At 39.3% G+C, this 288,358-nt stretch overlaps 1 protein-coding gene and 1 long non-coding RNA gene across 2 annotated transcripts; one reads left to right on the top strand and one right to left on the bottom strand.

The window, feature by feature from the left end:
- The first annotated feature begins 84,392 nt into the window (after positions 1 to 84,392).
- LOC126176983 (uncharacterized) lies at positions 84,393 to 180,073 on the top strand. Its single transcript, XR_007535732.1, has 3 exons — positions 84,393 to 84,922; positions 169,761 to 169,966; positions 179,104 to 180,073. It is a non-coding gene; the product is annotated as an uncharacterized LOC126176983 (long non-coding RNA).
- A 5,802-nt stretch (positions 180,074 to 185,875) lies between these two features.
- On the bottom strand, positions 185,876 to 218,462 carry LOC126176037 (gastrula zinc finger protein XlCGF8.2DB-like). Its single transcript, XM_049923168.1, has 2 exons — positions 217,442 to 218,462; positions 185,876 to 186,264 (listed from the first exon to the last, which is right to left on the bottom strand). Exons 1-2 carry the CDS (start codon positions 217,449 to 217,451, stop codon positions 186,014 to 186,016), a joined length of 261 nt encoding a protein of 86 aa, XP_049779125.1. The 5' UTR covers positions 217,452 to 218,462; the 3' UTR covers positions 185,876 to 186,013.
- Positions 218,463 to 288,358: the final 69,896 nt, after the last annotated feature.

Here is a 288,358-nt window from a genome sequence, read left to right as displayed (position 1 = left end):
AAAAGCTTTCTGTTGAGCGGTCGCCATCTTAGCATCAACTGATGCTGACGCCTAGTCAACAGCGCCTCAAGCGAACAAATGTACAACTAAATGAAACTTTATAGCTCCCTTAATTCGCTGACAGATAGTGCTTAGCTCTGCCTTTTGTCGTTGCAGAGTTTTAAATTCCTAAAGTTGTGGTATTCTTTTTGAATCACCCTGTAGATCATTAATTTTTCCTGCTTGATCAATTAAGAAAGTAAAATTCATAACCCAGGGAAAATCTTGAAAAGTTTCCACACATAGCCTACAGATATAAAATACAGTTATACATTAGTAACTGTGAAAAACTTTCATCTCTTGGCAATGAACAAGAATACTATTTTTAGAACCTCTTATGGCTGGAGCTCTGTTTGTGGTAATGCCTACAATCTTGTGGATCGGTATTTTCTCAGATGGGATGAGTTGCTTTGTGGCAAAAAATATACCCTTCTCCTCTTGTATGGCCTTTCAGAGAAATTACTTTCAAATATTCTTCTTCCACAGTAAACTTATTAAAAATCGTCCTTCTGTCATTGGACTCATCTAACTGCATTAAAAAATAATGACATTTATCTAAGTCAGTTTTCAGTTGTAAAAAAACATCATTAAACTCTGTTTCAACTCTTCTTGTGACTATGCTTGATAGAAATTGAAGGGATTTGATGGCACCCACTATTTCAGACTTGTTTTTGAAATTCTGGAACAATTCATTGGTACCTTATCTAAATGCTTCTTTTTGTGAATTCATGATCTCCTGAGGGTTTCGTCCTTCTTTCCAATACATTCAAAATGTGATAAGGAGTAAAGTGGCAGCAACACATTTGCTACTGTTGTTGTGAACAGATTTTGCTGAAAACTTAATGGATTTTCAAATTTCTTGATTTTTTTTTTCTTTTCTTAGTTCACAATAAAAGGAAACTCAGCATTCACATTTGAGTGCACAGTTTTGAAATGTGTCAGTTTTGAAGTGTGTCAGCATGTATGCATGCTCAGCACTGACAGCACACACAAACTATTTACAGCATTTGGCCTACGTCAGTTCCATGCACTATTACATTGCAGAAGTTGGTAGTGCACCATAATTTAATGAAAAACCACTGGTTTTTCCTGACTTATATTGAACCAATAATGTGCAATGATAAAAGAAATAATGTAGCAACAAGTGGCACTCAGGTGATGGCTCACTGAATTAATCCAAGAAACATAGAATACGTAGAATGTAGTTTATTTATCTCATAACGTACAGTTATAAAGATTTTTGTACTGGAGACGCATCAAATCACTTTAAAGAAATAAGGTTATAATAATTGACATATTTAAGCAGGCATTTCTGAACGTATACATAACACTTATGGTCATTTAGCAGCTTGCAGTACGGTTTATACAATATATTAAAAATAGAGGTATGTTTAACTCTGTTTTAGATGTTCAAGATAGTGGTACCATTTCTATGCACTTCTTAACACAAAAAAAATTTATCATGGAAGAGTGCACATTTTCAGTGCCATGAAAAATAATGGTAATTTTTATTCAACAATTTTTCTTCAACACTCTCAGTACTGACATGAGATCAAGAGATAACCACTCACAACCAACCAGTAGATAATGACTGACATGTTGCCAACCCCTCGTTTAACAAGTTATGGCTGCAAAATACTCACACAAATTATTTAGAGGAGAATACAAAAATGTAGAAGCTGATCTTGGGGAAGAGTTCTGGAGACATGTGAGACAACACTGGCCCTGTGACTTATCTTAGGAGATAGATTAAAGAAAGGGCACATATGTAAACTTAGAGTGAGTTTTTGACAATGCTGACTTTGAAATTTTGAAAGAATCAGAAATTAAATCCAGGAAGCAAAAGGTTATATAAAACTTGTACAGAAACCAGACTGTAGTTAGAAGAGTCAAAGGACATGAAACGGAAGCAGCAGCTGAGAAGGGAGTGAGACAATGTTGTAGATTATCACTGATGTTATGCAGCTATATATGTTGCAAGTAGTAAATGAAATTAAGAATAAACTTAGAAATGAGGTTAAAGTTCAGGGTGAAAAAAACAAAAACTTTGCACATTGCTGATGACTTTGTAATTTTGTCAGACACAGCAGTGGACTTGGAAGAGCTGTTGATTGGAATGGATAATATCTTGAAAAGAGATTATAAGATGAGCATAAACAAAAATAAAATATGCATAATGGAATGTTGTCAAATTAAATTGGGTAATGCGTAGGGAATCAGATTAAGAACTGAGATTTTAAAAATATTAGTTGAGTTTTGCTACTTGGGCTTCAAAATAACTGATGGTAGCTGAAGTAGAGAGGATATAAAACACAGCTATAGTGAGGAAAATATTTCTCAAAAAGAAGAATTTATGAACACTGAATATAATCTTAAGTGTTCAGAAGTCTTTTCTGAAGGCATTTGTCTGGAGTGTAGCCTTGTATTGAAATAAAACATGAACAATAAGCAGCTCAGACAAAAAGAGAATAGTAGTATTTAAACTGTGGTACAGAAGAATTCTGAAGATTATATGGGTAGATAAGATAACTAATGAGGATGTACTAAATTGAACTGGGAAGAAAAGAAATGTATGGCACAATTGGATTAAAAGAAGGAACTATTTGATAGGAAACAGTCTCAGGCATCAAGAATTTATCAATTTCATATTGGAAGGAAGTGCAAGGGGTTGGAAAAGTAAAAATCTTAGAGTGATGCCAAGGGATGAATTCAGTAAGCAAGTTGAAATGGATGCAGGTTGCAATAGTTATTCATTGATGAGGAGGCTTGCACAGGATAGACTAACATGGAGAACTGTGTCAAACCAGTCATCAGGCCAAGATCATATCAACACAGATACTTTCTTCTTATTTTTCCAATTGTACTTATTAACAGTTTTCTAGGTGGATATCTTCAGTGACCCAAAACTAGAGTATGGCATGTGATTGACAGCAAACTCACAACTCACCCCTTGGTTGTGTGTTATTGTTTCTGCAATGCTCAGGCACCTCCAAAACATATCATACAGGCTGTATGGACCAATCCTCTACATAATTTAAGTGTTTTGTTGTAGACTTCAGATTGAAGGCTGATTTTATGAAGCTCACCTTGCTAAACTATACTGTTTAAGTCCATTCGCCTCTGCATAACTATTACAAACTTCCTCCACTTGATCTCACCCTCAATAATTTATAACACTCCCCCTCCCCCTTACTTCCATTTTCCTACATTACAACTGCATCTCCATCTATACTCTGCAAACTGCCAAGAAGGGCATGGTGGAGGGTAGGTCCCAATGTACTGGTTATTAGGATTTATTCTCATTCCATTCATGTATGGAGCAGGGAGTAATGGTTGTTTGACACCTCTGTGGGTATTGTAATTATTCTAATCTTGTCTTCACATCTCCAATGTGAATGATACGGAGTTGTTTGTAGTATAGTCCTAGAGTCATCCTTTGATGCTGGTTTGTAGTGGTGCTTGCCCTGCTTTATTTCGTTGTTTGTTGTACTTGGTGTCAACGTACTGGATGAAAAAATAGGGGGTGGATGTGCAGTACTGTCTACTGTAAATGATGTAGCTGACAGATGCACAGTCGCATTTCACAGTCTTTTATTTTCATTTTCACAACCTCCCAATAATACACAGTTATATATGGCCAAAGCACTATTGTTTAGCTTTCCATAAGCCTCATTAATAGGTCGCAGGCAAACATCCACATACTGCTACAATAGTTTGCTGTTGTACATCTATGAGCAGTAAAACCTAACCACAAAGTTCACAGTTCTTGAAGAATAGAGAGGTATGTATGGAGCAGACAATATCATTGTTTAAACACATGGCCTAATTACGTAACACTTATTTCACTGATGCATTGTCGTTGTTACAACCAACACAGGTTTCTCGTCTGAAACTCGGCCGTGGCCTGACTGTCGTGACCAAAACTCGGGCCCTTATATATCATTACAATAATAGGTACTGATCTACACAGTGTTCAAAGTTAAATTTACAGAAATTACAATTAAAACTTAACTCATTAAATTAACTGAGTACATCGAAACATTGGTTCTTTTTAACAGTTTCCTCTACGGCAAGAGTTAGGCCGAATTATTTGTTTAAATCATGAAATTAACAAATATCGTTACTCAAACAATACTTTTGACAAAACTGTTAATTATGTTGGAATTAATTAAGTGCTGGCTTTGCTAACATGCTTTCAAATAGAGCCAAATAAATTCTTTAAGAATACTATTAGTTGTTCCTCCAAGTGTTTATAATTAGTACAGAATGTATATTTGTGTATACGTCAACAACAGAATTTAAGTTATGAAACAATTACTGATTTCACCCTATAACAAAAGATACTAACTTGGAATAGGCAAAATAAATTGGAAAATTAATTGCATACATAAAACTAGTCACACAATTAGATCTCTTTTATGAAAATACAGATTATATTCACATATGTTAATGGTAATTAGTTAAAAGTGAAAAAATGAATTTAAGGAGGCAGATGGCAAAACAAGAGGGGAAGTAAAATTATCCCAGCTTGCTTCATCACAGGTTCTTGAAACTTTGTTAGTAGACTTCCTCAGATCAGTTTTTACCATCTTCAAGAGTCTGCCAGTTCACTTTCTTCAGTATCTTTGTAACATTCACCCATGGGTCAAACAAACCTGTGACTATTCATGCTGCCCTTCTCTGTATATGTTCAATATCTCCTATTAACCCTATTTGGTACGGGTACCACACACTTGACCAGTATTCTAGAATTGTTCGCAAAAGTGATTTTTAAGCAATCTTCTTTGTAGACTGATTCACTTCCTCCAGACTCTACCAATAAACTGATGTTTACCACCTGCTTTACACACAAGTGAGCCTATGTGGCCATTCCATTTCATTTCCCTACAAAGTATTACACCCAGGTGTTTGTATGAGTTGGCCAAATCCATCTATGACTCATTGATATTATAGCCATAGGGTACTACTTGTGTGTGTGTGTGTGTGTGTGTGTGTGTGTGTGTGTGAAGTGCACACTTCACAATTTCTGAACTTTTAAAGCAAGTTGCCAATCTGTGCACCATTTTGAAATATTATGAAGATCTGACTCAATCTTTATAAAGCTCCTATCAGATAGTACTTCATTATAGATAACTGCATTATCTTCAAAAAGTCTGAGTTTGCTATTAATATTGTTTGCAAGGTCATTAATGTGCAACAAGAACATCAGAGGTCCAAACACACTTCCTGGGGCACATCCAAAATTAGTTCTATATCTGATGATGACTCTCTATCCAAGATAAAATGCTGCATCCTCCCTACCAAAAAGCCCTCAATCTAGTCAGAAATTTCACTTGATACCCCATATAACTGAACTTAATGACAATAAGTGAAGGTTTGGTACTGACTCAAGTGCTTTCCAGAAATAGAGAAATAATGCATTTACCTGACTGCTTTGATCCAAAGCTTTCAGTATGTCATGTGAGACAAGTGTGACTTCGGTTCCACATGATCGATATTTTTGGAATCCAAGCTGGTTGGCTGATTTCATTCTGTTGAAGATATCGTGCTAAGTTTGTGCTCGGAACATATTCTAAGACCCTGCAACAAATCGATGTCAAGGATATCTTTTCCTTTATGCCTCAGGATGTGTCCCATGAACTTATCCCATCTTTTAATCTAGTTGTGCCATAAAGAACTTTTCTGTCCAATTTTATTCATTACCTCAGCATTAGTTACTCAATCTAACCATCTAATTTTTAATTCTTCTGTAACACCACATATTATGTGCTTCTATTTTGCTATTGTCTATTTTATTTATTTCTAACATTTTATTTCCTAGAGGGCCACACTCCAGACAAAGTCTTTCAAAAATTACTTTCATACACTTAAATTGAGAGTATAACCCCGCTTTTATGTTCCTGAAATTAATGTTTTCCTGTTGTCTACAACATTTTTTATCACTCCTGTCATATTTTCTGTGTTCACAATGTTAATTCATGTCCATTTATGCATTAATTTGCTTATACTTTTCTCCACAATTTACGCTTTATGAAACCAAAACTGGTATGTTTGACATGAAATGACACTGTAAAGGAGTTGGGCTTCAAATAGTGTTTACAAACATATGCAGTTATCTTTCTTGAGCCCTGGGTGCTCTAATCAGTAGATCTCAATCAGTAAAAGTCAAAACAATTTGTGATGCTAGTGCTATATCTGCTGCTATTGACAAGCTCTGCTCAGCTTGATGGCTGATGTGAGTAACTAGAGAAATTGGAAGAAGGTGTGACTCCAGATGAATGTTCACTTGTTTCTGTTTCTAGCAATCTTAGCTTTCAATACTATGTGCTGCACAAAAAGTAGTATGCTACATTATTGAAGCCACATTATTTCAGTATTAACTTTGCCTCATGATTATAATCAAATGGAGAGGATTCCCACTTCCCAGTATTTCATATCTACTCTGAATACAGTGTCATCTGATAGCGAAGGGTAACTACATTGGCCATACTGAAAAAGCTGTGGTTTCAGACTGTAGTGAGTCCATTTTAATCAACACACCTATTCCCATCAACCAACATAGCAAGAGTTAACTGTGTGTGTCACATAGTACATCTAAATCTAGATCTATATTTATATTCTGCAAACCACCATGAGTACATGGCATAGGATATGTCCTACTGCACAAAAAGTAGTATGCTACATTATTGAAGCCACACTATTTCAGTATTAACTTTGCCTCATGATTATAATCAAATGGAGAGGATTCCCACTTCCCAGTATTTCATATGTACTCTGAATACAGTGTCATCTGATAGCGAAGGGTGACTGCATTGGCCATACTGAAAAAGCTGTGGTTTCAGACTGTAGTGAGTCCATTTTAATCAACACACCTATTCCCATCAACCAACATAGCAAGAGTTAACTGTGTGTGTCACATAGTACATCTAAATCTAGATCTATATTTATATTCTGCAAACCACCATGATTACATGGCATAGGGTGTGTCCTACTGTACCAATTATTAGGTTTTCTGCATGTTCCATTCACATATAGAGCATGGGAAGAATGATTGTTTGAATGTAGTAATTATTCTAATCTTATACTCACAATGCCGTGTGAGTGATACGTAGTGGATTAGTATATCCCTAGAGTAATCATTTAAAGCTGGTTATTGAAACTTTGTTAATAGACTTTCTCGGAGTACTTTGCAACTTTCTTCAACAGTCTGCCAGTTCAGTTTGGTAAGTGCAAGTAACAATGGTCCAAATACAATGAAAATTAAATATGCCAGGAAGAAATTATGAACTGGTTTAATGTTGCAAAATTCTCGGGAATTCAAAATCGAAGAAATGTTCCCACAGAATATTGCTAGCAATATTCACAAACTTCATAAAGCCCTGGGAATTTATGATTAATTAGCGATAGAGCTCAAAAAACTGTTACTTGATAAAATCAGTAATTATATGGTTAAACCTGGACTTGACCTCCTTGTTAGAAATAAATACAATTTTTGGTTTTCAGTGTTTTAAATATCAAAGAATTAGCCCTAGAACTGCCAAGCATTGACACTCTTACATTTCCTAGAACTGCCAATGTCGAAATAATCAACCTTTAGAAAAACCAAGTTTATAATATTGATATGCCATCTAGTAACTAAAGTTACTAAAATATGCAGGGCAGTTTGTTTATTTGATTTGTTAAGTTTTCCATCGGTGTTAGAGGTATTTTAGGCTATAAAGTTTAAAATAAACTTGTGCAAATTTTATAAACATTAGTCACTTAAAATGACATTTCAGGGAAAAATTATGCAAATAAACCGGCTGAGATTTATGATTTACTTGAAAATACAAGTGATTTTATTGACATAGAACATGGTAAAATATTAATTAACAATTCAAAAAGTGAAAGTAATTGCGATATTTTGGAAAATAAATTTATAAATCATAATTCATCACATGAAATGAGGAGTCTTTGAATTCTGAAAGTGAAACACCTCTAGTTATTCGTTTGGAAAAATTACAAAATACTACAGATAATGGCCAGTTGAGAATTACACCTCCAGAGAAATATTTTGTAAGTTTAGGTTTCATTCAGAGAAATGTGGGGTTTCAATGTGCCTAAAAATAGTAGGCCTAGCAAATATTTTAAATTATTTTTTTCCGCCAGACTTACAGTAAACGATGTTTTGCATGGAATTTGCAAGGAAATTAATACATGGAATGATAAATCTTGGATTAAAATGTATGAATTTACTTAGTTAACCTAGTTTTAAGGTTTTTTAACTGTTAATAAGTGTTAAAACATTCAAAACCTTAAAATTTTCATAAATTCCCAATTTTTGGGCATCTTCCCATGCCAAAGAATTATTTCTGGCAATATTTCCATTTTATAAGTTCCCTCCCACTGGGAATATACCTGGCCCACATCACTAAACTCGTTTCAGACAGCATGTACTTCCAACATTCCCAAGAATGGTGAGATGTTGCATGAAAAGTTGCTGAAGATGGCCAGTATGCTTTGAATGAAAGACTTCTCCACGTCTAATGCATTGATTCATAAGTTCAAGAAGTGGGATAATATGGTGTGTGAATTGGTCTGTAGTGAAGGGAACAGTACAAAAAAAATAAATAAATAAATAAATAAAATAAACTGTTTGAGATTGGCAACTTAGAAAAACCGCATTTTTTAAAACATTGCCCATGAACTTCAATGCCGTTAACAAAATGTAAATGACATCAGAAGTATTCAAGAAGCACTTGTGTAGCCTTGAGAATGGGAACATATAACAAGGAGAATTCTCCTTTTTGTGAATTGTTGCGTAGTACATCCAAAAAATATAAATTTACACAACATGTAGTTGCCACCAAACAGTACAAGCAAATGGCAGCTCCTGAATTTGGGCATTATTCATGTCTTCAAAACTTATTACAGGAAAACTGTTGTGCGGATGCGGATGGCATTAAGTTTCATGGAAACAGGAAAAGACCTAGCCTCCTTCAGAGTGTCAATTTTTAGATGCTTTACACTATATTGCGAAGATGTGGACAGAGATTAAGAAGTTCACCATCACCAATTGCTTTGTGAGTTGATTAAGACAGGCCACCCAAATATATCCAGAATGAAAAAAATATATTGAGGTGTGGATTTTGTCAAGTTATACTGGACAATATGGCAAATTTACTGACATTTGCAGGGAATCGTTATCATTTGTAAGTGCCAAAGTATGACACTGCCTTTTTTCTCTAATGGAACTATGTATTTTTCTTTGAGGGGGGGGGGGGGCATTTGAAAGAAGCCTCTAAGAGAACTTCAGCAACATAACATATCTAGGAATTGATCAAATAGTACAAAGATAACAGTACCACAGACCACTGTCTGGAGAAGAGGTTCCACAAGTGTCTGCCCTATTATACCAAATGGAAGCAAACACATTACTCAGGTACAGTTTGTGTGTTTATTACCACAGCTGTCATACCAAGTGCTCAAAATGTTGACCTTGAGCATTGCTGCAGAGTATAAAGTGATTCTAGAGCAAAAATAGTGCTCATTGGATTTCTCCTTGAATTAATGGCAGCACAGGCCTGTGTTATAAGGCATTTCATGCTTTCAGGGGTCATTGGTGTTTCCTGATAGAGCTCTTGTTTTAATTTTTGTCACAGATAATAGTATAGATGTGTTAAGTTTGGTGGTGAGTGTGCAGACCATTTTGTGTTTCCTGAATGACTGTTCCAATGCTGTCCAAATATTTTCTTAAGAGGATCTGTCAGCACATGCGTGGAATGGGAGAGACATCTATCATAATTGTACTGCAATGATTGTCTTATGTCCAGTGAGGTGTCTTCCAGTAACCGTGGCAATTGTCTTAGGAACTCGAGATACTTGGGTGTATTTATATTCCCATCAATAAACAGGGACTAATGGGGGTGCAGGTCGTGAAAAACATGCACCAAATTGTGACAGACTGAGAACATTGTTTTTATCCACTTCTTTGAATTGATTTTCAAATGTGATTGCGAAAATTAATTTGCTCATGGTTTGTAAATGATGCTCCTTTCTTTAAAAAAAATTTGCATAGACATGCCACATCATTTTGCTGTTTTCATAGATAACATTTCAAAAACTGTAATCAATTTGCAAAGTAATTACCATGATGCTGTAGATGCACTGAAATGTGAAAAGATGAAATACAGTGGAATGTAGGGTCTGCAGAACACTCGGTTGGTTGATCCTTCTTGTTCTTATGAGATGCCTCTTAGTGACATTTACATTGGGTGCTACTGCTGCTAAAATGTCTGCAATTTCTTTCATCTTTCATCTACAATATGGATACTCTTCAGCAAACAAGTACACCACTGTTCCATAGTTTGGTTTTTGCAATTAACAGTATTCGGTTTTTTCACTGTTGTATACATTATGAATTTCTAAATGGTTTTACAATAAAGTCATCTGATTGCTACAACAGTAGAACAAAGACTAATGGATATCAAACACACGAAATGTTACAGCATGTAACAATTAACAGCAAATAATCGTCTTCATTCCTCAGAAATCTCCAGTGCTGCAGTTGATATAAAAGATTTTGCAAGGATCTATTCTAGCAAAATTTGCTGCAACTTACTGAGTTCTTGGTAGCGTAGCTAATGATTTGATAGTGCCAAGAAAAATTTCAAGAAATTCAGGCTGATATTTTGTTTCTCTATCTGAATTACATGTTTATTGTGTAATATGGTTACAAAACTGTAACTCATAAAAAATATCAGGAAACTTAGGACCTGATGGCTGATTTGTCACTCCTTATAAATTATTTTAACACCTTTATTAGAAACAGAAAATTTATGGATTACAATAAAGAAACATGTTGTTGTATATAAGCTGATATCATGGAATTATAAATTAATTTGTAGTTACTACATTGCAACATAAATTTTTACACAGCTTTTATCTTATAGTATTGAAATTCATAAAATAAGTCTGATAACAATGTTTTTACAATGTTGCTTATATCACAATGATTATTAGTTGGAAAATGTTCCAAACAGTTGCATGTCTTCACTCCATAAATACTAATGAAAAACTATTTTCATTTCTTATGTTCAAGTAACCATTATGTTCAAGTAACCTGCACAGAGATATTAGTAGGCTTGATACGATCAGAATAAAATTAATGGCAGAATTTGAATCAGCATAATAAACTGAGTTCTAAAATGACCAGATAAATGAAATAAGATTGTTACAAAATTTGTATAAGCCTATAAATGTGGTAACTTAACACCTCAGATCAGCATTTCATATCACATGTATCCTATCATATATTGATATGTTCCAGATGCCACAGAAAACAGTACCCAGTTCCATCAGGAAAAAAAAGTTGGCGTTGTAATTTGGTGACTACAAATGATAACAGTTACTTGTAAACATCAGGAAATTCATCATACTGCCCATTATAACTTGCTGAGATCTGCAACTCAATATACTTATACATTTTGGATATATTTGGAGTGGCCTGTCTTAGTTGCCTCAACCTGTATATACAGGATAGTGAGGAACAGTCTGAAAACTTTTAAGGCAGTTGCAAGTTATATTGTGCTAAGAAATAATTGTTAACCCTCAAGTGGGCACAAATAACATTGTCTTGTACCATTACATTGTGAGCCCATACCCATTCCTTCATTATTGCTTCAGCTAAAACAGTCATAAGTTTTGTTGTCATGTATCCAAGTGAGCAACAGCAGTATAAAATAAACAGTGAGCTAGGTGGGAAAGAATTTATGATTCGCAGAAGAAAATGACCCATATTCCAAGCTAGCAACATGATCTCTCAAACAGGCAGTTATCCCCCAGACAAATAGTAATCAAGTAAGCAGTTGACAGGGATCTTATGTAGCTGCACTGTTTAAAGGTTTGAGTGGGCTATTACTGTGGGGTTACACTTGAAAGTGGCATCAGGATGATGTAACAAACAGTTATTAAATTAAACAGTGATTTAGCTATATAAAGTAAGATTATTTTATCATTGTTTAATTAAACAAAGAGTAAACATAAAGACAGCTATTCTTTACATGTGTACAGAGTGAGCCATATGCCCACTCATGTTATGAAAAACAGTGCACCTGCTTGAAGGTTAAGAAGAAAATTCCACACAATGTACCACTTCCAAGTTAATTAGCACTGAAGTTAGTCCATCAGGCCACTGCACATGAAATTTCAAGCAGCCCACTGGAGACGGTGTCGTCAAATGTGCTCTTCATTTGGTTTCCTAACATCAGACAGGAGACAGAAAGAAAAATTGTACGTGGGTGGATAGTAAGGATCAAACCTGAGCCAAAGGCTGAGCAGTCTCATGTGCAGTCATCTAATCTATGAGAACAACTGATATTAATTGTATCTGGGGGCTGCTTGAATTCGTGTGTACACCAGCACTGGCCTGACTAGCTAACGTCAATGCTAATTAACTCAGAAGTGGCACAATGTATTGAATTTTTTCTTAACAATTATTTCTCAGCACATCATATCCTGCAACATCCTTGCAAGCTTTATACACAGGGTGATTTTTCCACCATGTACAAACTCTTGGAAATGTTTGATCAGAGGATATGGAACAAAAAAGGTCTAATGAACTTATGTCTGGAAAGGCATGGTTTCCATGCTAGAGATAATTTATTCAATCATACATTGTTACAGAGACTGCAGTCTAATACACGCTATACCATGCAGCCACAGCTATAGTATGTATTGTAATTGGTTTCCATGTGCCTCCGCACATGTGTGTATATGCCATAGCATGTTCTGTTTCACATGTTCACATCGGGTAGGCTGCATCCAAACAGTCACAAAGGCAGCATGAATACGGGGCTCCAGTGTCTCCACATTTGGAATGGGCTCTGCATACGTGATATTTTTAGATGGTTCCATAACCAGAAATTGCATGAGTTGAGATCTGGGAATGAGCAGGCCATGCAACCGGACCTCCTTGTCCTATCCATTCACCAAGGAAGACATGATTGAGATGTGTCCAGACATTAACAGCAAAGTGGGCTGGAGCACCGTCATGTAGCAGTCACATAACCCTTCAAATCATCAATGGCAATTCCTCCAGAATAGGAGACAAAGTCACCAGCAAGCAACGCCAATAGTTCTGGCCCATTAGGTTATGTGGAAAGAAGACTGGTCTCAAAATATGGTTGCCAATTATTCCGGCCCACAAAGCCTGGCTGCCCAATGCTGATGATTCACTGTCACCATACCATGGGGGTTCTGCATACTATCCCACAAATGACTGTTATGAAAGATGAAGATACCATTCCATGTGAATGTGGCCTCATCTGTGAATAGGATGGATAACACAAATCCCGGAACCATGGTTGCCTGGTGAAGAAACCAGTGACAAAACTGTCACTAGTAAACCTTGCATACACTGTAAATGATAAGGGTAGTAACAATTGTTATGGAGAATGTACACATGGTACTCTGGCTTACCATGTACTGGCAGGCCAACTGCCTGGTACTGACACAGAAGTTGCTTTCCACAGTGTTAATCACATTTTCCTCCAAGTCTGGTGTCAAAATGTTTGGGTATGTATCTCATGATTTCCTGCTTCTTGAAACAACCCTGTCTCAGACGAACAGTGAAACTGTTGGAAACTCTGGATGCTATGCTGTTGACAGTGAGGATAGGTCTTCTGATACAACCTTGCTGCTGGCCTCCCATTGCCACTTGCCTTTCCATAAGTAAACACCATCTCGACAAGCTCTTGATTCAAGTGAGCATTCATTGTGTACAACACTGTATCACATCTACTACAAGGTGAGTCAGCAAGAGAAGTGAATCGGACACAACATTACCAATTACTATGGCAGTAGAGGGTGGTAGGGCATGAAGTATGAGGAACAGTACCATTGTCTAGGAGGAAACCATGCATACTGTAACTTTGGGTGCATGGTACACCATGTATTAGACCACAGACTCTGTAACAAAGTATGTTTGAATAAGTTGTCTCTAGCATGGAAACCATGCATTTCCAGACATTAATTCATTAGACCTTTTTTGTTCCATATCCTGCCATCAATCAATTCCTACAGTTCCTACACAGTGGATAAACACAGTCAAGCTGTCCTTGCAGTATCAACTATCACATCACATCTCATCTACTTCCTCTTGCTTTCCATAATATTGCCTTTAAGTGTGTTTCCTTAGCACAACCCTTCTAGATACTCCTTTTACATTTCAGCCCTCGCCTACTCTTTTAGTACTGGCATTCCATCCGGCACCTTCACTAGCAGTTACAATAATGAATTTTCACACAGATCCAGCCACAATCAACCTACTTTGGGCATCATGTCATTTTGTATTTGTTCTATAATTTAAATGTGATTCACTATATAAAACATTACCTGTCCCTATAGGTTTGGACTCATGTTAATTAGTTTTCCAATTATGTCTTCTTCATGAATGAGATTTTCACTCTACAGCAGAGTGTGCGCTGGTGTGAAACTTCCTGGCAGATTAAAACTGTATGCCGGACCGAGCCTCGAACTCGGGACCTTTGCCTTTTGCAGGCAAGTGCTCTACCGTCTAAGCTACCCAAGCATGACTCACGCCCCATCCTCACAGCTTTACTTCTGCCAGTACATCATCTCCTACCTTCCAAACTTTGGAAGGTAGGAGACGATGTACTGGCAGAAGGAAAGCTGTGAGGACAGGGCGTGAGTCGTTCTTGGGTAGCTCAGATGGTAGAACACTTGCCTGCGAAAGGCAAAGGTCCCGAGTTCGAGTCTCGGTCTGGCATGTAGTTTTAATCTGCCAGGAAGTTTCATGTCTTCTTCTTCTTCATCTTTTTCTTCTTCTTCTTCTTCTTCTTCTACTACTACTATTTCTTGACTTCCCATTTCAGTCTACCAGTTACAGTTTGCATCTTTTGGTTTTTCTTCCAGGCAGTTGTTTTCTTTTGGTCTTTGTTTATTTTTACTGAAAATATCTCCAAATCTGATCTTTGTAGATGTCAGTTCCACATTTTCATGATTTCTTCTGACTTTTCTTTTACACTGTGTATACTTGTGACATAGCAAGCTGGGATATTTTTACTTCCCTTCTTATTTTGCTGTCTGCTTCCTTAAAATTCATTTTTTTTTTTCAATTTTAACTGATTACCATTAACATACGTGAATATAATCTGCATTTTCATAAAAGAGAAAGGTTGGCCCTCAGTTTTAAAGAATATAACACCAGATCTAATTTTGTACTTAACTTTATGTATGTAATTGATTTTATTATTTATTTTAACTATTTCTAGTTAGTATCTTTTGTTATAGGGTGAAATCAGTAATTTTTTTATAACATAAATTCTATTGTTGACATATAAATAAATATAAGATCAGTACTAATTATAAACATTTGGAAGACGAAATACTAGTAATCTTAAAGTATCATATTGGCTCTATTCAAAAACATGTTAGCAAAACCAGCCCTTCATTAATTCCAAAGTAATTAACAGTTTTGTCAAGAGTATTGTTTGCATAGCTATATTTGTTAATTTCATGATTTCAACAAATAATTTGGCTTTACTCTTATAGTAGAAGAAACTGTTAAAAAGAACCAATTTTTCAATGTATTCAGTTAATCGAATGAGTTAAGTTTTAATTGTAATTTCTGTTAATTAAACATCGAACAATGTGAAGTTTCAGTACCTATTATTGTGATGATATAAAAAGGCCTGATTTTTGGTCACAAGACAGTCAATCCATGACTGAGTTTCAGACAAGAAATCTGTGTTGATTAGAACAACAACAATACTTCAACTTAACCATGGAATAAGTGTTAAACAATTAGGCCATGTATAAAAACAATGACATTTTCTGCTCCATACATACCTTTCTATTCTTCAAGAACTGTGAACTTTGTGGTTAGGTTTTACTGCTCGTAGATGTTCAACAGGGAACTATTGTAGCAGTATGTGGAAGTTTGCCTGCAAACTATTAATGAGGCTTATCGAAAGTTAAACAATAGTGCACTGGCGATATAACTGTGTATTATTAGCGGGTTGTGAACAGTGAAATTAAAGTTCTGTGAAATGCAACTGTGCACCTGTTGGCTACATTATTTACAGTAGTCAGTGTTGGAATCCACAACTCTTTTTTCAGCCAGTGTAGCAACGCATTACTTTGACACCAAGGACAACAAACAAAGAGATAAATAAAGCAGCCAGAACTGCTACTTGTGTTGCCCTGACATGAAGATTATTGTACGTAACCACAATAAACAAGGACTTACGAATTTTGAGAAATGAACTCGACGGCGGTTTACAGTGCAGTGGAGCACCAGCCAATCAACACATGGTTTTCATGGCCACAGTATGACAGCAGGCAATCAGTGAGCAGATTCTATGGAAGCTGCAATTGAGTACAGGAGCAGCCAATTAGCATGCCATGAACATAGCTGACCGGATATAAACAAGATGCCTTACCAAGTGCCTTACAACTTGCCACAGTCATGCAGATCTGAGATGACAACCACAGCAGAGCAGCAGCAGATGAGTGATTAAAAACAAGATAATTCATTGCAAAAGCTGTTTTGTATTAAGTGATATATAATGGGTGACCTTAATGAACAAGACAGTGTGACTGAGAACAAAGCTGTAGCGGTTAAGTTGTTAAATGAACAGAAAGACCAAAGTGTGACTGGTTCTGTGGATGATTATAAATCCAACATGACTGTAACTTTGAATGATGGGATGAAAGTCCTATCGTAGATGAAATGATAAAAGCAACATCTACAGTGTATGGTGAGGAGAGCGGAATGGATGAAAACATTACTGAAGTACATGAGACTGTTAAGGTTAAGGAGGAGGAACCTAGTAGCAAAAGTCAGCAAGGGCAAAAGTTTAGGGCAGATGAAAATTTTAGAACAATGTTAAGGCAAATTATGAGTAGTTTGAGTTGTTTGAGTAATATGAATATGAAAGAAGACATTAATTAGTAATATGAAAGAAAACATGAATAGTATGGAAAGTAGTATGAAAGAAGACATGAATAGGATGGAAACTAGTATGAAAGAAGACTTTAGTAGGGTGGAAAAGAAAACAGATAGCATTAGAACTGACATGGTTAACTTAAAGGTTGAACTGAAGAAAGAAATTAAAAAGGAGATTGAGGTAGTCAGCTCCAGTCTTTTAGAATTAAATAAGAACTTTGAAGCGGTAGCTTGACATGGTTAACTTAAAGGTTGAACTGAAGAAAGAAATTAAAAAATGAGATTCAGGTAGTCAGCTCTAATCTTTTAGAATTAAATAAGAACATTGAAGTGGTAGCTAAAGATTGTGATGAAAAGATAAAGACAGTAGTATATAACACTAATGAGAAAATAACATTGATGAGCAATAAATGTGTAGAAGAGAGAAAGAATCTTTGTGATGACAACAGCAAGAAGGTGGAGGTTTTCGAGAAACAATATGCTGAAAATATGGTTAAACATGAGAACCAAATCGATCAGATTACAAATGATTCAGAAACTAAGGTAGAAACCAAGTGTGAAGTAGTGGTAGAGGAAAAACCAGTAAAAGTAAATGCAAATGTAGATTCAAAATTGACTAAATTAGAGAAAAAGTTGGAAGAAGAACAAAATCTAAAGCATAGAGAAAGTGACAGTGGGTCTGATAATCATTTTGGTAAGTAGGATGATAGTTTTTCCAAGGAAAGGATTAATGAGGATTTGTTTTATGAAGAAGATTGCATGATAAGTAAGTAGGAAGTGTGGCACCCTGTAACAACAGAGAGTGTACAAGGTATACATGTGAAGTGTTAACTGGACAGTGGTAGTGATTTGAATGGCATTTCACAGGCAAATTTTGAATCTATTAAGAACACAGAGAGTATAGTAGTAATGCATGTTTGTGGAATAAAACTTGTTGGTGCTACTGTAAGCTATTAAAGTGTGTGAAACTAGAGATACTATTAACTGTGAAATTGGCAGGACAGTGATTGGGCTGGCTGCTGTGACCGAGCAGTTGTAGGCACTTCAGTCCATAAACGACTTCTGTTATGGTTGCAGGTTCGAATCCTGCCTCGGGCAGGGATGTGTGTGATGTCCTTAGGTTAGTTAGGTTTAAGTCGTTCTAACTCTAGGGGATTAATGACTTCATATGTTAAGTCCCATAGTGCTTAGAGCCATTTGAACCATTCTGACAGATTGGGGTGCAATTTTTTGGTGAGCCTGTGACAAAGCAAGCTGGTTTATTTTTAATTCCTCTCATGTTTTGCCATCTGCCTCCTTAATTTTTTTTTTCCACTTTTAACTAAGTACCATTAACATGTGTGAATATGATCTTCATTTTCAAAAAAGAGAAATGTTGGCCCTCAGTTTTAAGAATATAACATCAGATCTAATTTTGTGCTTAGTTTTATGTCTGTAATTGATTTTTTAATTTCTTTTGACTATTCCTAGTTTGTATCTCTCATACAGGGTGAAATCAGTAATTGTTTCGTAACTTAAATTCTATTGTTGACACTTGGAGGAACAACTAACAGTAATCTTAAAGTATCTATTTGGCTCTATTTGAAAACATGTTAGAAAAACCAGCCATTAATTACTTCCAAGGTACTTAACAGTTTTGTCAAATTTTTTGTCATGATACAGTCAGTCCACAGCCAAGTTTCAGAAGTGGAACCTGTTTTGGTTAGAATGACAACAATGCTCCAACTTAACTGTGGAATAAGCGTTAAACAATTAGGCCATGTGTAAAAACAATGACAGTGTCTTCTCAGTACATACCTTTCTATTCTTCAAGAACTGCGGACTTTTTGGTAAGGTTTTTACTGCTTGTAGCAGTAGCTATTGTAGCTCAATAGTGAACTATTGTAGCAGTATGCGGAGGTTTGCCTGAAAACTATTAACGAGACTTATCAAAGGTTAAACAATAATGCCTTGGCCATATCACTGTGTATTATTGGGGTGTTGTGAACAGAAAAGTAAAACACTGTGAAACGTAGCTGTACATCTGTCAGTTACATTATTTACCATAGTTAGTGTCCAAATTACAAACCTCATTTTGCAGGCAGTGTAGCAACACAGTACGTTGACACTGAGTACAACAAACAAAGAAATAAAGCAGGTGGAACTGCTGCATGTGGTGCCCTGGCAAGTGAGGATAATTGTATGTGGGCACAATAAACTAGAACTCACGAACATTGACCAGGAAGTGTGTACTCAAGTGGTTTACAATACAGTTTTAAATGGAAGAGACAATACAGCCAATCAGCGCAGGGGTTTTATAACAAAGAAGGTGCAGCAGCCAATCAGCAAGTAGGTTCTAAGGAAGCAGCCACTGAGTAGAGAAACAGCCAGTCAGTAAGCAGTTGGACACAGCTGACTGGAGATAAACAAGACACCTTGCTGAGAGCATTACAGCTTGCTGCAGCCATGCAGATCCAGATGACAACTGCGTGAACCACACGGGGCAGCAGCAGACGAGTGATTGAAAACAAGGTAATTAATTGAAAAAGCTGTTTTGTATTAAATGATACATAACGAGTGACCTTAACAAGCAAGACAATGTGATGGGAGACAAGGGACAATAGGTGACTGGTTCTGTAGATGCTAGTAGTTGTAAATCAAACATGAATGTAACTTTGAATGATGGGGACGAAAGTCCAGCTGTCGATGAAATGATGAAAGTATCATCTACATTGTATGGTGAAGTGAGCAGAATGGACGAAAACAGTACTGAAGTGCATGAGATCATTAAGGTTAAGGAGGAGGAACCTAGTAGCAAAAGTCAGCAAGGGCAAAAGTTTATGGCAGACGAACGTTTTGGAGCAATATTAAGGCAAATTATGAGTAAGATGAGTATGAAAGAAGACATTAGTAGTATGAAAAAAGCCATTAGCAGGGTGGAAAACAACATTAGTAGTATGAAGGAAGACATTATCACGGTGGAAAAAACTGATAGCATTACAACTGACATGGTTGGCTTTAGGGATGAACTGAAGGAAGAAATTAAAAAGTAGATTTAGGTAGTCAGCTCTAATCTGTCAGAACTAAATAACAAGGTTGAGGCAGTAGCTACAGATTTTGATGAAAAGATAAAGAAGTAGTACATAACACTAATGACAAATTAACATTATTGAGTAGTAAATGTGTAGAAGAGAGAAAGAAACTTTGTGATGACTATAACAGGAGGGTGGAGGCTTCCAAAAAACAGTGTAAAGATGAAGTGAAAACTGCCAGTAAATTTTGTGCTGAAATCAGGGTTAAACTTGAGAACCAGATTGATCAGATTAAATATGATTTTGAAATGGAGGTATAAACCAAGTGTGCAATAGTGGTAGAAGAAAAACTGGTAAAAGTAAATAAAAATGTAGATTCAAAATTGGCTGTAATAAAGAAAAAGATGGAAGAGGTACAAAATCTAAAGCATAGAGTATGTAGTGTCTCAAACAGTTCTTCATTTGTTAGTTGTAAGAAATTTAAAAATTTTGAACCTTATTGGGAAGTGCATCCACTGGATTTCAAAAGGAATTTAATGATTTGCCTGAAAGATGGAACGACAAAGAGAAAATGTCATTTGTGAGAGGTTTTTTGAAAGGGGATGCTTATGGATGGGCAGCTCATGTAGCTAGTAGTTGTACTTCATGGCAAAGCTTTGAGAAAACATTTTTAAATGAATATTCGTCCAAAGAGAATCAACAGAGAATTTTGAGTGAATTTTGGGGAGGAGAGAGATTTGACTCTAAGTAAGGGTACTGTGAAAGGTTTCTGTCAGGTTTGGATAAACAAAGTGAAATATTTGGAGAAAGAGTTGGGTAGTGGTTCAAATGGTTCAAATGGCTCTGAGCACTATGGGACTCAACTGCTGAAGTTATTAGTCCCCTAGAACTTAGAACGAGTTAAACCTAACTAACCTAAGGACATCACAAACATCCGTGCCCGAGGCTGGATTCGAACCTGCGACCGTAGCGGTCTTGCGGTTCCAGACTGCAGCGCCTTTAACCGCACGGCCACTGCGGCCGGCTAGTTGGGTAGTGAATCAATAATTATGTGTTTAGAAACTAAGTTGCCTCAGGAAGTTTGAGATTTGCTTGTACCTGCCCCTAGGGCTAATATTAGTGATTTCATGAATTATGTTGATAAAGTGGAGAGGGCAAAACCCTCAGTGAAGGATCGTAGGAGGAACTTTGATGACAATATTCAATCAGGCAGAGAAATTCAGGTAAATGAGATGAACAGGACTAATTATAGTAGAAATTCAAAGAATGGTTGGATGGAGGATAGCCAGAATGGGCACGGAAATGATATGAGAAATTCAAGTACAAGAAATTGAGGATATGACTGTAATTCTGGATAAACCATTTAAACTAGATAATGAACCAGTTTTGGCTCATGCTCAAGCAGGTAGTGATGAAGAGCCAGTTGTATATAAATGTGCTGTAATCAAAGGTAAGGGTGAGGTAAATGACAGTAGTAAGACGAGTGTAATTACTAATTCTAGTGCAATGCTGAATGATGGTGTGGGTAGCAATGTTCATCCCAAGAAAGGAGGAGAGGAACTTACTATAATAAAGTTAAGTGATGAAAAAGAGTGTGTTGATGTTGTTCAGGATGGCCCAAGTGTCAAAATGGATGGATTTTTAAGGGAACATAAGAAATTCAGGTGTTTTGCATTGTGGTCTAATACTGGAGACAAGGATCAACTAATTAGCCAAGTATTTGAGGACAGCAAAAGCGACAGTCGGTCTGAATCTGGAAGAATTTGTAATGACAGCACTAACGAAGTCATGAGGAAGAGGTATTTGAATTTATAATTGATAATGACAGCCATGTGGTAAGTAAAGAAAGAATAGAGGAGGATAATATGAGGCCTAATCCAGAGTTGGAGTTTCAGAGTGGTAATGAGGAAGAGGACCTTGCTCTCTGGCTTTTGACTGTGTCTGATAATCATTTTGATAAGCAGGATGATAGTTCTCCCAGGGAAAGGATTAATGAGGATTTTTTGTATGAAGAAGATCATATGGTAAGCAAACAGGAAGTGTGGCACCCTGTAATAACAACAAGAGTACAAGGGACACATGCTAAGTGTTTACTGGACAGTGGTAGTGACTTGAATGGCATTTCACAGGAATTTTTTGAAGCTATTAAGAACACAGAGGGTATAGTAGTGTTGCATGTTTCAGTAATAAAAATTATTGGTGCTACTGGTAAGCTATCAAAGAGTGTGAAACAAAATGTACTATTAACAGTGGAAGTGGCAGGACAGCTGTTGGAGTGTAATTTCATGGTGACTCAAAGTCTCAGCATTGATGTAATACTTGGAACTAATTTCTTGTGCAAATGGTGTGTAAATATTGATTTTGCTAGTGGTAAGTTTTAGTTTTAAGTACAGTGGAAGTAGGTACGAAGTATCATTTTTGGAAGGAATGGACAACTGTATGAAAACTGAGTTAGATTTGCTATTAAGAGTTTTGACCATGGAGCAGCTTACTGAGGAAGAAGAAGAGGAGAGAGTAAGGTTGGAGATAATAAAGAGAGTTGAGGATATTGAAGGTATTACAAATAGTCAAAGAGGGGAATTAAAAGGTATTGCCCTGAGCAATGTAAGGCATTTTCAGAGAGTCCGGGTTTGGTAAAAGATTTTGGGTGCAAATTAAAGATTGAGGATCATGAATCATTTTTCAAGAAACCTTATATTATTCGATTTTCAAAAAAGGAAGCAGTGAGGAAAGAAATTCAAAAGATGGTCTCATGGTGGATGATTGAAAGGTCAAGCAGCAGGTATAATAACCCACTTGTTGTGGTAAAGAAGAAGAACGGAAGTGTCAGGTTGGTTCTGGATGCCAGGAAGTTGAATGAAATTGTAATAGGGGAGACTGACAGACCAGCTAACACAGATGAAATTTTGCAAGAGTTCCATGGATGTAAATTTCCGATTTCTTCTGATGTGACTTGCGGCTATTGGAATATCAGTTTGGCCAAGGAATCTAGGTCATGTACAGCATTTTTACATGTACTCTGTGGTGCCATTTGGTCTGAACTTGTCCATGTGTGTGTTTATCAGAGCTATCGACGAGGTGCTAGGTGAGATATTAACCAATGAAATAATGGTCTATATAGATGATATCCTAGTAGTGAGTGCAGAATGGTTCAAGCACTGTAAGATTCTGAATGAAGTACTGAGAGCTGTGTATAGAGGAGGTATGAAACTGAATTTGTAAAGAAGGAAATTTCATTTTTGGGTCACAGCATTAACAATGAAGGTATACAGTCTCCAAAGAACAAGAAGGATCTTAAAGCTATGTTTGGCTTGTTTGGCTTCTACTGAAAGTTCATATCATATCAGTCATTCAACTGGCCTTGCCATGATAATTTGTTGAGAATGTGGTGTGGAATTGGACAGTGGAGTGTGAAGAGGTATTTTACAGTTTGAAAAAATAATTAGTAAATAGTAAGATGTTAGGACATCCAAATTTTTCACTCCCTTACTGTATGAGTACTGATGCAAGTTTTTGTGTTTTGGGGCCAGTTATTTTGCAATAAGTATCTACTGAGATAGGGGTTGAACACAAAACTATTTCTTTTGCTAGTAGAAAATTACAGCCTTGTTGTTGTTGTGGTCTTCAGTCCTGAGACTGGTTTGATGCAGCTCTCCATGCTACTCTATCCTGTGCAAGCTTCTTCATCTCCCACTACCTACTGCAACCTACATCCTTCAGAATCTGCTTAGTGTATTCATCTCTTGGTCTCCCCCTACGATTTTTACCCTCCACGCTGCCCTCCAATACTAAATTGGTGATCCCTTGATGCCTCAGAACATGTCCTACCAACCGATCCCTTCTTCTGGTCAAGTTGTGCCACAAACTTCTCTTCTCCCCAATCCTATTCAATACTTCCTCATTAGTTATGTGATCTACCCATCTAATCTTCAGCATTCTTCTGTAGCACCACATTTCGAAAGCTTCTATTCTCTTCTTGTCCAAACTATTTACCGTCCATGTTTCACTTCCATACATGGCTGCACTCCATACAAATACTTTCAGAAATGACTTCTTGACACTTAAATCTATACTCGATGTTAACAAATTTCTCTTCTTCAGAAACGCTTTCCTTGCCATTGCCAGTCTACATTTTATATCCTCTCTACTTCGACCATCATCAGTTATTTTGCTCCCCAAATAGCAAAACTCCTTTACTACTTTTAAGTGTCTCATTTCCTAATCTAATTCCCTCAGCATCACCCGACTTAATTCCTCTACACTCCATTATCCTCGTTTTGCTTTTGTTGATGTTCATCTTATATCCTCCCTTCAAGATACCATCCATTCCGTTCAACTGCTCTTCCAAGTCCTTTGCTGTCTCTGACAGAATTACAATGTCATCGGCAAACCTCAAAGTTTTTATTTTTTCTCCATGGATTTTAATACCTACTCCGAAATTTTCTTTTGTTTCCTTTACTGCTTGCTCAATATACAGATTGAATAACATTGGGGAGAGGCTACAACCCTGTCTCACTCCCTTCCCAACCGCTGCTTCCCTCTCATGCCCCTCGACTCTTATAACTGCCATCTGGTTTCTGTACAAATTGTAAATAGCCTTTCGCTCCCTGTATTTTACCCCTGCCACCTTTAGAATTTGAAAGAGAGTATTCCAGTCAACATTATCAAAAGCTTTCTCTAAGTCTACAAATGCTAGAAACGTAGGTTTGCCTTTCCTTAATCTTTCTTCTAAGATAAGTCGTAAGGTCAGTATTGCCTCACGTGTTCCAGTATTTCTACAGAATCCAAACTGATCTTCCCCGAGGTTGACTTCTACTAGTTTTTCCATTCGTCTGTAAAGAATTCGTGTTAGTATTTTGCAGCTGTGGCTTATTAAACTGATTGTTTGGTAATTTTCACATCTGTCAACACCTGCTTTCTTTGGGATTGCACAGCATTATGAAAAGAATTATTACATTGCAGAATTATATGCTTTGGCAATTATTTTTGGATTTAAAAATTTTGAGTACTATTTGCTTAGACACAAGACCATAGAGGATACAGATCATAAGGCTTTGAGCTACCTTCAGAAGTGCAGGCTGAAACACAACAGATTAACTAGGTGGGCTTTGTATTTGCAACCATTTGATTGGGAAGTAACGTATGTAAAAGGAAAAGACAATATTGTGGCTGACGCATTATCTACAATGCCAGCAGGGAAGAGGGATACTGATAACCATAAAGAACAAGTAAGATTGTTTTATTTGCAAGGAGTGAAGGATGAGAAGCTTATTAGGAGGATTTGTAAGCAAATGAGAAGAGAGCAGAATGAGGATCCCAATTTAAGGATAGTTAATAAGTATTACAATTCAGACAACATGCCAAAGGTGGAACAGTACTGTATTATACATAAAGGGTTGTTGTCTAGGAGAAAAATTTAAATGATCAGGACTGGAAGTTATGCTTTCCTGACCAACATGTTGATAAATTTATTGACTACTTACATGAGATTTATGGACATTATTGGACCAGGAAAATGGTAGCTAAGATACAGGAGACAGTAATATTTAACAACTTGAGAATGGTTAAGCAGAGGCTAGAAAAGTGTGATAAATGTCAGAGGGTAAAGGCAACTGGTGTGCCATCAAAGGGCTTAATGCGTCCTGTCTTTCATATTGAGCCTAAAGAGCTTATAGCAGTTGACCTTCTGGGACCATTGCCTGCATCTACAGGAGGTTGTAAATATATTTTCATTGGGTAGTGGCACCACCATTTAGGATAGGGAAAGTTAGTTTTGCGCAATATTCTGAGCACAAGTTTCAGCAAGGTGCAGGCCGGATTGCAGTGAGATATGCATACCAACAGTTGCAAAGTAGAAAAGAGGCCACAGGGCCATCAAATTGCTGAAAGAGTATACGTAGCAGTTTTGCATATCACAAATCACAGGCAGAAGTGGCCCACTGGCCAACCTAGCTCGTTATGAGTATGTGACGCGAAGTGGCGCTTATGGCAAAACAAAGGCGCACAGGTGCATATAGATAGGTGTGAGTTTCTAATGAGATTCATTCAAGTGTGGCAGCTCTCCTGGACAGCCGGGCATGTTACACCACCAGCTACACACAGCTGCAGATGGAGCACCAGTGTTCCAGTCCACGGCGGGTCACTGGTTCGACCCTCTGAGGCCGACACGGGATCCATAGCCAGCCAGTGGCGGGCCACTCCGTGGCTTGCTACCAAAGGCAGTCATCCTGGCTTCTAACACATGCCTGGACACGTCCCAAGGCGAGGGCCACAGATTCGGACTCCGGATTGGAGGCGCTTGTTGTCACCGCGATCTCAGCCATGCCAGCGAGAAGCACTCAGCTGGCCACCTGCAGCTCACACCGAGTGGTGCCGAGTTGGCAGGGACACAGACCACTGAGTTGACTGCCAGAATCCTGACGACGACGCAACTCTGCTGGCGTACAAGGCCAACACAGTGCGTGCATGAATTTCTGAGGCAGCCATTGCGCGCCAAGCCATTTCGCAGACAGTGGAGTGGTGTCCTCAGCAGTGCGGGACCCAGTGACACAGACCGAGGGGAACATGGCACTGTAGTTGGAAACAATAAATCACTTGGAAAGCTCAGATGAGTCTTAATATGGTGCCTTCAACCTCTTCCCACTACATTTGGTCATCGTGATACATTCGGTGGCAGAAGTTGCCACTACAGTTGTTTCGGGCACATTCTCAAATATGTAAAACTGTATACATTTAAGAAGGCAAATACTAGTACTATAACTGAGAAGTTGACATCAGATTACTTTTGCAATGTAGGGGTACCAAAATCACTTTTGTCTGATGACGGTCCACAGATTGTTTCATAGAGGTTTGAACACTGTGTGGCATTACACAAGATAAAACACATCAAGATTTCTACCTATTTTCCACAAGGTAACATGATTGAAAGGGTTATGAAGGAGATTAATAGACAGTGCAGGACTTATTGTAGTAAGAAACACACTGCATGGGGGGGGGGGGGGGGGGGTTGTCCCTGTGAGCTTATGTTCAATGAGAGACCCAGCAACATCATCAGAGAAGAAGTGGATTTTCCTCAGGTAAGTGAAGTAGCACAGGAGTAAAAGATCAGATTGGCTGAAGAGATGATGACAAGGAAAGCAGCAGGAAGGAAGAGAAGGCATGACAAAGGAGTGAATCTGACTAGTTTCAGAGTAGGTGACCTTGTCCTTGTCGAAACCAAAGAAAAAACTAGCAAAGTAAATGATGAATTAAGAAGTTTTGGGATGTGTATCATGGTCCTTTCAGAGCGGTATGCATTGCCCACGACAACTCTTATGAATTGGCTTATACAAAAACTAACAGGATTTTTGGATTAAAGAATATTATTGACCTGAAACCCTATGTATTACCAATTAGATGTTTGAGTATTGATCCACAACAGTTTTAAACGTTCTGAGCATGGGTAGTGTTGATTTTGTTAGGAGAATGGAGTGTGCATTGAACCAGAAATAAGATCTACTAGCAAGCAGCGGTTTCATCCTTCTGTGTTGGATTCAGATGTGGTGATAATGCTTACCCCAGCTGCCTGTCTCATTATTTGTTTCCTGAGGCAGTCAAACTCTTCTCCTATACTATTTGTAGTTCATAAGTAAACCAGAACCATTCTGTCTTCGACTTTCAGTTAATTTTGTGCTGTAGAATACTTTAGTATAGGAATATTTTAGAAAAGATCTCCCCATTGTTATCTATTTGTATACTATGTTATGTTAGCCATAAGTAATGGAATCATAAGTGGATAGAAGATAGTACATTGGTACAATGGTTAAAGGATTTCTCTCAAAGAGGTAAGGTAAACTGAAAATGGTGTCAGCATATGTGGAGAATAATTAACATCTGATGTAATCAGCTCATTGTTGCAGCAGCAGAGGTAATATGCAGTAGAAACCATCTTAAATACAAGATCTTAATATTAATTGTGATATAATAGGAGTGTTTGTGTTCAATGCAATCAGTATATTGAGATAACTATCTAATTTAAGGAGTGTCATGCTACAGCCTTTTTTTTTTTTTTTTTTTTTTTCATTAAGTAATTACTACTTTAAACATAGTTGCCTGGAGTAATGTGTGTGGAATCTATTAGCAACACTTGTATGTTGTCTGATCAGTAATGAGAGTCAAATTTACCTTAGCAGAAGGATCTGTTACTGTGGAGTGTATTTCTGTAGAACCAATTTTGCATTTTATAAGCAGAGCAGTTGTTTATTTATTAGATAATGGAACAATGATGGAGCAATAAAACAATGAATAATGTTAGGGTCTCGATGGTTAGGGAGCCTCTCTCTGCAGTAGGGATATTTTTTGAGAATGCACTCCACTAGCTAACAAGGTAAGAAATGTAAATAAAATAATGGTGCTGACAGACATGATTAATGTAAAAGATAACTGCATACAAACAAATATGGTGTAACCGTATTGAGGATCTAAATTTTGAACTAGGCAACATTGGGTACTGTGTATATTGTGCAATTCATGACACTGAAGCTGGGAATGAGAGATTAACTGAATGAGCAATATTTACAAGTCATATAATTCTGCATCAGTGGATCAATAGGTTATCTGAAAACTTCTTTTTGTGTTCTGAGAAATTATGGACTTGAAGTAGTAACACTGGGACGAAGAACAATAATTTTTCTGATTCACTGATAACTGTGGTGCTAGACTGATGTGAATATTCTGACAGGTAAACTATTTGGTAACATTTTATGACTTTGTGAGGATTTAATTTTCTACTTGAATGAGAGTAATACTCAGAGTGGAAAAACAGGGCAATGATTTGGTACTACTTCCATCCCCTTAATGTTGATTTGAGTAGTAATTAAGTTATCCGATAGTGACTAATTTTTTTCATAATGTAATTAGTGGTAAAGCTATGCTACTGTACATCTTGAGTTTTTACTAGAGGTAACGCACATCTTGAGTTTTTGGATATTTTGCAAGTGGGAAAGAAACAAAAGTCTTTGAAATTTAGCCGGCTTCAGACAGAGTTGTGACTTAGAATAAGGCTTTGTAGTGTAATGTGCACTTGATTTTAAAATTTTACTGATCCACACCTATTGTATTATAATCAATTTCAGTGATAATTATTGCAATGTTATGAGAACTATGTAATGTATATATATATTTATGAAGTAATGACTGTCATTTGCCATTAGTGTTAAACAAGTTAGAAGTAAAAAAGAAGTGTACTAAAGTAGATCATTTTGTCTTGTTTTTTCATGTACTGTGGTGGAGAGAACGACCTCCAAGGGAACTAATTGTGGTGCATTTCCTAACTAACTGCTACTTGGACCTGTGGTGAGCATGGAGAGCTTGGTGAGAGTGTGTGTTAAAGCTCATTGAAAAAGTGAAAGTGCTTGTGGAAGATACTAAACATTGAGCAAGTAAAATCTTTTGTCCAAACACGAACTCCAATATGCAGTGTAATTTAACTTTAAACAACCCATGAGGATCAATTTTTTTTAAAGCAAGACAGGACTTGAATAAAGTGATATGTATCTTAGAATGTAATCTTCACTTAACAAAAAAGGACATCACTTATGATGAAGATGCACAATTTTTGTTAAAAGTATTGCTTGTGGATATTTAGTGATATTGTACAACAGTAAACTGTATGTAATTATTTTGTATGGGGTTTTCATATGGCCAGTTCGCATAAGTATAAATTTGAAAAGATATATGTACTATAGTTTAGATAAGATTTCTTATGTCACATTTTTTGTGTGTTGATTTTTAGCCCACTGTCAGGGGTCACTTGTGGCCATTGAATTGCCCAGTTCGCTATTTGCAATATCTATCTGGTTAATCCAATGAGGTGGTGATGTGACGAAGCAAGCTGGGATATTTTTAATTCCTCTCTTGTTTTGCCATCTGTCTCCTTAAATTCATTTTCTAACTTTTAACTAAGTACCTTTAACATATGTGAATATAATCTGCATTTTCTAAAATGAGATAGGTTGGCCCTCGGTTTAGAGAATATAACACCAGATCTAATTTTGTGTTAAGTTTTATGTATGTAATTGATTTTCTAATTTATTTTGATTATTCCTAGTTATCTTTCATTACAGGGCGAAATCAGTAATTGTTTCAAAACAAATTATATTGTTGATATATAAACAAATATAAATTCTGCACTAATTATAAATGTTTGAAGGCAAAATGCTAGTAATCTTAAAGTATCTATTTGCCTCTATTCGAAAACATGTTAGCAAAACCAGCCCTTCATTAATTCCTTAGTAATTAACAGTTTCGTGAAAAGTATTGTTTGCATAACTATATTTGTTAATTCCATGATTTAAACAAATAATTTGGCCTAACCCTTGTAGTGGAGGAAACTGTTAAAAAGAACCAAGTTTTTGATGTATTCAGTTAATTAAATGAGTTAAGTTTTAATTGTAATTCCTGTAACTTTAACTTTAAACAATGTGTAGTTTCAATACCTATTGTTGTGTGGATATGTAAGGGCCCAATTTTTGGTCACGATACAATCAGTCCACGGCTGAGTATCAGATGTGGAACCTGTGTTGGTTAGAATGACAACAATGCTTCAACTTAACTGTGGAATAAGTGTTAAACAATTAGGCTATGTGTAAGAACAATGACAGTGTCTGCTCAGTAAGTATCTTTCTATTCTTCAAGAACTGTGAACTTTGTGGTTAGGTTTTTACTGCTCATAGATGTTCAATATTATACTGTTGTAGCAGAATGTGGAGCTTTGCCTGCAAACTATTAATAAGGATTATTGAAGGTTAAACAATAGTACACTGGCCATATCACTGTCTAATGTTGGGAGATTGTGAACAGCAAAAATAGAAGACTGTGAAACGTAACTGTGCATCAGTGGTTACATTATTTACCGTAGTCAGTGTCCAGATTACAATCCCAATTTTTCAGCTAGTGTAGCAATGCTGTGTATGTTGACACTGAGGACAAGAAATGAAGAAATAAAGCAGGTGAAACTGCTACAAACCAAAATCTCATCATTGATGTAATATTTTGAACTAAATTCTTGTGCAAATAGCAAGTAGGGGATTCAACAATCTGTGTTGGATTCATTATGTGGTGACAATACTTACCCTAGCTGTCTGTCTCATTTTTCATGTTTCCTGAGGCAGTCAAACTCTTCTATTATCCTATCTGTAGTTTAAAAGTATTACTTTCATGTAATTTTGTGCAGTAGCATACTTTAGTAAAGAAATATTGTAGAAAATGTTTCTCTAGTGTTACCTGTGTGTATATATAGATTATGTTGTGTTAATTATGAGTAATGGAACCACAAGAGGATGGAAGAAAATAAAGGCGTACCATGATTAAAGAATTTCTGTCAAACAATGAGGTAAGGTAAGGTAAACAGTAAATGAAAGGTGTCAGCATATGTGAAGGACAATTAACATCTGAAGTAATCAGCTCATTGGTGCAGCAGAAGAGGCAATGTACAGTATAAACCATCTTGAATACTAGATCTCAATATTAATTGTGGCCAGTGGAGACAGTATATGAAGATAACTATCTACCCATAGAAGTGTGTCATGGTACAGCCTTCTGTAATATTAAGGAATTCCATAATGTGTATGGAATGTATTAGCAAGATTTGTATGTATATTGCCCTTCAGGCTAGAATAGCAAGCAATTTGGTGGGATACAGTGAAATAATGGTTTTTCCGAGTCATAATTTTGTCTGATTGATAATCAGAGTTAGGTTTGCCTTAGCATAACCTCGCTGTCAGATATGATGAATGAAAAAGATAACTATATACAAACAAATGTAGTGTAACTGTTATGATCTTCCGAACTAGGCAACTTTGGGTACTGTTTGTCTTGTGCAATTCATGACACTGCAGCTGGGAATGAGAGCAATATTTACAAGTCCTTTATTGCTGCATCATTGGATCTATACATTATCTTAAAACTTCTATTTGTGTTCAGAGGAATTATGAGCTTAATGTTGTAATACTGGAATGGAGAACAGTAATTTTACTGATTCACTGATAACTGTGGTCCTGGACTGATGTGGATATTCTGACAGGTAAACTATTTGGAAACATTTTGTGAAGATTTAGTTTTCTGCTTGAATAAGAGTAGTGCTCAGAGTTAAGTAGACAAGTGTGGCTATGATTAGATACAACTTCCATCCCCTTAACTTTGTTTGAGTAGTAATTGAGTTATCCAATGGTGACTCTATCCTTTTGCATAACATAATGGTTAGTAAATTTATGCTGCTGCACGTTTTGAGTTTTTGCTATTTTGCAAATGGGAAAGAAACCCAAATTTTTCAAGTTCAACCAGTTTCAGACAGTTATGATTTAAAGTAATGTTTGTTGTGTAATGTGCACTTGATTTTTAAATTTTTTTCTATTTGCCACCTTTCATACTATACTCAATTTTAGTGCTAATTATTGTAAGGTTATGAGAACTATATATTTATTTATGATGTAATGACTATGAATTTTAGTGTGAAACATTTTTTTCTTAGACTTAAGTTAGAAGAAAAAGTAAGTGTACTAAAATAGTATATTTTGTCTTATTTTTTCATGTGCTGTAGTGGAGGAGAACCACCTCCAAGTGAACTGATGGCAGTGCATTTCCTAACTAACTGTCACTTGGACCTGTTGAAGGTGTGGGCAGCTTGGTGAGAAAGTGTGTAAAAGCTCATTAAAAGTGTGGAAGTGCGAGTGAAAAATTCTAAACATTGAGCAAGTGAAATTTTCTGTCCATTGCAACCCATGAGGATTTATTATTTGAAGCAAGACAGGACTTGTATCAAATGATATGTATCTTTAAATGTAATCTTTGCTTTAAAAAGAAATAAGAAAAGGAGGCAGGGCATCACTTATGATGAAGATGCCTAATTTTTATTAAAAACATAACTTCTGGATATTTTGTGCAAAGGTGCAATACATTGTATGTAATTGTGTTGTATGGGGATTTTCGTATGGCCAGTCAGTAAAAGTATGAGTTTGAAAAATATGTGTACTGTTGTTTTTGATAGGATTTCTTGTGTAATATTTTTTTTGTGAGTAAATTTTAAACCCAATTTATGGCGTCACTTGTGGTCATTGAATTGTCCAGTTAGCTATTTGCAATACCTATCTGGTCAATCCAATGAGAAGGTGATATGACGAAGCAAGCTGGAATAATTTTACTTCCCCTCTTGTTTTGTTATCTGCCTCCTTAAAATTCATTTTTTCCAATTTTTGCTGATTACCATTAACATACATGAATATAATCTGCATTTTCATTAAAGAGAAAGGTTTTCAGTTTTAAAGAATATTACACCAGATCTAATTTTGTGCTTAGTTTTATGTATGTAATTGATTTTCTTATTTATTTTAACTATTCCCAGTCAGTATCTTTTGTTATAGGGTGAAATCATTAATTCTTCTGTAATGTATATTCTATTGTTGACATATAAGTAAATATATTTTCTGTACTAATTATAAACATTTGGAAGACAAAATACTAGTAATCTTAAAGTATCTATTTGAAAACATGTTAGCAAAACCAACCTTTAATTAATTCTAAAGTAATTAACAATTGTGTCAAAAGTATTGTTTGCATAACTATATTTGTTAATTTCATGATTTCAACAAATAATTTGGCTTAACTCTTATAGTAGAAGAAGCTATTAGAAAGAACCAGGAAACTATTGTAGTAGTATGTGGAGGTTTGCCTGCCAACTATTAACGAGGCTTATCGAAAGTTAAACAATAGTGCACTGGCCATATAACTGTGTATTATTAGGGGGTTGTGAACAGTGAAATTAAAGTACTGTGAAGTGCAACTGTGCACCTGTCAGCTACATTATTTACAGTAGTCAGTGTCAGAATCCACAACCCATTTTTCAGTCAGTGCTTCAAAGTAGTACGTAAACACTGAGGACAAGAAACAAAGAGATAAATGAAGCAGGCAGAACTGCTACATGCTTAGTTCACTTTTGATATCAGTATTTCGGATTCTGTTCTGATATACTCAGTCTATTCTTATAAATGCCATTGTCATTGTCTGGATATGTATTTCTAGCTTCTTGTTTACCTCCTGTGGTTAACTACCATGTAATAGTATTAGTAGAGTCCTATATGTGGTCTCCTTTACAGATGAACCCCACTTTCCTAAAATTCTCCCAATGAACCAAAGTTAACCATTCACCTTCTCTACCACAATCCTCACATGCTCATTCCATTTCACATTGCTTCACAATGTTATGCCCAGATATTTAAATGACATGACTGTGTCAGCAGGACACTACTAATGATGTATCCAAACATTATGAATTTGTTTATCCTACACATCCAAGTTAACGTACATTTTTCTACATTAAGAGCCAGATGCCATTCATCACACCAACAAAAAATTTTGTCTAGGTCATCTTGTATCAACCTACACTCACTTATCTTTGACACCTTCCTGTACACCATTGCATCATCTGCGAATAACGGCAGATTGCTGCCCACCCTGTCTGCCATATCATTTATGCATATAGAAAATAGCAATGGTCCAATCACACTTCCATGGGACAATCCTAATGTTACCCCTCTCTCTGATGAACACTCATCATCAACGACGACATACTGGGTTCTGTTCTTTTTTGAGCCTGTCACATATCTGGGAGCCTATTACGTATTCATGTACCTTTGTTAATAGTCTGCAGTGGGGTACTAGGTTGAATGCTTTTCAGAAATCTAGAAGTACAGAATCTGTCTTTTGCCCTTCATCCATAGTTCGCAGTATATCTTGTGAGAAAACAGCAAGCTTGGTTTCACATGAGTGATACTTTCTAAAGCCATGCTGATTTATGCCTATGAGCTTTTCGGTCCCTAGGAAATTTATTATATTCAGTCTCAGAATCTGGAAAGTTATTATATTCAGTCTCAGAATCTGCTCTAAATTTCTGCAGCAAACCAATGTTAAAGATATTGGTATGTAATTTTGCAGGTCCATTCTTTTACCTTTTTTATATACAGGAGTCACCTGCACTTTTTTCCGGTAGCTTGGCACTTTGCACTGATCAAGAGATTCATGATAAATGCAGACTAAGAAGTGGCCAATAATGTAGTCGCTACCTTGATTTATTTCTCTCAATACTTTTATTAATGCAGTTGATTCATTATCATCAAGTCCAGAGCTATTACATCTTTACTTGAAATTACCTTTTGGTCAATACCATCATTTCCCAATTATAGATCTAGTTCTTCTCTTAAACTGAGTATTTCTTGAAATATTGTTTCCACTACATTCCACACTACATTAACATCACCATTTTCTCCTACATGATCTCATCTTCTGGTTTGAATATCCTGAGTCCTTTTAGTCTTATGAATAGTCAGTCACACCTAGTGGCCATCAAATCCTCAACATCTATGATATGATTGTCAAGTTTCTTTAATTTTTTTCCAGGGTGGTCGTTCTGTCATTTACTTAATGGTGCACTTTTGGATGTTACGCTGGGTTATTGTGTCCATTTTATGCACAAGATTTCAGTGACCGGCTCTGTTGTCATCTTCAGTTGCTATGAGTTGTGCTGTTATGTGTACTTATTGCCTGGACTCCAACCAAACTGTAACTTCAGATGGTCTCATACATCATTTATATCTGAATTTGATCCCAATGCTACCTAAACCATTTGATGTTCTTTTGTTTTTCAGAGCTCTCACTGATTTTCTGTGAAACACAAATTTTGTCAGCTTTTTCCTGCTCCGGTGGTTGTGATGGCTGATGAGGTTTTTTAATAAACTGAGTGCCAGGTATTAAACTGAATGGGTGATGCAATCAAAGCCAAGAACACCTGAGAAAGAGGGTGAGACTGAGACCAAGGAAAGGAAGCCAAGATTGCTTATCAACCTTACACTTGTCCATTATCTGTAAATATTTGTAGACTCCTACAGAAACAAGAAATCCAGTGTATTTCACTTCTTTCAACTGAAGTAAACAGTATTTTTCATAATGTGAAAGATGATTTAGGCCTCCAAAGCCTAGGAGAGTATTGCATTCCATGTGAATGTGGTATGTCTTATGTGGAGCATACTATCAGAACTGCTGAGAAGAGATGCAAGGAACAACAGCAACATACCCAACTACAACAACCAAGCAAGTCAATTATCACTGAGTACTGCCTAGAATATAATCATGAAGTGAAATACAATGACACCAGTATTGTGGTGCAAACACTAATTTTTGGGACCAGCATAATTAAGGAGACTATCAAAATAAAAATGTCAGAAACTATAATAAACAGGGACAGTGGTTTCAATTTAAAAATTAAATTCAGCTGTAAATAGTGATTCAAGACCAACAACAGTTCACAATATGGTTGATTTCCAGGCAGTAAGTAGACATAGCAACAAAACTCATAGCCTCTGAAGACGATTGCTGAGTCTGTTGTCAAAATATCATCCTTAAAAGGGAAGCAATAATTCAGCAGAACACTTGGAAACACACTGTCAATCAGTCATTCCAAGAAGACCTGAGAGATCACATTTTGCCACTCAGCTGTCCCTGAATCCGTTTTCTTTGTGCTCGTAGACTGTAATTTATTTTTCATCTTGGCTCACTGCTCCTGCAACTGTTCTGTAAGCTTCTTCCTTTTTTGTGCTTTTGTCCTGCATCAGTGTGGGATTGGCATGGATACATATGCATTTGGCATGGTTAGTTTAAAGGGTGGTTAGATGCTATTCCTGTTGCCACTCCATCACTCTCTGGGATAGAATATGTATTTCCCAACTGTCTGCATGTAGTGTTATTCATGTGAAAGTGGGCTAAAATTATCAAAATGTTTGTGAGTCATGTAACCGATGTGGTACTTGGGTACCAGTCGAGTATTCATGGAGTAGTGTTAAACTGCCTAAAAGCTGCATCGACGCTGGCTGGCACACCTATCCTTGTCATTAATTTGCCCAGCATGCCTCCCTGACCCAAAAGTCACACTTTAAATGCACAGCTATCTGGGTTGGTTGCAGCTGTTCTGTAAGTTAGTAATTCATTTTCTCCATTAGTTGCATTAGCAAAGGTTCTTCACCCTGACATGTTCCATTTCCTACAAATAAATACATATCAGAAGTATGATGGTTCACTGTTAACATGTATCTAATTCTGAAATTGTTTGTACATAACTTATATGTACATATTTTTTATTGTTCATCTGTGATTAATTATATATTTGTACATAGTAGCTCATTGTTCAACAGCTGACATAAATAAAAATAGAAATAAAAATTACATGTAAATTTTTTTGTTTCTCAAAGTAAAATTTCTCTCAACAGTTACAACACTTAATTTGTGATACAGTTTATTTTAAATGAAGGTGTAAATTGCAAATACTTTAATGCAGATTGATTATGTGTACATAGATGTATGATAACATAGTTTAAAAAGGAAAATTCTACTCAGGATGTATTACAATCTGGAAGAGACAGGTTATCTTCAGAAGGTGTAGCTCCTAGTGCAACCAGTAGACAAACATAAAAGTAATTGATCATGCTCTTCTCTTTAGTTTGCTTCTCTTCCTTCTCATAAAAGATGGGTACATCTCAAGCTAAGTTCTATGTGACCTGCTCGTAGTATGCAGCCTACCCTAAATACTTCCTTTTTTTCCTTAAAGAAGGAAAATGTTTCTGAATAATAGAACAACTGTAATTTATTTATATGTATGTGTGCTGGCTGTACTGGGTGTTGCAGTACAAGGCTAATCCGGAAAGTAAGGTTATAAGAATTTTTTGAAGTACAAAAAATTAATTTATGCTTTGTAGTATAGGTCTTGCATTATTTTTCCACATAAGCACCATTTACCTCAATACATTTTGTCTTCTGTGGGACGAGTTTTTTGATCCCTGTGTCATAGATACTGTCTTTTTCAGCCAGTTCATCACTTCGATTTCCACCTTGTCGTCACCGGAAAAGTATTTTCCATCAAGGTGTTGATTAAATTTAGTGAACAGATTATAGTCACTAAGTGTGAGATCAGGACTGTGAGAGGGGTGGCTTAAAACATCCCAACCAAATGAAGTCAGCAACTCTTGTGTTGCAAGTGCTGTGTGTGGACACATGTTGTCGTGAAGGAGACAGACTCTCATTAGGCATCCTGCGACATTTGTTTTGTGTGGTTCTGTGAAGTTTCTTCATGGTCTCACAATATCTTGCAGCATTTACTATTTCACCTCTTTCCAAAAAATCAATGAGCAGAATCCCTTTTCTGTCCCAAAACACTGACACCATGATTTTCCTAGCTGTTTGCTTTTGGTTGAAGGAGAATGAGTATGGCGCCTCTGCATTGACTGTCATCTGCTCTCTGGAGTATGAAGATAAGCCCAAGTTTTATCTCCTGTCACTATAGAGTTGAGAAAAACCTTGCCTTCAATCTCAAAACAGTCAAGAAATTTGCAAGTTGCACTGACTCTGTCCATTTTGTGTGCTTCAGTAAGCATCTTTGGCACTCATCGCACACACAGCTTGCAATAATTTAGTTCATCAGATACAATTTTGTAAACAACAGTTCATGAAATGTTTGGACAAACTGCATGCAGGTTGTCAGTTGTAGAATGGTTATCAGAGAGAAGATGTTCTTCAATTTTCTGCACCACATCATCAGTCACAACAGATGGCCTTTCACTTCTGTCTTCATAATAAATTTCCATCATTCAAAAATTGAAATTCTGTACCTTCCAAAACTGAAATTCTGCACACATTTCATCACGTTACCTTGACATTTCACAATGAATTGCAGCGGCATTCATGCCCTTAGCATCTGGGTAGCAAATTACAGTGCACATTTCACACTTGGCAGGAGCCAGAATAAGAAGGCTCATTTCTAACAGTCACCACAACATTATTCAATGAGCTGCTGATTGTCGGGAATGGTTGTTCCTTCTGTTCGCTTCCTCCTACTTGACAGTGGTACCAACTTCTCCCAAGGACATTCCATGCTAAAGCCCCATGCTATGTAACCTTAGTTTCCGAATATCCTCACAAATACCAGCTCTCTCAAGTGACATTGGTGAATGTAATAAGCTCATTTCATTTATTTTGTGGTTACTACTTTTTGAAATCCATGACTATGATTAAAGTATGAAACACCATGGAACACTGCATTGTATGATCATGCCTAATTATGTATAAATGTCTTTTAGGATGCACACTAATATTTCAATGATCATTTACAGGGTTATTTACGTGTTCTCGCTGTGGACGTTCATATTTATCAAAAAAGAGTCTGTCCAGACATCAGCGATTCGAGTGTGGTGTCATTCGACAATTTGCTTGTGCAATCTGTGGAAAGACGTTTAAGCATAGCCATCACCTGTCTGTGCATATCAAAAGTTCTCACAGGTTTTGTGACACAGATTATGAAGAAAAAACTCTCAATAATTAGAAAAATCGTCATAGAAACAGTTAAGTGGTATTATAATATACTGAGACTTTACTTTGTTATGTTTTATGTTGTCATTTAGAAAATGAAAGCAGTTTTAATAAAGACAATCAGTGAAATTTAATAATGACTGACTCAGAGAGGATGAAAATCTGTTTCTGACTTTATCTGTGCACCTGAAAGGAATAGAGGGGCAGAATGGAACTGCACACACATCACACACATGCTCAGGCACATCACACACTTGCTCAGGCCCTCTTGCACAATACCTCTTTGTTCAGAGGGTTGGTAATAGCCAGTCAACTGATCTTCATAGACCAGAAAACTCATGCTATGTCTACCTAGATGATAAATGAACAGTAACTACTGCATTGTAACTTACTTGACTGTAGGTTCATGGTGAATTTTGCAAATACTTTCTCAGTTTTGTCTATGTTTCACAAAATTATATTTTAGGTGGCCTGTGTTTCAGGTTGAAAGCCCATTTTTGAAGTGTTACCATTCCAAAAATGCTGTTCATGTCTTCTGATGTACTGCATTGAAAGGATAGCTGATGAGAAATGGAGGTGTTATTTGTTGCAATAGACAAAACTCATATTCTCCAAGATAGAAACTGAAGCTGCATGCAAGATTGTTTGTACAAGACTCAGTCTATCAATCACCGGACTCAGCCACATTGTAATCAAAACCTTGGGAGAGAGTATTATTACTATGAATGTTCCCAAACCATACAGCCATAATTGGAGATTTTATTCATCCAACAGTTAATTAGCTGAATTTGTGACAAGTCCTGCAATGGCATACCAATGATGAACACTGCCACATCTTATCTCAGTCAGAACTATGAAAGCTGTGGAATAGCAACAAGCAAGCCTTCTGCTTAGGGCAGCAAACAATGCAGTTGTGCATCCCACCATAAAATATTGCATAAGTGTGTGGCACCCCTAACAGGGCATATATAATGTACATGAAGAAAGGCAGAATGATTTTGTTTGGCTCATGAGAGAATGTTACAGAAACACTGGAAAACCTGAATTTGGCAGACTAAAAAATAGATGCAAATCATCCCGCAAAAGCCTACTTACAAAATTTCAAGAGGCAATACTAAGTGAAGAAATACTCTTCAGCCTACTATGTATAACTCCTGTAGGCACCATGAAGACAAAATTAGATTAACTTTGGGATTCTCAGAGGAATATAAGCAGTCATTATTCCTACACTCCATATGCATCTGGAATGAGATGAAACCCTAATATGTGGTATCATGCTAAGTACCAAATGCCTTGCCCATTGGAGTTTGCAGAATATGCATGTAGGTGTAAGAAAACTTACTCAGCCACCAAAGGAATTAAGTAATAATTCAAATAAAGTTAATATCTTGCAATATACAACAAGGCTGTGAGTTATGATATGAGACAGTGGTGAAGTAACATCCAATAGGTTATAGGTTAAATATGAAGTTTCTCACTACACAGTATTTTCTATGAGTTACATAGATTACAGATATTCCATGCACACTGAAATAATGCACTCAGGACTGACAGGGCAGATGATTTGAAGTTTGAAATATAAAATAATAAACCGAAGAGCCAGCCAGTACTGCTAATGAATGGCTAAACAGATTTTGCTTTCTCACTACTTGTGGACACTGACAGAACAGCTAAAGCAAAACTTTGTTGATGCCTCCATATCTGCCCTATACCGTGTTCAGTTACATAACTTCTACAGAAACCTCCATTGTTAAATACTGTGCAAACTACTGAAACAACTGTGACTCTTTGTAGTGTAGTAAATAGTACCCCATTGTTAATACAGTGTTGTCAGAAACTCTATATTTAAACTGTAACCAATTAAATAGTACTCCATCAGGGCCTTATGTCATCACTTAATGTCTTTGGTGTGTATTGTAAGATCTTGATGGCTTTCAAATACTACATAACTTCTTTGGTGGTTCTAAGTTCTTTTTTTCATTCCAAACCAGAAGACATGAATAATGTCTTTGGGACATTTAAACTAGAAAATGGGACTGTAACTTGAAACCTAGTTTATACAAATGAAATATAATTTTATGAATTGTAGACTTGTGTAACAAATAATTGCTTTTTTCAAAACATGGTATCTTCTCTTGTACTTAATTTTAAAGCTGGAGGAAGAACAGAACCAGCAGGGGAAGAGGAAAAGGTTGGGAAAGGAGTTGATAGTAGAGTGGGGGAGGGAGAAGATGGTTAGAAGGTGATTGGTTGGGTGGTTGATTTGGGGCAGGGGATCAAACAGTGAGGTGGTTAGAACAGGAGTTGGGTGCAAGGAGGAGGGATAAAGACTTTAAGGGAGAAGGATACATTGCTATGACGAATTATTGATTCATCCATAAAAACTGTTTCTTTTATTCTAAACATGTTACTGTTTTATTTTTGTATCAAGACATGGTAGAAAATTGTTTTACTTATTATTTCATGGGAAGTTCTTTTCTATGGGTTTTAACGTTGCATAAAATTGCAATGTTGATATACTGTGTACCGAGGTTTGCGAAGAAAACAGTTAAAAATATTTTATCTTTAACCCAAAAAGAGGGCATATACTATCAGGTAGAAAATTTGATAATTTAGTTCCTGCATGTGGTTGTCTCTTTCCATCTGTTCTCTGACTATTTATATGGTATTTCTACGTCTTAGACTTTCCATTGTTTGAATATGGCATTTCTATTAATTTTTATATCATGTACTGAGGTTTGCAAAGAATACAATTAAAAATATTTTTATCTTTAACCCAAGAAGAGGGCATATACTATCAGGGAGAAAATTTGATAATTTAGTTGCTGCATGTGGTTGTCTCTTTCCATCTGTTCTCTGACTATTAATATGGTATTTCTACATCTTAGACTTTCCATTGTTTGAATATGGCATTTCTATTAATTTTTATATTATTTTGCTGCTGACTAGTGTTAATGCTTGTTTCTAATGCTTTGATCAAGAGGATTGTTCTTAGTAAAAATTATTCAGAATACAGAATTGTTCAGAAGCTGCTCCCACGATCTGTACTAAAATCCATGTTGAACACGCGGGATCCATATTAGATTGGACTAACAGGCATATTAATCATACACAAATAGAGACAGCAGCACCATGAATAACAGGCTTGCTTGACTTACTGGTATATCTCACAGAAATGTTTGAAAATTTCAGTTTTTTAACCTTAAAGGAATTCCTCTTAAAAACCTACTTGTCAAATTTCAAAATTTTGTGTTCTATAAGGGATCTAAAACTAGTGATGGGACAATCAACTGTTTTTGACACCTGATTGGTCAGCTGATTGTTTTCTCATTCAGTAAGTTTTTTCAGTCGAATGAAAAAAGTGAATGAAACTAGTCTCTGTGACCATGTCAGTTATGTGAATGTCTTCACTCATTCACTGAGTTTAAGTGGTTTCACTCAATGTGAGACAACTGACTGAGATAAGTCTCCATTGGTCGTGGCCATTATATGAATGTTTTCATTCAGTGACCAGGTTTGAGTGGTTTCATTCAATCCGAGACAGCCAAATGACTCAAGTCTTTCTCAGTTTTGGACATTACATGAATGTTGTCACTCAGTCACCAGATTAGAGTGGTTTTATTTGCATGCTTTTTCATCCTTTTCAGTTTACATGAACCGTGACTAGGACTGACAACTTTCTACAGCCAAATAAAGTATCTTATTTCAAGGAGATGTGAATAAAACATATATTTCTAAAAATAAAGCTTAAAACATATTTATTTACTTGTTTAAATATGAATTTTCATACTTGAAGCATTAAATATTAATTTTTGGCTGGTTTGAAAAGCTTAATATCTGGAACTGCACTGTAAATTTATGTATATTACGTACACTGATCAGCCAGAACATTATGACCACCAGTCTACTATCGATATAAACCGATACAGTTGATAGCAGCATCACATGGTGAGGAGTGACTGCTAGTCAGACACACACACAATGCACATATTATCAGTGATAGTGCTGCCTGTCTGTAGAATGGGGAAGGCACATGATCTATCTGAAAACTACATGACTTGTTGAATGTTCAAGAAGTGCTGTGGTGAGTGTCTTCAACATGTAATGAAACCAAGGTGAAACCATATCCAGACATAGTGAGGTTGGGCAGCCACCACTCATTATATACGTTGGATGACATAGACTGGACAGAGTAGTAAAACAGGACAGGCAGTGAGCTGCGGAAGAACTAACATCAGACTTTAATGCTGAGCAGAGTACAAGTGTGTCTGAATACACAGTGCACCGAACATGTCTAACAATGGGCATCCGTGTCCAACAACCCTTGCATATGCCAATGTTAACACCACTTCATCAGCAGCTATGGCTGAAACAGGCACTTGACCATCAGTACTGGACGTTGGCGCAGTGGCAGTGTTGAATGGCCTGATGAATCCAAATAGTTTGTTCTTAATGCTGATGGGAGGGCATGGATTCCTCGTCTTCCAGGGCAACAGCTCCTTGACACCTGTACTGTGGGGTGGAGGCAAGCTGATGGCAGCTTTGTTATGCTCTGGATAACATTCATATCAGCATCTGTGAGTCCAGTGGAGCTTGTACAATGCACCATGATGGCCAAGGAATATCATGCGCTTGTTGCAGACCACTTATACCCCTTCATGACAATCATGTTTCCAGACAGCAATGACAGTTTTCAGCAAGGTAATGGATCATGTCACAAGGACAGGAGTGTAATGGAGTGGTCCAAGAAACACAGTGGCAGTATCCAATTGATGTGCTGTCCTCCAACTTGCCAAGTCTGAACCCGATTGAACACATCTGGAATGTGACTGAATGTGGTGTCAGAGCTCATTGCCCTCCTCCATGGAATTTATGGGAATTAGCTGACTTGTGTGTGTAGATGTGATGACAGCTCTCTCCAGTGACCTACCAAGGCCTCACTGCTTTCATGCCACAATGCACCACTCCTTTTATCTGTGCCAAATGTGGACGTATTGACTATTAGGTAAGTGACTATAATATTCTGGGTGATCAGTGTAAATGAACAGTCACTTTTTAACCTTAGGTCAGTTTCTTGTATGTTTGTTCAGTACAAATTTTGCAATTTTAAACTAACTTCCTGGTATACTAGACACTTTAAACTTTCAACATAGGTCAAAATGGATGGCACATCAATATTATCTCTCATTGGAGTCTGGTGTGGGGTGGAGTGTACTTTGTTATTTGGTCTGTCTCTTCAGTGCACTTTTGCAAGTGATTTTAAACCAACTTCCCAATAAGCTAAAAACTTGAAACTTTCAACTTAGCTCAGAACTGTGTAACAATGCAATATTAACTCACCTTCTTTTCTCGTGTGTGGCAGAGTGTACTTGGTGTACCAATGCTATTTTCTTGTTCCAGCCACGAATGTTTAGCAGTTAACATTGATTGTTGCTAAGCTTCCATGTGAGTTGTTACATTTGTGGTCTTTTCGTAAAATATACATACGTGGAAGCAATATATTGGTTGATTCAATTGAAGAGAAAATGAAATAAAAATGAAATTTATCACATTTGTCATTTGTTATCTTGACAAAATGTTTCAAATATACTGAAAAAAGACTAAAAATCAGAAAATAACTATTTAAATAAAAAACTTTATAATATAATGCTTCTTTATGATGAACCAAAAAGTATTAAATAATCTCTCCTAGATCCGTACAGATTCCTAATACCATGCAGACAGTCCTGAAAGTTTGTGCTTGGGTGTTTTAAATAGCTATGTCAGTACTTGTAAAATTGAAAACAGAGAACATGGAATGCATTCAATAGATAATACTAAATAGTGTAGAGAGTTACTGTACATTTGAAGTGCAATAAAATTGTTAGTTACTTAGATGAAATATTCATCTGTCCATTGCCTATTGCATGCTTCCCAGTTTTTCACTTTATATTTTACAAGTATTGTCTTAGTGATCAGAAATTCACAAGCACAAATTTTCAGGACTATCTGTTTGGTGATAGGGAATCTGTATGGGGCTGTGGGAATTTATGTAATACATTTTAGTCTTTTTAAAAAACATGTTACACTAAAATGATTTTTATTTAAATAATTATTTTTAGTTTAAATTTATTGAAGGTCTATCTCTCTCTTTCTGCCAGTTAGCACCAACATCAGTTATTCTTTTTTGGCAAATGCAGAAGTGATATGAACATAAATCAATTACGATACAATTTTTTTAAATTGGTGACTTGATCAATTTTATTTTAAGCATATACTGCCACAAATGGGCAGTATTTTTTGTGAAAAATATTTGTCATCATTTGATAATTTCCTTTGAATTTTTTTGCTAAATATAGTTTCAAAATATGAATTATCTTTGCAGATATTGTGTATTGCACTGAATTTATCTTGAGGATCATATCTTATGATTTTTCTCATTCATATATATTACTCCAATTCATACATACATTTATTTATATAACAGTTAAAGCTTCTTTGTTATCATCAGGCTTTTGGTACAACAAAATCACTTCCAGTATATTTGTTCCCATTTAAGTGGTACAAATGAACAAATGCATTCATAAATTTTGAACTATATACTTTCTTACAACAATCAAAACACAATAATCTTGATGCTGCAACCCAAGGTTACCTGTAAAGGTATTCTTCTGTGTCTGCACAAAATTGTTAATATGTAGATATGCTTTTTTGTGCTGTAAGCATTTTTGTTTCATGTAAATGAGGCTGAAATGGTTAACCAGCTCAGTATTCACTTAGATGAGTGTGGAGAAACACTGCAAAACACCACTCTCAGGCTGGCTGGCATAAGTGATTACAAGCAACAGGGAAGCGAATCGAGGCAACTCTCACCTTCCTAAGTCTGGCACATAGCAAGCAGACACATTTTAAAGTAATACCTTAAAATTGCTCAGTTGAATTACAATATAACATCTTGTACCCTTATTGAAAAAAGATGTGAGTTTATTTTCTCAGTGCTACTATGAGCAGAAATATATTTCAGTTAATTAGCTTAGAGAAGTGTTATAATTTTACAACATTGGGTTTCCCCAGATGGGTACTAGTTTTGAGGCCATCCAGAGGCATAATAGAGGTATTTTTATACAACTAACCTATATAAACCTGGAACTTTTTTGTGTCTGGGGAAATTCGATTGAGAACCATGGACCTTGCTGTTGGTGGGGAGGCTTGCGTGCCTCAGCAATACAAATAGCCATACCGTAGATGCAACCACAACAGAGGGATATCTGTTGAGAGGCCAGACAAATGTGTGGCTCCTGAAGAGAGGCAACACTTTTCAGTAGTTGCAGGGGCAACAGTCTGGATGATTGACATATCTGGCCTTGTAACACTAACCAAACCGGTCTTGCTGAGCTGGTAATGCAAACGGATGAAAGCAAGGAGAAACTACAGCCATGATTTTTCCCCAGGGCATGCAGCTTTACTGTATGGGTAAATGATGATGGCGTCCTCTTGGGTAAAATATTCCGGAGGTAAAGTAGTCCCCCATTCAGATCTCCGGGCGTGGACTACTCAGGAGGACATTGTTATCAGGAGAAAGAAAACTGTCATACTACAAGTCGGAGCATGGAATGTCAGATCCCTTAATCGGGCAGGTAGGCCAGAAAATTTAAAAAGGGAAATGGATAGGTTAAGGTTAGGTACAGTGGCAATTAGTGAAGTTCGGTGGCAGAAGGAACAAGACTGCTGGTCAGGTGAGTACAGAGTTATAAATACAAAATCAAATAGGGGCAATGCAGGAGTAGGTTTAATAATGAATAAAAAAATAGGAACATGGGTAAGCTACCACAAACAGCATAGTGAACACATTATTGTGGCCAAGATAGGTACGAAGCCCACGCCTACCACAGTAGTACAAGTTTATATGCCAACTAGCTCTGCAGATGATGAAGAGATTGATGAAATGTATGATGAGATAAAAGAAATGATTCAGATAGTGAAGGGAGATGAAAATTTAATAGTCATGGGTGACTGGAATTTGATAGTAGGAAAAGGAAGAGAAGGAAACGTAGTAGGTGAATATGGAATGGGGCTAAGGAATGAAAGAGGAAGCCGCCTGGTAGAATTTTGCACAGAGCATAACTTAATCATTGCTAACACTTGGTTCAAGAATCATGAAAGAAGGTTGTATACATGGAAGAATCCTGGAGATACTGGATGGTTTCAGACAGATTATATAATGGTAAGACAGAGATTTAGGAACCAGGTTTTAAATTGTAAGACATTTCCAGGCTCAGATGTGGACTCTGACCACAATCTATTGGTTATTGATTAAAACTGAAGAAACTGCAAAAAGGTGGGAATTTAAGGAGATGGGACCTGGATAAACTGACAGAACCAGAGGTTGTGGAGAGTTTCAGGGAGAGCATTAGCGAACGATTGACAAGAATGGGTGGAAAGAAATACAGTAGAAGAATGTGTAGCTTTGAGTGATGAAATAGTGAATGAAGCAGAGGATCAAGTAGGTAAAAAGATAAGGTCTAGTAGATATCTTTGGATAACAGAAGAGACATTGAATTTAATTGATGAAAGGAGAAAATACAAAATATGCAGTAAATGAAGTAGGCATAAAGCAATACAAACATCTCAAAAATGAGATCAACAGAAAGTGCAAAATGGCTAAGCAGGGATGGTTAGAGGACAAATGTAAGGATGTAGAGGAGAATATCACTTGGGGTAAGATAGATACTGCCTACAAGAAAGAGGCCTTTGGAGAAAAGAGAACCACTTGCATGAATGTCAAGAGCTCAGATGGAAATCCAGTTCTAAGCAAAGAAGGGAAAGCAGAAAGGTGGATGGAGTATATAGAGGGTCTATACAAGTGCGATGTTCTTGAGGAGAATATTATGGAAATGGAAGAGGATGTAGATGAAGATGAAATGGGAGATATAATACTGCATTAAAAGTTTGACAGAGCACTGAAAAACCTAAATAGAAAAGAGACCCCAGGAACAGACAATATTCTATTAGAACTACTGATAGCCTTGGGAGAGCCAGCCCTGACAAAACTCAACTTTCTGGTGACCAAAATGTATGAGACAGGCAAAATACCCTCAGACTTCAAGAAGAATATAATAATTCCAATCCCAAAGAAAGCAGGTGTTGACAGATGTGAAAATTACTGGACTATCAGTTTAATAGTCCAAGGCTGCAAATACTACCATGAATTCTTTACAGACAAATGGAAAAACTGGTAGACTGGAAGATCAGTTTCAATTCCGTAGAAATGCTGTAACACGTGAGGCAATACTGACCCTGCAACTTATCTTAGAAAATAGATTAAGGAAAGGCAAACCTACGTTTCTAGAATTTGTAGACTTAGAGAAAGTTTTTGACAATGTTGACTGGAATACTCTCTTTCAAATTTGGAAGGTGGCAGGGGTAAAATACAGGGAGCGAAAGGCTATTTAAAATTTGTACAGAAACCAGATGGCAGTTATAAGAGTCGAGGGACATGAAAGGGAAGCAGTGGTTAGGAAGGGAGTGAGACAGGATTGTAACCTCTCCCCAACATTATTCAATCTGTATATTGAGCAAGCAGTAAAGGAAACAAAAGAAAAATTTGGAATAGGAATTAAAATCTATGGTGAAGAAATAAAAACTTTGAGGTTCACCAATGACATTGTAATTCTGTCAGAGACAGCAAAGGACTGGAAGAGCAGCTGAACAGAATGGACAATGTCTTGAAAGGGGGATATAAGATGAACATCAACAAAAGCAAAACAAGGATAATGGAATGTAGTCGAATTAAATCAGGTGATGCTGAGGGAATTAGATTAGGAAATGAGACGCTTAAAGTAGTAGATGAGTTTTGCTATTTGGGGAGCAAAATAACTGATGATGGTCGAAGTAGAGGGGATATAAAATGTAGACTGGCAATGGCAAGCAAAGCATTTCTGAAGAAGAAAAATTTGTTAACATCGAGTATAGATTTAAGTGTCAGAAAGTCGTTTCTGAAAGTATTTGTATGGAGTGTAGCCATGTATGGAAGTGAAACGCGGACAATAAATAGTTTAGACAAGAAGAGAATAGAAGCTTTTGAAATGTGGTGCTACAGAAGAATGATAAGGATTAGATGGATAGATCACATAACTAATGAGGAGGTATTGAATAGAATTGGGGAGAAGAGAAATTTGTGGCGCAATTTGACAAGAAGAAGGGATCACTTGGTAGGACATATTCTGAGGCATCAAGGGATCACCAATTTAGTATTGGAAGGCAGCTTGGAGGGTAAAAATCATAGAGGGAGACCAAGAAATGAATACACTAAACAGATTCAGAAGGATGTAGGTTGCAGTAGGTACTGGGAGATGAAGAAGCTTGCACTGCACTGAAGACCACAATAACAAAAACAAATAAACCTTAGTTAACATTCACTAAATGAGGACTGGCCTATAAGTAGTTTCTTAATTTTAACGCATTCAATACTATGCCAGTACGCCACATGGGTGCGCATGTTTTGGCCCTGTGGGTAGCGCCCGTATCCCATACTTTCCTTTTCATAATAATTTTAGTATGTAGATATGTAAGTACAATCAGCAGAATCAACATAACTAAAGAGCCACATTTTATTAATATTTCATGGAGAAAAATATTTATCTATTAATTATCTTCTGTAATAATTATAAAAACAAGAATTATGTTCGTAATTTGAACTTTAAATATTTAGAGCTTCAAATATGAACATGACTGAAATACATGAAAAATATAAAAATAATTATGTTTCTCATAAAATAATTAATTTTATGTCAGGTTCATGCTTTATGTCTGTTTATAATATTTATGATTATTTTTGTAGTAACAGTAAAATTATAGTCACACAAAATTATAGTTTTGCTCTCACTGGAGTATGTTATGAACTAACTTGTACTGGATTCTCTTACATTAGTTTCTGAATGTCAGGTCTGATGAAAAGCTCCTTCTTTCATCTTAAAATTAGCTTCTGATAGCCATGACAAGCTTCTTGTTACATACTTGAAAGTGTCACCAAATTTTGGTAGGAATTTAGTAAATGGTTTCACAATGCCAAGAATTATTTGAAGTGGAGACAGAAGTGAATTTTGGGTCTACATTTGAATTGGATGATATGCTTTTCCCTCCAACTTCTGGCATTGTATTGGCCAGATGTTTTGAAACCAGTGCTTGTCTTTTGCAGAATTATCTCATTTGGATATGAAACAAGGGTCCTTTCTCACACCTTGAACACACTCAATATGGTGTTCATGACTTGTATTCATCCCCAACATTTATGCCAAATAATGCAAAATACACTTTCTTGAAAAAGCCTGATATTGTCCACTCCTCCTTTTTCACTAAAAGTTTGCTACAGATGTGTCAGAAGTGGTCACAAGAATTTATATAACCTGTTGAGGATATGAAATTCATAAAAGCCACAACCAGTTGATTTGCCACTCGTTGCTGCAGTCTGAATAAAAAAATGATATGTAAAACAAACATATAGGTCTCAGAATTACAATGTCACCAAAATATATAGCTAGTTTATTATAGATTATAAAATTAAACATTTTAGTGGCAGTGTACAATGCAAACATTCACAAAACAATAGTCATGTTATTATAATTATTAAATAACTACATTTTGCATATCTCACAAATATTCTAAATTTGTGTCTAAACTGCACGTCCTTAAACATTCTAAGTACTTTACATGAAATCAGCATTCAAAAATGAACCAGAAAAACCCTTTACTTTGAAGAAAAATTTTATTATAAACATGTGATAACACAGTTCCTGTAGCATACTGGTAACATTATTATGAAAAAATAACATGATTGAAAAAAATAAATTTCAATGAATTACACAATCCTTCTCATCCCTGATCTGCAGTTATGGGTGACTGGTGTCTTTTCTGCACTGTACCCCTTTTCCTAAACCTCTCCAGTCCTTTTCCTTTAGCCCTCTTCCTTCCCGTCAGTTCTTCTACTGGAAGAAGGAGCCACTAACTCCAAAAGCTTACATAAGTTAAACCTTTTTTTGTATGTGTGTGTGTGTGTGTGTGAATGTGTGTGTGTGTGTTCTCCTGCCACTGCTTGGTGAGTAATTTTTTTTATCTAACCAGTTACATTATATTGTCAAAAACTGATTGTTTTCGTTGTACTAATTTTTATTGTGCTTCAAAAATGCAAAAACAGAGCAGAAACAATGGTCAAGGAAGTACAGAATCAGTTTCACTTTTAACATATATAAATTTGGTGTCTACTTTAGATATAATGGCATGTTGTTACGTAGCACACTGCTAGTATGATATACTTCTCCTCTGTCAATGTTTGTCCTTACTTTATTTACATGTAGGTTATATTTGGTCTAGTAAAGGCCTAATAGGAATGTGAAACACAGTTATGCTTTAAAATGTTTTCTTCTTTTATGAAGATTTGGGTTTCCCAATATATAAGCAAAGAAGGGACAGTAGATTATGATTTCTAAATGTGAGTGTACCAGGATCTCTGTATTTAGCTTATTTTATTACTTTGGGAATCTTTTTCTGTAGCCTAAATGTTTTTCTGCAAATTATGGAATTCCTCTGAAAGATAATTCCATATGCACAAATAATGACATGGTACATTGTTACCACTGATGCATGGCTTGTATTTTGCATGAGCACTCTTACAGCTTGTGTGAGTGTATTTATCTTTTTATTTAATGACAATATTTTGAAAATGATATATTATCACTCACCAGATAGTGGACATGCTGAGTCACAGATAGGTGCAACAAAAGGACTGTTAAGCAAGTAATCTTTTGGCCAGGAAGGCCTTCATCACAATTAGACAAAACACACACATACACACACATGACCACAGTCACTCCAGTTTTTTATTGTGCCTGTGTGTGACTCAGCATCTCTGCCAGATGGTAAGTAGCAGTCTATCCTTTTCATAATGCCATCATTATTCCATCCTGTATTTTCCATTGTTTGATTTTATCTTTATATTTAGATTATTCAGGTTTCTACAGGTGTTTTAGTACTGATGTTGTATCACTAACCACTGAGATGGTGTTTCCAACAATGTCAAAATTTTGTGTTGTAGGGAACAGTTTCTTTGTAATGTGGAAATTGATTGCCACTTTTTTCAGAATTTATGATAAGCCTCTTAATTATGAACCATTTTTAAAATTTTGTATTACAGCTCAGGCTGTTTCCTATTGGTTGCCTTCTTTACATGAACTAATTAGGATATTTGCCCCTTTTTGAAATGTGCTGTGGTTGCATTAGTTATTTTTCTGCTAGGTCATTAACATTAAGAATGAAAAGAATCAGACCAAAAAGTGACCCTTGAGAGACTCCATATATGTGTCTTTTTATATTACTATAAAAAATTTTGTGTGTTTCCACATCCTTGTATCATATGTGAATGATTTGTCGACAATCATAGAGGAAGAATGAATCCATCTCTTTGCAAGCTCTCAAAGTCTATAATTATTTAGTTACTGCAACAGAATGTTATGATAAAGTAAATCAGAAGCTTTTCCAAGCTCAAGTAACGCCCACAAACATGTTATTTACTGTCTAATGCAGTTGATACTTCATGTAGGAAAGAAAAAATAGCTGAATTGGTTACACAACAAGTACAAATTCTATAATAATGGAAAATATTGTTTTAGAAAGATTAAATATATTGTGATTTATTATTTTTTGATGCAGCAGAGAATGTAAGGAATCTATTGTCAAATAATGAGAGTGCATTTATACTGAAATAAAAATTTAAACAACTTTTCAGGCATTTATCACTGTCATTCAAGAACACAGTGTAATTTTTACCTTAAATCAGACATGAAGTTCTTATGGATTGAAATTAAAAATATGGAAGTTTGAATGCAATCTTTTCTAATTATGCACTGAATGTCTTTTTTTGTACTGGTACAGTGTGTTCCTGGTCATCTAAGACAGTAAGAGCATTGCTTCAATAAGGAAAGTGTCTGGCCTTGATTCATTCTGTGTCAGACACGTACACTGATGAGCCAAAACATTATAACTACTTCCACCGCAAGCCTGAATGCTGACGACAATGGGGCATGTGACATTGTAGGGAAAATATGTAAGCAGAGCTGATATGAAAGGAGGATCATTGATATGGGCACAAATGGGAAAATCTACAGACAAAAGGCAGATTTTTATGGTCTGGCAGCTGGAAATGAGAATCTCAGAAAGAGATGGACACCTGTTTGTCTATATCTACATCTACATGGATACTCTGCAAATCACACTTAAGTGCCTGACAGAGGTTTCATCGAACCACCTTCAAAATTCCCTATTATTCCAATCTCATATAGTGTGCGGAAAGAATGAACATCTATATCTTTCCATACAAGCTCCGATTTCCTTTGTTTTATTTGATTTATCATGGTGATCGTTTCTCCCTACGTAGGTCAGCAACACCAAAATATTTTTTCATTTGGAGGATTGGTGATTGGAATTTTGTGAGAAGATTCCTCTGCATTGAAAAACGCCTTTGTTTTAATTATGTCCATTCCAAATCCTGTATAATTTATTTCAGTGACACTCTGTCCCCTATTTCACAATAATACAAAACGTGCTGCCCTTCTTTGAACTTTTTTGATGTACTCCATCAATCCCATCTGGTAAGGATCCCACACCGTGCAGCAGTATTCTAAAAGAGAACGGATAAGCGTAGTGTAGGCAGTCTCTTTAGTAGATCTGTTACATTTTTCTAAGTGTCCTACCAATAAAACACAGTCTTTGGTTAGCCTTCCCCACTACTTTTTCTGTGTGTTCCTTCTAATTTAAGTTGTTTGTAATTGTAATTCCTAGTTATTTAGTTAAATTTATGGCCTTTAGATTTGACTGATTTATCATATAACCAAAGTTTAACAGATTCCTTTTAGCACTCGTGTGAATGACCTTACACTTTTTGTTATTTAGAGCCAATTGCCAATTTTTGCACCATACACATATATTTTTGAAATCGTTGTCCAATTTGTTTTGATCTTCTGATGACTTTCCTAGTCGATAAACAACAGCATCATCTTCAAACAACCTAAGCTGGCTGCTCAGATTGTCTCCCAAATCATTTATATAAATAAGGAATGGCAAAGGGCCTATAACACTACTTTGGGGAACACCAAAATCACTTCTGTTTTACTTGATGACTTCCCATCAGTTACTATGAACTGTGACCTCTCTGACAGGAAATCAGAAATCCAGTCAAATAACTGAGATGATATTCCATAACCATACAATTTCACCACAAGTGGCTTGTGCAGTACAGTGTCAAAAGCCTTCTGGAAATCCAGAAATACAATATCTCTTTGAAATCCCTTGCCAATACTCAACACTTTGTGTGAGTAAAGAGCTAATTGTGTTTCACAAGAATGATGTTTTCTAAATCCATGTTGACTGTGTGTCAATAGACCGTTCTCTTCGAGATAATTCATAATGTTCAATCACAATAAATGTTCCAAAATTCTGCTGCATATTGATGTTAATGATATGGGCTTGTAATGTAGTGGATTACTCCTACAATCTTTCTTGAATATTGGTGTCACCTGTGCAACTTTCCAGTCTCTGGGAACTGATCTTTCATTGAGCGAACGGTTGTATATGATGTTTTGAGTATGGAGCTATTGCATCAGCATAATCTGAAAGGAACCTAAACTGGTATACAGTCTGGACCAGAAGACTTGCTCTTATTAAGTGATTTAAGTTGCTTCATTACTCTGAGGTTATCTCCTTCTATGCTACTCATGTTGGCAACTGTTCTTTATTCAAATTCTGGAATATTTTCTTAATCTTCTTTGGTGAAGGAATTTTGGAAGGCAGTGTTAAGTAACTCTGCTTTGGCAGCACTGTCTTCAATAGTATCTCCATTGCTATTGCGCAGCAACCAGAATCTCTTTGGATTTTCTGCCAGGTTTTAAGACAAAGTTACACTGTGGAAACTACTATAAGCATTTAGCATTCAAGTCTGCACTAAATTTTGAGCTTCTGTAAGGACAGCCAATCTTGGAGATTTTGCTTATGTTTAAATTTGGCACATTTGTTTCTTTGTTTCTGCAACAATATTCTGACCTGTTCTGTGTACCATGGGGGATCAGCTCCATCACTTGTTACTTTATTTGGTACAAATCTCTCAACTGCTGATGATACTATTTCTTTGAATTCAGGTGACAACTGGCCTACACTTACATTGTTAATTTTGAAGGAGTGGAGATTGTCTCTGAGGAAGACATTAAGTGAATTTATGTCTGCTTTTTTTTAATAGGTATATTTTTTGTTTATTTTTGGAGGATTTGGGGGTCACAATATTCAATCTTGCTATGACAATCCTGTGTTCACTGATCCCAGTATCTGTTTTGGTGCACATTATTAATGCAGGACTATTTGTTTTCACAAACATTTAAAATTTGTGTGGGCTCATGAACTAACTGCTCGAAATAATTTTCAGAGAATGCATTTAGGACAATTTTGAATGACATTTTATGTGTACCTCTAGCATTAAACACATATTTTTGCCAACGTATCGAGGGTAAATTAATGTCACCACCAACTAGAATTGTCAGCTACATGTTTCAAATCAAACTCAATTTTTCTTTGTACTTTTCAGCAATTGTATCATCTAAATTGGGAGGTTGATAAAAGGATCCAATTATTATTTTATTCCAGTTGCGAAGAATGACCTCTGCCCATACTAACTAACAAGAACCATCTAATTCAATTTTGTGACAAGGTAGACTACTTCTAACAGCAACAAACACACCACCACTAACTGAGTTTAGCCCATCCTTTCAGAACACCATTAGCTTCTTCACAAAAATTTTGGCTTTAGCCACCTTTCAGTGCCTATAACAATTTGAGCATCAGTGTTTTCTATTAGCCCTTGGAGTTCTGGTACTTTCCCAACACAGCTACAACAATTTACAACTATTAAACTGATGGTTCAGACCCACCATACTTGCTCCGGACACTGCGAGAGGGCTGTACAAGCAATGATCACACGCACGGCACAGCGGACACACCAGGAACCGCGGTGTTGGCCGTCGAATGGCGCTAGCTGCGCAGCATTTGTGCACTGCCACCGTCAGTGTCAGCCAGTTTGCCGTGGCATACGGAGCTCCATCGCAGTCTTTAACACTGGTAGCATGCCGCGACAGTGTGGACGTAAACCGTATGTGCAGTTGACGGACTTTGAGCGAGGGCGTATAGTGGGCATGCGGAAGGCCGGGTGGACGTACCGCCAAATTGCTCAACACGTGGGGCGTCAGGTCTCCACAGTACATCGATGTTGTCGCCAGTGGTCGGCGGAAGGTGCACGTGCCCGTCGACCTGGGACCGGACCGCAGCGACGCACGGATGCACGCCAAGACCGTAGGATCCTACGCAGTGCCGTAGGGGACCGCACCGCCACTTCCCAGCAAATAAGGGACACTGTTGCTCCTGGGGTATCGGCGAGGACCATTCGCAACCGTCTCCATGAAGCTGGGCTACGGTCCCCCACACCGTTAGGCCGTCTTCTGCTCACGCCCCAACATCGTGCAGCCCGCCTCCAGTGGTGTCGCGACAGGCGTGAATGGAGGGACGAATGGAGACGTGTCGTCTTCAGCGATGAGAGTCGCTTCTGCCTTGGTGCCAATGATGGTCGTATGCGTGTTTGGCGCCGTGCAGGTGAGCGCCACAATCAGGACTGCATACGACCAAGGCACACAGGGCCAACACCCGGCATCATGGTGTGGGGAGCGATCTCCTACACTGGCCGTACACCACTGGTGATCGTCGAGGGGACACTGAATAGTGCACGGTACATCCAAACCGTCGTCGAACCCATCGTTCTACCATTCCTAGACCGGCAAGGGAACTTGCTGTTCCAACAGGACAATGCACGTCCGCATGTATCCCATGCCACCCAACGTGCTTTAGAAGGTGTAAGTCAACTACCCTGGCCAGCAAGATCTCCGGATCTGTCCCCCATTGAGCATGTTTGGGACTGGATGAAGCGTTGTCTCACGCGGTCTGCACGTCCAGCACGAACGCTGGTCCAACTGAGGCGCCAGGTGGAAATGGCATGGCAAGCCGTTCCACAGGACTACATCCAGCATCTCTACGATCGTCTCCATGGGAGAATAGCAGCCTGCATTGCTGCGAAAGGTGGATATACACTGTACTAGTGCCGACATTGTGCATGCTCTGTTGCCTGTGTCTATGTGCCTGTGGTTCTGTCAGTGTGATCATGTGATGTATCTGACCCCAGGAATGTGTCAATAAAGTTTCCCCTTCCTGGGACAATGAATTCACGGTGTTCTTATTTCAATTTCCAGGAGTGTATGTCATGTCACAAAATTGGTTTACTTTCCAACACAAACAAAAATGTGAGAACTGTGGCCATTAGATATTAAATTCACAAGCAGAAACTCAAGAAACTAAAGTATCAAAGGACACAGATGAAATTATACAATTTGCTTCTGGTTAGGAACTTAAAAGTCACAAAATCGGTTACTTCCCTGTTGTTGTGTCTGTCTTGGCCAGTCACTGATGCCTGACTGTTTGATTGTATCATCATAAGTATCTATGGAAAGTGGTTGTAGGGTTGTGAAGCCATGAGTAAGCAACAAGGTGTTGGATGTCCTCACCTCATCACAGAATGAGGGTGAAGGCTCACCCACTCTGTAACGCAGGATAGTTGTTGGCTCTGGTTGTGGTGGTAGTGGCAGTGCTGGTGTGTGTGTGTGTGTGTGTGTGTGTGTGTGTGTGTGTGTTTGTGTGTGTGAGAGAGAGAGAGAGAGAGAGAGAGAGAGAGAGAGAGAGTGAGAGATGTGATGTGATGTGATGTGATGTAATGACAGACTACAGTGCTAACGGAAGATTCCATACCATTGACCCCTTTGTGTTCCCTTTTAGACCCAATGACATTGTCAGTTACAATTGCAATGCGCACAGGATAATCAATATTGGACGGTTAATCAGTGGAAATATGTCACATATTGTCAGACCACATCAATGGTAGTAGCCACCAGATACTCTGTCATGGCTGCTTGGGCTGCTTGGGATATGCACCGCACCATGGATGATGGCAAAGGTGGCGTGGAGGTTGGGGCAGAGGGATTGTAAGTACTATATTATGGGGTCTATTCATTTGGGATTCCATGGGATCTGTGGTAGTGATCAAAGGCATTGTGACAGCTGTGGACTGTATGAACAATATTACAAGCCACCTGCATCCCTTATTGCTTGATGTCTTCCCAATAGTACTAGCATCTTCCACCAGGAGAACTATTCACATCACATAATGAGATCATTTTGATGTCTTATCCAACAAATTTGCCTGACCTGAAGACAATTACATCTGGGACACTACTGAATGCCAGCTTTGTGCTCACAAACCACCTGACCAGATTGCAGTTTACAAGAACAGTAAAACCTGTGCTTAGACATGTGGTGCCATATTGCTCTGCAGATCTACCAAGATTTGTCAAATCCTTACCACACAGAATCACTGCTATATTGCATTCCAAAGGTGAACCAAAGTGCTATTAAGCAGGAAATCAGAATGTCTTGGCTCATCAGTGTAAGTGACCAATTGGGAGGTTTCTTTTTTCTATCACAATATGCAGCTCTCTATGTAGTGCTGGTCAGCGTGTATTCTGAAATCACTGTTAATTTTTCAGGTACATTTTTTTGCAGTCGTTGTGGCCGCTCATACTCATCAAAGGGTAATTTGTCAAGACATCAACGATTGGAGTGTGGCGTTGTTCCGCAGTTTGTTTGCAATTTGTGTAGTAAGAAGTTTAAGCACAGCCATCATCTGTTGAAACATCTCACATGTTATCACAAATTTTATGATGGAGGCTATCAAAACCCTGATTTTATCAGCTAGTTTAGTGTTTATCACAACAATTTGTAATGTTCTTGGACCTTTGGTCTTTATTTCTGACTGTTGCACAGTCTATGCACGTATGCTCATTTAAATACTTTATGTAAATTTGCAATGTTAATAATATTATTATGCAATAGTGGTTTAATTACATACATTATCTGGATGCATTAACATCCTAAATTTTCTGTTATTCTTGCCTACTGATTATTCCTTTCCTAATCCATAAAATGTGGCTTTTAATAAATACAGACTTATTACAATTAACCAAGAATATAGGTAACAATATCAACTTCAACTTGCATTGTACAAATCAAAATGCCATTATGATAAGCGTTACAAATGTGTCATTCCAGAATACCAACACTGTGTCATTTAATAAAAACCTAATAATCCCAGAATGAAGATTTTTAAAATACAGTGTGTTTATAAATGAATATCAAGGTTTTAACGCTTTATGATATTTATTATATTAAACTTACAGTCATAAATGATATGTCAAATGAAAGAGCAATTCCAACAGTTTTACCAAGAACCTTATAAACCTTCAATGTGACCACCATTTGCACACGCCACACTTCAAGTCTGTACCCAATCGCTGAATAGGCCGCAATGGGCCCAATGACAGGGCCTGCTTTGCATGGTCTCCACGTTCACTTGACCACGCCATGCGATTTTTTTCCTTTGGGGCTTCAGCAAAGATCGTGTGTAAGTGCCTCTGCTACCAGCAGACCTCCCTGAATTAAGAAACTGAATTGAAGCAGCTGTTGCTACAGTCACTGAAGACACACTTATCAATGTTGGGGAAGAGCTCGGCTATATACTTGATGTGTGCCATGTGACAAATGGTGCTCACATTGAACGTTTATAAGGTTCTTGATAAAACTGAGTTGCTCTTTCATTTGACATATCATTTATAAGTGTAAGTTTAATATAATAAATGTTATAAAGTGTTAAAACCCCAATATTCATTTATAAACGCTCTGTATTTTACAATAGCCCATAATGCTATCTGGTCCTAATCAGTTGGGCCAAATAAGGAAGTTGTTAGAGTGGTCTATACTGAGTAATTTAACACAGAAATCAAAGGCTGAAGTTATCAGTCTCAGGTATGGCATAATAGAGATTTAGCAACAAGAATTTAAGGATAAAAGGAAAACAGGAGATAAGCAGAAAACTGTCAACTAAGAAAACAAGAGTTTTAGCGTTCTGTAGATTCCACTGAAATGGAGAATATTCAGAGATGTAGAATGAATCAAATTAAATATTAACTAAAGGCAATCAATATGTAAAAATCAATCTGTAAACTGTATTAACAATAAACTATACTGTAGCATCTACAACCTTCCTCCATAGCCAACGTCGCTTACATGTGCTGTGCATTGGTGCTCGACTCAGAAGTAAGCTGGTTCAAATTTTGGGGGTGGAGTTCAAATTTTGGGGGTGGAAAATTTTCACTGTCGGAGAGGGGTGGTGTTGGCATAAAGTTTCTGATCACCAGTCTTTAAGCCAGTGCCATGGAGTAAGCTCCAAACCTCTCTGCAGTGTCTCATGTAGTGATGCATGTGATACTGTTGATGATGACCAGTTCATCAAACTGGACATTACATTTGGCAGCCCCCACACTTCTATTCAAGAGGAGGAGACTATGTGCCAGCACTTGGTTTCACCCTCTACCTTCCCTTCATGGATAACAAAATGAACTCAGCACTACACAGTACACACAATCATCACAGTCACCCACACATCACAGACACAATAACACTTCATAGGTCAGGGGGAGGCAACATCAAATCATCTGTACTAGGACCCTGCTAACTGCAGTGATCCAAGATTCTGGCATCTGTTCCCCTGCGCTCATTTCCTGAGTATGGTATTAGTTTGATGCTGACAGCACCTATGCCAGCTAAATTTAACAAAATAAGGTAGGAAGGAAGCAGAGTAAAATACACAACACACACACACACACACACACACACACACACACACACACAAAAGCCTGTGTCCCTGCACGGTGTTGGCTGGACTAATACTGCCATTATTTTGCAGGTGGAATGGTTGCTGTACACACACACACACACACACACACACAAAAGCCTGTGTCCCTGCACGGTGTTGGCTGGACTAATACTGCCATTATTTTGCAGGTGGAATGGTTGCTGTTTGGGTAGTGTCAGATGGGGTGGGTGGAGGGAGAGGGAGGCTAGAGACAAGGAGAAGGACTGGAGGTGGGTGGTTAGTGATTTGGAGGGAAGCAGTTTGTTGGTTAGGAATGCGGGAAGGAAGGGTGGCAGATACACAGGCTAGGAATGTGCTGCATGACTGTAAAGTCTGCACAGAATGCTACACCCACCAGATGTGCAGACAGCAGGGCATGTGTGGGGATAGTGGTACCGGTGGGGGTTATGGGCAGGTGCTGTAGGGGAAATGCCACTTTCTGGAGGGGAAGTGCCATTCTAAACTGAAGCCTACATTCTCATTTTCTGTAAATATTAAGTGAGGGCCCTCTGTGCCCACACTTGCGTGGTGGCCATTCAGAAAGATCTACTGTCAGCTCTGCTTTGGGTAGCATCTGAAAAGAATTTCATCAAAAATGCAGCAATTTATTTTTTTCTGGCTTGTTAACCATTTGTAACTTTCAGAGAAACATCATGAGTGATGAATTTTGAATAAAACCTACACATTTCTTGTGTTTCCATGTTAAAATTTGCTTTTTCTGCCAAAACACAGCTGAGTTTACACAGTCTCACCTCACTAACATGTTGTGTAGACATTGTTGTGAAAGAATTGTGAAAAAGCGGTTTATTATATTTATTAAGTGAGGGAAGGAGGAAAAGTAAGGTCAGTACCTTATGAAAAAGCACATTCTCAGTACAAAATAAATGTGTAAAGGCTTCACTTACATTGTTCCAAAACCCATGGCATTTCTTGTTTCACCAGCTATTGATGACCCTTAAAAATAGCATTATTTCATATCCTTGAATGCTACTATTTGCCAAAATCTCATTTCTATATCTCAAACCATAGATGAAGTTTGAGGAATGTTGTAGATATTTCGCTATGGCTTTATCACTGGCATGGTGTGATCAAAAATGTGTGTGCTATGTCAGATCAATTTTCTTGAGATTGGTAACATGTAGAGACCTCCAACCAAGTCTAAAGAAAAGTTTAGTAAAGCAAAAATTAATTTGTTTTACCAAATGGTTTTTGTAAAATCATTTGAGAAAGATTGCAGGGCATGTGCCTCAACTCTATCATAGCCAACTAGCCAAAAGGTTTCAGATACAAATGGCCTCCCCTTCTGAACAAATGAACTCAACCTTCACTCTGGAAGAAAGTTGGTCACTGCTCATTGGCCACCGTATCCTACAATGGCTAAGGGAGCTGGCAGGGGGCAGCACATGCTAAAGTTGACATGGGGTTGTGAATTGGGAGGGATAGATGTTGGAGGGAGAAACTGTTGGGTGGACGGTGTGGGGACAGAGGGTTATCTGAAATTGAGGCCAGGATGATCATTGGAGCAGAGAATGTGTTATAAGGATAACTCTCATCTGCATAGTCCATAGAAGCTGGTAGTGTAGCTAACTTCCCTGAACTACACAAATGGGAGTGAACAACTAGCAACAACTCAATTCTTCTGCATTTTAGTGGGTCATCTCCTTTAATCCAAAAGTATTTGTGTTAAGTAGTCATCAATGCGAGAGTTCTACTGAATGATCTAAACCCTTTCTCTGAAACATTCATATATTAACTTTTATTTACAACAAGGAACCATAACAATTCACACTAATACATGTACTCTGTATGACATGACATGAATGATAGTTCTCTCAGATTTTAATAACAATTCAGCTTCTTACTTTGAACCCATAATGTAATGCTGATTGTCATGGTACTCCTAACTCTGTGGCATACAGTACCTCTCTAAACATGGACAAGACTGCATGGAAAAACTCCCCAAATCAGCTGATATGTGCACGAAGTGTGATAAGACAGCTAAGTGTGATAAGGCAGCTATCATTGTCCCACCTTGTGGAAATTCTGCATCTATCTGCAACCACATTTCCTATATAAAACAGCACCCAAGTCTAAACTTACTGTTTAAACTAAAAAATATTCTCAGGGTAGCAATCGTCATTCATTGGTACTAAAGACAATGTGCAACACATCACATTGCCAAAGTGATATGTCACACCACATATCCCTTTCCCTGGATGAATGATGTCATCACAATTATTGAACATAAACAATTAAACCAGACTGGGAGTGTCAAGTATCTTTTGGAACTCACATAATTTAAAAATATGTGCAATCAGTCTTTGACATATAATCATCCTTTTGAAACAAAAGAAATTAATGTATTACTTTTGCATTAACTACTATTACACACAATGTCATTTTGGGACTTTCACCATGTTTCCAAATTAGAACCACTTTACTCGAAGTTCTCTAATCATGCTTATAAAGTAGGCACATCCATAACATTATGTGACATTAATTGTATTGTGTGAAGTAAATTAGCATTATCAAATGTTCTGGGCATAAATTGCTTTTTACATTATCATTATTATTTGGCAGACCAACTACCAAAAGGACTGTCAGTCCAGTTGCACCTCAAATTTCAATTAACAACTCTTCCATTACACCAAATAAATATTCATTGCTTCATTGTGCTCATTTGGCATTCAGTAGTTAGGAAATCTGATTACCCATTTACATTGTTTTTACCTGATCTGGAAGTTACTGTTATATGCATTATGTCTCTCATGGAAGACAGGTAAGTAGAGTAATTTACTACTTAATCTAAGTGAAGTTGACCTTCCCAAGAAAATTCCATATTAACCCAACCATAAAGCTTTATAATCACAACAAAAGTATAAGTATCTCTAGTACCAAAAGCTGAACCAACCATGTTTCTACTAACCAACAGAAAAGCTGCCAGCCATGACCATCCGAATGTGTAGCCTCTTAGCCTCTGTGGGCTGATACTACTCCTATAACAAGCCAGTTGTGCAGGGCTGATGTCACATCTTGGGCCTAAAAACGGTTTTTTGCCATTCATGTATAGGCTGCCACGCAAATGAGATCAATAAAGCAGGCCAATGTTGCTCCAACACAACATGCCTGTTGTGCAGGGTGGCCTATCAATCAGGGCCTTGCAAATTATTATGCACTGCTGATGTAAGTCTGACCTGCAAAGTTGATAAGGTAGGCCGATGCTATACCCATAGAACATTTGTTGTGCAGGGCAGCCTATACAGCAGGGGCTGGAAAACACTTTTCTATACATGTCTCTGCCCCTATTGAAGCCAGATGCCAAATTTGGTTGAAATAGATGCAGGGGTTTAGGAGGAGATCCCAGACATACATACATACTTACAAACAAACATACATACCTACAGCCTCCTTTATGATAGAGAGATATATCAGCCCATGCCCTGTGGCTTTGTTGACTTACATATAGGTCACATATAATGCACACATCTCATCCTCTCCGCTCTCTTGCTTCATCTTCTTCTCTTTATATCACCTTTTCACCCCCCTATTTGTTGTCTCCTCGTCACCCCACCATCTTCCCATCACCACCTACTGCCCATCTTTGTTAATCTTCTCCACCCTCCTATCTCCCTCCTCCCCTCTCCATTCATCTCCTCCTCTCCTTCAGCCCATCTTCTCTTTCCTCCCCTCCTTCTGTCTGTCTCCTACTGCCCTGTCTCTCTCTTCCCATCTATTCCTCCCTGTGTGCTCCTGTCCATCTCCTCCTTCCCCCTCTCCCTCTCCATGTTGTCCTCCCCTTCTCTTTCCGTCTCCTCAACCCTCCTCTCTGTCCATCTCCTACCCATGCTCTCCCTATTCATCCACTCCTTCGTCCTACTCTCCCTGTCAATTGTCTCCTCCCCCACTCTCTGACCATCCCTTCCTCCCATCTCTCTCTGACAATGCTTTTCTTCTCCCTCCTCTCTGTCCTCTCCATTTTTTTGCCCCTAGCTTATAGGCTGCCCTGAAAATCAGGTAGACAGGGCAGGCTGACACTACTCCAACACAACACACCTTCCGTGCAGGGCAGCATATATGTTGGGGGCTGGAAAACTCTGTTGGCTGCCCTGCACAGCAGATCTGCAAAGCAGATGGTGGTGGTGGTTGTTGGGATGTTTAAGGGGGACTAAACAGCGAAGGTCATCAGTCCCCCATTCCAAAATCAGGCGAGCCGAAAATCTACGGAGCAGGTAAAAACCAAAGGGGGAGGAGACGTCCCCCCAGGCGCTAAAAGAACACAAATGGAGCAACAAACATTACAGACAAGAACAGCAACAGACACAAGGACAAAAGACACAGAAAGGGAAAGGTGCAGGACCCCCCTAAATCGAACCATAAAACGGACTACCACGGATAAAATTTAAAACGTCATCAGCCATGGAGGCATCGTCGGATAAAACCAAAGCCAAAGTGCCCGGGAGATTAAAAGATTGCCGGAGTGTGCGCAGTCGAGGACACTCCAGCAAAATGTGGCCGACCGTCAGCCGGGACCCACACTGACACAGGGGGGGATCCCCCTGACGCAAGAGATGGCCATGCGTCAGGTACGTATGGCCGATGCGCAGCCGACACAGGACCACCGAGTCCCTGCGAGAAGCCCGCAGGGAGGAACGCCACACAGCAGTCGTCTCCTTGACAGCCCGCAGTTTATTCGGGGCCGTCATGCCAAGCCACTCAGCAGCCCACATCCCAAGCACCTTACGGCGCAACACCAGCTGCTGGTCGCGAGCCGTAAGGCCGATCTCCAAAGCTGGGGCGTCTATCGCCCCTTTGGCCAGCCTGTCAACACGTTCGTTCCCCTGGATGCCAACGTGACCTGGCGTCCAAACAAAAACCACCGAACGACCAGAGTGGGTAATGGTGGAAACAGACTCCCGAATAGAGGACACCAGAGGAGAAGAGGGATAGCAGCGGTCGATGGCCTGGAGGCTGCTCAGGGAGTCACTGCAGATGACGACGGACGCACCTGAGCAGGAACACATGTGCTCAAGAGCGCGCAAGATGGCCACCAGCTCTGCAGTAAAAATACTGCAGCCAACCGGCAAGGAGCGTTGCTCAACATGGGCAGCGTGAGTGAAAGCGTAGGCAGTGCGACCATCAACCAGGGAACCATCAGTGTAGACAGGCTCACAGCCCGGAAATGATTTGAGGAGCGCAAGAAAACGGCGACGGAGGGCCACAGGCGGAACCGAGTCCTTAGGTCCCTGTGACAAATCCAGACGGACGGACGGCCGGGACAAACACCAGGGAGGCGTAGGTGTACAGACCCGGAAGGGAGGCAGAAGAGGGAATGACCCCAGTTCGGACAGCAGGGACTGGACACGGACAGCGACGGAAAGCCCAGACCTAGGTCGCCATTCGGGCAGATGGAGGACCTTGGCAGGGAAAAGCAGGTGACGATTGGGATGGCCTGGTGAGCAATGTACGTGGACAGCATAGTCGGCGAGCAGACGATGGCGGCGAATCTGCAGCGGGGGAACCCCGGCCTCCACCAGTAGACTATCCACGGGGCTGGTGCGAAAAGCGCCAGTTGCAAGCCAAACCCCACAGTGGTGTATGGGGTCTAACAACTTCAACACTGAGGGGGACGCAGACCCATAAGCCAGGCTCCCATAATCAAGCCGGGACTGCACAAGGGCCCCGTACAACCGCAGCAGCGTGCAGCGATCTGCACCCCAAGACGTGTGGCTAAGGCAGCGGAGGGCGTTGAGGTGCCGCCAGCATTTTTGCTTCAGCTGAGTAACATGAGGAACCCATGTGAGTCGGGCATCAAACACGAGTCCCAAGAAGCGGCAAGTGTCCGCCACTTCAAGCAGGTGGCCGTCGAGGTAAAGTGCAGGATGAAGGTGGACCGTCCGACGCCTGCAGAAGTGCATAACTCGAGTCTTGGGTGCAGAGAACTGAAAACCGTGAGTCAGAGCCCATGATGCTGCCTTGCGAACGGCGACTTGCAGCCTGCGTTCGGTGACTCCCGTAGTAGTGGAGCTAAATGAGATGCAGAAGTCGTCGGCATACAAAGAAGGAGACACCGACGACCCCACTGCTGCAGCCAGACCATTAATGGCCACTAAAAATAAGGAGACGCTCAACACCGAGCCCTGCGGGACCCCATTTTCCTGTATGTAAGAGGAACTAGAGGTGGCACCGACTTGCACCCGGAAAGAGCGGCGCAATAAAAAGCTTTGAAGAAAAGCCGGGAGCCGACCACGAAGACCCCACTCATGCAATGTGGCGAGGATGTGATGCCTCCATGTGGTGTCATACGCCTTCCGCAGACCGAAAAACACAGCAACGAGATGCTGACGTCGGGCAAAGGCCGTACGGACAGCAGATTCCAGCCGCACCAAATTGTCCACTGCAGACCGGCCCCGACGGAAGCCACCCTGGGATGGAGCGAGGAGACCGCGCGACTCAAGGACCCAACACAAACGCCGCCCCACCATACGTTCGAGCAATTTGCACAAAACGTTGGTGAGGGTAATGGGACGATAGCTGTCCACCGCCAGTGGGTCCGCACCGGGCTTCAAGATGGGGACAATAACACCCTCTCGCCATTGCGACGGGAACACGCCTTCGCTCCAAATGCGATTAAATATCGCGAGAATGTGTCTCTGGCAGTCCCTGGAGAGATGCTTCAGCATCTGTGCGTGGATGCAGTCCGGTCCTGGTGCTGTATCAGGGCAATCGGCGAGGGCAGCGAGGAATTCCCTCTCGCTGAAAGGAGCATTGTAAGTTTCAGAACAACGCGTGTGGAACGATAATGGCGTCTGCTCGGCCCGCTCCTTGAGAGAGCGAAAGGCGGGGGGATAAGTTGCAGTCGCAGAGCTCGTAGCGAAGTGCGCAGCAAGGTGTTCATCAATGGCGGCAGCGTCCGTGCACACAGCGCCGTCCAAAGAGATCCCAGGGACACCCGTAGGGGTCTGGTGTCCATAAATCCGCCGTATCCGGGACCACACGAGCGAGGGGGAAACACGGGAGCCCAAGGAGGAAACATACCGCTCCCAGCACTCCTGCTTACGCCGTGCAATAAGACGGCGGGTGAAGGCACGGAGCCTCTTAAAGGCGATGAGGGTCTCCAGAGACGGGTGCCGCCTATGACGCTGGAGAGCCCACCTACGGTCGCGAATAGCCTCAGCAATCTCCGGCGACCACCAGGGGACAGCCTTCCTCCGAGGGAGGCCAGAAGAACGGGGGATGGAAGCCTCGGCCGCTGAAATGATGGACGTGGTTAAAACACGAACCACCTCGTCAATGTCACCCTGTGGGGGAGACTCAATGGTTGCAGCGGAAGTAAAAGCTGGCCAGTCAGCCCTGTGGAGAGCCCAGCGGGGCAAGCACCCAGAAGAATGACGCTGGGGCAGTGACAAATAGATGGGAAAATGGTCACTACCACACAGGTCAGGGTGCACTCGCCAGTGGAGGGATGGGACAAGGCCAGGGCTGCAAATAGAGAGATCGATGGCCGAGAATGAGCCATGGGCCACACTGAAATGCGTGGGAGCACCGGTGTTCAAGAGGCTAAGGTCGAGCTGAGCCAACACATGCTCCACGGCCCGACTGCGAACATCGGAGACAGGCCCACCCCATAGAGGGTTGTGGGTATTGAAATCGCCCAGCAGCAAAAAAGGTGGCGGCAGTTCGGCTATCAGAGCAGCCAGGACATGCTGTGCGACAGCACCATCAGGTGGAAGGTAAATACTGCAGACAGTGATAGCCTGTGGCGTCCACACCCGAACAGCGACAGCCTCTAAAGCTGTTTGTAGAGGTACAAACTCGCTGTGAAGAGAGTTAAGGACATAGATGCAGACGCCACCAGACACCCTTTCATAAGCTGCCCGGTTCTTAAAATAACCCTGATAGCCACGGAGGGCGGGGGTTCGCATTGCTGGAAACGGCTGATAAGATGGCGGAGCTCAGCTAGATGGTGGGAGAAACCACTGCAGTTCCACTGGAGGATGGTATTAGCCATGGATGGGAAAGGCGTGAAGGGACTGGGGAGGCAGATTACGCCTCCGGGGCCCCTGCTGCTACTGAGTCACCACCTGGACAACAGCCATCCATTGCATCCGAGGGACTGGCGAGATCCATGTCCTCAGCGGACGCCAGAATCTCCACCTCATCTTCGGATGCAGAGGGAGAACGTTGCGGAGGGACAGGTGCCACCGCAATTTCAGGATGCTTGGGAGCCTTTTTCTTCGACTGCTTTGCGCGCTGTGCCTTAGGTGGGTCTGGCTGGGAGGGCCTCACTGGGTCAGTCTCAGGGACTGAAGACGACCGTGACGCCCTACGACCAGCGACTGGTGGTTGTTTGACAAACTTGTGGGCGTCCGCTTTGGCACTGGGCAAAGCCTGGGATGGGAGGGCCCCAAGGGACCCCTTCCGGGTGAGAGGAGCCGAAGAAGGCTCACGCTTCTCCGGCTGTGAAGGGGGAACAGATGTCCCCGGTGGTTGGGGTGGTGTTGCTCCTGAAAGAGATGGAGCAGGAGCAACAGGGAGTGAAGTGCCCCCCGCAACCAAGGGGGCCGGTGAATTCTGGCAGAGCTGAGAGCGAACTCGTGTTGCAGCAGTGGCATAGGTAGACGTCATGGGCACGGGATGGAGCCGCTCATATTTGCGCCTGGCCTCGGTGTAGGTTAGGCGGTCCAGGGTCTTATATTCCATTATCTTCCTTTCCTTCTGGAAGATCCGACAGTCCGGTGAGCAGGGGGAATGGTGTTCTCCACAGTTAACACAGATGGGAGGCGGAGCACATGGAGTATCAGGATGTGAAGGACGTCCGCAATCCCGACACGTGATGCTGGAAGTACAGCGAGATGACATGTGCCCGAACTTCCAGCATTTAAAACACCGCATTGGAGGAGGGATATATGGTTTCACATCACAACGGTAAACCATCACCTTAACCTTTTCGGGTAAGACATCACCCTCAAAGGCCAAGATGAAGGCACCGGTGGCAACCTGATTATCCCTCGGACCCCGATGGACGCGCCGGACGAAGTGAACACCTCGTCGTTCGAGGTTGGCGCGTAATTCATCGTCGGACTGCAGAAGAAGATCCCGGTGGAATATAATACCCTGGACCATGTTCAGACTCTTATGTGGCGTGATGCTAACGGAAACATCCCCCAACTTGTCACAATTGAGCAACCTCCGTGACTGGGCAGAGGATGCCGTTTTGATGAGCACAGAACCAGAGCGCATCTTGGACAAGCCCTCCACCTCCCCGAACTTGTCCTCTAAATGCTCCACAAAAAACTGGGGCTTGGTCGACATGAACGATTCTCCATCAACCCGCGTGCACACGAGGTACCGGGGTGAATATTCTCCACTGCCTTCTTTAGCAAGACGTTCCTCCCATAGAGTAGCTAGGGAGGGAAACGATCTCTGATCCAATTTCTTCCCGTTGAGGTTAGACCTCGATCGCTTAGAGACTGCTGGTGGAGGCCCACCAGCGATAGATGATGTACCACGTTTCATTGCGGGTCATCCGCCCTGATGCCACCTACTCCGACCAAGGGCCCTCCCCACGGGCGCCACCCAGCCACAGCAAAGGCCACCTGGCAAGATGGCCATTGCCGGGAGTCCCGATGCCCCAGGGCGATGGGCATCTACTCCATGGCATACGTGGGGAGTTAACGGCGCAGGCATCAGTAGAGCGATCCCTGTGTTGTCAGGGGGCTACAACCAAGAGGGTACATGGCGGCCCCACCACAACGGACTGGCTACCGTGCTGGATCTTAGGTGCAAACTGGCCAAGGTCGTCGTCGCAGTTAAAAGAAACACTGCAGAGTGCAGTGTGGTAATCGCCCAAGAGATTGAAAACGAGCGGGACACCATTGCAACGACGAGAAAGACGGCTAAAGGTCTAATTGCACGACGGATACAGTGCACCATGTAAGGCGCCCTTCCCCAATTGGCTCGCTCTTCGGAATAATTTAGAATGATGGAGGTCAAACCCGAGAGGGGACCATCACATAAGGCCGAAACATGTGAGACTCCTTTTAGTCGCCTCTTACGACAGGCGGGAATACCGCGGGCCTATTCTAACCCCCGAACCCGCAGGGGGGTGCAAAGCAGAATGATACCATTCTCTTTACATGATACCCATCGTGCATGGTATGATATATGGCACCTCTTTCCTGATGAGGCAACACATACACAGCTGTGTATGTGCGGATGGATATGTGTGTGTGTGCGAGTGTATACCTGTCCTTTTTTCCCCCTAAGGTAAGTCTTTCTGCACCCGGGATTGGAATGACTCCTTACCCTCTCCCTTAAAACCCACATCCTTTCGTCTTTCCCTCTCCTTCCCTCTTTCCTGATGAAGCAACTGTTTGTTGCGAAAGCTTGAATTTTGTGTGTATGTTTGTGTTTGTTTGTGTGTCTATCGACCTGCCAGCACTTTCGTTTGGTAAGTCACATCTTCTTTGTTTTTAGATATATTTTTTCCCACGTGGAATGTTCCCCTCTATTATATTCATATTAAAAATATTAACTGTTATAAACTTGTACATTTACACTGCCCTACTGCATATAAAGAGCAACTTATCAGAATATCAGCATAGAAGAGATGTACACTCTCATGGAATCAGAAATAGTAGCCATCTTGACATACCTTACTACAGATTATCCAAGTCACTGAGCAGCTACGAAGTGGTGGGTGTGAAGATGTTTAACAAACTGTCACTAGAATGGGTAGAAGCTCCATTTGATTTATTTAAAGACAAATTATTCAGTTGGTTAGCTGAAAATCCTTGCTAATCACTTCAGGAATTTTATGACTGTAAAATATCATAGTGGTACCGGTTTGGAGAGTACAGCATAATTTCTTTAACTGTGTAATTTATGATGCAATGTTTTCATATTATTTGATTTTAAATATTGTATTTTATGGAAAACCAATAATGACATAATGATCTTCATGTATAAATGCTGTATAACTTGTATATATGTAACTTGACTTTGTCAATTGCTGTAATAGCTAAACGACAATAAAATTTCATTCAATTCAATTCACTTCAATTCAGTCAGCTCCACATTGACTCCTAACATCTCGTTATGTCTCAGCCATGCCTCCAGTCAATCAATATATTGTCTATCTGATTTCTAGTTTGTCCATCTGGTGACATCCATGTTTCTTTGTGTATCTTTTTGTGTGGAAAATGTGTACTGCTGACAGTCATGCTTTTACTTACAGCAAAATCTACAACCCTAATTCCATTGACATTTGATATTTCATGGAAGCTATGACTTCCTATAGTTAGCTGATAAGCCTCTTCTTTTCATATTTTTGCATTCAAGTCTCCTACTAAGATCTTAACATCATGTTTAGGAGCCTGGTCATAAAGCTGTTCTACTCTCCTTTAAAACTCATCCTCTTGTTGTTCATCTGCCTCCTCTGTGAGTGCATGTACATTTATAATTGTTATGTTGAAAAATATTCCCCTTAATCTTAATATGGACATCCATTCATTGAGTGGTTCGAAGCGCATTACAGCGTGTTTCAGTCCTTTAGCGATCACAAAACCTGTACCGAAGGTATTCATCCTCCTGCCACTATAGAAGATTCTGAAATTTCCTGAGTCCATTATGTGACTTCCCTTCCACCTAATTTCCTGAAGATCCAATAGTTTATACCATATTGGTTACTTGTGTTAGCAGCTGCTGTAGGGCTCCGGCTTGGTATAGGCTCCGCACATTCCATATTCCTGTACATATCTCTTATCCTTTTTTTGTTTGCTGGGGTTTTCATCAAAATATTTGTCCAGCTTATTCCTTTGTTAGCAATTGCAACAAGTAATATTTACAGGGAAAGACTGTTAATCTTCCATCAAACCATTTGAGGTGCTGCCCTTACAGCTCACCAGTTAGCTGGTTCCATTTTCAGGAGAACATCCTTAGCTTTTATAGATCACTCTATTGACTGCAAGGCAGCAGTTGATAGTTGGGGGCTCCTCTGCCTTTCTTCCAAGCCATGGCTCTCATACCTGCTGGTTTTGGTCCACCCCAGGTATTTTATTTCCCTGGAACCCTCCATATCTGGAGGACGTTCCCCTATCTGCCACTTGGCGATGTGCCCGATGGAGGACCAGCAACCCCACACGTGGTTGTTTGAACCTACTTGTAACAAATTTAGCTTCAATGTCTTCCTTCAGTGCGACCTGGTACAGATCCCAAACACTTGAACAGTACTCAAGAATAGATTACACCAGCATCCTATATGCAATCTTCTTTACAGATGAACCACTCTTCCCCAAAATTCTCCCAATAAACCACAGTTCTCACAAGCTTGTTCCATTTCATATTGCGTTGCAATGTTACACCCAGATATTTAATCAACTTGACTGTGTTAAGCAGGCCACTAATAATACTGTACCCAAACATTACAAGTTCGTTCTTCTATTCACCAATATTAGCTTACATTTTTTCCACATTTAGAGCTAGCTGCCATTCATCACACCAACTAAAAATTTTGTCTTGCATCTTCCTACAGTCACTCAACTTTGACATCTTACTGTACACCACAGCATCATCAGCAACCAACAGCAGATTAGTGCCCACCCTGTCAGCCAAATCATTTATGTACATAAAGATCAGCAGCAGTCCTATAACACTTCTCTGGGGCAGTCCTGAAGATACTGTGCTGTTGTCTCTGATGACCACTCACTGTCAAGGGCAACATACTGCGTTCTATTACGGAAGAAGTCTTATTGCCACTCACATATCTATGAGCTTATCCCACATGCTTGTACCTTCATTAACAGTCTGCAATGGGGCACCGTGTCAATTGCTTTCCAGAAATCTAGAAACATGGAATCTGTCTGTTGCCTTTCATCTATAGTACACAGTTTACCATGTGAGAAAAGAGCAATTTGAGTTTCGCATGATCGATGCTTTTTAAAATCATACTTATTCATGGACATAAGCTTCTCAGTCTCAAGAAAGTTTAATGTACTCATATTGAGAATATGTTCAAGGATTCATCAGAAAACCCAGGTTAGGAATATTGGTCTGTAATTTTGCAAGTCCATTCTTTTACCCTTCTTATATACTGGAGTCACCTGCTCTTTATTCCTGTAACTTAGGACTTTGTGTTGGGCAAGAGATTCACAATAAATGCAAGTTAGGTCAGGGACCAATGCTGTACTGTCCAAGATATATTATGCTTGTCTAGAGCACATAGGCAGTCATTAGTGTTCATGCAAGGCAAACTTGTAGTCTGCATGTGCAACAGGGGGTTAAGGATATGGCGAACCTAACACGTGGTCATTCCTCTTAAGATAACACAATGTTTGCACTTCCCCTGTGCTACATAATGTCAGCTGAGCATCCCATTTCACTGTAAGTGTTCACTGCCCAGGCTGCAAGAGAGCATGAGCTGCTTGTGTTCACCTAAAAGCTTCCTGAACAGACCTGATTTAGAGCTTTGCTGATGTCACCCAAACTAGGTAGTTCTGAGTTAAAAATCTCACTGGCATCAGGTGTATTCCTAGTGTTGATTCATGCCCATGTGTGTATGCTGAGACTTTTTGAAGAGGGGGCAAGATTCGAACCTAGTCATTTTTCATATAACTGTTTTGGTGAATTATGAAATGTGTCCTGTCCCAAAAACCAAATTTGACAAGGACACAAAACTTACTTTATTTCAAAACATTGATGGAATGAGTGAGAACATCCTGCCAGAGATAAACAAAAATGGCACAGTAATAGCACTCTAAGTGGGGAAACAGGGAATAAACTCTTAATAAGACTTATTGAACTTTGGTGCTTTCAATACCACTTTGTTTGCTTGAAAAACTTCCTATCTATTCAAGTTAATAGACTGATTTGCATTACTTTTAGGATTTCTATTTTTTGATGTTGATTGGATTCACATTTTATTGGTTAGTTAGGTAAAGGGTAACCTGGGACAGTATATGAGAAGATGATTTCCCCTTCCTCACAACACCTGCCTCCCCCCCCCCCCTCACAAAAAAAAGAAATAAATCCTCTCATTAGCCAGTAAAATCAACATTTGGTGGGCTAGGAGTGCACCATGTTAATCCTCGTCCGTCCAATATGTCACATTACTGTGTAATTGTGCAATATGCCAATTGGAATGCGAAATTAGCAATATATGAAGATAGTAGGCCTAACTGTTCTTGAAAGAACAGATACCATTGATGACTGTGCCGCTTCTCTAGAATAAATGATAATTAATTGAAATCCTCAGCTACCAACAGGCGTTGTTGATATACCTCGATGGGGACAGCTGAAAATTGAGGAATATCAACAACACCTGTCGGCAGCTGAGGGTTTCAATTAATTAGCAAAATTAGCAGCTGTGCAACTGCACGCACAGACTTTGTAAGGTACCAATCCTGGGGAACACATTTTTTCGACCTATAAAGTTCGAGCTTTTTTTCTCACTCTCTTCTAGTGTAGAAAATGGTATTGTGTTCCTTTTGCTGATGATTTGAGTTTAAATGTAGATGTAAACACCAACAATGTGGCATGGCTGTGTTTGTCTGAATGTACTGCAACAGCTCTGTCCTGTAAAACTGAATGCAGAGTCAGCAATCCATCATGCATTTTCTTTTTCCACAGACAAATGGTAGAATAATGTTGTGCATTACAAGGAGAGGGCTTCATGGGAATTGGGGATGCATGATTGGTATGTACACTGCTGCAGTGTTTATGTGTTGAAAATCCGTTACAAAATCTGCTGAGGAGAGAGAGTGGCTCTTTTCTTCAGCTCTGTAAAGATTTTGTGAGGAAGTGACAGAAGAAGATGGAGGACATTATTTTGACATGGCTTTGCAAAGGTTTGCAGCCATCTTGATTGCGGATCAGCGCTGAAACGGTAACTGCACTGAGGAATTCGCATAATTTTTCCATGAACAGAGTGGTAACTAAGAAAACCCAAGCTGTATTGGGCTAATAAAGCTACAGTATTTTTGGTCTCAGTCGGCAATGTTATATTTGTAGTTTTGTGCTAGTCACCGATGATTGCTGCTAGATTTGAGAAAATTCTGCAATGAATACTACACCACTACCCAGATTGCGGTAGGGAACACATACCTCCTCTAGCAGATGTCTACAGTCATGCCTTGACTATGCAAGCTCAGTACCGTATGCAAAAATATATATGCACTGTAAACTGCGGAACTCAAGAAATTTATGTTTAGTAACTTCTAAGTGATATCTGTAACCTAAATTAATGAGCATTTTAACTAAACTGTGATGTGATCAACAAGAGGTGTGGAAGGTTATTTGCAATAAATGTTGGATGTGGTGAAACTAATAATAGACTAAATTAAATGAACTACCAGTACCGAAGTGTATACCTTTCTAATAAATTACTGTAGGACAATGCTATGTACAAACTGTAACATTTTAGTGTACATGTGAAATGTGTCTTTGTGCCGCAATACAACAATTAACTATGGTACACCATTGTAGTTGTAGGGGCTGTCCTGCTGTGTGCACTTATTATTTCTTTTGTGAACGTGCTAAAACATAAAATACCAACAGAAAAAAAAGAAATGTACAAATTTCAACAGATCCGAAGAGAATAGTGATTTGTACAACTGATGAAATAAGTGCTTTTTTGAAGGTAATTGACCTTGACTATATTGATGAAATCAATAAAGTGACAAAATAATGATTGTGTTATTTTTTTATTTTTTTTATTATTTTATTTTAAAAAGGAACAAAATGCCATCATGTTAATATACTGGAACTCTGGGAAGCAGATGAAGATGAACAGGAATCTACTGCTTAGGACTCCAATGAGTTACAGTAGGTTTCTATGTATTCTAAGCTGTGTGCGGTTTAGTCAATACTGGGTATCTAATGCTCCTGAGGGCAGTGAAAAGATATGTGGTGCCTTTAGAAAATTTTAACAGGAACCTTACAACTGATAACTGGTACACAAGCTACCTCCTTTCTGAATATTTACTGCAGAAGACTATCACTTTCATTGATACAATGACGAAAAACACACATGAAATTCTTACAGAATTTCTCCCAAACAAAACAAAAGAAATTGGAAGTGCAATGTTTGGATTTCAGTGGGATAAGACCTTAATTTCATATGTTCCTTGTAAAAACTATGCTATCACACTTCTGTCTACTGTGCATGGCATGGCGACAGTGAATGAAGAAACACACAAACCTGATAGCATAATTGAGTACACCATGACAAAAGCTGGAGTTGACGTTGTAGCTAAAATGTGTGCCTGATACTCCATTTCAAAGAAATGCAAGCAGATGACCATTGCCTACTTTTTCATTTTTATGAACATTGCTGGAACTAATTTGCAAACAAATTGTCTGTGAAAGGTGTTACAAAAGTAAACACATGTCACAAAAACTGACTAAAGTGTTATTTAAAGAACTAAAATAGTAAAACCTTTTGTTATAAATGTTCAAGATAGTGGATATGAATTGCTCTCTTCAATAAGTATAATAATTTATTTAAGACAAGTTTGTTTTTACTGACAAAAGATCATGTTGTAAAGTATACAATTAAATCACCTATGTAACCTAGATCTTTTGCCACCAGAACTTTTCCTTCATGTTTAAAAATAGCAAAAGTAAAGCCATTGTACAAGAAAGGAAACAAAGACGATATTTACAACTACAGACCACTGGCACTTCTGTCTGTTTTCTCAAAAATATTAGAAAGGCTCTTCAATAAGATACTAACAGACTTCTTAGAGGATAATGGAATTCTGTCAGAATATCAACATGGATTTAGAGCCCACTGATCAACCAAATTAGCAGTTCACTCCTTTCAACTAGAGGCGCTGATACCATTAGACAACAAAAAAACTTACCATATGCATATTTTTAGATTTGTCAAAGGCATTTGACACCATAAATCATGACAAATTGCTACACAAGCTAGGAAATCTTGGCATTAGGGGAACAGCTAACTGGCTCAACTCTTAAGAACAGGGAACAATATGTGGAAATAGATCAGGAAAGGGATAATGTCATTAGGAAATATGATTCCAAGCTACTGACTGTTAAACATGGTGTGCCACAAGGATCAGTAATGGGTCCTGTTCTGTTCTTACTCTATGTAAATGACCTAAACATAAGCATTGACAGTAGTAAAATATTTCAATTTGTTGATGATACAAGGTTTCTAATTACAGGAAACTCAGAAGAAACGCTTGTAAAAAACATGATATAAGCAACTGACAGGCTAACATGTTACTTTCATAACGAAGACTTAATAATAAACACTGGAAAAACTATAGCTAAGGGTATACACACAGCACAAACAAAAAAATCTGGTATCACCCCATCTAGAGCTATATGGAGAGACAATTACCAGAACAGCCTGTACCAAATTTCTTGGACTTCATCTACAAGACAACGTGAAATGGAAAGCACATATTGAGCAAATGAACAAAAAATTAAGTACTACTTGTTTTGCATTGTGTACATTAAAAAATTAAACAAGCTACAACCCTCTTCAGCGTGTATATTATGCAGTCGTGCAATCTCACCTGCAGTATGGGATTATGTTCTGGGGAAATTCTTGAGTTGCCATTAAAAATATAATGTATTTAAAGCAAAACTTACATTTAAAAAGACCACTCATCGTGTCTGCTTGTGTCTGTGTATGTGCGGATGGATTTGTGTGTGTGTGCGAGTGTATACCTGCCCTTTTTTCCCCCCTAAGGTAAGTCTTTCCGCTCCCGGGATTGGAATGACTCCTTACCCTCTCCCTTAAAACCCACATCCTTTCGTCTTTCACTCTCCTTCCCTCTTTCCTGACGAAGCAACCGTTGGTTGTGAAAGCTTGAATTTATTGTGTATGTTTGTGTGTCTATCGACATGACAGTGCTTTCGTTTGGTAAATCACATCATCTTTGTTTTTGGATATATTTTTCCCACGTGGAATGTTTCCCTCTGTTATAGAGAACGCCTGGAATCCTTACCCAGTCTGTTACCCCCAGAAACCATCCTTGTAATCATTGATGCCACTTCCTTATACACAAATATTCCGCACGTCCAGGGCCTCGCTGCGATGGAGCACTTCCTTTCATGCCGATCACCTGCCACCCTACCTAAAACCTCTTTCCTCATTACCTTAGCCAGCTTCATCCTGACCCACAACTTCTTCACTTTCGAAGGCCAGACATACCAACAATTAAAGGGAACAGCCATGGGTACCAGGATGGCCCCCTCGTACGCCAACCTATTCATGGGTCGCTTAGAGGAAGCCTTCTTGGTTACCCAGGCCTGCCAACCCAAAGTTTGGTAAAGATTTATTGATGACATCTTCATGATCTGGACTCACAGTGAAGAAGAACTCCAGAATTTCCTCTCCAACCTCAACTCCTTTGGTTCCATCAGATTCACCTGGTCCTACTCCAAATCCCATGCCACTTTCCTTGACATTGACCTCCACCAGTCCAATGGCCAGCTTCACACGTCTGTCCACATCAAACCCACCAACAAGCAACAGTACCTCCATTATGACAGCTGCCACCCATTCGACATCAAACGGTCCCTTCCCTACAGCCTAGGACTTCGTGGCAAACGAATCTGCTCCAGTCTGGAATCCCTGAACCATTACACCAACAACCTGAAAACAGCTTTCGCATCCCGTAACTACCCTCCCAACTTGGTACAGAAGCAAATAACCAGAGCCACTTCCTCATCTCCTGAAACCCAGAACCTCCCACAGAAGAACCCCAAAGGTGCCCCACTTGTGACAGGATACTTTACGGGACTGGATCAGACTCTGAATGTGGCTCTCGAGCAGGGATACGACTTCCTCAAATCCTGCCCTGAAATGAGATCCATCCTTCATGAAATCCTCCCCACTCCACCAAGAGTGTCTTTCTGCCGTCCACCTAACCTTCATAACCTCTTAGTTCATCTCTATTAAATCCCAAAACCACCTTCCCTTCCCTCTGGCTCCTACCCTTGTAACCGCCCCCAGTGTAAAACCTGTCCCATGCACCCTCCCACCACCACCTACTCCAGTCCTGTAACCCGGAAGGTGTACACGATCAAAGGCAGAGCCACGTGTGAAAGCACCCACGTTATTTACCAACTGACCTGCCTACACTGTGAAGCTTTCTATGTGGGAATGGCCAGCAACAAACTGTCCATTCGCATGAATGGACACAGGCAGACAGTGTTTGTTGGTAATGAGGATCACCCTGTGGCTAAACATGCCTTGGTGCACGGCCAGCACATCTTGGCACAGTGTTACACCGTCCGGGTTATCTGGATACTTTCCACTAACACCAACCTGTCAGAACTCCGAAGATGGGAACTTACCCTTCAGTATATTCTCTCTTCTCGTTATTCACCAGGCCTCAATCTCCGCTAATTTCTAATTTCAGTTTGCCGCCGCTCATACCTCACCTGTCTTTCAACAATATCTTTGCCTCTGTACTTCCGCCTCGACTGACATCTCTGCCCAAATTCTTTGCCTTTACAAATGTCTGCTTGTGTCTGTGTATGTGTGGATGGATATGTGTCTGTGTGCGAGTGTATACCTGTCCTTTTTTCCCCTTAAGGTAAGTCTTTCCGCTCCCGGGATTGGAATGACTCCTTACCCTCTCCCTTAAAACCCACATCCTTTCGTCTTTCCCTCTCCTTCCCTCTTTCCTGATGAAGCAACCGTTTGTTGCGAAAGCTTGAATTTTGCGTGTATGTTTGTGTTTGTTTGTGTGTCTATCGACCTGCCAGCACTTTTGTTTGGTAAGTCACATCATCTTTGTTTTTAGATATATTTTTCCCACGTGGACTGTTTCCCTCTATAACAGAGGGAAACATTCCATGTGGGAGAAATATATCCAAAAACAAAAATGATGTACACACGCACACACACACATATCCATCCGCACATACACAGACACAAGCAGACATGATGAGTGGTCTTTTTAAATGTAAGTTTTGCTTTAAATACATTATATTTTTAATGGCATCTCAAGAATTTCCCCAGAACATGATCCCATACTGCAGGTGAGATTGCACGACTGCATAATATACACACTGAAGAGGGTTGTAGCTTGTTTAATTTTTTAATGTACACAATGCAAAACAAGTAGTACTTAATTTTTTGTTCATTTGCTCAATATGTGCTTTCCATTTCAAGTTGTCTTGTAGATGAAGTCCAAGAAATTTGGTACAGGCTGTTCTGGTAATATGTCTGTCCATATAGCTCTAGATTGGGTGATACCAGATTTTTTTGTTTGTCCTGTGTGTATACCCATAGCTACAGTTTTTCCAGTGTTTATTATTAAGTCATCGTTATGAAAGTAACATGTTAGCCTGTCAGTTGCTTATCTTATGTTTTTTTACAAGCATTTCTTCTGAGTTTCCTGTAATTAGAAACCTTGTATCATCAACAAATTTTTTTATATGAAGTTTAAATGCTGCTAGCCTTGAAGCTGAAAGGGCGACACTAACACGCAGATTGTGGCAGCACTGAGACGTTGCCATATATATATATATATATATATATATATACTTGAAAATATAATGTATTTAAAGCAAAATTTACAGATAAAAAGACCACTCATCATTCAAAATCACCCAATACACAATTATGATACAAAACAAGTATTGGATGTACATGATCAAAGAGCCAACACAAAGTTATTTCAAAACAATATTATCCATCCTAGTATCAAATTATACAATGCCTTACTAGATACCATTAAACACATACAAAACATTGGTCACTTCAAATCCAAATTGAAGTCGTAGTTGGTTGATCACTGCTTTTACAAAGTAGGCCCACTTGCCGGAGGGTTAAGTTGATTCGACTACAGCAGTGTCTTAGTAGTAAAGAATAAATGTTTTAAAGCTTCATTATGTTCAGGTAGATTCAGAGGCATATGTAGATATTGTTCGAGAAATATGTTGCGAGTAGAGTTAGTAGCAAAGAGCTAATAAATTCAAATATCGTGCATGATGCGGCATTTTCTCACGCGTCTCAGTGTTTAAGACATATCTCGTGATCTGTAGGTCTGATCTATAGCTCATAGTGTGATATAATTTTGTAGATACTTTCAGTAGTATTTATGCATACTGTCTGCAAAACATGTTGCGAATAAAGTTAGTAGCATACAAGTAACAAATTTAAACCTCTTACATCATGGGCAGTTTTTTCATGCACCTCATTATGACGTCATGGCATGGGTGGAAGGTTCTTACCCACACAGTGATTGTTGCTGGACAATAAGAGTGTGTGTACAATGTTTGAAGGAAATTGTTCCAGAGGTTTCGGAGGAGATGTGGAACACACACACACACAAATCCATTTTTATAATATGTATGGGTTCCGTGACAGTGCGAATTTAATGTTTACTCGTGCGCGCTTTTTCTGAAATTTTAAAAAAGAATTGCTATACCACCTGGCGAAACTGAGCAGTTTTTACAGTGAAATATTGTGGAAATACAGTTACAAAATCCTTCGTGAGCGCTAGGACCCTATGTGAGACTATTGCGCCAGGAAAGGTTTATGAAACATATTATTAATATTTATTTTACGATATGCCCCACAACAAATTTCAGTGCATTCTTCCACTTATTGCGCATGTATTTTTGTTCCTCAGCGTCTGCAATTGCGCACGAGCAAAGGGGCATCATGGTGTGTATTGTAACAGCTGGAAGAATAGAATGGGTCAATAGGACTTTATTGTATAAAATTTCAATCCATTTATTTAATGTGCGGAGACTTATCGAAACACAACACTGGTTTACCGTTTTTCTTCTATGATTGACATAATACACTGTACTGGATACGTAATTGATATATTTTTAATAATAAACTTAAATCCTACTAGCCTTGAAGCTCAAAGGGCGACACCACATTAAACACGCAGATTGTGGCAGCACTGAGACGTTGCCATAGGAACGTACACAAAATTGCATTATTTGATTGGTTGTGGTAGACTATAGGTAGGCAGTGACAGTACTGAACTTCGTAGTAGAGATGGGTCGAACTCGTTCATTCCACTGAACTACTTCATTCATTTCACTCTTTGCCGTGAAGCGTTCAAATGAAGTAGTTCATTCGTGAAGTACGGAAGCCTGTCGAAGTTGCCCTGTTCGCCGCTCAGCCGCGGCTACGCTCGCTTCGCCTCGCTCGCACAATGAAGCTTCGTAATACTTCATAATTTTACCAACAGATGGCCGAACTATGCAGTAACGTGCACGCAACGTTTTACGCTCTTACAGCGTCTGAGTAAACTTAAATAGAGCATAGTCGAAGGGGACAAAGGAAAGGTAAACAGAGAAGCCTGTCACATATAAAGAAAGTATTACATTTAATCTTGCTAGAAATTTTCTCATGAAGCGTCCAAAAAAGTCTTTATCTGCCAAGTGAAATATTATTTGTTGTATTCATGAACTGAAAAATAGGGCTACCAACGAAATGCAGTCCAATTTTATGTTCCTTGTAAAATTTAATCCAAAATAGAATGAGTATGTTTACCACTGTCACAGTCTATATACCTACGTTAAGAAATTATTCAGAAGTTGTCCTGTAGATTTTATTTTTGTTGAGAATAATAACCCTCCTTCAAAACGTAAACTGTCACCTGTAGTCATTGGTACGATTTCAGGTAAAATCCCTCTTTCAGTGTTATTAACAAACCTTTTATTTTCATGTTGGGTGTGCGTGCTCACACAGCCAGCATCTTCGTTTATATCTTTAATATTCATTTGTCTGCAAGGGCTGCCAACGGTAGGCTACCCGTAGACGCGAAGTATAACTGCACAAATAGTCACGAGTAATGTCAGCACTGCACGTAGCAGCTGACGCTGCCTTCCCCTCGCCCCTCACCTCCCCAACCCCTAATAAACCTATCGTTCCCCACAAACACCGCGCGATTCGTCGACTGGCAGCAGAGGGAGGACTGAAGTGAAGGGAGGATGAATGACGTAGCGCCGATGTAGTGGGAGAAGGAGAGGGGAAGAGAGTGAGTGAACTAGAAAAATGTGTGGAGTGTGCTATCTGTGAAGAGTTTGAAGTATCAGTTCATTGAAATTGAGTGGTTAGTTCACACTTCACTGAAGTGAAGCGTTCATTTGAACGACTCATTCACGAGCTCCCCATCACTACTTCGTAGAGTATAAGTGTACATACTCAATGGCGAAGTAGTTTACGTCGTATCGTTATCTGTATTTACTGAATTGCCGCCTTTGTGGTTTTTATACAAATTTTTTTTTCGTATTATTTTTTTTTCGTATTTTCTCGAAATATGGGAGAGAGTGTCACAGAAATGATACAGGATTTGGGCTGGAAATCATTAAAAGAAAGGCGTTTTTCGTTGGGACGGAATCTTCTCACGAAATTCCAATCACCAACTTTCTCCTCCGAATGCGAAAATATTTTGTCGACACCGACCTACATAGGGCTGAATGATCACCACGATAAAATAAGGGAAACCAGAGCTCGAACGACAAGATATAGGTGTTCATTCTTTCTGCGCTATACGAGATTGGAATAATACAGAATTGTGAAGGTGGTTCGATGAACCCTCTGCCAGGCACTTAAATGTGATTTGCAGAGTATCCATGTAGATGTAGATGTAGAAAACCACAAAGGCGGCAAATCAGTAAATACAGTGATGCTGCTGTTGAAACATATTTTTACTTTATGAAGCATTACAGGTAACTCGTGCTTGGTATGATTTGTTGCTATATAACGAGACATATAACGTAGTTTGTAAATTATCTGCATCCCTTGGTCATCGTTGCCAACTTTTCCTGCCTAAGAAGGGCTATTTCAATAAATTAATATTTATCAACAGTCATAACCACAACCGTCAACCATCACAGCCCGTAACAGTACACTTTTTATGAAAAACATTTTTAGTACTTGTACTTGACAGCTCTTCAATAATTTCCACTAATCAAACTAACCATAAAGAAGACACCGTTGTGTTTAGTATAGCAAACGCTACTGGAGCCCTCACAGTGCTTAAGTAATATTTTAGCAACGAAAAGGCGCCTCAGAAATCTTGATTCACTGACCCTTGTTAATAAAATATCTCAAGCAGAATGATTCAACACGGTACAGTGCAGTTACTGTTTTATATATATATATATATATATATATATATATATATATATATATATATATATATATATATATATATATATATATATATATATATATATATATATATATATATATATATATATATATATATATATATATATATATATAAGAATAACCGATAATGGAAAATTTTGAGATCACTGCAAACAAGTATTTAACAAAAAGTCGAGATTCTGTGGGTCAGTGACTTGCTGGTAAATTTTGTGATGCCATGAGTGCGAATACAGCTACAGATGACTTTAGTGCTTGATTAGAAAGCAGAATACTATTCAACCTTCGCAAGGGAGTGATAGATAGGTACTGATAGGCTTTCAGCCTGGTGGAAAGTGTAGAAATAAGTGGATTGCGTTGGAGAATGTGGGTTCATATATATGGACAACACTGCAAGGTCAGAAGCATTCTAACTGTACACTCCATGTGCTACAAAGCTGAAGGTACACAGGATGTGACTAAGAAAACAGTGGAAGTTTAATAGCTGCATTGTCGTCTAAACTGATTGCATGTCTCCACCATGTCACGTGTGATTTAAAGCAATAAAGATGTGTGTGTTTGCTGCCATGTCCGTGATGTCAGAGATTGACAGATATGTGGTATGTAATGATTTATGGGTCAAGCAACAATTTGGGCTGCAACCTGAATTATATAGTTGAGGATGTGGCATCAGATATCACTTAGAATGCTCCTCGTAATACAATAAAAAATCTTGCCATTGAGCTGTTCAGTGAACCAGTTCTGTAGAATATTCGAATGCAGAGAACAGAAAGCTAACTGTGAGTTAGGGATGTTCACATGTGGCTTGACGGATGCATCATCCTCTTGTTCACACCATGAAGCAATTTATTCAGGTACTTCATATTTGTGTTGCCACAGCAGTTAATATTGTAAGTAAATACAAATCTCGGGTGTTGTGTAGAGGTCAGATATTATGATTTTCTCTAACAGTTGCTTCATCTGAGATCTTCAAATGACATGCATCTGGGACCTCATGAAGTGCTTCTCCATACATCAAAACAGTTTCAGGGCCATGTAATATTTTACTGAATAGTGATAGCTACATTTATTAATGTATAACATTGTTGTGATGTACTGAAAGTTGTCTAATGAGGATCAATTAAGACAACAGGCAGTGAAAATTAAAGTAAGTTTCAAACAGAACTGAAGTAGTGATTTCTGTATGCCTTAGAATTCGTTGCATGGTCGGTATCTGATTGCTTCTGGTTAAGACCTGTTTACATGATACCTAAATCACACAGTGCGACAGACATACGATCCAGCCAGTCTCGGTGATTTCCAGTGCTTTTTCTGGCTGTTTTTAATTCTAAATTCCTCAAAAATGTCAAGCTGCAGAGTAAGTATAGTTACATTTAAAAATCCTGTGCACTGAAAATTGGATAAAAATGTGGATATGAAAGAACACAGGTCCTAGTTTTCTATGAAAACTTTATAATCCCCCCACCCCCTGTGGTCTAATTTATCTATAGAAAAGAAAGTTTTCTGTTAATATTTTTTGCCTGCAACTCAAAATAATTTTATGACTGTTAGAATTCACCTGTTTCTGTACTGGATTTGTGTAGTCAAATGTGCTAGATCATATAAAAAATTATTTGAATGTATAATGTGCTGTGAATATTTGAATGGGTGGAAGATGGTATTCTCAGTAAGAAGGCTGCTCTAGAAACCAAATTATCATTGATATAGAATATATTTTCTCAACGATGATCAGTCAATATTCATTGTATTACCTTGTCGTGATATGGACTGACTGACTTGCACCAGGCCAGTGAGACACACTAAATTACTATTAGTCATTAATAATTGTTTAAAACTTGCAAAATATAAAATCATTTTTGACTGCAAAAAATTTTGATCAAAGTCTATTCTATATTCTACAATTTCTATACATTTTTATACATTGTGATTATGTTATATCTCATTATTAACAGCTGTCATTTACCGCTATGTTGTAAATGGTGCTAATTACGTAGGCCACTTAAATCTTCCTGGAAAAAACACCTTGTAAAAGTGATTCAAAGTGTGATTTAGTATAACACCCACACGAGGAAACAGTTTTTTAATGTCAGTGCCTTGCTTTAAGCGTTGTGCACGTTTTTGTTTCTTAGATATGATCTTGTTCTTGATTTCCCACAAAATTGTTGGATTGCAGCAAAACCAAGAAAGCATGGGGTACTGCTTTTTGTGCCTAATAATTTGTTTCTTTAGCTGAAGTAAGTGCAACAGTGTCAAGAAAATTATTTTAAAAAGTGTTTGCTATGTACTTGCCATTAGATATTCTTTGGTTGTTTTATCTAGTCACTCATATTTGTTTTTCAGCCATTGATCATGTATGTGATATATATTTTTTCTGATGCTTAGGCCCTACATATATTAAGTAGCCTTAAATACATTTATACATACATAAGTGACTAGGATACTTAATATATAAAACAATAAACAATATTAATAACTGAATACAGAAATTAAGAAAGCAATAGTAATGTTGCATAATATATTCATGATCTATGGAACAAGGATTAATGTATGCATGTAACGAACTAAAAAAGTTGTCACTACATTAATTTTGCATATTGGTGCTAATTGATACCTTTGTTACACTACATTTAAATAATCATTAAACTGTTTAACAATTTTTTTTGAGGAATTAAGCTTCAGTGGTTTATGAATCTGTCCATTTCAGATATTTCTTTAATGTCTTAGATAATTTGTTGCATGGTTTTAAACTCTGTTTTGCATTCTCAGTCTGTGTTTTCTCACTAGGTACAGGCATTCACTGGCTTATGTGTTGTGTTTGTATTTAGAGTTGTTTATGGGGTAGTGATGTATATTTGTACTGATATAAAGTATTATTTGGAAAATATATTCACAGGGGTCAGTCAAGATTCCTGGCTCTTTAAATAATTTTAGGGAGTAAGCCTGCTTATTCTTTTCTGTTATTATTTTAAGAGCACTTTTGCAATTTGAAAATTTTTCTAAGTTCTGTCTGTTTGAACACCAGAAAATTATGCTGTGTGTAGTAACTGAGTGAACTTCGGCATTATAGGTCACATTGAGGCAATTACTATTGCACACTGATGCTAGATAGTACCCTGCATCCAGATGAAATTCTTTTTACTGCGTTTTTTGTTTGTGCTCCCCACTTCAGTTTATCTCTAAATTTTGTGTTAGTTACAAGCTTACTAGGTCACCATTCAAATTTAATTTAATAATGTTATTCTTTTTGTTTGTGTAGCAATTCATAATGTTCGTCTTCTTTATGTTAAGTTACTTTATTTTCCTCGGAACATTTGTGTACATCTATTAGCATGTCTTCAGCTTTGAATGGCAGTAGCTCTAGTGTCTTTATTTGTGATTATTGTGTTATTACTGTCATTGACAAACAGAATTTTGCCTCCCTGCATGACACTTTCTGGGAAGTCATTAACATATATCCAAAAGAGGACTGCCCCCCCCCCCCCCCCATGGGACTTCTATGTTGGTATGTTTAACATCTGGTGACTGTTTCTCTTTGCCATTGATTTGTCTATTGGTCTGTGTAATTTCTACTTTGTGCACTCTTTGTAACAGTTATTACTGAAACCACCCATTTACTACACCCTAGCACCTCTAGTTTGTGGAAGACTGTTTTATGATATACCATGTCAAATGTGTTGGACATATCTGGATTTTGATTTTATTAGCAACTTTTATTTATTAAGGTCTATATCTTTCATGATCATTTATACTATCTTCAGAAAAGAAAATTATAGTACTACCACTCTGTAGTTGTGTATGATCACCCTTTTTGTGTACTGGTTACACTCTGGCTTTGCTTTTAAGTATTCATGGAAGGTACCTGAACTGAATGATTCCATTTATAGTGTCTGTTAGAGGCCCGGTTATACTATGTGTGAATTTCATGAGCTCAAACATTGGAACTTCATCTGAGCCTTAGGATATTTAATTTTTTAGCCTGTGAACTATGGGGGTAATAACACCATGGAGTTTTAAGTATCTTCTGGTATGCAGCGTGTAAGATTCTGGAATGTTTTGCTGCAGTTTCATTGCAAGTGGCTGTTTATCAAATTGACCCATTTTCTTAGGTTACAGACTAAAACACATATATCTCTTATTTAGAATTTATGCCCCTCTGATTTCTTTTTCCCTTCTTCCTTTCTTACAACTGTCCAAATTGCTTTGATTTCATTGGCCAAATTGCATATGATAATGTTATTCATGGCTTGCTTTGCTGCTAGCAACATTTTCCTGTGTATTCTTTTGTGGCAATCTATAAACGCTGGGCTACTTTGATTTCTTTTTAGCAAGCTAAGGTGATCCATTTATGACTGTTGGTACACCCAGTGGAACATAACACTTCTATAGCCTAAATGTTTCCTCAGAGTTTAGTGTAACCACCGATGAAAATTTACAGTACATAGCCTCTACATTTCCTCCTGTTTCTGGTAATTAGTTGCTTTACAAAGTCATATATTCTTGATCTGGGGGGAAAAACCTTTTCTACTCCTGCTTCCTGTGATATTTTTCTGTTCTTGAATAAAGATTTTACTTGGCAGAAATGGACAGAAAGCTCTGGATCTTTTACGATTATGTCATACTTGATTTTATCAGTATCAGTTATTACATGATGTAATGTTGATGCTGTGGTTTGGGTTAGTCTTTTTTCAGTATTGACCAATAATAGAGTACCAAACCTAAGCAAAATGTTCAGGAATGTGTTTCTAAATTCGTTGTTGATACTTGTCAGTATTCATATGGACACATACAAAAACATTATCCTTAAGTCATAGGTCATTTCCAGGGCTTCTGTTGATTTACTGAAGAAGACATCCAAACTGCCACTAGGTGAACTATACACAATAGTATGTTTAATTTTTTTTCTGTCCTGTCAGTTCTATTCCGTGTAAGTTATTCTATTGCATGATAGAATTCCCCATTTCCTTTTGAGTGTTCCCCCACCCTCCTCATGTTTTAATTTTGCATTAGTAATCCTGAAAATTTTGTGGTGTTTTAGTAACTTTTTTGTAAAATGTTAGTGTGCAGTTTGTAATATCAGGTCTCACATCTGTCTTGTGGAACGTGAAAAAATGTTTCCTATTGATAACTCAAAAATGCAAGAGGTTTTTGAAAATTTTTATTTGGGCTTATTTCCTTGTTTTTGTTTGAGGCTTTTACTGCCTAATCTTAGTTTAGATACTTCTAATTCTCCATATTAGGATAAATTGAGTCACAGAATTGAGGAGGCAATAAGAAGCCTTTTCTTGAAGCATGATATTTTAATTCCTTTAATTAATCATAGCTTCTCTGATTTATTATTAACAGTTCATTTCTGCAACCCACTTCCTCCTCCCTCTTTCATCTCCTGTTCATTTCCATTCTTGTGTCTGCTAGTTACTGTCCTTCATGTGTTGCTAATTCAACTCCCATTCCCAACTAATTTCACCAGTTTGACCCTGACGACAGTGTCAAACGTCTACTACATTTCTATCTCCTGTATATTGTTTGATGGGATTCCTTATTCCGTCTTCATCTGTAGATGACAGCCACTTCATCTATATGTATCTGTTTCCCCCATGTGTTCATTCTTTCCCAACACCCTCACTGCTGTAACTACCAATTTTGTGTGTGCACCATTTCGTAGTTCACGCATGAAGTGTGAGGTTGATTCCATGCAGCCTGCTAATATGACAACAGTTCTGTGCACAGCCTGCCTGCTGTACCTTGGCTTCATGTGTGTGTACTGTTTGAGTGATGAATTACAGTGTTCTTGGGTTAAAACAGTTTGTTTGTAAGCTATTTGACAAAAAATTTTGTCTTGAAGCTCAGTTGCTTATCAGCCTTTTGTACAGTCCTGTCTCCTCGATACAGTGATTAGCAATTTATTGTCGTGAAGGGTGTTAGAATTATTTGAACTATCATTAGGGAGTAAAACCCCAAAAGAAAAAAAACAATGAAATAAGCCCATACAAACACATTTTTAAAAAGTCCTTCATTTTAGAGTTACCAATGAAAGAACATTTTTTTCACAATCCACTAGTCAATATTGAATGATTTTGCATTCTTTCATGAAACTTTGATGATGCGACTCTATGTAAACTGCCTTTTTTAGGGCCCCTGACAGATAATAATACTAAGAAATACATTTTGGTCTCTGGACACGCACCAAGCATAAAACACATGCTTCCTCATGTTTTCAAGGTCACATCCTTTACTAAGTCTGGAAAAGTGTTCTGAGTAAATCACACATTCAGAGTTGATATATTAATTATAAAACGTTGCTGGTGCATAAACTGAAACACACAATGTAGATTACTTCACTACAGGAGATACCCGGCAGTGAGGACTTGAAATGGAAGATTTAGAGGGGCGTGAGCTGCATCAGAGTGGACGTAATGCCAGTGAAGGCAAACCTGATCAATTGGGACCTTATTGATAAACATGACAACAGATGTGATTGTCACGAATATCTGGATATGAAACATCTCCTGACCTGTACTAACTGTCCAGTAAATGTACACTCAGTGAATTATGACAAGGAAGCAAAGAAACATTGAACTCAGCCCAGTTTGGGGCTGAAAAACTTTGACCTCTAGATTCAAAAAAGTAAAGTAAAGTAAAGTAAAGTATGTGTTGCAGTGGAGACAGATATTTCGTGTTTGTGTACATTGGAGATTTGTCTGTCATTAACACATGTGCTAGTAGTGAATTCTGTTTAAAAATAGCTGGGCAATAATTTCTTGATTTGTTTATTTTTTCAAGGTTTGGAAAAACCATTTGACCAAAAGTGTAGAGCAAAAAGACAGCATCAAATGAAGGAATTTCAGTATAGCAACTAGGAGTTGCAGTTATTTTTACAGTGCTATGCCAGTGTGAAAATGGTGGTTAGTTTGAACATTTCCTATGACATACTTATGTTAATAAAGTAGTGGCTAGTCTGTGTACAAGAACATACTCATTTTTCATTTACGCTGACCATTTTATGACATACTGAAACATGGAAAATGGACAAGTGATAGTTTCAGACATGTGATAGTAGAAGAGCTGTGTGATAACCCAGCTAAGTTTGATACATTTGTATGTGATGATTTAAGTCTGTTTTGTTTTACAACGAAGTGAATTCCATCTATTTAAACAAGAAAGGAGACCTCGCAGGATAGATGATCACCTCAGAAGAATTTTTAAATTTTTTTCTGTGCTATGATTTGTTTTTTATATATGCATGCTTTGAAGTGGCAGACACTTATTAAAATAAAAAGAAAATAATAATACATTAAAAAAAGATTGTACCTTGGAACATGCCATAATTTACATATACCATTCTCTATAACACCCATTCATCACTGATGCTGACTGGGTTATGATATATATTCTCTCTGACATGTAAATAACTCAGGAATTTACCTTAACAGAACTTATGAAGGCTATCAAGAACACTCATGGTCACCCATGATTCACCACCTACACTAGACAAAATACACTATTCAATACTTAAAATGTTATCGAACAATTTCTTGTGGATGATATTTACAGTACTTGACAAAGTTTGTTTATTGGGACATTGATTATGATAGGAAATGCAGTTTTAAAAATGAGGAAAAACGTCTGCTGCATTGTTGTACAGACCAATTGTCTTGTCCTGCACAGGTAAAATTCTTGAGTGCATAATTAAAGCAGGACTGAAAGGTTAGTTAGGTAACAACTGTCCTGTGTGATCAACTTCCTTATTTAGTGTTTTATGACTAATAGTTAGATGGAATTCACAAAGTTCTTTTATTTATTATGTAATTATTTTTATTCAAAATGTAGAAACTTAAGTTGATTTATTGAGAAGATTTTAATTATTTGGGGTGTTAATACACAAGTGGTTTCATATACTGCATCAGTATCTTGATTTCTTAGTTTTGAGTTAGAAAAAAGTAAATTTGGATTGATAGTGGCGCATTCTGCCAAATACTATTCAATGGGTGTTAGGTGGAAGCAAAGTTACATTCATTGTATTTCCTGGTATCTCGTAGCTTATGACCATGCTTCCATTTTTTTACTATTTAAGAAATGCAGATTTATTTATTTATTCTGTATCCTCCTGTGTGAAAAGACAGCATATGTGCATGCAGGAAACTCATTAATTGTACCACATCTTTGACAGGTTTTGTTATTAGGCCACTGTTATATACAATCTGTACTTCTGACAGTGTATTAGTTTTGCCAATGAAGACTTTTCCCTCATAAAATCTTCTTGGGTCAACAGCCGAGTCAATGTGTCATTCTCTGGCAATGTTTCAGCAAGTTTCTTACTTGCCATCTTCAGGCGAAGTGTTGGATTCATGTCTTGTCCAGGTCTTTATAGCCGCTGGACCACAGGCTCTTCTGCGTCCTCAGCACCGGTTGGACCGATAAGGTGTGATTGGAATCAGCGCGGCGGTGCATGGTTGAGAGGGGTCGCGGGGGATGGGTCATGGTGTCTCGTCTCAGTGTGGCCTGTTTATTCCATCAGCTGCCACCGCCCCGCCTCCGTCGGTGCACTCTCATCGTATTCTTGCTATTGTTGTGTTCCGCGCAGTGCTAAGTTGGAAGCCGATCCTTGTTGACCATTTTATCTTTGGCTCATATCTCCACTGCCAGTTTGTCCAACGTCCTGCAAATAATTCATGTCAGTATTCTACAACAGTGATGTATTAAATTGGTGATTCACTGGTATTCACACCTGTCAGCACCTGCCTTCTGTATAATTGAAATTCTTGAACCTTAAAAGTATTTTCCTTGTGTCATATGTATTGCACACCAGGTGGAATTTTTTTGTGATGACTGGGTCTTCGAAGGATCTCACTAATTCTGAGGGAATGTTGTCTATTCCAGGCTCTTTTTTTCCACTTATGTCTTTTAAAGTTGTCTGTCAAATAATTCTTGCAGTACATCTCATCTTCACCTACTTCATCTCCTCTTTCTATAATATTGTTCTCAAGTTTTTTTCCCGTATACAGACCTTCTATATAATTGTTCCACCTTATGGCTTTCTCTTCTTTGCTTAGCAGTGGCTTGCTGCCTGAGCTCTCGATATTCAGACAGCTGCTTCTTTTACCACCAAAGGTCTCGTAAGTTTTCTATCTTTCTCGTAGTCATGCATGATTGTGCAGCCTTGCATTTATTCTCTGGCCATTCCTGCTTAATCATCTTGCATTTCCTGCCAGTGTCATGTTTTTATACATATGTATTCTCTTTTACTTCCTTCCTTCATTGCACTTTGCTATTTTTTCCTTTTGTCAATTAAATTCAGTATCTTGTGTGTTATCCAAGAATTTGTACTAAGACTTGGCCTATGTGATCCTCTGCTACATTCACTATGCCATCTCTCAAAGCTATCCATTTGTTTTCCATCATATTCCTTTCCCCAGTCCAAAGTTGCCTAATACTCTGTCTGAAACACTTGTCCAGGTCCCATCACTTTTAATTTATACCTTTTTGCAATTTCTTCATATTTAATCTTAAGATCACAACCAATAAATTGTGGCCAGAGTCTACATCTGTCCCTGGAAACATCCCACAATTTGAAATCTCTGTCTTTCCAGTACATATTAAGTCTGAAATAACCCAGTGCCCCAGGTCTTTTTCCCATATAGTCTTATTTCATGGTTTTTAAGTCAAGTGCAGTGATTAAATTATAGCCGTTGCAGAATTAATTCTGCCTTCCACATTTCATGTACTCCTAGTTCTTCCTGCTGTTCCTACTATTGAACTCCACCACCCATTACAATTCCTTTTTTGTCTTGCTTAGTTATCAGAATAATTATCTTTGCCTCACCATATAACCTTTCATTCTGTTCATTGTCTGCAACGAGTGACGTGGCACACTGTTTAAGCACACTGGGCTTGCATTTGGGACAACATCAGTTCAATACCCATTCTCTGTTTCAGGTTTGGGTTTTCTATGATTTCTCGTGGCGTGGCTGATGTCCTTCCCCACCCTTCCTTAATTTGAGCATGTGCTTGGTCACCACTGTGCCCCAGCCCTTGCAGCACTTCATCTACATGGATACTCTGCAAATCACATTTAAGTGCCTGGCAGAGGGTTCATCGAGCCACCTTCACAATTCTCTATTATTCCAATCCCGTGTCGCACACGGAAAGAATGAATACTTATATCTCTCCTTACAAGGTCCGATTTCCCTTACTTTATCATGGTGATCATTTCTTCCTATGTAGGTCAGCGTCAACAAAATATTTTCACATTTGGAGGAGAAAGTTGGTGAATGTAATTTCATGAGAAGATTCCTCCACAACGAAAAAGCTTTTGTTTTAATGATGTGCATCCCAAATCCTGTATCATTTCAGTGACACTCTCCCCTGTGTTTCGCGACAATATAAAACGTGCTGCCCTTCTTTTAACTTTTTGATGTACTCTGTTAATCCTGTCTGGTAAGGATCCCACAGCGCGCAGCAGTATTCTAAAAGAGGACAGACAAGTGTAGTATAAACAGTCTCCTTAGTAGATCTGTTACATTTTCTAAGTGCCCTGCCAATGAAACGCAGTCTTTTGTTAGCCTTCCCCACAACATCATCTATGAGTTTCTTCCAATTTAAGTTGTTCACAATTGTCATTCATAGATATTTAGTTGAATATAATAATTTAGATGTGACTGATTTATCATGTAAATGAAGTTTAACAGATTCCTTTTAGCACTCATGTGGATGACATCACATTTTTCATTATTTAGGGTTAACTGCCAGTTTTCGCACCACACAGATATTTTTTCTAAGTTGTTTTCTAATTTGTTTTGATCTTCTGATGACTTTACTAGTCGATAAATGGCAGCGTCATCTGTAAACAACCTAAGCCGACTGCTCAGATTGTCTCCCAAATTGTTTATATAGATAAGGAACAGCAGATGGCCTATAACATTACCTTGGGGAATGCCAGAAATCACTTCTGTTTTACTTGATGACTTTCTGACAATTACTATGAACTGTGTCCTCTCTGACGAGAAATCGTGAATCTCTTTCCGTGCTGCAAGTCTGTCATCCTGCTATTCTTTTTTCCCTCTCTGCCTCTCTTTTGGATGGTCTTCTTGGTGCTGATTGTACTTGGATCTGGTTTGTGTTTTGGACACTCATTTTCCTACCTTATGGCCTTCTGCAACTTTTGATAATTAGTTAGACAGTGTCTTAGTTGACTCTGACTTGCCACTTCTTTTCTAAATTTTACAGAAGTGTGGATTGTGCAGGGAAGGTCAACCAGTGCAACATATATTCCACCTTTGTGCTTCTTTACCTTTTCATCCTTCTTTGTTGCAGTGGTACTATGCCCAAAAACCAGCACGGTAGCCATTCCATTATGGGGGCAGGGGTGAGAGTTGTTGGGTACCTGCATCATGGTAGTGCCCTGACCACGCAGAGACCACACTGTTGGTGCCTTAGCTGGAAACTCCGTACGCAAGCCAAGGAGTGGCTGCCAATCATGGCTGGGGCACGGGAACTCCAACCAATGGTTTACTGACCAGGTAACTGTTGCCGTGATTGGATGGTGGCCTTAGGGAGAGCCCCTGTTCAAGAGTCGGTGATGCCAGGCAGAAGATTCACACATAAAGTGAATTAAACTTTCTTCTGCTGGTGGCAGTCTCTTCTGAATCTCCTAAATTACAGTGCAGATAGGTGTGATCCCAAAATGTCCCCTTCCTTGCCTATGCCATTGGAGGAACATATGGCTCAGAGATAAGGCAAGAAATATTCTTCCCCCCCCCCCCCCCCTCCTCCCTCCCCTCTCCCCAAATGTGATATTTTCTTGGTAGGACAGGGATTCTTATTTTACTACAATGTCATTATTTGTTGAAAATCTCGAGGTTTGGGGAAGTTGCAGTGATTTAAAAAGTGAAAAATGGCTCCGTTCTGTTTAAAACAGTCTGACCTGCTCAGTCACGAGCACAGCTCTCACCGTCGACGAAGTGGGTGATATTCCTGTCAGTATAAATTCCCACATAAAAGTTTGAATTTGGTACAGGGTATCATTTTCCATGAAGACCTCTTTTTACAGGCTGATGACGAGTTGGTGCTAATTGGTATCGATGAGTGGTGCATTTTATGCATTGTTTCCATCGACAGCCTAAAGACAACAGAGTGAATACTCGAGCTTTCGTCTTGGCCTTTGAAGGTGACTCGTTAACTGAGAAGGGCAAGCCATATACTCCTCCCATGGTGGTGCTACAAAGGCATACGATTTGGACACATGTCTTCGCATTGCAATGATGGCCCTATGTAGGCATTGTGGTTATTTAGTTGCACATGAATGCTCCACTGCTCCTTTCTTCATCTGTGTCAACTGTGGGAACACCATTCCCTCTATTCACCAGACTGCACTGTTTTCCAGTGTGAAAAGAAAATTCCAGAATACAAGAGCCTTGACTATCGCACATATCATGTGGCCAATCCCATGCATATGGCAATGACATTTTTCATCCTCACAACGATGACATCCTTTTTAGTGACTATGCCATTGCCCTCCATGTCTTCTACATCTAGCCCTCGGGGCCGGCTGAGTACGCCAGCTCTCCTGATGGTGTTTCAAGTCGTCCTCCTTCTGCTTTCCCCTGTAGCCCTCTTTTTGGAACATCGACTCCCTGTCTGCCAGGAACGTCAGTCCCCAACAACCAACTGGAGAAGCATGTTCTCCTCTGGCACCCCTTACCAGAAAATAATCCCTTAGAACATTCCCTTCCCAAGTCTCTGCTGACCTGCAAGCAGATGCCAGCTGGTGGCTGAAGGAGCTATAGGTTGCAGCTCCTTGGACTTCACATCCCTCCTCTGCCCCAGAATCTGAGGCAGGCATTCCTTCACAGATGTCTAAATCATCTAAGGACAAGAAGAAGTCCTCCAAGGAGAGGGAGATTCTGATGGCCTCTGTGCTGCCAGACTGTTTGTTCTGCCTTTGTATCCAGAGCAGTGTTTTTGGTAGCCCATAAGGCTGCAGGCGTCCTCCCACCCTCCCACCACACACCCTGATTCTGAACAGATGTGTATTGATGGTTTATCTTCTAAGTGAGTGGCACCAGGCAACAGTGAGGCATCATCTATCTCCTTGGTTCTTTCACGCCCCTACAGGATACTGATGGCATGACCCTCCAGTGGAACCGTAGCAGTTTTTTCTACCACCTGGCTCAGCTATGATATCTTTTGTGTGCTTCCCCCATTTTTTTTCATTGTCCTCCAGAAAACTTGTTTCCCAGCAATGCGGACCCCTACCCTCCCTGGATATCGGGCCTATTTTAAGAATCGCACTGGCTATGAAAGAGCATCAGGTGGTGTTTGCACGTATGTTCTGGACTCTCTACAACAGGCATATGCCACTAAACATGACTCTGGAGGCCATGGCTGTTCATATCAAGACATCTATGGAATTTACCATCTGCCATATGTATCTCCCTCCCCAACGATGAAGTGTCCCAGAATGTGTTATGTGTACTGTTTCCTCAGTTTCCCGCACCCTGCCTAATATTGGATGACTTCAGTGCCTGCAACCCTTTGTGTTGACATTTCCATTTGCAGCCCAAGTCTTCTCCCATCCATCCATTGGAGAGTCCATGATCTGTGTGATAATGATCTTTTTCTGATTGTTTAGAACTTCCCTGAGCATCACTCGCATGAGCGTCCACCCAGATGGGCTCTCTCCAAAGCTGATTGGGATGCTTTCACAACTGCCATCGCCCTTTGGAGGTATTGATGCAGTTGTCCACAGCACAAGTGCAGCCATTCTGCCTGCAGCTGACTCGGCAATCTCCTTTCCTTGGGATACCCCTGTTGGAAGACACTACTTGGGTAACCCCCCCCCCCCCCACACACACACACACCCCCACACCCCCTCACCCCCCACCCCCTCTGCCCCCGAAATCACTGTGGCCATTAGCGATCACAGGCGGGTCCTCTAATATCATAATGGCATCCTTCAGTGGAGCACCTCATTGCTTTGAATGGCTCCATGCCGAGGTCCACCACCTTATAAAATGACAGAAATGAGAATTCTGGGAGCAGTATGTTGCTACCATTGGGCAAAGATTTGATGCCTCTGTGGACACCAGTACCCCATGGGTGTACCTGGTATCTTAGTGAATGGTGATGTCTGTCCAGACACTGTTCCTAAACATTTTCCTTTTCATTATGTCATTATGCATGAGCTTATGCAACTGAGAATAATCAGCTTGCATTTTGTGTCCTCAAACAACAGATAGAGTGACTTTGTTTACCATTCGTACACATCTTCTAGAACCTTATAACGCTATGTTCAGTGCTTGGATATTTCTCAGTGTCCTAGCCTTTGCCCTGATGTGACTGCATCCACAGCCAAATGCTCAAACACTTACCAGTGGATTGCCAACATTACATCCTTGCCAGGTATCTAGAACATGGGTGAGTTCCAGTTTCAGTGATGAAAAAGCATGATTGTCCTAGTACTGAAACCGGGTAAACATCCACTTACGAGGGACAAATGTCTCCCTATTACCCTCGCCAATGTTCTCTGCAAGTTGCTAAAACCTATGATGAGCGGGTGGCTATGTTGGTACCTTTATTCTCGAAGTCTTTTGGCTCCGTCCTAGGGCAGTATCACCAAAGCCATTCTATTGCTTACAGATTGATCTGCCTGGAGTCTAAATTCGGTCAGCTTCTGCCTGAAGTTTTACCACATCCTCTCTGCCGTCCGCATGTGGGGTCGCTGGGGCCAACTACTGATTTTTCTCCGGAACTTCTTGTCTCACCATACTTTCCAGGTTCAGGTTGGTGCTTCCTGTAGTATTCTCCATTACAAGAAAATAGATTTCCGCAGGGCTCTGTATGGTTGTGCCCCTTTTTCTAGTGTCTCTAAATCAACTAACTGCAACTGTGGGTGTCTACAGTGTCACCCTTCCTGTTTGCTGATGACTTTTGCAATTTGCCCCCCCCCCCCCCCCTGCTCAAATGTGGGTGTTGCTGAAAGCCAACTGCAGGGTGCTATACAAAAGGTGCAGTTGTGGTTTCTCACCCATGGCCTCCAGTTTTGTGCCGCAAAGATGTGTCATGCACTTCTGTTGCTGTCATATTGTCTGTCCCCAACCAGAACTCTACCTCGAGGAGCAAATGCTCCATGTAGTGGAATCTTATTGTTTTTTAGGATTAGTCTGCTTATGTGGCTTCCCCATCTTCACCAACTTAAGAAAATATGCTGGTCACACCTTAATGATGTTCGCTGTGTCAGTAACACCAGTTGGGCTGCAGACCTCTCTGCTCTTTTGCATGTCTACACAGCTCTGATCCCATCATGTCATGATTATGCAAGCCTGACGTATGGCGCAGCTTTGCCTGTGGATGCTGGACTCAATACACCGTTGTGGGGTCCAGCTTCCGACAGGTGTCTTTCGGGCCAGTGCTGTGAACAATCTATTCACGAAGGCTAGTGTACCTCCCTTATATCAGGCGTCATCCACTGCTGCTCAGCTACGCAATACACATTCGCTGTTCCCCAGAGTATCCGAACTGACATGTCCTTTTTGCTGGTAGGGTGATTTACTTCCCACAACAGAGGCCAATATCTCGGGTGACAATCGCAGTTCACATACAGAGTCTCTGCTTCGTACTCCATCTTTCCTTACTGTTGCCTCTTGTCAGGGAGAAATTGCATGCTCCCCCATGGTGTGTACCCCCCTCCTCGGATTCACCTTGACCACTCCTTTGGGCCGAAAGACTCAATAGACCTAATGGCTTTTCGCTGCCTGTCCCTAGACATCCTTGATGAATTTCCAAGCTTATATGTGATCTACGCTGTTGGCTCTATGGTTGGCAGGTGAACCAGTTTTGCCTGCATATGCAGGATGCAGTGAACTGTCCTCCCTGGTGAATAGATGTGTAGTCTTCAGACTGTCAGTCAGTGCTACCCTCTATATCCATTGAGTGTGACTATCCAGGATCTCCTGTATGACCTCCTCCCCGCTGGATGGTCAGTTGTCTTTGTAAGGACTCCTTCTCACATTGGGATCCCACGGAATGAACATGATGACCAGATGTTCAAGTTGGCTACCAGGATGCCGACTTCAGAGATAGGGGTACTGGAACCAGACCTTCAGTTGGCTCTAAGCCGAAAATTGTTGATGGCTTGGAATGCAGATTGATGTGCCCTGGCTTCTCCGAATAAACTGTGGACCATAACCATGTGGCAGTCTAAACTTCGATCTTCTCCCAGGGAATGTATTGTCATCTGTCAGCTGTGCAGTGCCCACACGTGGCTGACCGACGGCCACATCCTCCTGTGTGAGGATTCTTTCCACTGTCGGTGTGCAGCCTGTCTGATGATGGTACAATTCTGCTGGACTGCCCTAATTTGGCTGCCTTACAGTGAAAACTTTTTAAACTGCTTACATGTTACCTCTTAATTCTGGTGCTAGAAGACAATGGCAAAGCAGCTGATTTGGTTTTATTTTGTACCCATGAAAGTAATTTTTACTAATCTCTGTGACGTGGCGCAGATTAGCCTCATCAGTCACTTGAGGGATTGGAGGAGTGCCTCCTAGAGTGCTGCAACATGAGGGGCTCTTTGGTCTCGCCTGGCTCCTGCCCTTCCCATGTTTTTAAATCTTCTTCATTCACATCTGTTGTTGGTTGACAATCTTGTCATCATTGTTGTCTATCCTGAGATTTTATTTTGTCTGTATAGTTAGTTCTTTTATGGTAATGGAGAGTGTGGAAGCACCGGCCGTATGCAGAGAGTGTGTGTCCAGCCGCATAACGTGTGTAAGGGGTAAGGGGCCTCCAGCTGCTTTCTAGGTGGGGCAACTCTCCCACCTTCATCTTTTACCCCCCCCCCCCCCCCCCAATCTCTTTCTCCCTCTCTCACTCTCTCTCTCTCTCTCATCTACATCTACATCTACATTTATACTCCGCAAGCCACCCAACGGTGTGTGGCGGAGGGCACTTTACGTGCCACTGTCATTATCTCCCTTTCCTGTTCCAGTCGCGTATGATTCGCGGGAAGAACGACTGTCTGAAAGCCTCTGTGCGCGCTCTAATCTCTCTAATTTTACATTCGTGATCTCCTCGGGAGGTATAAGTAGGGGGAAGCAATATATTCGATACCTCATCCAGAAACGCACCCTCTCGAAACCTGGCGAGCAAGCTACACCGCGATGCAGAGCGCCTCTCTTGCAGAGTCTGCCACTTGAGTTTGTTAAACATCTCCGTAACGCTATCACGCTTACCAAATAACCCTGTGACGAAACGCGCCGCTCTTCTTTGGATCTTCTCTATCTCCTCCGTCAACCCGATCTGGTACGGATCCCACACTGATGAGCAATACTCAAGTATAGGTCGAACGAGTGTTTTGTAAGCCACCTCCTTTGTTGATGGACTACATTTTCTAAGGACTCTCCCAATGAATCTCAACCTGGTACCCGCCTTACCAACAATTAATTTTATATGATCATTCCACTTCAAATCGTTCCGCACGCATACTCCCAGATATTTTACAGAAGTAACTGCTACCAGTGTTTGTTCCGCTATCATATAATCATACAATAAAGGATCCTTCTTTCTATGTATTCGCAATACATTACATTTGTCTATGTTAAGGGTCAGTTGCCACTCCCTGCACCAAGTGCCTATCCGCTGCAGATCTTCCTGCATTTCGCTACAATTTTCTAATGCTGCAACTTCTCTGTATACTACAGCATCATCCGCGAAAAGCCGCATGGAACTTCCGACACTATCTACTAGGTCATTTATATATATTGTGAAAAGCAATGGTCCCATAACACTCCCCTGTGGCACGCCAGAGGTTACTTTAACGTCTGTAGATGTCTCTCCATTGAGAACAACATGCTGTGTTCTGTTTGCTAAAAACTCTTCAATCCAGCCACACAGCTGGTCTGATATTCCGTAGGCTCTTACTTTATCAGACGACAGTGCGGAACTGTATCGAACGCCTTCCGGAAGTCAAGGAAAATGGCATCTACCTGGGAGCCTGTATCTAATATTTTCTGGGTTTCATGAACAAATAATGCGAGTTGGGTTTCACACGATCGCTGTTTCCGGAATCCATGTTGATTCCTACATAGTAGATTCTGAGTTTCCAAAAACGACATGATACTCGAGCAAAAGACATGTTCTAAAATTCTACAACAGATCGACGTCAGAGAGATAGGTCTATAGTTTTGCGCATCTGCTCGACGACCCTTCTTGAAGACTGGGACTACCTGTGCTCTTTTCCAATCATTTGGAACCTTCTGTTCCTCTAGAGACTTGCTGTACACGGCTGTTAGAAGGGGGGCAAGTTCTTTCGCGTACTCTGTGTAGAATCGAATTGGTATCCCGTCAGGTCCAGTGGACTTTCCTCTGTTGAGTGATTCCAGTTGCTTTTCTATTCCTTGGACACTTATTTCAATGTCAGCCATTTTTTCGTTGGTGCGAGGATTTAGAGAAGGAACTGCAGTGCGGTCTTCCTCTGTGAAACAGCTTTGGAAAAAGGTGTTTAGTATTTCAGCTTTACGCTTGTCATCCTCTGTTTCAATGCCATCATCATCCCAGAGTGTCTGGACATGATGTTTCGAGCCACTTACTGATTTAACGTAAGACCAGAACTTCCTAGGATTTTCTGTCAAGTCGGTACCTAGTATTTTACTTTCGAATTCACTGAACGCTTCACGCATAGCCCTCCTTACGCTAACTTTGACATCGTTTAGCTTCTGTTTGTCTGAGAGGTTTTGGCTGCGTTTAAACTTGGAGTGAAGCTCTCTTTGCTTTCGCAGTAGTTTCCTAACTTTGTTGTTGTACCACGGTGGGTTTTTCCCGTCCCTCACAGTTTTGCTCGGCACGTACCTGTCTAAAACGCATTTAACGGTTGCCTTGAACTTTTTCCATAAACACTCAACATTGTCAGTGTCGGAACAGAAATTTTCGTTTTGATCTGTTAGGTAGTCTGAAATCTGCCTTCTATTACTCTTGCTAAACAGATAAACCTTCCTCCCTTTTTTTATATTCCTATTAACTTCCATATTCAGGGATGCTGCAACGGCCTCTCTCTCTCTCTCTCTCTCTCTCTCTCTCTCTCTCTTCTACTTACTTCTATCTCTTGAGTTCCATGAGTCAAGGGTACAATTGAGTCCATTGGGGTTTGTCTTCTGTGTCCTTCCTCTCTAGGAACTAAAAGGATTAAGGGATCGATGACCTCATATTTTGGTTCCTTAAACGTCATCAGTCCATTCGTCTGTCTCTAATGACATCATTGTCAACAGAAGTTTTAACTTCTTTCCTTTTACATCACCTGTTGAGGTAGTTGGCACATAAACCTGTGTTACAGTGATGGGTGTTGGCTATGTTTCTATCTTGGGCATGATAATACATTGACTATGCCGTATTCATATTTCTTACTCAGTATTACAGAATTTATATTTCTTTATAAGTCAACAACAGAATTTACTGATTTTCCCCCATAACAAAAGATGTTAACTAGGTGTAGTCAAAATAAATTACGAAATTGATGACATACATAAAACTAAGCACAAAACGAGATCTGGTGTTATATTCTTTAAAACTGAGGGCCAACGTTTCTCTTATATGAAAATTCAGATTATACCCATGTATCTTAATGATAATTAGTCAAAAATGGAAAAAAAATGAATTTAAGGAGTCAGATGGCAAAACAAGAAAGGAAGTAAAAATATCCCTGCTTGCTTTGTCGCATCACCTCCTCATTGGATTGACCAGGTAGATACTGCAAATAGCTAATTGGCAATTCAATTACTACAAGTGAAGCTAGAAACTTGGTTTAACAATCTATACACAAAAATATTACATAAGACATCTTATCAAAAACAACTGTACATACGTTTTTCCAAATTTAAACTTACATGAACTGGCCATACGAAAATCCCCATACAAAATATTACCATACAGTGTACATGGTGTTTGTAAATGAATATCGGGGTTTCAACACTTTGTAATATTTATCACATTTAACTTACAGTTATTAATGATACATCAAATGAAAGAGAAACTCAAACAGTTGTGTTTGGCACCAGTGCACATGCGCAGCACATTATGTTTCCACCACAATCCGCTAGGTTGGTTGAACTTCGCTGTACCCAAGTACCGAATAGGTCACAAGGGGCCCAATGACAGGGCTTGCTTTGCATGGCCTCCATGTTCACCCGACCTAACACCATGTGATTTTTTCCTTTGGGGCTTCATCGAGGATCGCGTGTACGTGCCTCCGCTACCAGCAGACCTACCTGCATTAAGAAACAGGATTGAAGCAGCTGTTACTACAATCACTGAAGACACACTTATCAACGTTTGGAAAGAACTTGGCTATGGACTTGATGTGTGCCTTGTGACAAATGATGCGGTCATTGAACATTTGTAAGGTTCTTGGTAAAACTGTTTGAGTTGCTCTTTCACGTGACATATCATTTATAACTGTAAGTTTAATGTAATAAATATTATAAAGCATTAAAACCCCAATATTCATTTATAAACACCCTGTATTGTACAATGTCACAAAATATCTACAAGGTATACTTAATAAAATTTAGGCACCTTCATTGTAAATTGTGTCCTTTTTGGGTAACCAAGGATTACATTCTAAGAAACATATCACTTTATACAAGTCCTATTTTACTTAAAAAAAATCCTTGTGGGTTGTATAAAGTTAAATTATACTGCGCATTGCAGTTCACTTTTTAGTTCAGTTGCTCAGTTTCGCACTTTCACTTTTTTAATGAGCTTTAACACACTTTCTTACCAAGTCGTCCACACCTTCAACAGATCCTAGTGCCAGTTAGTAAGGAAATGCTCTTCTATCAGTTCTCTTGGAGGTGGTTCTCCACCAACTTCGTACATGAAAAAAACTAGATGATAAAACCCTAATTTAGTACATTCACTTTTACTTCTAACTAAATATAAGGAAAAAATGTTTCACACTAAGAATGATAGTCATTACTTCATAAATAGATACATTACACAGTTCTTGTAACATCACAATAATTAGCACTAAAATTGAGTATAGTACTAAAGGTGTGGACTAATAAAATTTTAAAATCAAGTGCACATTATACTAAAAAGCATTACTCTAAGTCATAACTCTGTCTGAAACTGGTTAAACTTGACTTTTGTTTCTTTCCTATTTGCAAAATATCATCTTAATGTCTAAAATATGTACATTACTTCTAGCACAAACTCAAGATGTGCACTGGCATAGATTTACTAATCATTATGTTATGAAAAAAATTGTGTTGCTATGACATAACTTAATTACTACTCAAATCAAAATTAAGGGGATTGCCCCACTTCTCTACTCAACTCTGAGCACTACTCCCATTCAACCAGAAAATTAAATCCTCACAAAATGTTACCAAATAGTTGACATGTCAGAAATAATCAGTCTAGCACCACAGTTATCAGTCAATCAGCAAAGTTACTTTTCTTCATTCCAGTATTACCGCTTTAAGCTCGCAATTCCTCAGAACACGAATAGAAGTTTTCAGATAACCTATAGATTTGATAATGCAGCGTTATATGACCTCTCTAAAATTTTGCTTTTTCTGTTAAGTCCTCATTCCCAGCTGCAGTGTCATGGATTGCACAATATATGTAGTACTCAGTGTTGTCTAGTTCAAAATTAGATCATCAATACAGTTACACCACATTTGTTTGTGTACAGTTACCTTTTTCGTTACTCAAACATGTCTGTCAGCTATATTATTTTATTTACATTTCTTACCTCATTAGCTAGTGGAGTGATTCTCAAAAAATATCCTTACTGCAGAGACAGGCACCCTAACCATTAAGACCCTAACATTATTCATGATTTTATTATTTCATTATTGCTTCGTTGTTGTTGTTGTGGTCTTCGGTCCTGAGACTGGTTTGATGCAGCTCTCCATGCTACTCTATCCTGTGCAAGACGCTTCATCTCCCAGTACCTACTGCAACCTACATCCTTCTGAATCTGCTTAGTGTATTCATCTCTTGGTCTCCCTCTACGATTTTGACCCTCCACGCTGCCCTCCGATGCTAAATTGGTGATCCCTTGATGCCTCAGAATATGCCCTACCAACCAATCCTTTCTTCTAGTCAAGTTGTGCCACAAATTTCTCTTCTCTCCAATTCTATTTTTATTGCTTCATTATCTAATAAATAAACAACTGTTCTGCTTATCCAATGCAAAACTGATTTTACTGAAAAAACACTCCACAGTTACAGATCCTGAGGCAAACCTAACTCTCATTACCGATCAGACAAAATTGTCACTTGGGAAAACTATTCTTTCACTGTATTCCATCAAATTGCTTGAGATTCTAGCCTGAAAGGCAATATACATACAAATCTTGCTTATCTTTTTGTGTTGTAATATTAAAAAAATATAAGAAATGTAGGTATGTGAGTGGAAAAAAAATTTAAGGATAATACAATTGCATTATTTCAGATATTCTGCTTGTACGAATTTAGGCTTTCGGTCTTCCTCTCTTACATTTCAATTGTAGATGCAGGCAGCCGATTTCAAGTACTCAAATGCGTGTCAAAAATAAGAAAATCCTCCTTGTTTGGTTCCATATCACTTCAATAAAGAATACTTAATACTGATATCAAGTCTTCTCATATTTTGAAACGTGTGTGGTACAAAACACTCATAGCCCCATCATACTCCGAGCAGCACATCTTAACAGAACTTCTACATATGAGAGAGTGAGAAACAAAATCATGTACAAAGAAAAAGTGAATGATGATTTTTTTTCATTTGTCCTCACCTTACCACATATTCATAGTTAATGTATTTGCTGACGCTTATGCTCGATAGCTGTTTAATTTTTTTTTATTTTTAATAAATTTTCACATTACCGTATCTGGGTGGGGGGTTTCACCATGTACCTACACACCTGCCACACATTACTCCAGGCAGCTATGTCTAAAGTTGTAATTCCTTAATGCCAGAAAAGGCTGTACCATGACACACTTCTATAAGTAGATAGTTATCTCCATATACTGATTGCACCAAACACAAACACTTGTATTATACCACAATTAGTATTAAGATCTAGTACTCAAGATGGTTTATAGTACATGTTGCCTCTGCTGCTGCACCAAATTGTACTAATTTCACATATGAGCTGATTACTTCAGATGTTCATTATAGTTCTCACATAATCTGCACCTTCTCCTTCACTTATGCTGACACCTTTCATTTTCTGTTTACCTTACCTCTTTGTTTAACAGAAGTTCTTAAACCATGGTACCACTTTACTTTCTTTTATCCTCTTACTCCCTTACTTATCACTAAGATAACATAATATATACATAGATATCACTGGAGAAACCTTTTCTAAAATATTCCGTTTACTAAAGTGTCCTGCTGTACAAAATCACATTCAAGTTGAAGAAAGAATGTCTCTGATTCAGTTATAAACTACAGATAGGATAGGAGAAGAGTTTGCCTGCCTCTGGAAACATGAAAAATGAGACAGACAGCTGGGGTAAGCATTATTGCCACATAATGAATCCAGCACAGAATGGTGAACCACCTACTTACTTGTAGGTCTTACCTCTAGGTCAATGCACATTATAGTAAGTTCCAACTCTCTTTTTACAGGATAAACATTGTTGCTTGCACCATAATTCAACTTCTCACTAGAATTAGAATTTACACTTGTTGTTGTTGTTGTTGTTGTGGTTTTCAGTCCTGAGACTGATTCGATGCAGCTCTCCATGCTACTCTATCCTGTGCAAGCTTCTTCATCTCCCAGTACCTACTGCAACCTACATCCTTCAGAATCTGCTTAGTGTATTCATCTCTTGGTCTCCCCCTACGATTTTTACCCTCCACGCTGCTCTCCAATACTAAATTGGTGATCCCTTGATGCCTTACTAATATCATTTACATTACCCTTATCTGTGATTACAGCACATTTATATACAAGTGGCTTTTCATCACTACCTGCTCTAGTGCGACCCAGAACTGGAGCATTATCTGTTTTAAAATTTTTGATCCAGAATTAAAATCATCTCCTCAATTTCTTTTATTTGAATTGCTCCTACCATTCTCTCTCTAATTGAATATTGTCATCAAAATTCCTCCTATGATCTTCCATTGAGGACTTCACCCTCTCCACTTTATCAACCTAATTCATGAAATCACTAATATTACCCCTAGGGGCAGTTACAAGCAATTATCTAACTTTTTGAGGCAACTTAGTTTCTAAACCATTAATGATTGATTCACTACCTAGCTCTTTGTCCATATTTCAGTTTGTTCATCCAAAGCTGTCAGAAACCTTTCACAGTACCCTTCCTACTGTCAAATCTTTCTCCTCCCCAAAATTCACTCAAAATTGTGTGCTGCTTCTCTTTGGACCAATATTCATTTAAAAATGTTTTCTCAAAGCTTTGCCATGAAGAAGAGCTATCAGCTACCTGAGCTGCACATCCATAAGCAACCCCTTTCAAAAAACTTCTCACAAATGACATATTCTCTTTGTCATTCCATGTTTCAGGCAGATCATTAAATTCCCTAATGAAATCCAGTGGATGCACTTCCCCATAAGGTTCAAAATTATTAAATTTCTTGCAACTAACAAATGAAGGACTGGGGACTCTTGCTTTCTACCTCCGCCTTGAAATCATTTTTAATTTGGTAGGTTTGGTTCTCAAGTTTAACCCTATTTTCAGCACAAAATTTCCCGGCTGCTTTGACTTCATCTTTTCACTGTTTTTCAGAAGCCTCCACACTCCTACTATAGTCATCACAAAGCTTCTTTGTCTCTTCTATACATTTACTACTCATTAATGTTAATTTCTCATTAGTATTCTGTACTTCTTTCTTTATCTTTTCATCACAATCTTTCCCTACTGCCTCAACCTTCTTATTTACTTCTGATAGACTAGAGCTAACTACCTTATTTTCCTTTCTAATTTCTTTCATCAGTTCATTTTTGAAGCTAGTCATGTCAGTTTTAATACTACTAATGTCTACTTTCATACTACTAATGTCTTCTTTTGTATACATACTACTCACAATTTGCCTTAACATTACTTCCAATTTTCCGTCTGTCATAAGCTGTTGCCCTTGCTGACATTTGCTACTAGAGTCCTTCCTCTTAGCCTTAATGATTTCATTCACTCAGCATTGTTTCTGTCCGCTTTACTCACATCACCATACACTGTAGATGATGCTTTTATCATCCCATTTACAATAGGACTTTCGTCCCCATCATTAAAAGTTACATTCATATCTGATTTATAACCACTATCATCTACAGAACCTGTCTCCAGGTTGTCCCTTGCCTCCTCTCGCACTGTCTTGTTATTAAGGCCATTCATTATGTATCACTTAATATAAAATGGCTTTTGCTATGAAATTAAGTATTCCTATCCATTCATCTCCTCCTGCAGCAGCTGCTGCTGCTGCTGCTGTGGTTGTCATCTCGATTCATTGTCTGCACAGCTGTTGCAAGTTGTAATTCTCTCGGTGAGGCGTCTTGTTATTCCCAGTCGGCTGTGCTGATTGGCTGCTCCTGTACTCAATGGCTGCTTTGAGAGAACCCACTCGCTGATTGGCTGCTGTCCAACTGTAGCCATGAAACCCATGCACTGATTGGCTGTTGCATCTCGTTTGTTAAAACTGTACTGTAAACTGCTCTTGAGTTCACTTTTCAAAGTTCGTGAGTCTTAGTTTATTGTGCCCAATTACATAGTCCTCACCTGCAAGGGCACCATATGTGACATTCGCCTGCTTTATTTCTTCATTGATTGTCCTCGGTGTCGACATAAAGCATTGCTATACTGGCTGAAAAATAGGGGTGGAAGTTCAACACTGACTACTTTAAATGATGTAGCCGACAAGTGCACATTTGCATTTCACAGTTCTTTACTTTCACTGTTCATAACCCTCCCCCTCCGTCCCAATAATACACAGTTATATGGCCAGTACACTATTCTTTAACTTTCAATAAGTCTCATTAATAAGTTGCAAGCAAACATCAACATACTGCTACAATAGTTTACTGTTGAATATCTACGAGCAGTAAAAACCTAACCACGCAGTTCACTGTTCTTGTAGAATAATATGGTATGTACTGAACAGACACTGTCATTGTTTTAACACACAGCCTATTTGTCTTATACTTATTTCACAGTTAAGTTGATGCGTTGCTGTTCATCTACCGTATTTACTCGAATCTAAGCCACACTCGAATCTAAGCCGCAACTGAAAAATGAGACTCGAAATAAAAGAAAAAAATATTTCCCGAATCTAAGCCGCACCTGAAATTTGAGACTCTAAGTTCAAGGGGAGAGAAAAGTTTTAGGCCGCACCTCCAAATCGAAACAAAGTTGGTCCGTTGTAATATGAGACACAATTTAGGTCGAATGAAAGACGATACAGCTACAGTAGTTTGGTTCGAGTCGTAAGCTTAGCAGTTAAGCTTTACCAGGTAGCCATTGTTGTGCGTCAGGCGCTCCGTCCGTATTTATACAGGTACCCTTCCTTTTTCACGAGCTTCGTCTGGTTTGAATCGATTGCTTATTTTGCTTTGATCTGATAAGTGCCGTTTTTTTGTTATAGGTGTTTACGTCACTCTAAGCTGAAAATGCATTACTGTACTGTGTCATGCATTGTTTGTCGCATTCTGATAGTGCATGTTTACGGCCTGTCGCCGCTCGCGGCATGACTTACTTTTGTGCGCGCTACCGCCGCTTAAAAAAAAAAAAAAAAGAGGAATCGTCTCATTAGCGAAACAATGGCAAGAGACTGCTATTTGTTGTTACTTACACTGCTGCTTTCTTTGATAATGATCAACAAGAACCACATAATAGACTGCATATGATAGAACATGTTCTGAACGAGAGTTAGGCGCAAATTTTTCTCCGTTTGAAAATCTTTGTGGCCGCTTCTTTAGTATATCAAATTCTTCACAGAAATTAGTCATCTTACATTTAAAATCTAGTCAGTTGCCGTGCTTCATTTCTGACTATATCACTATTAGGCATAAGAATAATACGAACATAAACATGACAAGATACGTATATTCCTTCACGTTTCCTGTTGCCTCACTTTAGTTTTGTAGTTTATTAGGCAGACAGGATTTAAATGAGATAGCAGCAAACACGAAAGAATACATGGCAAAATGTTTATATTCGTATTATTCTTATGGTGAAGAGAATACTGCATGTGATTCACATTTCATCAGGTTCGTATTAGCAACCATCTCTTCTCACAGGTAGGAAAAAACTCAGAACGTAGACTTAGCCATATTGACAAACATCCCTAACAGTCTTGCCAGTCGAATTTTCGTAGTACATTGAAATTCTGCTACATTCGAAGGTGAACAATACGGAATTTGTATTTACTTCGTTGGATAATGTATGAAAATGCAGTGGTCGAAACTCTGGGCGGAGAAAAAAAAAAGGTTTTGGCATCAGTATTTATCTTTGTGCCCACAAAGCATGCTTGTGTAGCGCTACATATATTCGACGGCAGAAGTTAGTTGTGGTGGCACCTACCAACATTTTTCAGAACTTCCGCTTGCTTTGCACTCGATTCTAAGCTGCAGGCGGTTTTTTTGGATTACAGAAACCGGAAAAAAAGTGCGGCTTAGATTCGAGTAAATACGGTAACCAATACAGGTTCCTCGTCTGAAACGCGGTTATGAACTGACTGTCTCGGGACCAAAAATCGGTCCTTTATAATTCGTCACAGTAATAGGTATTGAAACTATACATTGTTTGCTGTTTAATTTACAGAAATTACAATTAAAACATAACTCATTAAATTAACTGCATACATCGAAAAATTGGTTCTTTTTTAACAGTGTATTATATCATGAGGGTTAAGCCTAATTATTTTTTTAAATGACAAAATTAACAGATATAGTTATGCAAACAATCCTTTTGACAATACTGGTAATTACTTTGGAATTAATTAAGGGCTGGCTTTGCTGACATGTTTTCGAATAGAGCCACATAAATACTTAAAGAATGCTAATAGTTGTTCCACCAAATGATTATAATTATTATAGAATTTATATTTCTTTATAAGTCAACAATAGAATTAAGTTATGAAACAGTTACTGATTTCACCCTATAACAAAAGATATTAACTAGGATAGTCAAAATGAATTAGGAAATTCATGACATACAAAAAAACTGCACAAAACTAGATCTGGTGTTATATTCTTTAAAACCGAGGGCCAGCCTTTCTCTTTTGTGAAAATGCAGATTATACTCATGTATGTTAAGCGATAATTAGTCAAAAATGAAAAAAAAAAAAATGAATGTAAGGTGTCAGATGGCGAAACAGGAGAGGAAGTAAAAATATCCCTGCTTGCTTCATTACACACTGAGTATTAGTACACAATTAGAGGGTTAGTAAAGAATCTCGTACTCCAAGCTACAGAATTTAACCAGGTTGTCAGAGAGTTGGGTGAAGCAAGTGACTTCTGAATAACTGGAAGAATGTAACCTGTCAGTTGCTTCAACAAAGGCAATATGTAGATATTCAGCCTACGAGCTTGTGTCTGTATATGTGCGGATGGATATGTGTGTGTGTGCGTGAGTGTATATCTGTCCCTTTTTCCCCCCAAGGTAAGCCATTCCGCTCCCGGGATTGGAATGACTCCTTACCCTCTCCCTTAAAACCCACATCCTTTCGTCTTTCCCTCTCCTACCCTCTTTCCTGATGAAGCAACCGTGGGTTGCGAAAGCTTGAAATTTGTGTGTGTGTTTGTGTTTGTTATTGTTTCTATCAACGTACCAACGCTTTCGTTCGGTATGTTTCAGAATCTTTGTTTTTAGATATATTTTTCCCACGTGGAATGTTTCCCTCTATTATATGATTGTTCTTTAGGTGACATTCTTAATGTGAATATCAACTTCTAATCATTCCTAGTTAATTGATATCACATTACTTTGTTTGTGTTGGCTTCAGTACATGATTGAATGTGTTTTACCTTCTGTTTGGTATTATGGGTGTTGTTAATGTTATTGTACAAAATATAATTCTGGAAGCATTTTGTGTGTATCATTTGTAGCTTGTTGGCAATTTGACTGAAGTAAAAAAAAAAAAAAAAAAAAAAACATATGTATATGCCTCTGTGGGCAGCAGTAATAACAAACTTTCATTAATGGCAGATAGTTTCTGCTAGAGTGAAGAGTATGGTTTAGCATATCTTTGGCAGTGGCTTATGTTGGGTATCAGAGACACAACTCCTCCTAAAAAAGACTACAAACTCTAAGAAAAGTGTAGAATAACTTATAATTTATTCTTTCTGTATTAGTTTTCTAAGTTGAACTGATAAAATGTTAATTTCTGAGGGTGAATTTCTAATCAGAAATAAATACAATGAAGAAAAGAAAAACTGTCACTGTTATTTGTTAACCTTTAACTGATTGTCTCAAATTAATATGATCTGAGTGTTTTGTTAATTTTTTCCCCTTCCTAATATTTTACATTTCATGGTAAAAAGACAACTGATCCCATGTAGATTTCTTTGTTATCAGCCTGTCTTATATTTCATTTAAAACCATTGTACATGTATATACACACATGGTTATATGCCAATCTGTGTTTTATATTGTAGTAAATGTTCATTTTATGAATAAGTGATAATGTATTTCTCATGTCCTTTAAAGAAAAGTTCAAGTTTCTCACAGATAAGGAAATCATAGCAGAGCTACTATGAACTGATGATGAACAGTCTATGTCTGAAGATAGTTAAGAAGTTGGAGGTGACAGTGTTGACATAAATGAACATGTCATGAATTTAGATATGCCACCCTCTTCAATGAATGAATCTTCAAATGTGTTGCTTACTGAAGATCGCCACCTGAGTATTCATGAATACGGGCAGACTGACATGTAGATTTCTTGGATGTCCAGTCGGGTAACTTTATAAGTTCTCATGGAGAACGTGATCCAGGTGGACACCTAAGAATTGTACAAGTCAGAAATATGCCAGGAAAACATCAGATCACATATGGGCAGACTAAATGGCAGCTAGAACAAGTTAGTGGATGATTGAAAAGCATAACATCATTTTTCATAAGGCAGGAACTTTAGGGATGGTTAAAGCAGAAAAGACTCAGTTTGAAATCTTTTCCTTTTATTCTGAAGAAAAATTAATGGATGGTATTGTTACATATCTTAATGCATACCTTGTAGAAGATTGTGGACAGTTTGTTGAATCTTGAGATGCTCAAGATAGAGACCACGTAGAGATGAATCCTTCTCTGGGTCTTCCGCTAGACACAGTAACTTACAAGGGTTCCCATTTCTGTTTCAAAGATCTGTGGGACATATACGGGCTGGTGCATTTGTAGTAGCTATGTAGAAGATGCTTTTACATTGCTATATTTGCTTTGATGGTAAAATCAGCTAAGATGATAGGAAAAATAATAACAATTTAACTACTAGACATGGGTTTATCACACACTGCAAGGGAAATATATGGAGGTGTATAATGCTTGAGACTGTAGAACAATTGATGAACAACTCATTCAGTTTCAAAAAATGTCCTTTCTGACAATATCTACCAAAAAAGTCAAAGAAATACAGCATTGAGGTTTTTGCTTGGAAGTTTACCAGATGGAAAGAGAGCAACGTCTTATCATTCCTATAGCAGGCACTGCCAGTAATGTAACTTGTGTCAGCTGGTACACCAGCATGGCAACTGCAAGAATTCTTTTAAACAAATATTAACCCAAAGTTTTTTGGACATTATGAAAGAATAAACTAGATAACCACCCAGAAATTTTGCCCAATAAACAAAGGAACATCTTCAAACCTTTTTGGATTTACAATAGATGTATCAATGATGTCATATGTTTCGGAGAAATCATGATCTGTTATACTCATCTCCAAGATGCATGGCGAGGGACATTTTGATGATGTCACAGGCTCTCAGGGAAACACAGAAATTATAAAGTTAGGTGGAACAATTAGTTGTGATCATTTATGTATTTATTTATTTAGCAGCTTATGATGTACATCTATGGAGTAAGTCCAAGTACATATTTGCTTTGTCAGTTTTTCAATAAAATACATTACTTTTACTGATTCTAACTATAGTTTTGCTAAGATAACTATTAAATTTTAGCTACAACATTTCTGGAAATTTATATCATAGTTACAAAGTTTTAGATACTGTAAACTGAATGGATTTTATGAGACATACATAATCTATGTACCTAAGTTACAGAACATTTAATTGCAATAATTCTATACTATGGGTCCATCATTTTGTATATGTGATATAATACAGTCATATAGCACATACATATTCTAGATCCCGTTTTGTTTGCATTTATAAAAAAATTTAACAGCAATACTACTGTAGAAAACAAAATGTTTAGATAAAACAATGCTGTTAAGAAGTTAACACATTTTACTTATTCTTTTTCTCTATACCTGTGTACATTTTTTAATGTACTATGCCTGTTTGCTTCAGTTATTTTTGTTTGAAAGAAATTCTCTGATTGAATATAAAGGGGTTTCTAATAGCAGTTGTTTGATTGACTGTTTAAACTTATCCTTCGATTTGGCATTAGTCATGTGTGGTGGTGAAGAGGTGTACGACTTTACTGCCATATAACCACTGCTTCACTCATATTAAGTTGTGTTATGCTGCAGAATTCTTAATTTCTCGGTGTCTCTGGTGAGGTGGTGGTGTACGTCTTCAATTTTGTTGAATTTATCTTAATTATCCCTAGCAAGGAGCAGAATTTTGTGTATGTACAAGCTGTAGAAGGTTAGAATCTTATTTTTTTTTTTTTTAAAGGCCTGCAACTATCGTATGTTATTTTGTTTCCTAATATTCTAATTGCTCTCTTTTGTAATTTGAATATTGTAATTGCTTCAGTTGAGTGGGCCCAGATTTCTATACCATAGCTCATTATAGCATTGAAGTATGAAAAATATACTATGCGTGCATCATCTTCAGTTATTAGTGGCTTAATTTGCCTCAGAGCAAAAACAGAACTGCTAAGTTTATTGCTTATTTGGAAATATGATCTTTCCATCCTAAACAACTGTCCACGGTGATCCCTAAAAATTTAGTGCTTTCAACTACCATTACATCTAGCTCTTGCAAATTTGTCAGTTCACTTGTTTTTCTTTTGTTGTTCCTAAATAGGATTACATTACTTTTATCATAATTTAGAATTAACCTATTCACTTCAAGCCAGTGGGTGATCATTTCAACTGTTTGATTACTTTTACTTATGGCCTCCTGTAAGTTCGGTCTCACAGTTATGCTTGTTGTGTCATCTGCGAAGAGTATCTATTCACTGTCTACGTTACAAGGTAAATCATTTACGTATATAAGGAAAAGGAGGGGTCCTAGAATACTACCCTGTGGCACCGTATGTTGTATATCTTGTAGTTCTGATAGCTGTTTCCCTTGATTGTGTGACACTTCTACTGCTTGTTTTCTGTTCTGCAGAAACGACTTTATGATATCAAGAGCAGTTCCTCTAATTCCATAGTGGTGTAGCTTCATTATTAATATGTGGTGATTGATAAGATCAAAAGCTTTAGATAAGTCACAAAAAACACCAACCGGGATTTGTCCGTGATCTAGGCCTGCAGAGATTATATTAATAAGTTCAAATGCAGCTGACACTAGATTTTTCCTTCTGTACAGTACAGTGTTGGCAGAACAAGAACAACATTACCATTAGCAGTGTTTTTTATTTAATTTATTTATTTATTCATTTATTCAATTAACATGTCTACTCTAATTTTATATATTCTTAACAAAATGAACCACATGCAGTGAAGTTAAGAGTCAAGACTTTTTGAGGAATATGTCTATAGATATATTAATCGACTATGTTGGCTGGAGGATGAACACAACAAAAAATAAAGTTGCACCTGGCAGAGAGACAAGTGGTGCAAGCATACAAGAGAGTGAATATAAGGACCAAATAGCAATGTCTATCAGAAGAAGTTGTCACTTGTGTTGGGACAGTAAATATTTCACAGTATGTGTGATTTGTTGCACACATGTACATAAAAATTACACTTTGGTGATCTACTAGTCTGTGAACAAGACAATAGAGGATAAACATATTTTCATGTAATGTTTTAAATATTATACTCCTCTGTCATAAAGAAATCAATTATTTGGAAATAAGGAATTTTCATGTCAAATAGATTCAACGTGAATTTTTTCATATCAAAATATCACGTGACTACTTATGTTAATATGTATATACTATTGTTCAGCATGTATACTGATTTCTGTTAAATTTTCAGGTTCATTTTTATGCACTCGCTGTGGACGCTCATACTCAACGAAGAGTAACCTATCCAGACATCAACGATTTGAGTGTGGTGTTTTTCGTCAGTTTGTTTGCTATCTGTGTGATAAAAAGTTCACACACAGCCATAATCTGTCTAGGCATATAACATTTTATCACAAATATTATGACTGAAGCTACCAAGAAGCTAATGGAGGAAGAGATTAACAAGACAACCAATCACATGATCAGTAAACATAAATTCAAAAACATTGAACACTTCAAATTTCTGAGTGCATTGATAGGGGAAGAAAATCAGACAAGTAGACTCGAAAATGAGACTGTAAATGATAATAGAGTCTACTACTCAACATATAAACTTCTAGGGTCTAATCTACTGATAAGGAATACCAAAATGAAGCTGTACAACACAGTCATCAGACCAGTCCTAACCTATGTAGCAGAAACATGGAGAAGAACACCAGCAATGAGTTTTTTTAGGAAAAAATGTATTTATAGGTACAAAAAAGTGAGATTTTATGACATAGTTCTGTGGGAAGAGAGGTTCAGATAGACTGCAGCAGCAAGGTTCTTTGGGAAATGTGGAAGGTCTTTTGGGAGAGAAGGGTACATAATTGTAGTAGGGTAAGTGGTTGATATATAACATATGTTATTAGCATCCATTAAAAAAAATAAAATAAAAAAAATAAAAGAAAAAGAAAATAGGAACTTGGACATACTGAATGGTATTATTCCAGAGCTGGGTTCCTGCTACTGAATGGGATCTAGAGGAGGTTCAGGAAGATCATTAAGATAGGGTAGGTAATAAGAGAACTGTCTACATTGGTCATACAGTAAGAGAGATAGTGTGTGGAAATTACTGAGCCTGCTTGCAGCGACAGAATAGCTGTGCATATGATGGTGAAATATGATCATAAAGTTGAATGTCACAGAAATGTCATATGCAGGCATTCATCATCAGCTCTGAGTGTCCGCGGCTCGTGGTCTTGTGGCAGCGTTCTCACTTCCCGCACACGGGGTCCCGGGTTCGATTCCCAGCGGGGTCAGGGATTTTCTCTGCCTCAAGATGACTGGGTGTTGTGTGTCTTTCATCATCATTTCATCCTCATTCACTCACAAGTCGCCGTAGTGGCGTTAAAGAACTTGTGGAGTGGCGGCCGAACCGCCCCACAAGGCGTCTCCCAGCCACCAATGCCATACGCTCATTATTATCAACTCTGAGTGACGAGCTTTCCTGATAAAGACCTCAGTTGTAACATTGCAATTTTGTGTGAGTCCCTGTTGGCAAAATGTCAGATATGTGTAAAACCATTCCCTTGCATTGTGTTACAGATTCTAACTGTTAAGTTCGGCAAGGAAAAAAAGAACAAAGTCTACAATCTCAAGATTTTGCTAAAATCTAAAAAGTTTGTGATAGTCACCTCTTATCTATCCATGCCTGTCTGGTATGTCTATGAAATCAGATGTTATGCTACATTGCTTGCAAGAGCATGGTTGGTATTTGTCTAGTAGGTTGTCTGATGCTAAATAGTTAGCAAGCTGATTGTAGAGTACTCCCTCTTGAATTTTCTTGTGGGTTTTTGTTAAGGGTAATGTGCTCAGTTCACCAGTCCCTAATGCACAGACACTTATGGCATGAATACAAGTTGGTGGAGGGACGGAGACAGAAGAGATATTGGCAAAGACACGGAAAAAAAACTTGTGACAGTTCTCCTTCTTTATTTATTCGTTTCTTGCCCTCGGTGTTGATGTACTGGCTGAAAAAATTGGGGGCGGAAGTGCAGTACTGTTTACTGTAAATGATGTAGTCGACAGATACACATTTGTGTTTTACAGTTGTTTACTTTCACTTTTCACAACCCCCAATATACACATTTAATGTGGCCAGTGCACTGTTGTTTAACTTTTGATAAGCCTCATTAATAGTCTTCAGGCAAACATCCACATACTGCTACAATAGTTTACTGCGGAATATCTATGAGCAGTAAAAATGTAACCACAGAGTTCACAGTTCTTGAATAATAAAAAGGTACATATGAAGCAGACACTGTCGTTGTTTCAACACACAGCCTAATTGTGCAACACTTATTTCACAGTTAAGTTGAAGCATTGTTGTTGTTCTAACCAACACAGGTTTTTTCATCTGGAACTTGGCTGTGGACTGACTGTCTTGGGACCAAAAATTGAGCACATAATATCCTCACAGGTGCTGAAACTACACACTGTTTGATGTATAATTTACGGAAGTCACAATTAAAACTTGACTAATTTAATTAACTGAATACATGGAAAAATTTGTTCCTTTTAACAGTTTCTTCTACTAAATGGGTTAAGTTGAATTATTTGTTTAAACCATTAAATTAACATATATAGTTATGCAAACAATGCTTGTGACAAACCTGTTAATTACTTTTGAATTAATTAAGAGCTGACTTTGCTAACATGTTTTCGAATAGAGCCAAATAGATCCTTTAAGAATACTATTAGTTGTTCCTCCAAATGTTTATAAGTAGTACAGAATTTATATTTGTTTATACGTCAACAATACAATTTAAGTTACGAAACTTACTGGTTTCACCCTATAATGAAAGATTAGTAATAGTCTATAGACTGGTAATAGTCTATAGACCAGTAATAGTCAAAATAAATTAGAAAACCAATTACATACATAAAACTAACCACAAAATTAGAGCTGGTGTTATATTCTTTAAAACTGAGGACCAACCTTTCTCTTTTATGAAAATGCAGATTATACTCACGCATGTTAATGGTAATTACTTAAAAGAGAAAAAATGAATTTAAAGAGGCAGATAGCAAAACAAGAGCGGAATTAAAATTATCCCAGCTTGCTTCACAACGAACTGAGTATCAGTAATAAAAGGAGAACATGTAAAAATGTATCCATAAAGACTTCACTAGTTAAGCTACCATTTGCAACAAGTCATATAGTTTTGTTGTTGTTTGTTGTTGTTGTGGTCTTCAGTCCTGAGACTGGTTTGATGCAGCTCTCCATGCTACTCCATCCTGTGCAAGCTTCTTCATCTCCCAGTACCTACTGCAGCCTACATCCTTCTGAATCTGCTTAGTGTATTCATCTCTTGGTCTCCCTCTACGATTTTTACCCTCCACGCTGCCCTCCAATACTAGATTGGTGATCCCTTGATGTCTCAGAACATGTCCTACCAACCGATCCCTTCTTCTAGTCAAATTGTGCCACAAGCTCCTCTTCTCCCCAATTCTATTCAATACCTCCTCGTTAGTTATGTGGTCTACCCATCCAATCTTCAGCATTCTTCTGTAGCACCACATTTCGAAAGCTTCTATTCTCTTCTTGTCTAAACTGTTTATCATCCATGTTTCACTTCCATACATGGCTACACTCCATACAAATACTTTCAGAAATGACTTCCTGACCTTTAAATGTATACTCGATGTTAACAAATTTTTCTTCTTCAGAAACTCTATCCTTGCCATTGCCAGTCTGCATTTTATATCCTCTCTACTTTGACCATCATTAGTTATTTTGCCCCCCAAATAGCAAAACTCCTTTACTATTTTGAGTGTCTTATTTCCTAATCTAATTCCCTCAGCATCACGCAACTTAATTCGACTACATTCCATTATCCTCGTTTTGCTTTTGGTGATGTTCATCTTATATCCTCCTTTCAAGACACTGTCCATTCCGTTCAACTGCTCTTCCAAAACCTTTCCTGTCTCTGACAGAATTACAATGTCATCAGCGAACCTCAAAGTTTTTATTTCTTCTTCTTTGATTTTAATGCCTACTCCGAATTTTTCTTTTGTTTCCTTTACTGCTTGCTCAATATACAGATTGAATAACATCGGGGAGAGGCTACAAACCCTGTCTCACTCCCTTCCCAACCACTGCTTCCCTTTCATGCCCCCGACTCTTATAACTGCCATCTGGTTTCTGTACAAATTGTAAATAGCCTTTCACTCCCTGTATTTTACCCCTGCCACCTTCAGAATTTGAATGAGAGTATTCCAATAAACAATGTCAAAAGCTTTCTCTAAGTCTACAAATGCTAGAAATGTAGGTTTGCCTTTCCTTAATCTTTCTTCTAAGATAAGTCTTAGGGTTAGTATTGCCTCACGTGTTCCAACATTTCTACGGAATCCAAACTGATCTTCCCCGAGGTCAGCTTCTATCAGTTTTTCCATTCGTCTGTAAAGAATTCACGCTAGTACTTTGCAGCTGTGACTTATTAAACTGATAGCTCAGTAATTTTCACATCTGTCAACACTTGCTTTCTGTGGGATTGGAATTATTGTATTCTTCTTGAAGTCTGAGGGTATTTCGCCTATCTCATACATCTTGTTCACCAAATGGTAGAGTTTTGTCTAGACTGGCTCTCCCAAGGCTGTCAGTAGTTCTAATGGAATGTTGTCTACTCCGGGGGCCTTGTTTCGACTCAGGTCTTTCAGTGCTCTTCACGCAGTATCATATCTCCCATTTCATCTTCATCTACATCCTCTTCCATTTCCATAATATTGTCCTTAAGTACATCGCCCTTGTATAGACCCTCTATATACTCCTTCCACCTTTCTGCTTTCCCTTCTTTGCTTAGAACTGGGTTTCCATCTGAGCTCTTGATATTCATACAAGTGGTTCTCTTTTCTCCAAAGGCCTCTTTAATTTTCCTGTAGGCGGCATCTATCTTACCCCTAGTGAGATAAGCCTCTACATCCTTACATTTGTCCTCTAGCCATCCCTGCTTAGCCATTTAGCACTTGCTGTCGATCTCCTTTTTGAGACGATTGTATTCCTTTTTGCCTGCTTCATTTACTGCATTTTTATATTTTCTCCTTTCATCACTTAAATTCAATATTTCTTCTGTTACACAAGGGTTTCTACTAGCCGTCGTCTTTTTACCTATTTGATCCTCTGCTGCCTTCACTATTTCATCCTTCAAAGCTACCCATTCTTCTTCTACTGTATTTCTTTTCCCCATTCCTGTCAATTGTTCCCTTATGCCAGGCTGTTCCAGCTCGTCGGCTCCGTTATGAGCCGCGGAGCGCTCCCTGCTCCAGGGAGGTGTGCCGCTTGCTGTGACCATTCAAGTGGGCTGGCACGCCAGCAGGTGGCACGGCTGGCTGAGGCAGGCAGCAAGGCAAGCGTTTTGATGTGCCAGCTGCTTCTTACAAGTTCGACAATGCTACACCAGGAAATACGATGTTCAGGAAATAAATAAGAAACAACTGTTTTACAAGAAATTGCATACTAAATTTATTGTGTCTCTGTAGCTTGACATTTTCTTTTCATTACAAGATCGGAAGTATCGGGCATCAAAGTGTCCGCAGCGTTAATGTGGAGGATGGCTTTCATTGTTCCATCCTGAAGAAACGATTGTTCCTTACTTTTTACTCTTTTCATTGCTGGGGAAAGCTGCTCACAACAATACATAGATCCAAACACGCACATGATCTGAGCGGCATTGTTGTGAAGCTTGGGAAATGTTTTTTGCTGTAATGAACGATACCATCGTGACAAATCCAACGTGTTGTAGTACCTCTCTTTCAACAAAGTTGAATTTTGCAAATCAATCATCTCCAATTGAATTGACGATGACAAGTCATCGGGGGAAACTGAAAAAGGAGTGCTGAACACCTTAAATTACCAGAATGAGATTTTCACTCTGCAGCGGAGTGTGCGCTGATATGAAACTTCCTGGCAGATTAAAACTGTGTGCCCGACCGAGACTCGAACGTACCGAAGCACGACTCACGCCCGGTCTCACAACTCCACTTCTGCAAGTATCTCGTCTCCTACCTTCCAAACTTTACAGAAGCTCTTCTGCGAACCTTGCAGAACTAGCACTCCTGAAAGAAAGGATATTGCGGAGACATGGCTTAGCCACAGCCTGGGGGATGTTTCCAGAATGAGATTTTCACTCTGCAGCGGAGTGTGCGCTGATATGAAACTTGTATAGACCCTCTATATACTCCTTCCACCTTTCTGCTTTCCCTTCTTTGCTTAGAACTGGGTTTCCATCTGAGCTCTTGATATTCATACAAGTGGTTCTCTTTTCTCCAAAGTTTTAATCTGCCAGGAAGTTTCATATCAGCGCACACTCCGCTGCAGAGTGAAAATCTCATTCTGGAAACATCCCCCAGGCTGTGGCTAAGCCATGTCTCCGCAATATCCTTTCTTTCAGGAGTGCTAGTTCTGCAAGGTTCGCAGAAGAGCTTCTGTAAAGTTTGGAAGGTAGGAGACGAGATACTGGCAGAAGTGGAGCTGTGAGACCGGGCGTGAGTCGTGCTTCGGTAGCTCAGTTGGTAGAGCACTTGCCCGCGAAAGGCAAAGGTCCCGAGTTCGAGTCTCGGTCGGGCACACAGTTTTAATCTGCCAGGAAGTTTCACCTTAAATTACATTTCCAAACTGGTGATGTCTCGGAATCTTGTTTCAAACGACGTGATGAGCTGGTTTAACTTTGCTTGTTAATCGCCGAAAGTAGTACCTTCAGGTAGTTTTAAAGAAGCAAGGCGATTGAAGAACGTTAAATGTCCATTACTCATCTGCCTCTCAAATAAACGTAACTTTTCCATAAACGCTTTGATCTGGTCGTGCATGTCAACGATTAGCCGCCCTTTGCCCTGCAATGACAGATTTAAATTATTCAGAAGCATAGTTATGTCAGCTAGGAACGCCAGGTCAGATATCCATTTTATGTCTTTCAGACAACGCATTTCTTCCCGTTTCATTTCAAGAAAAAGGGATATTTCCTCACGAATGCAAAGAAAATATCAAGAAATTTTCCCCGACTCAGACAACGAACTGTACTGTGGTAAGATATATCCCCAAACTCCGCTTCCGTATCTTTCAGGAATCCTTTGAATTGGCGATGATTCATACCGTGACGCCGCACAACATTCACACACTTCACGACATCTTTCATTACGCCACCTAGCTCTACTGTTCCAGCACACAGTGCCTCTTGATGAATAAAACAATGAAGAGTCAAAATGTCTTTCCTGAATTCGTCCCTGAGTTTATTTTTCAAACGAGAAGCAAAACCTTGGTGACGCCCGACCATTTGTGGTGCGCCGTCTGTCGCTACAGAATGGAGCTTATCCCACGGCAAATTCAAATTGTCCACTGATTCACAAACAGCTTCAAAAATGTCATGTCCTGTTGTGGTGTAATCGAGTGGTACCACATCCAAGAGTTCTTCAGTTACTTGCAGCTCCATGTCGACACCACGCACAAAGACTGCAAGCTGAGCACAGTCCGATATGTCGGTGCTTTCGTCAAGCAGCAGCAAAAATGCAACAAAGCTCTCCACCTTTTTCCCGAGCTGTCTCTCTACATCCGCTGTCATGTCCAGGATTCGACGAGACATCGTTTGCTTTGACAGGCCTGCACCTCCCTTGTAAACAAACAGTCTGCAACTGCTACCATGCACGATTTTACGAGTGATCCCACCGAAAACGGCTTGCCACTCATCGCAATGAAGTGAGCCACCCTGTAGCTTGCTCGAATTGCAGGTTCAGTAGTGGTTTCCCCCGCTTTCATTCACCTGAAAATTATAAACGCATTACAGAACATGAACTATGTTGCATGTTTTGATACCCTCCGTATTACGAAACTGTTTTTAAACTTACGTCTCCTGGTATGTCGTTCTTAAGCCTGGTTCAAATGGATCTGAGCACAATGGGACTTGACATCTGAGGTCATCAGTCCCCTACACTTAGAACTACTTAAACCTAACTAACCTAAGGACATCACACACATCCATGCCCGAGGCAGGATTCGAACCTGCGACCGTAGCGGTCGCGCGGTGATAGACTGTAGCGCCTAGAACCACTCAGCCACACTGGCCGGCCCCTCTTAAGCCTGGCTACCAGTTCTCTGTGTGCAACGCCTTCTACCTGATCATAATGCGCTGCATGAAGACGTGTATAAAGTCATCGTATATTGTACCTCTTCGCAGATTTAAATATTTTAAGATGATACAAGACACTGCAGACAACCATCCCTCTCAATGAATAGAAAGGTATCCTCCAATAGAGGTACAGGGCTCCCGTGGCTAGTCATAGCTGTCATCGAACACGGATTATTGCGTCAGTTGCGGCTACATGCGGCCAGGGGGCAGTGAGTTTGCTTTCCCCCTCCACGCGGGCTCCGAGCTGCCGCAGTGAGTGCTTCGGAGCGCTCCTGCTCCCTGGAGCTCGGTTGGAACAGCCTGCCTTATGCTCTCCCTGAAACCCTGTACAACCTCTGGTTCTTTCAGTTTATCCAGCTCCCATCTTCTTAAATTCCCACCTTTTTGCAGTTTCTTCAGTTTTAATCTACAGTTCATAACCAATAGATTGTGGTCAGATTCCACATCTGCCCCTGGAAATGTCTTACAATTTAAAACCTGGTTCCTAAATCTCTGTCTTACTATTATATAATCTATCTGATATCTTTTAGTATCTCCAGGGTTCTTCCATGTATACAGCCTTCTTTCATGATTCTTGAACCAAGTGTTAGCTATGATTAAGTTATGCTCTGCGCAAAATTCTACCAGGCGCCTTCCTCTTTCATTTCTTAGCCCCAAACCATATTCACCTACTATGTTTCCTTTTCTCCCTTTTCCTACTCTCGAATGCCAGTCATCCATGACTATTAAATCTATTAAATTTTCGTCTCCCTTCACTATCTGAATAATTTCTTTTATCTCATCGTACATTTCATCAGTTTCTTCGTCATCTGCAGAGCTAGTTGGCATATAAACTAGTACTACTGTAGTAGCCGTGGGCTTCATGTCTATCTTGGCCACAGTAATGCGTTCACTATGCTGTTTGTAGTAGCTTACCCATACTCCTATTTTCCTATTCATTATTAAACCTACTCCTGCATTACCCCTATTTGATTTTGTATTTATAACCCTGTATTCACCTGACCAAAAGTCTTGTTCCTCCTGCCACCCAACTTCACCGATTCCCACTATATCTAACTATCCATTTTCCTTTTTAAATTTTCTAACCTACCTGCCCGATTAAGGGACCTGACACTCCACGCTCCGATCCGTAGAACGTCAGTTTGCTTTCTCCTGATGACGTCTTCTTGAGTAGTCGCCACCCGGAGATCTGAATGGGGGACTATTTTACCTCCGGAATATTTTACCCAAGAGGACGCCATCATAATTTAATCATACAGTAAAGCTGCATGCCCTCGAGAAAAATTACGGCTGTAGTTTCCCCTTGCTTTCAGCCATTCGCAGTACCAGAACAGCAAGGCCATTTTGGTTAGTGTTACAAGGCCAGATCAGTCAATCATCCAGACTGTTGCCCCTGCAACTACTGAAAAGGCTGCTGCCCCTCTTCAGGAACCACACGTATGTCTGGCCTCTCGGCAGATACCCCTCCGTTATGGTTGCACCTACGGTACAGCTGTCTGTATCGTTGAGGCACGCAAGCCTCCCCACCAACGGCAAGGTCTTTGGTTCATGGGGGGGCATATAGTTGTATCTAGTATAATTCCTTAAAAAATAAATTTTTGTAGTCAGGGAAAGACTTTATGCTTATCCTGTATATTCTAAGGCATTGGACAGTGCTGAAAGAATACAAATAGGGTGGAAAAGAGGGTGCTGTGGAAGCATCCTTCTTGGATAGCGGTTTAACTAGTCCCCATTTCCAGACCACAGTTTGCAGTCAAAAGGATGGGTGAAGACATCAGCTGTTATCAGTATGGATCAATAATAAGCTTGATCATTTGAACTATGATGCCATTGTGTTTAGTGGATGCTGATAGTATGATACATACGGTGGAGTTCTTGATGTTATTAACAATAAAATGCTTAAGACAGAATTTTTCATGGCTGCCATTATTAACCCCGATGAAATAGGCTTGAAGTAATTGTTTTGCTTGCGCTTCAGGATGGCCTTTGGTAAGTAAAGTATTGGTCTTGTTCCTCAGGTGGGACAGTGCTTTTACTTTGCCTGTTTGTGGACTACACAGGTTTTTCCATAGGACACCTAGTCTTTGTCTGTTAGTGTATGGGTACAGCCGAGCAGGCTTACTGTTACATTGCTCATCCATGTATGTGAGTTCTATCACATCCTTTCAGTTCCAACCTTGTTATGTAGAAGAGTTATCACATCCTTTCAGTTCCAACCTTGTTATGTAGAAGAGTGCAAAAACTAATGCACTCTTAGGCACCCTAACCATTGGTACCGTACCTACACATTTTTCATTACTTATCATTATTCATTATTTCATCGACATATCATTATGCCTTACATCCTTGCTTCAGTACTTTACCTCATTACTCCATTAACTAAGAAATAAACACCTGCCTTGCTCCTCATTTAAAAAAATTAATCTATCATGGGATTAATCTAATCACAGGATAGTGATATGCACATATACAGATTGCATCAGTGTCCCATAAGCAAGGTATAAAAGGGCAGTGCATTGGCAGAGTTGTCATTTGTACTTAGACGCTTCATTTGAAAAGGTTTCTGATGTGATTGTGAATGCACAACGAGAATTAACAGACGTTCAGTGCGGAATGATAGTTAAAGTTAGATGCATGAGAAATTCCATTTGGGAAATAGTTAAGGAATCAGTATTCTGAGATCCACAGTGTCAAGAGTATGCTGAGAATACCAAATTTCACGCATTACCTTGCACCATTCAATGCAGTGGCCGACAGCCTTCATTTAACAACTGATAGCAGCAGCATTTGCATAAGATTGTCAGTGCTAACAGGCAACCAATGCTGTGGGAAATAATCACAGAAATCAATGTGGGATGACCGCTATGCAGAGCTTCTTGAAATATCTTCAGTGCTGAACTTAAGTAAACACACAGAAACAATAAAAATATGAAGAACCTTCAACCATCAAAACATTGAATATTGTAACACTTTACTATAGAAGGAAACATGGACTGAAATATAAAGATGCGAAAACACAGATGAGAAGTTCAGCATGCTTATGGATATATTTACACATTATTTTAACATGTCATTTCTAGCTAAAAATCAGAAAATCAAGTGTAGTAGGCTTAAAGGAAAAAATTGCTGGCTGACAACAGGTATAAAAAAGTTGTGCTGAAAAATGAAAATTATATGAAATCTCCAAGTCTTCCATAGTATCCAATGAAGTCCTCGCATATTCCAAGAATTATAAAATGATACTTAAAAAAGTGATCAAAGAGATTAAGTAATGGCAAATGACTGCTATATAAATAAACCCAATAACAAAATGAAAGCTGTATGGAGTGTAGTAAACAGCAAACTGACAATGTTTCTCCTCAAAATTCCAATATTAAATTGAGTTGTAATGGCAAAGAAATTAATGATCCTAAAGATTATTAAAAATGTGGAGATCTCATTATTGAACCATTATCTCACCTTTGTAATGGTTCCTTTCTAACTGGAATTTTCCCATTGTGCTTAAAAACAGCTAAGCTCAAACCATTATTCAAAAAAGGATGAAGTGGCTAACTACAGACCCATTGCTCTACTATTATCAAAAAGCATAGTAAAAAATTTTCAAAGAAGAGTAGTAGATTTTCTGGAAGCGCACAAAATACTATCCAAAGCACAACATGGTTTCAGGGAAGGCCGATCAACTGATACAGCAATTTGTTTCAGGAAAGGCCGATCAACTGATACAGCAATTTTTGAACTATTAAGTGAAGTACTTCATAAACTAGATAATGGTGAAAATGTCATTGGAATATGTCTAGATCTCTCTAAGGCTTTTGATATTATAGATCACACAAAACTATTGCCTAACCTTGACAACATGGGGATTACAGGAACATATAACAACTAGATAAAGTCATACCTAAGCGGTCTAAAACAAGTGCAACATCAAAAATTTCATCTAACTCACTCAACACTATTCTAACTATGAAATCATTAAATATGGAGTGCTACAGGGTTCAGTTCTGTGACCTCTTCTATTTCTGTTATATGTGAATAACCCAAAAAAATTCTGCGAGAACATCCACTTTGCTGGCAATACAAGTGTGCTAGTGAGTGGGAAAAAAATGGAAATGCTTCAGAAGTCTACAACAGAGACACTGAGCAATATTGAAAACTGGTTCAGCCACAACAAATTGGTAATAAAGTAAGACAGTGGCACTAAATTTCTATAATGTGAAAAAAGCTGAGCAAACTGTTCAGATTCAGATATATGACAAAGACATTCAGAAGGCAGACAACATTAAGTTATTGGGAGTATGGGTCCAAGATAATCTTAAATAGGGGACACATATTGAAAAAGTCTGTAAGAAATTAAGCACTACATGCTACATAATGAGAATAGAAGGGATCGCCTGGTAGGGCATATTCTGAGGCATCAAGGGATCACCAATTTAGTATTGGAGGGTAAAAATCGCAGAGGGTGACCAAGAGATGAATACACTAAACAGATTCAGAAGGGTATAGGTTGCAGTAGGTAATGGGAGTTGAAGAACCTTGCACGCAAGAGAGTAGCATGGAGAGCTGCATCAAACCAATCTCTGGACTGAAGACCACAACAACAACAACAACAACAACATACTCACAACTGAAATATGGAATTATTGTCTGGGGTAACTCTCCTCTTAGCCAAAAGTGCTTTAGGCTACAAAAAAGAATCATAAGAATAATGGAAGGTGTAAAATGGAACAAAACCTGTAGGCTACCCTTTAAAAAGCTAGAACTCCTCCCACTTCCATGTATATATGTGTATAAGAAAGCCGTGTTTGTAAAAAATATTCAATGGAAAATCCCACACTCTTCCAGAAAAATGAAAACATCCACTCCTATAACACCAGGCAAAAAGGAAACTTCCATTTAGAGCCCACCAACACCAACCTGAATGAAAAAGGAACCCTGTATTATGGGAAAGTTATTTATAATAAATTTCCCCCATAAATTAAATCATTAAATAACCTGGCAAATTTCAAGTCTACTGCTAAGGCATATTTGACTCATCACTGCTTCTATAGCCTGCACGAGTTCCTTCAGGAAGTTCATTAACGATTTGTCTCTTTGCCTTAGTGATGTATCATATAAATGTTACTAGAACTTTTATTATTTACCATGTAAATGTTGCTGTAACAAATATTAATCTGCCAGTACAGTACATGCTCTTTCTGATTTTAAATATCTACTCTTTATTTTTGTACAATATTTGCTCTGTATATTGTAACTCAGTGATCATTTAATGTAGAAGTAATGAAATTAATGCAAATTTAATATTATTTTTTGTTATACATTGACTTGTCCTACATCAGAATGTACTATTTATTTACTATATGATTACCAGGACCAATAAAACTCTACTCTACTCTACTCTGATCTACTCAATGAGTGTACCCATTAGGACAGCGTGGCGAAATTTGGCATTAATGGGCTGTGACAGCAGATGATGGACATGAGTGCCTTTAGTAACTGCACAACATTGACAGTGCCTCTCCTGGGCTTGTGACCATATCAGTTGCTACCTAGATGACTGGTCCAATGAGTCACGATTTCAGTTGGTAAGAGCGATGGTAGACAGTGTGGCACAGACCCCACAAAGCCATGGACCGAAGTCATCAACAAGGCACTGTGCAAATTGGTGGTGGTTCCATAATGCTGTGGGCTGTGTTTACATGGAATGGACTGGGTCTCCTAGTACAATTGAACCAATCATTGACTGGAAATGGTTATGTTCAGCTTCTTGGAGATCATTTGCAGCGATTCATAGACTTCATGTTGCAAACAATGATGAAATTTGTATGGCCAAAATGTGCTATGTCACTGAGCCACAATTGTTTGCAGTTGGTTTGAAGAACATTCTGGACAATTCAAGTGAGGGGATTTTGCCTCCCAGATTGCCAGACGTGAATCCCAGTGAACACTTATGGGACATAATTGAGAGGTCAGTTTGTGCACAAAAGCCTGCACTGGCAACAGCATTACTTTGAACTGAGGCCTGAAGAGCAATACAAATAGCAACCTTGCTTCTACATCCCACACACATTACTGTAGGCAACTTTGCTCCATTTTACTGACATAAAGAGCTCTAACACAACACATTTCACTAGAGATGAACTTTTCAATAAATGATTGCACTCAGCACAAAACTTCAAAATGTTACCACAAATAGTACCAAACCATGTATTCACAATCTTTCTTTAATTCTGCTGCTGCATAAAATCCTACTGACTCCATATGTGAGCCCATTACTTTACATTTCAAATATAAGGGGCAGTCAATTGAAAATGAAACAAACGGAAAAAATAAGTAAACTGTTTATTATTTCAGAATGGGCCTACATATTACCAATGTTGTTTTGACTATGCTGCAGAAGTTTCACTGGGAAGCCCTTACACATCCTCCATGCAGTCCTGATCTCTCCCCATGCAATTTCTCTTATTTTTAGAGCTCCAAGGAAAGACATTCATGGTCATCGATTTGGTTGAGATGGAGAGTACACATCTGTTTGCAGTCTTGGTACCATAGGCAACTACAGTCAGTTTTCCATGAAGGCATTAACCACTTTGTCTCTCACTAGGATAAATGTATTAACAATTACTGCAATTGCTTTTAAAATAACAAACAGTTCACTTACTTTTTTCCCATCTGTCTCAGTTTTCAGGTACTTTCACATTTTTCTATTTTCACAATATTCTATTTCAGATTTACATTACCTTTTGGCTGAAAGAAGTTTATTATTATTGAAACAAAATCTCAGCATTTTTACTATACTCAAAAAAAGATAAATCATAAAATTTTGTCAAATATGTTACGAAATACTTTACTAAAATACTTTACTTCTGTGAACACTACCTAGAACAGATAGTTAGGAACCCCACTCATGATGGAAACATATTCGATCTAATGGCAACAAATAAACCTGACATCTTAGAGGATGTCCATATCGAAACTGGTGTCAGTGACTACGACGTGGCTGTGGCAACAATGATTATCAAAGTACAAAGGACAGCTAAAACAAGCAGAAAGATATATACACTCAGTGACCTAGATAAAAAATCATTAGTGTCATATCTCAATGAGGAACTTGAAACTTTCAGCACAAGTCAGGAACATGTAAAGGAACTCTGGCTCAAGTTTAAAGAAGACCACACACTAGATAGATATGTACTCAGTAGAACAGCTCATAATGGGAGGGAATGTCCATAGTGCACAGTCACTGTAAAGAAACTTCTAAAAAAACAGTGATTACTTTCTAATAGGTGCAAAACAAAGGTAGGGCTATTCATAGAGAGATGCTGAATGTAACATGTTTGGCTGTCAAGAGAGCAATGCATGATATCTTCAGTGACTACTGTAGCAGATTATTGTCAAATGACATTTCACAAAATCCAAAGAAATTGTGGTCGTATGTAAAGGCTGTTAGTGGCACCAAACTTAGTGTCCAGTTCCTAGAGAATGAGACATGAACTGAAATTGAGGGTAGCAAAGCAAAAGCTGAAATGCTTAACTTCATTTTCAGATCTTTCTTTGCAAAGGAAAACCCAGGAGAATTGCCCCAGTTTAATCCTCCTACCACTAAAAGGATGACTGAAATAAGTATTAGTGCCAGTGATGTTGACAAACACCTGAAATCATTACAAATTCAACAAAGCTCCAGGCCCTGATGGGATCCCTGTCAGATTCTATAATGAATTTGTGGCTGAGTCAGACCCTCTTCTAACTATAATATCCCTCAAACAAAAAACCGTGCCCAGTTCTTGGAAAAAGGCGCAGGTCACACCCATCTACAGGGAGGGTAGTATAAGTAATCCACACAACTACTGTCCTCTATCTTTGACATTGATTTAGTGTACAATCTTAGAACATATTCTAAGCTCAAACATAATGAGATATCTTGAACAGAATGACCTCCTCAATGCCAATTAGCATGGATTTTGAAAACAAACTCACATTTGTCTCGCATGATAGACTGAAAGCTTTGGATCAAGGTAACCAGGTAGATGCAGTGTTTCTTGATTTCTGAAAAGCATTTGCTTCCGTAGGCTAGGTGATTCCATTTGTCCTCTTTTTCTGAGTCACTTAATCTCTTCTATTACCCTGTCAGTAGATTGCAAGTTGTAATTCACAATGAGTTTGACACCCAGCCTTTCCATGTAGTTTGCATTAATGATCAGTGTCGAACATCTGTCTTCCAGAACATTTGCCAAACCAATACAAGACACAACAAATTCTTTGAACATTTGATCCCAAATAAACACAATTAAATTGCACATTGTATTTTCAATGAAATTTATTTCTTTAGACACTTTGATTCAAAATTATTCTCATTACATTTCCATTTAAAATTGACTCCTGATTCTTATTACTACAAATTGCTTCCTGTACACTCTCACTGAAAATTGTCCTTTGCACGCAAATACTGAATTCTACTTTCTGAACTGTATCCAGAGTCAATCCATTACTGTTATCATCATATATATCAGCGTTTATATCAATAGTTGTATGCACTAACCCTGATCATCAGCTTAAGTAATAACTTTATTAACTATTTCTTTTAATATTGGTACACATCTGTGTCAACATCCTCTGTAACCACCTTCACCTCTTCAATACCAGTAGCATCACTCTGCATTTAATGGAGGATAATTACTATCACTAGAACAAATTGATACTACTTCAGTTAAGTCATCCCAACAAAACTCAGCAACATCCATCTCCTTATTAAAAAGGTTTTCAGTTATATTTTTCTTCGATTGCTCGTCCTGAACCCAAATATCTAATTTCTTATTTATATTCTGTATACTTCAATTTGCATTACGGAGGGTGCAGGGTTTTGGTATACTTCTGAATGTAACTAGCCATTCCTCTATTATTTCTGTCCATCTTTTAATTTAAACTGTTAAAACTTCCTTTTAAACCCAAAGATTTCCCTTCAAACTTGTTTCATATTCTCTCAAAAAGTCCATCATTGTCTTCCTTTCCTCCTCATACAAAGTATTCCTACATCAGCCTGCAATGTTGTCATCCAGGCTCTAGCAGCTTATTGACTGCTACTCAAATATTGTCAGTGGTAATGTCTCGCAGGCCTGCTAACCAATTGGTTGAAGTCTCTGCATAATGGAATATGCTTCTCCTTACGTTTCACACAGTAAAATTATCATTGTTCAGAAATTGTCCGTGCACTGTCCTGTTTGCTGTCCTTGCATAATTTGAGTTTATTCATGCCACATGTTCATACCTTTCACTTCTGCCAGTATCTCGTCTCCTACCTTCCAAACTTTACAGAAGCTCCCCTGCGAACCTTGCAGAACTAGCACTCCTGAAGTAAAGCTGTGAGGACCGGGCGTGAGTCGTGCTTTGGTAGCTCAGATGGTAGAGCACTTGCCCGTGAAAGGCAAAGGTCCCGAGTTTGAGTCTCGGTCAGGCACACAGTTTTAATCTGCCAGGAAGTTTCATATCAGCACACACTCTGCTGCAGAGTGAAAATCTCATTCTGGATGAAGATTGTTTTTTCACCAAGAAGGGCTCACTGCCATATCACCATCATGAAGTGTGGTAATACCTGGAGGAAACATTTGTTGAGAGGGGGATAAGCCAACGCTGTTAGACTTCTTTCTGTGGGGGTCTCTGAAGGACACCGTCCACCCCATACTACCACGTACACTGGATGATGTGAGAGAGGCAATTGTGGCTGCCTGCAATCCCTTCCTGTGGCAACCAAAACATGTGTTTGATGATCTGTTCCACAGCACTGCAGATGTGGTATTGCTGTCAGTGGAGGACATTTGGAACATCTTCAACAGTAAAGCATCATCAGTAATGTCATAACCATCTATATGACTTAAAAATCCATAGTTTTTATTATTTTTGTTTGAGGTATTAATGTTCAAACAGTGTAAACCCCTTTGTGAGACAGTCTGTTTATAGTGTGAAATTAGGTTTTATGTGTGTACTGGAAGACGGAAATGTGTGAACTTGACGCACAAAAAACCAAGAGCTTAAACACTCAGCAGCCATCTTGCTTGTGGTCTGGTGGGTCAGTTGGTCAGTTGCAATCATTTGACTCTGAGGACTGGTCGAGGCAATACATACATAGGAGCAGCGAGCAGGCCACATGTTGATAATGTCCCGGGCCACATGTTGATAATGTCCAAAATTTTTCTGAGTGTTGAAATGGGGACTTGTGATATTCATGTGTGATGTTACCAAGTACTCTGAAAATATTTCAATTCAGCTTGATGTGAGATATTTCTCTGGTTTTGTTTAAGCTCTTGGACTGTTGTGTTATTATTCAGTAATATGCAACCATTGAACTGTTACAGTGATAAAGAAAAGTAAATAAAATTTTTGTTAAGCCTTATAATACTGTGAGTTGCATTATTTTTTACTGCAAATTCCTCCCTGCATAGTTTTGAACTTAGCAACTAGTTTTCTAGGGTAAATCTGACAAATGCATTTGGTTGGCCCCAAGACTTCAGCATAACCAAATCTCAAACCAACCATATATTTAAAGGCACAGGTCCCTTGAATCAACTTTTAATTTATAATTCATGCAGGTGTATGTGAGGGCACATGAGCTGAATTCAGTGGAACACTTTTTGGCAACAACAGTTTGTGTTAAAGCAATAAGTGGGTGGGAACATTAATGCAATTATCTCTTGTGTGGTCGCACAGTCCTCACAGAATGGGGCACCAAATGCAACCTTACCATCATGCTTTTCATACCCTCTCCCTCAGTAGCACCAACCTTGATCACCACATACATGAAAATCTAATGGTCTGTGGGGTGGTGTTTGTTCATTGGTATACACAGCATCATATTTTTGATAATGTTATTTATGTGAAGGCCACTTTTCCACTACAAACAATGATCAGTGCAAGACCCCAGGCCAGCAAGCGCATCTACGGTGGCAAAGTTTTCAGTTGTGGCACAAACTAACAATGTACATTTGCACAAAACCAATACAGTTCACATTTAGCACAGTGCTTGAGTAATTTGTTAAAGACTATTCATTTAAATCTATCCAAAATAAACATCCCCATGTCTAACAATTACTTACTTCAGTGACAATAACCTTATACAGTTTTGATAATCACAACAAAGTTCAGTTAGTATTGTATCATCTCCATCCCATAGTGAAGTGTTATCTAGTGCATCAAATCAGCCATCCCATACTAATGTGTTGTCAAGTAGGCCTATGTCAAATCCCCCATGCCAGATAAATTATGCAGGAAGTGAAATAAAAAAGTCTGCCACCCGAGCCTCAAACAGAACCAAAAAAATACCACAGAGAAGTAATGATTTTTTATGGCCTGCCACAAGGAAGTCCAGCCGCTACCGAAACATAACACCATCGCCACACCAAACATGAGGATGAGTGAAAGGCAAACCACCATGTGTGCATCCAATTGGGCCCAAGACACCACACATCTTCCCTCTTGAAGTGAAAAATCAATATTATTCATGCACATAAATATTAGATCTCTGAAATATAAAGCTGATGAACTTGGTGTTGTATTGAATGGAAACAATAGAATAGTATTATGTATTAATGAATACTGGTTAAGAGAAGAAGAGATAAAACTGTATGTACCACCATGTTTTAATTTAATTACAAGTTACTGCAGACCCAATGAAGGTTATGGGGGTTCCTCAATATATATAAGTGACAACCTAGGGTTAAGATATACTGTGCTTGATGTTAGGGACATATGTGTTAAAGGCATTCTTGAAGCGGCTGTCATGCTACTACCAACATTAAAACTCACAGTTATTTCAATATACCATTCTCCTGATAGTGATGCCAATCAATTTGTAGCGTTTTTAGATAAACTTATTCACCATACAGAAAAAAATTATAGTCCCACAAGACAACTTTCTTATCTCGACAGTTTTATCACAAATATACATAAAGATGATTTTGATTGGGACTCCTTAATGTCGACCATCTGACAGATCATAAAGGTATACGGGTAAAACTAACAATTAATGAGACAATGGGGGATTGTGAACCAACCCGGTATGTCAGGTTATTAAATGATAAAAGCATAAATAGCTTCAGGGATAAGCTGAAGGTACTAAACTGGAATAATATGATATATGCTTCCAACAATGTTGAGGAGGATTGTAGCAGGTTTGTTAGTACTCTATCTGAAATTTTCAATACCTCCTGTCCAATGGTTACCAAACAAAACAAAACTATGGCAAGAAAGCATGGTCGAACTACTCCACATAGGTGGTTCACACCATATTTACAGAAGCTAAGATTAATGGTTTTTTTAGCCTCAAGAGACACTATAGATCACAAATCAGATGTAGAGCAAATGATAACTTCATCAAAAACTCCAATAATAAGTGTAGGGCTGCGTGGAGGGTCATTTAAGCAGAATTAGGTACAGGTAGTCATAGTGTAAAAGTTACAACTGATGTTAATGTCACCCCAGATAAATTTAACCTCATAAGAAGAGTTCAAAATCAAATTCACAATCTACTTATATAAACCAGTTTTTACAAAACTTTGCTGATACTGTGCCAATCTGTAATTGGGGACATGTGGAAATAAGTGATGTAATTAAATCAGTGGCAAAGTTAAGTGACTCCAGATCAGAAGACATTTATCGCCCCTCAAATTTTGTGATTAAAAAAATAATCGACTTGATATCATTCCCTCTCTGCACACTCATAAACTGGATATTTGACAGTGGTATTTTTCCGGACTGTCTAAAGAAGACAGTAGTAATCCCATTACACAAAAAGGGTGATAAATCCTGCACTAATAATTATTGTCCAATTTCTCTGATACCTATTTTTTCAAAAATAATCAAATATTGTGTACAAAAGCAAATTAACATGCATTTGCCAAAAAACAATATACTGACTAAGTCTCAATATGGTTTTAGGGCCAAGTTATCAACAATTAATGCTGTTGAAAATGTTGTTTCTATCGTGCAATCTTCTTTTGAATCCAAATTATATGCTGAAGCCACACTAGTGGACTTAAGCAAAGCATTTGATTCTGTAAACCACACAATACTGCTGGTAAAACTATGGTGTTATGACATTAGGGATCTGGAACTCTCCCTCATTAAATCATATCTCAGTAACAGAAAGCCAAATGTGAGCTAAAATGGTCAAAAGTCACAGTTACTTAATGTCACTAGAGGTGTACCCAAAGGATCAGTGCTTGGGCCATTACAGTTTATAATATTTATAAATGACCTGCGCAGCAATATGCCATGCAAATCTGTGCTTTATGCAGATGATACAACTTTCATCAATTCAGGGAAGGACATCAATAAACTGAAGGAGCAAAGTAAAGATTTTCTCAGATTATCCACTATGTGGTTCGAAGCCAATGAGTTAGCTATTAACTATGAAGAGACTGTAAATATATCCTTCAGCTTATCCAATGCTGATATTGAGTACACTTCTACCAAACTTCTTGGCATATACTTAGATATGTAATTAACCTGGCAGAGTCACATAGACAACATATCTCGAAAGCTTTTGCGAGTTGCCTATCTACTGAAAAAATTATGCACCTGTGTTTCTGAAAGCCTGCTGATTAATTCCTATTATGCATTCTTTCATTACCATATTAGATATGGTATTCTTCTGTGGGGTGATTCTCCATGGTCCAGGAACGTTTTTATTTGGCAGAAGAAAGCCATCAGGAGCATCTCCGGGATTACCAAAAATAACATATTATGTAGGTCATACTTCAAAGAATTACAGATAATGACAGTCCCTTCTCTTTTTATATACAGCTGCCTTTTGTATGTAAAAGAAAACTTTAACAGTTACAACCTTAGGCACTCCATTCATAATCATAACACTTGTCAAACATTTAAGATAGACATATCAACAACTCGACTCAAGAAAACACAAGACAGTTATGAATACACATTACCTGTGCAGGCACATTGTGTCTCTCTTAATATATTTAAAAGTAATACTAAAAATGGCTGAAAGACAAAGCTTTTTACAGTGTTAAAGAATTTGAAAACTCTTCAAAAATAGACCTGACTTATGAAACAACTTGCAACTCTCTTTGTACCTCTTCCTAAGCTTTTTTTGTCTCTGTAGTTCCACATTTAACTGCTAGACATGTGGAGAAATCCTTATGTATAAAATTTATTCTTTTATATGCACATTCTTTAAAATGCACACTTTAGTTATGTGGGATATCTTTATGTATCAAATGTATTCCTTTATTATGTATGTTCTTTTAAAATGTATACTTTAGCTTTGTGTGATACCTCACAATAGTTATTTCTTAATATGTAAATTGTACATTACTCATGACGACATCGATTGCATGTAAATGCTTAAAGATGGATAAATAAATAAATAAATAATTCACGCTTTCACATATTGAAGTCACTCAAAAGTAATTAAACATCAAAATTTATGAGTTTCATGGTGACCAAAGCACCATGGCTGTTCAGAAAACTGTTTTTTTTTTAATAATCCAACTGTATATCTTTATTTACCAATAATTCAATGTATAATTATAATAATCTCTTTTATTATTACAAAGGTAAGCACAGTGGCATTCTATGTAGCACAGCCTAGAAAACAAAAAAATGTAATATATGCATTTTGCAAGTACAGTAGGTGGAGGGGAGTGGGGGAGATATAAACAGAATTAATACTTTTAAAAAATTCTTAATTTTTGTCTGTCTAAGCAAGTCTACTTGCTTATGAGCAGCTAAGTCACACACTTTTTTCAAGACAGATATCTGATGTTTTTCACTTTCAACATGAGCTTTAAACCATAACAAGGCTGTATCGAAACATGTAAATGCTTGAGAAGCAGCCAGTATATTTTCAACTTCATTTTCTGGACCACAAGTTGACGATATGCTGGTGGTGTCAGCTTCATCAGTGATGATGCTGTCCTGCACGATTTGGTGCCCTGGATCTATGTCGTCTACACTCAGCCGTTCTTGAACATCTTCATCAGATTCACAGCAATTGAATTCTTTTAACATATTGAGCATTTTGGACATATCATCCTCTTTGTCATTTTCAATTAAACTTTGAGAACCCAAAATTTTGTTCCCGGCTTTCCTCAAATTTTATTGCTTTGCACTATACAATGCTGCTCCAATTGTGTAGGGTGCATCTTTCAAATAAATATTTTTATCATTTCTTGACAGACTGTCTATCCTCTTTTCTTTCTAACAATAACTTAAATAATAATTCTTTTCTGTGATACAGTTTAAAAGTTTCAATAACAGCTTGATCTTTGGGCTGAAGTAAGGTGGTTATGTTAGGTGGAAGAAATGTCACTTTTATGAACGTCCCTTTTTGTTTAAGATATCAGATGATAGATAAAGTGGTGCATTGTCGAGGAGTAATATTTTCTCCCTTTTGCCATTCTTTAACTGATGAGCTTTCACTCAGGATACAAAGACTTCCATAAACCACTCCGTGAAGTTCATATTATTCATCCAGGTGCTCTTTTTTGAGGTTTTCAACAATAGGTGTCACAAACAAATTAATGTGCTTGAAACAATGCTCTTTCTTAGTTTTACCAATGATGAGCATATGCAATTGCTGGCTACTAGTAGCATTAGCACAAGTTGAAGCAGTAATATGATCCTTGTATACTTTAGGACCAGTTACTACTAATTCACAATGTGAAGCAAGGGTTTTTCTTGCAAAGCTTTCCAGTTGAGCCCAGTTTTGTCAGCATCGTCTTCTTCCATCAGTATGTCCCTCAGTTTGATTTTGAAATAACAAGCTGCTGAAGAATCTTCAGACAGTTTTTCTCCTTGTATTTAAAGCTCACGAATGCTGTGTCTCGACTTAGAGGATTTTAAGCAGCCCATACTTGCTTTACAATTCAATGGCCCTCCAAGATTTTCGTTAAATCAAAATGCCTTTTCACATTGAGTGGAGAGAGGGATAGGTTCTCCTTGTGTTCTTTTTTGTGTAAACCAAAAGCAAGCTTCATAGTTTCATAACTTGTCAACCATCAATACCGTATTTACTCGAATCTAAGCCGTACTTTTTTTCCGGTTTTTGTAATCCAAAAAACCGGCTGCGGCTTAGAATCGAGTGCAAAGCAAGCGGAAGTTCTGAAAAATGTTGGTAGGTGCCGCCACAACTAACTTCTGCCGTTGAATATATGTAGCGCTACACAGGCATGCTTTGTCGGCACAAAGATAAGTACTGGCGCCAAAACTTCTGCGTCAGTAAATAAATTAAAAAAAAAATGTGGAAGACAAGCTTTTTTTTCTCCGCCCCGAGTTTCGACCACTGCATTTTCATACATTATCCAACGAAGTAAATACAAATTCCGTATTGTTTATCTTCGAATGTAGTAGAATTTCAATGTAATACAAAAATCTGACTGGCAAGACTGTTTGGGATGTTTTTCAATACGGCCAACTCTACGTTCTGAATTTTTTCCTACCTGTGAGAAGAGATGGTTGCTAACAGTAACCTGATGAAATGTGAATCACAACCAGTATTCTCTTCACCATTCACCATAAGAATAATATGAATATAAACATTTTGCCATGTATTCTTCCGTGTTTGTTGCTATCTCATTTAAATCCTGTCTGCCTAATAAACTACGAAACTAGAGTGAGACAACAGCAAACGCGGAAGAATATACTTATCGTGTCATGTTTATATTCGTATTATTCTTATGCCTAATAGTGATACAGTCAGAAATGAAGCACGGCAACTGACTAGATTTTTAAATCTAAGATGACTCTAATTTCTGTGCAGAATTTGATGTACTAAAGAAGCGGCCGCAAAGATTTTCAAACGGAGAAAAATTTTCGCCTAACTCTCGTTCAGAACATGTTCTATCATACGCAGCCTATTATTTGGTTCTTGTTGATCATTCTCAAAGGAAGCAGCAGTGTAAGTAACAAGAAATAGCAGTCTCTTGCCATTGTTTCGCTAATGAGACGATTCGCCTCTTTTTAGTTGTAAGCGGCGGTAGCGCGCACAAAAGCAAGCCATGCCGCGAGCGGCGACAGGCCGTAAACACGCACTATCAGAATGCAACAAACAATGCGTGACACAGTACAGTGATGCATTTTCAGCTTAGAGTGACGTAAACACCTATAACAGAGAAAACAGCACTTGTCAGATCAAAGCAAAATAAGCAATCGATTCAAAACAGACGAAGCACGTGAAAAAGGAAGGGTACCCGTATAAATACGGACAGAGCGCCTGACGCATAGCAATGACTACCTTGTAAAGCTTAACTGCTAAGCTTATGACTCAAACCAAACTACTGTAGCTGTATCGTCATTCATACGACCTAAATTGTGTCTCATATTACAATGGACCAACTTTGTTTCAATTTGGAGGTGCGGCCTAAAACTTTTCTCTCCCCTTGAATTTCGAGTCTCAAATTTCAGGTGCGGCTTAGATTCGGGAAATCTTTTTTTCCTTTATTTCGAGTCTCATTTTTCATGTGCGGCTTAGATTCGAGTGCGGCTTAGATTCGAGTAAATACGGTAGAATCAATCATTAGATGTAAAATTTGTGATTCTCATCTTTGTTTTTTTTATAGCCACTAGATATCATTAGATAACTTGATTGCAGATTCACCTTCCTCTAACCGTTTATTATCTCTTTTATTTACCTCTCATAGAAAGGACAATAAGTTTATGTTTATACATTGTATATTACAAGTTTACTTTGCACAACAAAGTTGACACAGGTGTTCATAGCAGAAAGCAAACAGTTATTCAAAATATCTAGAATTAAATAAATCTCAGTGACAGCTTCTGACAATGCTACATATTCAGCAAAAGTAGAAGTTTTAGTAACACTTCCATGTTGCGTAGATTTCTAAAATACTACATTTTCATGTAATCTAATAACTTAACCTAAATAAAAAAATTTCAATTTTTGAAAATGTAATGTAATAGGATAGATAAAAAATTTCATCACCAAACAGAGGCAAAACATACACATATAAAGGTTAAGGAGATCTGCAAGCTTTAGGAGCTAGTGGCTCCTTATGGCATGGTTGAAGAGGAAGGAAGAAGCATGAAGCAAAAGGACTGGCAATGATGGATAAGAAGGAAAGACTGACAATCAATCTTTCTTTCTCATCCAGCTAGTAAGTCTCTCCTGACTGGGGGTTCTGGACAACTTTTACAAACTCTCCCCATTTCCTAAACCTGACCAGTCCATTTTTTTCATTCCTCTCCCTTCGCCTTGACCTGTCTGCCAGAAGAAGGAGGCACTGGCTCGGAAAGATTGCAAATCTCCTTAACCTTTATACATGTCTGTTTTGCTGCTGCTTGATCTGTAGACCTTTCTATCTATCCTGTTACAGCATATTTTCAAAAACTGAAAGTTAATTATTTTAGTTGATGAATTAGCTTTTGTGGCCATAACTCCTTCTTATGTAACCCCCTTGATGGTCTTTTTTGTCTATCTTGTTCAAACTGTCTTTTTTTTTTTTCTTGTGTTGGTTTGCTCATTTATTCATCAGTATCACCAGTATTAACTAACATCTTGGCCTACATCTTTTCTAGCAAATTACTGATTTATGCACACGTAGATGGGTCATTGTTATTTCGGATTTTTCATATAACACCCTGTTTATGGTTGACTACACTGCAAGGCCTCCTCCAGATTGTCTGTCACTAATTTATTGGCAAATTCAGCACTTTCCTTTCTCACCTGTCCCTACCTTACTTCTGTGTGACTCACTCACATTTTTGTGTGTTTGTTTTATACCAAACCACACTGATTGGCTGTTACTGCCATCTCCTGCATTATTTTTTTCTCGAACATAGTAGATTCTTTTTCCTCCTATGACTTCTACATCTACATCTACATCCATACTCTGCAAGCCACCTGCGGTGTGTGGTGGAGGATACCTTGAGTACCTCTATCGGTTCTTCCTTCTATTCCAGTCTCATATTGTTTGTGGAAAGAAAGATTGTCGGTATACCTCTGTGTGGGCTTTAATCTCTCTGATTTTATCCTCATGGTCTCATCGCGAGATATACATAGGGAGGGAGCAATGTACTGCTTGACTCCTCGGTGAAGGTATGTTCTCGAAACTTCAACAAAAGCCCGTACTGAGCTACTGAGCGTCTTTCTTGTAGAGTCTTCCACTGGAGTTTATCTATCATCTCTGTAACATTTTCACAATTACTAAATGATCCTGTAATGAAGTGAGCTGCTCTCCATTGGATCTTCTCTATCTCTTCTATCAACCCTATCTGGTACGGATCCCACATCGGTGAGCAGTATTCAAGCAGTGGGTGAACAAGTATACTGTAACCTACTTCCTTTGTTGTCAGACTGCATTTCCTTAGGATTCTTCCAATGAATCTCAGTGTGGCATCTGCTTTACCGATGATTAATTTGATATGGTCATGCCATTTGCAGCACATTACACTTGTCTACATTGAGATGCAATTGCCATTCCCTGCACCATGAGTCAATTCGTTGCAGATCCTCCTGCATTTCAGTACAATTTTCCATTGTTACAACCTCAGTGAACTTTCAATGTTACCCATAAGGTCATTTATATAAATATTGTGAATAGCAAGAGTCCTACAACACTCCCCTGTGGCACACCTGAAATCATTCTTACTTCAAAAGACTTCTCTCCATTGAGGATGACATGCTGCATTCTGTTATCTAGGAACTCTTCAATCCAATCACACAATTGGTCTGATAGTCCATATCCTCTTACTTTGTTCATTAAACGACTTTGGGGAACTGTATTAAATGCCTTGCAGAAGTCAAGAAACATGGCATCTACCTGGGAACCCGTGCCTATGGCCCTCTGAGTCTCGTGGATGAACAGCGTGAGCTGGGTTTCACACAATCGTCTTTTTTGAAACTCATACTGATTCCTACAGAGTAGATGTCTAGTCTGCAGAAAAGTCATTGTACTTTAACATAATGCGTGTTCAAAAATTCTACAACTGATCGATGTTAGAGATATAGGTCTATAGTTCAGCACATCTTTTCGATGTCCCTTCTTGAAAACGGGGATGATCTGTGCCCTTTTCCAATCTTTTGAAACACTACACTCCTCTAGAGACCTACGGTACACTGCTGCAAGAAGGGGGGCAAGTTCCTTCGTGCACTGTGTGTAAAATCGAACTGGTATCCCATTAGGTCTAGAGGCCTTTCCTCTTTTGAGTGATTTTAATTATTTTTCTATCCCTCTGTCATCTATTTTGATATCTACCATTTTGTTATCTGTGTGACAATCTAGAGAAGAAACTACAGTGCAGTCTTCCACTGTGAAACAGCTTTGGAAAAAGACATTTAGTATTTCGGCCTTTAGTCTGTCATCCTCTGTTTCAGTACCATTTTGGTCACAGTGTTTCTGGAAATTTTGTTTTGATCCAACTACTGCTTTGACATGAGACCAAAATTCCTTAGGATTTTCTGCCAAGTCAGTACATAGAACTTTACTTTCGAATTCATTGAACGCCTCTCGCATGGCCCTCCTCACCCTACATTTCGCTTCGTGTAATTTTTGTTTGTCTGCAAGGCTTTGGCTGTGTTTATGTTTGCTGTGAAGTTCCCTTTGCTCCTGTATCAGTTTTCTGACTTGGTTGTTGTACCACGGTGGCTCTTTTCCATCTCTTACGATCTTGCTTGGCACATACTCATCTAATGCATATTGTACAATGGTTTTGAACTTTGTCCTCTGATCCTCAACAGTATCTGTACTTGAGATGAAACTTTTGTGTTGGGTCATCAAGTACTCTGAAATCTGCTTTTTGTCACTTTTGCTAAACAGAAAACCGCTTTATGATCGCTGATTCCTTGTTCTGCGTTAACTGTCTCAAATAGTTTGGGTCTGTTTGTCACCAGAAGGTCTAATATGTTATCGCCAAGAGTAGGTTCTCTGCTTAACTGCTCAAGGTAGTTTTCAGATAATGCACTTAAAAAAATTTCACTGGATTCTTTGTTCCTGCCACCCGTTATAAATGTTTGAGTCTCCCAGTCTATATCTGTAAATTAAAATCTCCACCCAAAACTATAACATTATCAGGAAATCTACTTGAAATATTTTCCAAATTTTCCTTCAGGTGTTCTGCCACAACAGCTGCTGAGCCAGGGGCCTATAGAGACATCCAATTACCATGTTTGAGCCGGCTTCAACCGTCACCTTCACCCAAATTATTTCACATTTCGGATCTCCATCAATTTCCTTCGATACTATTGCACTTTTTGTCATTATAAACATGCCTCCCCCTTCACTGTCCAACCTGTCTGTGCGGTATACATTCCAATCTGAGTTTAAAATTTCATTACTGTTTACATCTGATTTCAGCCAACTTTCCGTCCCTAGTACCATGTGGGCATTGTGACCATTTATTAATGAGAACAGTTCTGGGACCTTTCTATAGACACTCCTGCAGTTTACTATTACCACATTAATATGTTGCCTTGTTTTTAAACTTTTGTCTTTTTTTCATTTCCTTTCCATGAACTTCCGCAATTGCTATTTACTGTTATAATTTTTTCCTAAGATAATTTTTTCTTACCACGTAATTCACTCTTCTGGTGAGAAATGCTCACCCACTGATAGCCTCTTATTTACTCTTGTCTTTTCCCATGATTTTCGTACAGCTTTTTCTACATTTTTCTGATTTCTTTCCCTTGCTTGTCTTCTTTTTTTCTCTCTTTTTCCCTCTTCTGCTTCTTTTTGGCTACTCCCAACATCTCCAATTCTCCAAATCCTACTATATTGGCATTATGAATCTCATCACATATTATATTTAGTTCTTTAGAAAACATGCTTATGCATTATCAAAACTGAGGTCTCATATTCAATTTCTTGAAACCTGCATGCCCCTAGGAATTACCCCCAAAGGTCCAACATTGAAAGTCTGTTTTTCTGGATGTAATCCTGCTCTACACCATCCCTTTTACAGTTTCAAATACAGCAGTCTCTTGCATGTACCTGGCTAATCTCTGAACTATATGCCAATTTCTACTCCCATTGAACTTCTCTCCTCCTTCAAAATCCTTCAGTTACCAACTTCTCTTGTTACCTTGGATAGTACCATCTGCCAAGCCAACTTCAAACTGCAACAACCTGCCAGACTAAACTTCAAAAAGCTATCCCACCTTCTCTTAAACTACCTCAACAGTGGCGTTTCCTTTCCTGACATTTCCAGCTCCCTAAACAGTCACAGCATCAACCACCTCTCCTCTCCTACAAACTGAGCTTGGCCAAGCTTCTTAACATCCCCCAGCCTTCACCACTGCCTCCCAGAGCAATAATAACTCATAATCACAGTCCCCAACAATCTATCTTCCCTTCTTGTACCATCTGGTAAGACCCCCCTGACCTGGGGTTCTGGGTGAATGTATCTATCCATTTACATTATACAGGGTGACACATGGGAGACGGAAGGTTTTTAATGAAATAATACTCAGTCAACTTTAAAATTAATGCATGTTTATTTACACAAAATCAAAGCTCATTATTTGCCATTTTAATTAACAAAGTTATTTGTGAAAAATAATGTTGTCAAGGTAATGTCCATCGTTTCGAATGCAGGACTCAAGTCTCCTCTCAAAATCCTCCATCGCAAAGACTAAAATCTCTGCAGGGATGGCAGCAATTTCTTGAATGATTGCATTCTTCAACTCATCCAAATTTTGTGATTTGTGATTATAGACACAGTTCTTAAGGTACCCCCGCAGAAAAAAGTCACATACTGACAAGTCGGGAGACCTGGGAGGCCAAGGAACATTGCAAAAGTGTTAGATAATCCGGCCAGGAAACATGCATCTAAGATCTGTCATTGAAGTGTTTGCGGTGTCCGGTGTTGCCCCATCCTGCTGGAGCCAAATGCGTTTTAAAGGGATTGGTCATCTTCTTAGTTCTGGTTTCAAGAGTTTTTCAAGCATACGAATGTAATGAACCGAATTAACAGTAACTGTGGCCCTGTTCTCTTCAAAAAAATAAGGTCCAATAATGCCAACAGAGCCAAGAGCACACTAGACTGTTACTTTTTCTGAGTGTAGAGGACGCTGGTGGATAAGGTGTGGATGCTCTGGAGCCCAGTAGTGTAGGTTTTGCTTATTCGTGGTCCTGTTTAAATGAAAATGAGCTTCATTGCTCATCAATAAAATTTCATTTTCATTCGATCCCAAAATCACTTGCATTCTGTAAGCGAAGTCTTCTCATACAGCAAAATCAGTTTCCTCAAGTTGTTGGACAATGAGCGTCTTGTAGGGATGGAATTTTAATTCTTTATGCAAAATTCATTTAACCAATTCACAATTTATTAGTAACTCACTAGCATGACGTCTAGCTGACCACCTTGGGCTTCTGACTGCCACTTGCCTTACCCTTTCAACATTTTCTAGTGTCATTACTCTGGGTCTCGGGTCAGGATGCTTCTTATCCAGTATGTTTCCAGTTGACTGAAATTTTCCACCCATCTGAGGATTGTGTTACGGCTTGGAACAGCTCCATGTCAACCAACATTAAACCGCGCACGAAACAATCACAACGTAGCAATAATAGACTCACCACTCAACGTTGCAAGCCCCACTGCTCCATGGTGACTGAGTAAATGAAATGGCGTCTTGTGTGGATCAGAACTATCCCCACCACGACCACCTCCCACCACCGTGCCCTCAGTACTACGCAGTTCAAAACCTTCCATCTCCTGTGTGTCACCCTGTAATTACATGACTTAATATGGACTTAACAATCCATACAATCATATGACCAATTTGCATCTATAAAAAATCTAAGAGATCAGTATTTCCAATCATTTCATACATCAACTTCAAACCTCCTGTTATATCCAAATATTTCAGTACTCACAAAGCATATTTAAAGTGAGCATCATCGTAACAATTTTTAAATCTACTGAAACAGTTTACAGAGTAATGTGTACCTGTTAGTGTACCTGACATAATGTACAAAAGAGCAACTAAACATCCATCAGTGTACTGTAACATGTTGAATGTTCATCCTTGTATTTCTCAGCTAAAGATTCATTGTAGCTTTCCTGACTAAGAGTCATTACATTACTAGCATAATTATAGTCTACACAGAACTGTTTGCAAGTTTTTAACAACAGTCAAACAATTTTCAACTGTATATGAGTGAGGCCTAACTCATTCCTTGCCTGAGAATTGCATTTACAATATGAAAGGTGCCTAATTTTCATCTATAAAAGGTCAACAGTCTAATAGTTAGTATAACTGTATCTGGATTGTGGGGTCACAGGTTCTATTCAGAGATTTTCTTTTCTCGAGTACTGGGGGCTTGTGTAGTCCTCATCTTTTCAACTCATCTTTGTCAAAGCACAAGCTGGAAAAGAGAAAGGCTTGCACCAAGTGGCCAAAAAAACCACATGCAGGGTCTCCTGGTCAATAATGCCACATGATCATTTCATTTTCCTTTATAAGCTTAGTTTCAATAAACAGACATTCATATAGAAGCATAAGCTAATCTGGATTAAATTCTAAAGCAACAGGAAAATAGTTTGCTACATCAGATATAACACTACACACCGTGTAAAGATAGATGATTTAACATAATCACATACAGTTAGTAAATGAACATCTCTCTAAATTTTCACAGTGTTGCTGATCAAGTGACGATACATGTTACCACATATATGTGGTTATTAATGGACTTCATCTACAGCAATAAATGGAAAGTAACTTTTTATTGATTACTCATAAGTTTGGCTTTCAAAAAGGGGGATCAATAAACAGGGCTCTATATTCATTTCTAAATGAAGCTTATAGTGCACTCAGTGACTTGATCCTTGATCTCACAAATGTCTTTGATCTCATTGTCCATAAATTGATTATGAAACAACTTCCACATCATGGAATTATGGGCAAATGCAACAATTGGTTTAGTCATATCTCTCAGACAGATAGTTTTAATCACCTCAAAAATGCTATATGATAGACATTGTGTTGTGGGCTATCCCTGACTGTAGCATCTGTGTTAGGGATTATCAATTAATAATAATAATTATTTTTATATATAATGCAGGTCAAAAAATTTTTGAGGTACAACAGAAGTTGCTATGAATACTGCGTATTTTGGTGTTGCTGAGCATCTGAATCTGTCTTTGTTTTTTCCCAAATTGGCTCTATTTTTTAAGATATAGGGTGTTCATCAAATAAGCTTTGCAGTCTGACTTGACTTGTCTCCACTTACTTATGTAGGTGAGTCTTTCATTATTTTAAATTTATGTTTGATTGTTAATTGACATGTAATGTTTAATTGTGTCTTTTAAATAAATAAATAAGTAAATAAATTTTGATGCAGTGAAACATGAAACATAAGTTTTTTGAGACTGCCTGACATCCCCTCCTGATGATTTCTCTAATGAGTGTGGTGAATACACTTCATTGAAAAATGGACAGAACATGACTAATTTTATGAAGTAAACATATTTGACATATTTCATTATTCGTCTTGGGGACCAAGATATGCCTTCAGTTCCCCATAATATTTGTAAATCTTGTGTGTAGAGGGTCTTCCAAAGCGTGCAAAAGGGACAAAGAGAAATTTAAACTGAAGTGCCAGTGGCATTGAGAGAGCCAGAAAAACCATTGTGACGATTGTTATTTTTGTGTTGTGAGTATAAAAGACTTCAATAAATACAAGAAATGGAAGTGGGAGTATCCTGATTTGGAATCAGGAAGGCGACCTGTGCCACATGGCAAAGACATTCAAGTGCCATTCTCGACCATGAGCCCTGAACCTTCCATTGTCAGATACTGAAGAATTGCAGGTTGTGAAAAGTAGTACTGACATCAGTGAAGATGAAGCCAGTGCTTAGAAATTCAACAATTCACCCAGGAACAACCCAGTGGTCTTATTTGAGACCTCAGTCTGTCTAAGCAAGCTTCTGAAATCTTGGCAACCAGGCCAAAGAAATGAACTGCCTACAGATAGAAACTAACATTACAGCTTACCAGACTGGAGAAAGGGGCATCTTCCTTATTTCAAGGAAGATGATGACAGTGTTTGCTGCAGAAGATGTGTGTTTTTATTGGCAAACCCATAAAAAGCTTGATGGTCTCATAAACTGACATACGACTGGGCGAGCGGTGTGCTGACCACATGCCCTTCCATAATGGCATCCGGTGGCACCTGTAAACTGAGGATGACACAGCAGCTTGTTGGTACTGTTGGGCCTTCATGGCCTGTTCGGACAGAGTTTTTTTATAAAAAGTTCAAAATGCCTTCTTTTACACAATGGTTATCACTATGCATCTATTCCACTTGCTCACTCCACAAAACTTCATGATGAATATTTTCATGTAGAAGAAGGTGTAATTATATGAATGACAAACACTAACTTCACTTAACGAAGGTTTATTCAGTACTCGCACATACAAGAGCGCAGAGAAAACTGCCTCTGGCCAGAACACATACAGTATATATACAGTTATAGAACATTCCAGTACAATGGTTCTTGACATTTGTGTATACTTGTAGAATGTACTCGAACCGAATACAGAAATTAAAACATTACAGTGCAGGTGTGTTTTGAACTCACAACCCTCCATGCAACAGTCTAGTATCATAACCACTACACTACGGTGACTGTGCTACAGAGCTTCTTCTGAAACATTGGTCCATCCTTAAGAGACCAGCATGTCAGTGTCATATCCTCCTAGTCCGGGAACGAGTCATCAGTCTTGCATATTCTGACTCCCGATGACTGATGTTCACCCTGGCAGTGATCTTCTCAGAACTTCCTTTGCCACTATGCTCTTCGTCACATTTCCGCTTGTTTTCTGTCACTGGAGCTTTGAATTGCAGGATACTCATAGGGCTTCATTCGAAGGACGTGGACCATATCTCTGATCTTTCGTTGTCTTGTGTCAGGGTTGAAATCTTCAACTTCATAAATAACATCAGACAACTGTTTTACAAGTAGGTCCAAAGTAGTGCCTGAAGAGCTTCTCAGAGAGACCAACTTTCCAAACAGAAGTGAAGATCCAGATGAGGTCACCAGGCTAATAGACAACAGGGTGGTGGCTCACGTCATACTTTGGTGATCGTTTTCTTCAGCCTGCAGTGTGCGGAGTCAAGCTAACTGCTGAACTTCCTCAGCTCTGGTTAACACTTGGCCAATGTAGTCATCATCCACATTATCAAGATGTAACGGAAACACAGTGTCCATCATCGTAGTTACCTCACACCCATGCACCAGGAAAAATAGCGTAAATCCTGTGGTGTCTTGTTTGGTGGTGTTGTAGGCAAACGTCACTTCATCCCAGCTGCTCTGCTCAACATTGATGAACATTGATAGCATGTCGGCCAAGGTCTTATTAAGGCATTCAGTAAGCCAATAAGTTTGCGGATGGTAGGCAGTCACCATGTGATGTGTAATGTTGCACCGACGGTTTATCTATGTCACAAGATTCGATTAAAAACTTTCCCTCAATTTGTAATTAACGACCTTGGGGCACCATGTTTTAATACAATGTCTTCCACAATGAATTTGGCTACCTCAAATGATTTGGTTGTTTTCATGGCTTATGTAATGGCACAGCATGTCATATAATCAGTGCAAACAATAATCCATCTATTGCCACTAGCAGACATTGGAAATCATCCAAGGAGGGTAATCCCAACTCACTGCAAAGGTGTTTCGGCTGGTGGAATTGGTATGAGTTGGCCAGGTGGGTTATGAGGAATTGCCTTTCTCCTCTGGCACTCTTGACAGTGTGACATATGGTGACAGACACTCCTAAATAAACCTCTCCAGAAAAATCCCTTGCAGATCCTATTGTATGTCTTAATAAATCCTAAATGTCTGGCCTCAGGTGTGTCATGGAATTCCTGTAGAGCATCTAAGCGCATGTGTTTAGGAATCACTGGTAGCCACCTCTTTCCAAACAGATCAAAGTTTTTCTTGCAAAGTAATCCATTAACTATCTTAAATTGTCCTTACACATCCTCTGACTGATATAAGGCAAGCAAAATTTGAGATATCTTGGCACCCTTCTGCTCAGCAGCCAGATCCTGCAGTGCAGCGAGACAGTCACTATCTTCATCAAAGTCTTGATGGTCTTGCACAGGTTTTCCTGAGAGACAGTCAGGATCTTGGTGTTTTCTTTCACTTTTGTACACTATGGTAATGTCATAATCTTGAAGACGTAGTGCCCACCTGGCGAGTCGTCCTGTTGGATCCATAAGAACTGTCAACCAACAAAGTGAATAATGGTCTGTAACAACTGTGAATGGCCTTCCATAGAGATAATGTCGAAATTTGCACATGGCCCAGATCACAGCAAGACATTCTCTTTCTGTAATTGAGTAATTTCTCTCAGCTTTTGTAAGTGTCCTAGAATCATAGGTTATAACCTTCTCTTTTCCATCCAAAATTTGCACCAGAACAGCACTGATCCCATACCCACTGGCATCTGTGTGTAGTTCTGTAGGTGCTCTCTCATCATACAGACTAAGGACAAGGTCAGTCGTCAGAGCTTTTCACAACACATTGAAATAATCTTGTTGAGCACCACCCCAGATAAATTAAGCATTGGCTTTTAACAACTCTTGGAGTAGCCTGGTTTTGATACAAAAGTCTTTGATAAAATGATGGTAATAAGAACATAATCCAAGGAAGCTTCTCACCTCTCCAATACTTTTAGGAACGGGAAATACCTTTATAGATCTCACCTTTTCTGGATCTGGCCACACACCTTCATTTGACACAAGGTGTCCAAATATTTTGATTTCTTTTGCTCCAAAGAGACACTTTCTTGGATTAAGTTTCAGTCCACCTTGTTGGAGACACTTAAGACAGTCTTTTTACATGTTCATCAAACGTCTGTGAGAATATTGTAATGTCATCTAAATAACAAAGACGACTTCAGATGACTTAGAAGATTATCCATTATCCGTTCAAAAGATGCTAGTGCATTACACAAACCAAATGGCATTAACTTAGACTCATACAGGCCCTCAGGGGTGATGAATGCAGTTTTCTCGCAATCAGCCTCATCTACTTCGATTTGCCAGTATCCCAAGTACATGTCCATTGTTGAGAAAAACTTAGCCCCCTTCAGACAATCTAGTGTATCGTCAATTCGTGGAAGGGGGTAAATGACCCTTTTAGTTATCTTATTAAGCTTCCTGTAATCAACACAAAAGTGCCAACTGCCATCCTTCTTCCTTATGAGAACCACTGGTGATGGCCATGGGCTCTGCAAAGGCTGAATGATGTCATTCTTCATCATTTTCTCTACATCGTCATGAATTATTCGACATTCCATATGCTCTCTGGCTTATTGGTTGATGGTCTCCAGTGCTAATCCGAGCAAGGTGGCGCAGTGGTTAGACACTGGACTCGCATTCGAAAGGTCGACGGTTCAATCCCGTGTCCGGCCATCCTGATTTAGGTTTTCCGTGATTTCCCTAAATCACTCCAGGCAAATGCCGGGATGGTTCCTCTGAAAGGGCACGGCTGACTTCCTTCCCTAATCCGATGAGACCGATGACCACGCTGTCTGGTCTCCTTCACCAAACCAACCAATCTCCAGTGCTAATCCGGTGCTTCACCATTGATTTGTCTAATTTGCTCTTCACCTGTGGATTGAAGCATTCAGAGAACTCTTGAAGAATGGCAAGTGGCAAGTAGCTTCTTCTGTTGTTCCTTAGTGAGATCTGGTGATAGTCAAGCTAGAAGAGCTTGTCTCATAGTGGTAGTGCCAATTTTGCCCACAGACTCAGCATGGGAGGTTTCTATGATGCTCAGCTGTTTGGCAATTAATGGATCAGCATTTGCTATGCACATGCATCTTGGAAGGATCTGCAGTTATTGGCAACAGTTAACTATCCACAATTCACTGAATCTGATCTTAAAGGAGATGACAGGGGCAGGGACGACCAAACTATTCTTCAGTGGCATGTTTCACTAACTTAATGAAGGTTTAGTCAGCACTCGCACATAAAAAAGTGCAGAGCAAACTGCCTCCAGCTTTCATATATGGTGTATATACAGTTACAGAACATTCCAGTACAATGATTCTTGACATTTGTGGCTCCTTCTAGAATGTACTTGAATCAAATGTAGAAATTAAATTTTTACACTTAAGGTGAGTTTTGAACTCATGACCCTCCATGCAACAGTCTAGTATTGTACCCTCTACACCAGGGTGACTGTGCTACTCAGCTTCTTTTGTGACAATATAATAATATGAAGATGGTTCTTCAGGAATTTTTTTATCTTCAGCACAGATGGCTTATTTGTGTTGATTTGAAGATGGTCAACATATTGCTTGGGCTGCAGCATGGCTACACAAAATACCATGTTTCATCTGAATGAGGGATAGTACAGCTAATCAAGACCTTTGGAAAAATTGGCATGGCCTTCAAGAGAACATATAGCAATTGGTGCAGATAACATCATACACAAAAGTTTGGTTGATAGGGACAAAATCATTTTCCCACCACTCTATATTGTGCTATGCATCATGAAACAATTTTTTAAGGCCTTAGGCAGAAATTATAATAGCTCCAGGTACATTTGCAGACCCTGCCCTGTACTCATTTGTGAAAAACTTAAAGATGGAATCTTTGATGGTCCTCAAACTTGTGAGCTCATTAATTGTTCAGATTTCGGTAAGGTAATGACTAACATTGAAGCGTCTGATTGGTGTAGTTTTGTCTCTTTTCTAAGGAACTTCTTGTGCAGCCGTAAAGGAAAAAACTATAAACAGTTGGTCCACAACAGGCTCAATTGAACATGAATGCTCTTCCTACCTAGCCACTTAAATAAATTTCCTGCCAGTCTTAGTGGTTTTAGTGAGAAACAGTGGCAGAGATTCCATCAAGACATCCAAGTCAATGACAAAAGGAAAATAGGACAGTCACATTATGGCAGACTACTGCTGGAGTTTCCAATATGACCATCCTCATTAATCACATAGGAAGCAATCATGCAAACTGAGCTTTTTCAAGCAAAATTAAGAAAGATTGTGTTGTTTTCTGTTATGGACTAACTCCAGTATCACTGTGTATTTTATGTATTTACAAATATTTAATATATCTAAAAACAAAGATGATGTAACTTACCAAACGAAAGCTGGCATGTTGATAGACACACAAACATACACACAAAATTCAAGCTTTCACAACCAACGGTTGCTTCATCAGGAAAGAGGGAAGGAGAGGCAAAGACGAAAGGATGTGGGTTTTAAGGGAGAGGGTAAGGAGTCATTCCAATCCCAGGAGTGGAAAGACTTACCTTAGGGGGAAAAAAGGACAGGTATACACTCGCACACACACATATCCATCCGCACATACACAGACACAAGCAGACATTTGTAAAGGCCATGTCTGCTTGTGTCTGCTTAACAAGTTTTTTGGTTGGTTGAACACAGTAAGTTAAAACTTAGAGCCAAAAAACTGATGTCATATCTGTCTTCAGTGCAGAAAAATGACTCTAAAATTCTTGGCACCAAAATATAATAATCTATATAAATGAAAATGTAAATGTTTATTAGTTCAGAATCTTATATCTTTGAAAATTTTTCATTGATTTCTTTGAAATTTTGACACAAAGTTGCATTCGAATACATGCATGTTTTTATGTATCTTCTGCTGCATCATACAGTGTGTGTGTGTGTGTGTGTGTGTGTGTGTGTGTGTGTTTGTGTGTGTCATATGGCATTCCAAAATATACATAAAAACACAAGCCTATTAAACGTAATGTGTTCAATCAAATTTCAAGAACCTTCTGCAGTGACACAATTGTTGTGTAAATTTATATGTAGTAATTACAAGGAAAACCTATATGAAAACTTAAATGTTTGTTTGTTCAAAATCTTAAAAGTCTGAAAGTTCTTCACCAACTGCTTCAAAATTTTCACACAACATTTCATTCAAATTGCACCTGTTTTATATACCTCTTTTTAATATATGTAATACATAAAAAAATATGTGATATATAACTGGGGGGACATTGATACCAAAAATATTAATAAGTTCTTGACTGATTTACTCCAAATTTTGACATGTTACTGTAATAAACATTTGGACACATTGTTGGCAAACAAGAACATTATATCTATGGCTTATGCTTATATTATGATTAGAATACTTCAACAGAATTTAAATTTGCAGTAACAATAAATAAGACTCAAGCTCAGAGAGAGGGTGGCGGGAGGGGGGGGGGGGGGGGAGGAGGAGAGAGAAGATGGACAGAGGAGTGGGAGTAGAGTAAATTGACATATAAAGTGGAAAGGAGGAGACAAACACAGAGAGGGGGCAGGAGGAGATAGAGAGAGAGGGAGAGGAGAAGATGGACATAGAAACAGGGAGGAGGTGATGGATACATAGAGGTAGGGCAGGAGGAGATGGAGAGAAATGGGGGAAAAGATGGACAGAGAGAAGAGGGATAAGGTGATTGATAAAGAGAGGGGTCAGGATGAGATGGAGAGACAGCGGGGAGGAGAAGATGGACAGAGAGAGGAGGAGGAGGAGGAGGTGATGGACAGAGACAGGGGGAAGGAGGCGGTTCTTCTCCACTACTAAACTTCTATTACTGGATCTCAGTATCTTACAAATGCCTTGTATTTATACTCATAAAACAGTGTGTTTTTATTCATTAAAAATATTTTTATAAAAAATAAGGACATCCGCCATAATCAGATCTGTTATTACACAGTGTTATCTATAATTGCCAATGCCTCTGACACATTATGTAGGGCACATGGGAGTTTTTCTATAAAAGAGGCTACCCAAAAACTTGAAGTTGAATAGAGAAGTATTCAGAGCAAACTTAAAAATGTTAATTGAGAAGGAGTGCTTCTATGCAATAGAAATTTTATGAATGATGTGTGAAATAAGGAAGTTAAATATTTTTTTAAATGTACCTTAAGTTTCCAGCTGATTAATTCATTGCTGCTACTGTGGTTCATGGTGTGGGTTCCTGTTGTCATGTCCTAATTCATGAACCACGGTCAACATATGAGTGGCCAAGTAAGTGGTCCTGACGGTCGGGATACCAGTTACTTTGGAATAAGGCTGGGCATCTCGGACATATTCTGAGTCATGGTCACCTTTGTGCTCAGACAGCAAAGACTACCAAATCCATCAGTTAGTCCCTCAGCCGTTAGGGGGGAAACTCAATGGGACCCGGGGCAAGTAAGGCTAGCAACCTGCTTCCCTGGTACTTTAAATATGATGCTGGCAACAATCAGAGCAAAATGCCTCGGACCTTTGGAGGTGACGGAGTCCCACCTATAATTGACAAACCAGGGACTCCTAAGATACGACTCGGCAAACGAATGGTAATGAGATGGCTACTCTGGGAAGAGGGTAGAGCTGGCAGAGGCTGCAAGTAAGATGGGGTTGGATGTTTTAGCTGTTAGTGACATTCGGGTAAGGGGTGAGAAAGAAGAGGATGTGGGAGAATACAAGGTCTACCTGTCAGGAGTCAAAGCAGAAATAGCACAGTGGGGTGTAGGGCTTTACATCAGGAAAGAAATGGAACCCAGCGCAGTTGCAATAAGGTATGTAAACGAACGACTGATGTGGATAGCTTTGACAGTGTCTAGCAAGAAAATTAGGATTGTGTCAGTATATTCACATTGTGAAGGGACAGATCAAGATAAGATGGATAGTTTTTATGATGTACTCAGTGATAAGATAAGATACTTTATTGTCACATAACATGTTTTTATACAATCATCTGATTGAGAACATTGGTGACTCGTCAGTCTTTAACCTAAGTTGTTACAGTATTTTATATACTAAAGGAAATACGTCATACATACGTTGCTTATTATAATAAAAATACAACATTATATTTTAAATCTTTTTGTAACTCATTGAATCATTACTATAGCCTTCACACACCTATATGAAGTATGCATGAATTGAACGGGATACAAACCGCCCTATAATTCTATATATAAACGTGAATATAGAGTGAACGTGTATACTTTGTATCTATATGGCTTCGAAAGTATACCATTTGTACTTGCATCTTTACTCCCTATTCCTATTTATAAATTCTTCTAAACTATAACATTGCTTTTTATTCATTTAGAAATTCTTCTGGATTATAATAACATTTGCTTTTTAGGTATGTGCCAATGGTCTGCAATGTGGATTCCCCAAATATTGACCTTATCTTATTTCTGATCTTCAGAGCCATGTAATATGGAGTATTTTCATATACTGTGAGTTGGTGACAAGGTAGCATGTATTTCAATTTATGTCTAGTTTCATAGGCATTTGTGAATGTATTTCCTTCAAACAGATGTGAGTTTTTCTGTTCAAAGAGAAGTATTTCATATATGAAGATGGAAGGGATTGTCATGAAGTCCAGGCTTTTGAATAGTGGTTTGCATGAATGTCTACTATTGGTTCCTGTCATTGCTCTGATTTTTTTTTTTTTTTTTTTTTAAGGAGGTTTGTCTTTTCAGCACCCCAAAATATTATTCCATATTTTATAAGTGTTAAAATACACGTGGTATACAGTTTTCTTCACTGTTAAATCCATTACTTTGTGTAGTACCCTCATTGCAGAAACTAAACTATTTAATCTCTTCAGTAAACTGTCCACAGGGTTGGTCCATTGCAAGTTTTTATTTAAAGTTATCCCAAGAAATTTTACAGAATCAACTGTGGTCAGTTCTTTACCTGAATATTCTATTTGGGATATACATTCAAGAGTTTGTTTGGTCCTGAAGTGTATGATTTGTGTTTTTTCAAGATTTAATTTCATAGCATTATTTTTTATCCATTGTTCAAGTTCTTGTAGAGTTTGGTTCGTGGTCCTTGCTAATTCGTCAGTGTTTTTGCAGCAGACTACACCAGTTGAGTCATCTGCGTAAAGTATTGTATCTGTATTTACTTTGCTAGACATGTCATTTATGTAATATAAGAACTGAAATGGTCCTAATATCGAACCCTGGGGCACGCCTGCTTGAATTTCTTTCCAGCTAGAGTAAGTTTTCTCTCCCTTTTGATGTATCACCACCCTTTGGTATCTGTTTTTGAGATAAGATGAAAACCATCTTATGGATTTTCCATGGAAGCCATAGGTACCCAATTTTTGGAGCACTAGCTTATGATTTACTGTGTCAAATGCCTTTGAGAGGTCACAGAAAATACCAGATACACTTTGTTTTATATCTTCAAATTTAACACATTTTTCGGACAACACAACACACATATAAGTCACTGAGTAAGTTGACCTGTGTACAAGTCGGCATTCGATTAAACACTGAGTCTCAGTCTAGCGGCCGCTGCTCGGCTGGCCACTTAGGTGGCGCAGCTGCTGCCTGGCTGGCAGACAGCGCCGCACGTAGAGGACGTGCGTAATTGTGCGGCGGCACTTTGAATAATCGGTGAGTTACAACACTTTTCCCCCCTTTGAAATTGTTGCACTGGTCTTGATGGAGGTGTCCTGGAGATGGCTAACGTCCATAGGCGTTGTTTGACTCGCCGTAAAGTCTCGAGGAGGAGGCTTCCCGTACGGACGGAAATGTACCCGATGATAACGGGTCGAGATGACAGGAGACGTAGGGGCTGAATCTGCTGGGGCCCCCTGCACCAATCTGCCTGTTGCGGCAAGTCCAGTTGATATGACAGGAGACATGGGCGATGTGTCGGCGTCTGTTGGAGGAGGAGGCGAGTAGATGTACTCTGACGGAGGACGGTCCTCCGGTTCCTGCATGGGCACGTCTCCTGGTGGCGTCCGTTCTGGTGCTGGCATTGCGATGACGGTGAGAGGGCTGCGTTGTGAGTATTGAGAGATGCCAAGATCCCGAGCATCAGGTAGAGCCAAAGGTGGTGTGGCGGCATTCGGAACAGGCGTTGCTGGCACCCGAGGCCGAAGCTGGTCCGAATGATGCACTGCAACACCCGCGTCCGTCTGGATTTCATACAGGCGTCTGCCACGGTGTCGTAAGATGCGGCCTGGGCTCCATTTTGGCCGCCTGCCATATCCCCGTAACCAGACGAGGTCGTCGGCGGTGAACCGGCCAATTGAAGGCACCCGCGGCCGTGAGGTGGGAGGCCCCAGAAGATGAAGTAGTGTGCAAGGCTGTTGGCCATGTAAGAGCTCAGCCAGGCTGTGATCGCCCATGGGGGTGAAACAGTAAGACGCCAGAACTGGAGAAGCGTGTCATCAGCAGCAGAAGAAGTCAGAAGTTTCCACATCTGAGCCTTAAATGTGCGGACCAGTCGTTCAGCCTCACCGTTGGATTGTGGATGGAACGGCGGGGCCGTGACATGCGTAACGCCGTGACGAGCACAAAAATCCGCAAAGTCGGAAGAGGCAAATTGCGGACCATTATCAGTAACAAGAGTAGAGGGGAAGCCTTCCAAAGAAAAAATGCGGGCGAGAGCACTGGTGGTTGCCGCGGTGGTAGGTGACGTGCAACGGACAATGAAAGGAAAGTTAGAATAGGCGTCAATTACGAGGAGCCAATAAGTACCTATAAAGGGTCCCGCAAAGTCAGCATGAATGCGCTCCCAGGGCTTCTCAGGCGAAGGCCACGGCGACAAAGATGACTTCGGGGCAGCAGCCTGTGACGCACAAGGGCCGCAGGCAGCGACCATGTGTGCGATGTCAGAGTCGATGCCAGGCCAGTACACATGACGGCGTGCCAGAGATTTTGTGCGAGACACACCCCAGTGCCCCTGGTGAAGGAGGCGCAAGACCGAAGCACTCAAAGACGCAGGTACCACAACACGCGGCGAAGCATTGTCAGTGGAGAGGAGGATAACACCATCCCTAGCCGTGAGGCGGTAGCGCAAAGTGTAGTAGTTCCGCAACGGATCAGAAGTCTTAGCGGACGGGCGATCTGGCCAACCCTTCTGAATACAGCGTAAAACCCGGGAGAGGGTAGGGTCAGAACCCGTAGCAGCCGCCAGCCTGTCCCCAGTGATGGGGAACCCGTCCACAACCCGCTGCTCGGCAACATCCAGGTGGAAACACAGAAGTTCGTCCCTATCGAATGCCTGATCAGGACCCATGGGAAGGCGAGACAAAGCATCAGCATTCGCATGTTGAGCTGTTGGCCGGAAATGAATCTCATAATTGAAACGGGACAAGTAAAGAGCCCAACGCTGGAGTCGGTGTGCAGCCTTTTCGGGAAGTGACGTTGATGGATGAAACAAGGAAACAAGTGGTTTGTGATCCGTAACAAGATGAAATTTTGAGCCATAGAGAAAAACACCAAACTTATGAAGAGCATAAATGATGGCCAAAGCTTCTTTCTCAATTTGAGAATACTTTTGTTGGGCATCCGTGAGCGTTTTGGAGGCATAAGCGATGGGTTGTTCCGAACCGTCAGAAAAACGGTGCGCAAGGACTGCACCGACCCCGTATTGAGAGGTGTCTGTGGCAAGAACAAGATGTTGGCCAGGTCGATAAGTAGCCAGGCTCGGGGCCTGTTTCAGCATAGTCTTTAATTTCCGGAAAGCCGCGTCACATGACGCGGACCAGTGAAAAGGCACGTTTTTATGCAACAGGCTATGCAACGGCTGAGCCACCGACGCCGCAGACGGTAAAAACTTGTGATAGTATGCTATTTTCCCCAAGAAAGCCTGCAGTTCCTTAACAGATGTAGGGCGAGGAAGGCCATCGATCGCAACAACAGTGTGTTGAAGCGGACGAATACCATCCCGAGAGAGTTGAAACCCCAAGTACGTGATAGATGCCTGAAAAAATTGTGATTTCTGAAGATTACACTTAAGACCGGTAGTCTGTAAGACATTAAAAAGTGTGTGGAGATTTTGAAGATGTTCTTCAGTGGTGGAGCCAGTGACAACAATGTCGTCCATGTAATTGATACACCCCGGGACAGGGAGCAATAATTGTTCCAAGAATCGCTGAAAGAGAGCAGGGGTGCTAGCAACCCCGAATGGCAAGCGTTGGTATTGATAGAGGCCGAAAGGCGTGTTAAGGACCAGAAACTGCCGGGAAGCAGCGTCGGGAGGAAGTTGATGATAAGCTTCCGACAGGTCAATTTTAGGAAAATACTGTCCTCCAGCGAGTTTAGTGAACAGTTCTTCAGGACAGGGCATAGGATAAGTGTCGATGAGGCATTGAGCATTTACAGTGGCTTTGAAATCGCCACAGAGACGAATATCACCATTGGGCTTTGCAACTACAATGACAGGAGAGGACCACTCACTGGAAGTGACAGGAAGCAAGACCCCTGAAGCAGTGAGACGATCCAACTCCCATTTTACCCGATCATGAAGGGCCACAGGAATGGGCCGAGCCCGAAAAAACTTAGGCTGAGCAGTGGGTTTGAGCATGATATGAGCTTCAAAGTTGTTTGCACGGCCTAACCCAGGAGAAAAAAGGGACGAAAATGTCGTCGACAAGGAATCCAGTTGAGCATAAAGAATAGCATCAGAGACAATATTGACAGAGTCATCTATGGAGAACCCAAAAACGCGAAAGGCATCGAAACCAAAAAGATTTTCTGCGTTGCTCTGGTCGACCACAAATATGGGAATATGGCGAACAATGGATTTGTAAGATACCTCAGCATTAAACTGTCCCAAGAGAGAAATCTTCTGTTTATTGTGCGTCCGTAATTGCCGAGCGACAGGGGACAGGAGTGGAGAGCCCAGCTGAAGATACGTCTGAGAATTAATTATAGTGGCAGCAGAACCGGTATCCACTTGCATGCGAACATCTCGACCAAGGATTTGGACAGTGAGGAATAACTTCCCTGAAAGGGAAGAAGTGCAATTGACAGACAACACAGAATCAGAATCAGCATCATGTTCATGAACATCATGTATGCGGTTGGATTTACAAACGGAAGACACATGACCTTTCTTTTTGCAATTGTGACACACAGCCCAACGTTGGGGACAATCCTCGCGTGAATGTTTCATAAAACACTGCGGACATGAAGGAAGTTGCCTGGGATTTTGCTGCAGTTTCTTAGTGGGTTGTTTACGGCTAGGCTGCGGCTGCGCGTGGGAGCGTACTGCGGCCACGTCGGCCGGCGGGGACGCACCGCACGCGTCGTCAACAGTGCACAGAGGTTGTATTTCCCCGACGTCACCCCACGCCTCTATTTGCGCCCCAGCGGCGCGAGAAATTTCAAAAGACTGCGCAATGGAGAGAACTTCATCGAGAGTCGGATTCGCCAACTGAAGGGCACGTTGCCGAACTTCTTTGTCGGGCGCCGACCGGATAATAGCATCCCTTACCATGGAATCGGCATAGGATTCTTTGTGAACGTGGGCCTATATGTTTTGTCTATGTATGGCAATGACATAAAAAGTGCTGAGTGATCAGATATTCCTAAGTCTAATACATGTTTTTGTGTATTCCCATAATTTTTGCTGCTCACTATATTATCAATGCTTGTGGCAGAAGTGGCTGTTACCCTGCTGTACTCAGTAAAATTTAGTGTTAAGCCATTTGTAGCCAACAAATCCTTCAGGGTGGTCACAAATCTGTTTTCGTCTCTTATATCTATATTAAAATCAGAACAAATTACAATCTTTTTATATGGTTTCCCTACCTGCAACCTACTTAGCAGAGTTTCAAATTTATCTAGAAATGCCCTAGTAGCCCAATATTCCAGGACATGATATATGCTTATGATTAGTAAACTGTATTCAGACAGCTCAATGCAACAGCTTTCGAATACCTGTTCCTCATTTAAACAATCAAATGTCGTTTTGGCTTCGAAGTTTTGTGTCTGTTCAACTAATATACATGATCCCCAATATCCCCTTTTTCTGCAAAAACTTGATGCTAACTTGTACCCTGAGAGTGAATTTAGTAGCTTGACATTGTCCCATTTAAGCCAATGTTCATTCCAACATGACTTTTACAGAGTTAATTTGCCCTAAGAGTATTTCTAAGTCATATAGTTTGTTCATCATTTCTCCCGACATACCACCTTTGTTTAAGTGCATTATGAAGCTATTTTTACTGACTAAAGAATTTACAGTATCTATTAAACTGTCGGCAAAGTTTACACCAATGTGAATTTTTACTGCAAATTTACGGTCCCTCGCTTTGTTAGTTCTTTTGGACCTAATTCCATAGGAATTGGTCCGCCGTATTAGTTTCCCTGTGAAGGGATGATGTAGTTGTTAGAGTAAAGGACAAGGATAGTGTTCTGCTCATGGGTGATTTTAATGCCAGGATTGGAAATCGAACAGAAGGGTATGAAAAGGTTATGGGTGAATTTGGAGAGGATGTGGAGTCCAACACGAACGGGAAACAACTCTTGGATTTCTGTGCCAGTATGGGCTTAGTAATCACAAACTCCTTTTTTAAACATAAGAACATTTACCGGTATACTTGGGAAGGCAGGGGAACCAGATCTGTCATTGACTATATAATAACAGATCAGGAATTCAGGAAGGCTGTGAGGGACACACGTGTATTCAGGGGATTCTTTGAGGACACTGATCACTATTTAATCTGCAGTGAAATTGGTATTGTGAGGTTGAAAGCGCAGGAGGTCAGGTCCATATGTAAGAGGATAAGAGTGGAGAAACTTCAGGATAAGGAAATCAGGCACAAGTACATAACAGTGATCTCAGAAAGGTAGCAGTTAGTTGAATGTAGTCAATTACAGTCATTGAAAAGGGATGGACAAGGTACAGGGACACAGTACCAGAAGTGGCTAAAGAATGTCTTGGAACAGTAGTGTGTAAAGGTAGGATGAAGCAAACAGCTTGGTGGAATGACACAGTCAAGGAAGCCTGTAAAAGGAAAAAGAAGGCATATCAAAAATGGCTACATACTAGAACTCAGGTAGCCAGAGAAAGTTATGTTGAAGAAAGAAACAAAGCCAAACAGATAATTGCAGCATCCAAAAAGAAATCTTGGGAAGAATTTGGAAACAGGTTGGAGACTTTGGGTCAAGCTGCTGGAAAACCATTCTGGAGTGTGATTAACAGTCTTCGAAAGGGAGGTAAGAAGGAAATGACAAGTATTTTGGACAGGTCAGGAAAACTGCTGGTGAATCCTGTTGATGCCTTGGTCAGATGGAGGGAATATTTTGAAGAGTTGCTCGATGTAGGTGAAAATACGATCAGTAATGTTTCAGATTTTGATGTACAATGGGATAGGAATGATGATGGAAATAGGATCACATTTGAGGAAGCGGAGAAAATGGTCAATAGATTGCAGTGCAATAAAGCGGCTGGGGCGGATGAAATTAAGTCGGGACTCATCAAATACAGTGGAATGTCAGATCTTAAATGGCTACATAGGATAATTGAAATGGCGTGGGAGTTGGGACAGGTTCCATCAGACAGGACGAAAGCAGTAATCACACAAATCTTTAAAAATGGAAACAGAAAAGATTATAACAACTACAGAGGTATCTCTTTAATCAGCGTTGTGGGTAAAATCTTCTCAGATATTGTTAAAAGGAAAGTGCAGGTATTAGTTGAGGACAAATTGGATGAAAATCAGTGTGGGTTTAGACCTCTTAGAGGTTGTCAGGACCAGATCTTTAGCTTACGGCAAATTATGGAGAAGTGTTACGAGAGGAACAGGGAATTGTATTGGGTTCCTAGGAGGAAGTTATTGTCTGTTCTACGAGATTATGGAATAGGAGGCAAACTTTTGCAAGCAATTAAAGGTCTTTATATAGATAGTCAGGCAGCAGTTAGAGTTGACGGTAAATTGAGTTCATGGTTCAGAGTAGTTTCAGGGGTAAGACAAGGCTGCAACCTGTCTCCACTGTTGTTTATATTATTTATGGATCATATGTTGAAAACAAGAGACTGGCTGGGTGAGATTAAGTTATGTGAACACAAAATAAGCAGTCTCACATATGACTTAGTTGTTAGATCAGAAATGTAAGGACTATGGCATGAAGATTAGCATCTCCAAAACGAAAGTAATGTCAGTGGGAATGAGATATAAACGGATTGAGTGCCAAATAGGAGGAACAAAGTTAAAACAGGTGGATGGTTTCAAGTACTTAGGATGCATATTCTCACAGGATGGCAACATAGTGAAAGAACTGGAAGTGAAGTGTAGCAAAGCTAATGCAGTGAGCACTCAGCTACGATCTACTCTCTTCTGCAAGAAGGAAGTCAGTACCAAGACTAAGTTATCTGTGCACCGTTCAGTCTTTCAACCAACTTTGTTGTATGGGAGTGAAAGCTGGGTGGATTCAGGCTACCTTATCAATAAGGTTGAGGTTACGGATATGAAAGTAGCTAGGATGATTGCAGGCACTAGTAGATGGGAACAATGGCAGGAGGGTGTCCACAATGAGGAAATCAAAGAAAAACTGGGAATGAACTCTATAGATGTAGCAGTCAGGGCGAACAGGCTTAGATGGTGGGATCATGTTACACGCATGGGAGAAGCAAGGTTACCCAAGAGACTCATGGGTTCAGCAGTAGAGGGTAGGAGGAGTCGGGGTAGACCAAGAAGGTACCTGGATTCGTTTAAGAATGATTTTGAAGTAATAGGCTTAACATCAGAAGAGGCACCAATATTAGCACTGAATAGGGGATCATGGAGGAATTTTATAAGGGGGACTATGCTCCAGACTGTACGCTGAAAGGCATAATCAGTCTTAAATGATGATGATGATGTTACTTTTCTATTATGAATCTCAAAGAATCAGTTAAATAAATGTTTTAATAAATAATGTAATTTTTTAGCTGATTTATTTCATACCACAAATATAACTGTGGTTTTTGTTATTATGACTTAAAATATTTATACAAATTATTACTATGACTTGTCCATATCCATCTGTAATAGCACAGCAAAATTTCTAAGATCAATAAAAATCTAATCAAATCAGATCTCATTAATGACAGGCAACCTGTGCTGTTTATTAATGTTAACTGTCCATACTTTATTTATACTTAAAAAATTAATATTATTAATAAGTAGATGAAATGCCACTGTTCTGAAAAAGTTGCTCTTAGAGCAACATAGAACAAATCATAATTTAATACTTTGAACTTATTTATGTAACACAATCAACATTTTGTTATTCAGTATGGAGAGTTTCTACACTTAGACAGAAATTTACAACATATTATGAGACACCCGTCACTGTTGTTCAACAAGCAGACAAAATTTAGTGCAACTTTTGGCTCATATTCATGGAGTTTTATCTGTACTGCTTCCAGGGATGAGAAAGATATCACTGTAACCCTTTTATATTTTAAGCTGTAATTATGTTTTACTGCTTTTAAGCTTGTATTCTGATTCCAATATTAATTTTCAGATCCATTTTTTTGCTCTTCCTGCGGGCGTTCCTACTCAGCAAAATGTAGCCTGTCCAGACATCAACGATTCGAGTGTGATGTTATTCCTCAATTTGCTTGCACCTTATGTACTAAGAAGTTCAAGCACAGACATCATCTGCTCAGGCATATAACTTTTTATCACAGGTATAAGGGGCCTGATCTTTACAGTTAGCTGGTGAAAACAGTTAAGTAACTTTACAGTGTTGTTATGTAATTTTTTGAATTTTTGCATGGGTTATCCATGTGTCCATTATATACAAGCTTTTTATATGCTGTTAAAATTAATGGTACCATAATGCATCATAGCAGTTTGTATGCAATGTCCTCTGCCTGCTTCAGCAATTTATGTTTTGCTCCTTATTGACTGCATTTTATCTTTCTTCAGAAAAATTTGCTTTTGAAGCTGGAGTTATAAACAACCAAATACCCATGCATTAAACTTACTTGTACAGACACTGCATGCACCACTGACAGACATTAGTTTCAAAACTACAACCCGTAATGAAATTTAAAAAATTATCAGGTTACTAAGAAAATAGTAATTATACCAGCTGTAATGGTGTTACTAACAGAACATTAACATCCTGCACAGACCTGACAAGATTACCCTCAAGCTATCTTTGTAATCTATCAATGAATCAGGGCATATTTCTTGGCTGACTAAAATATGCTGTAACACCCATCTACAAATCTTGAGATAAGCAAACTATTTCTAATTACAAACTTGTATCAATCCTTCCAATAATTTTAAAAGTGTGTCAAGAAGTGAGTCATTTAACTAGGCAGAGCTAGTTAACTGCTAATCAGTTTGGATTTTGTAAATGATTCTCCACAGAGAATGCGATACAAGACTTCGTTAATGAGGTGTTAGTGGAGCTAAATGGGAAAAACTGTTCTGATGGTATGTCTGTGACCTTGTCAAAGCCTTTGATTGTGTGGATCACAAAATTTTAGCTGGCAAACTGAAGTATTATGGCATTAATGGACCCCTGTTGCATTGGTGTAATCCAGCTTCCATAAAAGAAAGCAGAGCGTCTGATTAAAAGGCTGTGTCTCAGGAATAAATCTAACCTCATAGTTGGGGAACATAATGTGGAATGTCACAAGGATTGGTTTTAGGTCCTCTCTCATTTCTAACTTACAGAAATGATCTTTCAATAACTTTAAAGGGTAGTTTAAAAGCTGTAATGTTTCCTGATGACACAAGCAAACTAATCAAGGGTCCAAACTCAACCTCAGCAGACACAGCTTTGATGATAGCAAAAAACAGCTACAAGTTATTTGTTTCATACAGTTTGAGAATTAATTTCAAAAGGACTGATATTACACAGTATCAAACAATAAATTATGATCTGTTAGCACCATACGTAGACTTTAATGGTCACACACTGAATAACACGCAATGTGTACAATTCCCTGGAGTCCATCTGAATAACAAGTTAAAATGGTGTCAACACATAAATAACATAATCAAGCAGCTCATTTCAGCATGTTATGTACCAAGAAGCATTTGTAATTGTGTTGACCTAATAACAAGAGTGTTGGCTTTGTTTTGCATTTATCACTCCCTGTTTTACAGAATTATCTTCTGGAGCAGTGCACCTAAAATAAAGAAAGTGTTTATTCGGCAGAAGTGAGCAATGAGGTTATTGTGTAAAGTAGAAAACTGTACATCTTGCAAAAGCCTTTTTAAACATCTTGAAATTCTTAAGTCACTACTAAGTACATTTACACCGTAATGGTTTTGGTTTGTGATAGTAAAAGTCAGTTTCCATTGAATTGTGATATACACAGTCACAATACAAGACACAAAAATAATTTTCCTTATAATTGGCCGCTTTCTCCAGGGTTCAAAATGGAATATGTATTCTGTCTGTAAAATCTTCAACATGCTCTTGTCTAACATAAAGTAAGAAATTGGAAATCCCTACCAGTTCAAAAGAGAATTAAAAACATACCTCATGAGCCACTCTTTTCACAAATTATTTTCATAACTAGATTCAGGGGTTAAGATGTTCTGCGGTCTACTAGGCAAGCAGCAGTGTTTGTTTAAAAGCTGTATGACAAGTAGTAATGTACTTTAAATAGAACTCAATATTTACACATATAGTGAAATAGTTTCTTTGGAAAATACCATTGTAATCAAGTAAATGTTGAGCTACTAACAGCAGATGTACAACAGCTATACAGCAAAACTGAGAAGGCAGCAATTTATTTTTCTAGGTATCAGATTTATTATTACTTTACATAATTAGGGTGGATTTCGATGGCTTAAGCATGAATATAACTAAGCAAAACAGTGATAGTTTGTTCTTTATACAGTATATATATTAAGTTTTTATGATTGCCTTGTCTTACGTTAATGTGTACCTTCACTTATTCCACATCCTTGAAGGTTCTCCTTCTTCATGATATCTGTGGACCATGATGAATGAATGAATGTCTGGATGAAGAGAAAGAAGTGTGCAATAAGAGTATTTTGTAAAGTTGATAACTGAACATCTTCCAGAAGCCTTTAGAGATACCTGAATTCTTATACATAGTTGGAAATACATACACTTTCTAATGGTACAAGGTTTGGAAAAATGAATAGTAGGATTTCACTTATATACTACAGCACCCCACTTATGCCTGTGGGAAATAAGTATGCTCATACTGTGTTAAAGAAGGACTGCCATTTGTAATTATGGCCTTGTGGAGTTCACAGCATCAACCATTTACTGCCGAGGCATATTTCAAAAATAATGTGTCTCCCATCGCAGTTCAGATACTCTTTCATCACCATTTTCAGTTGAAATGACATAATAAAGTCCCAGATCACTGCATGATTGTGTGGTGGGTGCAAGTCAAGACTGGTGTATCTTGTGCAAAGAAGAAAAGTCCAGGGAGATGAAGGACACAACAGACTGCAGAATGAGTGGAGGAAGCAGGTCAAGCACTCATCCAAAATCCTCACCTTTCTTCTGCCAGATGAGCCTTATTGCTAACAGTATTAACAATGACATGTGGTTCCAATGTGATGGGGCAACATGTCATGTGGCCTGCCAGCCCACAAACATCTTCCAGTTTCACATTCCTGGTCAATTAATTTCCAGATTTGGGGCATTCATTGGCCAGCACAGTTGCCCAATGTGACTGTCCCTAATTTATTGTGGGGATATTTGAAGAATTAAATGTATGCCACACATCCTCATGGTGTGGTTGAACTCAATGGAAGGATACATACAGCTGTGGAGGGAATCCCATTGAACACACTGAGTGATTGAAGCTTTTGTTCACTACCTGGAGGAAAGCGCAGAACATAATGTTGACCATCTGTATGGTGCTATATTCAAAACCAATTAAAGGACGTATGTGATGCAATGGTGGTTTGATAAGTCTTGTAAAAAAGTGAGAAAATATGTTTGTTTCATAAACAACTTGGCTTACTTCTCAACACAGTCTCCTTTGAGAGATATACAGTTGGTCCAGCAATCCTCCAGCTTTTTTATCCGATCAGAAAAATAGATTCTGTCAGACTCTGCAAAGTACTCATTGACTGCAACTATCATTTCCTCATTTGATAAAAATTTGTTCCAGCAAGCCAAATTTTCATGCTAGCAAACAGGAAGAAGTCACTTGGGGTTACGTCTGGTAAATAGAGTGGATGAGGAACCAAGTCAGAATCCAAGCATGTACTTTTGCCATTGTTGTCACTGATGTGCAGGATGGTGCATTATTCTTGTGAAACAGCACTTTTTTGCATGCCAAGCTCGGTCTTTTTTCAGCCTATGCAAGTTTCAGATGATCCAAAAATGAAGCATAATAGGCACCAGTAATGGTTCTGCCTTTTTCCAAGTAATCTATGATGGTTATTCCTTAGGAATCCCAAAAACCAGTGGCCATCATCATACCAGGTGACAAAATGGTCTTCGCCTTCTTCGGTGCACTTTCACCAGTCTTTGTCTATTGTTTGGACTGCTGGTTTTGACTCTGCTGTGTAATGATGGATCCAGGTCACAAATCGGTGCAAAATGTCTTGCATATTGCCATTAACAATCGCCAGACTTCTGTTGAAATTTTGTGCCAGATACGCTTTTGGTTGACAGTGAGCAATTGCAGCATCCACCTTGCACAAAACTTCTTCATAGCCAATTCTCTGTGCAGGATATTATACAGACACTCAGTTGACATGCCTACAGTCTCAGCAATCTCAAAAAATTTTATTCAGTAGTCTTGCATTACCTTATCATGGATTTTGTCAACAGTTTCCGTTGTGTGACCTCAATTGAACAGCTGGAACACAATTTGTCTTTGGTGCTCGTCAAACCATGTTTAGATTCATTAATCTAAAAGTAAATGTTCTTCAATGATGATTCAGGGTCTCTATGAAGGTTATTCAATTCTGTTTTTGTTTGTACAACAGTCCAACTTTTCAAATGATAATGTTTAGTTGCAGCATGAAACTCGCTTTTCTCCATTTTAAATTGCAGTCAATACATTGACCAGTTCAGATGGCTGCCAACAATGAACTGTGCACTGTTGAAATTATTTATACAATCCTTGGAATAACCAAGCATATCAAGTATGAAGGTGCAACAAAAATGTTCTGTTCTTTCGTGAAAATTTACCAGACTTATAAACCGCCCTTGTATATAATGGCATATATTTTTCTTTGTTTTCCATGTGTGTTTCAATAAATTTGTCAGTTTGTTTCAAAATTTTGGTATTTTTGTTTCCTATTGTTTATTGCATTGGACCCTTTTATGTGTAGATAGCAAGAACAGTGAATTTAGGACAAACTCTGCCATTCACAACAACAAAATTAGAAGTAAAAATAGTTTTCTAATTTGAATGTATTTTTTTATTTGAATTTATTTATTCATCCAGTATATCTCTACAGATTGTCAGATGTCATTTGCATGACACACACACACACACACACACACACACACACACACTGGGTTACATATGGCTTCAACAATTATTTTAGTAGTACAATAAATTCATTATATTTGATCTTGCTTTTTTGCATGATGCATTTCTCTTAGGCTATGCATCACTCTCTAGGGTACATCATGGACTTGTATACTGCGCAAAAGTCTGTAACGGGTTGCTGGTTTATGTCGGGCAATAAATTGAAAATCCCCAGCTATTGAAAAACAAAGTAAAATAAAACATCATTAACCATTCCTACAGCAAAGGACTTGGAAGAGCAGTTGAACAGAATGGACAGTGTCTTGAAAGGAGAATATAAGATGAACATCAACAAAAGCAAAACGAGGATAATGGAATATAGTCGAATTAAGCCGGGTGATGCTGAGGGAATTAGATTAGGAAATGAGACATTTAAAGTAGTAAAGGAGTTTTGCTATTTGGGGAGCAAAATAACTGATGATGGTCTAAGTAGAGAGGATATAAAACGTAGACTGGCAGTGGCAAGGAAAGCATTTCTGAAGAATAGAAATTTGTTGCCATCGAGTATAGATTTAGGTGTAAGGAAGTCGTTTCTGAAAGTACAGGGTTATTACAAATGATTGAAGCGATTTCACAGTTCTACAATAACTTTATTATCTGAGATATTTTCACAATGCTTTGCACACCCACACAAAAACTCAAAAAAATTTTTTAGGCAATCACAAATGTTCGATATGTGCCCCTTTAGTGATTCGGCAGACATCAAGCCAATAATCAAATTCCTCCCACACTCGGCGCAGCATGTCCCCATCAATGAGTTGGAAAGCATCGTTGATGCGAGCTCGCAGTTCTGGCACGTTTCTTGGTAGAGGAGGTTTAAACACTGAATCTTTCACATAACCCCACTGAAAGAAATCGCATGGGGTTAAGTCGGGAGAGTGTGGAGGCCATGACATGAATTGCTGATCATGATCTCCACCACGACCGATCCATCGGTTTTCCAATCTCCTGTTTAAGAAATGCCGAACATCATGATGGAAGTGCGGTGGAGCACCATCCTGTTGAAAGATGAAGTCGGCGCTGTCGGTCTCCAGTTGTGGCATGAGCCAATTTTCCAGCATGTCCAGATACACGTGTCCTGTAACGTTTTTTTTGCAGAAGAAAAAGGGGCCGTAAACTTTAAACCGTGAGATTGCACAAAACACGTTAACTTTTGGTGAATTGCGAATTTGCTGCACGAATGCATAAGGATTCTCTACCGACCAGATTCGCACATTGTGTCTGTTCACTTCACCATTAAGAAAAAATGTTGCTTCATCACTGAAAACAAGTTTCGCACTGAACGCATCCTCTTCCATGAGCTGTTGCAACTGCGCCGAAAATTCAAGGCGTTTGACTTTGTCATCGGGTGTCAGGGCTTGTAGAAATTGTAAACGGTAAGGCTTCTGCTTTAGCCTTTTCCATAAGATTTTCCAAACCGTCGGCTGTGGTACGTTTAGCTCCCTGCTTGCTTTATTCGTCGATTTCCGCAGTCTACGCGTGAAACTTGCCCGCACGCGTTCAACCATTTCTTTGCTCACTGCAGGCCGACCCGTTGATTTCCCCTTACGGAGGCATCCAGAAGCTTTAAACTGCGCATACCATCGCCGAAAGGAGTTAGCAGTTGGTGGATCTTTGTTGAACTTCATCCTGAAGTGTCGTTGCACTGTTATGACTGACTGATGTGAGTGCATTTCAAGCACGACATACGCTTTCTCGGCTCCTGTCACCATTTTCTCTCACTGTGCTCTCGAGCACTCTGGCGGCAGAAACCTGAAGTGCGGCTTCAGTCGAACAACACTTTATGAGTTTTTCTATGTATCTATAGTGTGTCGTGACCATACGTCAATAAATGGAGCTACAGTGAATTTATGAAATCGCTTCAATCATTTGTAATAGCCCTGTATTTGTATGGAGTGTAGCCATGTATGGAAGTGAAACATGGACGATAAATAGTTTGGACAAGAAGAGAATAGAAACTTTCGAAATGTGGTGCTACAGAAGAATGCTGAAGATTAGATGGGTAGATCACATAACTAATGAGGATGTATTGAATAGAATTGAGGAGAAGAGGAGTTTGTGGCACAACTTGACTAGGAGAAGGATCAGTTGGTAGGACATGTTCTGAGGCATCGAGGGATCAGCAATTTAGTATTGGAGGGTAGCATGGAGGGTAAAAATCGTAGAGGGAGACCAAGAGATGAATACACTAAGCAGATTCAGAAGGATGTAGGTTGCAGTAGATACTGGGAGATGAAGAAGCTTGCACAGGATAGAGTAGCATGGAGAACTGCATCAAACCAGTCTCAGGACTGAAGACCACAACAACAACAAACAACAACATCATACATCAATAAGTTCAGTCATATGTAAAGAGTAACTGTAGGAACCATCTAGCCTCAATCTATATTTGCACACTCTCCTTGAGTATGTACACACACAGTCACAATGACCAAGGGTACCCAAAACAGAGTTAAGTATGAGTTTGCTCACAACAAAAATTCCAATGTGATGCAATAATGCAGTACTCAGAATAATTTCAGGTAATCAGAGACATAAATAGCTTTGAATGATAACATAATCAAGTAGCTTGAGGACCAAAATCAGTGTGTGAAATCAGGAATGTATGCATCTTGTTATACAGTCTATACTCATAAATGTCTTCCACACTATTTGCCAATTTCTCATACAGATTAACTTATGTACATAGAGGCCTAGAAGATTCATTTACAATTGATAAAAAAATGCACACTGAGTGTTGAAATAAGAAAATTCATTGAAATGTATGGCTGCTAACCTAATAGTGCTTAATTTTATCAGATTCTGAGCATTATTTACAACTCAATTCATAGAATGCACTCTTGAACTTTTTAAGTTCACATACCAGATCACCAGTCACAGAACATCAACCTTTCACAGCATTATTTAAAGTTACATAATGTATTGGGAAGTTAGTCCCCCTGCTCGAAAAACATATTTTTATGTGGAATAACGCTGTCCATAGCGGTGATGATTTTTCTAAACAAATAGTTGCATGAATTCTTCATATAGGGTAATTTCTTGGCTAGCAATTTACAAATTTCAGTCACAACACTGATGTAATTGACAGATGCTTGAGTACATTACCCAGCATGTATGATCTCTTGTAAGTCAACTGGACTAGCAAAGGTGTACCCATACAGGAGTGTGGGAGTGGATCCACCCACATTTTTCAGTTTCCTCCCTAGATTTCTCATCACACACTCCAATGATAGGTTACTTCCTGTCTAACTTTCATATCAAATTCTGAAACATTGTTTTGTGTACTAAGTATGCTGCTCAATACCCCCCTGGCATCACATGGCATATGTTTTGCCTATCTATATTGAAAAAATAAGTATACAGGGTTTATGTAAGAATGGTTTAAAAACTGTTCACACATGAAACTTTAATAAACAGAGCTAAATGCAATGAAAAAATGAACTAGTAAGGTGATATACACAGATATACTAAGATACTATTCCTAATTTTTATGGTACATATGAATAAAACAAGTCTTAACTTAGTTTACCGCAATACCCGTGACTTTACCCAAAATAGTTCTCTGCAGAGCACATAGGAATAATAATAATATTTAACACTAATACTTTGAGTTAAGAAAATTTAGTACTAGATGTTAAACGACATTGTCCCTTTTCAAAATTGTAAAAGGATCTACTCATTTAGTCACATGGCATATATGTATCAAATTCTAAAGCACAAACCTAATACAAAACAGAATTATATAGTTGTATGAAATCTGCAAATATAGTGTGGCATAGATTTAAACTCAGTCAATACATAATACAGAATTTCAGAAATCACGTGATCTTATATACTACATTCCTGACAAACAAAACTGAATTATATAAGTGTATGAACCTGGAGATATAGTGTATATTTTCTTCCAGACTGTGGGTCACTGTGCATCAGTGTATAAAGGTCTTTTCTTCTACATTAAAAGTTAACAGTACCTGAGTTTTTACCAATTTGCTTTGCTTACCAGTAGCTCTTCTTATCTTTACACAGGCAATGGACATTTCCATAAAATTCTTACTTTACTTGATCTTGTCTCTAAATTGTTCAGATGTACCACAAATCAGGCTACCTGTATCAATCAGTTACCTTCCCACTGATCAATCTTAATTTTAATGTAAGGACACCCAAAATCTGAAACATTCTCTCTGTTGTCAGACACTTCATGCAAAAGATCACTTTCAGTTTCATCAAATGCTACATCCACACTGTCTTCATAAGGTTTTATTAATTTTACAGGTATCATAGCATTACTTTGGTTAGTCACATTTTCAGGTAAAAATTGAATGCAATGAATAGATTCCATGGCATAACTAACATCACTTGTTACAGAAGGAGCTGAGGGGACGTAATCTGAAGATGTCGTGGTGATAAAGATATAGGGATAAAACGTGAGGTGTTCAACGGGCTAAAATCACCTTCATCATAAAAGGAAAATGATGATAAAAAGAAGGAAGATGAACGGCCTGACCAACTGCACTCGCCAATCAGCACACGCATGTGAAAATCCACAGATCATCAGATTTACAAGTATGAAGAACAAATTAAAGGTGTGAAACCTTCAAAAATTTTCTGTTTCTTAGTAGGAGTTGGTCGTTAAGGATATTGTCTTTAGCATGTTGCAGATGCTTAAAGATCTGCATTTCTTCCAAAACATCCAGTTTTAAGCCCTTAACCTCGGCATGAAGTAACTCGATATTAACTGGAGGACTCGGCACATGAGCCGTTTGCACAAGGTGTTCCGCATAAGTAGAACCCTTAGTACCGTCACCGCTTCTAGTAGGAATATGCTCTTTATACCTGAGACCCAGAGCTTGTCCCATTTTCTTGACAAATGAATTTCTATAATTTCTAGTAGTTTAGATTATTATTTTATAAATGAATCCAGAAAAGTGTGTCAAATATTTAATAATTTCAAATGATTGTATCTGTACATTCAGAGCTAGCGCATATTGATTGTAGCAACAAAAATAAAGTAGCTATTTTTCATAAATTTTAGCTTGAAATATAACATATTGTGTTTAAAATTATATGAAACTTTTCAGAAAAGGAGCTTAGATAATATTGACCTATTCAAAATTCAAAAAATTTTTCTGGCATCGACTACTACTGATCAGGAAAAGTAATGCTAGACGAGGATGTCACTTTACGAACATAAAAAAAATGTCACACCCAAACATTGTTATGATAGGCACAGGCCTTCTTTGTTCATTGTGTTACACTGTTCCTATGAAGAAGCAGAAGTGTAACAAGTCAAAAGAGAAGTTTAATCTGTACACTACAGTAACAATAAACTATGATGTATAATACAAGTTATGCATAAGTCTGCTAAATCTAACCTAAAAAATCAGAAGGAACGCTCGTATTTAGGAAAAAAGAAAAGAACTACTGCTTCTAAGAGCAAAACATGATGAACTGAGTTCCTTGGTTATTTTGTCTGTGTATTGTTATTTGTTTGGTGCCCAAGAAATTTTATGCAGTGTTTCTATTAGTGTACGACCATTAATGTCTGCTTTTGATGCTAGCAGATCATTTTTGCTCACTTAAATTGCCCAATATGAGTCTCTGTGATCTTAAGACTGCTGTGAACCAGTTATGGGCCTATTCGGCTATCATCTTTGTTATGTCTGGTAATACCGATAGAATAGAATACTGATTCACCTTTAAATATGTTTACATGCAATCTGTGTCATAAAGTTTATATACATCTGTAGTTAGTTTTTAACAGCATTCTTACGTGGCACCTTGCCTAATTAAGTTGTAATTATGTTACTAGAAAGTGTTAACCTAGCTTATCACCTTTGTAATGTACATTGTTATAGAAGCTTACATTTGTTTTCAAATTTAATACATTATGCCTAGCTTTTTACTTTTTTAATGCATACTGCTATAGAAGCTTACCTTTGTTTATGTATTTAATATTGTATGCCATGATGAATCAATGTATCACATTAATAATTTTATAAAATATTACAATTATTATTTTATATAGGTACTTCAGAATCAGAATTCTAAGTCATCTGTTACACATTCATGAGATTCCTTCACTATATAAAATGCTTTACCATTTACCCTTTTTGTTACTATGTTTTTGAATTTACTCAAAGGCACTAAGTGGGCATTTCCAGGTAGTTTGTTAAAATATGTTAAGACCAAGATATTTATTATGTTGTTAGCCTTTGCTAGTCTTGCCTATGGTTTGTCAGCTATGTCAGCTGTATGTCCATTACATGTATTATGGTGATGTATTGTCATCATAATGTCAAAATTACACATGTTTTCTTTAGTATACTCTAGGCAACTATAAACATACATACTGGAGTTTTGATCCTTGATTAGTGTGTTCACGTCAACAAAGATATTATGATTATCGAATTGTCCTCTTTTTTTTACTTTACCACACTATTAATTTACTTGTAATGAGAGATAAGTAGTTATCAAACATGTTACAAAGTCATGTAATGTTAAGTGGGTTTACAATGAGTCAGGGTCATTTAAGGTAGAAGCTGAGAGAAAGGATAGCTAAAATTTGCGACCAGAGTATCATTTATCATGAGCAAAGAGTTTTATTTAACACAAAAGACTAACAGTAATCAGTGTCGTAAAGGACCAGCAGTACAGTAACAGTCTTCAACATGTCATAAAAATGCAAAAACAGTGCATTATGTTCAAGAAATTCAAAATTCCAGACCAAAGCAAAGACAATTTGAAGCACTGACAATGTAGACTTCCCCATCATATTAACCGATGAGATTACTGTTGGTTCTGCAGCTGTATCATACAGCCATTTAAACACAACATTTCCATAGCCCATCTGGCTACCACTGCTGGTGACAACATTGTTAGCTAATCTTGCTGGAACTGATTCATATCATGAGCAGTGACCCTTTTATACATTGTATATCTGTAATTGGATAGATAAAAAATCTACTCACCAAGGGCGGTAGGAGAACGCATATATTAAAAAAGGTTTTAGGTATGCAAGCTTTCAGAGCCAATGGCTCCTTCTTCCAGAAGAAGCGTTGAAGGGGCAAAAAAAGGGGTGAACAAAAAGGACTGGAGTGGTTTAGGAAAAGAGGCAGAGTTTGGAAAAGTCACCCAGAACCTCGGGTCAGGGGAGGTGTACTGGCTGGGATGAGTTCTTTTATACACTGTGGCAGAAATCATAAATAATATCAATATTTGAAAGAATAAAGTCTAAGCTGTTTACTGTGAACTGTTTTAAGCCTGTTCTGTTATTCTTCTGACTGTGTCTGGTATGATGGTATTGCAATTGCAGTTTGAAGTCACGCATAAAGTATGCGAGCAATATTATTAATCCAGAAAACATCTACAATGCTGACTGATTGCTTATAACAGATTTTGGGAGATCCATAAAACAGAGTGTCTGATGATGGGCCATGCCCAAAATGTGTAGTAAAGAGTTTTCATTCAGTACAACATTTCTATGGAACACCCAAGATATATTATTAGTGACCAATCATTACTGTACATGTTTATTGCTATGGATGTGTTCAGAAATGTCATCAATATATTTGTGCCTTCAGCAGATGTCACGGTTTACTCCAATGTCCCAGGGAAATAATTTATGTTTGTCAAGAACTGGGTTGTGTGATGCACTGATTGTTTTGTGAAACCATATTTAATTGTTAATATTTGCAGCCATTCTTTCTCCTTTGCTACTTCGACTGTGTTTATCATGTAGACTAGAATAAATATCTTTTGCAACCGATGTTTATAAGTGGTTTGTATTTGAGGTGATCTGAGGAGTCTACACAAAGTGACTCTCAGCACTTTGGACTAGCTGTCACATTTGAATATTTCCATTTTATTGTAGACACTTTTTTGTACTGGTAAAACCATATGGTAAATAAAAAGATATAATTATTGTTTTCAACCAAACATGTTTCACCTCTATCATCATTAGTGGTGTTTATGTCTCCTCCTCTTTTCATGTGCCCATAGGCTCTTGTGTATGCACTAGTTGAACACAATGTAAGTTTACAGCTAACTGTATGTTACAATTTGGTATTTCACTGGTATTAAAAAAATGCAACCAAATTATTTCAATTACAGAAGAAAACAGTGAAGATAATATGCAGCATGGCACCCACAGCTCATTATAGATCTAGTTTCAGAAAATTAAAGATTATGGTTCTGCCATCATTACACAGTTCATCTTGCAATGTGTTATGCACATCAGTAACATCTATTGTAGATACCAGCAACATGATAGGCACCGTAAACACAGTATCAGAAATAATCATGACCTGCTTTCATTCCACTGTAAGTATAAAAACAACACAGAAGTACTTTACAAAAAAATCAGTAACGCTCTTCAGTTTCATACCTCATTGTATATGGGTGCTACGTAATGAAAAATTCGTAAGAAAAACCAAGGAATTTCTGTTAGAACTGAGTCTTTATAAAGTTGATAAATTTTTAATGGAAGCCAAGATATTTATCTTTTAACATATTTATTTTTGAATTCGTATAATATGGATGTAATAACTCAGCAAAAATTAACATAGCCTGTACTTTATTTGAATATTGTAGATATTTTATATGAGTAATGTACTGACATTCGGCATTCATAATGACACAATAATTAATAATTTTTTTATTTGTATGGTATGTAGGCAGATGCCATTGTGTTCTCTACAATAATAATAAAATTTGGTTCAGTGAATGAACTAACAATGATTAGTGCACAACTGCAAGCATATTAAGTTCAGTACTGAGTATTCAAGAATGTCAGCAAAAACTTCAAGCTATTAAAGGTACAGATAGGAATACTCACCATATAGGGGAGATGCTGATTCGCAGGTAGGCAAAATAAAAAGACTGATGGAAAATGAGCTTTCGGCCAATAAGGCCTTTGTCAAAAACAGACAAAACACCCACACATACACAGATGTGTGTGTCTGTGTGTGTGTGTGTGTGTGTGTGTGTGTGTGTGTGTGTGAGCATGTGCGGGCGTTGTATATTTTTAACAAAAGCTCAGTTTCCGACAGTCTTTTCATTGTGGCTTTCTGCGACTCAGCATCTCTGCTATATGGTGAGGAGTAACTGTCCTTTTCATACTATTGTTACATTCCATCCTGGATTTTCCATTGTTTGATTTGACAGATAGGAATAGACAAGTGTCCAAAAAAGTGAATATAAAAGCACCTAGCTTTTTTTTAAATAATGTTGTTATAAAAAGTTTGCATCTTAAAAATGGGGCTAGAAGCAATTAACTTCAAGTCTCACCACTTTTGTGAATTGATTTTATAGTTATATGCTAATTAAAAGGCCATTCTTTTTTTGCACCACTGGAGGAAAAAATCATTAGCAAAAGGACAAGGTGATCGACTTACCTTCTCAATAGCTGACAGAGAATCCTAATAGTCCAAGTCATCCAGTATCCTTGCTCATGCACACTGTATCTGTGTCTATACCAGCTAGAGGGGAGCCATTAGCAGGCTACTGTCCTTAATCTTATAGCTGATCTAACCTTTCAAATTCCTTTGGTCTTATAACAGAACTGTGTTATATATTTCAGTATTATCAGTGATAAGATTCAGTGATAAGAACAGTCTACTGAGTGCAGAATGTGGGAAGAGAATAAACCAAAGACAGACAAATGTGGCAAGAAACAGATAAATAAACTTAACACTAGGAAAAGGGGGGGGGGGGGGGGGGGAATTGGAGAACTACATAGCAGGCTAATTGAAGGAATTCTGCGCCTTTGAAAAAAATGATAAGTGATGGACAAATCAAGGATTATACAAGAAGCAGACTACCACAGATAAAGACAGAATCTCCCTCAAACAGAAGTTTACTTGCTCAAACATGAGTGTTAATCTGAGAAAAATATTCCTGAGACTGTACATCTGAAGCACAGTATTATAGGGAAGTAAATCACAATTTGTCAGAAAACTGAAAAAGAAGAGGCTCAAGGTGTTTCAAATATGCTGTTACAGAAGGATAATGAAAACTCAGTGACTGATAAGATAAGAAATGAGAAGGTTTTCCATAGAATTGACGAAGGGTGGAATATGTGGGAAAGACTAACTAGAAGAAGAGACAAACAGTGGAAACTCCAGATTGGAATATCAACAATATTAGGAGAAAGATAGATTATTACTCACTGCATTCCATTTGGAGCTGCCAGTGGTAGTGGTCATGTATGCATGAGGTGTGTTTGCTTGTACGCATGTGTGTGTGTGTGTGTGTGTGTTTTCTTTTCGGAAGAAGGCTTTGGCCAAAATCTGTAATGTGTAACAAGTCTTATTGGTGATCCTATCTGCAGCTCAACTGGTTGCTTTATTTTGATCACCAACTTTCTCCTCGGAACGCGAAAATATTTTGTTGATGCAACCTACATAGGGAGAAACAATCATCATACTAAAATAAGGGAAAGATGTAAGTGTTTGCTTTTTCTGCACGCCATTGGAGATTGAAATAATAGAAAATTATTGTGGAGGTGGTTTGATGAACCCTCTGCCATGCACTTAAATATGATTTGCAGTGTATCCATGTAGATGTAGATGTAGATATTTACAGTGAGTAGCAATCTGTCCTTTTCTTCATATTGTAGAAGACGAGATAGGTGGATAGTCATGTGTTAAGACATCAGGGAATCCACTCCATGGTACTAGAAGGTGCCATCAAGGAGAAAGAGGAGGAGAAGAAAGGGGGGAGGAGGAGGGAGGGAAGCATAAGGCATAGATGTTGATTACTACCCACCCAGAAGGAAAGACAGGTCAACAGCAGCATCAAAATAATATGCTAAGAATACTAGCCACTCTTCCTGACACATAAAATTATCCTGGACTGGAAAGTGCTAAAGGTTGTGTTGATTTTGAAACATTATTTGACTCTAGAATTCTGAAATTATTTCATTAAGGATGTAACAAATACTCTGCCAGAGCTGAACAATTAGAAAAATGTACAGATATTTTCAGATCTAACTGTTTACAGATTGACACATGAAATGGAATTGTTTGGGATGAGTATCCTTTATTATATTTATCAGTTCTACAAGGAATTCTATTTTTAATGTTATCAACCTCACTTCAAGACTCTCTTACCTCATTAAATCTTCAGTATTGTTTGTCAAAGAGTACAGGATAAATGAAAATCTGTTTATTCTGGTTGAAACATACTGTTGTGAAAGTTTTTAATTAGGTTTCATTTCATAACATTTCCAGAAAACATACAATAATTTTACACAATTAAAAACACTCTCTCTAGAAAATTATAGTCTTGTATGTCTTCTCATATGGGAAATCAGATGGAACTTGTGCCTTGCCCTTTTGTAGCAAATGGGACACTCAAACTGTGGCTCTACACCACATTCAAATCGCATGTGACGTAATAGAGTATTTCGGTGAGTGTAAGTGTTGTGACAGCGAGTGCAAGAAAAATTGCTTCCTTTTGTTCCTTGTGGCCACTGTTGTGATACCTGGAAGAATGTTATGTCTTCTTTCAGCAACTGTGTGCTCACACCTGAAAAGGAAATAGAATTAAAGATATAAATATCATTATATGTTTTCTATTAGTGTAGAATTATTTAATGCATTCAAGAGTTTTGCTCCAAGAAGACAGAGTTGCACTAAAGAAAAATTGTAGTTTTACTATGACATTCATTAATGATGTGTTTGACCTTATTTGCTTTTTTTTCTTATGTCATAAATATAATTTAAATCAAATGATGGATACTGTAAAATCAGATGCTGAAATTGGGGTGAAGGTTGCCTCTCACCAGACACTTTGTCAACAGACACATAAACAACATTACTACTATACTGCCACTGTGATACCATTCTGTTATAAAAAAGCAAAACACATGTAATATCCACAAAAAAATAAAAAATATAATATGTAAAACAAATTTGAACCATTATTAAATGATAAACAAACGAAAACAGCTTTGTTTAGTTTATTGTGTCTTGTAGATCTCATAAAGAAATAGAACATTCAAGGATGCAACAAATGACAAGCAAATTATAAAAACTAATTCTGTACATTTCCTTAACAACTATCACTATACTGCTTGATACTATTTGTGATTACACTAGCTAAAACTAATTGAGTAAGTTCGAAGGAAAGCTACTACTCTGAAAGGTAAAAAAACAACTGTTGGTTCCATGGTTATATTGGAAGCTGCTGCTTATCTCCTACTATTAACTTAATATTTACATGTAAATTTAGTTTTTCTTCACAGAATATAGGTTCCTACATTTATGCCTACCCCTGTTGACAATACACTGCTATTAGTCATGCAGCTGTACAGTGAACACTGCTACTTGCTAAGTACCTAACAGGAATTCTCAATCCTTAAATCTTAGATACTCAGATTTGTAGTACGATTTATGTAACATTCTTGCTGGTCATTTCTCCTTAATGAGTATGCTACTTAATTCACATGCATTACCCCAGAAGTGAGTAAGAAGACTCAATTGTTCTTTGCCCAGCTGGCAGAGTGGTGTTTACTCATTTATTTTTTGTGAGTATTTTCTTGAGTTGGTTCTCTGTTTATTGATCATCAAGTGATCATTTACTGTTATAATCAGTAAAATAAAAAGTTATTGCATGGTATGCTGAGTATCTGTTTTATAGACTACACTATGAACAATATCTATAAAATGGTGACCCAGGGAGTGCAAAAGGAAACAGCAAATTCAAGCATGGTGCAGAGTGGGAAGTGTCTTCATGTTATGATGATGGTCAAGACCAAGTGGAAGAACAACTTTCTCACTTGTAACAGGACCTAGAGAGACAGATTAGAAACATTCAGATGCAAATTACATCACATAGACAAGGAGAGTTTTGTCAACAAGCAGTATATATGGCAGATGAAGGAACTGCAGCGTCTAGCACATCTGCCGAGCTGATGATGAAAAAACAAGTGCCAAAGTTCTTTATACTTTCATTTGCAATGTCCCAAATGACTACAGAAAGGTTGTGGTGTTAGGTAGAAGCATAGACACTTCAGCAGTGCAGATGGTATTGGATGTCATTTTGAAGCCTCCTACACAAACTCAATATCATTTCCGAGACAGGGTGATCCAGCACATGGGCAAATCCTTAGACCAACAGATGTGCCAGCTCCTACAGTTAAAATGTATTGGTAATAGGAAGTCTTCCAAATTCTGGTGGTATCTCTGGAGTACCATGGAGGAAGCACCAGTGTCAGATGAGATGCTGCAGTGTGTGTAGTTCATGCGGCTGCTGCTGTCAGTGAAAACAGCTGACAAAGTATGTGCAGCACTGGGGCAAGTGAGTGCCTGAGCAATACCAGAGATAGATGACAATTGCTACACATTGGAAGCTGTGGCTATACAACAAGAGATAAGTTTGTTGATGAGCATCTCCACAGTATAACGGTATAGATGGATGCAAGGCAGAAACAGTTATTGGTGCTGGAATAAAAATAAAAAAAATATGAGACGTGTGGAGTAGTATAAAGTAGAGGGACATCCATACAGCCAACAGACACAAAGGTTGGAGGGACAAGATGGTAGAGTCTGTTAGTACCACAGGTGTTCAGTGTGCTGTCCTAAGACACAAAGTTCCGGTGCATCTCCAATCAGCCCTATTGGTCTGCAGTAGGTGCAGCAGGCCGTGTAGCTTCACAAGAGCACCAAAGTGGATATGAAGGGATGGGCATTACACACACAGATGGCAATGGTGGTGTGATAGAAGACAGCCAGGATGCAATGCCCAAGGTCAGTTCAGTTATTCAAGGCAATCCTTCCATGTGCATGCAGATGTCTAAGAAAACTTGTCCACTTACTTTGTCATGCTGCTTGTATGTGATAGACAGGCAAATCAATGTTAACTGGTCAACTTGGACTTAGGAATTAGCACAATCCCATTTCACTGGAAAGAGGTATATGCACAGCACTACACCTAACTGCTATTAACAACTCACCCATCATGACTTATGGTGAACAGGAGGTGTCAGTAGACATATGTTGCAGCAAGGTTTTTAAATGGAGGTTAAAAAAAAATGGTTCAAATGGCTCTGAGCACTATGCGACTTAACTTCTGAGGTCATCAGTCGCCTAGAACTTAAAACTAATTAAACCTAACTAACCTAAGGACATCACACACATCCATGCCCGAGGCAGGATTCGAACCTGCGACCGTAGCGGTCGCTCGGCTCCAGACTGCAGCGCCCAGAACCGCATGGCCACTCCGGCTGGCTAAATGGAGGTTCATAATGGCTGATGCACACAAGCCGATTCTATGTGCAGATTTCATCCACCACCACATACTGGGGATACAGCTGAGCATAGCACAAGTTTGGTGAAGGAGTGAGAAGGTAAACAGTATGAGAGGCAGAAATACAAGCAGTGCAGTCATTTTACCTGGTAGTTTAGTGTGACATGAAACAGAGCAGAAGATACTGTGTACCATGGTACACCACATCTAGAGTACCCCAGGCCAGCTGGCCTTCCAGTGACCAAGAAGACTTGTGCCTGACTGGTTCACAGAGACAAAAGCAGAAATTGACAAGATGTTGCAGATGCAGACAGGCATTTTAAGAAGATTGGATAACACCTGGGCATCACCACTGCACCTCATTAGGAAGAGAGAGGAAAAGTGGAGGATTTGTGGGGATTATCAGGCTCTAAATCAATGAAAAGTACCTGACCCCTATCTTGTACCTAATGTGTGAGATTTTATGAACTTTTTAGCTGGGGCTACAATCTTGAGCATGGTAGATTGTAAAAAGGCATACATCCAGATTCTGGTAGCTGAAGAGGATATTCCCAAGACAGCAGTAATAATGCCTTATAAACTATTTGAATACCTCTCCATGTTACTTGGACTGAAAATTCCCATACAGACCTGAAGAAGATTTGTAGATGAAGTGTTGATTGGACTGGATTTCTACTTCATATAACTTGATGAATCTGGATGATATTTTAATATTTTCAAGGAAAGCTGAAAGCTATATCTGACAGGATAAAGAAAATTGGGCTCATTGTGAATGAAGCAAAGTATGTTGTCTGCCAGAGCCCATTTGACATTTTTCAATCATGTGGTATTATCAACTTGTATCTGTCCACTCAAGGAGAAGGTGGAGGCATTACAGAACACTCGTAGGCCAACCAATGATCAGAAATTACAAATATTTCTTGGGACCATCAACTTTTTTAGACCCTATCTACCAGGGGTAGTGGATGTGCAGGCACCAATGACAGAGGCACTAGCAGGTACCAACAGAATGGGCAAGCAGCGCATTCCGTGGACACTGCTCATTCAGCAGGCTTCCAGAATGGTACAGTGGTACTATTGTTTCACCCAGTTCATAATGTACTGTTGATGATTGCTGTAGATGCCAGCCTATTGGTTATTGGTGTGGCACTCCATCAAAATGTGGAGGGCAGTTGGAAGCCCTTGGTGTTTTTCTCTTGAAAGCCATCACAAGCACAGACTAAGTGGAGTGCATATGATTTGGAGATACTGATCATTTATGAAGCAATACAATCTTTCCAACCATATGTGGAAGCTTGGTCATTTACGATCTACATCGAACACAAGCTGATCGTGGTTGCTGTCCAAGAAATGGAAGAGGGGTGTTCTGCTCAGCAGTTCTGCCAATTGGAGTTTATTAGGCAATTTACTAACAATATAAGACACATTAAATGAGGAGTGAACATAGGAGCAGATTTTTATTTTTTTTATTTTTTTTTATTTCCCCCCCAAGGATCGGTGCAATTTCTGCTATGATAAATTATGACCAACTAAGGAGCTGAACAAGCCGCAGATGAACAATTGTTGTGAAGCAGCTCAATATCCTTTAAGCTCGAGCAAGTGCAACTGTGAGCAGAAAGACCTAATATGGCGTGCTGTGTCCAAGATCCAGCCTAGGCCATTTGTGACTCAGTCACTGTGAAGGCTAATTTTTGATAGCATCCACAACCTGACACATCTGCATGTGAACACACTGTGAAGCCAATGATTGAGAAATTTGTATGAGCAGGTATGAAGAAAGATTGCTGAATGTGGCTGTGGGTGTGTTTGGCCTGTCAGAAATGTGAAGTTGGCAGGCACGTGCTTCAGCCAGTGAGAGACTTCCCCGAGACAAATATTTGATTATTTCAAGTGCACATAGATCTCGTGGGCCACTCCCACCATCAGAAGGATACCATTATTTGTTTACAGTAGTGGAGAGATATACATGTTGGGTAGAAGCAACTACTATATGGGATATATCAGGGAAACAATGGCAAGGATCTTCACGAATATGTACGATTTCATGCTTCGAATGTCCTATTCGTGTCACCACTGACCGAGTGCAACAGTTTGAGTTAACATTGTTTCTTGAGCTATCTAAATTATGTGGGTTCCATCATCAACATACCCAAGCTACCATCCTTCAAGCAATGGTATGGTGGAGAGATAGCCTAAGACACTAAAGACCATGCTTATGTGCCACAGTAGTTGCTGGACAACAGCCGTACTGCTATTCTCGTTAGGGCTTCATACAGCAGTTAAACCAGACATTGGGGCTTTAACAACTGAGATGGTTTACGGGGAAAAATTGTGACTGCCATTGGAGTTTTTCACGGCACAGCCAGCATTTGTGGAACCGGGACCACTGTACGTGCTGCAGCAGGTGATGGTCTAGAGAGCCAGGTTATGCCTGTCCCCAGCATCACATCACAGGGTTCAGAAAGTGCTTGTAGAGAAAGACATTGTGACATGCTGCCATGTGATGTTGTGAACATATACTGTACACGCACCATTACAACCACCAAACTCGGGATGTTTCCACACATTGAAACACAATGTACCTATAGTCCAAACAGCATACAATGACCAGCCATCATTTAAGCCAGGCATTGGGGCTTTACCAACTGAGATGCCCAGCATTAAGTCAAGGGAGTGGGTGAAACCAGCATATGTGCTCACTATGGAGACACCTACTCAAGGGCAAGCAAATATGGCTGCTAAACCAGCAACTTCAACCCCTCCTGACATGGAGACCATACTGTCAGAAGCAGCATCATCTTCAACATGGCAAATGAGCCCACAAAAGAAGCAAGAAGGTCTGGTAATTGTGCAAATTTTTATGTGTCTTTACTTATAAATATATAACACTAACAAGAAGAAGAAAGGGTGCATAAATAAAGAGATTAATAGAAATCAATTATTTTCAATTGATGCCCAAATTCTAGATTGTATAGTTTGTCTCCTTTGACTCCATTTTAACATCAACTTACTTCCTTATTGTTGAGATCTACACACTTCTGTTAGGTGCTTCTTCTTCTGACACCGCAAAACTTTCCATTCTCTGTGACCGTGTAGGTAATGTAATTTTCATTTATCAGGCTTCTTCACCATTGGCAGGCAGCAGGAGGTGGGTGACACGACCTTTTTGTGGTGTGAGGAACAAAATAGAAAGGCCATATATTTTTGCACTGAGAAAAATTATTATTCAGAATACCGTGAAAGCTACTACACGCATCTCTTATCTAGATATGTCCTCTCTCCACAAGACCTCGAGACAGAGGGGTGACAAAAAACTGAATGTGTTTTTTATCATTTGTTCTCACCTTCCGGCATAGCAAAATACACCTTTTGCAGGCACTTACAGTGGTTATCCTCGGCTTTTCCTATGTACAAATACATAATTTATGTGAGGGCTAGCAACAAGTACAGCACAGTTTCCCTCACATTTAGCCATTCTGCTCGACTGTGGGAAAAGGGGGTGGGGGAGGGGGGTTGGAGGGCATTGTGGTAAGCCCTAAGCACCAGTTACAGATAGCAAGTAAGAGACTCAATTATTCTTTGGCAGAGTGGTGTTTACTTGTTATTTTTTGTGAGTTTGCTCTTGAGTTATTTCTCTGTTTAACAGTTGTCAAGTGGCACATTGTTGATGTAATCAGTAAAGTAAATAGTTATTGTTTAGTAGTCTTCAAGTGTCTGTTTGTAAACTATGCTATGAAAAACACCTATAATATTTTAGCTTACTAAGTAAGATCATTTTATCTGCACTGTCAAAGGCTTTGGCAAAGTCACACAAGATAGGAGGCATGTCTGAAACCAAACAAAAATTAATTTTTGCAAGAAAGAGCATTTCTTAAACTATTTTTCTGCATATTTGCCACCATTTGTCAGACATTTGTCATAGTTGGAAACCAACTTTTCTAGGCCCTCTTCATAGAAAGATGCCACTAGTGAAGACAGCCATTGCTGAACATTGTTTTTGTGTTGCAACTGTTGTCAAAGTGTCTTCCTCTGAAATTATGCTTCAATTTCATGAAAAAGTGGTAGCCAGAAGGTGCGAGTCTGGGCTGTACAGTGGGTGACTGAACTGCTCCCAACAGGACTGTTGAATAAGATTTTGAGCTACACCTGCAGAATCAGGACATGTGTTGTCATGAAGTAACACAATGCCTTGAGTGAGCATTCCACACATTTTGTTTTGAAAATTGCACTGAAGTTTTCTCAGCGTTTCACAATATTTTATCACATTGATGTTTTCAACTCTGGGAAGGAACTCAACAAGCAGAATGCCCTTTCTGTCCAAGAACAAGGTGCACATGATTCTTTTGTGCTGACAACATTGTTGTGGTGAATTTTTGTTTTTTGGGGGATCATGAGCGCTTCCACCCCATCTACTATTGTTTTGATTCTGGGGTGATATGACAAATCCAAGTTTCATCACCAGTCACAATTGTGATTAAAACTTCATCTCCGTTATCACTGTAATGGGTAAGGAATGTCAAAGCACTGCCAAGTTGCTTCATTTTGTGGACATCTTTCAGCATTTTCAGAATCAAACAGAAACATAATTTGCAAAAATTTAAGCAATTTGTGACAATGTCATGCAAAACAGTTTTTGAAATTTGTGTAAACTCATCACAAAGAATTCTTATTGTGAATTGTACATTTTCACAAATTTTCTAAATCAACTTCTCAACCACATCACCACTGACTACAGAAAGCCGCCCACTCCATGCTTTGTCATGAACACTGATTCATCCATCATTGATTTGTCTCACCCACTTTCTCAAACATTTTGAATGATCACTAACAAATGTAAACAGAATACAACTGTAAAGGTGTCAGTGGAAAGGTGATGAACCAGAGAGATGAGTGTGAATGTGCAGAAATATGACATTAGTGCTGCATTGGTGGTAGAAAGAAAAAGAATAAAAAATAAGAAAATAATAAAAAAACGTGAAAGGCTCAAATGAGTCATATAATTTGTAATTAGAATTGGTTTGTTCAGCTCCTGTTTTATGGATGGGCATTCCAAAAATATCTTTAAGACTGTCAGGAAATATGCCCAGAATCATTGATTAATTACAAAGATACCTGAAGGGTAGTTCTATCAAGTCAGCACAGTATTTTTATATTCTGCTAGAAACTCCAGGATTCAAAGCCATGGAAATTGCCCTTCATTTTACAGTCTAGAAAATACAATGTATGAATTGCCATGAGATAAATTGTCACTCATAAGTGAAATTGTAAATCTACAATGATCAATGTTTTGTTGTAAAGAACTAGGGCACATATGTTGTAGGAATGTGAGACTTGCTGAAGGCGTAACTCAGAAGAATTAGGTTCAGAAGTATCCCCTTTTCATCCATTTTAATGCAGAAGAAGGGATGCTGATAAGTCTGGTACTGAAGTTAAAATCTTCTGGGTTATTAGGCCGCATCATATTTCTTCCAAAATGATCGACGTTTTGACCCCTCTACTGGGATTTTCCTCAGGATCTTCTGGTGTCCACTACTGTTAGAACACTGTCAGAGATAAGTGTCATGTCCTCTTATAAAGGAGAGTTTTCCCGCATTCATGCTGGAGAAGTGATAGTACTGGCTAAAATTCTTACGGCTACCATTGGTGGGCCATAGGCATAGACTAATATTCCCACTCTGATGCAGAAGAAGGGGTGTTGTCGGCTAGTCTCCTGTGGATACCATCGGTGGCCCATCGTCACTGATAGAAAGGCACTATTTCACACTTATGCTGGAGAAGGGTTATTGGTTGAAATTACTGCTACTGCCATTGGTTGGTCATCATCATTGGCTAGATTCAAAATGAACAGAGCAAGAGAGGGGGAATGTTTAACCAAAATATTATTGTCCGCTGTGGTGACTTGCAGCATATTGTTATGTCGCTTGCACACCATGGCCACATATTCACTTCCTAGATGGCAGACAGCCACAATACCGGAAGCCTATAGCCGTCCTCTCTATTGAAATTAGATGGATTCTTGGACATTTCAACCGCTTCTCAGACCTGTCTCCTATAAATGTTTGTTTCTTAGCCAGCACATGTACATTATTAAAATTGAAGCCAGAGCCACAGTTCTCATAATGTTCCACTACTGCTGATTTTGCTCTTTGTTTTAGCCGCATGTGCCGTTCATGTTCCTTAATGCGTTCTTTAACAGTTCTTCCCATTTTGCATATATACACTTTGCTGCAGCCACATTTCACTTGATCGATGCCTGCATTGTGGATGCAATAAGGTGCATCCGTTTTCCGTCGGAAAAAAATCTTTTATTTTGTTTTGAATGCAGAAAGATGTCTGAATATCATTTTTCTTTAGAATTCTGCTTATGCAGCCATTGACCCCACAAATAAATGTAACCTAACGGAGTGAGAAGGCAGTTCCTCACCATTCTTATTAGCGCTATAAATATTCACCCTGTTTCACTGTATAAACCTTTTTAGTTGCAGTCATACTTTAAATTCTTTTGTTCATGTTTATCATATTACTAACATAGAGCAACAGTGAGTACAATTATTTTAACAATAAAGTTTATTGCAGTCAAATATTCAATTAAAATGTTGCAATTGTTGAATTATCATTCATTTTCAGTAACTCACATGCCATTCTTGATCTGATATGGTGATTCACCATATCAGATCAAGGCTTCTACAATACCCATTGAAGATTCAGGGATTGAAAAGTTCTGTCTACAGTGTTCATTGTAAAGCTGCATGATAAGTAGTATAATACTGAAAACATGACTATTTATATATGTAGGTAGATATTTTCTTTGAAAAATACCATTGTAATTAAGTAAACATTAAGCTACAAATAACACACAAAAATTAGCTCTATAGGTGCAACTGAGTAAAAAACAGCATTTTCCAAAGTAGCAGTTTAGTTTCTAATTTACTCAATCAGATTTAGATGGCAAAAGCACAAATAACACTAAGAAAGACAGTGATAGTTTGTTGTTGATACAGTGTACAGATTAAGTTTCTATGATTTATTTGTCTTTTTTAATGTATTCCTTGATTCTATCCACATCCCCGAAGGCTCCTCTTCATGATAGAACCTGTGAAACATGTCGTCTCTACTCAAGCTGACAAGTTTTATCCATGGAGTTCACACTGCTGTTATCTGTTTATCATGCTTTTTTGCTAATGTCCCTTTTCAACTCAGAATGTAACGAGACACAATTTTCTTCTGAAGAAGATAATTTTACAATTATCAAAACCTATGACAAGGGTTCTAATAAACCTATGTTACACAACTGGTTGGCTTATTTTTTTTATCATCCTTTCCAGTTTATAAATGTTTTAATTAAGTATGTACATGAAAGTTTTGGTTACTGAGGAGCTTTAAATTGCATTCAAAAAATTGAAGCAGATGTATATTTCTGTAATAATGCCAGAAGCTTAAGGAAAAAACTTGCAACTTGTGATAGTGACAAAGAGTAAAATTTAGTAGTCAAATATGCAGAAGATTCATGCAAAACAGCATACCAAAGAAATGAATGAATTTTGTAGCAGTAAATATTTATGGATCATTACCAAAAACTAGATGTTGTTTCTGTTACATATTTGTGATGGTATATTTATTTTCAAAGCTTATAAAATTGTACTGAATTAAGAAGGCACCAAGTAAGAACACCATTTCAAAAATTGTGAATGATTATTTTTCCAAAATGTCTGAATACCTAAAGCCATACTATCAGTCAGCAGAGCACAACTTCACCTCAAAAAACTGGAAAACCTCAATGGGGAGAGAGGAAATCAATCACAGACAAATTTCTGTTCACCGTCTTTCAAGTAATCCAGCAGAGAGGTATATGAGGTAAACTGACAAATTATGTATAACTTACTGTAGTAAAAAGATTCAAACAATTACAGCTGTCGGCCATTAAGGCCTTTGTCAGCAATAGACACACATACACACACACGCGTGCACACACACACACACACACACACACACACACACACACACACACACACACACACACACACTCATATGCAAACACAACTTGCACACACGTCTGCAGTCTCAGACAACTGAAACCTTGCATTTGCTTGAGTTTGTGTGTGTGTGTGTGTGTGTGTGTGTGTGTGTGTGTCTATTGCTGACAAAGGCCTTAATGGCCGAAAGCTATAATTGTGTGAAACTTTTTGTCGTGCCTATCACGACTCAGCATCTCCGCTATATGGTGAGTAGCAAGTTTCTTTCTCTAATATTGTTACATTCCATCCTGGATTTTCCATTGTTTGATTACGGTAGCAAAAATCATTCAAATTGGATCAAATACATAAACACTTTGAAGACATCTTAAATAGTATACTACATACTTACATTTGGTTTCCCCTTATGAAATTCTGTTTTATAGGCAAATCAGCCAACTGCATAAAGCTTATTGAACATCCTGCATGAAAAAGCATGACACCACAGGAGAGGAAACCCCCTTGAAATAGGAGATAAATTTCTTACCAAAATCAAAGATGCATCAGCCACACTATTCTCAGAGAATGCTTGTCCTGCATATTACACTCCTGGAAATTGAAATAAGAACACCATGAATTCATTGTCCCAGGAAGGGGAAACTTTATTGACACATTCCTGGGGTCAGATACATCACATGATCACACTGACAGAACCACAGGCACATAGACACAGGCAACAGAGCATGCACAATGTCAGCACTAGTACAGTGTATATCCACCTTTCGCAGCAATGCAGGCTGCTATTCTCCCATGGAGACGATCGTAGAGATGCTGGATGTAGTCCTGTGGAACGGCTTGCCATGCCATTTCCACCTGGCACCTCAGTTGGACCAGCGTTCGTGCTGGACGTGCAGACCGCGTGAGACGACGCTTCATCCAGTCCCAAACATGCTCAATGGGGGACAGATCCGGAGATCTTGCTGGCCAGGGTAGTTGACTTACACCTTCTAGAGCACGTTGGGTGACACAGGATACGTGCGGACGTGCATTGTCCTGTTGGAACAGCAAGTTCCCTTGCCGGTCTAGGAATGGTAGAATGATGGGTTCGATGACGGTTTGGATGTACCGTGCACTATTCAGTGTCCCCTCGACGATCACCAGTGGTGTGCGGCCAGTGTAGGAGATCGCTCCCCACACCATGATGCCGGGTGTTGGCCCTGTGTGCCTCGGTCATATGCAGTCCTGATTGTGGCGCTCACCTGCACGGCGCCAAACACGCATACGACCATCATTGGCACCAAGGCAGAAGCGACTCTCATCGCTGAAGATGACACATCTCCATTCGTCCCTCCATTCACGCCTGTCGCGACACCACTGGAGGCGGGCTGCACGATGTTGGGGCGTGAGCGGAAGACGGCCTAATGGTGTGCGGGACCGTAGCCCAGCTTCATGGAGACGGTTGCGAATGGTCCTCGCCGATACCCTAGGAGCAACAGTGTCCCTAATTTGCTGGGAAGTGGCGGCACGGTCCCCTACGGCACTGCGTAGGATCCTACGGTCTTGGCGTGCATCCGTGCGTCGCTGCGGTCCGGTCCCAGGTCGACGGGCATGTGCACCTTCCGCCGACCACTGGCAACAACATCGATGTACTGTGGAGACCTCACGCCCCACGTGTTGAGCAATTCGGCGGTACGTCCACCCGGCCTCCCGCATGCCCACTATACGCCCTTGCTCAAAGTCCGTCAACTGCACATACGGTTCACGTCCACGCTGTCACTGCATGCTACCAGTGTTAAAGACTGCGATGGAGCTCCGTATGCCACGGCAAACTGGCTGACACTGACGGCGGCGGTGCACAAATGCTGCGCAGCTAGCGCCATTCGACGGCCAACACCGCGGTTCCTGGTGTGTCCGCTGTGCCGTGCGTGTGATCATTGCTTGTACAGCCCTCTCGCAGTGTCCGGAGCAAGTATGGTGGGTCTGACACACCGGTGTCAATGTGTTCTTTTTTCCATTTCCAGGAGTGTAGAAACAGAAAAGGTTAATATGGTATTAGTAAACTGCAGAAGCATTCATAGTAAGGTCCCAGAATTAGCATTGCTTATTGAAGATTATAATGCCCAGTTAGTATTATGAACAGAAAGTTGGATGAAACCAGAAGTGAACAGCAATTAAATCCTAAATTCAAAATGGAATATTTATTGTAAGGATGGGTTGCTCACGAGTAGTAATAGTGTATATATTTCAGTAAAGAATTTGATAATATCTAGTGAGGGTTTCAAAGATTCCAAATGGGAATTCATCTGGGTGATGAAATGTCAAAGGTGGGTCAAAAATGATAATTGGATGTTTTTATAGACCACCTGTCTCATGAGCTGTAATGGTAGAGCATTTCAGAGAGAACTTGCAAAGTATTGTAATTTTCCTGATCATGCTGTTGTAATAGGGGATGACTTCAACAAACCAGGTGTAGATTGGGAGAGTCATGCTATCTAAACTGGTGGCAAAGATATGGATTTGTATGACATTATTCTGAATGTCTTGACTGAAAATCACTTTGAGCAGATACTTTGAGAACTAACTCACGGCGTTAACGTCTTCGACCTCCTAGCAAGAAGCAGATCTGAACTTCTTGAACCAGTTAACATACAGGTGGGTATCAGCAATCATACAGCTGTGATATCAATACTGACTATGGGTATTAAAAGAAGTTTCAGGAAAGGTGGAAAAATAGTTTCGCTGAGCAAGAGTGACAGGATACAAACTGCAGAGTATCTGAGTATTCAGCACCAAATATTCAGTGTGGAGCACAAATGGAAAAAAAACCAAAAGCATCATTCAATACATCTTAGACAAGTATGTGCCAAGCAAGATCTTCAGGGATGGGAAGAACCCACCATAGTTTAATAGCCATGTTAACAAACTGATTTATAAACAAAGAGAGCTTCATCACAGCTGCAGGAGAAATCAAAACCCAGCTGACAAACAAAAGCTGAATGAAGCAGAAATGAGCACAAGGAGAGCGTTTTGGTCTTGTGTAAAATCAGAAAGCAGGTCAAAATCATTCTATTCAGTCACTCACTGACTATAGTGGTACCAAATCAGAAAATGACAGAGAGAAGGCTGAAATACTGAATTCTGTCCTCTGAAACATTTTCACCACAGAAAATTGTAACACAGTCCCTCATTCCAATCAATGTATAAACTTTGCAATGGCAATTATTGAGACAACTGATCACAGGATAAGAAAACAACTACAATTGATTTGTAGTCGTAAGCATCAGGATCAGATGAGATACCCGTAAGGTTCTACAGAGACTATGTGACAGAACATGCTCCCGTTCTAGCAGCAGTTTGTCTTAGGTCAGCGGAGCAGCGAAGGGTACCTATTAGCTGTAAAAAGTGTGGGCAAATCCCATTTTCAAAAGAATCATAAGACAGATACACATCATTATATGCCTATATTGCTGACAGCAGTCTGTTGTAGAATCATGGAACATGTTTCATGCACATGTATTATTATGCTTTTGGAGAACAAAAATCTCCTCTACGAAAACCAATATGGATTCCACAAAGAGACATCTTGTGAAACTCAGCTTGCTCTGTTACTCCATTAACACTGTAAACATTGGTGCTCTGGTTGATTCCATGTTCTTCAACTTCAAGGATCATTTCACAGTATCCTGCACTGCTGTTTAGCATAAAGAAAAATACAAAATACTGGCTTACTAAGTACTAAACCTGATTTGTGACTGGGTTCAAGACTTCCCTGGAGACAGAGCTCAACATTTCGCTCTTAACAGGACAAAATCGATAAATGTAGAGGCAATTTCATGGATACCCCAAGCAAATGTAATAGGACTGATATTGTTTACAGTATATATAAAAGATCTAGTAGAATGGTTTGGAAGTTCGTTAAGACTGCTTGCAGATGATGCATTTGTGTATAAGAACGTAGCAGCACCAGAAGACAGTATCAATTTGTAGAATGTCCTACAGAGAACTGATGAATCGTACAGACTCTGGTAGTTGACCCTGAATGTAAATAAATGTAATATACTGCACATACATGAAAAGAAGTTCACTGCTGTACAACTACACTACTTGGTGGAGACAGTAAAATATCTAAGACAAACTAACTGCAGTGACCTTAAGTGGCATGACCACATAAAACAAATAGTAGGAAAAGTAGATGTGAGGCTGAGATTCACAGGAAGAAATTTTAGGAAATTTAATTCATCCACCGAAGAAGTGGGTTGCACACTCTTGTTCAACGAGTTCTTGAATACTGTACATCAATCTGAGACTCTCATCAGGTAGGACCAACATAAAACATAGAGAGGATCCAATGAAGAGCAGGGCATTTCCTCACATGATTGTGTAGTCAGCATGAGAGTGTGGCGTCGATAGGTCATATCGACCATGATTAACACCTTCTTTGGACTCTTATTGCTCTGCCAAGCCTTCATGTTAGTTTTTAGTTTTGATCTGTATCTCAAGCTGTGTACACATTTATGACTAACTACAAAATATATCTCTATGTGGAATTTAATGGTGAAAGTTATTGCATTTGACCGATAATCGTATCCCGTTCCCATCCTGGTGACACCGAAGTTTCTACGTCTTCTGTGACTTACACACAGGGTGTTGTAAATCAACAGGTTATGCACACAACACCATGGCTACCTCACCCAACACTTTGTTCGAAGATTTGGAGGCCCAACTACAACAACCAGACCACTCCCATCCTTCGCCAACAGCAAGCTCTCCACTAATCAACAGTGATTCATGATCTCCAACCAAGTTAACCTCAAACTTTGTTGTTAATTGGTGAGTCCATGGAGTGCTGTGTGCACAACGACCATATACGTGAAAGCTAAGAAATGATCACAATTGATTGTGGTCATTTCTTAGCTTTGGTTACTGATAATAACGTGATACCAGCGCCTATGAGTTTAATTTGTACACCACAGTACGAAGGTGATCATTAAGTGATTGAAAATCGATTTTGCTATAAATATACCATCGATAGTACAGCCAATGCTGACCTTCCTTCTAAACTTTGTTTTTCTACAATAGTCGAGTGCTACACCGTTAACTCATACAATGGACTCAAGTTTCGTGTCACCAGACTGTTCTCGCCAACACGTAAAATGTGAAGTGGATAATTTTCAGAACTGTGTAACTACCAATCACTCATGTAATGTTCAAATTGATCTACATTCGCACACGTACTTTGACTCTCAATGGGCCACAATGTCAGTTACAGTTGTGCCATGTGCAATGCCGCCATTTGTGCAAAATGCACATACTATCAACCTATTTCAGTTTTGCCTCACTCACAAACTAATGATGGACATTTTCATGAACCAAATTCCCCTTGCTCACCCACCAGACCTGTTGCTCAGTTTTTCAACCACGTGGGCTCGAGCACATCTTATGGCACTTCGCCTTCCAGGAACGTTTTACTGCAACAATGCGATCTTCAGCAAGTTTCACCGGTAATTTATAGTCCAACCATTCGGGGTGTTTTCCTGATGTGCACAGAAAACTCACACTGTTGTCGCATGAGGCATCAGTCCCCCCTCCCACCCCCACTCCCCCCACCCCTCCCCCCCCACCCCCACCCCCTACATGCACAGGGGGCCCCGATTATGACCGTTCAGCAGCTCACCTCTCCCACAGTTCTGCCTGTGTCTGCTGCATCGGCCTTCCATGTCATTTCTGAGGTGAACAATTTCAAATCTGAAACTCTAACCTCTGGTCCAGTTTATGGGACCGGCACACAAGTTGCATGACTGCTCATTCCTATGGTACCAACCGTGCCAGCCGCATCATGTTTTCGCAACACGTCAAGGACAATGTAACCCGCCGTTGCTTCAGATGTTCTTACCAATAACACACCTACGCCTATGGTGCCGAGATGCAGTATGGCCCCTTCTACCACAGACCCAGCAGGTCTTCCAAGATACACCGACACCTCCTCCCCCCCCTCCCCCCCTCCTTTCTGGTCGTCTGCCAGAGCTGCCCCCTTTATAGAAGAACAACCCCGTATCATGGTTTGCGCTTGTGGAGCATCTGTTCAAGTTACACCGTGTGTCCGACTACAACTCTAAATTCCTATGTCTCGTCATGCACCTCAATGATCACTCCGACTTGATTTGTGATCTACTCATCTTGCCATCACCTCCACCAAGTATGAGTTTGCAAAGAAAACAATATTGGACTGACTAGCCTGCTCACCACAAGAATTAATCATCAAGATCTTGTACGAGGAGCACCTGGAGGACCAAACTCCATCACAACTCTGGCGCCACCTTCGATTACTTGTGAGTGAACATACGATGCTGGACATCAGTCTTTGTGTGGTATGGTCCGCCAGGTTACCTACCTACCTACAGATTCACCTGCTACCGCACTCCTTCTGTCAATCGGCTCTTGTCTTTGCATCACAGACCAGCTGTATACGCTGCTATGACAACACCAACCAGCACATCACTCACCACTAGTTGGCACAACCGCTCCTGTTTACCGGCCGTCTGCAGGCAGAGGCAGAGCTCGCTCCACCTCTGGGCTGTCTACACTGCCTGGCAGTATCTGCTCGCTCTCTCCTCTGTCTGAGCACTCGAGAACTGTCCATGCACCATATGTGCCAGTATACATCCTGGAACAAATCAATGAGGACAAGCCTCCTCTGCTGCCACAGTCACTGCCACCACCACATCCATCTCATCTGTATAGTTGGTACCACAGATTTTCGGCGATGATGCCAAGAAGTGTCGATTACCTTGCCAGCACCCAAACGCCGACCACAGGATCTAGAAGACACAGAGTCCTGCAGAGAACCTCACAGGTGTCCTCACACATTGCACTCCATCCACTCGTCCACCCAGCCATGCGATGGTTTATATGTGATCGACATTTTGTCACGGCTTGTTTTCCTAGTCAACACAGGCGCTGACGTGTCTATCGTATACACATAATTAGCTCCTCCTGCCTTTTCACCGACGAGGTCACTTCTACGAGCTGTCAATGCATCAACGTTACAAACCTGAGGCTCCGTCGAAGTTACGGTGCACCTATCTCCTTCTCTGTGTTTTCCGTGGACTTTCTACATTGTCGACATCGCTGAACCAACTCTCGGTATAGATTTTTTGTCACATTACAAACTCTCTCTGAATGTGGTTCAGGGCACAGTGCTACATCATCCCACTAGCACTTAGATACTGTGCTCCCACACTTATGTTCCACATTCTGTTTCTCTTACGACATGTAAGTTAGTACGTGAGTGCTCTGCCCTCACTGGCAACATTGTGACCTGCGTCACTAACCTACTGTCAGAATATGACTCAGCGGCACAACTCTGCCATAAAACAACAAGCTGAAACCGTGAATAGCACACACTTACAACGAGCTCGTCGCGGTTCGTACCTCGCTGCTGAAACTGCAGTCAACAGTGCCGCCACCTAATCATGTTTCTCCAGCAGACTCCAGCTCAGACACTCAACAGGTTAGTCCAAAAACATTAATTGCATGTAACAATTCGTGTTCGGTAGACACTTCACCCCCGACGTGCTCACCACATACAGTGCCATACGTTTCAAACATCGCTTCTAATGACAGTCGCGCATGCATTATGACCATGCCCACCATGCAGGCAGCTGCCCCACATGTTGATTAACATTCCCCCTCTCTCACACACCAGCCACGTGACTCAGCTGTTCCCCACATGATGCCAACGCCTCTCTCGCTCGTGCCAGTTACCCAAGGCAAGGCTGACAACAGACAGTCACTGCACGTCCTGACCTCCTCCGCGCTGCATGCGCAGCTGACATCTCCAAACAAGCACACGCCGCACTCACGTAATAAGCATGTGACTTTCATGCTACCTTTTCCCACTTGCCCTAATGGTTATGCTGCGCCGCACCCAACTCATTCAAAAACTTCATGTCAGGACATTGCTCAGTCTCGTGTACAGTTCTCACACAAGACAGTTACCACTGCCGGCCCTCTTATTAGGCAGCACACAGTTAGATGCCTCAACCTCATTAAGTTGTGCATGGCCCAGCAGCAAATTAACAAACTTTTGGAGGCAGGTATCCTGCAAATGTCGGACACCAACTGGTCTTCACCTATTCACCTCGTCACCAAAAACAACGGTTCTTTCCGAATGTGCGGCAACTATAGATGCTTAAAAGCTCATACCGTCATGGACTATTACTCAGTGCCGAACATAAACAGTTTCACTCATATGTTATTGGGTGCCACAATCTTCAGTGTTATTGACTGTAAATGTGCCTATCACCAGATTCCCATAGCACTGGAAGACATTCCAAAGACAGCTATTATCACGCCCCTCAGTTTGTTCCAATACAACTTCATGTCATTCAACCTGAAAAACACGGCACAAACATAGTGACATTTCATCGACTCAATCTTAAGACAGTTAGAGTTTGCTTTGCGTAATTGGATGACATACTCATTTTCAGCAACTCGCCTGAGGAACACGAAAATCATTTATCCAAGGTCCTCTAGACCTTGAACTCCAACGGTGTTGAGGTCAATTGCGCCAATCTTTTGTCACATTTTTGGGTTACACCATCTCCACAGACAGAATACAGCCTCCCAAATCCCATGTGCAGGCCATCATGTCACTGCTGCCTCCGGCTACTTACAAAGAACGTTTGTTGGGTACAATAAGTTACTACCGTTGGCATCTGCCTTCTGCCGCTGCCATGCAGACTTCGCTGACAGACTCACTGTTGGGCAAACAGACTTCAGGTCTTAAACCAGTTCGCTGGACTGAACCTATGCTGGAGGCCTTCAAGGCTCTAAAAACTTCCTTAGCTCATGCCTTGAGACTCGCCCACCCCGGCCTGTCGGTTGAGTTATTCATCACTACGGATGCCAGCGACATCACCGTGGGGGCAGTACTACAGCAACGCAAAGGCAACATAGTTTCTCCCCTTCATTTCTTCTCGAAAAAACTGTCTACAACTCAGAAAAAATATTCCACTTTTGATAGGTAACTTCTGGCGGTCTATGAAGCTGTCAAACACCTTCGCCCCAACGTCAAGGGCTGTTCTTTCTTCATCGTTACTGATTACAAACAACTAGCAGATGCTTTCTGCAACCCTCTTGAAGAGCCACCCTCTCGGTGTTTCCGCCACTTTGATTTAGTCTCTCAATTCACAACAGACATTCACTATATCACAGGCACAGAAAACATCCCTGTCGATTTTTTCTCACGGATCAATACTGTCTCACGCATCATCGACTTATCCAACCTGGCCGCTCTCCAGGCCTCTGACGAGGAATATCAAGCTCTCCTAACGGATCCTCAAACATCTCTTGTGTTTACCAAAGCCAGGTTCCCCAGCATTTTGGATGAAGTGTGGTGTGATTCTTCTACTGGCACCCTGTGGCTGTTGCTCCTGCCCACATTGCACCAGCAAGCCTTTGATGCCTTGCATAACCTCACTCACCCTGGCATCCACACCACCACATGGCTCGCATCCAAGCGTTTCATTTAGAAAAATATTAAACGGGACTGTCAGATCTGGGAATACAGCTGCGTCTCCTGTCAACGCAACAAAATCGGCCGCGACACCTCCCCTCCACTAGGCAAGTTCAACATTCCGCAAGGAAGATTTCGTCATGTACATATCAACCTTATTGGTCCACAACCACCATTGGAGGGCCACAGATATATCCTCTCCACAATAAACCACTTGTACCACTGGGTGGAAGCTGTTCCTTTACCCAACATCACCACTGAAACTGTGGCCAAGAGTTTTGTCAACTCATGTTTTGCCAGGTTTTGTTGCCCAACCACCATCACCAACGACCAAGGTCGGCAGTTTGAATCTGCCCTGTTCATCATTTTATTCGACATCTGCAGCATTAATTTTAACAGCCTACAACCCGCAAAGCAACGGGTTAGTTGCATGGTGGCATCGCACCATCAAAACTGCCCTCAGGTGCCATGACTGCCTCTGGTCTGAGGCGCTTCCATTGGTGTTACTCGGTCTCTGTTCGAACCTTAAACCAGACTTACAGGGAGCCATCTATGAATTCGTGTTCGGGGAGAACCCAGTCATACCAGGGGAACTTATCCTGCCTCAAGCACCTGAGGATTTTCCCCCCTCCCCAGATTTCATTAGTTGCATGCACACTCACTTCAAACGTGCATGGCTACACCCACCTATCAGCCATTTCCTGCCAGACACTTACGTGCCAACTGCACTCAACACTTGCTCCCACGTTATGCTCATTGATGATTCCATAAGACAACCCCTGCAATCACCCTACCTCAGCCCCTTTAAAGTACTCCAGCGGGGCGAGACAATGTTCGGCATTATGATTAAGATTGTCCTCAAACTGTTTCATTGCACAGGCTCAAACCTGCTTTCATGGACCCCAATGCCCTTCTGCCATCCCAGACGGACCATCCTGACGACTTTTCCGCTGCAGAGCCTGAAAATACTTTGTCTCATTCCATGACACTGTTTTCTCCAACCCATGATTCGTCATTGGCATTTGCAAGTTTTCCAGGCATGTCACCAGCCACCCCATGTGCGTGTTTCGCCGCCACTTCACTGACTGCGGAGACTCACTCTCTCACATTCAACCTGTGCTACAACGTGTCACCACCCTGTGTGGACGACATGTCAATCCTCACCTTCGATGACCATGTGCTCGGGCTCCTAACAGACACTGTGGCCTCGCCCACTAATGGGTAGTTAAATGTCAGTGTAGTGCATAGCCTGTCCCTCCCCCCCTCCCCCCCCCCCCCCCCCCCCCCCCAGCACCGCGCGAGTGTAGCCCATCAGAAATTCGCGTGTTCATCTCCTCAGACGGCTCGTTCTGAATTCAGGGTGGGTACCGTGCCACAGGCCATTCCACCATTCCACATGCCTACTCTCAGGCCAGCCAACACATCATCTGCCCCTGCTGGTTACTGACTACGAGGTGGACGTGCCACCAATCGCTCCGCCTCCACACTCCGCCTCGACTGAGATGGAAATCCTGGTTGTGTGCCTACCACCTCACCTGACTACTACCGACGCCGACTGCCACATGACCTCCACTCAAGCCTCACAAGTGGTACTCCATACAGCAAAAGGGGGGGGGGGGGGGGGGGGGGGGGGTGGCGTCGATAGGTCGTATCGACCACAATTAACACCATCTTTGGACTCTTATTACTCTGCTGAGCCTCCATGTTAGTTTTTAGTTCAAATGGGTTCAAATGGCTCTGAGCACTATGGGACTCAACTGCTGAGGTCATTAGTCCCCTAGAACTTAGAACTAGTTAAACCTAACTAACCTAAGGACATCACAAACATCCATGCCCGAGGCAGGATTCGAACCTGCGACCGTAGCGGTCTTGCGGTTCCAGACTGCAGCGCCTTTAACCGCACGGCCACTTCGGCCGGCTAGTTTTTAGTTCTGTTCTGTATCTAAACCTGTGTACAAGTTTATGATTAACTATAAAATATATATCTATGTGGAGTTTAATAGGGATAGTTATTGCATTTGGCCAATAATCGTATCCTGTTCCCATAAGAGCATTACAGATATGCTCAACAAAGTCTGGTGGCATATGCTATAGGAGAGGCATTGTGCATGAGAGAGGTATACTATTGAAATTTCAAAATAGTACTTTCCAGGAAGAGCCAAACAACATATTACTTACTCTAATACATGTATCACAAAGGGCCCACAATGAGAAAGTTCGAGACATTAGAGCTAATACAGAGGCTTATCAACAATCATTCTTCCCACACACTGTTCATGAATGGAATAGGGAGAGGGTATCAGCTAGTGTTGCAAAGTCATATAGTATCACTGCTTTTACTGCATTTGCCTAGAAATCACTTTCAGAAGTGTACTTATAATTTGACTTGCCCAACTTATGCAAAAGAGGCTTTTGTAAACAACATGACCAACAAATGCAATACAACACAATAAAATGCAATGCCCTCTGCCACAGACCATCAGTTGAATTGCAGAGTGTTGATGTAGATGTAGAGAGAAGAAATTGTAACTATGCAGAAACAAAAAGAGATTAGAAGGAAAAGACACAGGAAGAAATTGAAATTGATGCAATTCAAAGTAAGTGATTTAATTCTGGTTATAATTTATGAAATCTGAAAATCCATTAGTGGAGAAATGAACATTGGACATTTATATTGGGCCCTTCAAAGTGCTTGAAAATATAGATTCAAACACATGTACAGTAGTGTATTTTAAATAAAGAAAACCTTTTTATTTGAGGAATGTGACTGAGTAACTTATACCTGTGTGGATTACATTGAGGTCTCAAATCAACTATTGCTTAAGTGCTTAGTTTCTTTGTTTACACCCCTTAGAGGGACATATGCACTTTGTATGTCTTGTGTGCAGCTGGAACAAGGAGCCTAACTATGTAGCATTTTCTTCATTCTTTGTTTGCTAGTGCTACAGCTTCTGACTTTTCCTTCCCTTACTTTCCTGTCAATTATCATTGCTGCAGGATTTTTGCAATTTGTAGTTAATTATATTCTTTGTGTTAGAGCATTTTACATTTGTTTATACTGTTCACCTTAGTAACTTATGTAATTTACAGTTAATTATATTCTTCACTTGTACTTACGATGTTTGCAGTTGATTATAAATGGTTCAAATGGCTCTGAGCACTATGGGACTCAACTGCTGTGGTCATAAGTCCCCTAGAACTTAGAACTACTTAAACCTAACTAACCTAAGGACATCACACACATCCATGCCCGAGGCAGGATTCGAACCTGTGACCGTAGCGGTCGTGCGGTTCCAGACTGTAGCGCCTTTAACCGCTCAGTCACCCCGGCCGGCACAGTTGATTATACTATTCTACTTAGTGTTTATGCAACTTGCAGTTAATTATAATTTTTGGCACAGAGTTTATACAGTTTGTGGTTGATTATACCTTTGCCTAAGCATTCATGTAGTTTGCATTTCAGTTATACTTTTCACCTCAGGTATTCTAGTATGACAGTCATGTAAAAAGTGCACTTATCTTTCCACTAGCAGCACCCAAGATCACACTTCTAATTCCTGCAATCACTTTTTTGTTGTATACAATGTTGAAATCATTGAACAATTTTTGATGTATTAGGTTGCTATATAAGTTCATGGTGTTATTGTTTTGCATGTTGATATTCTGGTTGCTATGGGTTTATTTATCCATTGCCATTTTTTATTTGTAGTTCACTGTTTGCTATTGGAGTTTACATATTGTCATTTTGTCATTTGGAGCTAGTAAGTGGATCTGTGGACACTATAAAATGGTGTGCCAAGTGGAAAATTGGAACATTTATGATGTATTCTTCTGTTTGAGTTCACTGGACAAGTGACAGTATCAGAGGTAGCCAGACACATTTGTGCCATGTTTGGGGTAATGCTACTGGACAGAGCATGGCAATAAAATGGTTTTCTTGTTTTAATGAGGATTTTTAACATTAGTGACTCTCCATGTTCAGGAGGACCTTCAGGGATGGGTGAAGATCATTTAAACATATTAACCATAATGATTCACATCAGTGTTCTCAAGAAATGGCAAATGTGATGACCTGTGATCATTCCACAAACACGCAACATTTGTAAGCAATGGGGAAGGTTCAAAAGTCAGATGTATGGGTACCACATGTTCAAAACCAAAATAAAAAAATTTGGTGGGTGAACAACACCAACCATACCTATTCTGTATCACTACCAATGATGAGAAATGGTATCTTCATGCTAACATAAGGAAAAGAAAGGGATGATTGAGCCCAAAGAAAGCAACAGCTTCCCATACAAAGACCTACTTGCATCTGCAAAGATAATTTTATGCATCTGGTGGGACAGCGATGGTGTGGTGTACCATGAACTGCTGCCCCAACGTGTAAACATCACTGCTGACATTTACTGTTAACAATTGAGATGTCTTGCAGATGCAGTCCAAGAACGGTGAGCAGGAAGACTGCATAAAGTGATGCTACTCCATGATAGCACCTGCCTACAATCTGATAGACTGAAAAAAAACACTATACAGGAGTTGGATTAGGAAGTCATTTCACACCCACCTTATTTGCCTGATTTTGCCCCCTCAGATTTTCATCTTTTCTGCTCTCTGTCAAACAACCCTCAAGGAACTTCCTTCGTGGATGAAAATGTGATCTGAGCATGGCTTGATGAGTTCTTGACTTCAAAACCGCATGATTTATACAGACACAGAACCGAAACGTTGCTGTAGCATTGGCAGATAGATGTAAATAGTCAAGGAGAATTTATTACTGACGACTAAAATCTCTGTTATGTGTATTTGTTGAGTTTATTAAACTTGTGAAAGTCTCTACAGTGGTGTTTTCATTCTGGCAGGAAATTTTTTTTGTTCCTGTAGAAAACTTTTAAGCTATCTCACGATACTTCATGTAAAAAGTGGAAACATAGACCTGTTAAAGTTCTCTGGATGAAGAAGGAACACCAGGATAGCATGGATAATGCTGACTTATTTGATCTCTCGCACCTCCAGAAATTGTCTTAATCCCTCACAAAACACATTATCCTATCCACTCTTTCTACTTCCTGAACAACTGTTGTCAATCTATGCTCCACAAACTTGATCCCAAAAGAACTCTCAGTACTTTCAAAATACCTCCTATTCAGCAACAAATCTACACTTAACCAAGCTGAACCAAGAACGTCATTTACAGGGTTATTACAAATGATTGAAGCGATTTCACAGCTCTACAATAACTTTATTATTTGAGATATTTTCACAATGCTTTGCACACACATACAAAAACTCAAAAAGTTTTTTTAGGCTTTTACAAATGTTCGATATGTGCCCCTTTAGTGATTCAGCAGACATCAAGCCGATAATCAAGTTCCTCCCACACTCAGCGCAGCATGTCCCCATCAATGTGTTCGAAAGCATCGTTGATGCGAGCTCACAGTTCTGGCACGTTTCTTGGTAGAGGAGGTTTAAACACTGAATCTTTCACATAACCCCACAGAAAGAAATCGCATGGGGTTAAGTCAGGAGAGTGTGGAGGCCATGACATGAATTGCTGATCGTGATCTCCACCACGACCGATCCATCGGTTTTCCAATCTCCTGTTTAAGAAATGCTGAACATCATGATGGAAGTGCGGTGGAGCACCATCCTGTTGAAAGATGAAGTCGGTGCTGTCGGTCTCCAGTTGTGTCATGAGCCAATTTTCCAGCATGTCCAGATACATGTGTCCTGTAACGTTTTTTTCGCAGAAGAAAAAGTGGCCGTAAACTTTAAACCGTGAGATTGCACAAAACACGTTAACTTCTGGCGAATTGCGAATTTGCTGCATGAATGCATGAGGATTCTCTACCGGCCAGATTTGCACATAGTGTCTGTTCTCTTCACCATTAAGAAAAAATGTTGCTTCATCACTGAAAACAAGTTTCGCACTGAACGCATCCTCTTCCATGAGCTGTTGCAACCGCGCCAAAAATTCAAAGTGTTTGACTTTGTCATCGGGTGTCAGGGCTTGTAGCAATTGTAAATGGTAAGGCTTCTGCTTTAGCCTTTTCCGTAAGATTTTCCAAACCATCGGCTGTGGTACGTTTAGCTCCCTGCTTGCTTTATTCGTCGACTTCCGCGGGCTACGCGTGTAACTTGCCCGCACGCGTTCAACCGTTTCTTCGCTCACTGCAGGCCGACCCATTGATTTCCTCTTACAGAGGCATCCAGAAGCTTTAAACTGCGCATACCATCGCCAAATGGAGTTGGCAGTTAGTAGATATTTGTTGAACTTCGTCCTGAAGTGTCGTTGCACTGTTATGACTGACTGATGTGAGTGCATTTCAAGCACGACATACGCTTTCTCGGCTCCTGTCGCCATTTTGTCTCACTGCATTCTCTAGCGCTCTGGCAGCAGAAACCTGAAGTGTGGCTTCAGCTGAACAAAACTTTATGAGTTTTTCTATGTATCTGTAGCGTGTCGTGACCATATGTCAATGAATGGAGCTACAGTGAATTTATGAAATCACTTCAATCATTTGTAATAGCCCTGGATTTTCCTCCTTCCTTCCAGTGGAAGCCCTTCTTCACAACCACCCTTATGACCACTGAGTCAATACTTATCCTATTCCAATCTCTTCCTAACTGTGATTCTCCATCCCCCCCCCTCCCCCTTCCACTTGACTGTCCCCTGCTAATCTTAACAGAATTCCTCACATTCATCCTGGTCTCAACTGTCAGGCCTAAATGTTTTCCATTTGAATCTGACATCACAACTGCAGAATGAATAGCTATTTATAACCAAAAAACAATCCTGTCAATTTTTTTTCCTTATGACTATGATTCTGCAAATGTGGTCAGGAATCATAGTGAATTTGTGGTTGAAAGTCTCCATCATCCCTCTGACAACTCCACCTACAAATTTTTCTCCAATATCTCATCCCAAAGATGTAGCATGACTTCCAATGACATCTCAGCACATTAGGTCTCACTTAAAACTGTTATCCCAGTCTGTCTCTCTCCTTGCAATAGAAATCCTACAAAAATACCATAAATCGTTTCTAAAAACTGTAGAAACCCAACTTGTATCATTTCTAATGGCCTTACCATGGCTGCCTGCAATTCTTCCACAGAAAGATAGTATGTCTTGTTTCAACAGCATCTCCAACCATGTTTCTGAAGTTCTCCTTTCCATAACCAGAACACCGGTAGCTTCCCCTTCACAAATCCAATGTTTCTGTCCCATTATAACTAGACTGCTTGTCTGTCACTATTGATGTTACATCCTTATATACCAACATCCTCCATGTAGATGTTCCCATGGAACATTACATTTCCCAATATCCACCTGATACATTCGGAATATGTGCATTGTACATGGTAAAGAACCATGCTGCCCATTATTTAGGAAACTTCATATGTTAACTCTCCTGACCCTGTGTATTTATGAGATTTTTAGCTTTCTGTATACCAAACAGGCATTATTTGAGAGAAACCATTTTGTTCACACACATAACATAAGAAAAAAGGAAACTTTATACTTCCCACCCACAATCTCAAACTGTATGCCCAAGCACTTCCATAAATGGGTGCAAGGTGCAGGATCAACTGCTTCTGTTATTCTACATGTGCCTAACTCACGGGAATGTGGTAATGTTCCGTGCCCATAGGGGGGAGAAGGCACTTTTCCAACTTGAGTGGTTCAGTCATGGTCGCATGTCAGTTATGTGCTGGATTTTGTTGGGACATTTTCGCCAGTTAATTGGCTAGAAGCACTACACTACTCTTTGTTCTCAGCATCCTTCTTCTGATGTGTTCAGCTCTCTAATTGATATAAATCATTAATAATATGACAAAATGTGTGGGTGTTCTGTGTAATTTTTGACCCCTGTATATCTAAAGTATACACTCCTGGAAATGGAAAAAAGAACACATTGACACCGGTGTGTCAGACCCACCATACTTGCTCCAGACACTGCGAGAGGGCTGTACAAGCAATGATCACACGCACGGCACAGCGGACACACCAGGAACCGCGGTGTTGGCCGTCGAATGGCGCTAGCTGTGCAGCATTTGTGCACCGCCGCCGTCAGTGTCAGCCAGTTTGCCGTGGCATACGGAGCTCCATCGCAGTCTTTAACACTGGTAGCATGCCGCGACAGCGTGGACGTGAACCGTATGTGCAGTTGACGGACTTTGAGCGAGGGCGTATAGTGGGCATGCGGGAGGCCGGGTGGACGTACCGCCGAATTGCTCAACACGTGGGGTGTGAGGTCTCCACAGTAGATCAGTGTTGTCGCCAGTGGTCGGCGGAAGGTGCACATGCCCGTCGACCTGGGACCGGACCGCAGCGACGCACGGATGCACGCCAAGACCGTAGGATCCTACGCAGTGCCGTAGGGGACCGCACCGCCACTTCCCAACAAATTAGAGACACTGTTGCTCCTGGGGTATCGGCGAGGACCATTCACAACCGTCTCCATGAAGCTGGGCTACGGTCCCGCACACCGTTAGGCCGTCTTCCGCTCACGCCCCAACATCGTGCAGCCCGCCTCCAGTGGTGTCGCGACAGGTGTGAATGGAGGGACGAATGGAGACGTGTCGTCTTCAGCGATGAGAGTCCCTTCTGCCTTGGTGCCAATGATGGTCGTATGCATGTTTGGCGCCATGCAGGTGAGCGCCACAATCAGGACTGCATACGACTGAGGCACACAGGGCCAACACCCGGCATCATGGTGTGGGGAGCGATCTCCTACACTGGCCGTACACCACTGGTGATCGTCGAGGGGACACTGAATAGTGCACGGTACATCCAAACCGTCATCGAACCCATCGTTCTACCATTCCTAGACCGGCAAGGGAACTTGCTGTTCCAACAGGACAATGCACGTCCACATGTATCCCGTGCCACCCAACGTGCTCTAGAAGGCGTACGTCAAGTACCGTGGCCAGCAAGATCTCCGGATCTGTCCCCCATCGAGCATGTTTGGGACTGGATGAAGCGTCGTCTCACGCGGTCTGCACGTCCAGCACGAACGCTGGTCCAACTGAGGCACCAGGTGGAAATGGCATGGCAAGCCGTTCCACAGGACTACATCCAGCATCTCTACGATCGTCTCCATGGGAGAATAGCAGCCTGCATTGCTGCGAAAGGTGGATATACACTGTACTAGTGCCGACATTGTGCATGCTCTTTTGCCTGTGTCTATGTGCCTGTGGTTCTGTCAGTGTGATCATGTGATGTATCTGACCCAAGGAATGTGTCAATAAAGTTTCCCCTTCCTGGGACAATGAATTCACGGTGTTCTTATTTCAATTTCCAGGAGTGTAGTTTAAAAGAGCAATAAAGCAGTGTTTGATGGTACTTGGCTATGATTTTCTAGGAATTATTTTATATCTTTAATGTGTTTGTAATTCAATGTTTTTGATAATGTCTGTAATCATTTGTAAATGAAAATGAGTTTAAATGTTTTCAGGCTTTTTCCACATATTTGGGAACTGCTTCACACAGAACATGTGGGTTAATTATTGAAGTTAAGCAAATGAATTCTTTTGTGGAATATGGTATTCTGTATTTCCTTTTCTGACATGTTTTGCATCCCTCTCCTCACATTAGTTCTGCAAATCAAATACTCAAATGCTGAAGCATGATGTATTAGTCATTAGGTCTCCATATCAGCACAGAATATGTGGCATAGAAAATACTAAAGAAATACAGAGAAAAATATAAAGTTATTTCTTTATTCAGGTTCTTATTTCAACAATAAATATACAGTAACTGTGGCACATTCCTAGTTATCTATAAAATATTCTCGGTATTGTAGCCATGAGAAAATCATGAATATATAGCTCTCAAAACACACATCATACAAATCATACAATAACAATACTGGCTACAGTCATAATTGGCATATGAAGTTAGCACTGGAAGACAGTCAGTATAATTTTCAAATAAAAAATAGAAAGCTGAATGAGAGTGAAGCATGGTTTTTCATATAGATCTGCTTCTTCACTTGTGCTGAGGAGGAGGATGGCAGCCATCTCTACCATCATTTCTAAGTTAAAAGGCTATATCAAGAATGAATGCAGAGTGAATGCAGTATTGCCACTCAGAAATTAAGTGTAGTGGTATCCTTTTACAGTACCCACTTCACCTTCTCTTTCCATTATACATTAACCGCTCACATATACTAGTGACATTTTCTCCTGACATTCGGTTTTCCATTTAAGAAATACTCACTGTAAAGAATATTTTGGTAAGCTAAAGCCAAATCCAAATTAATAAAGCTTTCTAACAACTTGCAATACTTTTTCAGCAGGTTGATTGCCAGTATATTCAGGGTGTACAAAACATCATGTGCTGACTTCACAGCTCAGTTTGTTGCTTACCAACAATACGAAAATGTCTGTAGCAAAATTTCATCCTGTGAATATTTTTGGTAGTATATGGACATAAAAAGTGACAATATGGCAACACTGTAACCACATGTATGACAAGTATCTTCAATCAACAACAATATCAAAAGGATAGACTGCCACTCACCACATAAGAGGAGGTGTTGTGTCATGGACAGGCACCTTGAAAAAGACTGCTAAACATTTCAGCTTTCAGAAAAGAACATCCTTCTTCTGAGATAGAAAACACACATTCACAAAAGCACAACTTGCTCTCGCTTGCATACACAGTCACTGTTTCCAGTTACTGGTGCCCCAGTGCCTGGAGACCACGTGTATGTAAGTTGTGTTTGAGTGATTGCGTACGTACTTTCTATTTTGGAAGAAGGACTTTTTTGTCTGAAAGCTTAAATGTTTAGCACCCTCTTTCATTGTGCCTGTCTGCAACTTCATGCTTCCTCTGTGTGATGAGTAGCAATCTATCCTTTTCATATTGGTGTTATTCCATCCTGGACTTTTGACTGTTTGAAATAACGTTCTGGGGTAACTCATTTTTAACAAAGAATGCCTTCATTGCTCAAAAAGTGCTGTAAGAATATGTGGTGCTCACCCATAATCATCTTGTAGACATCTGTTTAAATATTTGGGCATTCTGACTACTGCTTCACAGTATTTATTTCCTCATGAAGTATGTTATAAGTAATCCACTGCAGTTCAAAAGGAACAATTACATTCATTTGCAACATTAAGGTTGTCCTTAGCACTAAAAGGGTGCACAATCCTGCAACCAAAATTTTTGATCACTTACCTGCTGATACAAAATATCTGACAGACAGCAAAATAAAATTTGAAAATAAACTGAAAAAGTTTGATAACTCCTGCTGTTCTGTAGAAGAATTTCTATTATTGTAATATGTAAAAGTGGTGAGTGGGTATTATCAACCCACATCCATATGTGTTTTTACTTCAAATAAAACATGCATGCACGTGCACGCACATGCATGTGTGTACACACACACACACACACACACACACACACACACACACACACACACAAACAAACAAACAAACAAACAATTGTAAATCACCAGCATGTAGCCATATTTACAAAATAATTTGTGATATTAATATAAAATGACTCATTCCACATGATTACAATTTATCATGCAAATGATCCATGGAACATGAAACTAACTAACTAACTTTGTAGTACCTTCAATCAGTGTGATATAATCTAGGTTTGAATGTAGTAGATAAGTGGTGTGAAGCAAAACACTTTCATGATGTCGCTATTGTGCTATACGTGGTTGAAAGGGACGAGTTAATAGTGAACTTTGAATTTAGTTGTGGAGTATAACAGAAGCAGAGATGGACCAAGAAGAATATGGGTGGACCTACTCAATGTACATCATATTCCTACATCCCATGGGGACATGAAACAGCTAAAACAATTCACTGTATGTAGCTTAGGAGTAAAAGAAACCCTCACCAAATAGTGTGCCCACCCTCTTCCTCTGTCCTTCCCAGTCCATGCCTTGAGGTCATTGTCATTGCGCACTGCTTGAACTCACTGGCTCTGTGGCCCCTGTGTCGCATTCCTATCCCATATCCCTGTGCCTCACCCTCCCACACACTGGCTGCTGCCCTCCAAGCCATCAGCTACCCCTCCCCAACCAATCCTCCTGTACCCCATCTCTTTCACCATCTCCCCATCTTGCCTGGAATAACTCCTCATCCCTCTCCACATGCTAAATTTCCATCCCAGCTTTTTGTGTTCAGCAGGTACAATGTAGCTGCACAGCTAGATGTGTGCACGTAGTGGGGCAGGGAGAGGGGAGGGGGGGTGAAGGTGTGCATGCATCTATGTATGTGTTCTCTGCTTATTAAAGAATTCGTCCAAAAGCTAGCAAGTTTTCATTTTTTACTATGTGCCTGTCAGTGTCTCAACACTTCTACTATTCAGTGGGCATCTCCTTTACTCTTAAACTATTTACATTCTAGCAGAATGCACCATATGATAGTTCACAAGATTGGGACAAATTATTAACATCATCTATCTTTTGTTTGATAAAATGAACTAGAATGCTTTTACTGTTTGAGTGGAGCTACACGGATGCAATACTTAAGCTTCTCATTGAAATCTAAAACATGCACTCTGAAATGAAAATTATCATTTATTCATATTTGGATACAGATATTAAAATTGGCAAGTCCTGCATTCTGAACTTGTTATTTATTGAAATATATCTTTAATGAGCCAGGCACTATTAGCATTTGAAATTTCAGAAAAGCCACCATTGGAAGAAAGGTGTTACATTCTCTTTAAAGAAGGCAGCATAGGGGGTATAAGGATGACCACAATAAAATTACTTGGACTAGTGAATATCTCACAGCAAAATCTTTAAAAAGTGCCATTCTATTGCACAACAATCTGCATTTAACAAAACACAAAAAAAATCGATTAAAAATGACGAAATCATTATATATTCAAAATAATTTCTTTTTCACCACAATGTACATAATATTCCTTACTGAAAACATCTATATTGCTATTTGTTGTCAGTATTTCCACAGGTTCCTGGTTCCCTTTAAGCCACCTAAAAGTCCTGAAAGAAAACCATGGGCTGATGTTTCTGAATTTTTAGGACATGCGTGGTCTGAAACACAGTTTCCTCTCAAAACAGTCTCTGAATTAGCATCACTACAGCTGCTTCCTGACAGTGGCATTTTCTTGTCAATCTAGAAAGTTAACTGCATCTGCTTTGTCTGCAGAAATTGTGCCAGATTTGTAAAATGTTGTTTCATCAATAACAAAAGCAAGACAGTTTTTCATTGTTCCTCTGCTTCCCGCTTGGCCATTTGCTGGCTGCATAATATTTCCTGAGAAAGTAGATTGAAATGACAGTTTTTGCTGTGCTGTACCAATTATTACACTCATTGGAATATTAAGGTTGGTTTGGGCACACCAAAGGAATGGATAAAGGGAGATGCCTCAAGAGAGTACTTTTTTGGCAACCTCCTGGAAGGAGAAGAAGAGGAAGACCACGGAAAGTGATGGAGAGTGGAGAGAAGGGGAATGGGTGAGGGTGGGGAAGAATGGTGAAATTCAGCATTTGATGAAAGAGATTTGGGATGCAGTGACAGTTGTAGGACCCCCACATCAAGGAAGGAAGGAAGGAAGTTGAATTTTGCTCATTGGAAGTTTATGCTGGTCTAAAGCTGGTACAGTTTTACCACCAGTACTCTCATTTCCTTTAAGGTGATTAACTGTAAGATGTGTACTGCATTTATATTCAGCTGCTATACTGTCTTCAGCAGATCCCATTTCACTGCTGTTCCTACAACAGTCTGAGCATGTACTGATGGATTTTTTTCTCTCTCTCTTTCTTTCCCAGTGGAAAATGAACATCTCCCCTCTGCTGATAATGTGAATTAATAATGATACCAATAGATTGCAAAGAAGGCTGTAACATTTTACAGAGGTCATCCTACCAGCTGGATAAGTCACTTTTCTGCGGCATATAACAGTTTAAAGTGTCCTCACATTCCACCAAATTATTACGTGGCTAGTTGAAAGAAGGAAGCTTACAACCAACATCTTTATTTACCGTATTGTTGTTGGTGCTCTTATGTTCAACATAACAAATAAAACCCCATTCTTTGCTATTTTTTCTGCTACTTGCAGACCATAGTTGATCTTCAGTCTCTTAGCATAGCTTTAAAAAATTCAATGTCTCAGATTCACCAGTTCCTTTATACACCAGTTATGGATTCCATTAATGTGAAATCTTCATCAAAGCTTTCATTTAGACACAAAACTTCAACATTATGCTCTTCCTTTAATCTGAATTTTGCTCTTCAGTAAATGATGCACCATTACTGCTGCAGATCTGCACAGCCACACTCAGCCTCAAAAGTGCTGTGTAACTGGATTGCATATGACAGGTGGTATGGCATGAGGGGTTGTGCTGGCTGGGATAGGTAGAGGTAGAAAGAGGTGAGAAGTGGGGTAGTGGTAAACAGTGGCTCAAAGGGATGCACCTTGTGTGTGGGATAGGGATGTGAGAGTTAGGAGGAGTCAGCAGCAAGTGTATGGGAAAGGATATCAATACATGGGCTACACAGCTGGTGAGTTCATGTGGGCACAATGATGATGACATGACGGCATGGAATGGAATGAATGACAGGACAGAGGAAGGGGAAACTGTAGTGTAGAGGGTGTGGGTGAAGTGGGTTGGCAGAGATTGAGGCCAGGATTACTAAGGGAATGAAGGATGTGTCTCCCATTTGTGTAGTTCACAGATGCTGGTGCTGGGGTGAAGGATGCAGATGATAAAGGTTGTGCAGCAATTACTGAATTCACATGTGATATTCCCAGCCATGTGTTGTGCCAGTGGGTGGTCAACATGTGATATAGCAAGGTGTGTCAGTCCCATCTGTGATGTTTGTGATCCCTGCTAACAACTTCTTTTTGTGTTTTCTGATTTTCAACTATGTGTTCAATACAGTTTTATAATTAAAATGTGGCATGTGTACTGATTTTCCAAAAGTGTAATCAAGCTTCCCCCCATCTTAATTTATTGTTTGGATTTTATTTTGGCTAGGCTGATTCCATGAGTAACATTAGTTTGGCGATAGAGTATGTCAATTAAAAGTTACCATTAATTTTAAAGTTAGCTCCATAGTTTGACACTTCTAAACATTGTGAGCTAATCAGCATAATTCTATATAATGACTCACAACAACTGAAAGCCAAGCATTACACGTTCATTACAAAAGTCTTTACACTATCAGAAACTAATTAATTGAAGAGATAATTAGCATTCAAGTTGATAAGGAGCCCCATTTTCCATAGCAGATTTTGTCACAACATTGTTACATTCTGAACTTTGACTACATATTTTTGTTACTTTAATTATTCTGTACAAAATAACATACTGCATCAATTAATAACTCATTAATTAATAATTTAATGTAATTTGTCCTAATTTGCAATACAGCACTCATATATGTAAAGTCCGCCGTGATAGCTGAGTGGTCAGCGTGGCGGTTTGTCACGCCAAGGGGCCCGGGTTCGATTCCTGGCTGGGTCAGAGATTTTCTCTTCTCAGGGACTGGGTGTTGTGTTGTCCTCTTTATCGTTTCATCATCATCAGTGGAAGGCAATGGGAAACCACCACTAGAATCACTTCCCTAGATGCTCGTGCAGTGGACCTCCCTGACGAGGCTTCCCCCCATGACAAGATGTGCCGTAAGGCAGAACACAAAGTTTTTTTTTATATGCGAACAAGAAGAATAATAGTGTACATGTATTTTTCTAGATTTCTAACCAGCAACACCTTTTATAATTCAAAATCACATTAGTTTTTGTAATTCATTAAAAGCAGTAAAATCCAGCCTAATTTTTGGAAATACTATGTAGCTTACAAAATAATGGTTTATTCTTACACCCATCTGTAAGTAGTTGGACATCTCCCAAAATTGCCAGTTTTCAGTTAGACAACCCACAAGTAAGATCTATGTTGAGTGAGCGCTTTCTCAGTGTTGGCTCATGCCGCAGTCATGCACATTCTGTACATGAAAATATGCTGACATCTGCAAAACTCAAGAACTTAATGTTACAGACTTTTGAGTGATTCTGTAACCCAAATTAACAATCATTATGACTGAACTGCATTGTGATTAACAAGAGTGTGGAATGTTATTGTCATCAAAACTATAGATTGTTGGACAAGCTGATGCCCATTATGGACTAACTTAACTAAACTATCAAAGTGTATTTTTTCTCTAATAAATTACTACTGGACAATACTAAGTGTAACTGTGGCCTTTTTTGTGTAAATGTGTGTTTTGTGCCACAATAAAACAACTAACTTTACTATTATAATTGTAGGTGCCAATTCTGATTCACTGCACTTATAATTTTCATAGCTGGCAAACTGGTCACCATTACAAATAACTGAGTTTGCGAAGGCTAAGTGTGTGCATTGGTGCAAACTAAATTGAGTTGTCATGTACATCTTTGAGCCGACACCATCCTACACTCATTCAGACTTTCAGCATTGGGGTGATCAAGAGTTGTGCTAGTGGGGAAAGACTATGAGTACCAGGTCAGTATTGCTACAAACCCTGTTACTGGGCACAGTTTGGTGATGGCTATTCATTCTGGTGGACAGCTGGTTTGTGGTCACGTGCACATACAAAGCTGTGCAAAGATTGCAGCAGCAGTGGTGCATGACATGGTTGCTTTCAGAGGTGGCGAGGGGCCTCAGATGGGATAGTATAAGCCCATAACAGGACTAGAGTTAGGATTTGCTGGTTTGGAAAATCAGGTAGGTCTCTCACCTGAGTTTCCCACAGGGACATGACTCCTGTGGAAAAATGTTGAGAGTGGGAGTGATATAGGGATGCACCAGAATGTTGTCTAAGTTGGGTGGGCAGTTGAATACCACTTTGGGAGTAGAAGGATCATCAGTAGGATGTCCCTCATCTACAGGCATGATAATAGTTAGTCAAAGTGCTAATGAAGGATGTGGTTCAGTTGCTCCAGTCCAGGATGGTACTGGGTCATGAGGTGGGGTGCTACTTTGCAGCTGGTTTTTCAGGGTAGTGGAAGCATTAAATGTGTGTGGGGAAACAGTTTGGTAACTCAGTCTGCATTCTACTTTTGGGTGTAGTGCCTGTCTGTGAATGTCTTTGTGAGACCCCCAGCATAGTTGGCAAGGAGCTTCTTGTCACTGCAGATATGCTCTCCATGGGTGTACAAGCTATATGGAAGAGATTTTTTTGGCGTGTAATTGGTAACAGCTGTCAAAATGCATGTACTGTTGGTGGATAGTGGGCTTGATATGGAATAATGTATGGAAGGAAGTACCAGAGTTTGGAGATCAACGCCCAGGAATTTTGGACTAAGCAGGAGCAGGTGAAGCATATAGTGGAGGCATTGATGTTGTGGAGAAATGAGGATAGAATGACTTCAGCCTGTGTCCAGATTGTGAAGAGATCATCAATGAATCTGAACCAGGTAAGGAGTTTGCAGTTTTTGGAGGCAAGGAAGGTTTCCTTTAGATGGCCCAAATAACATACTGGTGTAGGAGAAGTATTTGTGAGTGAGGATATAATTGGTAAGGAGTATAAGGAAATAGGTGGTGGGTTTGGAGTCAGGATGATACTGGGAGGCATAGTCTGCAATAGCAGCAAGGCCATGAGCATGAGATATGTTGGTATATAGGGAGTTAGCATCAGCAGTGACATAGGGATACACATGGTAATGGGATGGGGATGTTTGAGAATCAGTGAAGGAAATCGTTTGTATCTATGGTATGATAGGCTATGAAAAATTTGTTGGAGGTGTTAGTTAACAAGAGTGGAGATCCTATCAGAGGGAGCACAGTAACCAACTACAATGGGGCATCCAGGATTGTTAGGTGTAGGGATCCTGGGAAGCATATAGAAGGTGGGTGTTCAGGGAGTCATTGGGGTGAGAAGGGAGATGGATTCAGGGATGAGCTTCTGGAATGGGCCTAAGGATTTGAGTATGTATTGGAGATTTATTGAGTGTCTGTCAATGACTCAATGCTTCTACTGTTCAATGAGTGCTCTCCTTTACTGCGAAACTATTAACAGTCAACCAGAAATTTCCTTACCATATTTATAACAGAATGAATATAAACATTCAATTATTGTTCTAGAATTGATGTAACATCCTCTGCAAAACACACACACACCAAATTGATGTTGTTTTCAATAGTCTTGATTCTATAATAAAAATGTTATTATTATTTATAATAATAATAATAATTATTATTATTATTATTATTACTATTATTATCTTTCCTTTCTCAGACATCATGTCTGGTTAAAAATCGAAAGTGATGTGGACCTTGACTATTATTATTATTATTACTATTACTATTCAATATTGAATAATCAGTACAATCCCTAGAATAATATAGTTCCAGGACATTATATAGTTTATTCTTGTATGCATCAGGTAACAATATTGAAGTTTACACAATTTACACAGTAATGTTTGAGTTTAACAATAAATGTTACATTTTAATGTATTTTATATTTGTTAATATATAAGAAACAGTCTTTCCTTTTTATCATTAGATTGTTTGTGAGTTACCTAATGCTATGAACCTGAAATACTTACAAAAGCTATACAGTACTGTTTAGTTTTAATTAAGACGGGCTATTGATCTGGTAGTAGGTAATAGGAAATAGGAAAGTGTGTGAAATTTTTAAGTTGGACAATGGCTAGTTTCAGACCAGCACAAAGAGCATTTTTTTCATATAAAGTTCCATGGCTATTTACATGTTCTTTTAATTTTCAGTATTTTGTTTAATATACGAGTGTTGGAACTTTAATCGTGGTAACTATTTATTTACAGCTTGTACAAAATAGATACATGTTTCAAAGTTTTACTGACCCTCAGAGTAGTCACCAGCATTGTGTATAACCCATTGCCAGCAATGTGGAAGTCTTAGGATTCTCTTAGTAGTGCCAGTTGTGATGACAGTTCGAGCGGTGCGGTCTATTGCCTGATGAATTTGTAGCAGTTCTGAAGTGAATGCCGTGGAGTGTTTCCTTCAGTTTAGAAATCGAGTTGATCTTACGAGGGCTTAAGTCAGGGGAGTGCAGTAGGTGGTGTAGCACTTAGCAGCCCCACCAGTCAAACAAATCAGAAACATCTTGCGCTGTACATGCTTGAGCATTGTCCTGCAAAATGATGGTCAGGTCCTGCAGAAAGTGTCATCACTTCTGTCTATATGCTGGTCATTTTTGGAACACAACCTATGACCAGCTTGGAGACAGAAGTGATGACACTTTCTTCAGGACCTGACCATCATTTTGCAGGACAATGCCCAAACACTTACAGTGCAAGCTGTTACTGATTTGTTTTATTGTTTTACTGATGGGGCTGCTAAGTGCTTTACCACCTACTGCACTCCCCTGACTTAAGTCCTCGTCAGTTCAACTTGATTTCTAAACCAAAGAAAACACTTCACGGCATTCACTTAAGAACTGCTACAAATTTGACGGCCAATAGACTGCGCAGCTCAAACTGTCAACACGACCGGCACTGCTGAGAGTATCCTACAACTTCCACAGCAGTGGCAACGGGTTATACACAATGCTGGTGACTACTTTGAAGGTCAGTAAAACTTTGAAACATGTATCTGTTTTGTATAAGCTGTAAATAAATAGTTGCCACTATTAAAGTTTCAACCCTCGTACATACTCTAATAATGGTAAGCACAAGTAATTTTGGGAACAGATTACATCATGATTCTCTGGGTTTGGCACCACAAATAATTCTGACAACTTTTTCTGCAGCATTAGTAATGGGCTTAGACTTTTTTTTACATCCCTCACTTCTCTCACACAGTCCCAATTTGATGAGGACAATGAAACTTGCAGTTTTTGAACATATCTTCACAATATTTGCTAATCATGTTCATGGTAAATGTATTTTAGACAGTTTACAGCCTAAAGAATCTACATGCAAATCCCGATTCAGGTTATCCTGGACTGTGATTCCCAAGAATTTTGTCCATTTTTCCTTTTTTGAAATGTTATTTCATGTGGATAATATCATACCAAACTCTTTTAAATTCCAACACATTTAGGTGGATTTCATTGAAATATTTGACTATTTCATCCTGTAATACCCTAGATCCACATCTTGTCAAGGAATATTTTACAATCAAACGCTTTTTCAAGACCAAGAGACACTCCAGTCACATACTTTTTGTTCTCTATGGTAGTCATTTTTCATTTATTAGCTATGTTGCAGCTTCTGGGAGTGATTTCATTTTCATATAGATTCTGATTTTCATATATTAGATTGTTCCATAGTGCTCAGAGCCATTTGAACCATCATATATTAGATTGTGCTGACTCAGGAGCATTATAAGTCTAATGTAAATAATTTTCTCAATTACCATAAGAAATGCAGTAAGAATGAGATTGGTTGATAGTTTTCAGTTTTAGATTTATCACCTTTCTTGTTAATCAAAGTTGCTTGTGCTATTTTTAGATTGGTTGAGAAACTATTTGATACAATTAAATCATTTACTGCAGTGGTCATGGCATGAGACATGTTGTCTGTGCACCTTTTTAATGTGTCGATAGACAATCTATCGAACCCCATTGAATTTTTTAGTGACCTGCTTATGTATTTTATTTCCTTGCTGTTAGTTTGGATCAAGCATATACTTTGTTTAACTGTAATGCCCTTATATTTATACTGGAGATTGTTAAAGTCATCATTGATGAATTTTCCAATGAAAGAAAAGTACTCATTAAAAATATTTGCAATTTGATATTGCTATTTGAAATTGCAAATATTTTTAATGAGTACTTTTCTTTAATTGATATTGCTATTTGCTTCCCCCATGAACCATGGACCTTGCCGTTGGTGGGGAGGCTTGCATGCCTCAGCGATACAAATAGCCGTACCGTAGGTACAACCACAACGGAGGGGTATCTGTTGAGAGGCCAGACAAACGTGTCATTCCTGAAGAGGGGCAGCAGCCTTTTCAGTAGTTGCAGGGGCAACAGTCTGGATGATTGACTGATCTGGCCTTGTAACACTAACCAAAACGGCCTTGCTGTGCTGATACTGTGAACGGTTGAAAGCAAGGGGAAACTACAGCCGTAATTTTTCCCGAGGGCATGCAGCTCTATGTATGGTTAATGATGCTGGCGTCCTCTTGGGTAAAATATTCTGGGGGTAAAATAGTCCCCCATTCGGATCTCCGGGCGGGTACTACTCAGGACGACGTCGTTATCAGGAGAAAGAAAACTGGTGTTCTACGGATCAGAACGTGGAGTGTAACATCCCTTAATTGGGCAGGTAGGTTAGAAAATTTAAAAAGGGAAATGGATAGGTTAAAGTTAGATATAGTGGGAATTAGTGAAGTTCGGTGGCAGGAGGAACAAGACTTTTGGTCAGGCAAATACAGGGTTATAAATACAAAATCAAATAGGGGTAATGCAGGAGTAGGTTTAATAATGAATAAAAAGAATAGGAATGCGGGTGAGCTACTACAAACAGCATAGTGAACACATTATTGTGGCCAAGATAGACACGAAGCCCCCGCCTACTACAGTAGTACACGTTTGTATGCCAACTAGCTCTGCAGATGACGAAGAAATTGAAGAAATGTATGGTGAAATAAAAGAAATTATTCAGATAGTGAAGGGAGACGAAAATTTAATTGTCATGGGTGACTGGAATTCGGTAGTAGGAAAAGGCAGAGAAGGAAACATAGTAGGTGAATATGGATTCGGGCTAAGAAATGAAAGAGGAAGCCGCCTGGTAGAATTTTGCACAGAGCACAACTTAATCTTAGCTAACACTTGGTTCAAGAATCATAAAAGAAGCCTGGAGATACTGACAGGTTTCAGATAGATTATATAATGGTAAGACAGAGATTTAGGAACCGGATTTTAAATTGTAAGACATTTCCAGGGGCAGATGTGGACTCCGACCACAATCTATTGGTTATGAACTGTAGATTAAAACTGAAGAAACTGCAAAAAGGTTGAAATTTAAGAGGATGGGACCTGGAGAAACTGACTAAACTGGAGGTTGTACAGAGTTTCAGGAATAGCATAAGGGAACGATTGACAGGAATGGGGGAAAAAAATACAGTCGAAGAAGAATGGGTAGCTTTGAGGGATGAAGTAGTGAAGGCAGCAGAGGATCAAATAGGTAAAAAGACAAGGGCTAGTCGAAATCCTTGGGTAACAGAAGAAATATTGAATTTAATTGATGAAAGGAGAAAATATAAAAATGCAGTAAATGAAGCAGGCAAAAAGCAATACAAATGTCTCAAAAATGAGATCGACAGGAAGTGCAAAATGGCTAAGCAGGGATGGCTAGAGGACAAATGTAAGGATGTAGAGGCTTATCTCACTAGGGGTAAGATAGATACTGCCTACAGGAAAATTAAAGAGACCTTTGGAGAAAAGAGAACCACTTGTACAAATATCAAGAGCTCAGGTGGAAACCTAGTTCTAAGCAAAGAAGGGAAAGCAGAAAAGTGGAAGGAGTATATAAGGGGTCTATACAAGGGCGATTTATTTGAGGACAATGTTATGGAAATGGAAGATGATGTAGATGAAGATGAAATAGGAGATATGGTACTGCGTGAAGAGTTTGACAGAGCACTGAAAGACCTGAGTCGAAACAAGGCTCCGTGAGTAGATAACATTCCATTAGAACTACTGACAGCCTTGGGAGAGCCAGTCCTGACAAAACTCTACCATCTGGTGAGCAAAATGTATGAGACAGGCGAAATACCCTCAGACTTCAAGAAGAATATAATAATTCCAATCCCAAAGAAAGCAGGTGTTGACAGATGTAAAAATTACTGAACTATCAGTTTAATAAGTCACGGCTGCAAAATACTAACGCGAATTCTTTACAGACGAATGGAAAACTAGTAGAAGCCGACTTCGGGGAAAATCAGTTTGGATTCTGTAGAAATATTGGAACACGTAAGGCAATACTGACACTACGACTTACCTTGGAAGCTAGATTAAGAAAAGGCAAACCTACGTTTCTAGCATTTGTAGACTTAGAGAAAGCTTTTGACAATATTGACTGGAATACTCTCTTTCAGATTCTGAAGGTGGCTGGGGTAAAATACAGGGAACGAAAGGCTATTTACGATTAATACAGAAACCAAATGGCAGTTATAAGAGTTGAGGGGCATGAAAGGGAAGCAGTGGTTGGGAAGGGAGTGAGACAGGGTTGTAGCCTCACCCCAATGTTATTCAATCTGTATATTGAGCAAGCAGTGAAGGAAACAAAAGAAAAATTTGGAGTAGGTATTAAAATCCATGGAGAATAAATAAAAACTTTGAGGTTCGCCGATGACATTGTAATTCTGTCAGAGACAGCAAAGGACTTGGAAGAGCAGTTGAACAGAATGGACACTGTCTTGAAAGGAGGATATAAGATGAACATCAACAAAAGCAAAACAAGGATAATAGAATGTAGTCAAATTAAGTCGGGTGATGCTGAAGGAATTAGATTACGAAATGAGACACTTAAAGTAGTAAAGGAGTTTTGCTATTTGGGGAGCAAAATAACTGATGATCGTCGAAGTAGAGAGGATATAAAATGTAGACTGGGAATGGCAAGGAAAGTGTTTATGAAGAAGAGAAATTTGTTATCATCAAGTATAGATTTAAGTGTAAGGAAGTTGTTTCTGAAAGTATTTGTATGGAGTGTAGCCATGTATGGAAGTGAAACATGGACGATAAATAGTTTGGATGAGAAGAGAATATAAGCTTTCGAAATGTGGTGCTACAGAAGAATGCTGAAGATTAGATGGGTAGATCACATAACTAATGAGGAGCTATTGAATAGGATTGGGGAGAAGAGAAGTTTGTGGCACAACTTGACTAGAAGAAGGGATCGATTGGTAGGACATGTTCTGAGGCATCAAGGGATGAGCAATTTAGCATTGGAGGGCAGCGTGGATGGTAAAAATCGTAGAGGAAGACAAAGAGATGAATTCACCAAGCAGATTCAGAAGGATGTAGGTTGCAGTAGGTACTGGGAGATGAAGAAGCTTGCACAGGATAGAGTAACATGGAGAGATGCATCAAACCAGTCTCAGGACTGAAGACCACCACAACAACATTGCTATTTGAGGAACTTCTCTTCATAATTGATGGTAAAATCACTGGCTGATATGCTCTTACAATACCTAAAGCTATTTATAACTTTTCAAATAGCTATGCTAGTGTTATGTGAGTTTCTTAACATCATGGCTACATATTTACATCTAATTTCTAAGAGTATATCTTTGTAATAAGCATGATAGTTCTTAAACTGTTCCCTTAGGCACTGCATTAACATTAGAAAATCTAAGTTTCCTTCTTGCGGTTTTCACCCCATGACTTATCGAGGTACCCTTTTTCCAGTCATTTACTGAAAAGGTAATTTCTAGACATGAGACAGAAACAATAATAAAATCTTGAATGCAAAGCTTATTAGCATACTTCCATTCTATTTCACCAATTTTGACACACTGTTGGCTTAGAAAGCATTTTCCAGCCAACTGATATCTAGAAATCATTGTTTTCAGACAGGGCCTAGAAACATTCACAGTGTGATATTCAATAAAACTAATCATCACAGTTTTTTTATTAAAGAATTCGAACTACTTGTACATGATAACTGCTAAAATGACCTTCATCAACTCAGTCAACTAAGCACAATGTAGGGAGGCTGGCATGTGCATGTGAGTGTGAGTGTGCTTGTGTGTGTGTGTGTGTGTGTGTGTGTGTGAGGGGAGAGAGAGAGAGAGAGAGAGAGAGAGAGAGAGAGAGTGAGTGTGTGTGTGTGTGTGTGTGTGTGTGTGTGTGTGTGTGTGTGTGTGTTTCTCCTACAGCTTTAGAAAGGAATTTCATTCTGAAAGCTAGCAAAGTGAAGCTCTGTACCTTCTGTTTGTGTATCTGTCAACGACACAGTGCTTCTGCCTTTCGGTGAGTCGTCTCCTTTATTCCTAAATAATTTGTTATTCTCAGTCAGAACTTTCCGTACATTATGAATAAAGGTACTTGTTGTGCATGTGACTACAGTATTGCCAAATTGTGATTATTCTTCTCAAAAATATGTACAAGACAAAATTTTGTAATGAATTTTTGTATTCTTTGTATGTGAGGATTCACACTGTGATGTCTAACTGCACAAATTTTTCTTCACACTGTACATATATGCACTGAACTGAATTATTTGCCTGCTGCACTATAATTTTTAATATTGCAGCAGTAGCTACAGTGAATTAAAATAGTACAGAGAAGTCCCCTTATTCAAAAGATATTGTTCTGTTATGGCTTTTCATGTGTGTAATCAGATGGAATTTATGCTTTGCCCTTTTATAACAAACAGGACATTGGAACTGTGGCTCTACACCACATTCAAATCGTATGTGGCGCAGTAAGTTGTGCCGGCGAGTGTACGTATTGTGACAACGATTACAACTGAAATTTCTCTCTCTTACAGTTGTGGGCCACTGCAATTGTTCTTGAACCAATACATTTCCTTCTTGTAGATATTGTCTATTCATACCTGAAAAGAAAATAATGTTAAACAGACACTTATTAGTGATCTTAATTTCATATAAATAATGAACTGTAAATGAATGTTTAAAAAATGGTAATGCAATTCATGAAATGCATGTTATGTGGATATGTTACTTTCCTTATATCAATTTTACAATAACTAACATTCACAGTCTATGTATATTTTTATTTATGACTTTACTGCAAATTGTTTGTATTCTGCCATTTCCATATTTGTATGTTTATTTTCATGGACAGTGTTCTGCATAGATACCAGTGAGCAGCTGCATAAATGAATATAGACATATTTATATATATATAAATGTCTGCTTGTGTCTTGTATGTATGGATGGATATGTGTGTGTGTGTGAGTGTATACCTGTCCTTTTTTCCCCCTAAGGTAAGTCTTTCCGCTCCCGGGATTGGAATGACTCCTTACCCTCTCCCTTAAAACCCATATCCTTTTGTCTTTCCTTCTCCTTCCCTCTTTCCTGACGAGGCAACCTTTGGTTGCGAAAGCTAGAGTTTTGTGTGTATGTTTGTGTTTATTTGTGTGTCTATCGACCTGCCAGCGCTTTTGTTGGGTAAGTCTCATCATCTTTCTTTTTAAATATATTTTTCCCACGTGGAATGTTTCCCTCTATTATATTCATATCATTAATTTGAATCCAACAATCACGTTTGTTATTGTTATTGTCACTGTTACATTTCGTAGTCTTTTCTGTCATCTTATTTCCTCCTTCTGTTTTTGCCAGCAGTTTTACTTTCTATTCACCTTCTCCTTTTTTACCGTAATCCAGTATACAATTTTATCCCGCCGATATATACTCAATAGTACGTAACAATACGTAACCCACTTCCAAACCATAACCAAAAATTTTTTTTTTTTTTTTTTTTTTTTTTTTTTTTTTTTTTTTTTTTTTTTTTTTTTTTTTCCGCTTTCAACACTACCGCTGCTATAAAATCCACCGTTTCCAGTTCACAAACAGTTCCTTTCAGCTATTAAACAACCTTTTCGGCTAGTTTTAATATCTTTTGCTTTATTTCCATTTCCGTTTTTCTGAAATGTCTGCTTGTGTCTTGTATGTATGGATGGATATGTGTGTGTGTGTGAGTGTATACCTGTCCTTTTTTCCCCCTAAGGTAAGTCTTTCCGCTCCCGGGATTGGAATGACTCCTTACCCTCTCCCTTAAAACCCATATCCTTTTGTCTTTCCTTCTCCTTCCCTCTTTCCTGACGAGGCAACCTTTGGTTGCGAAAGCTAGAGTTTTGTGTGTATGTTTGTGTTTATTTGTGTGTCTATCGACCTGCCAGCGCTTTTGTTGGGTAAGTCTCATCATCTTTCTTTTTAAATATATTTTTCCCACGTGGAATGTTTCCCTCTATTATATATATATATATATATATATATATATATATATATATATATATATATATATATATATATATATATATTTATATATATATCCTTCATCAAATCCTGCCCTGGAATGTGGCTCTCCAGCAGGGATACGACTTCCTCAAATCCTGCCCTGAAATGAGATCCATCCTTCATGAAATCCTCCCCACTCCACAAAGAGTGTCTTTCCGCAGTCCACCTAACCTTCGTAACCTCTTAGTTCATCCCTATGAAATCCCCAAACCACCTTCCCTACCCTTTGGCTCCTACCCCTGTAACCGCCCCCGGTGTAAAACCTGTCCCATGCACCCTCCCACCACCACCTATTCCAGTCCTGTAACCCGGAAGGTGTACACGATCAAAGGCAGAGCCACATGTGAAAGCACCCACGTGATTTACCAACTGACCTGCCTACACTGTGAAGCGTTCTATGTGGGAATGACCAGCAACAAACTGTCCATTCGCATGAATGGACACAGGCAGACAGTGTTTGTTGGTAATGAGGATCACCCTGTGGCTAAACATGCCTTGGTGCACGGCCAGCACATCTTGGCACAGTGTTACACTGTCCAGGTTATCTGGATACTTCCCACTAACACCAACCTGTCAGAACTCCGGAGATGGGAACTTGCCCTTCAGCATATCCTCTCTTCTCGCTATCCGCCAGGCCTCAATCTCTGCTAATTTCTAATTTCAATTTGCCGCCGCTCATACCTCACCTGTCTTTCAACATCATCTTTGCCTCTGTACTTCCGTCCCGACTGACATCTCTGCCCAAACTCTTTGCCTTTACAAATGTCTGCTTGTGTCTGTGTATATGCGGATGGATATGTGTGTGTGCGAGTGTATACCTGTCCTTTTTTCCCCCTAAGGTAAGTCTTTCCACTCCCGGGATTGGAATGACTCCTTACCCTCTCCCTTAAAACCCAAATCCTTTCATCTTTCCCTCTCCTTCCCTCTTTCCTGATGAGGCAACCATTGGTTGCGAAAGCTTGAATTTTGTGTGTATGTTTGTGTTTGTTTGTGTGTCTATCGACCTGCCAGCGCTTTTGTTTGGTAAGTCTCATCATCTTTCTTTTTAGATATATTTTTCCCACGTGGAATGTTTCCCTCATATATATGTTTGACCATCAGTCACTTTTATTTCAAACCCAATTATCAACCGATTTTACACATGGACCATCTTTACAGATAAGGGTTAAAATGGTTTAAGCCATAACATTACATTTGTTTTTACTTAAAAATGTGTAGGGGATGACATTTTCCAAAATATTTAGGAGTTCAATATTTTGGAAATATAATACTTATAGTCCTGATCTTCTCTTCAGTACTGCTCTGTGTATACATGTTATAGTGTGTTTGCTTCTAAAAGTCCTCTGTCGTACATTGGTATTCATGGCATGCTCTACACATGATTTAAGTAATGACAAATGTAATGTTGTGGCTTAAACGATTTTAACCTTTACCCTTGAAGATGGTCCATGACTGAAACTGGTCATTATTTGGGTTTAAAATGAAAGGGGCTTATCGTCAAACATGCATTTCCTACATTACTTGCATTACTTGACATCTGTTGATAATAAACTTCCAAAATTGTTTCATTTTTTTATTTGTCTTCCTGTCAACCATTGGCAGCAATTAATACATTATCACATTCTTAATTTGTGTGCTTTGATCTGTATTTTTGATAAAATGCAATATTCAACAATCAATCAGAACAGAATTTACTTAGTAGATGTATTACACTTTTTTATGTATTCTTCTAATTACCTCTGACAGGCATCTGCTTGCCTCACAGTTACATTTAAGTAATTATTTAACACAAAACTTCTCCAATTTGGTACCCCTTGATACTGATGGTTGTTAACGATTGCAGCAATTGTTTGTGATAATTTAGTCAAACTGCATCAGGTCTTTTCCCTCCTACATCACCAGTAGTTTATATTTGCTTACGTTGAGTGCTTGTTGCCAGAGTTTGATAAATTAACATATGCTCTATAGGTTTGTAGCATTTAAAAACTATTTACTAATGATGCATGTTCTTCGTATAAACTGTGTGTATGTGTATGTGTGTGTTGAATAGTAATATAGTAATGGTCTTGAATTATAACCATGATTCACAGTGACAAATAATTAATACTGATACATACACATCAACTCTCTCTTTGGGCACATAATCCAATAAATATACCCGAAAAGACTGCAGTGAATGAAAATACACAAATGTATTAATCTTTTATTAATACGGCAAAGAACATTCTAATGCAATGTAAGCTATTTATATTAAAAATGACACACAGAGTCTAGTTATGGAAATAATGGAAGCATTAGTAAGTCATCTAATTTTGTTTGTCTCCATTCATTAACCTCATTCACAATAATATTCAAACAACAATGAAAAAGCTTTCGACCATTAAAACCTTCATCAGCAATACACACACACACACACACACACACACACACACACACACACACACACAGAGTCATGTGTGTGGTGTGTGTTTTGTGTGTGTGTGTTTGTGTGTGTGTGTGTGTGTGTGTGTGTGTGTGTGTGTGTGTGTGTTTGTGCGTGTATTGTTGAGGAAGGCCTTAATGGCCAAAAGCTCCAAATGTGAGAGTCTTTTTGTTGTGCCTATCTGGGACTCAGCATTTCTGCTATATGGTGAGTAGCAACTTCCTTCTCATAATATTTTCAGAATAATATTCTGTGGCTGTCCTACATGTAGAAATGAAATATTAAGTTAACAGAAATGTGATTTTAATATATATGGTGAAAATTTATAAAAGTGTTGTAGACAACTATTTCTGCAAATAGACAAATTGAAAAATACTGAAGGCAATAGGTTTCTTTTTCATGAAGTTTTTCATTAACAACTGATCACAACTTGAAATGAATAGAAGCATTCATAAATAGGAAGAGACAGAGAAATTATACAAAGACACGTTCAGATAACACCTCTAGCACACATTACCAGATAATGTATTGCAGTATCTGCACTTGAGTGCTTATGGGAAGATTTTACTTACCTGGGTATTGTTGGAATGTCAGAAACTGTATCCATCAGACCCATGATTTCTAAAAATTTTCATTAGACCAATTTTTGATGTAAATGTTTCTTAAATGGAGTGCCATGGAGTAAATCTTACAGCAGAAACAGAAGTAAATGGAGCAAAACACATAACCATGTGTTTGAAATCAGATTGTCGGTAGATATAAGCTTTCAGCAAACATAAGTAGAGACACTATGGATGGAGGAGGAGTTGCCATAAATGTTAAAGTTGGTCATAGTGTGAAAAATTTGGAAACCATTGGGAAATTTTCAGTTATTTTGGAAAAATTTGGATTCTTTGTTGTGCTATCTGTCAGACAAAGGGAAGAAAATGACTGTTTGTGGGGATTTCAATGCAGATTTGCTGAAAGAATCCTATAGAAAGGTTGACCTTGAAGTATCACTTGGTTCTTTGAATTAGATGCATTATTGATTTTCCTACTCGGGTGGTACAGGAAAGCAGCACACTGATAGATAATGTTTTTACAGAGCAAGTTAAATTTAATTAAATTAAAGCTTTTCCTGTCAAAAATGGTCTGTCTCATCATGACGCACAGCTAGTTACAGTATATGACATAGCTCCATACAGTAATGCAGAACAGTCCAAAATAGTGTGTGCAATTAATGATTTAACAAATGAAAATTGTAGGTAAGCTTACAACAGTTAGACTGGGATGAGGTGTGCAGGGAACCTGATCCCAATTGAAAATTTAACCTATTTCATGATAACTTTGTGAGTATATTTGAAAACAGTTACCTAAGAAAACAGAGAATACAATTGTAAGAAACCTTATAAAAGCCATGGCTTACAGGGGGGATAAAAATAACTTGTAAACAGAAAAAGGAAATCTATCTTATAACTAGGAAGAGTAATGATCCAGAAACAGTGAAACATTATAAAAACTACTGTGTTAAGAAAAGTTATTAAAAAGTCCAGAAGTATGTGCATTATGTCTGAAATTAGCACATCTGATAATAAATTAAAACAAATTTGAATGTTGTTAAAAGGGGAACAGGGCAACTGAGAGCACAGGAAAACTGTATTTCTATCAGACTCAACAAAAAGTTTGTTAAGAAGATGTCAGAAGCAGAAAACATTTTTAATAATCATTTCTAAGTGTTGTAGAGAAAATAGGATCCAGCTATTAATTAGAAAATGCAAGGCAGTATATGGAAGAGGCAATATCTGTGTTTTTATTGATCAAATATTAAATGCATTGAATAACCGAACATCATCCATTGGGATATTTTGTGATCTCTCAAAGGCTTTTGATTGCATGAATCATGAACTACTTCTAAATAAGCCTAAAATAGTGTGATGTGAGTGGATCAGTGCACAAATGGTTTAATTCATATTTAATTGTAAGAATGCAGAAGATTGAAGTTAGCAGTACAGATAGTCTGCAAAAATCAGCTGAGTTCTTTAACTGGGGAGGTATCAAGAATGGTGTCTCAGAGTGTTCAGTCTTAGGTCCCTTATTGTTCTTAATATATATTAATGATTTGCCACTCTATATTCATGAAGATGCATAGCTAGTTCTTTTTGATGATGATACGAGTATAGAAATCACAACCAGCAAACAAGAATCAGTTGAGGAAATTGTAAACAATGTCTTTCAGAAAATTATTAAGTGTTTCTCTGGAAATGAACTCTCACTAAATTTTGAGAAAACACAGTATATACAATACTGTACAGTAAATGGCATAACACCATTGATAAATATAGACTATGAACAGAAGTCTGTTGCTAAGGCAGAATATTCAAAATTTCTGGGTGTGCGCATTGATGAGGAACTGAATTCGAAGAAACATATCGATGATCTGCTGAAATGGTTAAGTTCAGCTACTGATGCTATTTGGGTTATTGCAAATTTTGGTGATAAACATATCAGTAAATTAGCCTACTATGCTTATTTTAATTCACTGCTTTCATATGGCATCATATTTTGGGGTAATTCATCATTAAGAGAGAAAGTATTCATTGCACAAAAGTGTGTAATCAGAATAATAGCTGGAGCCACCCAAGATCACCTCACAGGCATTTATTTAATGAACTTGGGATATTCACAGCATTTGCACAATACATATATTCACTTATGAAATTTGTTATTAATAACCCATCCCAATTCAAAAATAATAGTGAAGCACACAGCTGCAACATTAAAAGAAAGGATGATCTTCACAATTCTGGTTTAAACCTGACTTTGGCACAAAAAGGGGTGACTTACGCTGCCACAAAAATCTTTGGTCATTTGCCAAATAGCATTAAAAGTCTGACAGATAGCCAACCAACATTTAATTTCTGGATGACAACTCTTTCCACTCAATAGATGAATTTTTAGATATGAAGCAGTAACTGTAAGAGAAAAAAAAATTAATTATTTTGTGTAAAGAAAACTTATATTAAAATGACATGTTCCATATCATTACGAAAGTCATACTCATGACCTGTGGAACAAGTATTAATGTATGTATGTATGTATCATTCATTGTTTGCTCTGTAGACCAATAATGAGACCGAGGTGTTCTGACCTGGATTATACCTAGGAAGTCCTACTGCTATTCTTCATTGTCTGTCGTCCTGTGTTTATTAGATTTAGTGACAAGTTGTTAAGTGATGCACAGAACACTGCAGAAATTAACTTGTGATCTTTTCATATTTATTAACACAAGTATTGTTGTGATGACTGGGTTAGATTTATGAGTTTAGATGGTTATTTCATAATGGGTGAAAACTTCACCTAAACTATGATTATTTGACAGAGTGGCAACATATTACTGTACATTTCCACTATCTAGTTCTGATTGACAAATAATGTGGAGTTATTAATATAGCAAAGTGGACAATTTTACTGTTCAGTCTGGACTTTGACAGATATAGTTACTGTATTGAGTCACATTAATAATTACATTCTGATAGCTCGGTGGCATGGACCAGCTTACTTAAACATAGTGGCTGACTGTTTGTTGTTAGCAAAATAAATGATGTTCTCCAACTGATTAATAGTGAAACAAAGGTCTGGGCAATTTTGCTCTTAATACAGACTTTCTGACATTTATGTTCTCACTTTAATTACTTTGTGTGGACTCATAACATAACAATAACATAACAGTTACACATTGTTGATCTAGTGGATGTGAGCTAGTGACTTACAATGAAGTTTACATTTTAATAACTAACCACTGATTGACTGAATCATTGCACAACACACCTACTTATATATTTGTGTACGATTAAAAATCCAAATTTGTTATTATATTTTGAATATTAAATAAAAAACAGCAAATTAAAGGACACAGAGATACAACCATCAAAGAAGCAAATAAGTTTAATTGTGAGCTGGATAAGTAGAAAATGGCAAAATTATATGTACTTTTTTGTGAAGATAATTTCTATTTTGCAGAATCGAATCTATTACTGTGCTGGTAGATGAGTTTTCCAAGGCAAGTGTACAATACCATTTGTAATACAACAAAATATTCAGTGATACACTGTACCAATCTATGGAACAAATATACAAGTGATAAATACATAAATCTCCAATTTCTCACATTACTTTGTGCCAAATGTTTAATAAAACAGATGAGAATACTGTAGTGTGTTGCTTCTTATATCTGATGCACAAGCACTCAGTTATGGTCAGATGAGCCAGTGAGGACATTCTACAACATATACATTAATGAAATATGAGTAACAATAAAGATACCAGAGCAGAACAAGTTGTGGCAGTAATTTGGACTGCTTTACTGATTGTGCTTGCTTCACTGTAACAACTTAAAATACTGGACAGCTTTTGAATGTGGCAGTCTTTTACATAAGGTCTATATTAAAATCCTAACATAGTAAAATATTGCTGTGCTTTTAGTTGTGTAATTGTATTCCCTTATCAAGTTTCATCATAAATATTGACCTGCTGCTATCTTGTTACCTGTGGAAGTAGATAATAATTTCTTTGAGTGTCTTGATTTCTACCACGTAATGTTCAAAACATTCCTAAATACATTCTTGTAATACTGTACTACTCAACTGTTTCTCATTATCTTGTTCAATTTGTAACTCAGGCACTACATTTATGATACAGGAAAACAAATCAAAAGATTTACTGAATGTGTCTGTTCACACTACATTCAGATAAAAGTGTTCAACAAACATATTAACTGACTTATTTTGGTGAAATCAAATTTAAAATATTTATATATTAGTGAAAACTTGGAACATGTCCAGAGCAATACAACAAAAAGGGAAAGACATACTTTGGAGAAGACTAACAAAAACTTGTTTCCATTGGATAATCTTACTAAGTGGAATGTGGGGAAGGGAGTTTTTCAAGTGTGGGAAAATTCTGTTGCCTGCCAATCAGTGCTCATTTGCAGTTGTGTTTTGCAATCCAACGACTGGTCTAATGCTGCTCCCCTCATTAGCCTATCCTGTGAAACCTTCTCCATCTCTACATAACTATTGCAGTCTACATGCATATTAATCTGCTTATCTCACCAGTACCTATAAACAATTTACTATGCAATGTTCCACCGTCAATCAGCTATGGTCTGTTACTGTGGGCCCATTCTGCAGGCTGCAAGAATGTGTTTTTATTACAAAGAAGGCAATGAGAATCATTACCTCAAGCAAAAAAAACTGACCATTGCAAACCAATTTTCTCCAGATTAGGAGTTATGACTATTTTCAGCCAATATATTTTCAATTGCCTTTTTCACACAAAGACAAATCATGAATACTACAGAAAGAGGAACAAAGTTCATCAATGTAGCACTCACTATGAAGACAGTATAGACACATCAAGATGACACTTAACTAAGATGCAGAACAGCCTTCCAATGGTCGCCCTAAAATTATTTAATGCTCTACCTAAGGCTATACAGTCACTAACAATCAAACAATTTATGACTAAAATTACAAGAATACTTCTCTGGTGACAGATCAGTGTCTAGCTGAGCTGCGATTCAGTACCAATGACAACATCAGCATCGCTGGTATTTTACTACATGATTATCTTATTACTGTAATGTATATTGTAATCTGCTTTTTAAATATATGTTTTATAGTACCCACTTAAGTATCATAGTTCAAATTGCAATTTTTATTAGTTTTAATGTGGTAATATTATTGTAAAATTGATCTGTCTGCCCAGCCATGGCTGGTGAATGACAAATAACTGGTAATAACAGTGATATATCTGATCCTTGGTCCACCTCAAACATGTTTATCCACAAATTTACCTCTATTAGCAAACTGAAAATTTCTTGACCCTTCAGGATATGTCCTTTCAAATGATCCCTCCTTTTTGTTGGGTTGCTCCACATATACTGCAATTCAAAAGTTTCTAATCTCTTCTTGTATGAACTGGTTTTTGTCTATGTTTCACTTGTGCACAAGGCTACACCCCAGATAAATACCTCAGAAAATACTTCCTAGCATTCAAATTGATATTTGACATTGAAAAAAATTTTTTTTTCATAAATAATTTGCTATTGCAAGGTCTGTATTTTACATCCTTCCTACTTCACCATTGTCATTTATTGTGCTGTTCAAAGAGCGAAAGCTCATATACCACTTTTAGTGTGACATTTCCTAATATAACTCCCTTAGCATTGCATAATTTAAATTGATTACATGCAATCATCCTTGTTTCACTTTTGTTGGTGTCCATCTTATAACCTGCCTTAAAGATGCCATCCATTCCACTGAATCTGCTTTTCCAAGTTCTTTGTTGCCTCTGACATTATTCCAATGTCATCAGCAAATCTCAGCTTTTTATTTCTTCACCTGGAACTTTAATTCCTTTTCCAGATTTCTCCTTGAGCTCCGTCGCAGCTTGCTAAATGCACAGATCGAATAACATTATGGATAGACTACAACACTGTCTCACTCCATTCTCAATTACTGCTACTGTTTTATATCTTTTGATTCTTATAATTGCAGTCTGGATTCCATACAAGTTGTGGATAACCTTTCACTCCCTGTGTTTTATGCTTGCAAACTTTATAACTTCAAAGTCTGTAGTTCATTCAACATTGTCAAAATCTTTCTTTAAATCTACAATTTATATAAACATAGGTTTGCCTCTCTTTAACTTATCTTCTAAGATTTGTTATAGGGTCAGTATTGCATCACATGTTCCTACATTTCCCTGAAATGCAACTTGATCTCCCCTGAGTCTGGTCTCTATGAACTTTTCTGTAAAAAAGTTGTATCAAGAAGATCCAATGGAGAGCAGCGCGCTTCGTTACAGGATCATTTAGTAACCGCGAAAGCGTTACGAAGTTGATAGATAAACTCCAGTGGAAGACTCCACAGGAGAGATGCTCAGTAGCTCGGTATGGGCTTTTGTTGAAGTTTTGAGAACATACCTTCACCAGAGAGTCAAGCAGTATATTGCTCCCTCCTATATATATCTCGCGAAGAGACCATGAGGATAAAATCAGAAAGATTACAGCCCAATCCTTCTTTCCACGAACAATACGAGACTGGAATAGAAGGGAGAACCGATAGAGGTACTCAAGGTACCCTCCACCACACACCGTCAGGTGGCTTGCAGAGTATGGATGTAGATATAGATGTAGATCTCTATTTTATGACTGTGACTAATTAAAGTGATGGTGAGTAATACAGACACCTGTTTCAAAATTTGTGTTATTACATTCTGTTGTTGTTGTTGTTGTCTTCAGTCCTGAGACTGGTTTGATGCAGCTCTCCATGCTACTCTATCCTGTGCAAGCTTCTTCCTCTCCCAGTACTTACTGCAACCTACATCCTTTTGAATCTGCTTAGTGTATTCATCTCTTGGTCTCCCTCTATGATTTTTACCCTCCACGCTGCCCTCCAATGCTAAATTTGTGATCTCTTGATGCCTCAGAATATGTCCTACCAACCGGTCCCTTCTTCTTGTCAAGTTGTGCCACAAACTCCTCTTCTCCCCAATTCTATTCAATACCTCCTCATTAGTTATGTGATCTACCCAGCTAATCTTCAGCATTCTTCTGTAGCACCACATTTTGAAAGCTTCTATTCTCTTCTTGTCCAAACTATTAATCGTCCATGTTTCACTTCCATACATGGCTACACTCCATACAAATACTTTCAGAAACGACTTCCTGACACTTAAATCTATACTTGATGTTAACAAATTTCTCTTCTTCAGAAACGCTTTCCTTGTCATTGCCAGTCTACATTTTATATCCTCTCTACTTCGACCATCATCAGTTATTTTGCTCCCCAAATAGCAAAACTCCTTTACTACTTTAAGTGTCTCATTTCCTAATCTAATTCCCTCAGCATCACCCGACTTAATTTGACTACATTCCATTATCCTTGTTTTGCTTTTGTTTATTACATTTTGCTTTTGTTTATTACATTCTACTGTGCCTCATCTTTTTGCCTATTTGACTTTCTCCTGCCTTCACTATTTCATCTCTCAAAGCTACGCATTCATCTTCTATTGTATTCCACTCCCTTGTTTCAGTTTCCCCTTGGAAACTCTCAATAAAATTTGTATCTTTCAATTAATTCAGATTTCATTTCCTTTATTTTCCACATTTCTGCAATTTCTTTCATTTTAATCTGCATTACTTTCAAAATTAACATCCGCCACTGGAAATGTTTTGAAGTTCGAAATATGTTTTTGAAGTCTGTGTTTTATGATTTCATAATGTACTTGAAATCTTCTGGTGTCTCCAGATCTCTTCCATGTATACAACCTGCACAAATTATATTGACAGGTTCAATGTGCTCTTCCAATATCTTATTTCTTATCTTCTAGTATATCTGGAAAAAAGATTGAGAGTTCTGATATTTGCAATAGGAGCTATTGATCAAAATGTCTTCAATTAATACGCATTTAGTGTTAAGCTCAATGAAGCATAGTCAAAAGAAAAAAGTTAACTGATTTTATTACCACATTTAAGATTTGTGAAACTTCAATATTACACACAATGCACATTATGTGATATGATCCTAGTTCTGAATCGGCAGAAGTTGGTAGCAGTCTATTGACTTCGGTTCACTCAGTTTTGCATCCAGCTGCTGCCAACTTCAGCAGGCTAATACAGAATATAACATTCGTAGCCATTGTGAAGTGTCTGTTCTACTGTGCTGAATACCATAGTACAATAGTACATCTATTGATGAGTGAAGATGAAGCAGTTCCTGGTCCTTGACAGGCAATGCCAGATACTCTTTCCATTCCTCAGAGAAGGGTAAGAGGTAGCACATAACAGAGTGGAGGAACAAAAATAATGAATATTGTTGCTAAATGTTGTGAGCAGTGAGCAAGAATAAAGAGCTCCTCCATCCTATCCCTCAGTCAACAAAATACTGTGACGTACTCAGGGGCATGCTTCAGCCCTGTGAAAAGAATCGGCAGGATTTGCAAAGAGAATCACAGAAACTCCTGGCAAAAAGAAGTAAATTTCAGTTCAAATTTTTATGTTCAACAGTGCTTTGAAACTGTCTTTCTCTTTGCCTGGATTACTTTAAAGTGGTCATTTTGTTTTGGGTGTTAAACAATTTCTTGTCATCCAATATGTGGTTCAATATGCAATAACTAAGCAGATTTCTCAGAAACCATCATGATGCCTAGCAGTTAAGGGGCTGGATTAAAATGTTGAAAATAGTGACATGAGCCCTGTAAAATGTCTGTGTTTTTCTTCACATTGTAATAGAAATGCATCGTGGAAAACAGAAAACTGCTTCAGTTGTATGAAAATTCTTTTTTTATTGGACGTTTGTTGCGAGTCCAATAAAAGAAGGATTTTCACATAGCTGAAGTGGCTTTCTATTTTGCAAGACACACCCTTTGCTGTGGTTGCACTGACTATCGCTGTTGTTGTGCTTCTTTTGTAATGAAAAAGATTGCCATCATTATTTTTTATTGACAGACAATCAAAGAAGACTACTTAGTGCAGAAGCCTATGAAAACTTTGATGAATACTGAAAGAAAGGATTGACTGGATTTGGGGTATAACATCTCTGCAGAATATTTTGTTGTCCATGGGATTCACATGGAAAAAAGGCAGAGAATAAGAGGTCTTTACTTCTAGGATGTGGAGGCATTGTTGAGTGTTGGATACAACTTGGATAGACAGTAATATGAAATTTGGTAAATGTTGATAGAAGGATGAGTTGTAGGTGTTATGGGGTGGAGAACCAATTTTAAAAGACTTATTATTGGAAATTTTGGAGCAAGGAAAGAGTTTTCCAGGGAAACTCAACTAAAATTCTGGGCTAAAGCCACAAACGTGATCATCATCGTCAAATGAATTCTATACACTTTGAAAGGTGGTTTGCAAATATTGATCTGCCAAATCTTCCTCCAAAGTCAGTCACTGTGATGGACAATGCTCCACACCATAACAGACATGCAGATAAAACAATCACGTGGTATTATATGAACACGAGGATGTTGGAATGGCTGTAATGCTCATAATGAGAGCATGTGGTAGCCTGCTCTTTTCACTAAAATGGCAAAAGAGAAAGGCCACGTGGTTGTACACTTGTCACCCCAGTAACTGTGATTTGAGTGCAGTAGATCTGGCATGGGTGAAAGTAAAATGGCTGTTTGGAGAGTATAATATTTCAGGGGATGTATCCAAAGACAAACTGTTTAAGATGGCTTATGAATCCTTAATTCCTCTGTCAGTAATTGCTTATGACTGGGAGGGTGTGCAGGAAGATCCAGCAAGTAGAAGAAGATTATGGAAGGCATGATGGTGTCATCAAACTCATAACAGATGAAATCGTTATCAAAACTGGTACTGCTGAATCGGACAGTAGCCACCATAATGCATCACGCACAGATGAGGAACTTAATGGGACTGCCAAAGTGATTTATGTGTACATACATTTTTGTGGGCACAATGTAAGTCTACTATTGATTCTTTTTCATACGAGATTGTCTATGAGAACTGATAAGGAATTAGTAGCCATAAATACCATAACTCAACATGAAACTAACAATTTTGATTTCACAAATCCTGTAAAATTTTATTATGCTCCAGTCTTAATTTTTCCATTTATGGATATACAATGTGCAAGTAGTTGTCAGCTGTTGTGTCAGCAGCTAAGTTGGCACTGACAGTGCCGCTCGGAGCACAAATAGTGTGCATACACAAGTGTATTGCCAGCACTGTTTGACATTACCACTGTGTGTTTCCCCCGCACTGCTCCTTTCCCGTCAGCAGCCAATGTGCTGATAGTTGGTGGGCAGAGATGCTTTCTCTGCTCTCTGTACCTCTCAGAATTCACTCTTCTTCTTGTGAATAAACTGTACTTGTCAAATAGGACAGGCACTGACCAATAAACAGTCATATAGAAAGGACAATAAAATTATTTAGCTTTCAAAATCCTTTTCTGGATTCCATGAAATATGTTGGGACCCTTGCTAACAATGATCTTGCAGACAATATTGATAGTATCCTCTGACTTTGCACAAATGATGCATTTCTCTGTAATGAAGTGACATCTGATAAAAGTTGCATAAATATTCCGTTGGGTCTTTTTAAGATATCAAAGTGTGCAAAGATTGGAAATTTGATTTAAATGTTCAGAAATTTAAAATTTTGCACTTCACTATGACTATGACTTCACTATGACTATGATATCAATGATTCAAAATCTGAATCAGTCAATCCATACAAATGTCTGAGTGTAACAGTTTGTAAGGATATAAAATGGAATAATTCCATAGGCACAGTCACAGGTAAGGAAAGTGGCAGGCTTCAGTTCATATCCAGAATACTGGGAAGACATAATCAGGAGTCTGCTTATAAATCACTGATATATTCATCTTAGAATATCACCCACGTATGTGAGACCCATACCAGATAGCATTAAAATATGCAAAGAAGAGCTGCACGAATGATCATATGTCTGTTTGACTCAGGAGGGTGACATAATTATGTTCAAAACCCCTGAATTGGTAGACTCTCAATGACTGATGCAAACTGTCCTGCAAAAGCTTACTTACAAAATTTCAAGAAGCAGTATTATGAGATGAATCTGGAGATATTCTTCAGCTCACTATATATCTTTCCTATATGGACCTTGGAAACAAAATTATACTAATTACAGCACTCACAGAGGCATTTAAGCAATCCTTGTTTGTGCAAACAGCATGTGATTGGAATGGAAAGAAACCATGACAGTTGATGCCATCTTAAGTACTTTTTGCTATGCATTTCATAGTGGTTTTCAGAGTGTGCCTGTGGAAGTCGACCAACCCCCCCACCCCCACCCACACACACACACACACACACACACACACACACACACACACACACCAGACTACTGTTGTCCCCAGACACTACCATTTGACCCAGGTGCCAACACTGAGAAACTACAGTAATTATAATATGATGTGCAATAATTATTGGCTAAAGAAGGATATACACTTGGTTATTTATTCAGATTATTATTGAAGCCTTAATTTTTTCTCACTTTTATTTCTTCAATTAACATACATTTTTGGCACATTTCTAGTTATAAATAAATTATTTTCAATACCATAACTATGGGGAACTTAAGGATATATGACCATTAAAACAAAGATCATCCTCCACCGCCAATGGTCGATGTCATCACTGCCGCCAGTGATACACAAAGTAACCAATGTAAAGAAGGCTGACAAAAATTTGCAAATGATAAATGGAAAGCCAAATGGGAGCAGACTACACTTTTGTATGAAGCATTCACAGTGAGGAGAAGACTATGGTCTGAAACTTCTCACAAGATTAAAACTGAGTGCCAGACCAGGCTCAAACCTAGAACCTTAATTTTGCTGGCACTGCTCTTACTGGCTGAGCTATCCAGTAACAGCTCACAAGTTCCCCTCACAGCCTACTGTGACATCTCTCTTACATTACATACTTCAAAGAAGCCATACCGCATACCCTGCTGGATTAGCACTCCTGAAAGGTAGGGAATAAGGGAGAAATAGTATAGCCACAGCCTTGGAATTGTTTCCAGAATAAACTGCCTGCAGAACACAAGGTTCCAGATTTGAGTACTGGTCCAGCATACAGTTTTATCTTCTGGGAATTTCCCATATGGCACATACCCAGCTGCAGAGAGAAAGATTTATTCTAGAATGAAGGCTATCTCCAGTATTATTTCTGATACAGATCCAGGAACTGAATGCCCAAAAAGAATGTAGTTGTATCACTCAGAAAGTAAGTGCAATGATAACATTTTACAAGGCCCTTTCCTTTTCCACTCTCTAGTCTGTCTGAAATAGACTGTTGCCATATCTTCTGACATTTGGTTTCCCATTTAAGAAATACATTTTAAAAAGAGAATTTTGTTAACAGGTAGTATGGTTAAAGCTTACATCACATTAATAAATCTGTCTTGAGATTTGCATGTCTCATTCAGCATAAATTAAAGACTGACAGCCAAAGTGCACAGAGAATTCAACACACACATATGTGTGTCCATTTAAGTGAATAACTTGTTAGCTGTATTTTATTTGTTAATATTGGAGACAATGGTACAATGGATTTATATAGTATAAAGAGATCCCATTACTCAAAAGATACTGTCCTGTTGTGCCTTTTCATGTGTGAAATCAGATGATATTTATGCCTGGCCCTTTTATAGCAAACAGGGCATTGAAACTGTGGCTCTACACCACACTCAAATCGCATGTGACGCAGTAGGTTGTCCCGACGAGTATACGTGTTGTGACAACGAGTACAACTGAAATTTCTTTCCCTTGTAGCCGTAGACCACTGCAATTGTTCTTGGGAGAATACATTGTTCTCTTGAAGAAACTGTGTACTCATACCTGAAAAGAAAATAATGTTAAGGTACAACATAAATACAAGAACATAAATGATTTTTGTTTAGGAAAATGTAAAGGAATGTAAATCTTGAAAGGCATTTTATAGATATTTTTGCATTTATTACCTCATAATTACAATCAGTACTCCATGATACTGATGCTTACACGTGCATGCACATATGCACATGAACATACACGCGCACACACACACACACACACACACACACACACACACTGCGATCCAAAGGCCATTTTTACCTAGGTGTCATTTCAGGAATGAATACAATCAGCAAAATACTTAAAAACATAGTTGTAACTATTCACCTGAAAATGCTGCATTAGTGAATAGTAATTATTAACATTATTATTGGTTTTTTTCTGTAAGAATAGAAACTGTATGCCAGCTAAACATGTTTCACAAACTAGCTTGGGGCCCCAGTCCATCATTATCTCGTACCTTCACATATTACAACATCCTATTTTTCACTGTTTTCACTAACTGTGTTCTAGCAGGAAATTGTAAAAGTATGTTGCTGTAACTTGGACACACAGCTCAACCAAGAATGTTAGTACAACTTTATTAGACTGTCGAACATATGTCAGTCAACATATCATACAATGAACACAATAAGATAAGACAAATGAATGCAGGCAGTACAAACACAGTATCTAAGCAGGTTTTAAATAGGCACTCGTGCAGGGTGGGCTCTATCAGAAGTTCACAGTATTGCTCTTTTGTGGCACACTCTCATGGATGAAAACACACTGCTAATGTGTGCGGCTTTCAAGTGTGCACACATTGCTTGTTTCCTCTTCCCTTGAGGAACAGTGCAGATTTGCAAGATATCCATTGCCTCTTTCTATGTAAGGCTCTGACTGAGATGACATGCTGATACTGGGGCATACGGTCGGAAGGACTTGAGGTGCAAGCAGTGTTGCAGTCTGCCTTCTCGTGTCAACCGGTACGCTTGGATGGGTAACGTTGGCATGAGCTCCATGTCCACATCACCTGGCGGTGATAGTGGGGCCCCACAGTTGGCGGCAGCTGAGGCGGAGGAGGCTGCTTCAGTGGGGACAGTAGTTGCATTGGTACAGATAGTGGTATTGGAGAAGCTGTGGCAGGTTTGTCTACCAGTTAAGGGAGACTCCTCACTGCCCGCAGGGCAGCTTACTGCGGCGCACATTGAGAACATGCCATAACCAAATGAGTGATGTCGCTGTCCAAATCAAACCAAAAAACATGATGGCAGGCTAATGCCTTGGTGCATGACAATCCCCAGTGATCAGCGTGCAGCAATTGCAGGACCTCCAAAAGGAGAGCTGAGAGAACCACTACATGAGGAGCTGAATAGAGCGTCCCAAGAAGTAGAACACCATCAGTCACAGAGAAATGATGCCAAACCACATAGTAGTTATGGAGGGGGTTTTGGAAGGGCTAGAAGATGGGGGAGCATGTCACCATTGCATATTTAGACAGGGGGCAGAAGTGAATCTCATAGCTGTACCGAGAGAGGAGGTGATTCGCTGCTTTGTCTGGCAATGATGCTGAGGGGCTAAACAATGAAACTAACAGCTTGTGATCCATAATAGGATGTGTCTGGTCCTAACACTAACCAGATAGATAGGTTATGAGGTGAGGTGCCATTTCAAACAATGCAACCAGTGGAAAGATGTCCCTTTATGCAGCAAAGCATGTAAGGGTTGTGCAATTGATGCTCCCCATGGAGGAAACTGATGATAATAAACAATCTTACCTAGAAAAACCTGAAGTTCCTTGACTGAAATAGGGTGTGGAAGAGCCACAATGGTAGAGACATTCTGATGAAAGTATCTAATACAAGCACTAGGCACATCAAACCCACGATAAACAATAGAAGGCTGACAGAAGCAGCACTTTTCCAAATTGCATTTTAACCTGGCAGTCTGTAACATCAAAAGAGCATAGGTAAGTTGTTGAGAAGTTCAGCAATGGAGGAACCGGAGACCACAATATCATCAAGATAGTTTCTGGCACACCCAGGCAGAGACCTCATGAATTGTTTGAGAAACCGCTGAAAAATCGCTGGGGCACTGCTCTCGCCAAATGGTAGCGGCAAGTATTGATACAAGCCAAAAGGTGTGTTAGCAACCAAGGGCCACTGAGAGTCAGCATCAATGGGAAGCTGTAAATATGCATTGGAGGGGTTGATCTTGGAAAAATACTGACCAACAGTGAGCTTAGCAAAAACTTCATCAGGAAGCAGCAAGCAATACATGTCAATGATAGACTGTGCACTGACAGAAACTTTGAAATCATCACAGGGCACAACCATCCCGATAGCTTATAAGGCACTTGATCAGAGATGAGATTAACTTCATTGTAAATAGTAAACCCGAAAATGTTAAAGGCATCCAAACCAAACAAATTTTCATTGGATGCATTGTTCACCACCAGAAAATTCAGAGGACAAAGCACAGATTTATATGTAACTGGAGCTGAGAAACTACCCATTCCGGGAATGCTTTGTATATTGTAGGTGACTAACACACATGATACTGGTGCTAAAGGGAGAGAACGCAAGTCGATGTATGTTCGCAAGTTGAGCAGTGACAAAGCAGCACCAGTGTCAACTTGCATGTACTAAACCTTCTGATAAACCTTGACATCAATAAAAACCTCCTTGGGTACAACAAACATTGCTGATACACATTTGACACCCATGTCAGTGTCTGCTATAGGCTGTTGGAATTTTGTGTTACAAACAGGAGGAATGTGAGTCAGTTTGTTGCACTGGAAGCAAACGGCCCACTGGTTAGGACAATCTGGCCTTTCATGAGCGCCAAAACTTGATGGACAAGAGGGAAGCTTGGAGCACCTGCGTTGTTGTTCATTACCAGGCTTGCTGTGCTGCTGCTGCTGCTGCTGGGGCTGCTGCAGTGAGGTGGGTCAGCCACCGTGATGTTTCGTTTGTTCTCAGAGTGCTGCCACCGTATCGTCCCCCTGTGAACTGTCTGACAAATGGTAGGGGTAGCTGGTTGAATTTCGGCAAACTCACAGAACAATTCAATTTGAGTACCTACAGCCCTTGAAACCTCAAACAATTGTGCAATAGCCTGAATTTCGGAGAGGAAGGGATTTTTACATTAAGGGCCCACTCACAAACTTTACGATTGGGGGCCAACTTAATGACTGCATTGTGAACCATTTGGTCGGCATATGACTCCTTATCTACATCATTGACAAAGTGACAATGACAGCTTAAACTGCAAAGCTCAGCTGCCCAAGACTTATAGGAATTTTCCAATTTGTCACAAAACCGATAGAACTTAACTCGAGCAGCAATGTCATGCATCTGTTTAAAGTAGTACTTCAAAACTAGGCTGCCCATGTTATTAAAAGAGAGTGAAGAGGGATCCTGCAGGGGGCTAGTTGGTAACGGAGCTGATACATGCAAGATGAAACCAAGACAAAAAGAAAGCACAGCATAAGATAACATCAGTCAATCCAAACACATGAAAATGCTGCCACAACCATTTTTCATAGGCTTCCCATTTTTTCAATAGACTCATTGTAAGCCAGAAATGGCAGTGGATAAATGACTTTGGTAGTGGCAGGCAAAAGAGGAGGTGCAAGGGGTGACACAGTAGGTGACATACACTCCTGGAAATTGAAATAAGAACACCGTGAATTCATTGTCCCAGGAAGGGGAAACTTTATTGACACATTCCTGGGGTCAGATACATCACATGATCACACTGACAGAACCACAGGCACATAGACACAGGCAAAAGAGCATGCACAATGTCGGCACTAGTACAGTGTATATCCACCTTTCGCAGCAATGCAGGCTGCTATTCTCCCATGGAGACGATCGTAGAGATGCTGGATGTAGTCCTGTGGAACGGCTTGCCATGCCATTTCCACCTGGCGCCTCAGTTGGACCAGCGTTCGTGCTGGACGTGCAGACCGCGTGAGACGACGCTTCATCCAGTCCCAAACATGCTCAATGGGGGACAGATCCGGAGATCTTGCTGGCCAGGGTAGTAGACTTACACCTTCTAGAGCACGTTGGGTGGCACTGGATACATGCGGACGTGCATTGTCCTGTTGGAACAGCAAGTTCCCTTGCCGGTCTAGGAATGGTAGAATGATGGGTTCGATGACGGTTTGGATGTACCGTGCACTATTCAGTGTCCTCTCGACGATCACCAGTGGTGTACGGCCAGTGTAGGAGATCACTCCCCACACCATGATGCCGGGTGTTGGCCCTGTGTGCCTCGGTCGTATGCAGTCCTGATTGTGGCGCTCACCTGCACGGCGCCAAACACGCATACGACCATCATTGGCACCAAGGCAGAAGCGACTCTCATCGCTGAAGACGACACGTCTCCATTCGTCCCTCCATTCACACCTGTCGCGACACCACTGGAGGCGGGCTGCACGATGTTGGGGCGTGAGCGGAAGACGGCCTAACGGTGTGCAGGACCGTAGCCCAGCTTCATGGAGACGGTTGCGAATGGTCCTCGCCAATACCCCAGGAGCAACAGTGTCCCTAATTTGCTGGGAAGTGGCGGTGCGGTCCCCTACGGCACTGCGTAGGATCCTACGGTCTTGGCGTGCATCCGTGCGTCGCTGCGGTCCGGTCCCAGGTCGACGGGCACGTGCACCTTCCGCCGACCACTGGTGACAACATCGATGTACTGTTGAGACCTCACGCCCCACGTGTTGAGCAATTCGGCGGTACGTCCACCTGGCCTCCCGCATGCCCACTATACGCCCTCGCTCAAAGTCCGTCAACTGCACATACGGTTCACGTCCACGCTGTCGCGGCATGCTACCAGTGTTAAAGACTGCAGTGGAGCTCCGTATGCCATGGCAAACTGGCTGACACTGACGGCGGCGGTGCACAAATGCTGCGCAGCTAGCGCCATTCGACGGCCAACACCGCGGTTCCTGGTGTGTCCGCTGTGCCGTGCGTGTGATCATTGCTTGTACAGCCCTCTCGCAGTGTCCGGAGCAAGTATGGTGGGTCTGACACACCGGTGTCAATGTGTTCTTTTTTCCATTTCCAGGAGTGTATATTGAGATGGACTCAAACTGGCCAAAACAGAGGCAAGTGTTTGCAATCCCCGGGTCTGAGTGTGTAACACTGTGGCAATTGCTTCCTGCTGCTGAGTAAGGTGCTGCAACACCACAGTTAGTACTTCTTGCTGATTAACCAGCCACCATAAAAACTCATCAATAACAACATCAGACATTGTAGACACAACAGAGAACCAACCAGAGACTGAACTGTGCAGAGAATAATCCCACACTCATCATCACTTGTGTTGTAATTTGGACACACAACACAAACAAGAATGATAGTACAACTTTATTAGACAGTGGCATGTACACAAATAACTGTAACATACGCTGAACACAATAAGATAAGGCAAATGTATGCAAGCAGTAATAACATGATAACTGAGTGTGAGCTCAGCATGGTGAGGTTTAAACAGGCACTCGCCCATGGTGAGCTCTGTCAGAAGTTCATAGAATTGCTCTTTCACAGTGACTCCCGTAGATAACAACATACTGCTAATGCATGTGGTTTTTAAGTGTGCACACCACAAAACAGAAACAACAAAAACACAAAACAGAAACAACAAAAACACAAAACATCCATTTTTAATAATTAAAAAGTATTTTCATAAACAGATAAGCATTTAACAGCTATCATCAAGAACATATCATCACACATGAATAAGCAAAAATATGTGAAAACAGGTGTACAGTTTCCATAATGCACACACAGCTAAAAAGGATGCTTTTCACAAATCAAAGTACTTTCATTAAAATAAATATGTGCTAATGCACAATCCCAAAAATACCAGACTTTATTTCCTCAAATTATACGTTCATACATCTCTTGATTTGTGTCACTATTCTTCCTCTTCCATTCACTCATTTATTCATTTCACATCATGTTCCGTAAATCTCACCTTAAAGGAGAGCCTTCAGTGATGTAGCATGCATCAAGTGATAAAAATAATTGTGTTCCATAGATCCCATCATGGAGGAGAACTTTCTGTAGTATAGAATGCATCAAGGTATAAATAACAACAGACAATCAAATCATCTGTGTTAGACATAGTCACAAAATTGACAAGCCACAAGCTAGAGTAGCAAAGACCCCACAACAACTATAAATGTCTTTGTGTCACACATTTTAACAAACTAGCTAAAAATGCCCACTAAGTGCCCACGAATATATTTAAAAGTGTAACAACATAGTGAGTAAAAAGCAAAGCCTTCTATACAGTGAAGGAATCTGAAGAATGTACAATAGATGACTTAGGGTTTTGAGGTGGGACTACATAAAATTATAAATCATAATATTTTATAAAACCAGTGCACTATTGTGCCATATTGTATAAGGCAGTACAGAGATAAAGTTTATGATTATTATACTTATCTACTGATTATATAGTACAAAGATATTAATGTGATATGCTGATTCATTGAGGCATACTGTATTAGGTTTGCAAAAAGTGATCAGTTGGTATAACAATGTACTTTACTGCAGTAGTTACTCATAAAAAAGCCTCATTGTGACATAATTAGGTAAGGGTGCAGGTAACATCACTGTAATGTTGTAAATATAAGTGTACATATGATGACACCAATTGCATGTAAACATGTTCTAAGGTGAATACATATTCTATTCAATTCTATTCTGCATTAACAATCAAAGATAACTTTCCTGAGTGTCTCTGTGGCCTCAGTTGTGTATGTCTGGGCATTTGTATGGTTGTGTGTGTGAAAGTGTGAACTTTCCACTAAAAAAAAAGGAGCCAGAGAGCTCGAAAGCTAGTGAATACTTACTTCTATTACATGTGTCTATGTGCAACTCATCAATGTGTGATTGTTTGCCTTTCCCTTATTTTATGTATTGTTCCAGACAGGAATTTCCATTACTACACACTGCTTACTGCTTATGCCAGCTAAATGTAATCCAGTATATTAGAAAATCCTGGTGACTCCTAAGTTATACTAGATAACTGTTGTTTATCTGCTGCTGGTAACTGAATATATACTCAATTACACTGGTATTTTTCAATCAAAATATATAACTATACCCGTAAATACAGTGAAGAGAAGTATAACTATGTGGGAAAATCCTGCACTTGAACTTCCATACAATCAAAGATGAGACGGAGCTTCAAACAAATTTATTACGTCTCCACATTCGTAAATAGTACAAGTATTACTATAACAGCAAGAGTCACAGAATCTCGTTGTGTTGCTGCAAGTGAATCACTGCACCCATAGTGGTGAAAATGCTCGGCATCAGTACAGCATTCTTCTGTCTTCATTTCACACTCGCACGCAAACTTCAACTTGAGTGACTATCGCATGCTCCGAGTCGGTATCAATGTGTAGTAGTTCTTATGCACAAATGTCGTGTGCTTTCCGTGCCTAGTGCCTTTCACTGGTTTCATGAGATCCACAATCTTACATAAAGGACATAGGAATCATAGTTGATTGTTAACATCACATACTTTTTTGGTGTTGACAAATTAACCCTGTAGACACAATGACTCTCTCTATACAAGCTCTGCTGGTGAAGCCTCAATGTCTGGTTTGAATGCAGTCCATAGACCAAGTAGGACTATGGGCAGTGCTCAAGTCCATGTAGTCTTGTGGCACACCAGTGCTGCATTCAAAGTGTGGTGCCATCTTTCCAGCATTGCCATTACTAGCCGGGTGGTAGGCAGTGGTCTTATTGTGTGAGTATCTGCAGAACTTGGCTAGCATGTGAACAATTCAGACTCAAACTGCCTCCCCCTGTCCATTGCTATATGGAGAGGGCAACCGAGTCTGGTGAGCCATGTTGATGTGACAGCTGCTGCTAGTGTTTCTGCTGGAATGTCATTAATAGGTATTGCTTCTGGCCAATTGTGTACCTGTCAATCACTGTCATTAAATAGTGACAGCTGTCTGAGGGATGCAGTGGTCCTACCACATCTAGGTGAGCATGAGCAAAATGCATGCTGACATCCAGGAACTCCCCTATCAGAGCTTGCATGTGGCAGGCAACTTTGCATAACTGCCAGCGCAGGCATGCTCTAGTCCACTGACAACAGTCTCTGTCCATGCCTGGCCACACAAACCTCTCTGACACCAGCTTAACTGTCATGCACACTCCAGTGTGACATGGGTTAGGGAGGTTATTGAACAATGTCCAGCGGAATGTGGTCAGTACATTTGGTCATGATCTGCTGTGCTGTACGTTGCAGTAGACCTTGCCAGTTTCACCTGGAATGTCGACCAGTTGCAATTGTAGTGAAGTTTTGTCATCGCGTAATACTGCTTGTAGTTTAGGGTCTTCCTGCTGCATGACTGCTAGCTCAGTGGTTGTGAGACACCAGATGCTCTGGATCCACAGACAACCACCATGTTGGTCAATCTGGAAATGTGCCACAAGTCCATAGTGAATTGGCTTATAAACTTGAGTTGCGAGTACTGATGTGGTGAGCACCTGTCACTGTTCTTACTGAATGCGTATACCAACAGTTTGTGATTGGCATAAACTGCGAAATCCCATGCTTCGACCTGTGGTCTGACATGCTTGATCTATTGGTAGATAGCCAACAGATCCCTATCATATGCACTCCAGTGCTGCTGTGAAGGTGTCAGTTTATGCGAAAAATATGCCATTGGCTGCCACGCACCATCTACTCATTATTGTAAAGCCGAGCCAATTGTAAACTGGTTGGTGTCAACCACTATGGCAAGCAGAGCATCAAGTGTTAGGTGAGCAATTAGGGTCGCCTGAGCAAGGCCGTCTTTTGTCGCTTTGAATGCCATGTCCATACTCTCATTCCATTACACAGGAGCATTACCTCGTACCTTTGTGCCTGATAGTGCTGCATATAATGGCACTTGTTGCTCAGCAGTACGTCTTTAGTAATGCCAGTAAAAAGTCAGTCAGCATTTCGAGGTATCTGCATAGCTATTTTATGGTGGTAGGCTTTGGCAGCTGCAAAACGGCCTCTACTTTTTCTGGTAGTGGGGCAGAACCACAGGACGATATGTGGTGGCCCAGGAGTTCAACTTCAGGCTGGATAAAAATGCATTTTGCCATTGTTAAAACTACACCGCACTTCTCCAGTCATTTAAAAACCTCGCATAAGTCACTGTGGTGCTGTGCTCTGGTTTCCAAATAGACCAACATGTCACCCCGGTATGCAAAACAGAAAGGTAGCCCACACGAGATGGAATCTGTAGACCGCTGCCAGGACTGAATCAATTACGTTAAATATTGTTGAGCCATGAAGAGCATGATTGTAGCCAGGAAATAATGGTACTGGCTGCTGGCATTCAGCACTCAATAATCACCGCATGGATGCCAGGCTCCACCCCGACATGACACAGATGGTCCATCAGTAGTTTTGATGTGATGGAAAATGTCATGCAACGCCTGTTAAGGCACTCCCAATGTTCTAGTTAAAGCCAGAAAATCTTGCAAAATTGTGCGGGACTCTTTATCTACTAATTGCACAAGTTTGAAGCTACTGGGTCTAGTATCGCAGGTGATCCAGTAGTTATCAGGCAAGTAATGAAGTCCACAAGGCAGTCATTAGATACACAAGGCAAAAATTTGAAATATGCTAAGAAGTCAGCACCTATTATCGCCTCAGCCACATCCCCTACTGTGAAAATCCATGTAAATTGTCTACACAGTCCTAGATTCACATCCTCAAGCTGTGTACCATAAGTTGGGATCTCTGTATTATTAGCATCTGCTAAGTTGACTGCTGTGCATGACCTGTAGCAGTGGATTGACTTCCTTGGTACAATACTCAGATCAGATCCAGTATCAATTAGATATTTTCTTCCTGAGGTCCGATCTGTTATAAATTGGTACCCAGAGGTGTTGTGGCAGTTGGTGGCACCTACTGATGACAGTCATTCCCATTTGGGAATTTGCATGGGCTTGTGCACTTTTCCACCTGCTTGCCCTATCTGCAGTGGTACCAGCACACTGTGGGGCCAGACTTTGACACAGTATGCAAGGTGGAGCAATTCCTCGAACGTCATCAGTTATGCCCGACATGGCGGCTCGTATTACCATGTGAAAGCAAGGCTGCCATCTGTGAACTTAAGAGATCCACCTCAGCGGCCAGGGCATCGCAATCAGTATGCGACACCGTAGCAGTTACAGATGTAACACTGGATGGTACAGTTACTCTACTGACCTGCGAGCATGGTGTGACTGGCATCTTGAAGGCAATCAGCAAGTTCTGCGACTGCATAGAAATGATGGCTTTTAACCAGGCTGGCAGACGGTTGCTCCAAATTGTGCACAGGAGGTTGTCATGAATGGTGCTGATGTCCTCTTTGTTGCAAAGATGGCTAAGGTATTGTGAGGGTTTCCTGTCGGCCATTACTTCTTGAATCAATACCTAGCAAATATGATCTTCCTGTGAAGCCGCTATATGACATATGAGCTCTGCTTTTAATCTGTCATAGGTGTTTTCCACCAGAGGAGCTGTTGTTATGCCTTGGACCTCCATAGCATATCACTGGCCGAGCTGGCATATGACCAAAGAAAATTTTGTGTTATCAGCGGTTACTCCAGCAAAGGAAAAGCTTGCCCCCACCTGAGCAAACCATAATATGGGATTGTGGGGCCAAAAGGGCAAGAGGTGCACTGTCAGGCATGATACCGTAGATGGTTCCATCAATATTTGCGAATTCCGTACGGCAAAATCAAGTCAGTGTCACCACTGATGATCGATATAATTATGTGGGAAAACCACACACTTGAACTTCTGTACAATCAAAGATGAGATGGAACTTCAAACAGATTTATTAATTCTCCACATTCACAGTTGAGTACAAGTGTTACTATATCGACAAGAGTCACAGAATCCCTAAAAAAAATCGGTAGTTGCTCTGCTATTCTAAGAGCAAATGTGGTGTGTTGCTTCAGGTGAATCACTGTGCCCCTAGCAGTGAAAATGCTTGGTGTAAGGTAAGCATTCTTATGTCTTCATTTCGCACTCACACATGAACTTCGACACGAGCGACTATCACATGCACCAACTCCGGTTTCAGTGTGTAATAGTCGCTACAACAGAATCCTGTTTATAATATATTAATAAATTGTCATGCAGCTCTGCAGTGAACATTGCTACTTGTCAAGTAGCTAACAGAAGTTTTTTATCCTTGAATCTAGATACACAGATAATTTATAGCAAGAATGGCTAGTGGAGTATGTTTCCAATTTTCTTTTGGTTTAATATGGGGTTTCGATTTCTTGCTTTAGTTTGGATGGGAACTTCATGAATATCTTCCTACCAGAGTACATAGCTCCATATAAACCATAGAGTTCCAGCTAAGTTTGCATAAGAATTGTAAAATTTCTGACAATGACTCAGAAGAACCAGCTCAGTGAGTGGAAATATTACACTAATCACACAAACGTCAACAGCACTACAAGGGGAAGCAGTTTTCTGAAACAATGTTGCTGCCAAAGTTTGCAGAAGACACTGCTGTAGCTCATAACAGTTGATTTGATAGGTGATACGTTCCACTCAGCAGTCTTAATCCTTTGAAAATTCTCAAAAATATGCCTGTTATTGTGTAAATATACACTGCAATTAGGGGGGGAAGGATTGTCTGAATGTGAATGGTGCTCACAAAATGCACCTGATGACATGTTATGAATTTTGCATGGCATTTGTAAATGCTTGAAAATTCATAATATATCACAAGCCGTGACATCATCAATGAAAGCTAATGGGAAAATCAGATGAATTATAAAATCTTAAAAACTATAATTTTGAATTGGATGTATCTGACACAAAAAGTCAAAGTTCAGTGTTATGGCCTTAGACAGACCAGATGGGTCCGACAGACCATCGTGTCATCCTCCAAAAATGGCATAATGAGATGCAGTATGGAGGGGCCATCAGGTTTATTGGTCTTGCAACTGCAACTAATCAGTTGAGCAGCTATTCAGTTGGTCTCACATGAAAGTCGGTCACAATGACTGCTTAGCTACAGATATGAAGGTGAAATATTTCAGACACACGATCTCACAAAAAGGAAAAATCACAATTTGGCTTATATATGTAAATAAACATACAAAATGCACAGATTTTTCACTTAGCTGAATTTGAGAAATCTTCTACACAGTGTATCAAAGATAACACACTAGTTTCAGTTTATCCTAAACAAAATTTATGGAGCACCAATAAAGTATGTTTTCTGCTTAATGTGGCTACTAATGTAATCAGCCTTCTCTCTGTAATATTCAACATTTTCACTAAAATTATCCTCAACACCATACAAAAAGAACTTCAGCATCAGGCATGACATTTTAATTTATTACTTTTCTACTGATTCTATTCACAACACAGTTTTCAGACAGTATCCACATGTACAGGGTTATTACAAATGATTGAAGCGATTTCACAGCTCTACAATAACTTTATTATTTGAGATATTTTCACAATGCTTTGCACACACATACAAAAACTCAAAAAGTTTTTTTAGGCATTCACAAATGTTCGATATGTGCCCCTTTAGTGATTCGGCAGACATCAAGCCGATAATCAAGTTCCTCCCACACTCGGCGCAGCATGTCCCCATCAATGAGTTCGAAAGCATCGTTGATGCGAGCTCACAGTTCTGGCACGTTTCGTGGTAGAGGAGGTTAAACACTGAATCTTTCACATAACCCCACAGAAAGAAATCGCATGGTGTTAAGTCGGGAGAGTGTGGAGGCCATGACATGAATTGCTGATCATGATCTCCACCACGACCGATCCATTGGTTTTCCAATCTCCTGTTTAAGAAATGCCAAACATCATGATGGAAGTACGGTGGAGCACCATCCTATTGAAAGATGAAGTCGGTGCTGTCGGTCTCCAGTTGTGGCATGAGCCAATTTTCCAGCATGTCCAGATACATGTGTTCAACCGTTTCTTCACTCACTGCAGGCCGACCCGTTGATTTCCCCTTACAGAGGCATCCAGAAGCTTTAAACTACGCATACAATCGCCGAATGGAGTTAGCAGTTGGTGGATCTTTGTTGAACTTCATCCTGAAGTGTCGTTGCACTGTTATGACTGACTGATGTGAGTGCATTTCAAGCACGACATACGCTTTCTCGGCTCCTGTCGCCATTTTGTCTCACTATGCTCTCGAGCGCTCTGGCGGCAGAAACCTGAAGTGCAGCTTCAGCCGAACAAAACTTTATGAGTTTTTCTACGTATCTGTAGTGTGTCGTGACCATATGTCAATGAATGGAGCTACAGTGAATTTATGAAATTGCTTCAATCATTTGTAATAGCCCTGTACTACTGAAAGTACCTGCATTGTTATATCATTGTACGACACATACCAGGTATTCAAAAAGTAACTATGCAGTGCCATGTTGTGGTGTGCTAAATAATGATTGATATTCAGATTGACATTTTCACCCTCCAACAGAGAGTGCACTGATATGAAACTTCCTGGCAGATTAAAACTGTGTGCCAGACTGAGACTCGAACTTGAGACCTTTGCCTTTCACGGCAAGTGCTCTACCACCTGAGCTACCCAAGCATGACTCACAACCCGTTCTCACAGCTGCAGTTCTGCCAGTACCTCATCTCCTACCTTCCAGTCATGCTTGGGTATCCCAGTTGGTAGAGCACTTGCCTTTGAAAGCAAAGGTCCTGAGTTTGAGTCTTGGTCTGGCACACAGTTTTAATCTGCCAGGAAGTTTCAATGTCTGATATGGCTGTCAGTTATTAATACAACATTTTCCATTGTTTAATATATTTGAACCATATTTGATCAAACATTTGTATTTGTTCACAGGTCCAGTTTGTTTGGATACCAACGTCTTGTGTGACATTATTGTGATCCAGATCACCATGCCGACGATTGAACAAATAGTGTTTCTTATGGATTATGTGTTCTGCAATGGAGACAAGTTTACTTTGACAGCAGCTGCATTTACAGCAAAGTTCCCAGGAGTGAAGATGCCTAACCGCAATGCTGTATGGAGCCTCATCACCAAGATTTGAAAGACCAGAAGTGTTCGTAATGCTCCAAAATCAAGCAAGCCATCCACATCCATATCCGAAGAGAAGGTGGTGCAAGACATGATGCTGCAAAGTCCAAAGAAATCAGTTTTATGAGTAGCTCAGCAGGCCCACATGTCCATGGATTCTGCTTACAAGATTCTCCACAAGTCACTGTCCATGTACCCATACAAAATGTCGGTAATGCACAAACTGAAAGACACTGATCACTCAATGTGTGTGAACTTTTGCAACTAGTTTCTTTCATTCATGCAGGACAATGGTGAGGGGATTCTTGACACAACGTTTTCCACAGATGAGGCATGGTTTCACCTCTACGGTTATGTGAATAGCCAGAATAGTGTGTGGACTACGGAGAATCCGCATGAATTTAAGATGTCCCCACTGCACGAACAAAAGGTTGGTGTTTAGTGCACCATGACTTGTAAACACATCACTGGGCTGATCTTTTTTAAGGACACCATAAATGCAGAATGGTACTGCACCTGCATTCTGGAGCTTTTCCTATGGGAACTGAATGGGGACGAAATTGAGAAAGCCTGTTTCCAACAGGATGGGTTGACTACATATACCACCCACAAGGTGATGAACTTTTTAAAGAATGTCTTTGGTGACTGCATCATCTTTCGAGGACTCTTGCCTCCACATTCACCCCATTTGGCTCCACCAGATTACTTTCTATGGGGTTCATTGAAGGGAAAGGCCTATGAAGGCAATCCATACACCATGCAAGAATTCCAAGCTGCACTGACATGTCACATTAGGAACATCACTCCTGATATTTTGCACAACACCTTCAAGAACATACAGAAACATGTGCAACTGTGTCTTCAATTTCAAGGGGATCACTTCCAACACCTCTAATAACTTCCATGACTTTAATATGAGAAGTTATGAACTGCATAGCTACTTATTGAACACCTTTGTTCAGGAGATATGATGTCATAAACATTGAGATGCATGAAACACAAGCTTTTGCTTAAACTGATGCCTCCATCCTTGATACCCTCCCTGTTTACCTTTCCCTGTTGCTTCATAACCTGGGTTGTGAGTAACTGAATGCACTTTCCCTTCTTCCCTTTTTTCCCCTCTCTCCTCCTGATGAAGGAACAAAGTTCCAAAAGCTAGGAATATAAATTTTCTGTTCTGTTTTGTGAATCTATCGGCTGTACTGAGCTGAGGTAAGTACTGGCCAGCCCCTCTACCTCTTTGTTAGTATTTGTTTCACATGTTGTTGTTGTTGTGGTCTTCAGTCCTGAGACTGGTTTGATGCAGCTCTCCATGCTACTCTATCCTGTGCAAGCTTCTTCATCTCCCACTACCTACTGCAACCTACATCCTTCTGAATCTGCTTAGTGTATTCATCTCTTGGACTCCCCCTATGATTTTTACCCTCCACGCTGCCCTCCAATACTAAATTGGTGATCCCTTGATGCCTCAGAACATGTCCTACCAACCAATCCCTTCTTCTGGTCAAGTTGTGCCACAAACTTCTCTTCTCCCCAATCCTATTCAATACTTGCTCATTAGTTATGTGATCTACCCATCTAATCTTCAGCATTCTTCTGTAACACCACATTTCGAAAGCTTCTATTCTCTTCTTGTCCAGACTCTTTACCGTCCATGTTTCACTTCCATACATGGCTACACTTCATACAAATACTTTCAGAAATGACTTCCTGACACTTAAATCTATACTCGATGTTAACAAATTTCTCTTCTTCATAAACGCTTTCCTTGCCATTGCCAGTCTACATTTTATATCCTCTCTACTTCGACGATCATCAGTTATTTTGCTCCCCAAATAGCAAAACTCCTTTACTACTTTAAGTGTCTCATTTCCTAATTTAATACCCTCAGCATCACCCGACTTAATTCAACTACATTCCATTATCCGTGTTTTGCTTTTGTTGATGTTCATCTTATATCCTCCCTTCAAGACACCATCCATTCTGTTCAACTGCTCTTCCAAGTCCTTTGCTGTCTCTGACAGAATTACAATGTCATCGGCGAACCTCAAAGATTTTATTTCTTCTCCATGGATTTTAATACCTACTCCAAATTTTTCTTTTGTTTCCTTTACTGCTTGCTCAATATACAGATTGAATAACATTGGGGAGAGGCTACAACCCTGTCTTACTCCCTTCCCAACCACTGCTTCCCTTTCATGTCCCTCGACTCTTATAACTGCCATCTGGTTTCTGTACAAATTGTAAATAGCCTTTCGCTCCCTGTATTTTACCCCTGCCACCTTTAGAATTTGAAAGAGAGTATTCCAGTCAACATTGTCAAAAGCTTTCTCTAAGTCTACAAATGCTAGAAACGTAGGTTTGCCTTTCCTTAATCTTTCTTCTAAGATAAGTCGTAAGGTCAGTATTGCCTCACGTGTTCCAGTATTTCTACGGAATCCAAACTGATCTTCTCCGAGGTCGGCTTCTACTAGTTTTTCCATTAGTCTGTAAAGAATTCGTGTTAGTATTTTGCAGCTGTGGCTTATTAAACTGATTGTTCAGTAATTTTCACATCTGTCAACACCTGCTTTCTTTGGGATTGGAAATATTATATTCTTCTTGAAGTCTGAGGGTATTTCGCCTGTTTCGTACATCTTGCTCACCAGATGGTAGAGTTTTGTCAGAACTGGCTCTCCCAAGGCCATCAGTAGTTCCACTGGAATGTTGTCTACTCCAGGGGCCTTGTTTCGACTCAGGTCTTTCAGTGCTCTGTCAAACTCTTCATGCAGTATCATATCTCCCATTTCATCTTCATCTACATCCTCTTCCATTTCCATAATATTGTCCTCAAGTACATCGCCCTTGTATAGACCCTCTATATACTCCTTCCACCTTTCTGCTTTCCCTTCTTTGCTTAGAACTGGGTTTCCATCTGAGCTCTTGATGTTCATACAAGTGGTTCTCTTATCTCCAAAGGTCTCTTTAATTTTCCTGTAGGCAGTATCTATCTTACCCCTAGTGAGATAAGCCTCTACATCCTTACATTTGTCCTCTAGCTATCCCTGCTTAGCCATTTTGCACTTCCTGCCGATCTCATTTTTGAGACGTTTATATTCCTTTTTGCCTGCTTCATTTTTATATTTTCTCCTTTCATCAATTAAATTCAATATTTCTTCTGTTACCCAAGGATTTCTACTAGCCCTCGTCTTTTTACCTACTTGACCCTCTGCTGCCTTCACTACTTCATCCCTCAAAGCTACCCATTCTTCGTTTACTGTATTTCTTTCCCCCATTCCTGTCAATTGTTCCCTTATGCTCTCCCTGAAACTCTGTACAACCTCTGGTTCTTTCAGTTTATCCAGGTCCCATCTCCTTAAATTCCCACCTTTTTGCAGTTTCTTCAGTTTTAATCTACAGGTCATAACCAATAGATTGTGGTCAGAGTCCACATCTGCCCCTGGAAATGTCCTACAATTTAGAACCTGGTTCCTAAATCTCTGTCTTACCATTATATAATCTATCTGATACCTTTTAGTATCTCCAGGGTTCTGCCATGTATACAACCATCTATCATAATTCTTAAACCAAGTGTTAGCTACGATTAAGTTGTGCTCTGTGCAAAATTCTATCAGGCGGCTTCCTCTTTCATTTCTTAGCCCCAATCCATATTCACCTACTACGTTTCCTTCTCTCCCTTTTCCTACACTCGAATTCCAGTCACCCATGACTATTAAATTTTCGTCTCCCCTCACTATCTGAATAATTTCTTTTATTTCATCATACATTTCTTCAATTTCTTCGTCATCTGCAGAGCTAGTTGGGATATAAACTTGTACTACTGTAGTAGGTGTGGGCTTCGTATCTATCTTGGCCACAATAATGCGTTCACTATGCTGTTTGTAGTAGCTTACCTGCATTCCTATTTTCCTATTCATTATTAAACCTACTCCTGCATTACCCCTATTTGACTTTGTGTTATAACCCTGTAGTCACCTGACCAGAAGTCTTGTTCCTCCTGCCACCAAACTTCACTAATCTGACATTCCACGCTCCGATCCGTAGAACGTCAGTTTTCTTTCTCCTGATAACGACATCCTCTTGAGTAGTCCCCACCCGGAGATCCGAATGGGGGACTATTTTACCTCCGGAATATTTTACCCAAGAGGACGCCATCATCATTTAATCATACAGTAGAGCTGCATGCCCTCGGGAAAAATTACGGCCGTAGTTTCCCCTTGCTTTCAGCCGTTCGCAGTGCCAGCACAGCAAGGCCGTTTTGGTTATTGTTACAAGGCCAGATCAGTCAATCATCCAGACTGTTGCCCTTGCAACTACTGAAAAGGCTGCTGCCCCTCTTCAGGAACCACACGTTTGTCTGGCCTCTCAACAGATACCCCTCCGTTGTGGTTGTACCTACGGTACGGCTATCTGTATCGCTGAGGCACGCAAGCCTCCCCACCAACGGCAAGGTCCATGGTTCGTGTGTGTGTGTGTGTGTGTGTGTGGGGGGGGGGGGGTTTCACATACTATTCTGAAATCTTATTAGCATTGGACTGAATACATGTGCAGCTGTTTTGAAGAAAGTATTATATTGTAGATAACTGCATCATCTGCAAAAAATCTGAAGTTACTATTAATATTGTCTGCCTGATCATTAACATACAGCTCACTTCCTGGGGCATACCTGAAAGTATTTCTACATCTATCATTGACTCTCTATCCAACATGCTGCATCCTCCCTATCCAGAATCCGCAGTTCAGGTACAAATTTTGTTTATGATCAAATTTTCATTCATAAGCATTGGCATGGTATTGAGTCAAATGATTTTGAGATATCACAAAATACTACATCTGTCTGACTGCCTGGATCATGGACTTTCAGGATGTCATACAAGAAAAGTGTGAGTTGGGTTTTGCATTACAGGTTTTTTTATATTCATTCTGGTTTACATGGGAAGTCATTCTATTCTAGATACCTCATTAATTCTGAGTACAAAATATGTTCTAAAATTTTACAACAGATGGATGTCAAAGTATTGGATGGTAGTTTTGCGGACCACTTCTGCTACTACTTTCACACACAGGTGTGACCTGTGCTTTCTTCCAAGTACTGGACACAGTTTTTTGTGCAAGGGATCTACAGTAGATTATGGTTAAAAGAAAGGATAAGTCAGCTGCAAATTCTGTATAGAATCTGATAGGGGCTCCACTGGACCTTGAGGCTTTGTTCCATTTCAATGATTTTAGCTCTTTCTGAATGCCACTGATACACATACTTATAGCACTCATCACTGCAGTGATGTAAGAAAGTAACTGAGGCAATACTTCTTTATATTTCATTGTAAACAGACACTTGAAAATGTAGTGTAGCATTTCTGCTCTTCCTTTCCTATACTCACTTTCTGCCATTGTGTCACTCATAGGAGTCTGAACCTAACACCGTTTCCACTGACAGTCTTTACATCAAAGTAGAATTTCTTTTGGTTTTGTACAGTCTTTTGATCAGATTTTGCTACTGCAGTTGTTGAAGGCTTCAAGCATTGTCCTTTTGACCACATTTCATTTAGCGTGTCTCTATATACAGCCATATGCTTTGTTTTACAGGCACTGAGCAGCAGACACTGTTTCTTCATAAGTTCCTTTAGAAGGGCGGTGTTCAGTTGGGAGTCCCTCCATTATGAACTGCTCTGTTAGGTGCATATGTATTCAATGATTGGTCAACAATTCTTCAAAACTTCAGCCTAGGGCTATATGTTTCAAGTTCCTTTTGATAATGACACTACTACCTCTTTATATAGGTTGCTGAACATGTAAATCTCTCTACTTTTTTGGTTGTCCTTTATACTTTGGTAATCACTGTTTCTACAACTGCCTCATGGTGACTGATGTCCTCAATGAGGTCATGACTATTTATTCCTATTAAATCCATTATATTTCCATCTTGAGTGAGTGCATTTAGTATTGTTCTGCAGGATATCTTGTCACATCCACCACTAAAAAACTGTAACTATCCCAACTGATAACTGTAAAATTAAAATCTCCTTCTACAATGACAGTGTTACTGTCAATCGCATGGCTAGAGAAATGAGATTTTCTGTAAAATGTTTTGCTGCATCTGAGGGTGAGTATGATGGTCAATAGTAAGATCCAATCATAAGTTTTTGCCCACCACTGATACTTAGTCTTGCCCAAACAATTTCATATGCAGTTTGAATTTCTGTCTCAGTAGATTTGAGTTGTTGTTGGTTTTTCCCCCTTCTGCAACAAATAAACTGCCTCCATTTCAATTCAGCCTATCCTTCTGACATACTTAGATTTACCCCAAAAATCTCACTGCTGTCAACTTCAGATTTCAACCAACTTTCTATACCTAGCATTATATGAACAATACTGTTTTTAGGAGTGCATCAAACTCCGGCAATCATAAAAGTTCAGTACAGCTGATGCAAAAGCCAGCCAGGCTGCAGCAGTGAGACAATGGGGAATTGTTCTCACTAAACAATGTTAAGCAACTTCTGCCATAGCTTGAGTGGCTTTTAGAGTATATGTATTAATCGAGATATCCAGTACTCCAATGAATTTTCACTTTTGCATGTGAATATCATGTTTCTCGCAATCATTAGCCTTAGTTAAGTCACAAAATACTCCAATTTGTGAAAATTTCTATTTTATTGATTCTAGTAAGTCATCTGTCAGATTGATATAAATTTTTTGCCCATAGTCCAGAAAAATCCATGCTATTCTTCATTGTCAGTGTTTATCTGCAGTAAGTGAACTGTTTCATGAATTGTGTGCAGTTCTTTTGTACATTGTTCACTCAACAAGACTCACAAGGGTGTTTCAAACTCAGAGAGTGCACATCAGCACAGAAAATTACCTGTTGAATTGACATTCATAACAGCAATATCATTTAACTGCTATCACAAGACACAAAACACTGAAAATTTATTACAAAATGGTTGCCATGGTCAATGGCACAAGCTGATGGCTACTATCTACAAATTGTGGTTCATAACTACCCTGAAGAAAATGCCACAGAACTGCATACTGCCATTTTGGAGGTAACTGGGAGGTCTGTGTCAATTCACGCACTACTCAACTGTCTCCAAATGATCAATTTGGTCTCTAGGCATCTGTTACAAAAACAGTAATTTGAGGCTTTAATGAAACAAATTGGTTACACATGTATCATTCAAAGCATTTTCGATCACTAGCCACTACTTTCCCTCATCTTTCGGGCAGTGTATGAAACCCGCATCAAAAAAATTTTTCATCTTTTGAATCGATCCACGAATTGATCCAATTTGTGACTTCTTCATGAGATCAGAAGTGTTGGTCAGCCAGGCCATGCGCCATTGATCTAAACAGGTGACAGTCAGAGGGAGCAATGTCTGGTGTATGTGGCAGGTGTGGTAGGACATCCCATTTTAACATTTACAAGTACGTTTTGACCTCTTTTGCAACGTGGAGTCGAGCATTGTTATGCTGCAAAATCAGTTTATCGTGCCTCTCACTGTATTGCAGCCATTTGTCTTTTAATGCTCTGCTCAAATGCATTAGTTGCATTCGATAATGAGCACCTGTGATTGTTTCACACCTCATAGTACATGACGCTGAGCTGGTCCCACCAAATGCAGAGCATGATCTTGGAGCCATGAATATTTGGTTTGGCCGTCGATGTAGAAGCATGGCTGAGATATCCCCATGATTTTTTGCATTTAGGGTTATCGTAATGAACCCATTTTTTGTTCCCAGTAACAATTCGATGCAGAAATCCCTTCCCTTTTTGCCTCTGAAACAACTGTTCACAAACACAGAAACGCCGTTCAACATCACTTGGTTTCAGCTCACATGGGACCCAAGTCTGAATAATGCCCATAACTGTGAGACATTTTGAAATGGCTTACTGTGTCACTCCCACTAATCGTGACAATTCTTCTTGAGTTTGACGCGAGTCTTCACTCAGCAATGTCTCCAATTCTGCATCTTCAAAAACATTCTCTCATCCACCACTATGCTGGTCTACAACATTAAAATCAGCATTCTTGAAGCTTTGAAACCACTCATGACACATTCTTTCACTAGTAGATCCTTACCAAATGTACTTGAGAGCATTTTATGAGACTCGGCCACTGTTTTCTTCACATTGAAACAGAACAGTAACACCTCCCACAAATGATGAGAATTAGGCTCCTGAACTGACATTTTCAATCAAGAACAACTTTATGATGCAGACACAAATTGACTAATGTTTGAATGAGTTTATGTTGACCGAGGTCCAAGCTACCTGCCCGATGTCTGCGATCTGTTTCTTTCGACCACTACTTACTGTTGTTGCCACCAATTGGCAAATGGTGGAAGCAAAGTTGTACACCTTGTAGAAGAGTCTGCAGGTGTCCAGGTACCAATGTACATCTTACATGGAATCAGATGGGTTTAGCAGCAAGGTGGGTCAAACTTTCGGTAATAGATTCCAGTTCTTAGATGATACTGCATGAGCACATGACACCTATTCATGAACAGCTACCATCAGGAGGCAACACCTTCTATCAGGAATCAAATGAATGGAACGGCCTGCTTTACCTGATAACAAGAGCCTGAGTGAACATAGATAGAACTAGTTGAAACTTGCTGTGCTTTGTGGCAGAAGCTCTTCAAACACAATGGATATCCTCAGGAGGGCCATCATCAAAAAAGGAGACAGGCTTGAGTACTAACCTCTTAGTCACTTTGAAGACAATGTAAAAAGAAAGAACCAAGCATATTAAAATGAATGGGTAGAGCAAATCGGTATCAAATGGTACCCAGCAACAGATTTTGATTGCATAAATGTGCAAAGTTATTCACTTCTGAAGAGACTGCCTTTATTATGGTTATTGTTTGGTTTTTATTTAACAGCAGAGTTCTTTTTTAGTTTCTTAACAATTATTCTTTCATTTCCTGCTCCACCTATCACTAAGCACACACAAGTTTGCAGATATCTAGTTGGCACAAAAATGTTTCTGACCTGTTTATTATTAATTCTACTGGTAATTACTTTTTTCTGTAACACTAATGGTTTGGTAGATATTTAATATTATTTCATCTCCTTTGCTGTGAATCTGCTTGATGACAACATATTTAAATCTGTTTTGTAAAATACCACACTGAAGAGATTGATTACAAAGGCAACACAAAATATTACAAAGCTAATTTAAGCTGTATGTGATTATTTTCCTTCTTATTTAATAAAAAAATAGAACCTCCATTTTAAGAGAATTGATGACATTAAAATTTACTTATTTAGACATAGCAAGTAATTAAATTTTATTGCTTGCATTTTGGAACTGTCCTCTTGGAAACTGTCTATCATACACTAAGTAACTGTTCTGTCTCACTTATTTGCTACAGACAGAGAAAAAGTTATTTAAAGTGTCTGAAGTTTGGAGATACAAGTGGTCAATTCATTATCTACTTTTAAATCATTTCCTTGATTTATTTTTCAAAGCAGTTTTTATTACATTCTAAATAGTTCACATCATATTGCTTGAGCAGCTTATTTTTGTTCTAGGAAATATATGTATTTGGCATGAATTTTTCTTGCAAAATCATTCAAGTAATATGTTTCTTTGGAGCTATGTTCCAACATGTTTCTTAATTTTCATCTCCTGATAAAGAATACAACAAGTAAGAAACTCGTCAAAATGTCACTTCGAAATAGACATATTCATAGCCTGATTTCCTGAGAAGAACACATCATCACAATTTGGCATGAGAGTCTGTATGTGGATATACATTTAAATGTTGTGAGGAGTATGTATATTGTGTTTTTTACTGAAGAGATGTGGCTATAAAACAGTTATCATTACTGTAGTAATGTTGCTGAGTCCCTGATTGCAAATTGTACCAGACGGGTTAGATTGTATGGAATGTCAAGGGACTTACATATGGCTATAGACTAGCTATGCTGTAGAAATTTTCAATTTGTGTCTCTGCTTAGAATCACCAGATTTTGTTCTTCTTCTTCAGTAGCAATACAGCCCTTGGTGACTCTTGGCTTCTTCAACAATCTTCCTCCACACTTCTCGGTCATTAGCTGCTCTTTTCCACCACCAGACTCCCATACTGGTGATATCCATTATTACCTCATCGATCCATCTTCTTCTATGTCTCCCTTTTCACCTAGCTGAATGGATCACACCTTTCATCATTTTCTTTGGAATTATATCCTCTGCCATTCTCTCCAAGTGTCCTAGTATGCCTTCAGCACACTTCTGTATCCTTTTGTTTAATACACTTGTGAAGATCTTATAAGCTGTACTTAGGAGTGTTATACCTCTATAGTTTTCACATGCCGTTCTGTCCTCTTTCTTATAAATGTGGATTATTCACTGTGATTTCACAAATTTTATTATGTCCCTGCCTAGTATTAACTCTTGTAATTCAGCATTATTGGCTCATAGATTTTGCATAGTATTTTCTGCTCAATGGTTCTTAGTGCATTTTTATCATGTTCTGTCAATGCCCATACCTCTGACCCATATGTGATAACTGAGTGGACTAGGGAATTATATATTGGCAGTTTTGTTTATCTTGTAAAAGGCTATTTTTGAAAAGTTGCTTATTTGCAAAGTAAGCTCTGTTTCCTGCTTGTATTCTTTCCCTTATAGCCTTTCCAATACTGTTATCATTTGTTATTAGGGCTCCCAAATAGTTAAAAGAAGACACTCCTTTGAAGCATTTCCCATTGATGTTTAGGTTTTTAGGGGTTCTTCTGGCCTTAGATGGTGACATTACCATATATTTTGTTTTGTTTTCATTTACTAAGAGGCCAATTTTTAAGGCTTCTGTTTCCAATGCCCGGTATGTTTCTAGGAGTGTACTGGTATTTCTTCCTACCATGGCAATGTCATCAATGTATGCACATATCTGGCTAGTTTTCATAAATATGGTGCCTCTTTTGTTGATTTTATTTACTACACTATGCAAGGCTGTATCAAATAAAACAGTGGAGAGATTATCACCTTGCTTCAGACCTTTATTAAAGTCAAAGCTTTCACTTGTTCTGCTAAGGACCTTTACTTTTGCTCTTGTCTCTGTCATTGTCATTCTGATTAGTCTTATTAGTTTAGCACATATACCAACTTCTTTCAGTACTCCGTATATTTCTTGCAGGTTTATGCTGTCAAAGGCTTGTTTGAAGTCAATGAATAGAAAATTCAGATCTATATAATATTCATAGAACTTTTCCATCTTATCACAAATATTTGGTCAGTTGTTGCTCTATCTGGTCGAAAGCCACACTGATATTCCCCTAGTATGCCTTCAGCACACTTCTGTATCCTTTTGTTTAATAAACTTGTGAAGATCTTATAAGCTGTACTTAGGAGTGTTATACCTCTATAGTTTTCACATGCCGTTCTGTCCTCTTTCTTATAAATGTGGATTATTATTCCAATTTTCCAATTATTTGGCATAGTTTCGGTTTCCCATGTATCTGATATTAATGTGTGCCGTTCCTTTATTACAGCCTCACCACCAGTTTTTATTAATTCAGGAATTATGCTGTCTTCCTCAGGGGCTCAATTGTTTTTTTGACTTGTGCACAGCCTGGGAGACCTCTTGTAGTGTTGGCTTTCTTGCCTCATTGGTTTCACTGTCTACATCTAGCTCCACTCTTTCCTCCTGCGCAGCTGTCTCTTCATCTTCTAGGCTGGTGCTTGGTGTATCTTTGAAATACTCTGCCCATCTTCCCACTATCTGTTCTTCCTCCCTTATCATTTTCCCATCTTTACTGGAACAGGCCATTATTTTTGGTTGGAATCTATTCTTCATTTTGCCTGTAGCATGATAGAACTTTTTTATTTCACTCTGTTCCTTTAATTCTTCTAGTTCGTGAAATTTCTTCTTATTCCACTCTCTTTTATTTCTCTTGAACAGTCTGTTAGCTCTTCTCCTTAATTCTCTATATTGTTCCACATTATTTCTGGTTTCTCTCTGTAGCACTTTTGTTCTTGCCCTGTTCTTTTCCTCTATTTCTGACCTGCAATCGTCATCAAACCATACCTGGGCTCTTCTATTCCTTCTTATGCCTATTATTTCCTCTGCAGCATCATTAATGGCTTTTTCAATCCTGTTCCACTTTCCGTCTACTCCTACTGTGGTCTCTTCATTGCTCAACTTTCTGTTTAGTGTTACTTGGTATTTTTTTACTTCGTCAGGGATGTTCAGTTTGTCTGTATTCCATTTCATCATCTTTCCTATTCTGTTGCCTTTTGTTAGTGCCAGTTTCTCTCTCAAGACTGACTTTTATCACAAACTGGTCATAATCACAGTTTGGTCCTCTGCAGCTCCGTGTATCCGTAACTGATGTGGAGTGGTGTGCAATCACTAAAATATGGTCAATCTGATTGACTACTCCATTGGCTGCAGACTTCCAAGCACCCAGATGGATCCTTTTGTGTGGAAAGCAGGTGCTTTTAATAATCATATTATTCCTTGCTGCGAATTGCCATAGTAAGTCTCCATTCTCGTTGTTTTCTTCATGTAGTGAATATTTTCCAGAAACTCCATATGGATGTTCATGCCTCCCAATTTTTGAATTAAAATCTCCTATTACTAGCATCAGGTCATATTTAGGTACTACGCACGATACTTTTTCCAAGTCTTCATAGAACTGTTCTTTAATTATATACTTTTTTTCCTCTGTTGGTGCATGTGCATTAACTATTGATATATTCCTAAATTTCCTCCTTAGTCTGAGTCTGCACATCCTTTCATTTATGGGTTCCAATTCTAGAAGGCTTTTCCTAACTTCCCTGTTATTATAAACCCTGTTCCAAGTTGGCCTGTTCTTTCTTCTGGTCCACTATATACTAATGAGTACTCAGGTTTATTTATCTGCCCATTTCCTTGCCATCTTATTTCCTGTAGCCCTATGATATCATATTTGAATTTTAAAATTTCATTGGTTATTTCTTTCATTTTTCCAGGCTGAAGCATTGTCCTCACATTCCATGATGCTACTGTCAGATCCTTTATCCATTTCCTTTGCCCGGGTCATGATACATGCTTTCCATCCAGTTTCCGAGGCTTCTGTTAAATTTCTGTAATAGTATGAGGTTTACTCCTCTAGGGAAGCTGGCTTCACTACACCTCTAGAGCCCTCCCTGCCCTATGTTGTGGGACGCACTTTGTCTGGCTTCTCCGTCGAGACCAATCCGGCTTGGGTGATCCTGCCAGTAGCTACGCTACCGCTGGCATAGCTCTCGACTTCAACGAAGCACGCAAACCCTCCCGCCCGGCACTGACAGTTCCTACTATAAGGTGGTGTCCCCTTTGAAGGGACCAGATTTTGTTGAGGAATTTAAATGTTCAATAGAATATTTTTATGATGACTAAAAATTACTAGCCTGAGTCATGTAACACTGTCACCTCAAAACCAAAATCCAACTCCACTAGCAGGTTTGTCAATGAAGTTCAGCACTTAGCACTGAAAGCATATTTATTATGAGCACCAATGTACAGCCAGAATAGAACTGAACTCCTGGATGGAGCATGCTGTTATGTACATAAACACTGAGTGTTTCATAATGTGCAAACATTAAATATATAAGAAATTTTGAGAACCTTCCACAAATGGTAAATACTAAACAACAAACAATTGTTGGTTGTAGGCTTTGAATTGTCAATCCACAACATGCCAACCAGTGATGCTAACCACTATGCACCAGTGTAGGGAGTATCGCTTGTGCCGTTGTTCCAACTCCCAGAGAAATAGCAACCCACTGTTTCAGAAGTTCTCATTGGAGCACCCTGGGTCTAGATCTTGTCAGTTGTACTTAGAATAACAGCACTGACAATTCGTCACATTCTGAACATATTGTTACATTCACTATGATGAGCACCAAAGATAGCCCCTCCAGTTGAATCTTTGTAGCCATCAAGCGAATCTTCAGTTTCTTGAATGAGAATCCCTCACATCAGTCTGTGCCTCAGGACTATAGTAGTGCTTAATATGGAGGGCATGGATAATGTCAATGTGCTATTGTCTTCTTGACGAAGTTTCATAACCCTTGAGTTCATGTGTGATGCCCAGTAAGCAACAAATATATAAGAGAAATAATCAATACTTTTCCAATAGTCCCACATTCCACACAGGCATAAAAATCCATAACAAGTCTCCTCAGATGTATCTTGCTGGTCAGAGTCTGACATTATAGTGCTCCCACCATTCTCCTGGACATCCAGGGTCCATTTGAAAGACAGCTGTTTTGTTTCTTCAGTTCTGTTCATGAAGTGTTTCATGTAGTCATCCTTAGTATCATTCAGATGAAATGTGAGTTGCACATCCATTGTCATTTTGGTGTCATAAATTTGGAGTATAAAGAACAGTGTGAAGCCTGTAGCGCTCTGCTTTTCTTTATTATATGCAAATGCGATGACAGGCAGTACTATATGCCAGTCTCTTCGTTTGACTTTAACTTAAAGTGAGAGCAAATCTGCCAATGTCTTATTAAAGGATTCTGTGAGGCCTTTCATCTTGGGTGGTAGATAGCTATTATTTTGTGGGTGATGTCACAACATGAAATTGCCTCTCAGACTAGTCTGAACTAGAAAACATTTCCACGATCAGAGATTTTACTTGGGGTGCTCGGCACTTTGTCAGTCAGCACAACTTCAGTGTCACCTTACAGGGCAAGGTATTCAGTGCAGATTACTGTCCATCAATTCCCATTTATAAACTTTGGGAACTTCCCCAAGAGGTCACTGTGTGGAATGGTCCTGCTGCAGGTGGAATTGGTACCAGATTTCCCACAGGTAATTGCAGCACATTCTTCCATTGGTGGCAATCCTTACAGTGGCTCACATAGTGTCTAACAGATAGGCCAGCAATATCTCCATCTTATTCTGTCTAGAGTCTTCATATATCTCAGGTGACCAGATGATGGAATGTCATGAAAAAAGTTCAGGATAGTTGGATGTAGATGCGCTGGGATGATGAGCAACCATTTGCACCCCATTGGATCATTATTTCTCTTATATAATGTTCTGTTTATTAACTGGTATCCTCCTTTGGTCTGTTCCATCTTCTTCAAGGCTTCTATGGTTTTCAGTAATGACGAATCTTCCCTGTGTTCAACAGAAATGTCATTTAATGCTGCAATGACTGAAATTTCATCTACAATGTTGCATTCTGCCAAATCATTCCTTGAAAGGCTGACAGCTTCCTCATGTTTGTGCCCATGTTTGTATAGCAGTGTGACATCATACCCCTGAAGCCTCAGAGACCATCTCACCAGTCAACCTGACAGATCTTTCAAGCTAATAAGCAGCGTAGAGAATGGTGGTCCATCATAATGGTGAATGGTTTGCCAAATAAATACGGACAGAATCTTTTGATGGCCCCAAAAACTGCTAAGCACTCTCTCTCTTGTAGAGTAGTTCAGCTTGGACTTCCAGTGTACACTGGAAGCATAAGCTGTGACCCTTCCAGCACCTTCTCCAATTTGTACCAAAACTACACCTATTGCATAACCACTAGTGTCGGAATGAAGTTCATTGTTGGCATAATCACCACAGAATGCTAGAACTGGGGAGGATTTTGATGTGTCCTTAAGGACATGCTAGAACTAGGGAAGATGTTAGTACCTCTTTAAGGACATGGAAAAATCTTTTTTGTGTATCATTCCAGGATAATTTGGCATCTCTCTGCAGCAATTCTTAAAAGAGAGATGCCATGATGCAGAAGTCCTTTACGAATCAATGATAGCATGAGCATGTCCCAAGTAACTCCTGACATCTGTGACTGATCTTATTTTCTCTGTATTGGGATGGACCCCATTGCCATTCACTAGATGCCCACGATTTTTACTTCTCGGTTTACAAAAATGCACTTTTTCAGATACAGGAGGCCTGCGGTTTGAACACACTTCAACTGGTTTGACAGGCTGTGTAGATTTTCTTCTAACAGCTTCTAAAAAAATGACAGTGCCATCCAGATAGCTGAGATATATCATCCATTTACATTCAAAGGTGGCTGGGGCATTATATATTCCAAATGGCAGAACTTCGAACTCACTGAGGCTGTCAGGAGTTATGAAGCTGGTCATTTACCTGTCACTCTTGTCAGCCTCAGTTCGCCAGTAGCCTTCCTGCATGTCCATAGTTGAAAAATGCTCTACTCCTTTCAAGCAGACTAGGATTTCACAATGCATGACAATTGGTAGATATCTTTATTCATGATTTTGCTCAGTTGTCAGTAACTGACACAAAAATGCGTTGTGCCATCTTTCTGTTTTATAAGGACTGCAGGAGAGGATCAATCTCTGAAGGTTCAATGATGGATTCCTGATGCATCTTTCCCCTTTATTCCCAAATTATGTGTCATTCATCTGGCAACACACTATACAAGTGATGGCTAATTAGTGGGTGATCCCTCATGTTGACACAGAGATTCATTGGTCAGTTTGCTTGTCTCTTCTCCACTCTGGTCTTGAAAGTGTCTGAAAACTGTTGCAAAATGGCTAATGCTTACTGACATTGTTCCTCGGTCAAGTTAGATCCTACTGGCACGTCAATGGTAACTTACTCCAATCCATTGCCTGTAGTGACAGCAGAGCATGATGCTTCACAGATGGTACCCTGAGCTGTCCATCCTAAATAGGTTCAACTGTTTCTATACACATATCTTTAGGGATGAATTGTGGCTGGTTGTGACAGTTAGAGATCCAAAGTTCTCCTTGACCATCTGTAACATCTATGATCTTCACTGGTATGTATGTTTATTTTGTGAGTCTGAGTGGCTTTTGGAGCTGTTAAAAGCTTCACTATTTAAATGGGCATTTAGAGTGATGATTAGAACTCGTCTCACTGATGACAGGGCGATAACAACATCTTCAATGTCAAACAGCTATCCAGAGCAATGTTTGTTAGAATAGATTTGTCTGGAGCTCTGATCTTCCACAATCTATGACTGCTTGTGATGTCTGCAGGATGTGCCATTCATGAATAACATTATGACTAGATTTTGCTAAAATGACATATTCGAAGTGTGTTTTTCAGTTGTTGATAGTTATTTTTGCAGTACATTTTCCAATTTACTGGGCGTATTTCCCATTTTCAAACTTCAGCACAATTGCTTTCATATCATGCAACATAGTCTTGTTGAGATGACAATGATAAGCATTTGACATTACAGAAAAAGAAGTGTCTGAGTCAACTAGTGCCTGGAAAGGTTGCTTATCAATGATGACACTGATGAGATTACCTGTGGTCCATGCAGGGTTTTCATCTATGGTCACCTCACCTCCATAGATAGTTGCCTCATTCAGTTCTCTTGAATTCAACAGGTACGCAAATGGCTGGTGCTTCTTTATGGTGGTGAGGATTGACTATGGCATGTTGGAGAGGAAACTCATCCAGGGTACGGCGATGAGCTTTGTCCCACAGGTTGACTGTAATCACCTGCATGACTGGCGCAAATAGGTCTGTTATGATGGTTGACTTCTAGTGGGATAGTAGTCATTGAAAACTTGTCTTCTTCTTTTCTAGTAGCATACAACATGTCTGAGATGTCCACAATGGAAACATACCGGTCTGTTGTCCTCTGTTCTACAAATGTCTGTTCTTTTGTGGTTATTCTAAATGGCAGAGGAGTTGGCTGTACCTGCGTTGGTCAGATACTGAGTTGTCATTTGATGGCTGTGGCGTAAGTCTGAGTTGGCCAAGTCCAGCCTCCTTGGTGCATCAGCTGTATACACGTCTAACAGCTGAAATATACTGAATGTTCCAGCAAAAATCAGTAAAATATTCACCACTTTTCCATGTTTATCAATGGTTTCAAACTTTTTTTTTTTGTTTTGCCTGGTTCATTAATGAAAACACAAAACAGATTTTTCAGTCGTATGAGGTATATAAACCTTTTCAAATTATTTCCTTATGGGATCCAATGACAGTTTACCAGACGTAGAAGGGAGCACAGAGACATTATCTGCTTTGTAAAAATCTTTTTCAACTTTTAGTCCAAACTTGCCATCTTTGTCTTCCAGAGATATGTGCAAGGTAGACATTAAATTTCCCCTTGCAGCTATAATGGACTGTATTGTATGACTATGTGTTAGGGCATTCAGAGATCTTGCTAGAATTTTGACTTATGATATCTCTGAAGGACAATGTTTGTACTGCATTCATTTTCAAATTTAAACCTGCCCTCATCTGAATTATACACATTGGGCTCTCCAATCAATAAGTTTACAGTCTCACAGTCTCCCCAAATCTGTAAGCTTTTCACCTCAGTTCACCTTTATTCACTATTTGTGCCTATTTGTGCCTATTTTAATGATTTTCCTTGAAACAATTTGGTGTCCTAATATAAAATTATGAATTCATTACAAAGAAGCCTCAAACAAATGGTGTGACAAATAACCAAATACCTCACTCGTAAAAGCCCACTCCTTTATATGCAGATCATGCATTGGTGTTCGTTTGTCCACAACAATTTGAAATTTATCTAATACATACTTGGAAATACTTAATAACTTTTCATCTATTGTCTCCTCTGCATCAATTTGTGCTTCCCATTTATAAAGATCCTCTTTGTGACCTTTCTGCATCTATGTTTTACAGTTTCAAATTTTTGCTTATGTCACCTTTATACTCAAGAGTCATGTCACACTTTGCTTTTTGATTCCTGCTTTTACAGAAGTTATGATGGCTGTTATTTTATTATTCATTTCTATGTCAAGAGGTAAAGGGTAGATGAACACACTTTTACTCACATATCCCCACAAGAAAAAAGTTGCATGGGGTGATGTCTGAAGATCTGGAGGCCAAGATTGTAGAGCAGTGTCTTGAGGTTCTGTGCATCCTATCCAGCATAGAGGCAGACTGTAATTGAGAAACTGACATTCATTGTTGTGTCAATGTAGTGGAGCTCCATACTGTTGGAAAATGAAGTCATCAGAGTTCTCCTGAAGTTGTGGAAAAATCCAATTCTGCACCATCTGAAGACATCTCAATGCAGAATAGGATGCACAGGGCTCCAAGACACTGCCATGCATTCTTGGCCTACAAGATCACTGGACATGACCCCATGCAATTTTTTCTTGTGGAGATATGTGAAGGAAAGTGTGTTCATCCCCCCTTTACCTAGTGACAATGAAGAAGTGAAGAACAAAACAACAGCTGTCATAACTTCCCTAAAAGCAGATACATCATGTAAAGCTTATGATGAATTTAGCTATCATCTAGATGGTTTAAGTACTGCTGCTGGTGGACACACAAGAGTATTCATAATTACACAGATAAAACTTTAAGATTTTGTATTTTACATTTCATTCCATGTTTGCAGTATATGAAGCACCATGTATCTAGACTATACATGGTGTTTATTATTAAAGTTAAAACTTTTGAACTGCTGTAGAAATAACACCACTGGTCAGAATTACATCAAATTGCAATGGAATATTATTGGAGAAGGGGGAAAACGTATGGCAGGAGAAAAATAAATAGTTACAAAATGTAGCAATAGACTGCGCTGTAGGCATCATAATGTAATAGTGGTGGACGACAAATGAATCATACAACAATGCCTAAGGTGTACATTTGATGTTAAACAAACTGTACTACTCAGTATGCATGGGTGTACAGGTGTGATACTGTTAGTTACGTAAGCCCATCCACCATAACAAGGTCATAGCACATCGGATGGGAAAAATCACTTTCTAACTGTCCTGAGGCCAAAAACCACATAAAAAGCATCAATCACATCGGATTTTAATTGTCCAGAGGCCAAAAACCGCATAGAAAGCATCAATCAAAATCAAATTGGATTATTAATTTCCACGTGACTGGTACAAAACATGTTCAATATGCTATCCACTGTTTTCTACAACAAGTTGAAATCAAGAAACAACATGTTCCACAACTGATTGAAGTGTTTCCAGAGTCACGTTCAGAATGTGTCACTCAGTGCATGCCTTCAATGCAGCTAAGTTTGCAATTGGAACACTGAGCACAACGTCTTTCAGATAGCTCCGCAGCCAGAAGTGACATGGATTAAGATCAGGGGGATATGGCGGCTGATAATTCTAGCATTTCTGAAAGGCACTTCAGCAGCTGTTTAACTGGATTTGCAATGTGTGGATGTGTGCCATCTTGTATAAAAATGATCCCACTCACACAACCATGCTGTTGGACAGCTGGAATGATGTAGCTGTGCAAAAGACACTCATGGTGCTTGCCAGTGATGGTACAGGTAACAGGACTGGAAGCATCTGTATCTTCGAAAAAATATGGCCCTATGATAAATGATGTTGTAAACCCGCACCACACAGTGATCTTTTCAGGATGGAATGGTACTGGTTGATTTTCCTGTGGATTTTCTGTTGCCCATATTCAACAATTCTATGTATTGACATATCCTGTCAGATGGAAGGGGGCTTCAACTGTCCACATAATCTTCCATAGCCAATCATTGTCCACTTCCATGCGAGCAAGAAATTCTAAAGCAAAGCTCTCTCTTGCTGGCAGGTCAACAGGAAGCAACTTGTGCACGTGGGTAATTTTGAATGGATAGCAAAGAAGGATGTTTCGTAAGATTTTACGCATTGCGCTCATGGGTAGGCCCAATGTTTGGACAATTCTCCGTGCATTACATGTTTCCGCATCAACACTCACCTCCTCCTGCATTGTTGTGGCCACTACTTCCCCTGATGTCAAATCAATTTGTTTCCTCCCTCTGCCAGGTTGCACATTAAAAGAACCCATATTTTCAAATTTTCTTCAGACCTATGGCAGTCATCTGACCAACGCCATTTTTCAAATGCTTCAGTGTCCGGAACTTCTGCAGAATAATGTGTGTACAGTCATCATTCTTGTAATACAGCTTTACAAGCAGAGGGCAGTCCTGCATTGAGATAGTCATGGCAAATGTCACAGATACGAAATGAGGAAAAGGCATCTACCCGGCGTGTTTATACCAACTTCAGTGGGTCGTGCACATGACAGGTGTTTTCATTTACGTATTCTGACACGTACAGCACCATCTATTGATCAGTTTTCACACAAATATTTTTCTTCTGCCATACGTTTTCCCCCTTCTCAGATAATATTCCATTGAAATTTGATGTCATTCTGACCAGTGGTGTTATTTCCACAGTGTTTTGAAAGTTTAACTTTAATTATAATCACACTGTATTTATCTGGAAAGATTTATTAAACAACTCAACATGACGAATGGCATTGAAGTAGTACACAAGTCTTCTAGCTTATTTCTGACTGAATAATGATGCTACACATTTTGCTACTAGTCAAATGTCCAAATGAAAAACAAAATAGTGGGAGTGACAGGCTTTAAAAATTCGAGTTTTCTGATTCATCTGAGTGCACCATTGCCACATACATTAAAAATCATACAGCTTTTATTTAAGGTTTTTTATTGTATCTCTTACTGTTGCAATGGTAATCATTCAGAAATATTACACTCAGCTTTTTTCAAGGTGGTGTTTCACTCTCTTAATGGTCATATGGGCATGAGTAAAAAAATATGAGCCTATTATTTTGCTCTACACAACGTATTCCAAGCCTATCAAAATTGAAGGGTATTCCTTAGGTATTTTTACAGATCAGGATCCCATCAGAAATGAATAAGCTCAGAGTTCCATGAACAATTGCTCCCGTTTCTTCTTGACGGTACTCCAGCACCATATCAGAAAACTGAAGAGCTTGGATGTGACTTTGGGTGAGCATCTCACCTGGGCAGGAAGTACCGTTGCCCCAAGGAGGAAAACTTCTGCTTGTCTCTGTGCTCTCAAAATGTATCTGAACATATTTCCCCAGGATTTGAAATGTAAATTTACACGATCATTCACTCTACTCAACATCCACTATTGCAGACATAATCGAGGTTAGCATGAATATGGAAAATACTAGAAGGTAAAAGCTAACCATGAATGCCTGTGAGTGTTACACTTACAATATTCCTCTACAAGTTATAATGTATTAATGTAAGAATAGAATAGATGCTGAATGATGAATGTATGAATGCAGCTTGCCGCTAACCTTGTGTAATGTCTTGTCTGTATAGACGTGTATCTGTTGCCTTTAAGATCCCTTCACTTTCACACATAAATCTATACAGTAAAGTAAGGGCCTCCCGTTTTGTCTTTAGGCTGATCCGTGGTAAGACAGGCGAAAAATTAGACTAATGGAGGATTATTAGTATTTTCTCTAATTTTCATTCGCTCTCTCTCTCTCTCTCTCTCTCTCTCTCTCTCTCTCTCTCTCTCTCTCTCTCCTTTTTCTATGTACAGTTTTAAATATAATATTTCATTACGTGAAATCAGCCCGATAGAATCTCTGGTGGAGCCCTTCGTCTTAGTATTCCGCGGCTGGCTTGCTGTAAGAGATCTTTACATTTATTATTATTGTTAAGCGCTGCATTCAGTTGGGAAAATCAATCGTTTGAACAATTCGTTCCTTTTACGAAAGATTTCGAATTCCAGATGTGTACGAAGCCTTTTTGGACGATTTAACAAAGACTCGGTGATTGCAGGTTCTCTTCGACACAGCTGAAACTTCCCCACTAATTACAGGGCCAACGCGATCATCAATGATTCAGACAAAGAACTCATTCGTTCATTCACTCCAGAATAAAAGGGGTCACAAACCTTATTTATGAAGGAAATTGTATATTCAATCCATCTCCATTACATGTCCAGATTTCTGTTGTTTCCAAGTCTTAATTATTTTCCGTTACAATTTCTTTCTCTTCAAACAACCCGCTAGTGGCACAAATGTTAATAGCTCGCTTTAGCGAGAAGAAAAGCAACTATGTCTCTTTTAGAAACCTGTCAATCTTTCAACAGATACTTCCGAAGCTGTCCTCATTACCAGTCTAACAACCATGGAGAATACATACATGTATCTCTGTTATTCCAAAGAATAAACGTACTAGAAAATACTTTGGCGTCGACGAGCTGTCGGCGCATATATTACTAGAAAATCAGATCAGATACTTTTCCTAAGTGAATGAATGCGGATGGTTTGACTGACAATGATTAATTGGTGCGTGGTAGAGGGTAATTTTCCGTGTGGAGATTACAAAGTCCACATCAGTGCCTCATATGCCCAGTTAGGTCACTTGCAGCCACACAAGTTACATGGCAGTGGTGCACTACATCTACTTCCTTGGCCTTCAGTGCACATGCATCTCACTCCCTCACATCAGACATTAAATACCTGTCATCTAATGGTAATCAAAACATAAGGTCTCACTTAATCTTTTACTAGTTATGCTTCTTTCTCTCCAACTCACTCCATTTTTCCCCTTTTTCTCTTTCTCTCCTTCTTCCAACCCTTTCTCTTATGTCCATTGATGCTAGTGCTCCTAGTTTAAACCTATCTTCCCATTTGTGTATGTTATTGTGTTTATAATGAAACAATGTAAACTGTGTGTTTTATCTGCATTATTGTAATTTCTAAATGTAGTATTCTACATTAGATGTTACGTATAACATGTGAAATAGGTAGAACACATGTTTGGATGTATCTGATCAGGTAAAATAAAACAATAAGTAAACAAAGATTTTGCACAATGTTCTCATACAGTACATACAGACTGTGGAACATAGTTACAGCCACATTCATAAGGAATGTTATAAATCCTAAAAACTCCTAGACCAAGTGAGTCTTTTACAAAGCATATCACATTCTTCATCTATATCATAACAAAGTGACAGAGTTAATGGAGGACAGTATATACAGAACTCTTTAAGTATACTCAGTAACTTGGCAGAAAAATGGGGTAGCTACTGAAGACACCACAGTTATCTTTAATGGCATTGAGAATCACAGAAAAGTTTCATTAGTAAATTGTAAACTTCAAACTAAAAATTTTCTCTAAAATTTTATCTCAGAAACCAAAAGAGGTCTTTAGAACAAGATGATATGCAACAACTCACTAAGGATTGAAAATGTAGCCATATGTTATTCAAGTTAAGGCTAACATAGTGGCACCACATGGGTAAGTTCATCAAAAAGCTCAGTTCTTCCTGCTTTGATCACAGAAACCTCTCGCACTGTGCTAACCAACAAACAGGATTGCTGTCATGTTTTTTAATCATGTAACAATATTATGAGAAGGAAAGCTGCTACTCACCATATAGCGCAGATGCTGAGTTGCAGATAGGCACAACAAAAAGGCTCTCACAATTATAACTTTTTGGCAGTTAAGGTCTTTGTCAACAAAAGACAGACATATGCACTCACCCACACACACACACACACACACAGGCAAACGCAACTCACACTCACAACTGCAGTCTCAGGCAACTGAAACCACACTGTGAGCAGCAGTACTGATGGGGGTGGTGACTGGGTGGTGGTAATATGAAGAGAGGGGAGGGGGAGGGAGGGGCAGTATGGTGGGGTTGTGAGGTTGGCAGATAGCAAAGTGCTGCAGGTTGAAGGCTGGGAAGAGGTGAGGAGGGGGGGGGGGGGGGGAAGTAGCAGAAAAGGAGAGAAATGAAAGGACTGGGTGTGGTAGTGGAATGATGGCTGTGTAGTGCTGGAACGGGACCAGGGAAGGTGCTGGATGGGTAAGGACAGTTAGTCACCCAGTCGCCACTCCCATCATGCACTGGTGCTGCTGCTCGCAGTGTGGTTTAAGTTGCCTGAAACTGCAGTCGTGTGTGTGTGTGTGTGTGTGTGTGTGTGTGTGTGTCTTTTGTCTTTTGACGAAGGCCTTAATAGCTGAAAACTGTAATTGTGAGTCTTTTTGATGTGCCTATCTGTGACTAAGCATCTACACTATATGGTGAGTAGCGACTTTCCTTCTCATAATGTTGTTACATTCCATTCTGGATTTTCCATTGTTTGTTTTTTTATCATACTTTATTTTGTATTTCTTGTTGCACTCATTACAGTAAACCAGACAGACTACTTAAAATAACTAGACCTCATTCAAGTGGAACACATTTATTCTCAAGTAAACCTGACAGTAAGCAACTTCTTGTTGATAAGTCTAGAATAATGGAACTATAGTAAGTAGCTTGGACATAGAAATGACTGCAATTTTTATTTTTTTGTCAGCTCTACCACATTTTGAATTGCTTCAATATGCTTGTATGATTTTCTTACGCCATTGGAACCAATTTTATTACCCACAAATTCCAATGCTGAAGTGGCAAAA

The sequence above is a fragment of the Schistocerca cancellata genome, chromosome 3 (assembly GCF_023864275.1).
Source record: "Schistocerca cancellata isolate TAMUIC-IGC-003103 chromosome 3, iqSchCanc2.1, whole genome shotgun sequence".
NCBI classification, from domain to species: domain Eukaryota; kingdom Metazoa; phylum Arthropoda; class Insecta; order Orthoptera; family Acrididae; genus Schistocerca; species Schistocerca cancellata.
This window is presented reverse-complemented; position numbering and strand designations above follow the sequence as displayed.